Here is a 288,358-nt window from a genome sequence, read left to right on the forward strand (position 1 = left end):
ATTTGTTTTTTTTTGTCTGATTAAAGTAGAAGAGAGTACCATGAGTTTTATTTTTCATAAATCTGAATATTCAGCACAGTTGGTACTCTTTAAATTATGCACCGATGTACTTTGTTTAAGCTCTTGAGACTGAATAACATCTCCATTTTTACAAGTAGCAAATGTAAAATTTTACAAGTTTTGACTTCAGATAAGTTGCAGCACAATTCTGCATGTCCTGTATGGAATAACAATTTAAATGTGGACTCTTGTGTGTTTCCACAGACCACCGAGTGTTTAAGGACTGGCCAAACCTGCTGTGCAATTCCAGCTGGATATTCTGAAAAGAAATACTCTTCAGAGATGCCTGGGTACACTGCGAAGGAGGTAAGGCATGGCATAAACAATACAATGTGGTACCTGCTGTACTCATTCTCAATTGCACTACCGAAAGTTGAAGGCTAAAAGCTGTCAGAGGTTTTTATTAAATGTTGAAAAAATTAGCATTTAAATGTTTGAGTCTATCCCACTGTTTTAAAGGGAAATTCTGTTATTTTATATAGTTATTTTAGCAAACGGCTAATACGAGAGATAGGATGAAGAGCTTGTTTTTTGAAGGAAAATGCTTCTTGGACCATGACTGAGCTTCTTCCCCTGTTTCATCCCCAGTGGAATCACCTTGTCATTCAGTAATATTGGATGCCATCAGGATGGTGAGATTACATTTTTTTTTCTCAGAAGAGAATAACATTTTCTTCCAAAATGTAATGTTCTATGGGTAAGTTTGCCATCTTGAGGAGGAGATGTGGTCTTTGATGGTGTTTCTGGGTCTTTCTGTCATAGGTGCCTTCTTAAGGTTATTGGGCACTAATTTAGGTCAAGGATCTCCATGTGTCTTCATGGACACACCACAGGAACCTTCAGCTCAGCACAGTCAAGAAACATTTTGAGTCCAACTACTGAAGTGACGAAGCAAGAATGTTAAAAATGTGAATGCCTGACAGAAAATGACATGAAAGTCAGATTTATTCATAGATTTGGACAATAAAACCTTTGATCAGCTGATAAATGTTTTGAGCATTTTGAACTTACAACCTGCTTATGATCCAGCAGCACAAAATGCAACTACTTCCAACCTCTTCTGCAGGGTTGTGATTTTATTTAGAAGTGTACATCCATCTGGCCAGGGAAGGCCTTGGGATTCTGCAGAAAGAACTGAACAAGGTTGCTGAGAAGAAATATGTCTCAGACAAAAGTTTCTTCTGTTGCTCCTGCTACTTGACTCGAAAGGAGCAGAAGAAAACGGGTGGAAAATGCATCATCTAGGTCTTACAGTGTCATTTAAGTTGTTTCAGCAAAAATGCCCACTGCCATGATTAAGGGCAAACAATTAAATGCAGGGATATCACATATTTAGAGCATGTATTGGGTGTAGGTCATTTTATCCCTTTTGCATTTCGTACTTTTACAGTTTTGGTCTTTTTGTACCTGAAAACACTGAAAGAGAAAGCCACTGTCTGCCACACCACGTTTCAAACCAAGCTTGCTTCAAATTGGACGCCTTGTAAAATATTCGTAATTTTGACAAATGATTTAAACTTTAATTTTATATAGACCACCGATAGTTTTCTGGATAAAAATATGGCTATGTTACTGCAATAAATAACATTTATCATCAGGTGGTAGCTTTTACTTAATTTGATTTTATCAGGGGGCATCTTTCATATTTTAAAGATGTCAACTGTATATGATTGCAATCATAATCAGCCGAGGTAGGGTGTACTCTAAAAATCTTAGAACATTTTTACAGGTATGAAATGGAAGTGGTTTGGGATGAAATGGCAATGAGAAGGAAGCAAAGGACCGAATTGATCATAAAATGTAACCACTTAATGCAGAAAGGTCATTTTATAGAGAAAAGTTTAAATTTATTGATGGTGCCAATCTGCTCCATATTTTTACTACTTACCAAATATTTTATACACTGATAATATTGGTGGAAAAGGGTGGCTTGTCCTCTTCAGGTTGGAGGGGAGTTCCTGCCTCAAGTGGAGGAGTTTAAGTATCTCGGGGTCTTGTTCACGAGTGAGGGAAGAATGGAGCGGGAGATCGACAGATGGATCGGTGCAGCTGCCACAGTAATGGGGGCGCTGTGCCGGTCCGTTGTGGTGAAGAGAGAGCTGAGCCGAAAAGCGAAGCTCTCGATTTACCGGTCGGTCTACGTTCCTACCCTCACCTATGGTCATGAACTTTGGGTCATGACCGAAAGAACGAGATCCTGGATACAAGCAGCTGAAATGAGCTTCCTCCGGGCACTCCCTTAGAGATAGGGTGAGGAGCTCGGCCATCCGGGAGGGGCTCGGAGTAGAGCCGCTGCTCCTCCACATCGAGAGGAGCCAGTTGAGGTGGCTCGGGCATCTATACCGGATGCCTCCTGGACGCCTTCCTCGGGAGGTGTTCCAGGCACGTCCCACCGGGAGGAGGTCCAGGAGACGGCCCAGGACACGCTGGAGGGACTATGTCTCTCGGCTGGCCTGGGAATGCCTTGGGCTCCACCCGGAGGAGCTGGAGGAGGTGTCTGGGGAGAGGGGCGTCTGGGCGTCTCTGCTGAGTCTGCTGCCCCCGCGACCCGGTCCCAGATAAAGCGGAAGACGACGAGTGCGACGAGTACGAGTAATATTGGTGGTGTTAGGAATCTCCGTCTTTACACGGAAACAAAGCACACAATGTGTTAAAGCACACAACTGGTTCATATATCGGGCTTTGTGGAAAGTTCACATCTCATGTCTTTACAAACATAAATTTCAGTGTGTAGTATTTGATACATGGTTTATAAAAAACATTAGAATTAAAAATCGTATAAATATACTGTTCATTTGCAAATACTTATGAATGTTTTTAGCAAATACTTATAATTATCTCTTGTCATTACAGCTGTAAGTTATTTGGGATGTGTCTCTGCCAGTTTGACACATCTAGAAGCTCAAATATGTGCTCATTGCTCTCTGAAAAAACGTGAAGCTCAGACAATCTATTGTGTCTCTGGTTCTGTTTAGGGTTTCTGTCCTGCTGGAAAGTAAATCTCCAGCCTTACGTTTTTTGTAGCCTTAAACAGGTTTTCTACCAGGGGTTTTCTGTATTTACCTCCATCCATCTCGTTATCAATTTGTTCCAGCTTCCCTGTTCCTGCTGAAGAAATGCCTTCCCACAGCATGATGTTGCCATCACCATGTTTCTCTCTTTCACAATTATACACTACTTTGTATTGGTCTGCTACATAAAAAAACCCAAAAACAAAATCCAGTCCCATCCAGGAGTTTGTGGTGGTACCATGAGAAAATTTACGAGTTCAACAGGAATAAATCTTTTGCGAGGCGCATTGTTAGGGGTTTACATAGAGGTAAGGAATTGTATTATTTTCATTTCACAATTGTTATGGGTTTTGAGTTGACAAATGCTCTCACCCTGCTTAATCAAAGGCCAGAAGCAGAAGTTTTTTTCCACCAAAGTCTGGTTAGTCATTTTGCTAAAATTACATTTAAGAAAGTGAAAACTTCTTCGGTCAAAATGTCATTTACATCTCATCAAATCATAAAAAAAAAACTACAGGATGACACTGACAAGGAATATGTAGAGATCCTGACTATAAGTTGAAACAGTTTCCTAGTTTCCAAATGTGAACTTCCAGCAACTGTTAATCTGGTTGACTTGTTGAACGAACAGCTAACACCAACACACAGGTGGTGTTCACACAGCATGCAAGCTGCAGGGGAGTGTAGCGCATGCCAGGGGTCTGTGGGCTGCTGTGGCATCCAGCTCTCCTGCAGCTCAACTGTCTATTACATTGTTCTATATAGAGCCCCCTCCTCAGGGTGATGGCGTGCACATCTGCAGACTGTCTGTGAAGAGCAATTTAAACCAAAACATGTCCTGCTGCGTCTCTCCTACCATTGGACCGAAACACGACGGCAGCTGACACAATGGGACAGTGAAGGGCCTAATTATTGCCCCTATCATTTGCATAATTACAATGTATTTTTCCAAGGCAGAAGCAGTATAGAAATTGTAAATTGTAATGGACTCACCGTCTCTCCTTAGTGGAAGTCAGACTTAAATGAAGAGAGCCTCTACTGCTAGCCAGGCTCAGGCAAGAGGTCCCAATCAGCCAGCCTCACAGGCTGCACATTCAATAGGATTTAAAAAGCCAACTATGTGGAGAAATAAGAGCTTTGCCCCTCAAATCATATGGAATTACAGTGCTGGTTGCATATGGTGGGGAGCCAGTGGCAGGCACAAAAGCCTGCAGGAAGCAGCTATTTCTGTGTGTTTTATTAACCCAACCAAGCAATTTAATTCTTTTGTTCGGGGGAGTTCTACTTCATTGATTAACAAAAGCGGGGATATAATTTTTTCAGCCCCTTTTGAAAAGCCTGAAATGTCAAGCCTTTTAAAGGAGATTATTCTGCCTGTGTGTGATGAATAGAGCCCAGAGTAACCTTTTGTCTACAATTAAATATTCCAGCATAAATATAAAAGAAAATCAGAGATGGGGAAGATTGAGTCAGGAGAGATTGGAGAGGTAGATTCTCTGCCCGATAGTGGCAACAGCTTGGCTCTAATTAGATATGCCAGGCGGGCTGCGAGCAGTCACTCTCCACAGCACGCCGAGAGAGGAAGCAGCCTGAGAGAGGAGGACAGAGGAAACCTATCTGCTCATCTGTCTGTCCATCGCCTTCCTCTGGGCATCCACCAGGTATTTCTGGAGGCTGTTTTGTTTTGTTTTCTACAGTTATTTGTTTTGCCAGCATCTTTGCCACGGGAGAGGAAGAATTTAAAAGGCAATGCCTTCTGGGAACTGCATAAGTAGACAGAGCTGAATAAAAGAAAAAAGTTGTGAGATTGTTTATGATTCTCAGGACTGACTAGGAATGACAATGAGATACTTTGGGGACAGTGAGGGTTTTTTATTCACTCAGGAGGCAGACTGCTTGGAGGAGATGAAAAGACATGATATGAAGTTTTGTTTTTTGCAGCGCTGCATTTGATTGTGTTTCTGAAGTCATGGTTGGACTTGGCATTTGCATTGTTCTCCTTGGAGGATGAGCTGCAGGTGGACCTGTGATGATCTGCATGCTTTTATGGAAAAGTGGGCATTCCTGTGTTATTCTGAAAACATTTATCTGATGGTTAAAGTTTTCTTTTTAAAAGAGCAGAAGTTACTGTTGATGATTATAATCTGAAATTTGTTTAACTTTATTTGTATTTAACAACAACTCCCACACAAGTGTTAACTAATCTGCAGACTAATGTGTGCTAAGCCAGATTTTGACCTCCTGTCAGTGGATTATTTACCGACCAATCATTTTCCAGAGTGAGCCCATTAGGGATTCATGTCTAACTGTGGGCGTGGTGCTCCTTTGGCTCCCTGACATGATGTGTTTGTAGGTAAGAACATGGTTCCTGTTTGTCTGAGAATAATTTTTTTATGATTTTGTTCTTCTTATCTTATGCTCTTGTACGCTTGTTTTTTATCAACCTAGATCAGGGGTTGGCTCACCATGTTGAACTTTAAGAGATAACCAAAATTATCTGTTTTCAACATTCTTAACTTATACTCAGATTTTTTTAACAAGCCTGAAGGCAATGGATCAAAAGTGTTTTTAATTTATATTTTAATTTAGGAATGAAACAAGATGCTAGTAATATCTGAAGTTAAAGTCAGTATTTCAAAACTTAACCTTCTTATAAACTCGTATTAAGTCGAGTAAAAGTAGTTGTCAAATAAACTAATCCCTCAAAACACAAAGAAAGAAACTACTGTATATTGTTTTGTGAAAAATACCTCTACTGCATTTATATGTTGTCTATGTAACTCAGATGCATGTTTTCAGTTCAACACAACAAGGGTTGGGGAGATTATTTTGTATAAATTCAAGATTCAGGTGTATTTCTAAAATATTAGAGATGAATAAATCAGTCCCCCAAAGATTGCATTTAGCCATTTTCTTCTTGATTGGCTTTGATCTGTCATCACCAGGGCAGATTTTCAGTCCTTAAATGCATCAACAAGACCACAAGCAAATATTTACTTTTTCAGTGCATAAAATCAGATGAAGTTAAGGCATATTTGCTTATGCGGACATAGGGATACTCTTGTAATTTCAAAACGAGTGTGACTATCCACGCATTTCCTTCTTCTTGTGTTTTAGTCAGAATTCGAATTGGAACTGGCAGGTGAGACTTCAGAGAGAACCAAATATCGGTATCAACCCAGAAAAGTCTGATTGGTGCGTCTCAACTAAATATTCAAAGTTTGGACCTGTACAAGGTCATTTTTATATGAACAGATGTGTACAAACAAATTTTTTGAAGCTGTGATGATGCCATTTAAAAATGACCTCAAATCAGAATAAACTGCTTTAGCACAAAAACATTTTATGTTCAATAAAACAATTAAGGCAAGACTATATAATTGCCTTGATCTGACATATTTCTGAAGCACTGTTTATAACAACATGTAATGATGTGAGAAATGGACTGAAATACGTGAAAGGTGGCTTTTCTTGTCTGGGGAAAGTTAAAATATTCTTGACCTCACATTGTTATCAAGTAACTTCTTTAAATTAAGCTTATTTTCCAGCAGCTACTCCTTGAATCCTGCAAAGAGATCCTCTTGGATAATTGACCTGCAGTCACTCTGTGATAAATGAAAGAATTTGTGGCTAAGCTGTCCTATTGCCACGAAAGGCACCACAAACCAAGCTGTATTTGAACCAAGTTTATCATGCTTTAAGAGGCAACGATGTTTTCTAATTAGCTTAACGAGCTTAATTTTTCTTTCATGAGTCCAATATAATGTATGAAATGCTTATGAAAGTAATCTCCACACACTTTAAAACAGTTGTAAATTCAATTCTGTTGTTTCTTCCTCTTTTTAAGTATTCTTGCAGACTTTGCTTTTCTTTGCCATTAACGTATGATATAACTTCTATCACTGGCATGGGAGCAACCTTTTACCATCTCAGTTGCTCTCTTTGATGCATTTTTAGGTGAAATGATTTATTTTAAGTAATTTGAATGCTATTTTTTTTTCAAATCCATAATCAATCAAAGCCATAAAACAGCTAAAACAAGCAGACACCCCAACATAAAAGACCTGGTGAGAGTCAAACCGAACTCAAATGAAAAGCCAGCATAAGAAAGGGATTTTTCAGGAAGGACATGAGACTGTATGGACTCTGCAGCATGAATATACAGAGGCAGGTTGTTCAGAGACGAGGGGCTGCCACTGCAAAAGCTCACAGTGAACACTTAAACACAGCACTGGAGTAATTGTTTCTCTGACTCCCGCTGAAAATAAGAATGTCTGATTTTAAGGCTCTATATGTTTCTCTGCTATATCACACTGTTGGTTCCGTTGTGACAGCATCGAACTCTGACTTGGCCCAGAAGATCTGTCATTGAAAAATAAGGCAATAAATCCTGAATCTCTTAGAAAGTGATGTTGGTTCAAGCTTTCTCCCTCATTAGCTGTTTTCTTATTGTAGTGCTTAGTTCCAGTTTGATTTTGGAAGGTCTAGTTTATTTTGCTCTGTGTTCTCTGTACTTCCTGTTTTCTCACTCCTGTTTCTGAGTTTCTCTGTCTCCTTTTGTCTTTGTATTTGAGTCCCTTTCATGCTAAGTTGTGTTTTGTTTTCTAGTTTCTGGTCTGTGTGTTTATTTTTCTGCTGATTGTTCCATTGGATTCCCTCTGTTCTCAGGTTCCTCTTTGTTAATGGGTCTTCACTAATCCACTGGTCTCGCGTTTATCCGATGACATCTCCTCAGTATATATTCCCTTCTGGTTCTCTATACATGAGAGCTGCTAAAGAGTTTACTGCTGAAATAACGTCACAAAAATGTGACTCTGATGAATATCAGCCAAGTTATTTCAAGTATGTGTTACAGAATGTGCAGACCTGTTAATTGCTCAGCTAACAGCACACTTGGTGACATGGCTGTGGGCTTATTTGCATATAAAGTGGGTGGCGCTGATCCGATCACTTAGGACAGATTTCAGTGTTAATGATCATTGTTGGTTGTTATTCTACAATTCAGTCAGCGAGGATGGATGTTAATAACAGGGCCTTTTTGTAGTTCTTTCTGTTTTTCTTTCATGTGTTTTTGGGTTTTGGATTTCGTGTTTTGGATTCAAGTCTCAGTTTCTGGACTCCCTTTTTTGTAGGGTTTGGTTTGCTTTATTGAATGTCTTCATTTTTACATTTACCTCTGCCTCCTATCTGCTTGCATTTGCAAATACTCATTCAGAAGGCGTTATTGTTTTGGTATTGGTTATTGTTTATTGTTTTTACTTTAATATGCTTTAGACAAAGATGTTGGTTTGTGACCTTTCACTTCCCTTTTCATTCTCTTTATTTCCGGGTTTCTATACATTTTCCACATCAAAGTTCCATATTTTTTTGGGACTCAAATTCCCAGTGTTCTGAGTACCTTTTATTTTCCATTAAAAAAATTTATAGAAAAACAAAACTTCATAATATACAGGGGTTGGACAATGAAACTGAAACACCTGGTTTTAGACCACAATAATTTATTAGTATGGTGTAGGGCCTCCTTTTGCGGCCAATACAGCGTCAATTCGTCTTGGGAATGACGTATACAAGTCCTGCACAGTGGTCAGAGGGATTTTAAGCCATTCTTCTTGCAGGATAGTGGCCAGGTCACTACGTGATACTGGTGGAGGAAATTGTTTCCTGACTCGCTCCTCCAAAACACCCCAAAGTGGCTCAATAATATTTAGATCTGGTGACTGTGCAGGCCATGGGAGATGTTCAACTTCACTTTCATGTTCATCAAACCAATCTTTCACCAGTCTTGCTGTGTGTATTGGTGCATTGTCATCCTGATACACGGCACCGCCTTCAGGATACAATGTTTGAACCATTGGATGCACATGGTCCTCAAGAATGGTTCGGTAGTCCTTGGCAGTGACGTGCCCATCTAGCACAAGTATTGGGCCAAGGGAATTGGGCCAAGGGCAGCCCAAACCATCACTGATCCACCCCCATGCTTCATTCTGGCATTGGCGTGAGTGACCAAAGGTTTGGCTATAGCAGCCCGGCCGTGTATATTGACCCTGTGAAGCTCCCGACGGACAGTTCTGGTGGAAACAGGAGAGTTGAGGTGCATATTTAATTCTGCCGTTATTTGGGCAGCTGTGGTTTTATGTTTTTTGGATACAATCCGGGTTAGCACCCGAACATCTCTTTCAGACAGCTGTGGACAGGATGTGGTTCGTCCTTCTTGGTGGTATGCTGACATTACCCTGGATACCGTGGCTCTTGATACATCACAAAGACTTGCTGTCTTGGTCACAGATGCGCCAGCAAGACGTGCACCAACAATTTGCCCTCTTTTGAACTCTGGTACGTCACCCATAATGTTGTGTGCATTTCAATATTTTGAGCAAAACTGTGCTCTTACCCTGCTAATTGAACCTTCACACTCTGCTCTTACTGGTGTAATGTGCAATCAATGAAGACTGGCTACCAGGCTGGTCCAATTTAGCCATGAAACCTCCCACACTAAAATGACAGGTGTTTCAGTTTCATTGTCCAACCCCTGTATGTGTGGCAAATATTTCTTCAGAAAAAAATTTATACTTTTCAGTTTTTCTCATAACTGTAAGAAAGTGTTGGACCTCAGGAGTAATAACACATGACAGTTACCCCAAGGCATGCATGTACTGTCACAGCTCTAACACATATACATAAATCTCATGTCACCTTCATCCCAGCAGCCTGTTTCCTCCCAGAGGTCTTTATCGGAGCAATGTGGAGGACTGATTGGAGGCGACAGCAGTAATGACTGCAGGTCAGGAGGTGGCAGCCCTGTTATGATAAGTAAACTCTGAGGTCACACGCTTTAATGGTAGGCAGCCCTGACAGCTGATGATACCTGATAAATGCAGAAGAAATAATGTTTTGTTATTTTAACAGCTTGAATAAAAAAAACATTCCAAAATGAAATATGATTTTTGGAGCGTTTGCTTGTTGCTGAATTCCAGATGACTTGCATCAGTAAGGTAACAGTCTTGGAGATTCCTTCATTTAGTTAATTTAAAGGTATCTGGGCAATTCATATTATTTATAGAGCACCATCTTTTGTCATAAATAACATATATCTTGTTTTGTTTTTTTACGTTAGAAGTAGCCAGAATGCCTTTAAAATTAAAGGATCATTAACAACAGCTAGCATATGTCTTATTTTACTGTTAATTTAAGCTAAAGGTTACTTAACTGGCCGATTCATGCTTTTTGTTTAAAAAAATCAGTATCTAGTAAAATTCTTACTAAAGCTATTTGTGATTCATTTTTAACTTAAAGTCTTGCAAGATTGTGAGTCTATTAGAAAATGTTTCAAAATAGCTGCAGCGAAAAACTGCACCAGTTGGCAACTTCTGAGTCAGAATCATTTTCGTTGCCCAGGTTTTCAAAGTCTTGCAAAACTATTCACACCTCTTAAACATTTTCATATTCTGTGACTTTAAAGCCAAACACTTTACTGTGTTTTACTGGGGTTTGTTGTAAAGAACCAACACCAAGTAGTTTCTATTTATGAAGTAGAAGAAAAATGTTACAAAAATGTTTCACAAATAATCTAAAACTTATGTAGTGGCGATTGTGGCTAAGTGGGGAGAGCAGTCGTGATGCAATGCAAAAGTTGTGGGTTTGATTCCAGCTTTCTCCTGCAATATGTCAATGTGCCTCTGGGCAAAGCACTTAACTTCAATTTACCTACCAATCTGTGTATCAGCGTATGAATGTGTGCTTGTTGGTGAGTGTGATTGGGTGAATGTGGCTCTACTGTTAAGTGCTTTGAGTGGTCAGTATGACTGTTGAAAGCGCTACATAAGTTCACTCCATTTACCATTTATCTGCCCCACTCTCCCCTTTGAGTTGATGCTTTGTAGAATCACCTTTTACTACAGTTATAGTTGTATACACCATAAACACTGTACCACAAATTAACAGTTCAAATTCATGAAAATGATAATCATGTTAAGTTTATTGTATCTTTACTAAAGAAGCAATGCAACCAGAAACACAAAGAATCAGTTTTTTTTACCTCCTTAGATTTACAGTCAAACATGCAGGAAGGCAGCTGGACACACAGTGGTAGGTGGACAGACATCTACAGACACTTAGAGCACATTTACAAATCTGGCATAATGCTGATTTTTACTTTTCCCAAAGAAGAGTGCTAGGTTGGCAGAAAGGAAACAAGAATTATTCAATCAGCTCTTCCACCACATCCAGATTTGACTGCAGCCACGTAAAGCTGACCACCTAATCCTTTTATCAAACCCTCCGATGGAGCATTCGTATTGGAAATGCTTGGAGAGAGAAATAATATTAAGGTCATTTCTATCTCTGGTTTATTTTATCCTTTAAAAATAACCCATGCTTTCCATTTTTTTATCTTGAGACAATAATTACTTCAGGTTTGGGGATGGGGAACTGACTGCTTATTATGAATGTTCTCTGCCCACAGAGCGGAATCTCTGCCTTCATCAGAAATAACATTTTTCTTTTTCGTTAAATAAGACATATATACATTTAAAAATACATCATCTGTGGAAATATGGTGAGCCTTGGTCAAACGGGTTTGAGGGAAAATGTGATGTGGTGATGGTGATGATGACAAGGGTCTTCTTGGAGTACTTTACAGGTTTCTGTCTCAAGGTGCCCAGCACTTAAAGAGAGCATCTGTATTTTATTTATGATCCTGATGTAATTTAAAAAGCAACTGTTTGCATCAATTTATTCAAGCTTTACAAAGAAGAAAGTAAAAGAAATTCATACAGCTGGTCAGAGATTTTACAAACAAGAACTTCTTTCAGATTGAACTTCTTTAAAATTGTAACTATTTGTCTTTTCTATATTAAGCTAATGTATTTTAGCACAAGCTTGATATTTAATCATTAGTTCTAATTGGTCAGTTTGAAAATAATCTAAAAAGGACAACACTGGTAAAACTATGTCTCTTTTATCCATCTTTGAGAGCAGGGTTTAGTTTGAATTACACTTTGTGGTATAGAGACAACCTGCTCATTTATTTTGGTCTCGTCACTTCTTTGGATTTAATCGGCATGCAAGTCATAGGTTTTCATATTGTATCTCAGGGCTGCTAGTCATTTTGCTACTTCACCCTTTTGTACTTTAGCAATTTTGGTAATTTCATACCTGAGTTTTTCTGACAGATTATGATTATTCATAACAACCATGTGTCATTTTGACTTGCTTTTACAGCCAGTGTTTTAAACAAATTTTCTATAAAGTTATACCATTTCTGGGAAATGAAGTGTGATTAAGCTAGTGGTATCAGCACTGTATGAACAAATTGTCTTTTAAAGACTGCTGTCTTGCTTTGAGAAGCCCTATAGGTTGGGCATGCAGTAAATTATGGTCCACACTTATGTTTGAAGAGTAATGCAAAAGCAACTGGATGGAAAATGTCAAAATAGCATAAATAACATGGCAGCACGATGTAACAACTAACCGTGTTTTTCTGATCCACACCAAGTAATTGTATTAGTATTAGTCAAAACATAATCAGGCTGTGACGAACATTTGTCTTGTTTTTTAACCAAAGCAACTTAGAAAATATTAATAAATATCTAATATATTAAGTAAAAATAATACAAATGCTGAAAGGTATGGGTTAGAGCAAAGGAAATGTGTAATATGACAGAGATAAACAAAAAAAAGAATTATTAACTGTATTAATCTGTACTGGACTTTTTAACCATGGTGAGCATGGTGTTCGCAGCATCATGCTGTGGGAATGCTGGGATAGGGAAGCTGGTCAGAGTTGGTGGAAGGACAATTCAGAGAGAAAGCATGTTAAGAGCTGCAAAAGCCTTAAGATTGGGTAGGAGGTTCACCTTCTAGCAGGACAACAATCCAAAACATACAACCAGAGTTACACTGGATGGGTTAGATCAAAGCACATTCACTTTGACTGGAATGGTTAATGGCAAGACTTGGCAAAATTCATGTTCAAGGCAAGGCAGGGCAAATATATTTGTATGGCAACAAGACAATTCAAAGTGATAAAAAACAGTATATTGCAGTGAAACAAAACAAAAAAGTACTTTGCTGTGGCATAATACAGAGAAGTGAAGAAAGGTTTGGGGGATTATATAGCTTTTGAATAAGATGGGCCCCAGGATGGAACCTTGAGGAACCCCATATGTGATTTTTGTCAACTCTGATGTAAAGTTACTGATAAAGTAACACTTAAACCAGCCAAGTACTGTACCAAATGACAATCCAGTTTTCCAGTCTCTCTAGTAATAGATCGTAATTAACAATGTCGAATGCTGCACTGAGATCAAATAATACAATGTGGTTTTGCACAGTCTAAATATATGTGGTTGTAACTGAACACCTTGACAGGGACAGTCTCGGGAAAGTGGTAAGCACGGAAATCTGACTGGAAGACGTCAAAGTGGCTGGTCATTATTAAGAAGGTATTCAACTGTTGAAACACAGGTTTTTCAACAATGGGAGATGAATGGGGGATTTTAGATGGGCCTGTAATTTTGCAATATCAAAACAGTAGTTTGATAATTGCTTTTCTTAAGACCTGGTGGAAAACACCTGACAACATGGATGAGTTTATTATTTGAACTAAATCAGATGCTATCACAAGCAAAACTTTAAAGCTGTGGGTAAAATATCAAGACAGCAGATTGAGGAACGTAGTTGAAATATAATTTCCTCTAAGTTTTTGTAGTTGATTTGGTAGAATTGTGTCATTTTGTCAAAATTAGTTTTGCATTGGTGCTGGACTTGATATTGATGCACAGACTACTCTTCTAATCTTCTGAATTTTTTCAGTAAAGAAGTTAGCAAATTCATTGCAGGCCTTGTTAGAGAGGAGTTCAGATGCTACAGACACAGGAGGGTTTGTAAACCTGTCAACTGTAGCAAACAAGGCAAGAGCATTATTAATGTTTCTGCTGATGATTTCAAAACAGAGAGATTGCATTGCATTTGTCAGCTGTAAGTTATTTCTGTGAAGACTCTCTTTATAGATGTCACTGTGAACCTGGAATCCAGTCTTTCGCCACCTCTGTTTGACTTTTCCACACCCCCTTTGATCAATCTTACAGGTGGAGCATTTCTCCTCTGAGATTTCTTCTTTTTTGTGGCACTAGTGGCCTCTATTTTTACAGTATTTGTTTTCAAAGTAGGCAGACAGAGGGGTGCAGAGAGAGGGGGAGGACATGCAAAGTCATGCAAATGTTGCCAGGGCTGGGACTTGAACGGCGGACGGATGCGTCGAGGACTGAAGCCTCTGTGTGTGGGTCACGCGCTCAACCCCTACACCACCAGCACCGTGCCCTGAGATTTCTTCTTACCAGACACAACCCTGACCATATTTGGAGCAATGGAAACAATGTCTGAAATTTTAGAATGGAAGTTGACTAACAGCTCATTTACTGGGTTACAGGACAAAGTGGAAATGGAAGAGTAAACTTGGGGCGACTGTGGCTGAGTGGAAAGAGTAGTTGTCTTGCAATCCAAAGGTTGTGGGTTAGATTCCAACTCCTCCTGTCACATGTCGATGTGCTCCTGGGCAAGGCACTTAACCCCTAGTTAACCAACACTCTGTGTATCGGTATATATAGTGTGTGCGCATTTGTGAGTGCTATTGTGTGAATTAGGGTAAAGCGCTTTGAGTTGTTGGTATGACTAGAAAAATGCTACAGAAATGCCGTCCATTTACAAACCCAGAAAGACCTGCAGCTGTAGTTCCAGCACAAGATGCTTCTGAAGGCACTGAATCAGGATGAGTTGAATACAATGCACATCACACCTCTCAGATATTTATTTGAAAAAGAGTTTGTCAACCATGTATCAATTTTGCTTGATTTTGAAAATATGGACTAGTTTGCGTAGGTCTCTCATATAAACCTAGATAAAATAAATCTAAGCTTGTAGTTGTAACACGTTCAAGGAGGATCAATACTCTGCAGGAGATGTTTGTCCTTAAAGTCTGACTCCTCGCAGTCTTTTACTGTCAAACTGGGTGTCGTCCCCAGAGCAACTGGCTCCAGCATGTTCAGAAACTTGTCCTGAGTTCAAAGGTCAACGTCGGTAATGAATATGTTCATTCAAGTGTTGATGCAACACTGAGTTGCTCAGTATATGAATCAAATCTTTGCTCTAGACAGGAAACACCAAGAGTGCATTGAATTGACCCTTAGCAGCACTTTAACAAGTAAATAGTTTTCCTGCCACCCAACCTCAGTCGTGGTTACTGTTTTTACCACACTGATGGAACAGCCCATCTTTTGACCTCGACACAGATGTGCAGTTAATGGCACCAGAATTTAACTGACCCTTTCCCATTAGACTTTTAGCCAGAGTGACCATGCAGAGACCCAGACCATTTTCCATTTCTTTGCACTGTCAGGTAGGATGATGTGATAATGGGAAAACAAGTCATAGTTCACTCTGCACTGGGTACTCAGATGTGTCTGTGTGTGGGTGCATTTTCATCTAGCAGCCTGTAATCCTTCTGAGGAAAATAAGTGCAGAGTGAGTGTTGGATCGAAAGTACCAGCTTATAAACTATGTCTTGTATGCAGTCAGTCTGATTAAAACAAAATGTGTGTGTGTATTTATTACTGAAAGTGATCTCTGCTAAATTTTTGACCCTGTGTCCTATTGTAGGACCACTTAAAGTAAAGCCTACAATGACACAACACTTGTGTGAGGAAAGCACACAGTTTCTCTCAGAATCATAGACATTATGTAGTTTGTTTCAATCAAGGTGAGCAACCCAGAGAGAATGTAAGGTAGCAAGACAAGAACAACGAAGGAAAGGAGTGAAAAAAGGAAGCAGGCTCTTCTTTCAGAGTTCTCCATGTCAGCCATGTAAGAACGCCGCCAAACCAATAATTTTGTCAAGTTCTTTTTTTAGCCGAGCGGCTGAAGCGTCTTTGGATTGCCACATGTATAAAGGCAGCCCATATAAAGCCATTCACAGCAGTGAATGAGCATGCCATCTGTGGAGCTTTCTTATTTCCTCTTCTCTTTTCTTCTCCTTTTTCAAGCCTTGTAATCAAATTTGAGCAAAATCAAATGGCGGGAGGATAGAAGGAGAGCAGTGGGGTGGGGGGGGGGTTCAATGAAAGTACCTTTTGTTGGTCTGAAACGAGCAAGTAATTTACAAAATGCCCTTCCTTTGTGCAGGGGGCTAAAGGAAGAAAGAAATCAGTAGCTTTTAGAAGCTAGGCCTTGCGCTGCGACTGGCAAGATAATGAAAGCCGCCTTGTGTTTGTGGGCTAGAGAGCATCTCAAAGGCAGAGCGGGCCCAGCTCAGGGTTAGCTCGACTGCTAGAAAAAAAACACAAAACAAAACCAAAAGGAAGAAAAAAAGTGTTCCTCAGTATGTGTGTGAGTTTGTGTATTTTGTAAAGAGCAGCCAAACAAGACTACTCTTAGCAGACACTCTGAGGAACATACAGAGTTGTGGATGCCGAAGAGAGAAGAGGAGCATAAGAACTCTTCGACTGCCAACAACACTCCTGATTCCGTCTTACCTGTTGTCCTGCTGCAGATGCATCTACCTGGTAACCCCTCTGCAGAGTCTGAAGCAGAAATGAAGATAAGGAGGAGGAGGAGAGAGCATTAAGATCATTGTGCTGCAGGATTACAAAGTACAGGGGATTTAAGCTGACTGGATGCACAGTGACGAGCATCCTTCTCTTGCAAGGATTTGGTTGTAGCATTATCTGAGGACATCAGGATACGTTGCTCTCATCTATGATTACAGGTCAGTGTCATGTATTTTTAATGCACATCAAACAGCAAATACTGTTACTTATGGATAAAAATCAACTTAAACTTGCTAGATAATTAACAGGTGGTGGAAAATGCTACAAGATCTGTGAATGTAAAGTGTTTTTGTGTGGCCTGCAGATTTGATCCTGATTTACAGCGATCGGAGTGATACCTGAAGTATTGTCCCGCTGTACACTGGTGAGTTCTGACAGATTACATTCTCTGCTTCTCTCACTCTGTAAACCTGCTCTGCAACAGTTGCAACAGAACCATCTCTACCTGTCCTTCCGCTGTCTTTTTTTTTGTTTTTGCCCTTCTTACTCAACCATTGGTTTACATGCAAAACTGTGATCCTGTTTGAGTTTGTTTGGTTAACATTGTATCATCTCCTAGTAGCGTGTAAAATGATTGCAAGTCAAGTGGCTTTTTTTTATTTATGGAGCTTTTTGCAAGAGGAGAAACATTAACATCTCAGTGTTTTTTGTTTTTCCAAGCTTAAAGTTAGAATCATTTTTATTCACCCAAATTCTTGTTGTTTGTGTAAATTTGAGCAATGTAGTAATGCATATGATGCTGTAACAGCAACATATCACTTAATCCCCACTTTACTTAATCAGAACAGCTAGATAATTAAACTTAAACTTAAATAAATAAACTTATTTTTAATGAATTTTAAGGGTGAGTTAAAAACAGGACTGCATTTCATCACAGTAGATATTTAGTTAAATATGTTTTACTGTTTTATTCAGCAGATGATACTGTAACATAACACTTTCAAGGAAGCCTGTAAGCTAGCTGATGTTCAATGATCAGCTGAATGTTATGTAAAGAAAAAGAAGTAAAGAAAAATTACTTTTAAAAGTACTAATACAGTTGACACACTTTTTTGGTTTGCTGCAAAAATCTGCACTGTTGTAAAGATAAGCAGATAATTAAGAATGATATGAAGTTACACCCCAAATTTCAATGACATTTTACCACAACTTTCTCTCTTTAATCTACTCAACAAACCCTGGTTATGTTATTATAAACTGAGACTGATTTCTCTTCATTAACATAAATGTCTAGTAGCTCTGCTTCAATGTTGTCCTCTTTGTCTTGATTGTCCTGCTGCTGGCCGTGAAGTTGAAATAGTTGTCAACCGTGTTTAATAATTCAAGCACTGTGGCTTTCAGGCTTGAATGGATTTCTTATCAAAATGCAAATCACCACACCTGTAGAATTCTCCAAAAATCATTTTCCATCTTTATTCATCTATCTAATGATATTCACTGTAAAAGCTATGAAAAACAAGAAGCTTTTTGGATCTTCTGAAAATAAGAAGCCAAAAGTATGATTGTATGATGTATGACAGGGAGAAATGGAACCGTAAGATCAAAGATCGATCAATCAAACAATAGAAACTTTCATCAGAGTTCACTCCAGCAGCAGCAGTCATAGCTGGACAGTCAAATAGCAACAGAACAGCTAAAAGATTAAGTGTAGCAACAGTTTGTGTGTAGAATAAATACAGAATCACTGAAATGAATTACAGCTGCACAATATGAATCATTATCATGATCACAATTCATGCATGTGCAAGATTACAATTGCATTGTGCTGTTTACATAGATTAATTACACACAGACTGTTTTCAAGCCTTTATTTGTGTTAATTATGATGATTTCCTGCTTACAGCTAATGAAAAGACAACAATTAAGGTTAGAATATTACATCAGACCAATAGAAAATATTCTTTAATACAGAAATGTGGGCTTGATGAAAAGTATGTTTAATACCTGCTTAAAGGTTTTATTTTCAAAAGTTGCATTGAAGTGACAAACGAGCCTTATCGGAACAAATAATCTAATTTATTGAATATGACTGCAGATCTTAGTAATCAAGATGCTAAAGTTAAAGGAGTATGATGGGGATCAGTCTGATGATGAAAGAGAGGAGAGTGAAGAATGTATCGCAATATTCAGTTTCCTGATTTTCTAATATTGTACAGCTCTAAAAGAGACCAAGAGAAACTTAAAACACACATTCAAAACCACTATCTTTTGCAGATAATAATGTTACACTTTCACAATTCATGCTGTGTTTGTACTATAGTGGCCGCTATATTAGTACCACCCAATAGCACATTTCCTAGAGCATGTATTAAAATATGTTGTGACAGTTTTTAAACACTTAGGCAGGTTTGGTATTGATGTAAATGTTAAGGGAACCTGTCAGACCTGTAAACCAACCTACGGTAGAATAAGGAGGACAATAACTTGTCTCTGTATGAGAAATATTCCATTGTGAAGATTTCATTCCATAAATGTCCAACATTGCTGGATTAAATTGTTCATGTTCTGAGATACACATTAAAAGAGCAACCAGCCCGCAGGGCTTTGTATCATCAACTGCTTTGTATCAAAACTTTAAAATCTGTGGACATTACAAACTTCCTGAATCTGAAGTGATTTTATTTTTGTTTGTATTGTAACTGTTATCAAGGCTGAAATCCTGACTGGGGCTCTATTTGGGCTAGTAGCCTAAACAAGAAAATATGTACAAAGTTTGTTATAGTTATACCTTTCCAGAAGGCCTCAAGTGACTTTACATAAGGTATGAAGTATAATCGCTGTGACAGAACCATCTGTTATATGACTGAAAATCCTAGCTATTATCATTAGAACTGAAGAAGAGTATTTTTCACCCTCTCTCTTTCCCTTTCTTGGACACCCATCAGCTGAACAGGGTGTCAGGATCAGGGCAAACCATGTGAAATACTTTACAGTCACACATTTCTGCAACCTGGGATGAAACTTTCCTTGGGTTTTAAACCATAACTGCTGTAAAAAATTTTGTATTTGTCTGATTTCACAGTTTGCTGTCACAGTGGGTGGTATCCTATATCCCCATACCACTGAATCAGCAAAAATGACTGAGTTTGAAAGTTGTTTGCCAAGAATAACAAGTATTTTAGCTGTGAAACTGGAATTAAATTAACAAGACTACAGTTGTTGTTTTTTCACCTCCTAGTGTTATTTTATTTGCAAATAACGCGAATACTATTACATTTGATAATTCCTTTATATCTAAAATTTTAAATTTAAAACAATTTGAACTTGTATATGCTGAAAGAGTCAAATCACATTTAGTTGTATTTGCATTCTCAATAAACAAATGTAATATATATTTAGATTTGTGGTCTAAAATTTAAGCTTTTATGGGAGGCCCTGATGGTTTGGGGGCCCTCAGCATTGTGGCCTCCTGTTGGGCCGATTCTAGCTGCACATTAGGTAGAAAGAGAGAAGGAAGTGGAGGTGATGAAAACTCAAAATCCCCCAGACGTTTCATTCTTTATTATATTAAACACAAAATTAGCTTGTATGTTGCAGTTTGGGCAGAAATGTAATAAGGTAAAGTAATTGGAAATAAAAAACTGGTGTTAAATAGGAGATTTTACAGGATTTTTAAACAATAACTAAATTAAATGTATTTACCACTGAATACATTTGGATCTTCGGTCACCCAAACTTCAGATATTCTCACTTTACTTTTAAAACCAAGCAAGCAACATTCAAATGAGTTGATTTCTCTGTTGGCACAATAAAATGTCATAATTTGCACCAGAACAAAATGCTAGTTATAAGTAGTTTGGAACAGAGCGAGTAATGAGCTATCTCGATATTTAGCAGACAGTCCCGGACTGTCTGGAGGGTTACAGTCACTTAGTCACATGGCATGCATCGATGCTTTGATTGTTACCAACACACCACTGAACCCCAAGCCTCCCCATCTGAGGGGTGTGTGTGCAGTCAGGTTTCAGTTGTTGATGCTACAGAGGAAATCACTGGGTTGAAGTTAAACAAATTAGCTTTTTTTAATACAGCCAACTGACTCAATTAAAATGTACATTCACTTTTTTTTTTTTTTTAACTTATCCTTGGTCTTCCTGCATTCAAACATCCATCCATAAATCTCAGCCCTTGGGAAGGGTATTTTGGTTTCCAAATCGCTGTACATACTTTAAAACCATGTATGCAGCAGTGGTTCTTGCATAAACTGCACCCTGGATGAGCCCCTGCTTCTGTCTCAACCAGTGAAAATGCTGAAAAAAATCAGAGATTTAGGGTAGGGATATAAATGCAGTGCAGTCTCACACAGAGCTTGTAGGTTAGTCTCCTTATGCTCAACAACAAACAAGGGGTTCCAACTCAACAACCATTGTACAAAAGCAACAGAAAACCTTTCAAAGGCACAAATGACCAATTGTTTATTTTGTATCTAGTGCTTTTGCACCTCCTTTCTTTCACACCAAACCTTTGGAACACTTTGTACCATGCCAGAGTGTGCTTTCTGCCCTAAACCCATCCTGGACCCTGAAATGGACCAGAGAACCGTACCCTGGCATGGTCACGACCCAAGACCCTGTAGCGGTTTGCTTGCAGTGTGAATGTGTTCTGTATACAATGTGATATAAGAGCTGCTCATTTCAGTAGAAGAAGAAGAAGAAAAGCACAAATCCGAAGACAAAAGATTCTGAAAATGTCTCGTGGGGCCAACTGGAGTAGCGAAGAGGTGCAGGCGCACAGCTACATTTGAAAACCAAAGTAGCAACAGAAACCCAGATGAGACGGACTTCATTGCCCTTTTTTATTTCAATTAGTGCAAAACTAGAGCAATACTGGAACTGCATAACGCTGTTTGGTCCGGTCTAAAAATCTCTGTGCAAAAACAAATCATGCCAACTGAAGGTGTGAATCTTTTCACTTTTACTAGACCCTAGACCAATCCTTGGACTGGACCAACAGTGTGAATGCACCCTTATTTCCCCCCAGGCAACTACCCATATGGCTCATATTAAAAACTATCCCTGACTGTATGGAGGAACCATTTGGTCTTTTTTAGATTTATATTAGATTAAGCAGACATTAGTTTTCGGTGCAAGGCATGAGCCACCATGATATTCTCACAGATCACCACAGTTTTCTGGTGTTGCAGTAAGTAAACACATTTTTAAAACCAAAGCATACAGCATAATTAATTAGGTAAAAAACGATCAGAAGGTTTTGACATTGTTGTGAATTCAGTTCCGGCCCCTTGTGCAGCAGAAAATTAAAATCATGAAATAACTTTAGTTCAACAGTGGTTCAAGCTCCAGTAAACAGGATGCTGAGTTAGAACTCACATTCCATCTAGGAATACAAGAATGACTGAAACCCATGTGTCCTTTCCACCATGACATCTGAGAAATACCTGTTGTGATAGAAGATAATAGCTGAGGGATCCTATGATGATATATTGCCTTCTGCTTGCAACTCTGCTTACAGTTTGTATAATAATCATATATAAAGGCAATCTTGTTTTATGAAGTCTACAAACAAAAAGCATCATTCATTTTTATATCCAGCTGCTTCTTTTTAGTTTCCATGCCTCCTTCTTGTCATTTTGATTGCCAATCTGACCCACATGCAGAAAACACTCAAAGAGAAAAAGTTTAACGTGTTTATTTGATCACAGGTCGGATGGAGGTGGCATCTGGGACTGGAACCTCTCGGCTGCATGGAAGGGGAACAGGTAAGTAGAGGATGATGACAAAGGGGATTTTGCGGAGTGAGGTATCTTACAGTTTGTTGCAGGTGCTGGTTCGCCGGAGGGTAGTTATTCCGGGTCTGGTAAGTTTGGTAAGCCTGGTCACTTTGATAACTGATCCTTTCCACAGATCAGAACTTTGATTCGTTGTTTCCTTACTGATTTGGTCCAGTGGTGCCGCTCGCTGGAGGGTGGACAGGTTTCGCTCGGAGAAGCTGAGGTTATGGAATCCAACGGCTGCCAGCAAAGCCTGACTGGAAATCTTGGCAACGAGGTGAGGTCAGGTAGGTTCTTCAAGGAGCTTGAACTGGGTCCTAAACTGAACCTGGAAAATAAGCGAGGACGAGACTGATGAGTCAAAGCTTAGAATAAACATGGGTATCATAAACATGGCCAGTTGAATGTACCACAGAGGCGAAACACTCAGGCGTCGAAGTGCTGGCAGCATGCTCCTTATAAACCTCCCAGCTTGATCAAGGAGATGGAGAACACCTGTCCAAACCCAACAGCACACAAGCGACTCCTAGAGGCGAAGCAAAGTAAATAGCAGGCACAAAAATACAAACAGGAACTCCCAGAGCCCGACATCATCCCCCCTCAACGGCCGCCGCCTGGTGGCCCAGAAGAACCAAGTGAAGAGCAGTAATCATCAATCAAGGAAAGGTCGCAGATAAACGACCGAGAAACCCAGGAATGGTCCTCAGGACCATAACCCTCCCAGTCAACTAGGTATTGCCAGCCCCTACCAAGTGCAGTTCTTTGAATGGCTTGGTCAGTTAAATCCCACACACACTTACAGGGGCGAGTGTGATGCTTAACAAAAGGAACAGCTATTTCCTTCTGATCAGCAGGGAATAATGGTGGTTGGTAGCCTAAAGAGACCTCAAACGGTGAACGATCAGTAGCAGCTGAATGTGGGCATTATGGGAGTACTCCACCCAAGGCAAATAATCACTCCAATCTATGGGGTTAGTGGAGGTCAGACACCTGAGGACGCTTTCAAGCTCCTGATTCATACGTTCAGTCTGACCGTTGGACTGGGGGTGATACCCTGAGGTTAGTGAAACTTTGGCTTCTAAAGCCAAACAAAACTGTCTCCATACTTGGGAGGTAAACTGGGGACCACGGTCTGAAAGAATTTATTGTGGAATTCCATGAAGCTGAAAAAGGTTTTTTACTAGCAAATGGGCTGTTTGGTAGGCGGAAGGCAGCTTCTTAAGGGGAATGAGGTGACAGGCCTTGGAAAAACGGTCAATGATTGTGAGGATAATGGTCATGCCGCGAGAATTATGCAGTCCGGTAACAAAATCAAGGGCGATGTGAGACCAAGGGTGTGCTGGGATACTAAGTGGCTGTAGCAAGCCTGCTGGAGGCTGATTAGAGGACTTGTTTCGGGCACATGTTGCACAAGCTTTGACATACTCGGTAACATCCTTATGCAACGATGGCCACCAGAATCTCCTGGAGATCAAACCCACCGTCCGACTGGAACCAGGATGAGCAGATAGTTTGGTCGAATGAAACCAGTGAATTAGTCGTGCCCTGACGGAGGAGGGAACATAAGTACGATTAGGAGGACCAGTCTTAGGATCAGGTTCATGATGTAGAGCTTGCTGCACTACATTCTCAATCTCCCATGTTATACAGCCAACTATGCAGCTGGGGGGTAAGATGGGAGCCGGTTGCTCTTCAGTGCCGTCGGGACAAAACTGATGGGAAAGGGCATCTGGTTTCTGGTTCTTAGAGCCTGGTCTGTAAGAGATGCTGAGGTTAAACCGGGAAAAGAAAAGGGACCAACGGGATTGAGCCGTTTAGCTGATTACAGGTAAGTAAATTTTTGTGATCAGTCCATTCCAGAATAGGATGCTCAGCAACCTCCAGCCAATGTCGCCACTCCTCCAGTGCTAGTTTGATGGCTAGCAGCTCTCTGTCCCCCACATCATAGTTTCGCTCCGCATTAGTTAGTCTGCGGGAAAAAAAAGCACAAGGATGAAGCCGTTCATCAAGGTCAGAGTTTTGTGAGAGTACAGCTCCAACCCTCATATCTGAGGCATCAACCTCCAATGTAAACTATTTGTCTGGGTTAGGTTGGACCAGGATGGGTGCTTGAGAGAATTTTCCGTTTCAACTGATGAAAGGCTCGATCAGCTTCTGGATTCCACTTAAACTGGACCTTAGAAGAAGTTAGTGCAGTCAGGGGAGCGGCTGTTTGGCTGTAGTTGCAGATAAACCTCCGATAGAAATTTGCAAATCCTAGAAACCTCTGGAGCTGTTTGCAAGAATCAGGAAGTGGCCAATCCAAGACGGCCTTGATCTTGTCTAGATCGGACTGAACCTGTCCACTCTCTAGAATAAATCCCAGGAAGGTGACTGAATCCTTATGAAACTCACATTTCTCCGCTTTAATGATTAGTCGGTTCTCCAAAAGACTTTGTAGAACTAAGTGGACATGATGGCGATGTTCATTGATGTCCTTAGAGTAGATAAGGATGTCATCTAAATACACAAACACAAAAATGTTCAAAGAATCTCTCAAAACGTCATTGACTAGTGCCTGGAATACAGCTGGCGCAGTGCTGAGTCCAAAAGGCATAACAAGGTACTCAAAGTGCCCTAAAGGCATTGTGAATACGGACGAGGTGATAAGCATTGGGTAAATCCAATTTGGTGAAAACAGTGGAACAATGTACTGGTTCAAAGGCAGAAGAGAGTAAAGGTAATGGATATTTATTTTTAACAGTTATTTGATTAAGTCCGCGGTAATCTATACAAGAACGTAATGATCCATCCTTTTTTGCAACAAAGAAAAAACCAGCACCTAGTGGAGAAGATGATGGACGGATGATACCAGCTGCCAGAGATTCAGAGATATATTTTTCCATGGTGGCTCGTTCAGGATTTGAAATGTTGTATAGGTGACTTGAAGGTAAAGGTGCTCCAGGAAGAAGATCTATTGCGCAGTCATAGGGCCAGTGAGGAGGCAGAGACAAGGCCCTAGACTTACTGAACACCATCCTCAGGTCATGATACTCAGTGGGGACTTGAGTGAGATCTGAAGGCTCCTCCTCCTTGCATTCCGAAACAGAGACGTTAGGTTGGACAGCCGACTGTAAACAAAAAGATAAGCATTTAGATGACCAGGATTCAACACGGACTTCGGTCCAGTTAAGCTGCGGATTATGAAACTGTAACCATGGAAGGCCTAGAACCACAGAGCTTTCAGATATTGGAAACACAAGGAGTGTGATATATTCTCTGTGATTACCTGATATGATTAGTTCGAGTAGCTTGGTCTGGTGAGTTATGGAGTGAAGGGAACTACCATCCAAAGCCTGTACTTGACGTGACACAGGAAGCGGTTCGGTCTCAATCTGGTATTTGCTGACCAGGGCTTGATCAATTAAATTCTGATTGCTACCAGAATCAATCAGGGCTGAAAAACTGATAAGTTTGTTGTTATACAACAAAGTAGCAGGCAAGGTGAATCTAGGGGTCTTAGAGTTACAATGCTGGTCTGCTCCCCCATTACAGTCGATGGACCCCCCTTTTTGGCCGAAGAGGGCAGGAAAAGACAAAATGATCTGGTGATCCACAATAAAAACAGTCATTTGCTTCTTTTCGATGCTGTCGCTCATCAGGTGTAAGTCTGGTCCTACCTAATTGCATGGGTTCTGGTTCAGGCAAACTGAACGGCTGGGGCGCTGCGGAAATGGATCTAGATCCAGAAAGTAATGGTAACTTATTCACTGCGGGCCCAGAGCGGGCCCTTCTCCATTCTCTCATGCGTGAATCGATACGTATAGCTAAGGCAATAAAGTCATTTAATTCCTTAGGTTCGTCTATCAGAGCTAACTCGTCTTTAACAGCCTCATCCAGTGATTGAAAAAATGCGGCTTTAAGTGCTTGCTGATCCCACCCTGAAGCTGCTGCTAATGTGCAGAAATCTACTGAAAACTCAGTTAGAAGTTTGTTTTGTTGTAGCGCCCACAAACGGCGGGCAATATGTGTCTGATCTGTCTCCTGTGCAAATGTTTGGTTGAACTCTTGAATAAATTGTTCATAGGTGCATCTGAACTGATTACTGTCTGTAAACCTGGATTCAGCCCATCGAAGAGCTCTTCCTGTTAATAATCCTAATGTGTAAGAAATCTTGACGTCATCATGAGGGAATGATTGAGGTGATCGGTTGAAAACCAGTTTACACTGTAGTAAAAAACCTCCACAATCTCTGATCTCCCCAGAAGATTTCTCCGGGTTTGGGGAAGTTACGTTACGTCCGGAAGGTAGTTGTTGAGTCGGAGCAAGTTCAGTAGCACCACCAGGCGAAGGGGAGTCCTTGGTACTGAGAACATGCTGTAAGAGAGAGGAAATCTGTTCAAGTTGTTGATTTGTTTGTCTTTGTTGTTCATGAAGAGATCGGAGAGATTAACCTTGAGCCTGAATTTGGTGACTATGTTCAGTTAGGGTTCTTTTCAGTGTTTCTGCTGGGTCGGCTTGGCCTGAGTGTTCTGTCATTTGGTTGCCAATCTGACCCACATGCAGAAAACACTCAGGGAGAAAATGAAGTTTAACATGTTTATTTGTTCACAGGTCCGATGGAGGTGGGATCTGGGACTGGAACCTCTCGGCTGCATGGAAGGGGAACAGGTAAGTAGAGGATGATGACAAAGGGGATTTTGCGGTGTGAGGTATCTTACAGTTTGTTGCAGGTGCTGGTTCGCCGGAGGGTAGTTATTCCGGGTCTGGTAAGTTTGCTAAGCCTGTTCACTTTGATAACTGATCCTTTCCACAGATCAGAACTTTGATTCGTTGTTTCCTTACTGATTTGGTCCAGTGGTGCCGCTCGCTGGAGGGTGGACAGGTTTCGCTCGGAGAAGCTGAGGTTATGGAATCCAACGGCTGCCAGCAAAGCCTGACTGGAAATCTTGGCAACGAGGTGAGGTCAGGTAGGTTCTTCAAGGAGCTTGAACTGGGTCCTAAACTGAACCTGGAAAATAAGCGAGGACGAGACTGATGAGTCAAAGCTTAGAATAAACGTGGGTATCATAAACTTGGCCAGTTGAATGTACCACAGAGGCAAAACACTCAGGCGTCGAAGTGCTGGCAGCATGCTCCTTATAAACCTCCCAGCTTGATCAAGGAGATGGAGAACACCTGTCCAAACCCAACAGCACACAAGCGACACCTAGAGGCGAAGCAAAGTAAATAGCAGGCACAAAAATACAAACAGGAACTCCCAGAGCCCGACACTTCTGTAGCTAATGTCATTTTCAAGATAACCAGTGAAGGCTCACTATTAAACCTCAAGGGTTACTAATCACAGCTAGGTTAGCCATGTGTTATGACCCATACAGCTCCCTGAGGGTTCCCTCTAATAACTTCTAATGGGCTGTTAAAGTAGTGGGCGGCGCATGAGCTGCTTAGGACTGGATGTTCTGGTCTCACCACCCAATTAAAGCTCATTGAGCAGGAGTGTCTGAGGCTTGATTTCATCTGTAATCTGCGGGCATAAGTGTAGCTGCACCTGTGTGTGTGTGTGTGTGTGTGTGTGTGTGTGTGTGTCATGCTCCTCTTCCTTCCAGCCAGCTGTGTGTCGACAGTCATTAGCCACAGCAGCTAGTCATTAAGCCTGTCATTTTCTCTGTCTGTCAGTTGACCCCTCTGATTTGGACAGTGTCTGTACTTAACCTGTGAACTCTTCTTTTTTTTTGCCTTACTCCTCATGAGGAGGGTGTGTTTGTGGAAATGCTGAACAGTCGTGCTCAAATTGTTTTTTTTTTTTTTTTTCCAGCATAGCTTACCAGCTAAATCAGTCTATGTGAGCTTATAAGTGGGAATTGATTTCACTAGTACGTTTGACAAATGAAACACAACAAAAACTTTGACGCTTCTTCTGGAAATGAAAATATTTATTTAGATTGCTTGTATAAACTGATACTAAAACTGTAAAAAATGTTCAGCTTGGTTTCGAAATGAAATAGTGTCTTTGTCACCAATGCTTTTATCACCAATGTAGGTACAAAGGTAGTTTCTGTGGAACTCATTAACCCCTTTTAATTCATCACTTCTCTGTTAACAGTCTGTATTTTATGAAGGAAAACAATTAAGGGAATTGTTAAACAAAGAAATACATGAAAAGATCCTGACCAGTGTTATAAAAGATTCAGCTAGATTTAACCTTGTTCACAGCAAGCTCATTTCCTATCCATTCAACCTTCATGTATCCTTGCCATCATGCTGCAGATCTTTCTTGCTAATATGTATTGTTAACATCCCCTTCACACTGACCTGTTTGTCCTGTTCTGTGTCTATATCATGGCAAATGTGTAAACCCTCATGTATGTGACGACAAGCATGACTCTACAATGTGCGTGTTTTTTTTTTTTTACCTCTGCTCTTCTGTTCATCCTATAATAGCTATACCATCATAGTATCACATATGAACAAGGATGTTTCACAGGCTTAGTGTTTTTGTTTTTTGCTGTGGAGATTATGAATTGTTTGTGTCAGCTGCTTTGTAAGATATTTTTTGTTGCACCCTTAGTGGTGATGTTGTGTGCGGAGCAGCCGTAGTGCCAAAGGCGATACAGTAAATTACAGCCAGGTGTGGCTGTGGTTAGGTTAGGTTAGGTTAAGTCCCTCATTTAAAATCTTTGGAGACCAAGCCACACAGGTGTGTGCAGGTTGCATATCAGGGATAAGCTGCCATTGCTGCATCCAGGACCCCTATACGCAGCCCAACACAATGATGAGCCATGGCTATCTCACCACATCCATATGTGCATGCTTAAAACAGTCAGGGAACTCTCACCCTCCTTATGCCCTACAGGGAGGTCACAGTTTTCCTGATGCAGGACGTCTCTAAGAATATGCAGAGAGCATCCATGTATCATGTTGGTTTTTAATGTCATGGTGTGATCTTAGTCTACACTGAAAAGGGCAAATGACAGGTATCTAAATAGGAAGAAAGTTAAAACTTCTATGACCGATGGCTATCTTGGATTGATGATTTAGGTACCAGATACCGAAACTGTTGATTTTATTGCATGTTGAAACAGTTGATGACCATAAGGGGGATAATTTACTTTACAAACCTCAAATCAGACAGTGTTAAAAAAATACAGACCAGCCAACTGTGCTGTTTCCTTTCCAATCATTTTGTTATGCGAATGGTTCTTGCCAGGGTATCAAACACTCATGTGTAAAAACTAAGAAAATCCTTTTCTTTCTATTGGATTTTAGAGTGCAGGTAGCAGACAGGCGATGCTAATCAAATACACCTTATAAACAGCAGCAGGTGAAACACCTGTAAAGCAGGAGCTTTAGCAGTGTGCTGGTCTGGAGCAAACAGACGTGTGTTAAGACAAAGCCACTGAAGAACAACATCAGCAATGACTTTAGAGTTGCTGCATATCAGTCTGGGAAGGATTATGAAGTAATTTTCAAAACAATGTGAAGTCAACCATTTTACAAAGAGAAAAAATACTTATGTGGAAAATATTTTACACTAGGGAAGTACATTACCAATTTATCTGGTAGTGTACTTCCCAGCAAAGTCACGCAGATGTCAAACCAAACAATGCAGCCCCTGAAGCTTTGTCTTGTTCTTCACATGCCACAGTTTGCACATTTCATAGCAAAGTTTGTGACGGAGCAATTAGACAAAGATTAAAAATGTATGACATGTTTGGAAGGACTGAAGACCTCTTATCTCTAAAATATATGACAGCTTGGGTTAGGTTTCATCTGACTGAAACCACAAAACGTCTGACACAGTTATTATTTGGACTGATGAGACCAACATAGATAGGTATGATCTTAATGCACACAACAGCAAGCAAACACAGTATTTTAACACAAACACATCATATCCTGCAAAGCATAATGGTGGAGGAGTCATGATGTGTGCTTGCTTTTCATCTGCCTGGTGATCTGTCCAACAGATGGCCTTTGCATTTTCATAACACATCAGTGAATGCCTGCAAACCTCTATGAAAGAAGCAATGTCAAGAATTGTCGACCACATGTTCTCTACAAAATCAAAACTCACAGAAACTTTCTTCAACCATAATGCGTACATTACACCCTTGATATTACACCCTTGATATTCTCCAGACCTTGACCCTAAAATGTCCTATAAATGGTCTGAAAAACTACATTTTGGTTCATTTCTATATTTACAGCGAACAGGAAGAAGCAGTGAAACATTCCTTCTGTCAGTTGTCTGACATCAGATAAAACCCACAAGATGAAATCTTCTTTTTTATTATTTTACAGAAAGGACGAAACAGGCTAATCCATTTATTATCTGCTGAGGTTTTACCTTTTAATTTTACCCAGTTTTATGCTTTTGAATGTTCTGACTTTGAAAACCTGCTACTCTTTGAAATTTAAACAGGTGTGTACTATTCCTTTCATTTAAATACCCGCCAATACCTTCTGACTCTTTCAATGCTGGGATTAACCTTGGACTACTTTGTCTTAGCTGCAGCTCCCTGTGGCTTCCTGGAAGCCTCCTGAAGCCCTGCTAGCAGCGATAGAAGCAGAAATTAGGCAGCTTTCTGCCCCAAAGCTGGAACATTAAGACAGCCCTCACCTTGACCTGCAGGAGCTGCGTTTAGTCATACATCTAATCCAAAACCCAGCAGAGTCAGTCAGTCAGACCTCTGCTTTCCTTTGTCTTCTTCTGATAAGGTAATATGGATACGGCGAGGTTAGGAGGAATTTTGGAGGTCGTGGATTTGAGCCTCAGGATGGCATATGTAATAGGTGACCAGTGAATACCTCAGTAAATACAGTCTGGTAAAAGAGAGACAATACCAGGGGTATTGTCTTAAGAGGATAAAGTAATGAGAGGCTTACAGAGTTGTATCAGTGAACAAAGATGGGACGTCTCACATGGTAATACCTGCTATCTTGATGTGACACATCAGCTTGGCCCTTGAGCACAGTAGGCAGAGCTAATATTCCCTTTTGTCTTGTCCTGATAAGCTAATGAGTGTTACAGTGAAGGGTGATGGGAGTTTAAGAGCTGCATTAGTGGACAAACCATTAAATCTCCTAGTTAGGTTGTGCAGGGCAGTTTAGCTCCAGGTGTTGAAACCAGTGATTGTTTCATGATGATAAGAAGAGGTGACAGGAGAGAATGAGGTTAAAATCAGACCTCTTATATAGAACCATTTATACCCACAGGTCTTTGTTATATTTGGCAAACTCATTATGATCCAATACAAATCCTTACAGTCTTTTTTATTCATTCACTTTGGAAATTACTTCATATCTGTCAGTCAGTCATTTTCTAGTGCTTATCGCCGGGAGCTGGTGCCTATGGGCGAGAGGCAGGATACACCCTGGACAGGTCGCCAGTCCATCGCAGGGCAACACACAAACAACCACACACACACTCATTCATACACCTAAGGGCAATTTAGAGTTTCCAATTAACCTAACAGGCATGTCTTTGGACTGTGGGAGGAAGCCGGAGTACCTGGTGAGAACCCACGCATTCAGACCTGTTCTTTTTTAAATGCTTTTTTGCACACATACCATTTATATTACATAAATAGAGGTACATCAGTCCTTTTACTTGTTGTTGGTGCCTGTTTCCAGGGATCGGTGTGGTAGAGGTGGGGCATGGTCACAGTCCATCACAGGGGAGGATAATTACAAACAAATATTTAACATTTTGCAGGAGTCTTTCTTCATAGTTCTAATTAAATTACATAAGAACAACATGATACATTGGGATTACAATTGACACTGTGGAATCTTTCCGCTTCCTGGGAACCATCATCTCCCAGGATCTCAAGTGGGAGCCAAACATCAGCTCCCTCATCAAGAAAGCCCAGCAGAGGATGTTCTTCCTGCGGCAGCTGAAGAAATTCAACCTGCCAAAGACTATGATGGTGCACTTCTACACAGCCATCATTGAGTCCATCCTCACCTCCTCCATCACCATCTGGTACGCTGCTGCTACAGCCAAGGATAAGGGCAGGCTGCAGCGTGTCATTCGGTCTGCTGAGAAGGTGATTGGCTGCAGTCTACTGTCGCTCCAGGAACTGTACACCTCCAGGACCCTGAAGCGGGCAGGGAAGATTCTGGCTGATCCCTCCCACCCCGGTCACAGACTCTTTGAGACTCTCCCCTCTGGCAGGAGGCTGCGGTCCATCCGGACCAAAACCTCACGCCACAAGAACAGTTTTTTCCCATTTGCCACCAGCCTTGTTAACAAAGCCCGGAAACCACCCTGACACTCTCCCTTTCCCCCACACACCCCCCTTTTTTTTTGCTGACAGGACACCTGTAACCTGTAACTCTATGCGTTACATTAACGCTCAGCTTGGACCCCTGCTTTACTTGCACTGCCATACTTGCACAATGATCATCTGCACTGTTGTATTGCTCTTGCATCTTATACTGCTCTATACTTACTCTCACTCACTTAAAACTGTGCACATATATTTATATTATATTGTAGATATGTTTATACTGTTTAATTTGTATTGTATTGCACCGACTACGCCAAAACAAATTCCTTGTATGTCCAAAAACGTACTTGGCAATAAAGCTTTTCTGATTCTGATTCTGATTCTGATTACTATTCTGGGCTTAATGTTACTGATAGATGACGTTACATTTTGATTTAAAAATAAATCGTATATTTTAGAGCTGTCTTTGCACTCTCCCTGCTGCTTATGTCTTTGAGTTGATCTTTCTCCCCGCTCTGCTTGAAGTTGTCTCTGCCTTTGTGGACAAAACAATTTGATAAGCTTAATATTTTTGGTAAAACCTTTGAGTCTGGTAAATAAAAATTATTTTTAACACTCACTAATTGCATATTAGTATCAAATTAACTCCTTCTTATTATGAAGCACTTTAGTAGTCTGGTTTACCCTTACTAAGTCTAAGAACTTTAATGGATTTCCCTCTTCCTAATTAATAATTAAGACCTTCTGGACAAATACATTGTTGTTTATTACCAATGATCTAATTGGCTTTGCTCTATTTAGGCTTCATAAGGTAATAAAGCAACCATTTAATAAATATCATCCGTTCGTATGTAACAAAATACTTACAAACAAGTATCAGTTTTCCAAAAACCACTGGCTCGCTAACATAGAACAATTTTACCATAAGTTATTTTTTCCATGAATATTTCATGAACACATCCACATGTAGCCTACACACATTCCTCATCTTTTCACTTTGTTAATGTTATTTGAGCAAAGTGGAAAATTAATAACAAATAAACCATGTTCCTTTCATGGGAAGGTAGAAACCATTATCACTACTTTTATAGGCTCCTTATGAAGTTGATACTGATAAAAAATATTAAGATTATTAAATAAATATCACAACCTCATTGCTCAGACTGTGCTGTATTAATATATATATTAATTAGAAGTAATAATTAGAAGGTTATTACGTGAAAATACTAACGTCTTTGTCCTAGTTGGAGGAAATGCTCTTTCTGAATAATAGCATAATACATCTTAATTTATGAATATAAAGGAATAAATATTTATGCTTTAAAAATACTAATTAATATTGTACTACGCTCTTATTACTTGCATCAGTAAAAAAACTGTTTACCTGTACTAACTGGGAACCTCCCAGTGTTTTTTTATGTCTAGTTCTCATTTCCAGCTTGCCATTTTTAAAATTGTTTTGGTTTGGCTGAATAGTGAATTATGGATGTAATATTTCACCTGTTACTGTTTTGTAGTGTGGATTGTTGTTCATTTTCTTATCTGTTTATATGTATTTTAAATGTTTTTTTATGATTTCTTACTTCTGACTGATGTTAAGAGTTTTTAAACGATGCAGCCAGAGTCCTGACCTGAATCTGTAGGAGAACCTGTGTTGGGTACTGTGCTAAATGTGACCCCCCACATTTAATAGAAAAACAAACACATACATACAACCCTGTTGGTATTTAATATCACAGTTTAATAAAAAGAACTGCCAAATTTCAAAATTCAAACTTTTTCTTAATGGATTACAAAAGTTTTAACAATTTATTTTTAGCACCACTTCTACCTACAAACACCATTACAGGGATGCATCAGAAAAACATACCTGTTTGCCTTTCATATGACCATTTTCTTTTCATAATCTCTGCCTAGACAATGGGCTCCTAATAGCAGACCAGCTGTGTGCCTCAGACCCATATCTACTATTGATTGGAAGGTGTTGTGCGAGTATAAAACTCTCTTAAAGTGATGTGTGTGTGTAGATGCCTCTTCAGGCTTCAAGACCTCATAGTTATGTTACACACACACACACACACACACACACACACACACATGCAGAGTCTCCGGCTGTCATCATGTTCTGCTTTTAGAGCCATTACTGTCAAACAGCTGTTAGCATGTCAGGAGTAGTTGTGTTGATGGAATAGAGCAAAGGAGGGAGAGACGCTGTGGGATAAATGGTCAGGGCCAATAAATAGATAGATGGATAGATAATTAGGGGTAGACGACAGTGGGAGGGGTGTGATCAGTAGATGGATGAATGGCACGCGGAGAGAGGGGAAAAGGAGGGGTAAATGCCTGGACTACAGCCCTCTCTAAGTGAAGACAGATTGGCATGGGTGTCGGAGAGGAACAGTCGTTTATTTGACAGTCAATTATCAGATAGACCTGGTGGCCTTGCAGTCCAACATCTGCCACACTCACACTGTATGCATTTTAGTTTCAACCTCTGGATCACTATCAAAGGGTGGAAACTGGAAACTCTGGGTAAGACCTTTAGAGAGAATTAGCTTGAACAGTTTTTGCCAGTATAGTTTGCATCCAGTTCTCATTGTGGCTTCTTTGTGTCCTCTTGTATAAAGATCCACAGTGGCCTCAGGATTTATTGGAACCTGTTTTAAGGCTTTTATTAATCTTTGTCAAAGTCATCTTTTATTGGAGAAGTATAATCTCAGTCTATCTTGCTTTAATGGTACTTTTTTTGTATTTCCCATTCTGAAGAGTGGCTAGGAGAAACAAAAAACAAAAAGTCATAAATTACTAATCTTACATTTTCTCATCACTCTAGACACCTAAAAAAGTAAACTATAAATAACAGAAATGCCTCACTTACTTATATTTTGTAACAATTGATTTTGGTTAAGGTGATTTTGTTAAGATTATTATAAATTTGTAGCGCACCCCACTGAATAAATATAATCACAATAAAGGTTGGATTTAAAAAAAGAATATCACTATCACAATCTACCACTGCGATGAAAGATGCATTTTTGTTAAGGCTCCTTGCTGCATCTTTGCTACCTGTGTCTTTAAATCCGAAGACTCATAGAAATACATGGAGAGAAATTGCTTTATTACAAGAAAAAGAATATATGCAATGAGGGAAATGCACAATTTCAGCAGCTAAAGAAACCATAATCACAGACAACACTCTGCACAACATAATAATGAAATTAGCATAAACACTGATGTATCTTCATGGCCACACTATACTGCATGTTTAAAATTTTTCCCTGCTTCAATGCCTCTAATTCAAATCGCTGAATTATTTCCTCAGTAGGTTCCCATGTTCTGCAAAAGCCTGATTCACTTAAAGTAGTTGTGTTGAAGCAGGGTGATATTCAAATAATGGATAATGAGCCTGGACCTCTGAGAAACATTAAAACAACATGTAAACTTTCACAAACCCCTAAAACGAAAAATGGCTAAAGCATTGAATTTATGATCAACAGCAAAAATAAAATCAGTTTTATGTTGTCACATTTAATCAACAGAACAAACCGGTATCAGTAGCAAAAATACTATGTACGAATGTGCTTTCAGGAACAACCGGCAGTTTCATTAACAATATTTATTGTTCATTTGTCCTTTGTAAATTCAAATACTTTTTAACCAATCAAAGTCAGGAAGCCTGATCTCTGTTCACCATGGGAATGGAAGCAATATGACAGTTTTCTATTGAAACCTGACTACACCATCATGTTTTTATTGCAAAAAAATACCCCTTTATGTGCAGTTATATATTACGGTTCAGCTGGACATTGGCAAGCAGTACACCACAAGTGGCACCGTGTTCTGTTTCAAATTAGAGGTTATAACTCATTTTGAATTTAGCTTATTAAAAGGACAGTCAATTTTTTAAATGAGGTTCTGTTATTAGGTAATAACTATTTATCATCTTACTTTGTATGGATAACTCTCTCGGCGTGTATTCACATCAGCCCAGTTGAATCAAACTCTAGCTCATTTGCCTGAAAAGTCTGGTTCATATAAATAAAATTAAATAGATTTAGACTTTATTAATCTCACAATGGAGAAATTGTCCCCTGTGGTAGGCTGTGGGATTCAAACCAGGGTACTTGTGGCCTCTCCAGGACACACCTCCCTCCTTATATGGAGAAGTGTGAATGTGGAGTCGAACGGTGGTGCGGCACAAAGACACCAACTCTGGTCTACCTAAGATCATAGGTCTTAGGTCCTGTCCCAATACCCGCACTTCCACCCTTGTGTCCCTGAATTGTGAGTTCCCGTTGATGGGTTCGAGTGCGTAGTGTGTCCCAATTCTCCAGAGTGGTCCTTAGCCCCGGCCCCTTTTTGCCCTCAGTCCACACTTTGGCGAAGCCCGCATCTTAGCGGTCTTCGCAAAAGTATATTACCCACAATTCACTGCTGCAGATGACGTTCTGAGCAAAAGCCAATCACAACCGTCAACGTAATCAACCATCAAATCAGAATAATAAGAACTGCGTAAACTTTAGACAGCAAGCCGACAAATATATTTTTTACTGGTTTTCCAGGCTCAACATTGTAAGATACCACTGGGTTCAGAGTGAGTCTGGGCAGTCAGTAGGTCATAACACTGAAGTTACCTTTCAAACAAACACTGGCACGGCGAGAGCCTGGTGTATAAGCCTCTGTCACTTCCTGCACTTTCTTCTCCTCAAAACAATTGCTTGTTGCAGTTTTAAATAGTTTTTTAGCAGCAAGACTGTGAAAACAGCGCTGGTTCCCGCCCTTTTTGATGTTGCAGTTACGGTGCAGAGGTGCAAGTCAATGACGTAACCCCTACTGTCCCAATTCTCCAATTTTGCACTCTTGTAACCTGCGCACTTCAACCCCTACATGCACTTGTACAAAGTACACACTTCATAGAGGGGCGTAGGGTGTAGTGTGGGTATTGAGACAGGGCCTTAGTCTGCCCCATGTCAACCAAATGCAGGAAGTGCTCTACCTCAAAGGGTATTGTGGGTAAATAAAACCAAACAGAAACTTGTGTATAAAGATGCCAGGAGAAATGGCTCATGGTCACCTGGTGGCCGGATGAGTTAAAAGGTCTGATAGCTCAGATGAAGCTCAGATGGATGTATATAACTACTGCTGGTAAGTGCTCAAAATAACAATAAAGTTTTAAAGCTAATTAGTAGGAAAATGGATACTGTGTGATTCAGCCAAATACCAGTAGCAGTAACCCACAGTGGCACCTCCCAGTCAGTCAAAGGCACCCCTGTCCAATTTAAACAATAAAATACAAGATACTAAAAAATAATCTTTTCAGTTAACAGTTTAGATTTAGTCATTGTTTTCTTTGAAATGTGAGTAGTGAACAATATCGGTCATATTCATGGCAAATTGTTTGCAGCATGAGTATAGTAAAGAATACCATACCGTTAGATAGGGTTGGAAATAAGATGTGAATTTCTTCAAAATTCTGTTATTGTTGTACATTATTCAAACTAATAGAGAGGTTTGTATGTTTCAAAACAGCATATAAAATATGTGTGTACATCTGTGCACAATGATGCAAACCTGCAACTTTCTTAATATAATGCTTCAACAAGTGTTTTGGGAATTTTATTATCACAGCTTTTAAAAGCCTTACTGTTATAAATAAATTGGTGCTTTCCAGAACTACAAGGATATGATGGACTCAAATATCCCTTGTAATTAAATCCAAATAATGTTTCCATATGCCGCTGCTGATGGGAAATCTTTTGAACAGACGTCAGTAAGTGAAGCAGCCTTGCAGACAATGTCAGGGGAGTTGGGTTTTCATTGGTTGCTCTGGGAGTCGGTGATGAAGCCTCATGTGCGCTATTCAACATTTAGCCTTGAGCTGAGAAGCCACACACAAGTGGTGTGAAACTCACACACACACACACACACACACACACACACACACACACACACACACACACACACACACACACACACACACACACACACACACACACACACAGAAATACGCACAAATAGACGTGATTGCTGCCGACTGGAACACATGTACACCTGGAATACATGAATAGATGTGTTGTCCAAACCTTTAATTTCTCCATCAGTGACAGCCAGGATGAATCCAATATAAGCAAAAAGTGTCTGGAATTTTGAGGAACTGGTAGCAAAAACATTAACAGAGTGGACCTTACACTCTGTTAACAGCAGAGTGACATTTAGACACTTGCAGAGAAATAAAAATCACACGTGGCTCATATGTAACATAAACATTAAAAGATGTGGCATAATGTCAACTTAAAATATGTGAAACAACAAGACATACCACAGAGAAAGAACATTTCATTTATTGCTGTCTCATAGATGGGGCTGTCTAACACATCAGAACAAAATCTCCTAAAGGAAAAATACAATGTGTGTACCATATATCAATACTTATTGCCATCAAACAAATTAAGAAAAAAAATTGTATTCAAATTATCCGACATGTATTTAGTGCGGTCATTTATTGCTAAAGGTGCCCATCATGTTTTACATAGAGAAAAAAAACATAGTGCACACAGGTGCAGGAAACCTGCAGGATACTGTTTGACATTATTTTCTGCATAGCTTCACAAATATTTGTATGAGAGTATTACACATGGAGCAGATACGTACAGAATAAGGGCAAAACCCATTCAAAGCAGATGGACTCTGTCCGTGGTGCTGAAAACAAGATCAGAACAAGATCAGAACAAGTTTTTAAAACTCAAGGTATGTGAAGGACATAAATAACATTAGTGATCAAACACATTTAAGTAGCTGATGAACCACAGTTTCTATTTTAATTTTTTTTGCAAATGAGTGAAAAAATGGATAAATGAAACTAAATAAAAGTTAAATGGCTCAATCTATATGTGACTTTTCTTATTTTGTAGTTTCGCTGCTACAGAAGCAGAAAGGTAGATGTTTAGAGTTGTTTGTCTCTTTTATTACTATTTTTGTCATAATTATTCTCAATTTTATTTTTATTACCCGACTCTGAAGGACCCGTCATGCGATTATTTTAATAAACTGTGCAAAAGAAATGAAGTCTTAATCCCCATGTTGAAGAGGAAATCTACCACTGACAATATAACGCGTCCAGTTGGTCTAAGCACCAGGACACTTTAAAACACAAACTGAATATATGTCTTTGAAATAGGAATGTGGCTATTGAAACTTTTTGCGGTGGAGACACTGTGTTGATTTAGAGTAATTAATTTCTTATTTCAACAGGTAATGTGTATATTTTAGTGAAGACTAATGTTTATAATGCTTGAGGACATTCCTAAAATAGATGAGCTTTAATGTTGTGAGGAGATGGGCATATCTATAAGCTAAACAACAAAGGTCTGTACAGTACCAAAAGTATGAGAATAAATGATTTTATTTTACTGTAAAATATCAGTAGTAAAGCAGGAATATTAGCGTTTGCATTTTACTCAGCTCTTTATGCCCTCAGACAACCACAAGGGAAAGATTGTAAAAAGGTTTTTCAAAATAAAAGCAGCCACTTTATCAGTTCCAAAAGATGAAAATTAAAGCACGAAATCCCGTTTTCAAGATATATCAGTTTACTGTTTGATTATGTTTGTTGTTGATGTTGATATCCATTCATATGATCCAAATGGCACCGTTATGATCAAACCTTTTACCTTTTTGGCCTGATCCTTGACATACAAAGCCTCAACTGCCAACATTATCATGACAGTTTAAAAAGAACACTACAAAATGTGATGGTTTCAATTAAATTAAAATCAAAAATTAGCTATTTTTAAGCAACATCAGTTAATATCATGAAGGCATTTACATATGAGACACTGTAAAACCAGGACAGCAACAATGCATTTTTCATACTTTCAGGGAAAAAGGTTGTTTGTCCTAAATGAAATCCTAACAAATCCTGTTGGATCTTTACAAATGAATCCAGTGTTCATTTTGAAATAAAATATTTTGCCTGGTTATCATTATTTTGGCCACATCTGCATTGTGAATCTTTGTTTTTGAATTGCTTACTCTTCTGAAATATGCCCTATCTGTATTTGGCTTGCTGAGCCTGCCTTGGTGTGAGTGTGTGGGACTGTGTGTTTGTTATGGGCTGCGCTGCCAGTGCCCTCTGCAGTAAAACCAAAGGGAATTATGAGGCGAGTGAGCCACAAGAGAGAAAAAATTTAGACAGGAAGAGCGAGAGAACAAGAGGATCAGTTTTATTATCTTCAGCACACAGAGGGACTTATCATACTCTCACAACAGTCAAGTCTTAAAGCAAGATATCGCTGAAGAGAATATACAAACTGAATTCATAGTGATGCTTCGTTGTAGGGAATTAACTCTTTTTCAAATTGGTTTTAGCTATTTGTCTCTTAAAAGTTGAATAATATGATGAAATAAGAAATCACATATGAGCAGCACCTTTATATACATTTCCGTTGCGAAAATGAAATAAAACAAAGACAGTTTAAAAGTCATAATAGCTAAATCTTACAGCATCAGCATGTGGAAGTCCCTTTTGTTGTCCTTTTGAACTATTTTCATTCAGGGCTGAGCATTTAATAACGAAGTTAAAGTGTGCACAGCTGAAATTTAGTTTGTTTGTGGTAATCTTTTACTTGAAAGGCAAAGGTATTTGCAATGTAGTAGTTTTTAAAAAAATTTTATTTGGTGCTTAATTTAATTTTTTTATTCTATCTCAGTATAATAAAGAAAAAAGATTTTAATTTCAAATTTAAGAATTTACAGCCTTCATTATCAATCTGCTCACCCATATTAATAGTCTATAGAACATACAGGACCAGATCATAACATCATCTGATAATCTAAGAGATACAACCATGGACTTTAAAAGGCATACATTTTCTCTTTCTCCTCTTTGCACACTGCTTGTTCCATCTCTCCATCTCATCACAATAAATGATGTGATGCATTACATGCACAAATACAACGTAAAACTATTATTTTCAAATGTCAGTGTTGCAGATTTTAGAACATCCTGCAAGACCATAAAACTAAGACCTCAATTTCACAAATATTTCAGTTTTTGTTTTTGGTTTATATGGATGAAGCTGAATTCACATTTAGGGGAGGATTTCACCTTGTTGTGGCTGAGGGAAGCACAAACCTGCAGCTCTCTGCAGTACAGGAATGTTTAATTGGCTGAACTGATCTTAAGACAGAGGTGGTGGCATATTTCAAAATCTCCTCATGCCATTTAGTAATAGATGCACAAACTCTATTAGAAAACAATCTAAATGTCAAATTCCATTTGGATATTTTAGATTACGGTTTTTGTTTTGCTAATTTCTTGTTCAAAGTTGACTATTTGCGAACATTTCTATCCAGCATTTTGCACCCCTGAAACTGTCCTTAATTATCAATTTACTTACAAAATAAAGAAATGTAGACATTTTAATAAAGACCATTATTTTAAATAATGCCAGTTCTATTAGATGTTTATCTGTTCAAATGGGTTAACAGTTGTAATTCTCACCTTTTACTTATAAATTTAACAAAATCATTCCCTCATAATTTTCTGTTTAGTTTATAGATGAGGTTTGACTCTCCTTCTGTGAATTTGCAGCAGCATGGGCTGTAAAAACATTTCTTTATGGATCAGTCCTGTTATGGCAGCAGCCAGAGCTCCAATAGATGGCATCACAGCACTAGGCTTGAGTCATTTTCTCTCCTCTGCTCTGCTCTACTCTCTGCTTTGCTGTGGTGGGATACTGTTCATGGACCATCAGCTGGAATATTCACCACACTCACGGAAAAAACAAAACAAAAATACAAACAAAAATAAAATAATGCACAAAGAAATAGGTAATTTAATTTGAGACAATGATATATAATGATATGATATGGCTCAAATTTGTATTGGGTTGCTGTTTTACATTGAATGAGGATACAGATTTCCAAGCTTTCAGTACAAAAAGTAAGAAATAGTTTTACATTGATTCATTTACACAGAATGCAAAATTATGTTTTCTTTAATATTCTGATTAAAAAATCCTCCTTAGCAAAAATCTGTAAGCCTTGCTTGTTATCAAAACAGGTGAATTCAATATATGTATTTATTTATGTGCTAATGTTATGTTCTTTTAGGAGTTAGACTCTTGATATCAGTTTTTACACACTTTAGAGTTATTCATGTCACTAAATCAGAGTAATTTAATTTATCACACTCTAAAATAACCAATCTTATTTGACCCACAATGCAGTGTTGCACAAGGAATTATCAAATGAAATAAAAATGTGCACCTTCCTCCTAACATGAAAAAGTATTATGTTGGCGAGTGAAAAGAAGTGGACACAAGAGCAGCCACCTTTAAATCTGTGGCTCTCCACTGAAGAAATGTGTGTTTCAGCTGGCTGTGATGTGTTTTTGTGTGCTCAAATTCCCCGCTGCTCTGTTTCATGCAGACACTTCGCACAGGAGAAAAGATAGTCAGCTTGGGTAATGGATCGTTTTTCGACAGCCAAATGTCTAAGAAAAGGGGCCCCTGAAATGACAAATCATTGTGGCCTAAAACATGTGGAGACACACGCGGAGAAGAAATGTATTCATTAGAAATTACGTGTGGATGGCGGGGAGCGCTGTGCTGGTTCTGAGTGCTGCTGAAGATTTGTGAGGGGAATTTGTATTATGAGTTTACAGAAACACTGACTTCTTGTTTATCTCAAGAGAGACCTCTCCTTATTTCAAAATGTCCTGCTTAAGGATATAATCTATAATGTAATTAACATTTTCAGGTAAAAATGTCTAAAATGATGGAGATAGATAATATTTACCTTGTATTGCGCTACATTAAAACTGGAGGGGCTGCAATATATTCTTTTTAAATCATGCCTCTGGTCGGCTTTTGTGTGGTTGTAATTTGTCTCTGTGATGTTGGTATCACATAGCTGCACTGTAATATTTAAAAGGTGAATAGCTTCCTGCAGCATTTTGTCTTTTTCCTCAGATAGAGGTATCATATCAGAATGACAGGCGCTCCATTAAATGTCCTTTAATGTCATTTAAATCTCCAACTGTTGTGTGCAGTCTGATAATCTCTCTCTTTGTGATCTGTGGACTAATGAGACCTCTCTGCTTCTGTCTGTCTGTGCTGAAGTCTCCAGTCTAATTTCTTAGGCCTGAAACACAAAGGATAGACTGCAATGTGGCCTCAGTGGAGGTCCACACTGACCGTGATTTGATTAAATAAAGAAAAAAAGAGGGTGTTGTTAGCTGGGGTAGAGGAGAAAAAAATAGAAGCAGATTGAGAAATAGCAACGGTGCAAAGTAGTTTCAAGGCAGTATTGATGAAAGGCTGTCATTTTAGCCAATTAAATAGATGGAGGAAAAGATAGAGGCTTAATTTTCCACTAACAGGTCACACCTTTGCATACAGGTAAAGAAAAAAAAATAATATGCCAATATTCTCTCTGCTCTAGTCCTCCACAGTAGTGTCATATCTGTGATTAGAACAGAAAAGAAAATCTGAAATAATGTGTGATGCGAGATGAGAGGAGGGAGACCTTTAGAGTACAACGGTGACATCCACAATCTAGCAAACATTGCTGCTCATCCTAAAGGTTAAAGCATTGTTTCACCTTCCCTGCATGGATACAGAGATGAATATACAGAATATGTTCTCAGCGTGACGATAAAACACAAACCTAATTTTTCCCTCATAATATATTCAAATTAGAGAACAGGACAGCTTGTGTTGTTCTTTTTTTTCTAAATATAGATCTATAAATGGAAGCATGTATAATGAGATGAGGTTTTACAGGTGAACAAGCAAATGTTATTAGTCTCACTACGCCATTTATTTGCAACTCCAATATAAAAACCAAACACATTTTTTTAGTATCTCATACATTTATGGCCTGTCTATCTTCTTTGGTTCAAACATACTTTACACATTGCATTCCTGGGGCCCTAATAGTGTCCAACAACTGTTTAAAACAACTTTTAGGACCATGCTGTAAACTGAATTATGTCTTCATTTATTTTTATGCCATTTTACTTGCTTACTTAGTGCCACATAGAACATAATAAATTATACAATAGTTTAGCTTTTTTGAATTTTTGATGATTTCAAAAAGTCCGATGTTACACTGTTTATTATCTTGCCATCATGTTTGCTGGTGTATTACAAATCATGTGTGCACGTAAGGAAGTGAAAAGGATTCTTTGGAACATCAAGTTCTGTCATGTCTTTCAATGGTTGTGTCACTTTTCACACATTATTTTCTGATTAGTGCATGTGTATTGGGATCAAGGTTGTGGAATTCAGTGTTCTAGTGTCCCTATCAGATTTTATTTATCTAGTTTTTCCCATTTAACGGTTTCAAGCATCAGGCATGCCCAAGTGAAGGAAGTCTTCTTTAGTGCAGACAGCATAAGGTAGAGTAGGTTTAGTTAATGTTATTTCTGGGTCATTGTTGCATTATTTGAGTCACACATGCGTCAATTTGGTAGCTGTGCTGTATATGTGTGGGACACAGAGAGTGTGAGAGCTGCATTACTCATGAGCAAAATTATTGGACAACAATCTCTTTGGCAGCCTGGCTTATCTGGTGATCATATGCGTAGTAAGGCAATGTCAAAAGGATATTTTTTATGACAATGTGCCTTTTTTTACCAAGGAAAAGAAAGGCAAATATACAGTAGTGCGACTGATCTGTGCCATATTGGATTACCATCCCTGTTTTCATCTTTTCATAACAGGTGACACAGTTTTGGCTTTTCTGATGGATAAAAAGAAAGTTGCTTTATGATTTTACAACAGCATTATAGAATTAAATCACCTGGAATCAGATTTTTGTTAAAGGTCTTAAATGGTTTCTGATTTCCATCTTCTTTAAGGGGGCTTGTGTAAGGAAGCACACCATGAAATCCGGCCCGTAAACGCGCAGTTTCACAGACTACATAAGGGTTGGGCTCATACACATTTAATGTGTTACTCACAGATCAAATGCAGGCTTTCCCACTTTGTTCCCTCCCCAGAGAGAGTGAGTTGATGTGTTATTAACCCCACCACCGCTGCTGCTTGTCTGCCAGCATTAACCCCATTATCCCCTCCTCTCTCCCCCTCTTTTCGCTTCTCTTCTCCTCTACTCTAGTCCCTTTTTCTTGCTGCAGCAACAAAGTTCAATGAGAGCAGTTTCCTCTCTCTCGTGCTTATTTTTTCCTCGTTTCCCTCCATCTCTCTGCAGTCAGCAGTGGCAGAGGTTAGACAAACTCACTCGGTCTCTTCATCCACCCCTCCCTACCCCTTTCCCTCACCAGGTCCCAGAGGTGCTTTCTGTTTAACAAGGCTGGATATCTGTTTCCTAAAATCAATCGTCTGTCTTAAACGAACATCCCTGACCATCTGCTTCAGGGGCTGATGCACACACAAATTTCACCGCTATGTTGCACTGCAGTTATAATCTCAATATTTGTCGAGGGCCCCCAAGAGCCAATCCTGGGGTCCTCTTGAGGCCCCTCAGGCTGCCTGGCTGGGGCCCTTGTTATTGGCCCTGCTCCCTCCCCATTGTCTTCTCCCTCTGGTCCCTTCTCTGTTGCTTCTCTGTTTGATTAATCTCTAAATCTGTGTGACACATGGACAGGGCTTTGAGACTCTGCCAGGGAGCTGTTTATGTGTGTGTGTGTGTGTGGATATGTGTAAGAAAAGTGAAATTCAGAGCTAATCTCTTTAGCAAGCTATTAGCGGCTGCATTAGGTTTGGGCGGTAACAGTACCACTGGAAGACTCATCTGTGATAATCTCACATCTCTGTAAGTGGCTCTCAGCTGGGTTGACCCTACGACATTCCAGGTGAGCAATGCTCAACTTTAAATGAATTTTTTATGCAGTCCAAAACTTGTGGCTTATTGCTAAGCAATAACTTCTAAGTCATAACAGAAAATAGAAAATAAATATTTATGCAGACCTTCCCCAAAATATTAGTAATCATCTTAATACCAACCACCACAATGCTCTCCTCTTACTGAGTAAGTTTCCCTATCTAAATGGATACTTTACTGTTAAATCACAATCTAGAAATCTCTTCTAATGATTTCCTGAAAACAAACGTCAGGCTGGTGCCTTTCTTGACAGCTGGAAATGAGCACTCCATCGTTATTAAATAAAAACTCTAAATCCTGAATAGAAATCCTGGTCCACACTGTCACACTTCATTCTGCTGCTCTTAAATTTTCACTGAGCTATCACTCTCATCTGTTTCATCCGTTTCTCCTGGACTCTCATCCTTTCATAGATGTATGACTCCTAATGAACTTAACTTTCTTAATGAACCTCTAAGCCTCTTTCATTGATCTTCACTGATGATTTAAGACAAGTATTGGGTTCACAATTGAAAGTCTATTCCTCATCTTTAAACCAACATTAAAGACACAGGCTCAAATTTACTCATTGGGTTGAGTCCGTCCGTCCGTCTGTCCGTCCATGGTGGTTGTACACCCTGGACAGGTAGCCCTCAAAGAACAAGTAGAATCTCAAAATATTCAATTTTAATGACACAAAAATAAGGAATTTTCTAAAAACAAATGTAGACTGTTGTCGACCCAACCACCATCCATCACATCGGCATCAAATTTTAAAACCCCCATTTCTTATCAACCCTTCCTCTCTGTTCTCCCTGAAGTCTCCATTTTCCTGTACCACCCGCCCAACACTCCCTCCACACACACACACACACACACACACACACACACACACACACACACACCAATTCTCCTTCACTAATTACAACCGAAGTCACAATACGATCCTGTCAATCAAACACCTAACTATCGTTGGGATTGTCTCTCTGATCTCTGCCTGTCAGTCTTTACTGATTTCAGGCTGGGCTGTTAGAACATCTCAGTATTATTCTGCATGTGTTCTGCAGCGTTTTGGGACTGTCTGCCTTTCTGAACACGTCTGATATTTCAGCTGTCTGTTTTGAAGGTGTAGCTTATAAAGTACAGATATCAAGGAAGTGGGATGAATGATATCAAAGAGAGATCATTTAAAACTGACTGTGCAATAGTAAATTCAAAGGTCCCTAACTTTCTCAAACATCCTCACGAGTCTTCTGTGTATACACCTTGTGTAGTCTTCCCATTTGACCAATTGCATTCTCTTGGGAGTCTCAACCCCCTTTTCACAAAACATTTCAAGGAGGGATTAAGGCACCTTTTTGCCATCTCCATGGGAGGGGGGGTTAGCTCGCCTCTGATTTACCGAGCAGGGTAGTCATAGCTAACCTGTATAAGGGCGAACCAGCTTTGTAGGTTGAGAGAGTGATTTAGTGATGATGTATGGTTTGTGACAACAGCCACCTGCAGAATTCAAAGGGTGTTCAGGTTATGAACAGAGAAATTTATTCTCAAGAGAAACCTCTCCTTATTCCACAATATTCTGTTTAATCAACTATTTAATTTCATTTTTTTTAAGAATAAAACAATTGCAAGGTGTCATGGTGTGACATTTTGGACTTTCTTTGTGGTTTTTGGTATGTGTCTTTTATTAATTAATCTCTTCACCCATGTTTAGTCTATGCATTAGTTTCACCTGTTCCTTCTGTCTCCCTGCCTCCTTGTCTCATATGTTCCCTCTTCCTTTGATTAACTGCCCTTTGTATTCCCTTAGTATATTAGTTAGTCTGTTTCATGTGTTGATTGCTGGTTCCTCGTCTCTCAACTCGGGTCTCTATCCTTGACTGCCATGTGTTTCATGTTCCTGCAGTGATTTATGTTATGTTTGGATACCTCTGAATAAAGCTGAAGATCACTCAACATGCGGCTGCCCAGCTCTTACCTGCACTTTGGTCCGACAACAAATATTAATGTGACACAAGGACAGCATGACATCATTCTGTTATTTAAGCCCTGTTTAGAAATTCTTGCAGCTTGTTGCATATTCTGGGCCGAGCTGTTTGCATGGCTCTTCGAGAAATATGAAGCGGCTGTGATGCAGTGGGAGAAACCTGTGAACACTTCCTGGGAGTTCTACAATTTAGGTCTTGGGAAGTATGAAATGTCCTTCCCAGGAAGAATTTGTTCTTGTTCTTGCAGCCTTGGTAAAAAAATCAATTATTTCTTTATTCCTGCCGGCCTTAAGCAGGACTTAGAAGTCATTTCTGAGAAGAAAAGTAAGAAGGTGAGATATAAAATTAAGGCATTTGCTCGGCCAACACCAGAATAAGTTTGTTATCTGTTATTGTTTTGAAAAGAATAGTTTGGGAAACTTCTGATATATTTACATGTAATACCAATATAAATTTCTGTATTTGTCCTCTCTCATTGATAGTTTCTACTGCTGTTTACCACGTAGCTCTGAACAAAAGGAGAACAATCTTAGACATATTTTCATGTTGATCTCCTGAAACCTATACCCTGTTGTAAGAATGCAAAAAAAAAGATTCAACAATAAGATACAGGAGCAAGTGAGAAAACATATACAGTAGAGAAGGAAAATTATTGAAGTTAGCTTTTTTTTTTTGAGATCCTGAGGTAGTTGGAACAAAATACTTGTCACTAGGCAGTGTCTTCTCCCGTGCCACAAAATAACCTGATTGTACTGTGCAAGGGAGCCTCAAACATGGGCCACTGAGAGAAGGAAGAAAGTTTTATTTTCCGATGAGAAAAATGTTAATGTAGAACGTCCTAATGACTTTCAGTGTTACTGGCATGGCAAGGAGATCTGGAGATATAAAGTTAAATTCTAATCGAAATGTTTAGGCAGGGTTTGTAATCAAAATGCAGATAATGTTAGAATTTGACCTTAATTGAACCTTTGATTAAAATTAAATGTAACTAAATGTAAATAACAAATGTAAATAATTTAAATGTCTAATGCTTAATTCAACCCACACATCCTTTTTATTTTGTCCATGTAACAATCCTATGGGATTAGACTATTAATAGATTTTTTATCAATGCATTTTAAATAACTCCTAATCAAACATAACCTCTTTATGGCTCACAGTGTCCTTCATAAATTATGATTTAAAGTGTGAAATCTGGCAACTGATTGGTTAAACAGGGTTTTATTAATTTTTTATTTGTTTTGCTGCTTCACTGCACATTTTTCGTTGCTGACTCAAACATCAACTAATAGCATCATAACATTGTAGTTGGGCTGAGGGGGAAAAAAAACTACAGAAACATTTGCTAAATCTTAAATTTAATGCAAGTTTATTTATTTTTTTACTTTGGTTGTTAAGCATTTTCTTTGTGATATTTGGCTGAAAATTGGCCTCACACTTCAAAATCTCATAATTCCCAGGAAAATGTCAGATGTTACTCCTCACTCAAGTGAAATGGGACTTGTGGTTTGACTGCAGGAGGATGCTTTGATATAAATCACCCAGTAGCAGGCACACACACAGACACTAACATTTCAGAGAGTGAACATGAGGTCTAATAGGGTTAATTGTCATGTGAAACAGTCACTATAGTTAACTTCACGGCCAATCACTCAAATATCTCTCTCTGACACACACACACACACACACACACACACACACACACACACACATATTTACACAGACTCCCGTGGGATCTGGTCTTGCCCAGATGGCTTTTTCCCAGTGGCTGTGTGCTCTATAGTCTGTGTGTGTGTGTGTGTGTGTGTTTGTGTGTGTGTTTTCAGTGTGAAGCATGTGAGTCGAACCCTGGCAGGCCACAAGGGGCTTTGTGGTGAACATGGCGCATCTTCTCTGTCTAATTAATTTACTATTATATAGCACCTGTTTCAGGCTAGATAGAGATGAGGGGAGACACACACACACACACACACACACACACATTTGAACACACACAGAGTGGTAGAGGGGGAGGTGAGGAAGAGATGCAGGGATGGACGAAGTGTAGAAAATAAATGCGACAGAAACAGAGAAGGCGTGAAGGAAGGAAACCGGGTGAAGAGAGGATGGAGGGAGATGAGAAGGAGGCAGGAGGAGTAGCGAGAGCTGCTGAAGAGGAGGTGGAGGAAGGGAAACGGTAATAAATGGGTTTTAAACTGATTATATTAAGCCGATCCTTTGATCATATTTAAGGCCTTAAAATGGAAATATGTTTTCTCTGACTGGAGAAGGATTGTGGCACAGAAGGGTGTAGCTCATTAAATTTTATTTTTAGAAATAAAAATTATATAACAAAAATCTCAGTGACTGTATTGACGTAAATGTTGCACCATAAGATGTTCAAATCTGTACATTTACTTTTTTCACTTTATGAACTTTGACTCATTGAATATTTGAAACCTTGTTGTAATTACAGTGTAAGCCCAATGATTTTTCAGCCCTGACATATTCAGACCGGTTCCAAATCCCTCTAATGTTCAGTACTGAGCTTTACATGACCTGGCCTTCTCTGCATCTAACTGGTGAGCATAATTCTTTAGAAACAAGTGGTTGGTTAGACTGAGCCACTAATGTCTGCTAATTCCTTTCTTGTTAGTATCAATCAGAAGATGAAACCTGGCTGGTGTACAAACACAACAAGCCTGCTTATGGGTCAGCCCTAATTTGGGTACAGATTACATGTCGTGGTTTATATTGCATTATTTATGTTTTAAACACTGGGGCATAAATAATGAATACACTCACTCCTAATGTTCTCTGTTAAATACACTCCATTCAATTCAACTTTGTTTATGTCAATAAAGCCAAATCCAAATAAAGGTGATCTCAGGGTACTAGAAAGAGGAACTAAGTAACCTAATTCTAGTCCAGTTGAATACAGACAATTACAATTCAAATTGTAATATACAAGGCATTAACATAATTATTCACAAACATCAAGGTTTTTTCCATTATTTTGCTTTGCAAGCAAAAGATTGAATGTATTATTGTGATTACCCTTTGTGAATGCCAGTGGTGGCAGTATGATGCTGCAGAGGTATTTCTCAGCAGGTCAGAGTTTATAGGAAGATAGACAAACTAAATACATTCCTATACAAAACCTGTAATAAACTGCAAAAGACTTAAGACTAGGACGACAGTCTACCCTCCAACAAGCATAATTATGTGTTAGAATGACCCTGTTAATGCCTTGATCTAAATTCTTAACCAGAATCTGGGGCCAGACTTGAAAACTGGTGTTTTCTCTGTGCAATGAAGTGATGAAGATGAGAGTGGTCGGTGGTGAAGAGATGGCATTGAGTTCCAGAGAGACAGAGATAATGATGTACCTTTTACCTGGGCTTTAAACCTAAATCTGAGAAGGGTATGAATAATTTGGGGATTAACTGCATAAATATTTCTGGCCGGCCTTTTATAATTTCCTACATCAAACTCCCATAATCTGTCAATCAAGCAGTGAGTAACACATCCCAGGGATGAAGGCATTTTAATTATTCCATTAGTGAGAATGCGTAAAATTAATAACCAAAGATACAATAACAACTTTGCTACACAACCTCCTGATCTGTCAGCTGTGAAACACAACAAAACAATAGTATACTTGGAAAAAAAAAAAAAAGTAGAAGGAGGACAGAAGCCTCACTCTGCTGCCTCTCATATATAAAGAAAGAAGAAAGGGCTGGGAGGCTGCGCTCCCTGTATGTTGTTGTAATAAACACCAAACTGAACTAATAAAAACATGTCAGGATGAGGGGGATTTTTGAAGTAAAGGGGTGGATGGAGAACTGGATTTTATTCAAGACAAAACACCTGTTTTTCACACAGGTGACAACAGGTTAAATATGAACAAAACTGTTTCCAGCTTTTGGCATCAGAGCAGAGGAAAACAAATCAGTCAGCAAAATTATTCATTATCCTTGTATTATTATTTACACGATTTTTATGGTAGCTTAGCTTTGCCATCAGGTTTACCCAACAACAGCACCGACCTTCAGTCAGTTCCCGGTTGTGTTTGTAGAAGCATCGGGTCTTTAAGTTATGGTGTTAGTCTTTAAAATCTTATAAGGTAATCATATTTTTGCTCATAAAAACACTGGCAACCCATTCATGTTGATTAAAAGATATGGCACAAATCTATTTAGTCTCAGTGAGCAGACAAACTCTAATCTCCTGGATGTATTCAATACAAGTTTATTGCACTGTATGCACATTCATCTTCTGCCACGGCCCTCGGCACATATGCTCTATGTAAAGGGTGTTTGGGACTTCTCCTCTGTCTTTTTATTTTTATTTTAACTATCTGACTTCTTAGCGGAGCTTTTAATTTGTTATTCCCTCAGGACAGGAAATTATAAAGCAGATGAAAATATTGGCATTCAATCCTTCATGCATTTTCCTTTTCCATAAATGTGTCTATTAAAAACAGAACAGCCTTATCAATGTTTTCATCAGGTTACTAGTCTTTGTCGTAGAACAGCTTTTGCTTACTCATTGACATGGTAGTTTGCACCATTGATGTATGGTCACCTACCCACAGTTTGGGAAATATTAAAGCACGTTGCTCCATTCACTGTTAACTACACTCTTCTCTCGTTGTTTGAGTCCTAAAAGTTAACTGCATTGTGTGCTGTCTGTATTGTTCTGTTAAAACTGTTCCCTTGCAAATCAAATATTAGCTTCCCCAATGTATTCCTGTGAATACTGACCCATTAGTTTAGGAGGGATGAATCTTTATAATTTAGCATGCAAGGCTCTTTTACAAAAGGACCTGTTATCTCTCACCCAAACAACCTCTGGAGGATGGCAGGAACAGATAATGGTGCTTTAAACTGTACAGTAAATGGAGGTAAAGTCTGATTTTAACACACACAAAGGAATAGTGAATGCTTTTTCATTATTTATTGCCCAAGTTTTCATTTGATCTGGATATCATTCAGCACCCATATTGTACAAGTAAACCCAAAAGACAATGGACCACCTTTAGCAAAAGATTTGCATCTTTGTTTTTTGAGACAGTATCCATTCAGGTGGGATTTACGACTTGATCATAGTGCATAACCTACATTCTCACGATTCTCAAAATATTTCCATAATTTTTAATTTGTTGAACTACACTTTGTGTCCACATAGCATTAGCTGAAAAACCTTTAAAGCTTGCAACAAGTATGTTTGTCTATCTAAAAGCAAATCCAAATGTGAAGAAAAGATGTATTTTTTTTGAAAAATGAAGTACTTCCATGTAGGTGCAGTTTGTGTTTCAGTTCTGATGAACCCTACTAAATTTAACGTGCGTATTGGGATGAAAGGTATAAAATGTACAATTTGCTGCTATCTAAGGATGGATACCTTTGCTGCAATGTGAATGTCTTATTTGTTTTCTTTTACTTTTTCAATTTCCCAACATGTTTTTTTCAAACTAATCTGCTAATCTGCTTTTTCCACCCAAGCAGGTTTTGGAAACAAACTAAAACTATCAAGGCACGAATAGCTAAAGGGCAACAATAAGTAGTATATTAGTGGGTGTTTGGATTGAGCTAGTCCTGTAAGATAACCATTTTAGGCCAGGGAAATGGTTAGTTAAATGTTAACTGCTTTTGGACTTTCCAATAAGGCGGTTGAACTACATTGTGTTATAGAGAGGTTTACATTTCTTTTATGTGATTGGTGACAATGCTGAAATTTATCAGCTGTTTGGCAACTCATGATTTCCCTAGAGGAATTTAATGTAGTTTCTGCATCTGTTTGTTCTCCGAAAGATAAATTGCTAAAACACCAAATATCTTCAAAATGTATTTATTTAAAACAAAAGTTATTTACATTTTTTTTTCTTTAATTGTAGGTTTTTTTCCTCCTCTGTTTGTTTGGCATTGCCTTTTAAAACAGGGTTTTAAGGTTGTTGTATGCATGCTAAACAGCTGTGGAAACTGGCAAAACTCTGTTGATTGGCACAGATGACAACATTTTCTTCTCACAAAAAACAGGTTTCACTTCCCATTACTATATATACTCATATTTATCATTAACTTTTAACTAACAATGACTACTAGGGGCTCAGATTTATAATTCACAAAGTAAATTCCTGTACATAAAAATTCAAAGTGTTCCTTAGACTGTATTACTTATCTTAATCGGATGGATAAAAGGATGCAGATTTGATACCAATTTGATTCTAATTCTAATTCTTGGTCATGTGAATGGCACATCTAATTTCAAAACTATATATACATTTTTCATGCATGCATACACAGTCCCCTAATAAGCTTATTAGTCCTCTAACATTTAGTTTCTCACTGTCCCCTTCTTCTCATGTCCTCATCAATGAGTGTCTGTGTTTGTGTACAGGTCCTTCTCAAAAAATTAGCATATTGTGATAAAGTTCATTATTTTCCATAATGTCATGATGAAAATTTAACATTCATATATTTTAGATTCATTGCACACTAACTGAAATATTTCAGGTCTTTTATTGTCTTAATACGGATGATTTTGGCATACAGCTCATGAAAACCCCAAATTCCTATCTCACAAAATTAGCATATCATTAAAAGGGTCTCTAAATGAGCTATGAACCTAATCATCTGAATCAACGAGTTAACTCTAAACACCTGCAAAAGACTCCTGAGGCCTTTAAAACTCCCAGCCTGGTTCATCACTCAAAACCCCAATCATGGGTAAGACTGCCGACCTGACTGCTGTCCAGAAGGCCACTATTGACACCCTCAAGCAAGAGGGTAAGACACAGAAAGAAATTTCTGAACGAATAGGCTGTTCTCAGAGTGCTGTATCAAGTCACCTCAGTGGGAAGTCTGTGGGAAGGAAAAAGTGTGGCAGAAAACGCTGCACAACGAGAAGAGGTGACCGGATCCTGAGGAAGATTGTGGAGAAGGGCCGATTCCAGACCTTGGGGGACCTGCGGAAGCAGTGGACTGAGTCTGGAGTAGAAACATCCAGAGCCACCGTGCACAGGCGTGTGCAGGAAATGGGCTACAGGTGCCGCATTCCCCAGACCTGGGCTACAGAGAAGCAGCACTGGACTGTTGCTCAGTGGTCCAAAGTACTTTTTTCGGATGAAAGCAAATTCTGCATGTCATTCGGAAATCAAGGTGCCAGAGTCTGGAGGAAGACTGGGGAGAAGGAAATGCCAAAATGCCAGAAGTCCAGTGTCAAGTACCCACAGTCAGTGATGGTCTGGGGTGCCGTGTCAGCTGCTGGTGTTGGTCCACTGTGTTTTATCAAGGGCAGGGTCAATGCAGCTAGCTATCAGGAGATTTTGGAGCACTTCATGCTTCCATCTGCTGAAAAGCTTTATGGAGATGAAGATTTCATTTTTCAGCACGACCCGGCGCCTGCTCACAGTGCCAAAACCACTGGTAAATGGTTTACAGACCATGGTATCACTGTGCTCAATTGGCCTGCCAACTCTCCTGACCTGAACCCCATAGAGAATCTGTGGGATATTGTGAAGAGAACGTTGAGAGATTCAAGACCCAACACTCTGGATGAGCTAAAGGCCGCTATCGAAGCATCCTGGGCCTCCATAAGACCTCAGCAGTGCCACAGGCTGATTGCCTCCATGCCACGCCGCATTGAAGCAGTCATTTCTGCAAAAGGATTCCCGACCAAGTATTGAGTGCATAACTGTACATGATTATTTGAAGGTTGACGTTTTTTGTATTAAAAACACTTTTCTTTCATTGGTCGGATGAAATATGCTAATTTTGTGAGATAGGAATTTTGGGTTTTCATGAGCTGTATGCCAAAATCATCCGTATTAAGAAAATAAAAGACCTGAAATATTTCAGTTAGTGTGCAATGAATCTAAAATATATGAATGTTAAATTTTCTTCATGACATTATAGAAAATAATGAACTTTATCACAATATGCTAATTTTTTGAGAAGGACCTGTATATGAGTGTGTGCAGGTGATTACAGTCTGAAGGCTCCCCTACTTTGGTGCGAACAAGAGAGAGCCTTGACTAGAAGCTGCTCATGTGGTTTACTATAATAGCCTTGCAGGACCAGACATTTACTCCCTATGATTGTATTTGTGAGAGAGACTGTGTGTGTGTCCAAAACATATACCAACAATGTATGTGTCGGTTTGTCGTTTAATTAGAGACATGATCTTACTATGATTTCATTCACCATAATGGGGGCAAGATATAATGACATAAAAAGTAGGTTCTATGTGCTTACACAGGTTAGTGGGGTTTTAATGGTGCCCACGACACGTACGATGGTCTGAAACTTGTACAATTACAGTTTATTGAAATAATGTGCAAGTGAACAATCATGTGGTACTTTACCATCCATCTACAGAGAAGAAATGTTGTTAAATCTCCAGAAATCTCCTCCATGGTTCCTTTATATCATCTCACTGTGTCTCACACAGAGCCAAGCAACCAAACAAACCATGGTTCCTAATACAAAAAGAATTTTAACATGTGTTTTCTGTTTGTTTGCTTATTTATAAAGCTACAAAAGGTTTTTTCCAAATCAGGACTTCATGATAAACTAATGAAGAACTGACTGTTATTTAACCATGATCTAATGGTGGACTTAATTTCTAATTATGAGGCTGGTCATTAGAAAACATTTCATTGAAACAGTAAAAAATGATGAACTAGTTACCATTTTAGTCATAGTCAGGAAATGCTTAGCTAATGGTTAGATAGCTGTTAACTAATAATGAACTACTTCACGTTTTTTCTCATTATTAGGAGATGCACACAGTGGTTAGTTATGTTATGTTCTAATGATAAACTGGATAACGTTTTTCACTTGTCGTTAAAACTTGTTAACTTGATGGCTAGTTAACTATGAAGTATGATGAACTTGTTAACATTTTATCTATCATAAGGAAAAGCTGAGCTGATGCTTGGCAACCTATGAACTAGTGTAAACTAGTTACCTATAGCCTATAGTTCATGGTTAGTGAACACTAAATACTTAACATTACTTGACATTATGAAATACTATTTTTTAACCCATTATTAGGAAACGCATTTGATAGTTAACTATGGTTAATGATAAACTAGTCAACATTTTTCCTGATTATTAGGCAATATTCAGTGGATGATTAGTCAACAGCAAACAAATGAAGAATTAGTCAACATTTTTTCGTCATTGGAAACTGCATGATTAATGGTTATTTTACCGTAAACTAAATTACCTAACATTTTTTCTATTCATTATTAGGAAATGCTCAGTTGGTGATTAATTACCTATGACGTAATTATGAACAAACGTTTTCATAACCTTCTCATTAGTGGTCAGTTCATTGGCCAGTGGTTGCATAAAGGGGTAAATAAATACTGAAGTTGGTGCAGTATTCTACTCCACTGCCATTAGTTAGGTATTTCATGGTTATTTAACCATTACTTCATAATTAGGTAAACTTTAGGTAAACATTTCAGAAACTAAGCATTGTTGTAAATTTGTGAGAAAACCTAATAGGGGCATTTATACCAATATTTTTCTTAACAGTCACAGTGACATCAAAACCAAGAACAGAATTGATAATGCTAGAAAAAAGGGTTGAAAGCAACAAGCGGCTTCAATTTTGTGAAATCTACTTGATTCCATGAAGGATGTAACTGCTTCATTGACCACTACACAAATGAAGTGTCTTATTTAGTGTATGCGTGTCTTTGTTTAAATTATGTGTTTGCCGTCTTATAAGCTAACTTCCTCCACCGGTTAAGATCAGGGTGCAATCCACAGTGTTAGATAGAGATAAAACCAAACCTCCCAACAGTCTTTCTATTTCAGATATCTGCAGCTCTCTCTTCCTTGGTCTACATCTCTTCACCCGCTTCCTCATTGTCTTGAAAGGATTTCAAAGGGGGACACGTTCAAAGTGGGGGATGCAGACAGGGGAAAGAGTTGCTATCTTTCAGCCAAGTCTTTAGCAGACAGTTAATGTACAGAGGGATAATACCACATGTCCACAGACAGCCTCTTTATGTCCACTGTGTTCTTACCAGCTTGTCTGCAGCTTGGCAATGTTTACACACTCTAATAACAAGTGCCGTCTTTCAGGGACTTTCGGTTTATTCACCATTCAAGCACCAGTCCAGCTTTAGCCTAATCCCCTCCTCCTCCACAGCTTGCCATCCCCATACAAAACATAAGATTTCAATTTTTTTACTGTAATTGCTTGATTTTTAATTCCATGCATCCCATCAAGCCAAGATTGGAGTTCTGGCAAGATTTTTGGAGAGGGAGACCATCTGGGGACCACTGGACAGTAAAGATTTTGGGGCGTTTAAGACACAGATTTTGGAGGCTTGGATACAGAAGTGGTCGGAAGTGAAGTAGTTTTAAAGTGGTCTGTGTGGCTACGATAAAAAGTAAGAAATTAAAACGACTTAGCTTTTGAACCGCTGTGGACCGCCTCCGTTGTGGCCGCTCAGATTGCAGACATAATCTTTTGTGACGCCTGCTGAGGCATAGATGGAGAGTTGGAAGTAGCAGAAATTGGAAAAAAATATCTAGCTTTTGTATGACATAAATGCTGCGTTTATTGTTAGGCTTCTGTGTGGCCATGGAGCAGCAAACTGTTGTTTGTGCTACATATGCTGTATTTCCCTTACAGTTTGCCGGATCTATAGTTGAATGACCAAGCATTATTTTTACAACACAATGTATGTGTCTTCATTTACCTGTTCTGGGTAATGTACAGTGTTAGTTTTCAGCCATGCATAGTGGTTTATATGTTGATTAGAAAGATCAGTTTTGATCTTATCTGAGCAAGGAATCCTTTCCACATGGTTGCTTGTCCCTTCTTCAAATTTTGCTAACTTTAAATTCATGTGTACAACTAAAGGTTTGCGTTTCAACCAATTTTCCCCTGAGCTGTGGATCTGTGTAGCTCATCCAGAGTTACCACAGCAGTCTTGGCTGTTTCTCTGATTAATGCTCTAATTCTTCAGTCCATCAGTTTAGATGCAGAACCATGTGTTGTGGTTGGTTTTGTAGTTTTGCCATACTCCTTCCTTTTTCTGATGATGAATTGAACAGAGCTCTTTGAGATGTTGGAAACTGGGGATATTGTTTTCTAACCTAACCCTGCTTTAAACGTCAACCCTGACCTTTCTGCTGTCTTCCTTGGTCATGGTAAATTACTTGTATTTGTATAGTGTATGTAGTCATTCACCAATTTACATCCTGACAGTGGTGAGCAACATAATAGCCACAGCTGGCCTGGGGCAGCCTCACTGATGGAAGTGAGGCTGGGGTTTGAACCGGCAACCCACTGGTTACAGGACGAACCCCCCACTCCAGTCATCATGTTACTATTTGTTGTTTGATGTTCTCCACCAAACCTCTGAACAACTCACAGAACAGCGCTATTTACTTTTTTACAGAACTCTAGGTTATCTTGCTTATTCCAGTTTTATTTATAATAATAATTATGTGTTTTTATAGTTTTTTGTTGTTGATGTTCCAATTGGTTCTTACTTGTAGAATAATTGTAATACCTGATTCTATGAAATAATGTGTAATTTACCTTTGCCAACATTATTATCATCAAGCCATCTGGTCCTCTTGCTGAAGTGATCTTTCAAGTAGAATTTGCCCATATTGAGTTGATTTACAACAATGTAGATATAATGCACATTCACACTACGCCTTTTTCATCCCACCCACTGTACAAACAGGGCCATCATCCTCAAGTGGCCAAAAAAAGGCTTTGATTTCCTTTTTAATTTGGCTTCCGCTGGATGCTGGGAGGGCTTCCAGAATCCTGTCTCTCACACCATCTCTCCTCTTGTCTCTTGCACACCTGTTAGCAAACCACAGATGTGCACTTGCAGTGCAATATCTGTGTTCGAAACAACAGCTCCATCTCCATCATCAAACCCAGGATGAGCTAAAACAATCAGAGAGCATTTATACTGAGAGCAGGCCAGCTGCACTGCCCATTACCTCCATTCACACTCAAACACACTCACACACACTCTTTCATAGTTGACAGACCCACAATGGAAGTGGATATGAATAAACTGAATATGACCACTAGAGAGTTGTTATTCTTCAATTCACATCGCTCATTAAGGTTTGTGCATTTATCTTCTACTGAACATCATTAAGCTGCTTTGATCACACCTTAACAAATGACGCAGTGGCCTCAAACAAAAGTGGGATTTTGGGATAGCCATAGTATCTGTTATTTGCTTCTTTAAAGCATGATAGCTAATGAGAATCATGAGTGTTGATTGTTGAGTGGGAGTGTGGCCACACCTTTGCCACCGCATCGTTACTTCTTTTTTTATGATGCAAGAAATGCAGCAGAGCTTCTGTCTCTGTAACACAGAATGTAACAACCAGGATGAAAATGAAGCCGGAAACAATAATGTAAGTTTACAGGCCACTCTTAATTGAGACATAAGGAATACCAGCAGCAATTCTTAAAGTTCAGACACTGATCTGGATTTAGACAGAAAGGCAAGTCAAGCCGGACTCGACCCACACCTTATGCTGCGTTCCTTTTCATAATCCGATTCATAATTTCGACTTTTGGGGGCGTTCCTGTTGAAATGTTTTACTTGGAGGTAAGAAATTCCCACTTCCGCATGCACCATTAGTTGTAAGCTACAGTCACCTGAGGCTTAATCAAAAGCCATTTGGAAGAGACCTGAACACAGCACAGCATGGTGCCATGACAGCATTCATTAATTATAACAACGTTCAAGTTCAGTTCGGTTTTTAACTCTACTCAGTTTATTTTGATAGAGTCAATTCACAACAAATTTCAGCTCAATTCACTTTACAAGACAAACAGATCCAGTTTATATAAAGAAATATACACTACTAGGGTTTAGAAATACTTTCTCATTTAATGGTTTTCTTTATTTTCATGACTATTTACATTGTATGTAGAATCTCACTGAAGTAGAATCTCACTGAAGGCTTCAAAACAGTGAATGGACACATATGGACTTATGTAGCAAACAAAAAAGTGTGAAAGAATTTTAAATATGTTTTATATTTTAGACTCCTTAAAGTAGCCACCCTTTGCTGTGATGACGGAAATATGGACCTTTGGGCGTCTCTCATTGAACCTCTTGGAAGATCTTTCAAGACTCCAAAACCATTCCAAGTGACCACCCCATGAAGCTCATGGAGAGAACGCCAAGAGAGAAAAGCAGTAATCAAAGCAAAGGGTGGCTATTTTGAAGAATCTAAAATATAAAAATGTTTAGAGTTACTTTACACCTTTTGTTTGCTACATAATTCAGTGTGTGACCTTCCACAGGTTTGATGCCTTTGATGAGAATCTACAGTGTAAACAGTCATGGAAATAAGGAGATTCATTAAATGAGAAAGTGTATCTAATACTTTTGACCAGTAGTGTATATAATCAAATCAACTGAAATACATAGACAGATTCAATTTCTATTTCATATATCTCAGGTAAATTCTAGTTATAAGACAAGTTCAGTTTATTATGCCAGGTGGTAAGAGGTCTTCAGCAAATCTAGCCTACCCGATTGCATCGAGTCACTCACTTTGCAGCATTCCCTCCTCCTGAATGAGCATGTGGTGACAGGCGACAGCTGATTGCATCAAGCCGAAACAAAAAAGTGCTTACTTTATGAAGTGGGAGAACATCTCTTTCTGTAAGGTTTGTCCACAGATGATCATCTAGAACCTCAAAGAAAAGTTATGTTATGAGCTCAACCTTTTATATCAAATCAAAGGAAAAGCAAGCTAATGAGAGCCTTTCACTCCTGCAAACATCTCCCTGTGTAAAGATCCTCAGCAGAGCAAGATGCAGGTTTAATGAAAGGTTTTTGAACCTGTGTGTACTGAGTCAGGTAGTCCTTTAGAAACAAATGAAAAAGCTACAGGTATTTTTGGTGAGGAAATATCAGCTTTTTAAATCCCAGTTAGTTAGTTAGTTGGTGGTGTAGGGAAAGCTTTCCAGAATCTTGCAGGAAATATCAGTTGCTAATAAGCTGTAGTGTTAATGTTAAGCTCACAAAATATCCTAAAGATAAATGACAGGCACAATCAGTCTTTACGTTTCTTATAAGATATTTTTGTTGCTTTTGATTGGCACATTATCATGTTATGGCAAACATGCCTATAGACTTCTTTATTACTTTAGCTTGGATGTTATTTTCCTTTCTTTATATTTTGTGCTGTCCAAATGGAATTGAGCCTGGGCCCTACAAGCCCTACCTGTTCTGTGGTACATGGTCTCTGGTATAGTGCTGGAAGCTGTCCTTAATGTCATTCCTCTCAAGTTTTGCAGAAGAATCTTTAGCAACACTTTTCAGTCTGCCTCAATCCCCAGTGACATTAAGATAAGTGAGGTGGATGGCATTGATCATCTTGTACCAATACAATGCTTTGCTGGGAAACCGAACGTGCTTCTTACCTCGTCACACACCTAAAGTGCCTGAACATTGCTGCAGAAAAGGTTCACTGTTCCATGGCAACAGCTCAGGAGTAGTGATGACTGCAAAGTAGACAACTTAACTGAGTCAACTGTTCTGCCTTTGATAGATAATTATATGATTAGCTAAATTACACTGTATTGTATTATAATTTAGAGTGAATTTGGCTGCATATAATTGGATCTGATTCTGACTAAACTGTTTGGATTCTAAAGACATGAACTGAATTGATTTTGAGTTGGATTTGGACCAAATCAGATATAACTTGACATGAATTGGAGTGGCTTCGCCTGTAAAATAAAATTACATTCACTAGGAATTGTTTCTATGTAAATAGATTAAACTTAATGGAACTGAAATGTTATGGCAGTTTTTTTTATATAGTAGAGGTAATTATTACTATTACCTAAAAATGTCTTCTAACTTTTTAATAGAAACATTGAAAAAAAAAGTACTAGTAACTGGTAATAAATGGTCCAGTACAACCACAGAGCATTCCCACCCCTTCACTTTTTCCACATTTTTTAACATCATAGATTTATTCTAAAATGGAATTTAGCATAGATTTCTTTTAAATCTGCAAAATATAGACCATAATGACAAAATTGAAAACATTTTTGTCTATTTGCAAAAAATGAAAACATTTAAACAGAATAGAAAACCTTTATTTGTCCCTTGGTGGGGAAATTATCATGTATCAGCAGCAAAATGACTAGGAAATGGAAGCACATATAAAAATAACCAATAATAATAACGAAGATAAAATTGATACTAGACAGGTAGGTAAACTTTACATGTTAAGAAAACTTTACAATGGTGAAAAAAATGACTGATGCATGTTCTGCTAAATGTACAAGTGTAACTAGATGATGTAAAAACTGTACAAATTTGGCCTTTGTAGGTAAGCAAGATTCACATCCATGACTTAATATTTTACTGAAGAACCTTTTGGCAGTGATGACAGTCTCAGGTCTGCCTGTGTATGTTTCTATTGGGTTGGCAAACCTGGTTTGGGTATTTTTTACCAATCTTCTCTGCAGACATTGTCAAACTTAGTCAGGTTGGATGGGCAGCATCAGTGAGCAGCTATACATTTGGGTTTTTTCTACGATGTTCAATTGGATTTCAGACTAAATCTGACTAAATTAGTCAAGAGCGTTCACAGACTGCTGCTGAAACCACTTCATTGTTATCTCGCCGGTGTACTTTGATCCTTGTCAAGTTGAAAGACAAATTGCCACCTTAGTCTGAGTCCCAGGGTAATGTGGAGTAGGGTTTCTTTTAGAATCTCTCTAAATTTGCCTCTTGTCATCCTACCCTTTGTTGACTAGTTCTACAGTTCCTGCAACAATTCAATTCAATTCAATTCAGTTTATTTATATAGCGTCAATTCACAACACATGTTGTCTCAAGGCACTTCCCAAAGGTCAGGTACATAGATTCCAATTAATCCTAACCATTGAACAGTGCAGTCAGATTCAGGTATTTATTCAAATTGGATAAAAAGTTTTTCTATCTAAGGAAACCCAGCAGATTGCATCCAGTCAAAGATTTGTAGCAGTCACTCCTCCTGAATGAGTATGTTGAGACAGTGGACAGTCACAGGCGTTGACTTTGCAGCAATCCCTCATACTGAGCATGCATGTAGCGACAGTGGAGAGGAAAACTCCCTTTTAACAGGAAGAAACCTCCAGCAGAACCAGGCTCAGTGTGAGCGGCCATCTGCCGCGACCAACTGGGGGTTTGAGAGAACAGAGCAGAGACACAAAAAGAATACAGAAGCACTGATCCAGGAGTACTTTCTATGGGAAGGAAACATAAATGTTAGCTGTTTCATCTACAAAGAAAGAACAGATAAACTTTGAACCAGTTTTCAAGGTTAGAGTCTGAAAGAGAGCACATATAATAATTAGTTACAGTAAAAGCTCAGTCAATTGCTATATCTAGGAAAGAGAAAGGGTTAAACACTGAAAGACAGGGCCATGTGGATCATCTGTAGAAGGTGAGCATTAAGTTGTTGCCAGCAGAAGCTTGGACGATGCCCTTCTCCAGAAAGGTGTCACAGGTAGACACAGAGTCAGGCCAGATGGAGCTTCTAGGAAGAGAAAAGAGAAAGAACATACAGTTAAAAACTGAAATAATAGCAAATAATGCAAAACTGGATAGTAGTGTGAGAATGTAGCAAAGAGGATGAAAGTGGTCATTATGTCCTCCAGCAGCCTAAGCCTATAGCAGCATAACTACAAAGATAGTTTCAGTTTCAGATTATTTATTTAAATAGCGCTTATTTACAACAATGTCGTCTCAAGGCACCCCACAAAGGGTCCAGAATGGAGCGGGGCCACCCCAGACGGGGCACGTGTAGGGGCACTAAGTAAAATAATAAACTGGTAAAGTTTGTCCATCTAGAGCCGACTGATGGCCATTGCTATACTAAAAACCACAAGGATTGGGATACCTCTCTCTGTCAAACTGATTATAACCATTGGAAAAGAGAAGGGATCATACAGGTAGCAGAAATGGAGGGTGTGTTTGCACCTCAACCATAACTGAGCCGGTTTAGGCTGCCTCACTGACTAAAACTGGGAGCTGGTTCCACAGGAGAGGAGCCTGATAGCTAAAGGATCTGCCTCCCTTTCTACTTCTAGAGACTCTAGGAACCACCAGTAAACCTGCAGTCTGAGAACAAAGTGATCTGATAGGAATATATGGAACAATCAGATCTCTCATGTATGATGCAGCTAGATCATTAAGGGCTTTATATGCGAGGAGGATAATTTTAAATTCTATTCTGGATTTAACAGGGAGCCAATGAAGGGGAAGCTAAAATAGGAGAAATTTGATCTCTCTTTTTAATTTTCATCAGAATTCTTGCTGCAGGATTTTAAATCAGCTGAAGGCTTTTAACTGGACTTTGTGGACATCCTGATAGTAAAGAATTACAATAGTCCAGCCATGAAGTAAGGAATGCATGGACTAGTTTTTCAGCGTCACTCCTGGATAGGATATTTCTAATTTTGGCAATGTTCCGGAGGTGAAAGAAGGAAATCCTAGAAACCTGTTTAATATGGGATTTAAATGACATGTCCTGGTCAAAAATAACACCAAGGTTTTAACTTTATTACCAGAGGTCCTTTAATGCCATCCAGGTTAAGTGATTGACTAAGCAGTTTCTTTTTTAAAGACTCCGGTCCAAAGACGACAGTTTCTGTCTTGTCTGAATTTAGAAGCAGAAAAGTCATTCAAGTTTTTATGTCTTCAAGACATGCTTGTAGTCTATCTAACTGGTTGGGCTCATCAAGATTTATGGATAAGTAAAGCTGAATGTCATCAGCGTAACTGAAAATTTATCCTAAGTTGCCTGATAATTTGACCTATTGGAAGCATATATATAGTGAAGAGAATTGGCCCAAGCACTGAACCCTGTGGTACTCCACAATTAACCCTGGAGTTTAAAGATGATTTATCATTTACATGAACAAACAGGAATCTGTCAGACAAATAAGATTTAAACCAGCCTAGCACTGTTCCCCTGATCTCTACAGCATATTCCAACCTTTTTAAGAGAATATTATGGTCGACTGGATCAAATGCAGCACTGAGATCTAAGAGGACAAGTACAGACACAAGTCCATTATCTGAGGGCATAAGAATATCATTAGTGACTTTCAGCAGAGCTGTTTCAGTGCTATGATGAGCTCTGAAACCTGACTGAAACTCTTCAAACAGATCATTGCTGTGTAAATGCTCACACATTTGATTAGCAACTATTTTCTCAAGAATGTTGGATAAGAATGGAAGATTGGATATAGGTCTGTGATTTATTAAGTCATCTCGATCAAACGAAGGTTTCTTATGTAAAGGTTTAATTACAGCTGCCTTAAAAGCTTGTGGTACATGTCCATTTACTAAGGATAGATTAATGATATCAAAAATGGGGCTGGTAATCAGAGGGAACACTTCCTTAAATAATTTGGTTGGGATTGGGTCTAACATACAAGTTGAATGTTTAGATGAAACTAGTATTTTTGATAACTCAGGAAGCTCCACAGGATAAAAACAGTCCAAACACAGATCAGGTTCTGCAGTTACTTCTAGTGTTGTCTCACTTGCTGAGGATGAAGTAATTATCTTCGGGAGTATGTCAAAGATTTTATTTTTAATAGAATCAATTTTATTTAAGAAGAATCCCATAAAGTCATGACTGCTGAGAGCTAAGGGAATGGATGGCTCAACAGAGTTATGACTCTGTGTAAGTTTAGCAACTGTACTAAAGAGAAACCTAGGATTATTCTTGTTCTCTTCTATTAATGACGAGAAATAAGCTTTTCTGGCTTGGCGAAGTGTCTTTTTATACAACAGTAGGCTATTTTTCCAGATTAAGTAGGAATCCTCTAGGTGTGTAGAGCGCCATTTTCTCTCCAATTTTCTAACATTGTGCTTTAAAGTACGTAGCTCTAAATAAAACCAGGGAGCCAGCCTCCTATGAATAATTACCTTCTTTTTCAAGGGGGCTGCATTGTCTAATACACCACGCAATGATGAACTAACACTATGAACAAGAAAATCAATTTATGATGGGGAAGAAACAAAATTATTGCCCTCCCCTGTGTTTTTCTGTGATAATGAGGAAATCAAAAGTGGAACAGATTCTTTAATGGTTGTCATGGCATTTTCTGATAATGATCTACTATAATGAAATTTTCTTTCAGGTGTGGAGTACTCGGTTAAATTAAACTTAAAATTAAATTAAACTTTAATTAAATTAAAGGTTATTAAAAATGGTCAGACAGGACAGGGTTATGACAAAATATTGTTGTGTCTTTACACTCAACGCCATATGTCAGCACAAGGTCCAGAGAATGAAGACAAAGGTGGGTAGGTTTGTTAATGTTTTGAGCAAAGCCAATTGAGTCTAAAATAGCATTAAACGCTATATTTAGGCTATCACTTTCAGTGTCAACATGAATGTTAAAATCCCCCACTATAATAACTTTATCTGTATTTAACACTAAATCCGATAAAAGGTCTGAAAACTGATCTAAAAATTGAGACTAAGGGCCTGGTGGACGGTACAAAAGAACAAACACAAGTGGTTTTAGTGCTTTGCAATTTGGATGAGGAAAACTAAGAATTAAATATTTAAAAGAGTTGTAGCTATTAATTGGTCTGGGACTGATCAATAAATCAGACTGAAAGATGGTTGCTACTCCTAGCCCGGTATTTTGAGGTATTTGAAAATTTAAATAATTAGTAGGAGTTGACTCATTTATAGTAACATAATCCTCTTGCGGCAGCAAGGTTTCTGTGAGGGAAAATAAATCAATCTGATTGTCACAAATCAGGTCACTAACTAGCAAAGTCTTTGAAGAGAAAGATCTTATGTTCAGTAAGCCACATTTAATTGTTTTATTTTTCTTTTTAGTCTGAGTTGTGTTTATTTTTATGAGATTTTCATGGTTTCCTCATTTTAGATAATTTTTTAATCTATTCAATTTTGGCCATGGGCAAGACACTGTCTTAATAGGGTAATGGATGGGTAGCAGTACAGAAGCTGCAGAGAGGAGTGTTAATCTACGACCCTGCTTCCTGGTCTGAACCCTTTTGAAAGCATTCTTTGTTTACAGCATTTTTTCACACTTGCCTAAAAAAATCCCAGGTTGTGTACAGTGGTTTGTATGTATGTGTAACACTGTCTACTTCATCAATTTCCTGACATTCCTAACGTTTGGTATGAAGATGACCTTCAGGTCTGAAAGGTTAATAAACTTTCTCAGCTCTGTAATTGACAAGCACACACAGCCACACCAAACAGACGTTCTTTCCCCCAGATGCTTTCTTTTTGTTCATTTTCCTCTCCTTTTTTCCTGTCCTTGGATTCCTTCATTTTCCCTTTATCTCTGCTCAGCCCACCCCTGTGTTATACTGAAGGAGGTGGAAATCTGTGTGTATGTGTGTGTGTTGGTGTGTGTCTGCCTGTTGTGTATCATTCGTCATGCAAGGCCATGGTGAAACTATCAGTGTTATCTGCTAACTTTACCACCTGTGTTAAATTGAAGGCAGTGATGTGGAAGAGGTGTCTACCTTCCTTTTCTCTCAGATGCTATTGCTTCCTCTCTCCATTTCCATTCCTTCCTACTTCCACCCCCCTCCTTTTTCGTCTACTTTTCTCATCCCCTGACATACACACATACACACCACCCCTTGCATCTCTCTCTCACACCTCCTCTGTACCATCCTCCTATTAAAGTGTGTTCAAGAAGTCAGGAAGTTAAGGGGTTTTAGTTGTCCATAAATGAAAGGAATCTGTGGGGTTTACGTGTTTGAGTTTAAGCTGTATTTACAGCTACGATGGAAACACTCAAGCCTAACTGTACAATATTTTCAATCTAGTTACAATTATTTGCTTTGTGTAGCTGGATGTTGTGGAAAATGTCTGATCATATGAGACCAAACTTTTTTGTAGGGATAGTGTTGCGTCCAATCCAACCAACTAAAATCTCAGCTGTCATCAGAGAGACTTCATGTCTGATAAATATTTTTGATATTAATATTGTGCTACATTACTGATCCACTTAATAATGGAAATATTTAAACCACAACAGGAAAAGCTGCTGAGGGATCGTGAGAAGAAGAATAGATCTAATTATGGGGCAATCCTGGACAGAAACCTCTCAGAGGCTGCAAAAGACCTGAGGCTCACTTTCCAGCAGGACAGTAACCTTAACCATAAAGTCAATGAAATGGTTTAGATCAAAGCAGAACTACATGTTAGAATGGTCCAGTCAAATCTCGAAAAAGTACATTGAAGTTTGTGGGTAAAAAGCGACAAAATGTGAAAAGGTTCAAAGGGTATGAATACATTTGATATTCATAAACGTTGTATATTTTGTGGAACCATGTGGACTTTTTTGACCTGTTTTATTAAAGAAAGAAAATGACCAAAGCTTGTTTTCCTTACTGAATTGCAGAGCTAAAGAGGTGTTGAACATCTACCAAAACTAACCTCACAAGTAGAACTTTACTGGCTTAGAGTTTGGTCATGTCCTTTTCTGTGTGAAGTTTACATGTTCTACCTGTACATTTCTAAGGGTTTTCATATATTTTAACTGTGTGTAGGAATTTTAGTTTGTGTAGTTGTTTTTCTCCAGGCTTTACCCCAAGTTATGGTTACAAAAAGGCATTATTAAGAAATTCCTTATTTTGATTTTTACTTTGTCAAAATCACATAATATTTTACCCCAAGTTCTTTAAAGGGTTACTTTGGGTATTTGCAGTGAGGTTCTCTGAAGTTATTATTGGTAATAGTTCCCTTAACTGTAGAAGATGGATGCCACATCATCATGGACTTGTTGAAAGTTAACTAAATCCTCAGATTGGTGGATAGCTAACAGCTAGTCAGATGTACACTGTCTGTTAAAGCAGAATTTAGCAATTAAACTCAACTCAAAATGAAAATGTTCATATCAGGGGGGGTATATTGTTACATAGTCTACAATTTTAAAGGTGACCACTCTACAGTGTGGTGTTGTTTAATTTAGCAGCTATATGTCTGTGCTCCTAAGTAGAGTTACCTTGGCTGAGTCTACGATCTGTGTTAATTTGCCACATCAGCTGCAACTTGTAAGTCATTTCGAGATCTGCCAAGAATCGATTAAACCTTTAGATTTTGCATCGAGCTGAAGAAATACTTCTGCTTATGCTTCCAGATCTATAGATCTATAAGTTATATGAAAACTATTCCAGCAGACTCACGATCTGCTGATTGTACGTCTGACTAGTTTGTTAGTCAAAAATGCGGTAGATCATCTTGAAAAGTGTTTTTGCAGTTTATCAGACACGATCAGCATTACATTCTCAACCAGAAGTAGATTGTTTAAATTGTGTTGCGCCTTTTCTTTTTTAATTTAACACGTTCGACATTTCAAACGTGTGTATTACCACTTTTATTAACAGTACAATACAGACTCCCTGCAAGTCCCACAGCACTGTTCTCTGCATGCCACTCTGCAGAGTGGATCAGTGATGGAGCGTTACTGTTTGTGTTGGGCTTGCTGTGATAAAGCATGTACCATGACTAAAGAAATCTATCTCCCTCAGTAGATTTCACCCCTCACTTCATTTCCTTAATGACTAAAACACCACCACTCCCCCCTTTCTTTGTGTGCAACCCAGAGGACATGTGTACACACACACACACACACACACACACACACACACACACACACACACACACACACGCTTTATTTGGATGTTTTACTTTAAATTAGGTGAGTCAAAAATGGAGAAATGTTTTTACTATGCATAATTGTTAGAGCAGAAGAGGTTGAAGACAAATATCTTAAAGTCACAAATACATGTTAGAAACATCCATCCATCTTCCATACCCACTTCTTCAATACAGGTTCGTGTGGGAACTGGTGCCTATCTCTAGCAGTCCACGGGCAGGGTACACCCTGGACAGGTCGCCAGTCTATCGTAGGGCAACACTGAGACACACTGGGCAAACAACCAGGCACACACCCATTCACACCTAAGGGCAATTTAGAGAGACCAATAAACTCAACATTCATGTTTTGGACTGTGGGAGGAACCTGAAGAACCCAGAGACAACCCACAAATGCACAGGGAGAACATGTAAACTCCATGCAGTAAGACGCCAGGTCGGGAGTTGAAACCAGGACCTTCTTGCTGCAAGGCCACAGTGCTACCAACTGTGCCACTGTGCAGCCCATCTCAGACACCTTAAACAAAAATCTATTTTTTGTTTCTGTTTTCTTTGTGTTTACTTTTGTTGTTTAGGTTGAGCTCTCAATGGTATATAGTTTGGATAGGAACAGTATGTGGCTTCATCATTTCATGTAGCTCACTGGGCACGGATTACCCAAAAGGCTTTGCAAAAGCAGCACAGAGGACTACATCAAGTTCCAGTGTTTTAAATATGTCATAAAACCCAAACACCAGACAACTAAAGGAAATTCAAGGTAGGCAGACTGTGATGAACTGAGTTGAAAAGCAGGAGGAGTCACAGGATTTATTAGAAAAATTAGTTTTTAAACATTTTACCTAATATTTGTATTTGCAAACAATTTATACAGAGGTCATAAAAGAGATCAAAGAAACAAAATTTAACCCAGGCAAAAATGTGAAGAAACCAACTGAGTGCACAAAGCATAGATGACACGCAAGGGTATATATAATGGGTGATCAGACTACTACAACACAATAGGCGTAACTAAACAATACAACCATTCACCACAAGACAACAACACAGTACAGTTAATTGTGTTGCTAAACTAAACACTAAGGAAAAAATTTAAAAATATAAAACTTTAAATACAAATCTTTGGTTAAATACAAAACTTTAAGCTACTTGAAATAAAGAAAATACAAATTCCCCCGCTCCAGTGGGAGCTGGTGGTATAATCCAATTATCCCCTCCGAGTACTGTTTTTTGGAGCTTTGAGCCCTGGCTGTCATCTTTTGTCAAGGGAAACTCAATCAATGAACTTATTTCAAACTAAAGTGTGTCATTGTGTTAGGATAAATGAACAATAAATGAAGATAACGTGACAGTTAGCGACTTTACTGAAGTGTGGCCATGGCTTTGGCCATCACACAAACATTGTTTTCCCATCTAAACAGTATTAAAGGTCGGTACTCACAAAAAGTAGCAACCACTGGCCACAAGGTTTGAGTGTTAACAAGGTCAATGCAGATGAACTGCGTCACAATTGTTTTGCACTTGTGGCTACACCTAAATGGTGAAATGAACTTCACAGCGTGACTGGTTTCTCTTTTTAATTACAGTGTGAAAAATTGTGTGTGTGTGCATTGTTTACTTCAGAATGCCATTAACACAGGATTTCAAGGCATACGTGGCATGCAGAAACACTTTGGGCCATATGTGCTTTGAAACACATCACTTATGTGATAAAGAGCTATTTTTGCTGCAAAAGTGGGACCTCTTGAATATTAGTCCAGTGGTTTTAATGTTATGGCTGATTGATGCATATAAATTCCAGCTGCCCTGGAGAACTGGAGAGGAAGGGAAGAGGGTGAAATCTATTGAAGTGCTTCTGTAAAATAGACTTTGTTCAGGTAGTCACTTTGTTTTCATGCTGGTAATATTTACTCAGGGAGGGAGATCTCTTTTCCTTTTCTTCTCTGCTCCTTTTCTTCCTCTTGCTTTCCATGGTTTATCTTTTGGATGTGGGATTAGCCGCCAGAGAAAATGCAGGGTAAAATTAGCCTTCGGCTGTCCTCACAGGCCGCGACCATTGATTTTCTGCCACAAATGGGGAAAGAAACTGGTGCTTAATGTTCTTCATACCACCACAGAGGTGTTTTCTTTTATTACCTTGGTTTTTGTTTGCTGCTCCCCTCTGTTTAAAGCCTTTGAAGTGTAAAGATCATTGTTTTTTTTTAACACAATTGCAAATATATGGCAAAGCAATTTAGGAATTTTATGCAAGTTTTTGAGACAATTAGATGACCTTTAAAAAGGGTACTTTAAAAAAAAGAAGTTAAAACACTGAATTGTAATCTAGATGTTACAGACCGTAGCCATAAAGTAGGGCCGTAAACGATACACAGAATCAAAGTTCAGTAGGTGCCTCAGTTTTAAAGTCACAGTTTGTTACGCTTGTGGTACATTTCAGTCAAGTGCAACAATGAAAAATGCATAACTATTTTATCAGTACGTTTTAGTATTTTAAAAAGTGGCCAGTATAGATCTGACTGGATGATTTGGTTTGATTTTGTCAACTAATAAAAGCTAAGCAGGTGTAGACAATGGATGGATTATAAAATAATAAAACCAGTGTTGGTGTTTAGGAATTTTTGAATAAGACTGTGCCGACATTTGCTTATAGAAAATCGTTTAAATTACTTTGGAGTTGTTTTGATTTGTAACCAATCCAGTGTACCAGTTGTCCTTGAATGCACCATAGCAGCAGATGGACTACCCCCAACACACTACAGGTCGTATGTCAGCCTCTATGCTTCAAATGGCTTTTGGGCCTGGTTGTACAGGCAGCTAGATTTAGACTTTAGTCTATTTTTCTCTGTATCAATGATGCTTACATTCTTCTTGATTTCATTCAAGGTGATTAATGGAGAGACAGAGCTACATACCTTATCGCTTTTAAAAAATACTGACACAAAGCCCACTGAGCTATTTCTTTTTGAAAATAGGTCTGAGCAATGTCTAAATAGTTGATTGACCAACAAAGTAGTGCATAGCTCTGAAGTAAGAGGAAAATAATACAGGTTATCAGTTTTGTTTTTTACAAATCAACCTTAAAAGTGTGGTGGGTGGGAGATTTTACATCTGCTTTAATGTAAAATACTTTAAACCGGAGCAGAGATTCATCTTCCAGCATGTCAGCTACCATAAACATACAGTCAGAGATACAATGGACTAGTTTAGACGAACAGATATTAATATGTTAGAATGGCCCAGTCAAAATCCAGATCTAAAGTCACATCAGAATCTGTGTCAAGATATGAAAAGTACTGTTCACATACATGTTTCTAGACAACCTGACAGAAATTGAGTAATAAAAGAATAGTCAAATAGTCAGAGATCTCAGTGTCTAGATGTGCAAAGTTTTTAGAGATGTATCAAAAGACTTGAAGCTTTAATTACAGCAGAAAGTAGTTCTACAAAGTGTTATCTCAGTGTTGCTGAAAAAGTTTTGAAACCCATGCATCATTCTTCTCTCATTTCTCTAATTTTGGCTTTTTATGATCTACACCTGATGTCACATAAAGTCCCAGTAAAAAACATTGATGTTTGTAGTTTAAACATCACAAAATATCAAAAGTATATGAATCATTCTATGAGGTGCTGTGTGTTCATCATATAAGAAATATTCTGTTGGTCCATGAGTTTGTGGAACCTGGATCTGGTGAAAAGTAAGAAAAGGGTATTTACAGTCAACCAGTATTTTTGTCCATAAAACCTTTTTGCCTTCTGAGCAGCACCTACTTTGCCAACCCTGCTTTCATTTTGTCTGTGATTTCACATTGTTGTCAAAGATCTATCTCCTTATGAAACCAAACAAGTAACTGGATGTTTATATCTAAGCCCTCTAGAACTGTAGTCTTGATCATTTTGGTGCTTTTAATTAATAAAACTGAAAACACCAAAACTAATGGCAGATTGACTGGTAGCATCAGAGCATCAGTGCCATTTTTAAATGGATTTTTGTTGAGACCTAAAAGTCCTGTTTTTTTGTTTCCTGCTAATTACAAACGGAGATCTTTTCTTATTAAATTCAATTAGTTTTGTATATACAAGTAAACAAGGCTATTGTTGTACAATGCAGCACAATCATGTTCAGTCATTGAGGCAAGGACACAAATCAAAACACTGGAATTAAACTTTTTGTGAATGCTCCATGCAAAATGTGTTTCTATTCATGATGCAGAAAAGAGGTTTAGTCTGAACATTTGCCTCCTTTCAGACTGTAGGTTTGCACTTGGGTTGGTGACTAACATAACTAATTCAGGTAGTGGTTTGCAGCTTCTTGTGAGAAATGTTTATTTAATTTTAGCAAATCCTTTGTTGAGATGATAAGTTTATATATTTCCTAAATGTTTTTTATATTTGCCATGATTAATCGTGATTATTGATTAACAAAGATATCTGAAACATATTGTTTTTTCATGTCCATCATTATTATTTTCCTTTTGGTTCTTGCAGCCCATTTTAACTTGGCTAAATTGATTAGTTGAAGTGTTTGAAGATAAGCAATCTCTAAGTTGAGAAGGATCGGAATGTTGTTCTTCCTCTCACAGAATTCCACATTGGATTATCTCTTCTTTTTCTGTCTCAACAGCCCGCAGCATTACCCTCCCCTCCCTTCTTCCTTCAGTCGTGTCATCTTGTCCGTACCCCACCTATCTGTTCGGCTACATCTCCAAGATGCTGTAATTTCCTTGGCCTGGCTTGATGTTTATTGTGAGGCTGAAATTGAAAATGGCCTGTAATGGAGCGAGCCGCGCAGCCCCGGGACCAATTCACAATCTAAATGACTTGCTCCTTTTCAATGGCATCGACTGGAGGGCTCTTTGTGCAGCCTCGTACCTAATCAACCTCCGGTGTGACCCCCAGCTCTCAGGGGCTGCTGTTGGATTAATGATAAAATCATTGGTTCAAACAATTATTCGACCTGAAATGGCTGGCCATTTTACTCTGGAAAATTAAAGAATGTGAAATTAATTTTTTTTCTGCACCGTGTTGTAGCGGTGCCACTTATGACTGAACTCTGGCCCCCTAAACTCTTGATTTCAAATGAAAGAGCGCTTTTACTTTATCTAGTTTCTACCTTTTAGCTTCTTTCTTTTTCATACCAACTCCTGTGTGCCTTGTTGCAAATAGTTTTGCAGATGTCAAAGTAGCAAGGCCTCAGTCATGTTTGTCTTTCTTTCCGTCTGTCTGCCTCCTTGTCTAATTTACGTTTTATTTATCTGCTAACCACCCTGGGTGCGTGCATGACTCTGTCTGAGTATGTGGCTGTTTCCAGCGACTAAATCAATGAGTTCACAAATGTTTAGTCAACAAAAATACCACATCGATGGAGAAAAACATACATTATAGAAAAAAAAAAAAGTGGAAGCATAACATGTAAGATGATATGTGAAAAGATGATAGATGGTAAAGTGTAGTTTGCAAAAAAATGCCACTGCAAAATTTTAATAAATCATTAGGGTTCAATTTATACATTTAATAAAATAAAACTGGACATAAATACCTTGAATAAAGGGGCAAAAGTTGGGACAGGTCTTACGAATTTACCGAATAAGTGTGAAATTAAGTGATTCAAATTTGTCTTATATTTTTAAACCATATATAAATATTTTAGTATTTCAATTATTGGTTTTATTGTTTCTGTGCAGCAGTGCACAGTAAAATAATTTGAACTGTCAAATACATCAGAGCATCTGATTGTTCAGGGCACAGAAGGTGATCTGTTCATATTTTAATTAAGTGCAATCGTTTAATTTCATTGTTAATATTTAGTTAGTGGGACCACACTCAGTGTTTTTTGCCACTGCGGAGAAAAAGTTAAATGTTTTCATCTGGTTGATGTGGATTCTCTGTTTCAACTTGTTTGGACACTAAATTAATTACAATTTATGAAAATAAATGCTATTTATTCTTTAATTATAATCCCTTTAAAAAATAAAGTGATGGGTAAAAATAGATTATGACCAGATTTGTTTGACTTTGTCAGTGAAAATGACTGATACTTTTGTACAATGATATAATTTTGATTCTTTGTAACTTCTCTGCAAACTGCAAACTGGATGCAAATAAGCAAATCCCAGGAAAATCCTTTAGGACAATTTTTCAGATTTACTTTAAGTTAACTATCATTTTACTCCATAACAAATTCGTTTTTTCAGTTGAAACATACATAATATGTGTTGCATTAAAGGTGGAAAATTAACTTTAATTATTTATCATGTCATTTTTGCATCTCAAAAACCCAGCTTTTAAATAGGGGTTGGCACACTTTTGAGATCTGCAGTATTTATCATCTCCACAAGGGGCACTGCCATGTTTAGGGTTAGGGTTGCTGACAATCATTTCTGTTTGATTTACAAAAATCTGTCAGAATGGACAATGCATCACTAAAGCAGCGAGAAAATCAGTTGGAAACAATTTGATTAAAAGAGGAAGCATACAACACGGAGGGCATTTAATGAAGGTGATGAAGAAACCGGATGAATACCTTTTAGCTGTTATATCTCTGTTCCCTTTCTGCCTTGCTGCTAGAGTGCACAGGGATAGACCCTAAATATGATGAGCATGTCTGGAAAACTGCTGGATTATAGATCGCCTGCCTGCAGGCAGCTAAAGTCTGATGAGTCCTGCTGTGCACTTGTGTCCATCAAACACCTCTTGATTACTGGCTGTGTATTTATCATCATCGTCGCCATCATCATTATCATTATCAGTCTGCTCCCCTCTCTTAAGTCTGAGACAATGGGCTCTCCTTAAAGGCTCTTATTGAACTACTCAGTAGCCCTCGCATCCACAGTCCAGTTCCAGTATTCTTGGGCAGCCCGCAGTGTGGCTAGGTAATTACCCGGGGATTGATTCCCCTAACAGAGACCATTTCTTCACCTCCTGCAGAATCCCTAAGAGGCTTATAATAAGCTCTGCTCACCTCCATAGCTTCCTAGCTAATGTCTCGGCAAACCAGAGCCTATTTTGACTTGTTGATGGAGATGCTGGAGCTGTGCAAAAGGCAGCAAGGCGAGAAAAGAGAACTCTTTACTGTGGAGATTTAATTATTAAAAGGCCACAAAGTTCTGTTTTCATCTTACTTGGGTTGATATGTGAGAGATTTAATTTTCTTTCAAATACTTTCAGTTTATTTAATCATTTTTTTGCCTAATTCAATACTGAACCTTCTGCCCTGTGACAGGTTTATGAGGTTGGAGATTCACTAGAGAATGCATGCATTTTTCTTGTTTGAATCTACAAGAAAATTGTCTCTGGATCCTGTGAAGTCCAAGTGTATCAGAAGCTAGTCAGGTGACCCAAAAGCTTGGCTTTGACAGCTGCTTTAAACAAAACGTACCTTCATGGCTTTTCTAATTATCATTCTGAGGATGCAGCAATTTGTTACTTCCAATCTGCCAGTCAGCAGCGGGGCACGAAGAGGGCTGGGTGCCAGGGACAACAGAGCCTGCTATTCATTGTGTGGACGTAGGAGCCACTGGCAGGGGCTGGGCTGTTGGCTTTTCTGTGTGTATGTGTCTGCGTTTGTGAGCCCACTTAAGATAAAGCAGCCTTCTTGAAGATCTTTAACCAGTGGTTTCATATACCATAGCAATAAGGTCTGCAACTATTTTTGACATTTTTGAATAGTTGTTATCTTTTTCACAAATGGTACATTTCTATAAAAATAAATGAAAGGAAACAAAAAAAACTATTGTTTTCCAAAAGTGGAAAATGTTTTATCTCTTGCTGACAAAAGTCAGAGATTCAGACCTTTTCTGAATCTCAGAGTTATGGTCCCGTTATAGTGTGTGTATGTGTGTGTGTGTGATTGCTGATCTTGTGCAGTTGACTGTTGCTTTTCTAATGGAAAACTGCACAAACTGTCACTGGAGGAGGAAGTATTCAGCATACACACAGTGGTAATCATAAGGATTAACAAACTACACATGGACAATTCATTTTTTCTGTTGCTTTAAATCAGAAATTACATATTCCCTATTTTTCAAAAACAAGCAAAAAGTTGTCTTGGTTCCAACTCTGTTAGAAACGATTGACGCAGATTGAAATTTGTCCTTAAAATTTGTCTTTAAAATCTGGCCATCAAAAAGCCTCTTTATCAGCCCCTCATGAAATACGAAATGTGTAGGCAGAGCTGGAAAGTTGTTTGCTAGCCTACACACCTGACTTAGTTACACTTGTTCTGTCTGGAGAATTGAGCCAAGAGTCCAGCAAACTACTGTGAGAAGCTTGAGGAAGGATAACCACATCGTTTGGTTCAAATTGAAGTTGGGGAGACAATTTAGAGGCAAGGCTACTAAACTCAAGTGTGATGTAGAGATATGATGCAAAGCCAAAAGAGCAGCTGCAAGCTGCTCCCGTACACTTGCTGTATGCTTCTTGTATACAGGCGCGCGGGGGAGTTGGTGCCTATCTCCAGCAGTCTACTGGCAAGAGGCGGGGTACACCCTGGACAGGTTGCCAGTTCATCACAGCGGAACATGAGCATATCTTATTGATATCTTAGGTGAATGCTCCCACGTCTAAGGCCCCACTCCTTTGCATTTTCTAGAAGCACACATTGCCAGTCATATTACCAGATAGATAGTCACCTAAATGTCTAGCAGAGCCCTCGGCCAGGGATGTATTCAACTCCCACCTCTGGGAGAGCTTTGACCAGATTCTGGGGGAGGTAGGAGACATAAAGTCTGAGTGAATGTTCTCCACCTCTATTGTCGATGCTGCCACCCGTAGATGTGGCCGCAAGGTCTGCAGTGCCTGTTGGGCGGCAATCCCCAAACCCGGTGGTGAACTCCGGAAGTAAGGGATGCCGTAAAGTTAAAGAAGGAGTCTATTGGCTCTATTTGGCTTGTGGGACTCCTAAGGCAGCTGACTGGCACATTTCTGGCACACAAGTGGTAATCTACTGCATAGCTTTTGTAGTTTCTAATACCTCCTGTCACCTATAAATTATTTCTATAGGAAACTCTTTGAAACCAGAATGTAATTTTAAAAAGTGACTGCAATTTTTTTGAAAACATATGTAATCATGTTTACAGTTGTGGTTGCCTAGTGGTTAGAGAGCAGGGCATTTGCATCCCGGAGAAACAAGTACCCTAGTTTGAATCCCACAGCCTGCTACTCTGGGTCCCTGAGCAAGACCCTTAGCCCCTGAATGCTCCCCAGGTGCTGCACATTGGCAGCCCACTGCTCCCTAAGGGATGGATTACATGCAGAGGATAATTTCTCCAATTCTCTATTTATAATTAATGTTTTAATTGTACAAACGTATGAATAAACCAAAACTAGGCAATTTTAACTAATCTAATACTGCATTAATCTGTTGTAGATCTGCCTTTCATTTCAATGGCATTGCAAGACAGGATGGAATTGTAAAGTGATGCTCCGGTCACAGTCCCAATTTTTTTTAACATGTTGAAAACCTCTGCCACATGTGTGTCTCAGCTATCACACCTCATATATGGCACACCTGTCCTCCATCACAACAGTTATCAACACAACTGTGGCATAAATATTATAGCAATTACCTATTATTAACATGACTGATGAAGAATCTCTTAGCTCGGCATGCCACTTGGTGGAAACTAAAGTATAACTGAGGCTTGACCTACTTTCTATTTATTTTGGCTAATAATTATCTGTACAATTGGATGCACTAATGGAGCATTAATATTTAATTACCAGATGGTCAGTTCATCCTGAGCATCCTAGCAAATGTATCCCCTCTTGATGCAGCACGACACTGTTAATTCCACCCCCTATATCCCATTATAAATGCAGAAGTCAGAATAGGAGCACCTCAAAGTAACTACTTCAAGGAGAGGACTTGAGATTTAACAAAAACTCCCTTTATTTCCTCTCGTTTGGAACGATGTAAGACACATTTTCAATGTAAAACTTACATGACCATATAGGAAACAGTGTGATGACAGCTTGAAAAGAAAAATAATGGTTTAAGTCTAGATACAATATCAGTTTACCACAGGCATAACTAGGCATTTTAGAGGATGGGCCTGGAAATTTGTTGGTAAAGAGTCTACAGAGATGAAAGTGTTGCCTCTAAAATGCAACTCATTGATACATTTTTGATTCTTACAAAGTCAAATACAAGTAATTGTTTCGAAGAGTCTGAATTCTACAGTTACTAACCAGTGTTCTGATTCGCATGTGCAAATTCGCTTTAATATGTCTTCAAGATAGATGGATAAATACTTTATTAATCCCCCACAAGTGAAATTTGTGTCAAGCAGCAACACGTTAATACCTAAATACCTAAAAACACAGGTTAAAAAGCAACTAGTGATAGTACTAAAGAAAGTGCACATGTTCAGACCAGAGCAAGGACACAGCTTTATGTAATACAAAATAAAGGGATGTATGTGGGTAGACAAGATGAGTGTATATTTTTTTCATAAAAACTGCAATCATCTGCATTGCTGTTGTCCAAAGATATGAAAAGTCATAAAAAACATTCAAGTGTTTGAATTTTAGGCCACAAAAGAAACGTCCATTCAAGCTTTTCAGGATTGTATTTTCTTATTCCTCTCTGCTGCTGTTGCATGTTCTCAAAACTAAACCTTTCTTGCTGTCCTGTCCCAATTTGGAACAGACAGTGCAAACTGCTGACTCCAAGTCTGATTTGTATGTTTTTGGATTATTATGAGCAAGCCCAAATAGTTTTCCACATAAATATGACTTTGTTGTCTCCTTTTTGGTAGGAAATGTTTTTCCCTCCCAGGCATATAAAGGTACGCAATCTTTTGTGAACGTTTAAATCAAAATATATGGCAAGAAGGCAAGGAGTAATAATTACTTCCCATTCAGTACCAGTCACTTAATAACTATTCTGTGTCCTTCTTCTCTATTTATCAACTATTCCACCTTCCCAACTGGGACAGATATTTTCCTAATGAGTGAATCGGTTGGAAAAGCTGTAGGAAGTGGAGCGTGAATGTGACCTTTGGCATACTTGGACACTTTATAATTATAGGGCAGTGTCCTGTTTTGGAAATCTACAACTGTAGGGTTACCTTCAGCCTATAAGCAATGTAAATTTTGAAGTAGTGTCAAATTTAAACTTGTTTGTGTTTGGATGCCATGCTCCCAAAGAAGTAAAAGTTCTTTGGGATTATGTACAGATTGACTAGGGAGTGTGCATGTGTGTCTGTGGGTGTTTTTTGAGCCCCCAGTTTCTGAAGCAGCTTTGTCTCTTTCTGACTGAAGCACATTGTTCCAGATCAAGGGATGGGAATGAGGCTTTTGGCAACCTGCTATAGATGAGCAAACACACACTAAGAACACATATTCTTGTGACACAGCCTGGGATCCAATAATAGAACGACAGTTCAGTCAGTTTTCCCGTTTATAGATTGTAGATGTCTCACAATTTTTCCTGTTCCACTGTCTGCTCAAACATTGTGAATGGCTTAAAGTTATTTTTGCAGATATTGAAGCATCCCATCCTTTCTCCCTTTTCCTCATTCCAATTCTAACATGATTTACACTCTAAGGAAATAATTAATATGAAGAAGGGAAAATATCCTGTCTGACTCACATTATACATGTATTATAAGCATAAATATTTTAATTGTTTGTCCATACAGTTTTAAAAAAGATACATTATGGCTGAATCTCATTTTCAAAAGGAAATAGTCTTCAGTATGTTTAAAATGTATTTCGATTAGATTTTTTATGTTGCTTTTTTTACGTACATAGTACATTATTCACTAGATTAATACATAAAAATTCACTAAGTAGGCATTACTGGGTTGTTCATGTTTTTGTTTGACATGTTTGACCTTTTTTTTTACTGATTATTAACCTTGAGACTATAATACATTGGACCACTTCCAGCTTAACATTACAGGGGTCACTGTGCTGTTAAAAAATAAGATTCACTGAGAAAATATTTGGAAGAGATTACAAACACAGGTCTTACCCCTTTGTTTCCATGTGAAAAATCTGTTTTTGAGGGCTACGTACCCATTTGCCCTTGCCCGCCCCCTGCCCCTTTGAAACACAGAGTGAAAGGCTTAGAATGATGGGTAAGAGGTAAAATGCTGCTATAGGTTGACTATTTGTTGAACTCTTTCATTGACATTTTCTTTCCCACTTTTTCTATTTTTCTTCAGACTTGGTAGTTTCAAAAGCAGCATAAGAAACCTGAAACCCCCTGCAAACATTTTGAATTGAGTTTATGTTGTTTTCATTTTTAGGTCAGTCCATTTTCGGGGGAACACTATCAGGTTCTGACATAAACTTTACTGTAAACTGGACTCCTGTTCTTGTAATATCCAAGGATGTTACATGGCACATTTTCAGTTAGATTTTAGGGTTCTGTAGTAGTTTTGGTCTCCTATTCTTTCGTCTGGTGGTTGACAGGTCGGCTGTGGGTGGCCTGCATAAAGGTCAACTGGCTTAGCAAGTAACCAGGAGGTCTGTATGCTTGTGAATATGTGTGTGCTGACCTTAAGAGACAGTGCTTTCTTTCTTCCCGTGGAACCACAAAGGTTTCAGGGCAAAGGCTGACTCAACTTGGCATCCCGGCCACTGCTGCATTACACACACACACACACAGCATCCCACACACAACATCCTTTTCCTTCCGGTAAACCTTTTCCCACAACTACTAAGACCACCACCATGGCACCGCATTCGCTGTTGTCAGGGAAACCTCAGCGCGTTAGTGACAGACCCTTTCGACCTATGTCGTCATCAGAGGACCTGTCCTCTGATTGGTGCTCAAGTGACCATGAACAGGACTTCTGTTAACGCAGGGGCATAACAAAGATCACCACTGTGGTTTGACAAATTAAAATCAAATTGAATGGGAAATAGTTTGCTTTATTGGAACACAAAACTGACACAAACACTATAATTTATTAGACTTTACAGAAACGTATGTTAAATTTGAATTAATTTCCATTCCTGACTTACTGTCAAGATGTTTTCGTAGAATAACTGCGGTTTAACAAGCATTTTTTTTTTAAACCAACAGGCCTAAAGTGGCCATTGAGAGAAACCTGTTCAAAAAAATTCTTTACTTTTATGTCTCTTTGCTAAAGAGTGAAAAAAGCAACAAAATCCTTAAAATCTTCTTTTAAAGTTATTTTTTGGCACTAGTGGTGTTTATTTTTTTTAAACTAGGTTGACAGGAAATAGGGGGGGGACAGAGCAGGGAAGGGAATGCAGCAAACTTCGACAGGTCGAGATTTGATCCCTTTGACCTACTTAGCTTTTATATGCATGATAAAGGTTTCTTTAAATTTGTTAAGTTAAATAAAAAAAAAATAATTTGTGTCAATATTTGTTATATTTGTTGTTCATACAAATAAGACTAAACAAATTCACTACATTTGGTTACATTTTGTGAGATTTTTTTATGGGACAAAAGTGTCCCATAACACTTCTGAAGGTGCTTTGAGATAAACCATCCTTAAAACATTTTGATTGTGTTCACATCTATATAAAGAGCTGTCCAGATGTGAATCAATAACCCAGGACGGTTGTTAGAGTCAAGGCTGAACAGTGTCCAACACTTTAAGACACGTGGAGCAGGGAAACGATAACCTGGAAGATAACCGTTAACTCTACTATTCAGGTGGTTGAGAAACACATGCATGTTTCTTATTTGTGGGGTGGTTCTTTCTAATGCAATATACCCTGCTCAAAAAATAAAGGGAACACTCACATAACACATCCTAGATCTGAATGAATGAAATATTCTCATTAAATACTTTGTTCTGTACAAAGTTGAATGTGCTGAGAACAAAATAACACAAAAATCATCAATGGAAATCAAATTTATTAACCAATGGAGGCCTGGATTTGGAGTCACACACAAAATGAAAGTGGAAAAACACACTACAGGCTGATCCAACTTTGATGTAATGTCCTTAAAAGTCAAAATGAGGCTCAGTATTGTGTGTGACCTCCACGTGCCTGTATGACATCCCTACAATGCCTGGGCGTGCTCCTGATGAGACGGCAGATGGTCTCCTGGGGGATCTCCTCCCAGACCTGGACTAAAGCATCCACCAACTCCTGGACAGTCTGTGGAGCAACGTGACGTTGGTGGATGGAGTGAGACATGATGTCCCAGATGTGCTCAATCAGATTCAGGTCTGGGGAACAGGCGAGCCAGTCCATAGCTGCGATGTCTTCATCTTGCAGGAACTGCTGACACACTCCAGCCACATGAGGTCTAGCATTGTCCTGTATTAGGAGGAACCCAGGGCCAACCGTACCAGCATATGGTCTCACAAGGGGTCTGAGGATCTCATCTCGGTACCTAATGGCAGTCAGGCTACCTCTGGTGAGCACATGGAAAGAAATGCCACCCCACACCATTACTGACCCACTGCCAAACCGGTCATGCTAAAGGATGTTGCAGGCAGCAGATCGCTCTCCACGGTGTCTCCAGACTCTGTCACGTCTGTCACATGTGCTCAGTGTGAACCTGCTTTCATCTGTGAAGAGCACAGGGCGCCAGTGGCGAATTTGTCAATCCTGGTGTTCTCTAGCAAATGCCAAGCGTCCTGCACGGTGTTGGGCTGTGAGCACAACCCCCATTTGTGGACGTCGGGCCCTCATACCATCCTCATGGAGTCGGTTTCTAACCATTTGTGCAGACACATGCACATTTGTGGCCTGCTGGAGGTCATTTTGCAGGGCTCTGGCAGTGCTCCTCCTGTTCTTCCTTGCACAAAGGCGGAGGTTGTGGTCCTGCTGCTGGGTTGTTGCCCTCCTACGGCCTCCTCCACGTCTCCTGGTGTACTGGCCTGTCTCCTGGTAGCACCTCCAGGCTCTGGACACTACGCTGACAGACACAGCAAACCTTCTTGCCACAGCTCACATTGATGTGCCATCCTGGATGAGCTGCACTACCTGAGCCACTTGTGTGGGTTGTAGAGTCCGTCTCATGCTACCACGTGTGTGAAAGCACCACCAACATTCAAAAGTGACCAAAACATCAGCCAGAAAGCATAGGTACTGAGAAGTGGTCTGTGGTCCACACCTGCAGAACCACTCCTTTATTGAGTGTCTTGCTAATCACCAAAGATTTTCCCCTGTTGTCTTTTCCATTTGCACAACAACATGTGAAATTGATGGTCAATCAGTGTTGCTTCCTAAGTGGACAGTTTGATTTCACAGAAGTTTGATTTACTTGGAGTTATATTGTGTTGTTTAAGTGTGCCCTTTATTTTTTTGAGCAGTGTATCTACACCACACACCAGTCATAAAAAGGTGCCCGTTGTAAATAAAAGTGCATGACATGGACCTTTTCTATTAGGATCTTCAGCTGATTTTATCTTTTTATTACAGGTTCGTTTTTTGACAACTAGTGGATATCAAAACACTTTGGTTACTGTAATCAGAGAGTCTGGTGATCAACCCCTCTTTCATTGAAGTTATCTGTGAACTCATGAAAGGATCTACATGATGAAACAAAATGACACCTTTGCTATGGATAGGTATGAATTTAAGCTAATTTAAATGTCCAGCAATTTCACTTTAACATTTAAGTTCTGGTTTAATTAATCAACCCTTATTTCGAAACCATTTCACAGATTACAGGTTCTCCACACCATCACCCCTAACATGATCTTCATCTCATTCCCTGTCATTCTCCTCACCATCTTTGAGCTTCCCCTCTCTGTCTGTCTGACTTCGGCTGTCTCCCTGGCCATGTTGAAGGCGACGGGAGACAGTGGCGTGCTGGCAGGTGCATGCCACTAAATTACCATCTCGTACACACACACACAAACACACACACACACACACACACACACACACACACACACACACACACACACACAAAGCAGGGCTCTCCTGTGCTGAGAAGGCTGCCATTATCATATCAAAGCGTCTCTCACAGAGACGTGGCAGTGCTTCAATTTAAGCAATTAATGCAGAGAGACTCTGTCACACAGCCCAGCACCCCCCAACTCTTTACCCTCCACCTCAGATACACACACACAGTACACATGCGGGGGCTCTCTAGTGGCTCTCTGAGACAAAGGTGGTGGGAAGTGTGGATCCATATTCTCAAGGCCATCATGCTGCTTTTCTCTGTTCTAGTTTTGCTCTCTTAAAACAGTTTCTCCACCTGAAATGATAAAGATGCTTGTTCAGGTGCACTTGATGGCAGTATAGGCTTGGTGCTACAATCTCTCTTTAGGATATGTAGACTTTTATTGCTTATGAGGTTAAAGCAGATGGACAAATCGAATCCATTATCGCAAGTATTAGATGTAAAATGTACATTTAACTGGAACTGTACAATAAATCCCTTGCATATCTGTTGGCTTTAAAGAACCACATTTATTCATTGTCCTTTTAGAGGATATTGATTTCTGTAGTTTATGTATATATTTGACATTATTAGAAAATATAAATACATTGACCAATACATTGGACCAAAGACGGCCCAAATCTTTATAAATAAATCTGTACAACAGCAAATGGAGTAATGTTGATTGATAAGAAATAAGTGAGATAGAAATATGCAATTAGATTGCATATGGGTACTAGACGAATCTCTTTATTTTTTAGAAGCTTTTTTGGCAAAATCTTTAGTTTTGACTATTACCTTCATCCTGTAGTATGCATCAACATCACAAGGTATAAAGATGTAAGCTGTTTCTCCATAAAAGTGAGTTTCGGATACAGAGTTGCTGTTATTTATTAGCATTTTCATTATAAAGGGGCACAATTCTAAGGTTTGGGCCAAACCAGTTTTAAAACTCATTCTGCTTCACGTTTGGTTGACTCAGTTATGAGTGGTTGTGCTGCTATTAGTTTAGTAATATTTCTATCACACTGTGGGGTATCTGTCCTGTGTTTTAATGTACAAGAAAGATATGCAGCGTTAAATAAATAATGGTCCAGCATAGTCATTTTACCTATCTGATACTAGGTTAAATGTATATATATATGTACACCAAACAGGGCACTTATTGCACATTTTCCTGCTAGTTAGAAGAAATTGGCCTCTGTCATTTATGCTTTTATCAAAATCTCTTACACATTCATGCCTCTCTTCCATCTCTTAGTGTTGGATTGTCGTGGAGTACTCCATTGCCTCTCTTTTTCTTTGAGACGAGGCACTTTATTAGACACTGATGTTCAACTGAATATAGCACAGTCTGGATTAGCTGCCAAGAGCCTCTCTGTGTCTGTGCTTGTCTCTGCTTCTCATCCTCGATCAGGTGTGATCTAAAGGGATGAATAGCCTGCGATTTGGAGCAGCAATGTAACAATGTTTGCTCTGCAAGCTGTTCATCTGGATGCATATTCTCTGCAGTATGTTTATTCTGAGTAGTTTTAAAAACAGTAACTTTACACTGTTATACAAGCTATGCACTGACTACTTCACATTGTATCAGTGTATCATATATTCAGTGTTGTCCAATGAAAAAAAAAAAATTACTATGATGTGAGGGGTGTACTAACCTTAGTGAGATACTGTAAGTAATTTGGCAGTTGTTCCCTGTAGTGTTTTTAAAACCCTATTAAGTTACCTGAAAAATGACTTTTGATGAGCACACTGTAATCACATCTACTAGAGCTTTCATCCTATGCCTCACTGGTTATGTTTTGCAAACCAGTATGTGTCACTTAGTGAACAGCACTACACACATTTTGTTTAGCTTGCTAAGGTGATACAAGATCAAATATCAAGAGATCATTAAAAGACCTGGATGGATTTGGTGGTCATTGGTTTGTTTAGGATGTAACTATTAGAGGGTACATATCATGCTTTTAGCATAGCAGAGATACAATTATCTAGCGGTATAGAAACAAGATAAAAGTGGCAAAAATAATGTAAAACTGTTTATGTAATAATACTATTGAAAACACAGTACGGTTCTGTCCTCAAGGAGCTAAAAGCAGCACACAACGCTAACATAAGCAGAAGGCACGATGCGACTGCTATCAGAACAATGGCCAGGACGTCATATCAATACACAATAACTTCATGTCTGAAATTAAGTTTCCATGATTTTAACCAGGCACTCTGAAAAGGTTCTGATTCCGGGGGACGCGGTAATGAATTGTGTGGGCTAATGCACCCAACAACCGAACATTTAGTCTTATCCAAATGCAGCTTCTGCATACTTGAGCTTGGACTACAAATTCACAGCGAGAAATAAAAATGGCGGATATGCGAAAGCCGAAAGCACATGACCTTGTTTAGCATTCTGCTGCAAATACTGTGACACAATAGTTAAATAAAAATCCATAATAGAGAATAGAGAAAACTGAACGGTTTGGAAAATATGACCCAAACAGAATATGAAGATTTCTATGCAGCACTTGGAGAGACTAAATTCAACTTTTCTGCACTCCTACAGACGCTAAGTACACCACAAAATGTATTTAAAGGCTAAAAAAAAGTAGATTTTACATGATATGTCCCCTTTAATGCACATTCTCAGTTTTGTTTGAGTTTTCTAATGAAATCTAATTAGAAAGGACCTTTGGACACTTGGCATTAAACTTCACTGAACAGAATTGGAATAATTTCACTTAAGATAACAATGACTCTCTCTGCATCTGATTCATGCTTCATGTGATTTTCAGGAAAGCAGGCCACAGACTGCTTGGGGTATGTGGAAAAATTCTATAGCCTGTATGTCGCAGCTTAGAGATGCAATATATGCATACATAGGTGACACTGCTATGTAATCGACGCAGATGTTGCAGCAATGACCAGTAACTTGATCACCTGCTATGCTATGGAAAGTCTCTATATTTATGAAGTTTCACTCACCTCAGCATGCTGAAAGTTTGAAGTGGCTCTCAAAGGAGGGTATTTGATAATTAATCCAGTTAATAACTATTTGACCACTTGGTGGCACTCATAGATTTTGTATAAAGCATTGCCTTTCATCTCAAGAGGGTCTTGCGAACATTAATATAGGGAAAATTAGACCATACCATCACTGTTAAATTATCTTTACTTTTTCCTGGCACATTAGAAAGTTTTACCCCCTTCACTCCAATGCACACACCTAATATAAAAAACAACAGAACATCATAACAGATACACGTAGTCTACTTTATACACATGGCAACACTACATGGTTTACGAAATGTGCTAAATTTTTTCATGGTTAGACCCACGTAAAGTGTATTTTGTATTTCCCAATTTACATAGTAAGATAAAAAGATAAGAAACACTGTGACAACTGTTAAAACAAGTCGTGTATGTCATATAGTAATTTTGGCGTGTGGATTGATTACAGCCATCATCATCAGTTTTATTACTAGGAATCTGTGTTCATATAATAGATGGGACCGATCTCAGTCTATGTCTTAAACCTTTTAAACTATTTATCTGAACCATACCAAATCAAGGGTTACAACTCTTTCACTCAACTGTTGCAGTCTTCCACCTAAATACAATAAAAAACAATCCAAAACGGATGTTTTTGGAGCATAATAATGGAACAGTGGATTGCTAAAGAGTAAAAAGGACTTTGAGAAACACATTTGTTTAATATCCAAGTGTTTCTGTGCTCTTTGATCGTTTTGTTATCACCTTTCTATCTTACTCTCTGGCTGTCTGTATCTCTCCATATGTCCTCCTCTGGTTGCAACAGCTGCCTGATGTTTGTGACAGGCGGTGCGATAGCGTTGACAGCCTGCAGACGGTTATCAGTGGGCTGCCATGAGAGGCTCGGTCGGGCTAAATTGAAAATTGCAAATGAAAATCCTGCTCAGCACGTTTTTTTAAATTCATCAACCATTATGTCAGATGACCTTTGGGGCGTCAGACTCCACTGATAAAACTCCAAATGACAACACTCCGCTCTGATCCAATTTTCGACACTGTCCCCGTTCTTCTGTCCTCAATCCCTCCTCCTCCTTCACCTCCTTCTCTTCGTCACCGTTCGACCTGGTGCCAGTGGAAATGATAGGCTTTCAGGAGAGCCTCCATTGTGCTGTAGATGAAGAGGTTTTGTTTGGAGGAGATGGCCCTTCTGTGTGTGTGTGTGTGTGTATGTGTGTGTGTGTGTGTGTGTGTGTGTGTGTGTGTGTGTGTGTGTAAGCTGTAAGAAACGTGATGGGTGTATGAGTCTGGTGGCACGGAGCATGGCCTGGCCCGACCTCGTCTTGGTCCCACTGTTGTTGCCCAATCACAGAGCGGATCAGAGGCCAGAGGGGGTATGAGGGCAGAGTGGAAGGTGTAAATGTATAATAGACACTAAGAGTAGATGTCACTCTAAATGGCTTCTCCTGGGAGGGTCAATGTGTGCCAATATTGACTGACGTTTGTGTGCATGTGCATCATCTCAAGAGAAAAAAGAGAAAAGAAGCAAGAGACCTGATCCTTTGAGTCTTTTAAAAGCTCTATCTGTCAGTAATTGAATTTTCTTCCTGTCCTATTGTTGTTGTCTTTGTCTCCAAGGACTGGATGGTCAGACTTTTTTTCTCTCCATCTTCTTTAGCTCCTCAGACACATTAAAAAAATTACTCATTTTGCTCACAGACTTTTCTTTTGTGCAAAGATCAAGTAACCTCTCACAGTCCAGCGCTGACACCTAAAAGATAGGTTTGGATTTTTCTGGTTTATGCGAACACCTCAGACTTTAACGGCGATGGGTTACTGTAATCAATTCTACTGGGGATCCAGGTGTTCTGTTATATCTGTGTTTACAAAACCCACCGTTAGACCTTGTTGGGTAGTGTTTTTTTTTAAAGCTTTGTAAAAATATCCACATGTACAGCAACTTCAAATATTTATATATTCATTCTTGTTATGTTGTTCAGGTATGAAGTTTCATGAAATAAATTATTTTTAGGTTAGGGAGAAACCTTTCTTTAACCTTCAGCCTAGTCGTATGGCAATGTCTGTAGGACCTAGGCTGCTTGCAGAAAACAAAAAATGGCTGCCCAGTGTTGGATGGTTTTTTTGAAGCCCCCTTTAGAAGGATTTGAGCTGGTGAACATGACTGTATTCTCCACACCTCGATGTGAGTAATGTAAGGACCTGAAACAGAATGGGTGGTTAAAGCTCACCCACTGCAGTTACATCTCTATTCACATCTGTATTCACAGAGCCGGGTTTGTGAGTAGGTGAAGTGGGGCACACTGTTTGCCGTGTGGCATCATCAGAAACAGGGTTGAAGGCGCTTGATGATTTTGCAATGTGAAAGGCAGTTCCAGTTCATATAGGGGCTCTTCATTGCTGCCACATCAGGGAACCATCTCAAGAAAAAGTCTTCAGTCTATGGGATTAGTTTAGCTCTGGTTGTGTTTTGGGGTTGCCACATTTGCAAGTTGAGTTGTACAGAGACTGTACCACCATAACAAAACCGCATGAATGCAATATTTAGTAGGTTATAATAAATGCCATGAATTCCCAATCTTTATGCTGATTATGAACTTTTTCTACACTGGTTCCCTTTAATGATAGTAATAGAATTTAATGATATATAATTTAGGGACCCAATCACGGAGAGTACTGTGAACAGTGTCATGATGGACAAAGAAAGAGAAGATTGAAAGAAATGTGTATTTTTTGCAACCAATATGACAGTAGCATGTTTTCCTAATATCGTGGAGCCCGATAACCAAGTCCTGGATAAAGTCCTGGCCCATCCACTTAAGGGCAAAGCTTGCATGACATAGGCCCTGTCCCAATACCCACACTACACCCTACGCCCCTCTATGAAGTGCTTACTTTGTACAAGTGCATGCAAGGGTTGAAGTGCGCAGGTTACAAGCGTGCAAAATTGGAGAATTGGGACAGTAGGAGTTATGTCATCGACTTGCACCTCTGCACCGTAACTGCCACATCAAAAAGGGCGGGAACCAGCGCTGTTTTCACAGTCTTGCTGCTAAAAAAACGATTTAAAACTATTTAAAACTGCACACCTTGAGCAGATAAAGAAATGCAAGAAGGATGGTTGCGTAAGGAGACAGCCATTGAGTAGGTGACCCAAAAACACAATGAGTCTAAGAACACGTGTACCCTCGAGGCCCAAAAATGGTTTTTATATGCAGAAAAAATAGACATTACTTCCTGTCCTTTAGTTTCCGATCTGTCATAACTATTCTATGAAATAAAGCATATTGATTGAAATATATTTTTCTGATTCCATTAAATTAAAGCCTATTTCTGTTATGCTTTGGGGTTATTTGGTGTTTGGTTTCTGGTTTTTTCTTATATGTTCTCACAGTTTTTGAATCATGCTTCTGTTTATTATTTTCCTGGTCATGCTTTAGTTTTTGTTTTGTATTCAAGATTCTTACCTGCTCCAAGCTAATCTGTCTCCTTGCTCCACCTGTTTCACACTCCATATATACACACCTGTTCAGTTATTCGGCACGGAAACATTTCTCAAATCTTGTCTTGTTGCCAAATCATGCTCACGTCTTGTTTTGTGGATCATACCAAGCCTGTCCTGCCTTTCCGTTTATTGTTTTGTTCCTGCCTCTTCTGAGAGTGAGTTTTTGTTTTTTATTAAATCGTTTTGCACTTACCGTCATGCTGCCTGCTAGTCTGCATTCTGGGGTCCTCTATCTCGCAAGCCCTAACAGAATGATTCCGCCACGCAGGAACCTCGCGGACAGTGTGCAGGAGAGCGCCAGGGTTCGATGGGTCCAGCAGCAGATGGAGGAGGCGATTAAACATCTGCCGACCGACCTGGAGGTTCTGCCCTCTCCACTGCTGCTGGAGCAGATGGAGCGTGAGGCGGTTCAGCGCCATTCTCCACCTGCTCCCCTGGCTGCGCACTCTGATCTTGCAGTGAAGCCCTCACCCTCCTCCCACCGCGAGAACCATCGGCGCAGAGCACCTTCCTGTAGTTCGGCTGGCGAGGAGGTGGTTTCCCTGCCACCCGACGTGAGGGCTGCGGCAAGTAAGCCCGCATCTTCGTCTGCTACAGCTCTGTCTCCCAGGCTCTGACACACCTCAGCCTGACACACCTCAGCCTGACTCAGGGCCTGAAACACCACAGCTTGGGATGACGCCTGACCCTAAGTCTGCCTCAACCTCCTCCACTTGTCGCAGAGGACGTTGTAAGAGGGACGCCCCGGCTCAAGTCATCGGGGATCCCAGCGATGCCTCGGCTCAAGTCATCGGTTGTCCCGGCCTCGGCTCAAGTCATCGGGGGTCCCGGCGACGCCTCGGCTCAAGTCATCGGTTGTCCCGGCCTTAGCTCAAGTCATCGGGGGTCCCAGCGACACCTCGGCTCAAGTCATCTGGGGTCCCGGCGACGCCTCAGCTCCTGCTCACGCCATTGAGGGTCCGGGCGACGCCTCCGCACCTGCTCACGCCACTGAGGGTACGGCCGACGCCTCAGCTCCTGCCCATGCCACTGAAGGTCCGGGCGATGCCTCAGCTCCTGCCCACGCCACTGAGGGTCCGGGCGACGCCTCAGCTCCTGCTCCCGCCACTGAGGGTCCGGGTGACGCCTCAGCTCCTGCCCATGTCACTGAGGGTCTCAGCGACGCCTCAGCCCCTGCTCCCAGGCGACCAGCCTGAACTCTGTGCCTGCTCGGGACGACCTCCTGGTTGCCCGCCTGAACTTTGTTTTTGTTTCTGTCAATTAACCTTATACGGTTCACCTGCTCCAAGCTAATCTGTCTCCTTGCTCCACCTGTTTCACACTCCATATATACACACCTGTTCAGTTATTTGGCGCGGAAACATTTCTCAAATCATGTCTTGTTGCCAAATCATGCTCACGTCTTGTTTTGTGGATCATGCCAAGGCTGTCCTGCCTGTCCGTTTATTGTTTTGTTCCTGCCTCTTCTGAGAGTGAGTTTTTGTTTTTTATTAAATCGTTTTGCACTTACCGTCATGCTGCCTGCTAGTCTGCATTCCGGGGTCCTCTTTCTTGCAAGCCCTAACAATTTCACCTTGGCCTGGCCTTTGTGTTTAGGTTTCTGTTTGACAGATTTAGGAAAGTCTGACCTGGGCCTTGGTTTTAGTTTTCTTTTGATTTGTTTTCTTATACTTTGGGGAACCTCAGAGATCAGAAATAATAACTCAATAAAATCTTTAGCATCACATCAGTATATTTCCCCCCAGCAGCAAGCAAACACTTTGCACTCTAGATTTAAAATGATAACAATGCAATCTACTGTATATAAAATGCATAACTAATATCAAATAGGATTGAACACTGATATAATTAACAACAACACTGAAAGAAATATTTAAATCCAATCTTAATGTTCTGCTCTGGGTTCATGGTATTTATGACAGTTTAAAAATATATTATTTGTGTCTAACTATAGGATAAATCATGCTACTTACTTGTGAATGGCAGATAATTTTCAGTGAAGTGTGTGAGTTTTTGAATTTGGCTGAATTTCCAAAGTATGAATGTGCATAATTGTGTGAGCATGTGTGAGTTTGTGAGCATCCATCAGTGTGTGAACAGGCTATAATTTGCACAGAAATCTGCAATGTGTTGGCTCTTACTCTGTTTACAAGTGTGTCTCAGCATGAGCCTACATCTGCATTTGAGTGTGTGTGAGTGACTGTGTGCAGCTGTCCCAGGTGTGCGTTATTAATCAGTTATCAGGGCAGTTTATTTGCTGGGTGACAAGTTGCAATTTCCCCCCTGATTCAAGGCCTCTTTGTCAGGTGGGAATTACTCTGAGGGTTCATGACAAAACACTTCACCTCTGCTTCTTCCCTCTCTTGTTCGCTCTCAGTCTAGAATTTGTGAACTGTCCTTCTCTCCATCGTACGCCGATTTCCTTCCCAAATGTTTGCATCCTGTTTCCTCCACCTCTTCTTTCTTCTTTCCACATATTCGCCTCCATCTTTCTTCCATCTATCTTGCTCTTCCTCTTCTATAGTTATTTTTCTTACCATCAGCATCATCATCCTCATGCCCTGGAGTAAAAAAGGCGGACTGTATTATTAATCACACAGCTTGGTCTAATTAGCGACAGACACATAGTCACCTCTCAGCTTTTCCAGTCCTAATAGCAGCTGATGTTGTATTAACGGCAAATGGTGCAATCCCTGTGAGAGCTCCTCTTGATGAATCTGATGAATGTGACAATAATTAGTGAAGACAGATGAGAGTTAAATTACCGCTGACAATGTAATGCTATCTTGTCGGCAGCTAGACAGAGGGACTAACTGACAGGCGTGTGGAAAGGAGTTTAGTTTCATACAAATTATTGTTTTCATGCAAATCATGATGCATTAATTCAGAATAATGGAAGTTCTAATTGCAAATTTAGTTTAATGTTGAAAAGAAGTTCTTCATGTATCTAAACAGGTGCTGAAATATTATCTAATAAAAACATACAGTGTGTTACTTTGGTCTGTTGAAGACAATATTTCTTCAGTTCAATCCCCAAGTTAGCTTTTTCCACTGATAAAACTCTCAGCTTAGAAATGTTTGTTTTATATAACTTATACATGTATCTATATGGCACCTGTCCTTGAATTTTCTTCTCAGTCAGTGTCAACAGAGAAAAGGCTGAGGATGTTAATGACAACGCCTCGCGTAAAGTGGTCCAGCTACAGGTGGAAAAACTTGAAAATAATATTGGACCATAAATACATCATAAAAACACTGCTGAGAGCTGCTGTGCCTTAAGGTCTACAAACAGATTAAGTTTCATTGCTAACTTTTTACAAACCTAATAAATAGCTCCAACTCATTGAAATAAGTATAATTTCTAGAAGGAAATGCCTAAATATTATATTTAGCTTAAAAAACCCTTCAAGAAATGTTTCATCTTTTGAACACTCTTGCATGAAAAAACTCAGAGGTCGAAGCAGATCAAAGCAGATCAGTAGATCAAACTAAATAGTCAAAGTATTGTGAAAAAAAGTCTGACAGCAGAGTAAAATCTCCATTAAAAAGCTTTGTTCCACCACAAGTGTTATTTAAAAACCCATGAATTCTCACCGAAGAACTATGCTTGATTCCAATACAACCGTTTTCTTATTTGCCCCCAAAAAAAAAAAATCTCCACACAGTAGTTTGGTAACAACAATTCTGTAATATATCAAATACGTTTAAATCAGTAAACCACTGAGGCTACATCTTCTATCTTGTATTAAAGGTGGTCTAAGCAGAGCCCTCCCCATCACATGCATTTAAAAAGTGTAGACTATGCACTTTTTAGCATGACACAATGGTACTTTCCACCTCTCCCCACCTCATCTACTGCAGGTTACAGAAGGTCTAAACTCAGGTCAAACTCAGTGCTGCAACGAATAATCAGGACTGCAGAGAGAATAATCAGCGCTGACCTTCCCTCCATCCAGGACTTATACAGGTCTAGGGTCAAGAAAAGAGCTGCCAAAATCTCTGCAGACCCCACACACCCTGCACATAAACTGTTTAGAGTTTTACCTTCAGGCCGCCGCTACAGAGCACTGTTCACTAAAACCAGCCGCCACAGAGACAGTTTCTTCCCCCAGGCTGTTTCTCTGTTGAACATTCAATAGAGTACAGAACAACAGCATACAGATGTTGCAAATGCACCTTTTCTATTAGATATGTGTATATTGTACATTGTAAATTGTAAATTTGTATATTCTGTAATGCAAAAACAGAACAAAAGAGCAAAGTGTACCGGAGTTAAATTCCTTGTTTGTATGCACGAACTTGGCAATAAAGCTGATTCGGATTCTGATGCTTCAGAGAAGCTGCGTATTTTATTCATTTAATTATTTAATTGAAGCTGCATGTGGCTCTTTAGACCCTCCACTATTGCTCTGCCAAAAATGCCAGAGGAACTGAACAATGTTTAAAAAGTAAAGGACAATTTAGCTTGAGTAGCAAACGTTTTGTGCAAGGAGTGAGAGAAAATTCGCCCAGTAACATTTCGTCAGTGACAAACAATAAGGTGTATTATCCCTGGAGGGACTAACGTGACTCAGTGAGATAAATGTTGCCAGTATTAAACAAAAAACCTTAAAAATAGGCTAAAGGAAGAATAAAAAGGTCCAAATAACTGACTGTTGTAAAAGTAAATCCTACATTGTTTTCATTTAATAATCATTGCTATCATTGTCATCATCATCATTGTGCCACTTTGTTTCTGCGTGTAGCTTGCATCAGCATATTTTGGTCCTGTTTCTGGAAATGACAATAAATAAATGAATGTCCCGAATCTATTTTCAAATGTGACAGAATATATTAACTCAATTACAACTAACACAATAAACGTAATAAAGTAGATGCTTATTTTTCAATTGTTTTTTCAGTATTTATGTTTTACTTACAATAAGCTAACCTCACATGCTGGACTTTGGACATTAATATGCTACACATAAATCTTTCTGACTGTTGTAGTTAGTTTAAAAAGGCCTCTAAACTTAATAATATCCAGCTGTATAAGCTTTGGTTAAATGACTGATTACACTAGAACTGTTACCGAAAAAACAGACAATGGATCTGGAGTAAAAGCTATGATTGAACATTAATTCAGTTCAGTTTATTTATATAGCGCCAATTCACAACACATTTTGTCTCAAGGCACAAAAGTCAGGTCCATACATTCCAATTAATCCTAACCATTGAACAGCGCAGTCAGATTCAGTTATTTATTCAAATTGGATAAAAGGTTTTTCTGTCTAAGGAAACCCAGCAGACTGCATCCAGTCAGTGACTTGCAGCATTCCCTCCTCCTGGATGAGCATGTAGAGACAGTGGACAGTCACTGGCATTGACTTTGCAGCAATCCCTCATACTGAGCATGCATGTAGCGACAGTGGAGAGGAAAAACTCCCTTTTAACAGAAGGAAACATCCAGCAGGACCAGGCTCAGTGTGAGCGGCCATCTGCCACAGAGAAGGGACACAAAAGGGACACGAAAAGAACACAGAAGCACTGATCTAGGAGTACTTTCTATGTGAAGGAAAAGTAAATGTTAGTGGATGTAGCTCCTTTAGTCGTTTCATCTACAAAGAAAGAACAGATAAACTTTGAGCCAGTTTTCAAGGTTAGAGTCTGAAAGAGAGCACATATAATTAGTTACAGTAAATGCTCAGTCAATTGCTATATCTAGGAGAGAGAAAGGGTTAAACACTGAAAAACAGGGCTATGTGGATCATCATTAGAAGGTGAGCATTAAGTTGTTGCCAGCAGAAGCTTGGACGATGTCCTACTCCAGAAAGGTGTCAAAGGTAGACACAGAGTCAGGCCGGGTGTAGCTTCTAGGAAGAGAAAAGAGAGAGAACATAAAGTTAAAAGCTGAAATAACAGCAAATAATGCAAAATTGGAGAGTAGTGTGAGAATGTAGCGAAGAGGGTGATAGTGGTCATTATGTCCTTCAGCAGCCTAAGCCTATAGGAGCATAACTACAGACATAGATTCAGTTTCAGTTTATTTATTTATATAGAGCTTATTTACAACAATGTCGTCTCAAGGCACCCCACAAAGGGTCCAGAACGGCGTGGGGCCGCCAGGGAGGCCAGACCAAACCACCGAGTGCCAGAGCCTGGTCACCCCACTCTAACTATAAGCTTTATCAAAAAGGAAAGTTTTAAGCCTAGCCTTAAAAGTAGACAGGGTGTCTGCCTCAGACTAAAACTGGGAGCTGGTTCCACAGGAGAGGAGCCTGATAACCAAAGGATCTGCCTCCCACTCTACTTCTAGAGACTCTAGGAACCACCAGTAAACCTGCAGTCTGAGGACGAAGTGCTCTGTGAGGAACATATGGACCAATCAGATCTCTGATGTATGATGGAGCTAGATCATTAAGGGCTTTATATGTGAGGAGGAGAATTTTAAATTATATTCTGGATTTAACAGGGAGCCAATGAAGGGAAGCTAAAATAGGAGAAATATGATCTCTCTTTTTAATTTTCATCAGAACTCTTGCTGCAGCACTTTGAATCAGCTGAAGGCTTTCAACTGCATTTTGTGGACATCATGATAGTAACAAATTACAATAGTCCAGCCTTGAAGTAAAGAATGGACTAGTTTTTCAGTGTCACTCCTGGATAGGATATTTCTAATTTTGGCAATGTTCCGGAGGTGAAAGAAGGAAATCCTAGAAACTTGTTTAATATGGAATTTAAATGACATGTCCTGGTCAAAAGTAACACCAAGGTTTTTTACTTTATTAATGTAGCGACTAAGGTTAAATGATTGACTAAGCAGTTTCTTTTTTAAAGACTCCAGTCCAAAGACGACAGTTTCTGTCTTGTCTGAATTTAGAAGCAGAAAATTTAAAGTCATCCAAGTTTTTATGTCTTCAAGACATGCTTGTAGTCTATCTAACTGGTTGGGTTCATCAAGATTTATGGATAAGTAAAGCTGAGTATCATCAGCGTAACAGTGAAAATTTATCCTATGTTGCCTGATAATTTGACCTTTTGGAAGCATATATATAGTAAAGAGAATTGGCCCAAGTACTGAACCCTGTGGTACTCCACAATTAACCCTGGAGTTTAAAGATGATTTATCATTTACATGAACATATTGGAATCTGTCAGACAAATAAGATTTAAACCAGCCTAGCGCTGTTCCCCTGATCCCTACAGCATATTCCAGCCTTTTTAAGAGAATATTATGGTTGACTGTATCAAATGCAGCACTGAGATCTAACAGAACCAGTACAGACACAAGTCCATTATCTGAGGCCATAAGAATATCATTAGTGAGTTTTAGCAGAGTTGTTTCAGTGCTATGATGAGCTCTGAAACCTGACTGAAACTCTTCAAACAGGTCATTGCTGTGTAAATGCTCACACATTTGATTAGCAACTATTTTCTCAAGAATTGTAGATAAGAATGGAAGATTGGATATAGGTCTGTAATTTTTCAAGTCATCTCGATCAAGTAAAGGTTTCTTAAGTAAAAGTTTAATTACAGCTACCTTAAAAGCTTGTGGTACATATCCATTTACTAAGGATAGATTAATCATATCTAAAATGGGGCTGGTAATCAGAGGGAACACTTCCTTAAATAATTTGGTTGGGATTGGGTCTAACATACAAGTTGAAGGTTTAGATGAAGTTAATATTTCTGATAACTCAGGAAACTCCACAAGATCAAAACAGTCCAAACACCGATCAGGTTCTGCAGTTATTTCCAATGTTGTCTCACTTGCTGAGGATGAAGTAATCATTTTCGGGAGTATGTCAAATATTTTATTTTTAATAGAATCAATTTTATTTAAGAAGAATCCCATAAAGTCATTACTGCTCAGAGCTAAGGGAATGGATGGCTCAACAGAGCTATGACTCTGTGTAAGTTTAGCAACTGTACTAAAGAGAAACCTAGGATTATTCTTGTTCTCTTCTATTAATGATGAGAAATAAGCTGTTGCGGCTTGTAGATCGCCATTTTCTCTCCAATTTTCTAACATTGTGCTTTAAAGTATGCAGATCTAAATTAAACCAAGGAGCCTGCCTCCTATGAATAATTATCTTCTTTTTCAAAGGGGCTGCATTGTCTAATGCATCACGCAATGATGAAGTAACACTATGAACAAAAGAATCAATTTGTGAAGGGGCAGAAACAGAATTATTGCCTTCCACTGTGCTCTTATGTGATAATGAGGAAATTAAAAGTGGAACAGATTCATTAAAGGTTGTTACAGCATCGTCTGATAATGATCTACTATAATGACATTTTCTTTCAGGTGTGGAGTACTCGGTTAAATTAAACTCAAAGGTTATTAAAAAATGGTCAGACAGGACAGGGTTATGAGAGAATATTGTTATGTCTTTACACTCAATGCCATATGTCAGCACAAGGTCCAGAGAATGAAGACAAAGGTGGGTAGGTTTGTTAATATTTTGGGCAAAGCCATTTGAGTCTAAGATAGCATTAAACACTATATTTAGGCTATCACTTTCAGCATCAACAGGAATGTTAAAATCCCCCACTATAATAACCTTATCTGTATTTAACACTAAATCAGATAAAAGCTCTGAAAACTGATCTAAAAATTGAGAGTAAGGGCCTGGTGGACCGTACAAAACAACAAACACAAGTGGTTTTAGTGCTTTGCAATTTGGATGAGGAACACTAAGGATTAGATATTCAAAAGAGTTGTAGCTATTGATTGGTCTGGGACTAATCAATAAATCGGACTGAAAGATGGTTGCTACTCCTCCTCCTCGCCCAGTATTTTGAGGAATGTGAACATTTAAATAATTAGTAGGAGTTGACTCATTTATAGTAACACGATCCTCTTGCTGCAGCCAGGTTTCTGTGAGGCAAAATAAATCAATCTGATTGTCACAAATCAGGTCACTAACTAGCAAAGTCTTTGAAGAGAGAGATCTTATGTTCAGTAAGCCACATTTAATTGTTTTATTTTTCTTTTCAGTCTGAGTTGTGTTTACTTTTATGAGATTTTCCTGATTTCCTCCTTTTAGATAATTTTGTAATCTGGGCGAGACACTGTCTTAATAGGGTAATGGGTGGGTAGCAGTACAGAAGCTGCAGAGAGGAGTGTTAAACTATGACCCTGCTTCCTGGTCTGAACCCTGGGTTGTCATAGTTTTGGGGAACTAATGAATACATTACATAACCTAAACATGCCCTTTTAACTTTGATAGTTTTGTATAGAAAATAAATTATTTATTATTGAATCAATCCAATCTAGATTAATTATAATATGATAATGTAGCAGAATCCAAGCAATTTTCTTAATAATTTGGCACTAAAATCGTGTATTCTGAAAATGGCGTTTTTAAACGTAAAGTTTTTGTTATTAAAAGTATTCTTTTTAAATTGATTTATCAGGCCTTGGCAAAGATAATGTATGCCAATCAAATGCAACTGCCAGTAGCGCTACATGTTTTTCTAATTAGTACAAAGGTGATCTAAATTTCCTTTTAAAAATGTTTCATTTGAACATTTATTGCACAAATCTGCCTTCCTTCTCCCTTTTTTGAAAACAAATAAATAAATCCTGTGACATGTAGAAATGTGAACAACCTTGAGAGAAGTTAGAAAGCCAGAGAAGGAAGTGCAGCAGTGAAGAGTCAAGACTAATTAGTGCACTCTGCTAAAGAGGCAGAGCAAATGATGATGACGGAGAACAGGGAAAGGGATGAAGGGGTAAGCGACTGTAATTGTTTTCATCATAGACAGTGGGGAGCTATCAGGGCAATAAAGTAAATTAGCAGAACAAACAAGGAGGGAAAGAGAGAGACGGAGGGATGGAAAAGGGAGAAGGACAGGCAGAAAGATGGGTCTGACGATGATAAACGACAGAGGATCTGACACCAGAAAAGCCTTTCAGCTGTGGGAAAAAAAACACACAATACCGACTTTATAGCTCAGTTGAATGGAGCCATAACTCCTCTTCCTCGCTCATTTGTGGCTACCTCCGTCTGCGGGCCTAAGATCAGTTTTCTGTGCCTAACCTTTTATTTTGGACAGCTGGGCTGGCTGGTGGGGCAGTTGGAATGCCTTGCACCAAGAAGGTCCTGTTCTCCCCAAGCATACGCAGATTCTCTCTGGGTACTCCGGCTTTCCTTCACAGTCATGCAAACATGACTCTAACATTACTCCCAATAGCCCTTAGGTTTGTGTGCATGGTTGCGTGTATCTGTGTTGTCCTCGGCTGGATTTTACAACCTGTGCAGGATCTACCCCACGTCTTACTCATTAACTGCTGCTATTTAAAATGGATGGAATGGTTGGGTGGATTTCTGATCCAAACTCTAAGCATCAATCGAAGTCATACATGTCTTATACAGTATGCATGAATATAATCATACAGTCAAGCATATGTGAACTTGCAGTTATACTTGATCTGACAGGTGTACTTTTTGGTCTTTTGAAATTTTACAAAGAAGTTGCAAACCTGAAGTGTGTATTTAAGTTTAAAATGTTTAAAATGCTCTTGCTGCTTTTTAAACTTTTACAAAACCTCAGCATCGTGATGTTATACCCAAGTTTGAAAAAGAAAATATTTTTAACAAGTCAGCCTATAATTCCTTTTGTCCAGAGTAGTGCTGAAATAACTCTCAATGCCTCAGTCATAATTTAGTTCCGACAGCAAATTTATAAAAGAAAAAAAATAAATTCTTAAGCATTTTTTAATGTATGACTACAACTCAATTAGAAACTCTTTATTCAGAATTATTCATCAGTCATTTTATATATGAAAAATCTAAATTCAAGTTTGCATATCAAGTATGAAGTGTGAAAATTGGACAGAGCCCTAGTCTGCCATTATGCGCCTCTGGTGGTTGTGATTAAATAAACTAACATAGGCTCTACTGAACACATTATATCAGTGGAAATGGTCCCTTCTGCAGCATTTATGAACCCATTTTATACACAGCAGCCTTTTATTGTAATATTATAGCTGCTGCATTGCCCACACGTTCTTCTAGTAAATTGTAATTTTTTTGTTTTGGAGTTTAAACGAAAATTCAACATGGAAGACTCACCATCACCTCCAACTTCGTCTAATTACTCCTCCATGCGGCTCTGCTCCACCAATCAGCGTCAAGTCTGCATTTCTCCCAGGCCAATCATCCTTCAAGGCTCCGCTTTAAAAGACCTTCATCCATGGAACCCTCCGTTCTGCAGCTGAACTTTGACCCTCCTCCACTCCATCTCCACAATTTGGCTTCAGAACTCCTTCCAAATCTCCTCAGGCCTCCACCACCAGGATCGGATCCCAGGGGGGGAAGACATCTCTAAATCTAACCCTAAGGTGTTCATTCAAGCGCAGGTCATTCTCAGCATTCATGTCTTCCATTGGGGTCCGAGCGCCAAATAAATATACATTTACTAATAAACTTTTCTAATTGCATCCCTGTCTTCTCTTCGTGAGTCTTTCCAGGTTGAATTGCTGATTCATATAATTAGAAATACATCAATAGGCTTTAAGAAAAATTAAAAATGAATTCATAAAACTGTATTAACTAAAAGTCTTAAAATTTTTATCACATATAGTCTAGAAAACCAAAAATTCAGATCTAGCCTCATTCTTAATCAGCTGCTATTTCAATACACACTTTTACAAACAAAGTGTAGCAGATGCCTGTACTCAATGAGCCGCACAATTTTAAACAGGTGAACCAATCAAAGCTTTGCGTTGCCAAATCATTTGGATTTTTATGTCTCTCGCCATGGCAACCAAACAGTCTGTGACAGGCCGTCACTTCAACGCTGTAGTGACAGGTCAGGTAATGGAGCCTGTGTCACTGACATCACATACAGGGAAAACGCTTCATTATGGGAAAGCTTTGTGAGTGAGTGTGAGACAGAGAGAGTTAAAGAAAACACAGCTCTCTACAGACCAAGCAGGCTTTCTCTGTCATGTCTCATTTCCAAGATGCTGTAATTCTGTAATTGTACAAGGCAAGAGGTGGGAGTCTGTATGTACATCGGTGTGTTTGTGTGTGTGTGTTGTATATAAAAAAGGTAATGTTTTTTTTAGCAAATCACTGAGTTTTATCTGGTACATTTGTTTGCATCATTTTAATATAGGATGAGGATCTTTATAAAAATCTTTTTTTTTGTTTTGTTCTAGAAATAATTAAAAAAACCTAAACAAATTTGTATGGTAAAAAACCCCCTTTTGATTACGTTAATTTAAACAATAAATTAATTTATGATGATAGAAAAGAGCATTTTGTTGCCCCTTTAGCATTCTTGGGTCTAACAAATATTGTTAAACTTACTCTGTTTTGACTGCCTAAGAGTTTGTGGTAAAACTGTTATTATTTCTTGAACCTTTCTATATATCATCACCTAACAAACACAAAATGGAATGTATTTAATTGGGATTTATGGTTATAGAACAACACAATTTGGCACATAATTGTGACATGAAGGTGAAAGGATTTTACTTGATTTATTGATATTTTTACAAATACAATAAAAAAAAAAAATGTGGTTTCTATTTTTATTCGGATTCCCTGAGTCAATACTTTAAAGAACCACCTTTTATTGCAGTTACAGCTGCAAGCCTTTGAGGGCAAATTTGCCCATTCTTCATCACAAAATAGCGCAAGCTCAATAATATTGGAAGGGGAATGTCTGTGAGCCTCAATTTGTTTTGCCACAGATTTCTAGCTGGGCTTAGGCCCAGAATAGGTCTGGAAGTGATAAATATGATTTGATCCACAGCATTCCATTGTGGCTCCAATCTCAACTATTTTGCATTCCCACAGCCTGATGCTGCCATCACTGTGCCTTATGTCTGAGATGGTGTGGTAGAAAAGTATTGAAAAGTGTCAGTTTTCCACCAGATATGCTGTGTTGGCCAGAAAGCTCAATTTTGGTTTCATTTAAAAGCCTACCTTCCTCCACATGTTTGCTGTCTCTTCCATGTCTTGTGACAAACTGCACATAGAACTAACATATTGGCACTCCCTAAAGGACAGAATACTAATTGTGATTTTTAACAAATTATTCCACCTAAGCTGTGGATCTCAGCAGGTCCTCCAGAGTCACCATGGGCATCTTGGCTGCTGTTCTAAATAATGCTCTCCTTAGCCACCTGTTCATTTTCCATTTAGTTGATGTATTGAACAGTGCTCTGTGAGTAGATCAAAGCTTGCTCTATTACCTAACCCTGCTTTAAACTTCTCCACAACTTCATCCCTGACCCGTCTGCTGTGTTCTTTGGTCTTCATGATGCCATTTTTGTCACTAATGTTCTCTAACAAACCTTCTGAGGTCTTTACACAGCAGCTGCATTAATGCAGAGGTTAGACCTCACACATTTGGACTTACTAATTTTCTGACTTCTGAAGGCAGTTGGTTGCTCTGAAATTTACTTAGTTGGAATTATATTATTATAATTGGAATAAAGGCAGCTGAATAGAAAGGCATGACCACTTTCAGATTATTCTTTACCTTCCACTTCACCAACAAGGTGTTGTTTTATCACATAATCCCAATAAAATGCAATGACTTTTAAATGGACTGAATTTATATAGCGCCTTTCCAGTCATACAAACCGCTCAAAGCGCTTTACACTAGAGCCACATTCACCCAATCGCACTCACTAACACATTCATACACCAATACTCAGATCGGTAGACAACTTGAGGTTATGTGCCTTGCCCAGGGGCACATCGACATACAGCAGGAGGAAGCTGGAATCGAACCCACAACCTTCCGATTGCAAGATGACTACTCTTCCTACTGAGCCACAGTTGTCTTTTGTCATTGTAATGTGACAAAATTTGAGAACTTTCAAAGTGTATAAGTAATTTTACAAGACACTGTATGTTTCAGTTAGTTATGGTTTGTAGTTGCTGTTATTTGCTGATGTAGTTATCATCTAAGGTCCTTCATAGTTTAACCCACATCTTAATTTGGTTTCTTGGATGTTTTTACAAGTCAGGTTTCTCATAAATCCAGACCTGTCTGCAGAAAAATAAAAATAAAAATCAGCATTCTGCTATATTGACCAGTTCATTGGGAGTGCTTGTTAAGCAATGGTTTGTTAAAGGCTTAATCTTATATTTGTCTCACCACCAGCATTACTTGTCATGATTACAAGGACCACACAAGATGCGTTGTTGTGTTTTCACCAACAAAGCCCCGATCATAGCGCTGCCAGTCAGTTCTACCTTATTTATTACCACTTACGATGGCCTGATGCTTAATTATCCGTGGCACACATAATACGGATGTATCGTTTTCATTGCAATGAACATGTTGCTTTTGTCATTTTAAGCATAAAATAATTAATTGTTTTTGTATTGTACTACAGTAACAGCAAATACCTATGGCATTTGTAGAAATGCCTCAGCGTTGCATTTTATGTGGATTGCTAGCTAGCTACTTAGCCACAATGACAAAAAGAGGATTTGGAGAAGTCAAGGTGAGGCTTTTAAAACTAGCACTGCACCAACTTTCGAGCATTGTGGTGGTAAGATCAAACTGAGGGTCTGATTTTACTGCCCATGGCCCATGGCATCACACAAAAATGATGAGATGAAGTACTACCTCCAAATTCTTGAAGTTCACCTTAAAACAACAACAATTTGTTTGAGGCTTAGATCCAATTGGGTCCCAAACACCTAATTCTTGATTTTGAAATTCCTTTAAGCTTTTTTGTATAGTAACATCCCCTCTCCTCCATAAAAAAGAAAAAAGTTCAAATGCATAAATAAAACCCTCAAACCAACATGAGATTTATGCCAGTGATGAGTGTATTTAAACTTCTGATCAGCACTATAACCTTAATGGGTGTTTCTAACTTTAGACTCCAAAACAGATGCCATTGAGAAAAGAAAAAATTGACATTTGTTACTCTGTATGATGAAAATGGCAGTAGTCAATGACTTAAAAACATCGGAAGTGATCATATGATTTGATTGACAGGTGGTCTTTGATCCAGCATAACACTGATAGTGATTGCTGTGAAAGCTCAGTATCACAGAGGCTTTGTGTGCTACAAAGCCCTCCAGTGGCTCTGTGGTCCAACATTGTGAAGCAAAAGCAGGCCCTTCAAATACACTTCCTTATCAGAGATGTTTCCTTTTTTTGGCAACTGGTGATAAAAGAAAGACCCCTCTGTTTTGTGAGCGCATTTCAGGGATATGTATGTAAAATATATATTGTCAGTTTGGGTTTGTTTGGTTTTGGTTGCCAGGATGTTTAGTCTGGGTGTGTTTGATTCGGTTGTCAGGCGATGCTTTTGGACTGATGTGCTGTTAGAGACCATCACCTGGGACATGTGATAGCTTATCAAAGTCTTAGCAGCCCTTCTGCAGCAATGATACACACACACACATACTATCCACCTACACTTCTATATGAGGGTGAGTGTGCGTTTGTCTATGTGTGAAACTCTTGTCGTCAAGGGAACGGCGGTTGGAAGGACAGTTTGACGTTCCGCTTGGCATCATGGGATGGGGCTGTCACCTGACGATGCTGCCACCACGGAGATAACCTTCAGGGTGACAGCCAAGACAAAGACACACATACACACACTCAAAAGAATGTATACAGGCAAACACACACATACATATGAAAGCATGCCTGACTGCTCAAACACACACAGCAGACTTCATCTGCGGAGCTAAACACAGTGGGATTGATCCTAATTAGAGCTAATCAATATGTTGATTGATAGTTTCCCCCCTAAAGAATTCATCTGACCTCCAGCAAAACAGAAATGAGAACTGATTTCCAATTGTTTACAAAAGTAAACATAAGAAGCAAAATGAGAATATGTTCATCCGTCAAAAAGCCCAGCAAGAAATTATTAATATTTTATTCTCTTTTAGGTGGAGATAACTTTATTTAACAAAAGCAAACTTAATAAATGGAATATGAAAATGTTTTTCAAAGATCTCTGACAGATGTTATGTTTGTGGTAACACACATCTTATAGGCTTTAGTTTTCATTAATCTTCTTATGGTTGTAAATAAGTTTTATCCTTGAGGTTATCCAGTTTTTTCAAGTTGCAATTTAGCAATTTAAATTTTCAGGACTCAGGGGTAAAGTTAGAGGAAGGAGCATTTTTTTTTATTAACAAACCAAGAATAATAACCGTGGCAAAAGTCTAAGGTTACATCCTTACATTTTATTATATGTGAGACTTTTCTTTATAAAATGTAACCTTTTAAATGTGTGGTAGTAACAGATTTTATGCTTGGAAAATAGTAAGAAAGCAGCATTAATTGTATGATGACTTTTAAATAATTATTTTATGCCACATATCAGGAGGAGTAAGCTTTGGTCCCTTAGGAATCTCAGTTCAATTTTAATTAAAAAGTGTATTCAAAATTGAAGAGGGCTTATGTAGTTGTGGGTAGATTGAAAACAAAAGTTGCAAAATGTCTGTTCAGAAACAAGAAAGGAAAGGAAAGGTTGAAGGAAGCATATTTTATTTTATCGCGTTGTCATGTTTAAGCACATTTAAATAAACACTGAATTGTATATTCTTAATATTTTCTCAATTATACTGTATGTTTTTTGTTGTACTTGATGTGAATTATAATATCTTACCTCTGTATAGCAGGAGGTTTTTTTGTTATATAGTTTGAGATCATTGTTTGTTTATGTTTGTTTATTTTGTGCTTGTTAAAAAAAGAAATGATCAGTTTTAGTATCAAAAAGAACAGAAGTCACAATAAAGACATAAAGTAATAGAAAACCTAAATCTTTCAAAGCCAATACCCCTTTGACATCTAAAAGTTAAAATTTTAAGTCAAGTCAAGTTTATTTATATAGCGTTTTCAGCAACAAGGCACTCAAGGCGCTGTGAATACAGAAAAGCATTACTATGATACAGAAAATCAAACAACAGAGGTAATTTAAAAAATAAAAATTAAATAAAGAGAATAGAATGATGGATAAGAAAATGAAAGGAAAATTGGACTGAAAACTTTACTAATAATGTTTAGATAACACATTCAAAGGCCACTCAACAAATACGTTTTTAATCTTGACTTAAAGCAACTTAGGGTTTCGGTCCTTTTACAGTTTTCCAGGAGTTCCAGATTAGTGGAGCATAAGAACTAAAAGCTGCTTCTTCATGTTTGGTTCTGGTTCTGGGTGTGAAACCATCACTATAATTACTGTGCCTTTTAACAACTTTGGAAAACTCAGAAGATAATGCCATGGCTTTGTAAGCTTCTGATAAGTTAGTTCACAACACTAGATGTGTTTTGGCAACTACTCAAACACACGGCTTCAACCTGTAAAATCATAGAAAAATAAATAAATACATAAATAAAAGAAAGAGAACTTCATCTGCTCAAAAAATATTAGGAAGTATGAACGTTCAGCCATCTGGCTGTTCAAGAAATAGACTGGTTCTGTGTCCTAAAGATGAACGCGTTTTGTTGTGAAATGTGTGAAAACAAATTGCATTATGTTGACATAATGACAATAAAGACTCTTAAATCCTGAATGTCTTGTACCAACACGTGCTGAAAGGAAACTCAGCAAGGAAGCAGACACAACTCCAACACCATGTTAAAAAGCCAGATGAAACATTGAAAATGCACTTCAGAGATAAACACCATACATTTGGAGACATGTCCTGTGCTCTGATGAAACTAAGTGGTTGGTAATGCCCATTGCCCCATTTGAAGTAAAAAGGGGGAAGCTTGCAAGTATCCAAACACAATCCCAACTGTGAAGTGCAGGGATGACAGCATCAGGATCTGGGTTTATTGCTGCCGGAGGGAGTGGTGCACTGAATGGATATATATATGTGTATGTATATTAGGCTTGCAGAAAATCAGAAAATATACAACATTGTTATCAATTACAATTAAGTAAACATGTTTTAACATGCATGCAAGAGATGCCTATTCAACACACAGAGCTGGTAATTCCCTGTTGACTGCATATGCATAAAAGCAATGTATTCACGTATTCATGGTGCAACTGACAGATTTGTTCTATATTCTTTCATCTGTTGCTCGTACGCCCACATTTGTAATGCCGCCATGGGCAACTGCCCATTTGTTCTATAACTAAAAATGCCACTGTTTGAGACTTCAAAATTTCACAAACGTTCAATTAAATTCAGTTTATTTATATAGCGCCAATTCACAACACATGTCGTTTCAAGGCACTTCACAAAAGTCAGGTACATACATTCCAATTAACCCTAATTATTGAACAGTGCAGTCAGATTCAGTTATTTATTCAAATGTAGTCCTTTCCTGCTGTATTAACAAAAATGCTATATAGGTTTAAAGAAAATAGATACTGATTAATACAAATATTTGCATTGGATGACTAAAAAAAATGCAATGTGAAACTCTTTATAAAGATTAAACAAGTTTTTGTTAACTCTGCACAGTAAATCTTAACTTTTAAAGCTGTTAGAATTTATATTTCCAACCCAAACCCAGTCAGCCACAGTGTATTGTCCTGGGGGCGAACAACAGTCTCCCCATGGGATAAGGAAGCCTTGTTGTTATCCTGCAGAGCTACACTGTTATGTAGATGTAAACTAACGACCAATTCCACTGTTCAGCATCTTGCCTTTGTTTTAAGTCCCAGCCTTTTCTATGCACATGTATGTCTGTGATTCAGTCAGTTTGCATGATGCACGTGGCTTCTATGTCTAAGTAGGTAAATATCCCCTCCCAGCATTTCCTGTCTTATGAAGCTCCGTTGACATTAGCTGCAGCTGTAGCACCTGCTGTCAATACTACAGTCCAACTCACTTGTCCAGAAACAATGCCTTTAGCCTGGAGATGAGGATTAGTGCTAGTAATGTGTGTTAAGAGCATTAGCTTGGGCCTGGGTGTGTAAAAGATTGTTAGAAAGTAGAAGACAATAACCAGGAACTGGCAATGATTAACTGAAGCTAATGCCTAAAACGTATTAAAGAAAACCCACGTTCAAGATGTGAAGGTTTTCATTGTAACTAATATACATTAAGCAATTGCTATGTGATGTGTGCATGTGACAGTCTGAGCCTGTAAAACAGCAGAGGAAAGTGGACCATCACACTTAACATCCCGGAAACAGAAGTCATTACCGGCTGAGATAGAACAACACAAAGCGGTGCATCATTTTGAGGTGAGAGGAAAATGAGACATGGTTTTCAAATAAAAAAAAATACAAATCTGAAAATATCCAGTGCATCCAAATGATTTCAGAAGTCACCTAATTAGTAAATAGAGTCCATATGTGTGTAATTTAATCTCAGAATAAATCTAGCTGTTCTGTGAAGGCCCTTAGACGTTTGTCAGAAAACATTAGTGAACAAACAGCATCATTAGGGACAAGAGGCAAAGCAGACAGGTCAATAATAAAGCTATAGAATGGTAAGATCTAGTAGGATAGTCTTTGAACCTAAGAAAGTAATTTACCCTTGTTGTAATACTTTGATCTTCTCCTTTGTTTTAAAACCTAAAAAGAGAATAAAAATGAATTCACAATAAAATAAACACAGTTTTATCTAACATGAATTAATTTTTTGTTTGTCATCCCACAGTATCTCAAGAGATCAAGATCCAGTTCTGCTTCAGCTAAATTTTTTTTTTACAGATCTCACATTATATTCAAACACCCACTGAAACATGTTGAAATGTATGGTGGATTCTGTGATGATGAGCTGGATAGTGACACATCTGGCTCTATAAACAGCGAGTCCAGACCATGTTGGCAGTTGTTTTGAATGTATCTTCCAGTGCCTTAGAGTCGATGATGCAAAATTATTTTGTGACCTCTTTAAATCCCTTTAGACTCATAAATTGCTAGTCTTCTTTCTGAAGGCCTGTGACAGCTCTTTGGAAATTGCCATGTTGCTCACTCTCACTTCAACAACATCATCTTCTACTCATGTTCACCTGATGTGATACACCTGTGTGTGATTTTAGCAATTTTATGTAAGACTACATGTGGGGGTTTCCTGATTTATTCTTCACTGATAATGCTTTTTTTTTTTTTCTGCTTTAATTGCTAATTATATGTCACTTGGAATTCCATTCCCAGTATTTTGACATTGAAATTAAATATCCAATAAATATATAAATGCTTTTATTTAGTTATTTTTGTTCTTCAATAATAAATCAGCTTACCCTGTGGACATATTTCCTCTACAGGAGGGCCGATGTCCTGCAACTTTCAGATGTGTCCTTGGCCCAACACACCTGAATCAAAAGGCTGAATTATCGCTTTGGTATGCAGTCAAAATCTGCACAGACGTGCTAATGAGCCATACATTTGAATTATGTGCGTTGGACCAAGGGCACATCTAAAAGTCGCAGGACACTGGGCCTGGAGTTGCCCACCCCTGCTCTACAGTGTATCAACAGGCAGATGCAGCATCCTGAATCAACCTTAGAGTGCAAACTGTAATAAAAATGTCATGCAGGTAGCCATATAGGTTGCTTCTGAAAGGAAGTGTGACACAGAGGACATAATAATAAATGGGACTGTAAACAGCAAGCTGACTAATTTTGAGGTTATTCTCTCATTTAGTAAGCTACTAAATGCACATCAGAGATCTTATCTTGTTGTCTTAATAAAGATAGACCTTTAACATCTGCTACATCATTTTACATTTAATCCATAGGCAGAATTATGACAGAACAAGGCCTGATAGTTTTTAAAGAAAAAAGCCTATATTATTAACAAAAAAAATATTTTTTAGGTTTGTCTTGGTGTTTATGGACAAATATACATTTGTGTAAGAAGGAGGGTAGGGGAATGTTTGTAATTGACATCACATAAATGTGCATTAAGTAGCATTCATTCTTAAAAAGGTTTATCTCGTATTGAAGTTTGTTTGAGGATCTGAAACATTTGGATGTGTCAGAAATTCTCTCAGGAGGCCAAATATATTATCACAGCACTTTATATTCTTATAGTTTATAGTCAGTCATTGTAATTTTGACTTACATGATTAAAGTTTGACTTTTGTAGAAATATCTGCTGTAGTTTTTAGTTAGATCTTGTGTTTATACATTTAATATAGGCTAAACGTTGACAGAGAAAATTCTTGCATCTTGGAGTTTTGAAAACACAGACTTTTGAAACTGAAACTATTACAACTGGCAGACCTAGATGCTACGATTTCTCCGTTGATGCCAGCGGCAGACCAGGTAATGATGGCTATTTTAGTTTTTTCACTGGCAGCCTCACACTGAGACAGATTATCCCCTCTGCTCTGTTCCTGTCCTCCTGTGCTGCCTCATTTGGTAGAAAGGCCAACAGGAAGTGGTCAGAATACTGTCCTGTTGGCTATCAGCAAAATGCCACTCAGTTACCCTGAGGATCCTCAAATGTGGATGAACAAACACACACACAAACACACACACACACACACACACACTCTTGTTTTGCTATATGTAGTGAGGACCATGTGTTGACTCCCATTGACTTCCATTGATTTTCAGTCATTTTCAACCCTTTCTATGCCCTAACCCTGACAATAACCCTAAACCTAACCATTACCAGTGCATGCTTAACCCTAACCTTAACCTAATCTCAATTCACACCATAGTCCTAAACCTAACTGTTAGCAAAATAGGTCCTGAGGACCAGCAAAATGTCCTCACTTCGGTACAAACGGTCCTCAATTTGATGGTGAAATCGGGAAAATGGTTCTCACTGTGATGCCAAGACAGGAACACACACACACAGATTTATATAAACACACCTACATGGAGTTGTGTGTTTAGCAACAGAGAGGGAGAGGGGGGGAAAATGGTGATGAAGAGGAACAAACACAGAAGGCAGCAAATAGCAGCGAAAGAATATGTTTAAAAGGAGAAATTACAAAGGGATCATGAGAAAGTACAGGAATATCTCAGTTTGTTAAAAATGTTCAAAATGTGTGTCTGAAATCTTAAAATAATTAAGCCTCAGAGTAAAGAACAACAGAAGACTAAAAACTTAGGACAACTCATTGCCTCAGTAGAGGAGGGGAACATCCCCTACAAAGGATCACACAGTGAGCCTCTGTAATTGAAAAAGGTTGTCATAGAAACTCCTGGCAGGAAAGAAGCATGTGAAAGTGTCTGTTGACACAACAAACAAAACAAAAAATGAAAGTGAAACTGATATCTTGATTTAAAGTCATGTGAATCTTCTCATATCTGTATCTGAAATTCATCGCTGCCCAATTAGACAGCGGGCAAATATGAATTTACATATTTATTTATGTAGCTTGTGCTAATTCTTCTTCATTTGAACAGGCAATCTAAGTAAACATGTCACACTAATAACAGAACTCTGAGGTATGTAGAGATGAAGGGGAGAAAGGTGAACAAGAATTTCTGTAGTTGGTGCTGAGGTGCAAAACGTCTCAGTGTGTGGAAAAAGACACTAGACTAATCACTCTCATTGTGGCCTATTTCCATGGTAACTGCCGGCCGAGCCGTAGCGGTAATTTAGCCTTGCTAGCTAACGACACAGAGCGAGTCATTATCTTAGCGCCAGGCTATGCCCCCCCACCCCCGCCTCCCTATTTAACGATTTACGCTATGAATGAACAATTAAAGACCAGATTGTTGGCCCAAGAATGGGAGAGACAAGATAAAGACAGGAGGGAAGAGGTCCAGTATGTGGTCATTTAATCGTTGTCCATCCATCCAGAGAGATATTGCTTTATTAAAGATCAGCTGTGATTTTGTTTTTCATTTAACGACAGATTATAAACATGTACATCTTTAAAGACAAAGTACAATAAATATTCAAAGAAATTACTGATAGAGATCAGTCATTTCCACCTATTCAATACAATTTATGAACATCAGGAAATAGCCCAGTGATAGGCTGCATGGTTCATATTGCAGAATTAGAAGTGGTTAAGTTTGTTGCACATATCTCAGTAACACATTAGCAGGTTAATCTTTTTATAACGTTGCCTTAAATTCTGAAAGTGCTTACAAACCTGTGGAAGTGAAAGGAAATTGGTGAAGGTATGTTATTCCTAAGAACGTCACACATTTTTAGACCAAAAATAAATAAAATCATGTATGTCCATTTTTTACTTGTGGATGCAACTGTGACCATTTCCTACAACCAAGGATTTACTCAAAAGCTTAGCACCATCCTGTCTGCATAGAACTGTCACTGACAATCAGCTAAAGTAATCCAAGAACCTAAGACTTAAGTTTTTATGTAGGATTAATTTCTAAGTTCCTTCACCTGTGTGTATGGTTATGCCCTGAAGCAGAAATCAAATGACAGTGAAGAAAATGGACAAGAAGAATGATTATACAAAGTTGCACAAAATAAAGACATTTTTATTTTAATAACTGAGTAAAATAACCCATTTTTTGACTCTCCAGCATGATACCACAATTGAATGCCACTTGTACAATAAGTCCAGTTGTGAAATGTCCTTGTTAGCTGATATTTCATAGTCTGTTAGTGGTAGCAAAACAAACTGGAAGTGAGTGGGAATAAGAGCAACTCACAGAGCGCGGTCAGTGGACATTAAAGTGCAGAGATCGTCAACTTTCTGCAGTCGATAGACCTCCAGTCTTCATGTGGCTTTCAGACGAGCTCAAGAACATTGTGAGAGAGAACTTCATAGAATGGATTTTCATAGCCGATCAGCTGAATCCAAGCCTTACGTCACTAAATGTAATACAGGGTGTAAAGCACACATCCACTGGACTTGTGATGATCTGGGTTTGTTAGTTGCCAGTAGAATGACACTTTCCTGACTGCATTATTTCAAGTATAAAGTTTGGTGTAGAGGGGATTATGGTGGGGCCCCGTATTTAAGTAGGTGTTCCAGACCCCTGAGTTACAGTGAAAGAAATTCTTAATGCTTCAGCATACCAAGACATTTTGGACAGTTTCATGCTCATAACTTTGTGGGAACAGTTGGAACAGTTTCAGGATTGCCTTTTCTTGTTCCAAAATGACTGCATGTCAGTGACCAAAGCAATGTCTATAAAGACATGAATGAGTTGGTTTGGAATGAAATAACTTATTTGGCTTGAGCAGAGTCCTGACCTCAACCTGATAGGGCTCCTTTTGTGATTAATTAGAGTGGAGTCTGCAGGCCAGGCCTTCTCATCCAACATCAGCGTCTGACCTCACATTGTGCTTCAGGAGAAATGTTCAACAAAAACCATAAACACACTCCAAAAACTTGAGCAAAGACAGGCCAGAAGAGTTAAAGCTGTTATATCTATGGGCAGACATCATATGCATTAAGAATGGCTCAAGTTCATATGTGTTTGAACGCAGACAAAGTGCTTTTTAATAATTAAAATTTAATAACTCAGCAATTCAATATCAGTCAAGACAAGTGTGATATTTTAACTTGAAAAATCTATAAAAACATAAAACCTAAGCATTAAGGATTAGTTTTAAGGCTCAAATGGATGTCCTGCTTATATGGATATCATTTTACAAAACACTCGCATAAAGGAAGTGCAAATTACCTATTTTGTCACTTCCTTTATAGGACTTGAGATGAAGAAGAAGAGCAAGGCTCTCGATGCACACTTCACCCAGAATATTCTTTCAATTTACAGTTCACACTTCTCTCTTTCTCTCTTCAAACTCACACACACACACACACACACGCACACACACATGCACACACACACACACACACACACACAACTCCCAAATAACAGCTCTGCAACTTCTTGAAGGTCAGTGCCTTATTCAAATTATAGTATTGTGGTGTGTAGTTGGTGTGTGCCTCTGTGTGTTTCGCTTCTCTCTCACTGTCAGGCCTTTTGTGCGTCTCCTGCTAAAGAAGCTGTCAAGCCGTACTGCTGACGGGCTCACAGGAGGGACAAAAAGCATACTTTTTGTTTTGTTTTGTTTGCCTGCCGTTGTGTTCGGCTGAATGTGTGAGTGGAGTGGGAGATTGAGAGTGAAAGGTAAAGAAAGGCGGGTGAGAGTGGAGTACTGGGAGGAGCGTAACATGTAATTTAGTGTTTGCCTCACTCTACTGTACATTGTTTTAGTCATGCTAAAGCTGCTCTTTGTTAGACTGAAGAGATAGCCATCAATCACCTGTCAGCTGGTCTAAAGGGAGAATGAGAGAAAGAAGGGGCCCCTGTTTCCACCCTTCTTGTCCTCATCTTCTTCTTCTTCTTCTTTTCTCTGCTACCTAGCAAACTTAGGGGTCCAGAAAAAGCCTGGTAGCTGGATTCAGATTTGGATCTGGAGTCCAGGTGAAGGGCAGAAAGAGCAAAGCAAAGAAAGAAAAAAATAACTTTGTGAGCACTTTTGTTTTCTTGTCTTGTTTTGGTGATTGTCTTTAGTGGGAAAAGTCTTCATCGCTTTTGTTTTCTTGTTGTTGATGTCAAAAGGCTTCTTAGTTGAAGTATCTAATTGTAATATGACACCTCTGGAAACTACTATGCCACTCAGAGTCATTGGTCGCTGTCACCAGGCGACAAACCCTTCATTATGCTAGCTAATGTTAGTGCTAAGATAAGCTAACAGACCCATTAGTGCCAGTTCATTTAGCTCGTTAGCCAAAGCCTTCGGGCTGATGACATTCATTATATATCATTAGTGCACAATTAACATGTCTCGCTCTGACACGGCTACTCTCAATGTTACACGACACTTTTAATCATGTTTTATGAAATGATTCGGCTGCAGTGAAATGATTTAAGAGTTTTTACATCATGTGGCGTTCATTGCATTAACCGGCTGTAACCACACATAGAAGTGTAGCAAAATGCCATGTGCTGAGTCTAAATCCTGCGCTCTCATTGTGAATCAACGCTTGGCAGTAGGTTAAATATGTTTCCCCCATTTTATTTGCTGCTACATTTCAGAAATACTGTTCATGTTTTGCATGGCCTTCCTTGTGCCTGCAATTTAAAGGACAACCAGTTTGAAAAACAGTTTCTTAAGCAGCTGATGCTAATTTAACTATTTATTTCTTCAACTAAAGACCCAAACTTTATTCAAATGTGGGTTAAAACTGAGTTTGGAAAGCTGAAATAATATAAATTTGAATGGATCTTTTAAGTCTTTGTGAAGCTTCTTTTATTGGGATTTAAATTGTGAATCCACTGAATTGGCACATCTGTTCAGTTTAATTATGTATGGTTCTTCTAGAGGTTGCTTCCTGGTCTAATGTAGTTGTTCCTTTCCAATGTCGCCAAGTGCTTGCTAGGATAGGGGATTGCTAAGTAAAAAACTCAAAACTTTCATTGAAGAGTAACCCTTTTACAAATGTATATTATATAACCTACTGCATTTGGGTTTATTGTGTTAAAATGACAATAAAATTGAATGTAATGTAACTCAATCACAATCTCCTTATTATTGTATTATATTGGTATAAACTGTGCTGACTTGATTATAGATTTTTAAAATAATTTGATATACATTAATTCAGTTTGTGTTTTAATGTGCTTTCAGGTGGCATTTGTAGAGAGCTGGTGTAATATGAGTAAAATCATTTGAGCTGAATTGCCAATAAATGCTAAACTGAGCCTGTAAAATAGTTTTTCTTACTTCTTAAGTAAGGAAACTTTAAAGTAACTCCCTTCATTACTTGTACTGCCCAGAAGCATTTTAGGAAGTGTAGGATCCAGCGTGTATTGAGCTTGATACCTATAAAATGATTGCCATTTTACCTCAGCATCTAGTCATCCTGGAGGTGTATTTTAAGACCGCTGTTGGGGTGCCACGTGACATAGCAATACAGCAGGCGCCTCAGAGGCTGTTGGTCCTTAAGGCAGGATTTGACTCATGACCTGTACCCTTGCTGCATGTCATACCTTTTTTTTCTCTCTGCCACTTTCTTTTCTGCTGTGAAAATAAAGTCCACTAGTGCCACAAAATATTTTAAAAAGAGGAAATTTACTTCTGTAGCTCTTTAATCATGGGATGAATCTTTTTAGGCTGCAAAACATATTGCAAATGTATCATTATTGCAATATCACTGTATGCAATGTGCATATTGCATAAAATTGCCTGAATAACTGTTAGCTTATTGTCTGAGTACCATGCATTCAAGCTTTCTATGTCTGTAATATATTTGATGACACTCATCACATTTAATATAGCATAAAAAGTTTTGGAGGTGATAGGCTGGTAAAGTCGTAAAAGAACTACATCTAAATTATATCCTGGCTAAAACAACAGAAACAACCGTTTAGTCCAGATGTAAATATTGAATTTATTATTTTTGCAAGTAGATGGACAGACTGCTCATTATTGGGAGCCTATGTTTGAACCAAAAGCATTATTTATTGCAAGTCCTATTGTTTCTACATTCACCAATAATTTTGCATATTGCATGTTTAACTAATTTCCATAATCACATTGATTCCATTCCTTATGAGCTACCGGATCTTGGTTGCTAAATTGTGTATTACATTATTCTGTATTACCGTCATTGAAAGACATCAAGGGAAGTGAAAATCAGTGCAAGTGGTTAAATATATTATTGGCATGCAGTGAGTGAATGCATGGCACTTGAAACATAACAAAGCGAATATTGCAACCAAGCAGTCCTTTGCAATTGTGATTGTACACATATTGATGTTGCAGAAATGATAAAACAAGAAAATTGTGCCGCCCTAAATTACAATTACTGTATAACATCACCCCTCATATTTTTCATTAGTTTAAAGTGTTGCTTCTGTCCATCTCCAAGCAAACAACTTTGAGAACCCCTCCGTGTCAAAGATCTAAGAATACTTGTGTACCTCGACTGTCCTTAATCACACACAGACACTGTGCTATTCTCTTTATTCTCCCTATCACATTCATCCGCCCACTGATCCACACACAGAGACATGGCAAGCAGTATTGATTTTTCTGTCTCTAGGCTGTTGAGGGTGTGTATAGTTGTGAGTGTGTGTATAAAAGGGATTAAGGCCTCGCTCGGCTAAGATACCATCAGCCATCAACCCTCCTAGTCCGCTTCGGGCTTTCCCTGCTGCCGCATTGTCTATTCTGCTCCGCTATGTGAAAAATGTTGAATATCAACAATGGCTTTCAGTGGTGTATTGTTGAGTTTTTGTATGAACTAATCTTGCCTCAGTGAAAGAGACCTAGGGCTTGGACAAAACGTCTAGAGCCACAGCATTTCTAGCTGGCTCTCCCCTTGAACACTAAGCAGAAGGCTGGAACTGAGGGAGGCAGAGAAGAGGGGCAGCAGGCAGGGAGGCTGGGGGAAAGGCAGGGAGAGATGGAGAGCTGAGGCCGGGATAGAAACTCCAAGAATGGGGGGAATGAAAGGCCTGAGCAGGCTGAGGGGAGAAAGTGGGAAGGTGTGAGGGCTGGTTCGAACCATAATAAGGAGAGAAGGGTAAGAAAGATGGAGGCTGAGAAAAGGCCGCTATGAGGACATGCTGGTAGAGAATTGATAGGTAAAGAAAGGATGTAGGAATAAAAAAAGGCTGATTGTGGAAATAGAGAGAAGATCCAACAAAAACCAAAAAACAACAAGATTACGTCTCTAGTGAAGATATAGCTGAGGGTTGGAAGAACCTTCAAATAAAAAGAGGAATTAGGATCTCAGACCTAGGTCAAAGCTCAGGCTGAAAAAAAATTATCAGCTTGAGTCAAAGCCAAGACTAATGCAGAAATGCAAACACACGTTTGAATCTTCATCACTCTGGACTGCACTTTTCTTTTCCTGCTTTGGATATAAGGCTGGCATGGACTGCAGTGGATGTCCAATCAGACAACAGGACCTCTGCTCTTGTCATAATGACAACCATGACATCACGGCAAGGTAAGCTCTCTGTAACGAAACATTTCATGAATAATCAGTTTTATTGGAGGTCTGACCACTTGTTGCTTCTTTTACTTTTATCAGCTCAGGAGTTCAGGTGTGAGGGCAGATAGAAAGTGAGTGAGGAGTGCTATCCTCCTGAAGGCCTTCTCAGCTGTGCTGTTTTTAAATACATGTATCTGGTAGCAAAATGCTAGTTCAGTGTGTCTGCATGCCTCCAACCTTTCCTGCTGTGTATGAATGGTTTCCTGTGCTGAGAGAGGGGGAAATAAGGACAGGATCGGTGTCAGTTGTTGGTCTTTCTTTAAGAGCATGTTCATCCTATAGTTAGGATTGGGCCATGTTAAGGTAAAACAGCAGTTTTCTTGAAGAGTATCTGCTTTTGATCTGCATTTATCTATTCAGAATGAAGCAGTCTACACAAGTAAAATGTAGGCAGAAAAGATGTGTTGCTGCAGGGCACCTCGGTTGATTAAAGCTGTATTCTATGTTTCAGATCTATTCTGTACTTCTTGTTATTGTAACATCATATTGCAATTAAACTCTGACTTTAGCACAGCATTGCTAATTACTCTGGATTTTCACATAAAATCCCAACTATTGGATACACGGCAAAATGATTACATGGCAAAATGATTGGTTACATGGCAGAACCAGTGAAATGTGTAATAATGACATTTAAATGTCATCTTGGATGATTTGGGTTAGGAAAAAATTAGATGAACGTGGATTTTCTTACATCTGGCTTGACCAAAAGTGTTTTAACTGGTAACATTGGACTGTTGAAGACCAGTTTATATAGAACTGTAGACCAGAACCATTTGAAGTATCGCCTTGTTATTTTTATGCTAAGCTTAAAAATGCATTTAAGTTTTAAATGTATTTATTGCCAAAGACAAACCATTACGGACTTCAGGCTATAGAAGATAAATCCAAAAATTAGGAGATACAAAGGGAAAGACAGAAAAGACAAAATTTAAACTTTGTGCAACTTATGTCTGTATTGGGGATGGTAAACATGTCCTTCCTAAATGTGCCATCGCTATAATGGTTCAATACAGAAATACGTATTTTTCCTGATATAATAATTGTCCCTTGCCAGTTTTTAAGCTGGTACTACTGATGATTTTGGAAAGTACTAGAGCTACTTGTGAATTTTAACTGTTTTTGAAGAGGTGCTGATCCATTTTTAATAATATAAATTAATTCTGTCATGCCCGTGGGTGTGTGAATTAATGTTTCTGCATGCTTTCGGTTATTTTACAGTTATATATAGGCAAAGATCATCTATATATGACCAAAATCCAGGAAACACATGGTACATATATGAGTACTATTGAAAATAAGGTTTATTATCTAAATAAATGAAAACATTGTTGAATACGATAATAATTTACTTTTTAAAATGATTTTTTCTTTTTTTCTTTCTGTAAGTAGCTGTTCATATTTTTGTGCTCAGATTTTGTATTTTTGTTCTGTAGTTTTTGCTATCTGATCAGCAGAAAACTGGTATTATTCTATATTTTTTTATAAACATTAACCATATGACAAATTGTATTTGAAGTTGCAGAAAATAATTTCTTTACTTTTTAAAGGAAAGTAAAATCGAGGATATTTCTTGTTTGAATCAATCGCCATGTTTTAATTCTAGAGTTAAATTTGCAGTTTTAAAAAAAAACTTTTCTTAAGCTTAGGTTATTTTTTAATTGTTCTCACTGGCTACATGTAGAGATGTGCGGTCTGCGGGGGTCAGCAGGGTTTGTGTGTGGCAGTTTCAGGTCAGTGCCACAGCAACCTGGATCTGAGATTTGGTTGGCTTAACCCCTCACCCCCAAAAACTCATGAACACACAAACACACACATTAATGCACACACACACAGTACCCAGACATGTGAACATCAATGCAGTATAATCGTCGGCCTCTGGTGATTTGTCCTCTCAGCTTGAAGCCCTGTCATTCCTCCTAGCTCTCTTCACAATTACAGACCTGAACTGAACTAGAAAATTTGCTTCAATCTAGCAATTAGTCCTGAGGCCACTGCCTGTGTGTGTGTGTGTGTGTGTGTGTGTGTGTGTGTGTGTGTGTGTGTGTGTGTGCGTGTGTGTGTATGTTTGAGTATTCTTGTGAGACCCTAGGGAATAACGTCAACAGCCAAATGATGTGACATCATTGGCTTGATGTTTAGCAAATAAGACTTCCGGTCGTTATTGGAAACAATATTTTTTTCTAGTTTAATGGGTCTTGAAATTTTAGAATGAATTTATCCTGAGTCCATCCACAGTATCTCTGCTAGTTATTGCTTTCTTTCACTCACTTAATCTCCGGTTTTGGACTGTAGGAAAAGGATAATGACTCTCAAACAGTGGACCATCAAATGATAAGGCATCCTAACTGTTTAAAATAAAATATAAGTTTTATTTATATAATATTTTTACTGAATGAAGCTACAGTAAAAAAAAAAGAAGCCTTTTTCTTGTGCTTATAAAAGCTCAGAAATCTGACTTTAAGCACGTAGATGCCTATAGAGATGGAGACACATCACGATCACCACAAGAAGAAAATACCTTCATTGTAACAGTAGACTGAGCTGAAATAATCTTTTATTCCACAGATTGTCTGACACTGTCAGAACTTGCAATGTTTAGAACCCTGTAGCCACTGTGATGAAATATTGTAGATGCCTGTGAATACATGTTAAAGGACTGCATTTCTTTCAGTGATTTATCCTATTCTGCTAGTTTAGATCTTATAAAGCTTTAAAAATGAAAGTTTTGTTGGGTTTTTCTTAAAATATTTCAGTATATGAAATATATGACTTTGAATTAGGCTTGTTCTTCCCAATAAGGTTTGAAACAAATAGTACAAACTCTCTTACTTAATGGTTATTTTATGAGATGTGGCAGTGTTCCTTGAAAAAAAGCTCAGCTGAGTCAGAAAAGAAGATCCAGACACTGATTGGCTGAAAGAATCTCAAAAAATGACTTGGTTAAACTTATTTTGGAATTTTTGTCATTGGGCATAACTTTTTATTTGGGTTTATTGTATAATTTTGCAGCAAACTTTGTTGTTTTTGCCTTGTTGCACCTGAGGTGGAGAGAATACATCTTATTCTTTTTACTGTTCTGTGTTCCAAAGAGAGGAGCCCAACCAATCCAATGCGTTTGCCAGATGAAACCAGCCAGTGCCTCGCCAGAGACTAGAGAGGTCTTTTATGGCATCAGAGTTAGCCAGACCACAAGGCCCTTCCTGCCTTTGAATGTTCCTTTCTGCTTCTTTGAAACATTCTCTCATGAGGTACACGAAACCAAGGTCTAACTCAGCAACAAAAACTTAATTATGGTGTTGAGCACTACAAACCAAGTTGCAGTTACCATCAAGGTTTCTTCAGAAAGGTTATAGTTTTATTTGTCCACAGTTAGTATTCGAGTTTTATTGGCTATTATATTTCAACCTTAGAGATGCAAACTACAGAAAAACAATTTCAAGTATTTTGGCAAATTTCTCATTACATTGTAAAATTACTTTGACCCCTGTCCTTATTATTACCACTTACAACCTGCCTCAGAGGGAAAAACCCTGTCCCATTCCTGAGCCTAAAAATATAAAAAAGTACAAGACAACCTCGGGTTCATGGATTTAAAGTAATCCAATGGAAAGTCTCAGCAAGACTGCTGAATCCAGGAGAAACTGAAAGTGTGTGAAGTGGATGAGAGGATGAAGTGGACAGCAGAGAAGATGAGAGCACTGTGGTCAGAGTAGGATGTGGTCCATGGGAGGGGGGAGATTTTCATTGCCCGGGGGAATGGCAGGCCTGGCTGGGCAGCAACAGAGATGCTTAGTGCTGCCTGACTTCCTCCTAAAGACCCCCACCCAAGCATTTGCTCCCGTGTCTCCTCTTTCCTTGGCCACCACTCTCTCCATCGCTTCCCTCTCTCCTCCTTTTGTTCCTTCCCTCCTTCACCCTCCAGTTCCTCCTGCTTGGTCTCTTTTTCCTGCTCCATTCCTCCATTCCCTTTTCACTTCCACCCTCCCTGTCTCGGCCATTACAGACACTCAGGCAGGCTGAGAGGCAGGGGGAGGGCGGCTGCGATGGTGGGATGGGAAGAGATTGAGGTGGCACAAAAGACCCCTGAGATACAGTGGTCCAACGAAAGTGGCTGGCTTTGAAAAGAAGCTGGACAAATTCTTAATGCTGCGAGTGGACTGAAACACTTGGACAGACACACGGAATAGACTCAGCCCTTTATCCTCATCTTTAAGCTGATGCCTGTTTTGGCCAAAAAAGCACATCATTTGCCCTTCCCTCCACCCCTGATGTTTTATCAAACACATTAAGATGTGATGGATAGAGGGTGGAGGAAAAGAGGGTAAAACAGCTTAAGGCCAGACACTTAAGAGGCTGAAAACTTTTCTGGTTCCTAAGAAAGCAGACGTGCACTTGGATGTTTATGTATGCATGAGTTTCTTTTAGAGATTGCCTCTGTTTTTAGTGCACATTAAGATTATACACATTAGTGTTTTATCGTTCTTTTGATGCAGCTGTTGCTGGAAAATATTGACTGAAATTGGACTCCGGACAATAACGAACCAAACCCAAAACAGTTTCTGCAGACACTGCAAGACTACTTTAGTTTCTGCTTATTACTACTCTACAACTCAATCATCATCAGACTCTGGGCCTGATATAATTCTTTTTCTTTTTTAGTTGACTTTTTCTTGCAGTTACAAAAACAATTATTAGAAAATATATTAAAATGACTTTACAAATCCATAACTCTTTGTGACTCTAATCTTTGTGAGACAACACCAAACACAAACAACACTTTTCTTCAAAAGCTTCAGTAGTAAACAGATGAGCTGAATGGATTTACTGTCCAAGTCCCCGTCTTTTATCAGCCTAATTCTCAAACCAATTATGGCAGCAGTATTATTTCAGTCAGATGGGAGGAGGGCTCCAAAACATATCTTCTGCCTATGTTCATTTACTGCTGCTGGCTTTCTCTTTGGTGCCGGAGGTGTATGAGTGAAATTACGACTCGGGCTCCACGTGCTGGGTTCTGAGTTTCTGATAACAGCTGGGCTTTGATCAGATGCTAAACTAGCTTTGAATTTAATTTAATCAGAGCTGTGTTAGTTCACCAATTAGGAGGCTTACCATCATTTGTTTTTGTTGCTCTAAAAGCAGTTTGGAGAGTTTCTATTTTTAACTGCAATGTTTGAATGACACACTTAATAATTAAGTTTGCATTTGTATTGCATATGTACATATTATTATTACTGTAATATGTTATTGATAATACAATATATAAACTGTGGAGAATGTACTGTGTTTCAACAAACTTTGCAATAAAAACTGTTCAAGGACAAGTTGTGATTAGATGGTACCTATGTGCTTTAGACTAAATGTGGAAAAAAAAAAACTTGAAACAGCAGGGTTCTGAAAACTCTGAAAAACTATGGAAAACTACATGTGCAGTTACATGTCTGGGATTGAATGGTTTCTCCTAACTCCTATCAATAGATATCCCTCAGGAACCTGGTTGGACTGTTCATCTTTGGCTCCTTCTATTTAAACTCAGCTCACCTGTCAATGAGGGCAGCTGTGAGTTAATCTGAGCAGCTTGCTGCTTTGTTGGGTGTCTAGTGAAAATGTCTGACTTTGACTCTGGCATGTTTGTTAAAGTTTGTTAGTTCTAACTATTTAGTATTTCCAGGTGCCACCAAGAGTTTATTTAGAGGTCTGTCTTGTGTACCTTTAAAACCTTTTGTGGGCTTTTGAAGACAGGCTCAGAAGCCCTACTTTGGGAAGTACTTTGTTTGTGTTTTGATCAGGGACTAAAAGCCTTTTATTGCAGCTCTTTTGGTTAATCATACTTTTGGAAAATTAGTTTTGGTAAACTCCATCTTAGACTTTATGTGGAGACCATTCTTGTTTCAAGTAAAATATTTTTTTTACATTTTAGAAACTATGTTTGTAAACCTTAACTTTTGTCAAAACCTGAAACTGATGGAACAATAAACTGCTTTTTTAATTTAAAAATCACCTACATCTGGTTTAATGTTGATCAAAACAAAGACACACACGTCTTACAAATCCTGTCTGGACAAAGCAACAGCTAAAATGTTGGCTGCACCCTTTTTGTGTCTGATATCTACATCAAAGTCCTACCTCTTGAAGCTCTTCAACAGAATACCAAGAGTGTGTGGAGCAGTAATCAAAGCAAAAGGTGGTTACTTTGAAGAACCTAGAATATAAGACATATTTTCAGTTGTTTCACACTTTTTTGTTCAATATATAATTCCACATGTGTTAATTCATAGTTTTGATGCATTCAGTGTGAAGCTACAATATTCATAGTCATGAAAATAAAGAAAACTCTTTGAATGAGAAGGTGTGTCCAAACTTTTGGTCTGTACTGTGTGTACAACAAATGCCATCACAAACCACTTTACAAGACAAACAGACATGTAGAGACTGTCCACTGTCTCTACATGCTCATCCAGGAGGAGTGAATGCTGCAAGTCACTGACTCGATGCAATCTGCTGGGTTTCCTTAGACAGAAAACCTTTTTATCCAATTTGAATAAATAACTGAATCTGACTGCACTGTTCAATGATTAGGATTAATTGGAATGTATGTACCTGACGTTTGTGAAGTGCCTTGAGACGAGATGTGTTGTGAATTGGCGCTATATAAATAAACTGAATTGAATTTAATTTAAGCCTCTCTGGACATAACTGGGGGCTGAACACAACTGGTCTGTAATTTTTTTTATCTGTCCCTTTATATCCTTGTCTTTAATTATTCTGTTTATTAGCTGCAGAAATAAAGACTGATTTATAGATTCATTCTATATAAGTTGTTTATCACTTTAATGATTCTGGTTTACAAGTATTGAAAACCCAACATTCTTAGGAAATTAAAATATTACACCAGACAAAAAAAAAAGATTGCAGAAATATTCTGTTCAGACCCTGTTTGAGGGAACTCCTTAAACAGACATTTAGATGTACACATTCTAAGTTGAACCTAGCTTTCGTTCTGATTATGTATGATTAAGTATAATAATAGAGGAATGCCTTGATTTGCAAAAATAAACACACGTTGAAGTCTGGCCAGAGATAAGAAACTTCTCTTTAATTATTAAAGAAAGAGTTTTACCAACTCATTCATGTGATTGAAATCTGTCCGAACACAGATGTTGTCTGACTGACTGCCTTTTGTAACACCCTATAACACATATGTCTTTTTTAAAGGTAAATGGCGTTTGATTCATTTTACACTTCTGCTAAAGCCTGTTTCAATTCTATCAGTTAGCACTTCATAATTCTATTTTCTGATTCATGAACTGCAGCATTGTTCTTTATGCAGCAATTTATTATAGTTTATTAGGCCCTATTTGGTGTACGTATTAACAAAAGCAATGGATAGACTATCAAACAAAACGGTTATAAAAGATGAGCTGGGAAAGGTTTATTGCACAATAATGGGTCTATAAAGCTTAAACTGATCTGCTGCATACCTACAACAATAGCCAAGCATACACATGGATGTTGGCATGCACATGTGTGTATTACAGCAACCTCGGTTGGTGTGAATCTATGCCAACATGTTAAACACACGGCTACCACAGCCAAATCTGGGTAACCTTCCCCCAAGTCTGACCAGTGAAGCAAAACACACACATTTATACACTGATCAGTTGGCCAACACCTAGTGACACATAGGCCAATTCCCTATTTAACACACACACACGTGCAGACACACACAAACAAACAGATGTAAAATGTGACCACACAGCTTAGGCCTCCAGTAAGACCCACACAGACAAGTCCTGCTGGTCAGCACCGAAGCCTTTCCCTCTGGGTTGGTGCGAGCGGATGGAGGGATGCAGAGGCACAGAGACAGGGAAAGAGGATTAGAGTGATACGGAGACAAAGAACGACAATAGTTTGTCACATTTAGTCAGAGAGGATTTTATGGAAAAGCTGATTTGGAGTCTGCCACCAACAAACAACAAAAACGGAAATAAGAGATTTATTATGAGTCAGTTTGAGAATTTGCAGGAAGTTTCATAACACCTGAGAATGGATCATACTTTTCAAATGTAGACACATTTTTGAAAACTCAACAGGCATTCTAAGTAGGATAGGAAATATGAACATTGTGCTGGTTCTTCCTTTTTTATAGTTGCTTTTATTTGTTTCTTATACCTGCTTTGCTAAATTCTACAGAATTCCCCTGTATTGAGCTACTCATCGAGACTTGTTTATTTGTATTGAAGGCTCAACAAAACATTACTGAACTGATTTCAAAGAATCTGTTACTCTTGGTTTTATCATATTTATATAATAGTAACATATTTATCCAACAGTCATGTTATTATGTGCCCGGACCAACTAGTTATAAAGTTTATGCAAAGAAACAATGTTGTTTACTCATGTGAGAGATCTGTAGCCAGAAAAAATTGTTATGGAAGTTTTCTCATTACTATTAAGGATAAATTAGTTAACCTTTTAAATTATTTTTTCATAAAAATAATAGGCTAAACTTTTAAGTTATGTCTCTGCTACTTTCTCCTACTGCTCTCCATTCATGCATTACCTCCGATGATTGCTGCCAATGATATTTTGTTCTCTCTCTATAAATGTTCTCTTCTTAAAGTTAGACCTGGCCCTCATTTATGTGTTTAGCTGTATCACCTTTTCAGAAGGGGGCCAGCAACTGAGCAATTGCTCCTAATATTGTTCTCTGTCTCATTGGATAGCAAACATGGGCTTGTCTTTCTGAGTTTAACCTTGTCTCTGTCATGTACAAAGCCTCCAAGGCATCTGCTGCTGTCAATAACTATGTGACCAGTTTTTTATCTGATAATTTTAGCACTGGGGCAGAGCTTATACAGTATGTTTAACTGTGTTTCTCTTCTAGATGAAACCACTAAAGGAGCTTCTGCTGCCATTCATTGTGTTCACTTTTTCGTTAAGATAGACCTTTTTTTGTGTGTCAGCTCTGTCTTCAAAAACCCCCAGTCAGTTGTGGCAGACGGCCACTCACACTGAACAAGGTTACGTTTGAAGTTTTGTCCTGTTGATAGGAAGTCTTTCATTTCTGTTACTGTTTGTCTTGTAAAGTGTCTTGAGATGACATTTGGGCTGATATGGTGCTAAATAAATAGACTGCGTTGTATTGAAACTCAACAATCAAGCCCCAATCTCAAGCAAAATGGTTAACACATCAACAATGCTTATTCTTTACCTTTTTCAAGAGATTTCTGCTAATGATTTATTACTCACGACTGCTTAAGATTTTTAAGCACTTGGACCTGGGACCATAAACCTTTTATTTGTATCAACTCCTACAGTTATTCTTATTCAGTTATTATTTTATCTATTCTGATGGTACCTTTTTCTAAGTTTGTTTTTAGGTTTGCATCCATCAACATAATTCCTTCTTAACTAGGACTCTTTCAAAGAAGAGATATATTATTGCAATGTGATCTTCCTGGTTGAAAACAAGCCTTAAATAAAATAAAAGTCAAATATAACCTTTAGTATATTTTACATATACTAAAATATATTTTTCATTGAGTCTGCCAGCACACTCAATGAAAATTCTCACGTAATATAAACAACTGGCAAGAACCTGGATGGTCGTTTTTAAGGTTTTTCCTCTGGGTGGAGAGAATGTGGTAGCAACATATCCAAGGTTTGGGGCCGGTGCAGACTGATTTTGTTGAAGTGGATGTGTGGGACGGTGTTGCTAACAGGGCAGATAGAAGAAGATCTTGGTGATACAGAAAATAGCAAGGAAAAAAAACAAATTGGCTGGCATTAGGGCAAAGTGAGGTCTTCATTTACATTAAAAAGGAATGATGTTTGTATATTTTTGTGCATCCTATGGCTGCCTGGTCACTATGTTAAAGTCTTTTGGAGCAGGTTGGTCTGTCAAAATAGCGGGTGACACATTCTCTTGTAACAATGTTTTGGTAGACTCTATGACCAGAACATGACGGTGTATGTAGTTCACATCCATTGAAGGTGTGTTTTCTTGTTTTCTGTACCAATAATTGTTTATAAACTGTGCAATGTTAATTACCAACAGTTATTGAACGTACTCTGACCAGAATTTAATTCAGAGTGTTAATGTGAGGCTCACAATGCAGAAATACAGGTGTATCTCAATAAATTAGTATACCATTAAAAAGTAGATGTTTTTTTCAGTAACTGGATTTAAAAGGTGAAACTTACATATTGCATTGATTTATTATGTGCCAAGCCTATATTTCTGTAAATGTTCATGATTTTGGCTTGGCTTGGAAAACAAAGGAATCAGGCTTTTCACAGATGGCTGTAGCCAAGTGTATTTCAGAGGAATGCTTAGTGGAAGGAAGAACTTGCAGCAACAGGAATAACCACAGCCTTAAAAACTGTAAAGCATTGACCATTCAGGGGGAGATTTACAAGGTACAGACTGCAGTCAGCGCTTCAAAAGCCACCACATACAGATTTATCCTGGACATGGGCTACAACTGACACATCCTTTCTGTTAGGTCACTGCTGCACCAAACACAATATCGGAAGTGTGTTACCTGAGCCAAGGACAAAACAGACGGGACAGCTGTTCAGTGGTCTAACTCCACTTTCAGATTAAAGTAAGGACGAAGTGAGAGTGAAGAGATTCATAATCCGGGTTGTTTGAGGTCCAGTTTGAAGTTTACATAGTCAGAGGGAATTTAGGAAGCCATATCATCTGTTGATGTTGGCGTAATGTGTTGCTTTAGGGAAATTATGATTTTCTGCATGGGTTGACACGTAAACATAGATGGCAGTGACAAAAGTGACTGTAGATGCAACAATGCAGATGCAACCTGGACTTCATTGACACTTCATTGGCAGAGCCACAGATCATGGCACATCGCATATTGCCAATGCAATTTATTGCTATATTGAAGGTCTATTTAAAACTGGTCGCTCTTAAAAATGAGACCTTTTGTCTCAATCAGATACCTGTATGAATAGAGGTGAAATAAATTTAAAACATTATACAGTACCCAGACATACCCTTTATTAGGAAAAGTCTTAAAGTATTTTAAAAAATACTTTTTTTATTCATCTAATGAAAAATTATAATTTTCCAAGAAGTTCAATTTTCAGATTTTCCCTAGCTTTAACCCATAATTATCAAAATCAACAAAATAAATATTGCACTAAACATTCACAGCAATTCCAACTAAAATCAGAATGTGATGCAAAGCAAGGACACATTTTTTTCAGGCTATGGAATTTAGTTGTGCCAGGTAAATAACGCATCGCTGCAGTATTTTAACAACCACACTCCAAACCGTTTACATAATTTGGAGAAAATGTCGGCAAAGCAGTAAGAAGCGGAGGATTTTAAACACAGGCAGTATGAGAGAGAAACAGCAGGATCGGTTTGAGGGAATGAAATGATTTAATGTTTCAGAATCTGTCTCACCCCCAGGGAATGGAACGATATGGGCTCCTAATTGACACCAGGTCAACCGGCTTCCTCTCCCACACATTCACACTCTCACACTGCTTTCTGTGTCGAGCTGATTCTGTTTCAGCTATTCTTCTCTAATGCTCTGTCACACACGCACACATAGACATCTTACAGTTTCTCCAGTGGTCAGTCCAGTCTAGTGCTGGTTATTACTGGACAAACAACGGTCTTGCTGTCTGAGTATAATGATGGATGACCACCAGGCCCACATTTTACTGGGATTTCACAGGAGTCAGTACGTTCCCAGCAAATAACATTCTTTCCCATTTCCCAAATCCTCACAAATAATTCTTTTGGATTCTCGAAAAAGAAAAAAGTTTAATAATTTTATTAAGCTTGGCTCTATTATAGAGAAAGCAGTAGTTAATGACAATGAATGTGGTTAGAAGGGATTTGACTGTTTTATTAGAGTCTGGGTCATTGGACTGACACATCCCTGGTGGTCAATATTCTTCACTTCACTAGTGTGTGGACATAATGAGCACAGCAGTTGTCATGTTAAATCATGTTTTGTGATTTTAGTGCGACAGGATTGCTGTGATACCTTTTCAGGGAGTAAAGTCTGCATTAACGAGTCATTTAGAGTTTTCCAAGTGCTGACATCTTGTTTTCCTCAGAGAAACATGAATGAAAAGGTACTAAAAGGGCATTACTGTTTCAACTATAACCAATTTGTTAAGGGGATTTTAAAGGGTGAGACTGATTTTAACTTCCTATAATGCTGTTTAATGCTTGAGAAGGTAGCAGAATAGAGGGAACTTGTATTTGGTGAATTTTGCTTTAAAACAAATCCAAAATAGGTTACAAAACAAAAGACTGGCCAACTAGACTTCAGCTCTTGTAGTTGAAGACATTTCGCTCTTCATCCAAAGGGCTTTCTCATTTTGAAGGAAAAGGTTAGGTCTGAAATGCACCGAAAAAGCAAGAAGTGAATAACTGTTTTGTTTAAATTTCTGCAACTAGTCTAATAATCTTTTTGTAGGTGCTGGTTGGGTCCCTCTTCAAGGGCTCACATGTCCTGCTGTCACTCAGTAATGTGGTTATTCTTTCTTCATATCCTGAAGTGTTGAGGACCACTGTGCATCTTTCTTTTTCAGCTGGCAATATAGTGAAGTTCTGGTCCTGGTTGGGAGATCTCTTTATCTCTCTCCTTTCCTGTGTTGTGAGACTGCGAGGGGGCAGCTTGGCATGGGAGAGGGTCGCTGTTTCCTTTATTTGAGTTCTTCTGTTTCTGTCCGATTGTTGTTTCTTTGCCCTCACAAGCTTTGAATTAAAAACGCCTTTGTATGTTTTTTTTTGTTTTTGGGATGTGTAATACCAAATGATGCGAGTTATTATAAAAGTACAATGTTATGTATTATAAAGCACAAATGTTAACAATTATTTTTAAAATGTAACAAAATGTATTTTTAATCCCTTTCAGTTGGTTAATTCAAACAAAAGTTATTACAACATCCATTAATCTTGTTTAAATTGCACAATCTGAAAAAGCATTTAATTTTCTTGTCTTTTCATAAGGAAAACATCTTCTTTTCAAGACCTTATTGGTCCCACTGAACAGGTTTTTGAAATGATCACATGATGTAGTTTGTCTTCAGACAGAACCTTCTTTGTGTTCTGGGGCAAGAGAAAATGCTTCTAGGGGAGTAGGAATAATGTCTCATACATATTTGGATAATTAGAAGAGACCAAAAGTCAGAAAATTATATATTCAAATGACTTCATAATTTGTCAGCAGGGGAAGAATCTATTATTTTTGAACCCCCTTAAAGCTTGTATGTGAAACTTTACATTACGTGGTTTGGTAGTAAGGATAGCCAGAGGGAAATTCCACCCACCCTGCTTCCTATTTCTTCTTCCAACCATGTTGGCCAAACGTGTAATATTCATTCCCTTCAGCACAATAATACTTTATTAAGATGTATAACATCCAAACCCTATTGCAAGGCTAAACCTAAAGCATCTAAAAGTTGCCAATTTGCAAATTTTGCATAAAGGGTTTTTGTACATTATTTTTGTCAACATTTCTGACTTTTAAATTTCCACAGTAAAGAGTCCTTTGTAGTCTATTTATAAAGTTCTGTGAATTTTCAGTTGACACCTACATAAAATGCAGAACACAAGGAGGACGGCAGGAATGGATGGACAAACGGATGGATGGAACTTTCAGAGAATGAGTTGCTGAAACATTTTTAAATATAAATGTTTTCCACGCTAGGAAGATAATTTTGTCAAACGTCCTACTTTCCAGACTGTGTTGGAAGCCTGTGCATACAGTATGTTGCTGGTAAACATGGAAAGTATATACATTGCATGTCTCTTCTTCGTAAATCTGTACATCTTATACAGGAAACACTTTGACCTTCCTCCCGCTGCTCCAACCACAATTACCTTATCACCTCACAGAGCTACATTTCACATCTGCCTGACCACTACAGATTGGAGAAGTTCAGGTTCCGTCTTTATCATTGAGATCACAGAGCTGCAGGCATATAAATAGCTTTGTTTGCAGCTGTAAAATAAATAAAGATCAAGCGATGTAGAAAGTGAAGCTGAGTGCTTTCTGATTATATCTGCTGCATACTGTGAACCTGTTAAAACGTTGGCTGGATCTTTAAAGCTTGAGGGTGCAGGTAGCAGTGATATCCTGCTTTGAAGGTCAGTATCACGGGTTCTCATGGGTCTACTCATTTCTTAGTATTCAACATACAACTTGAATCTGACTGAAACTCATTTAGCAGAATCGGTGCCGGTCAAACGGATCAGAGTGGTGATGCTCTTGGATGAGGCAAAAATTTGCTTTTTTTACTTAAAGAAGAAAACCAAAAACAGATGTAACAGAAGTTTCATCTAAGTTTACACCTTATATTTCTCCTGATATAATTACATATAAGAAACTGAAAAATGGTAGCACCAGCAAGTAGGGGAGGCAAGGAGCACCCCTATACATTTGAAGGGTCTTTAGGGACTGCAGTAGTTTTCTACCATATATTTGTAGGTGTAAGTGATCATTTCAAGTTGGCAGTTAAGTGACCTTGTAAACATTTGCACTAGTAAAAGAAGAAACATCATGTTCTGCATGCGTCCCAAACAAAATGAAACCTGCTGAAGTTGAGAGACCTCCAGATGGAGGTCACGGTTCACAGAGAAAAGAGTGCAGGTGTCAGGGGTGACACCAACAGATGATCAGCTCCCACCATGAGATTTTCAGCCCTCTGATTTTATAAGGTGCTGCATGAAAACAAGTCTCGCACATCTAAACAGCCCTGCAATGACATCTAATCAGATACCAGAGGAGACGGTAGTGTCAGGGCTTGGAGAAAACATGCTGATTCCCCACCGGCTGTATTGTCACCAAACGCCATTCCTCACTATGGACTGTAAATGATTTAATTTGAGCACCAGATGTGGCGCTGAGATTTTGCTAGCATTCGTTGTAAGATGCAGAGGGAGGAAGAGAGAGATGGGGAGAGGGAGGGAAGGAGAATGATGAAATGACAGGAAGGAGAGAAACAGCTTGGCAGACCGACAGCCAACAGCGGCCCAGGCACTTGACAGAGCTTTCAAACACCATGATTGTGTGAGTGTGTATGCTCACGAGTGTTTTTTCCACTTGTGTATCATGACAGCTGAATGAAAATCAATCTGCTTCTACATCTGCCATCTTGAGTGTCGGGGAGTGCAGATGGGCCTTCCCTGTCACACTGAGCTAGCTGGCAGCAGACCAATGCAGGTATTTCCACCTCTTCTTTCTCCTCCTCTCTTATCTAAACTACATCTTCTCTCCTCTTCTCCTGTCCTCTCCCCTTCTCTTCTTTCCTTTCTTCAGTACTCAGATGCAAGGCTTTGAAGAGTGAGTAGATTTTTTCTGTGCTGACATCTCCGAGTCACTCTGACAGCAGATGTTTTTGGCGATTCGAAGCAGCAATCTGGGCTCTAATCACCCTCATTGACAGCTCAGAGGGCCCCTGTTGCAACTCTGAATGGCAAATTAAAGCATTTTTAGATAACGTTGGTAATTGACTAAATCGTTTATAAGCCTGGAGATCACACTTTTAATCTTCAGCCTAACATGACGGATCATGAAAACGAGACAGGATCTCACCCGTGTTTGTTCCGTGGCACGTTTCCTTGCCCCTCCATCCAATTTGGGTTTCTTTCCGGATGTGCTGCAGTACGCTTGATGCCTAAAGATTTGCCCATCAGATTAGCAAACACTAATCGTTCTCTCTCTCAGTTTGTCTCGGTGTCAAGGCTTTCCCATCGTCCTCCCTCTTCTCTCATCTTCCAAACTCATCTCATCTCTGGCATTAACTCCATTAGCTTGGTAATTGGCTCTTAAAGGAGCATCCACAGACTTCGAAGGCCACTTAATGTCCATCTCCATTCCTTCCTTCGCCCCTCTGCACCCCCTGTCGATCATCTACCTTCCTCAGTAAATAGCATTAACTAGTCCTGCATAGAATCTGAGGCCATATTAGTGTTATCCTTCCCCTTCAGCCTATTGCCAGACTTATGAGTCCCGATCACTGGAGATGATATAGCTAAGTGGATATTTTTTTTCCACACATGCTCCAAAATGTGGCTCCAAATAAAGCCTGGCTGTCAAAGATGAATATGTAAATTCTGCATATGGAGATCTCCCTTCATTTTTTCCGACCAAGACCAAGAGACCCAATCTGTATTTAAAAGATGTGGATATGGACACTCAGCTCATCATCACAGGCAGCCCTCCTCCTCCTCCTCTGAGTGTGAGCCTTGCTTTCATTTCTGCTAAGATAAAATAAAATGTGGTGGTATTTCACTCTAATGTGGAAACTCTAACTGTTGAGGCAGTGGGCAGTTTTCTATTGGTTTTACAGTTGTTGTTGTTAGAATAGGCCCTAATGTTATGTTTTGCATATCTGAATTGAATTTGAGATTTGAATCATTATTGTGTAGATTCTAATTGTAAATCACATTTCATCCATTCTTTGGATTTTTTTTTTTTGCACTGCTAGTGGCTTTTTTCTATTTTTGAAAGTAAGCATACAGGAATGGGGGTGGAGAGAGGGGGAGGCATGCAGCAGAGGTCTCTGGGGTCGGAACTCGAACCCGGGACAGGTGCGTCGAGGGCTGATTAATTAATTAATTCATTTGTAGTTAATTGCGCTTAAAATAATCGTACTAAATTGTACTAAATATCTTAAAGAAACTCTTGAGAATATCTAAAGAAGCACCTGTTTATTAGAACATGAATTATCAAGTTTAAAAATTGCTTGTGGCATTCAAAATAATAATAATAATTATTATTACAATATTATTATTATTAATAATAATAATAATAATACCTTATATTTATAATGCACTTTTCATTCCATGGAATATCCAAGCAGTACAATTAAAACACAAGAATAAAAACACTAGAGTAAAATAAATATTTAATATAACATACTTATTCAGATGCGAACAGGTTTTCCAGATTTTCTCCAGAGTTTTAAAAACCCTGCCAGCTTTTCCACATATAGCCTAAAGCACATAGGTAGCAATTAATCACAACTTGTCCTTCAACACTTTTTATTGTAGAGTTTGACTCGAACACAATAATAGCTCCACAGATATTTTAAATTGGCAATCATATAATTAGTACTAAGAAAAGATGTGAATATTCAATAGTAATGCAATCTTAATTATTGTGTGTCATTGAAACACTGCAGTTAACAACAGAAACTCTCCAAACTGCCCTCAGAGGAACTGTATGTGTTTATTATGTGTGTATTAGAACAAACGCAATTGATGGTTAGCCTGTATTTATTGCAAGCTACAGAGAAAAGACCCTGAGCTGCAGCTGTAAAGAGGTCTCTTAATATGTTAACTAACCCAGATCTGAGCTATAAATAATAATAATCCATAGAATAATCCATATTCTTAACTCTTAGTTGATTTTACCACAAATAAACATTTGTGTGGAACGATGGGGCAATACTCATACGCTTACTCCATAATCAATTCTAACAATACAAAAAGAGCCACAGTTGAGATCATAAAGATCCTCCCCTGAGAGCCTCCCTGATAATATTCTAAAATGTTTCTCATACAGTACAGACCAAAAGTTTGGACACACCTTCTCATTCAAAGAGTTGTCTTTATTTTCATGACTGAATATTGTAGCTTCACACTGAAGGCATCAAAACTATGAATTAACACATGTGGAATTATATACTGAACATAAAAGTGTGAAACAACTGAAAATATGTCTTATATTCTAGGTTCTTCAATGAGATTCAAGAGGTAGTCACCTGAAAGGGTTTTCACTTCACAGGTGTGCCCTGTCAGGTTTAATAAGTTGGATTTCAAGGCTTATAAATGGGGTTTGGACCATCAATTGTGTTGTACAGGTGGGGGATACAGTACACAGCTGATAGTCCTACTGAATAGACTGTTAGAATTTGTATTATGGCAAGAAAAAAGCAGCTAAGTAAAGAAAAATGAGTGGCGATCATTACTTTAAGAAATGAAGGTCAGTCAGTCCGAACAATTGATAAAACTTTGAAAGTGTCCCCAAGTGCAGTCGCAAAAACCATCAAGCGCTACAAAGAAACTGGCTCACATGAGGACCGCCCCAGGAAAGGAAGACCAAGAGTCACCTCTGCTGCGGACGATAAGTTCATCCGAGTCACCAGACTCAGAAATCGCAGGTTAACAGCAGCTCAGATTAGAGAACAGGTCAATGTCACACAGAGTTCTGGCAGCAGATACATCTCTAGAACAACTGTTAAGAGGAGACTGTGTGAATCAGGCCTTCATGGTAAAATAGCTGCTAGGAAACCACTGCTGAGGACAGGCAACAAGCAGAAGAGACTTGTTTAGGCTAAAGAACACAAGGAATGGACATTAAACCAGTGGAAATCTGTGCTTTGGTCTGATGAGTCCACGTTTGAGATCTTTGGTTCCAACCAACGTGTCTTTGTGCAGCGCAGAAGAGGTGAACGGATGGACTCTACATGCTTGGTTCCCACCGTGAAGCATGGAGGAGGAGGTGTGATGGTGTGGGGTTGCTTTGTTGGTGACACTGTTGGGGATTTATTCAAAATTGAAGGCATACTGAATTGGCATGGCTACCACAGCATCTTGCAGCGGCATGCTATTCCATCTGGTTTGCGTTTAGTTGGAGCATCATTTATTTTTCAACAGGACAATGACCCCAAACATACCTCCAGGCTGTGTAAGGGCTATTTGACCAAGAAGGAGAATGATGGGGTGCTGTGCCAGATGACCTGACATCCACAGTCACCGGACCTGAACCCAATCGAGATGGTTTGGGGTGAGCTGGACCGCAGAGTGAAGGCAAAAGGGCCAACAAGTGCTAAGCATCTCTGGGAACTCCTTCAAGACTGTTGGAAAACCATTTCAGGTGACCACCTCTTGAAGCTCATCAACAGAATGCCAAGAGTGTGAGGAGCAGTAATGAAAGCAAAAGGTGGCTACTTTGAAGAACCTAGAATATAAGACATATTTTAAGTTGTTTCACACTTTTTTGTTCAGTATATAATTCCACGTGTTAATTCATAGTTTTGATGCCTTCAGTGTAAAGCTACAATATTCATAGTCATGAAAATAAAGAAAACTCTTTGAATGAGAAGGTGTGTCCAAACGTTTGGTCTGTACTGTATATGTATAGATCTATGTATATATAGATCTATATATATAGATCTATATATACATATGTGTTTATGGAGGTTGCTCATTAAAGTTGTGAACAACCAATTAGACTTCTTGTTGTCTTTAATATGATTCATTAACACTAAATAAAGTGTCTGTAGTAAGTTTACTATTGTCGTCAGCAGTTCTTTTAGGGCTCCTACATGTTTCCCATATTAAAACTGCATTTTAGAAACTTCTAGATTGTTTTTTTGTTTATAAGAGTTTTCTAACATTCTGGACATGTGAGTAATCAATGATCAATTATCATGAATCAACTCAATGGTCGAGGTGTAGCTTCTGCCAGAACAACTGTACCTGTCAAATTCCGACGTGATTAACCAACAATAACGTCTGATAATTGTCATTTATTTTAACCCCTTAATGTAAAAGGGTTTAAATAAGGCTCCAAAAGTCCCTTTTTGATTTTTCTCTATTTTCTGTACAATCATATGTGGGTTCTGTAATTTAAAAACTAAAACAATAAGTGGGAGTAAAGCTTTTAATGTGGCAAATAAAGATCATCTACTTATAGAGTACTTATAGAGACGTATAAAGTATAAGTCTATGTGTAAAGCTCTTTATTTTTCATAAATTTAGATTTTTATTTTTTAGATGATAAATAATGCAACAAACTCTCAACCATTGTTCTACACACAATTAAACTTTTTAAAGACTTAAAGACTCCTGGGTTGGAAAATGAATAAATTCATCATTTCATAATTTTAATGACTGTTGGAAACCAGGTATCATTTTGTGGTCAGATCTGTTTCAGAAATAGAGATTCAAATATCACTGACGTCGATTTGTCTTTAGTAATCATTAGAATGAGTGCTGAAATTAAACACTTTCAGGCTGTTAATGTTGAAATAAATTATTATTTGATTGTAACATTTACTAAGGGAAGAGCAAGCTAAGGCCAAACAACAAACAATCCCCTGTGACGCCAAGCCTACATATCAGAAACCTTTCTCTGGCTGCTTACACTCTCTAATGATTTTCTTAATCTTTCTGCTTGGTCCTTTTCAGTCGTCCTCATATGTTAGCGGGCTGTTTTCCAAAGCTCCTCTATCTGTTGTCTAAAACCTTGGCGGCTCTTCTGAGGGATTTTGGAAACAGAGTAATTAGTTGGTGATCGAGTAGCTGTTGGTGTGAAATGATAGCTGCCACCGCTCTACACCCCCCCAGAGACGGACAAATCAATCAATAACCTGCTGATTTATTTCACATCCTTATCTAATTTAATTGCTGCCTCTTTTGTATCTATAAATTCATAGGGGAGGTGGTGGTGCTGAGGGGAGATAAATACAGCGAGGGTGGAGGGATGATGCGTTGGAGGAGGAAGAAGCAGCAAATATTTTTGTTGTTTAGCGCTCATGTTGTGTTTTTCTTTTTTTTTGCATCATGCATGAAAGCATTTTGCAGTGAGGCGTTTGGAGAGACAGCACTCTTCTTTATATTTGGCTACTGCTGCAACACCGCCTCCATTGGTTCACACATCTGGAAGAAGCACACACACATTGGAGGAGAGAAAGGGATGAGCAGTCCTTTAGCAAATTATCAGAAAGAAAAAATTTAATTAGCAATATAAATGCCAGGCGAACTACATTATGTGCAATTGTCTTGCTATCTTTCCAGAAATTAGTCTTTTAAAATGAATTTGCTGTATTAATCTTCTCCTGAAATATTTTTGATCACTGAATTAATAGTTTTGCATTGGGAGGCAGTGTTTTTTTTAGGTATTCATTGACATAGGTGATTGCCTCTTAATTATGACAGCGTCCTCCTCCTATCCGCGCCTATTAATTTCTGTGTTGTGGCGTCGCCGCAGCCCACTGCCTGGCCCTGTATCTACTAATTACTTCTCTAATTGAATTTGCTCTCTGTTGCCAGGCTGTTTTTTAAGTGGCTGTTTGTTGCCGGGCCTCATTGTGTCTTTGTGTGACAGCTAGCTGCTCGCTGCCGCACTGACGGGAACAGGATGCACACTCTCAGTATTCATGTCTCCCCTTCTGTATCATTACCTATACCTCCCAGACCTATGTAGTGTTTCCAGGATAAATGATGGGAGGGAAATTAATTAATGAGAGTCAGTGAAGCAATTACACACCCTGCCTTCTTGCCACTGCCTCATGTCTTGCTGTCATTGGTTCAAGCCTCTATAGGATTGTTGTGACAAAGAGCCCGCTGTTTTTCAACCTTTCAACCTCCAAAATGGCATGCGTTTGGCACGATGATAAACAAAATGTAGCCTCTTTATTTAGCTATTCTTCCACTAATACCCGCATCAAGAAGCGTCAACAACCTATAGGCTTTATCAAGTTCATTGAAACGTGCTTGCCTATCCATTCTATCATTTTTCTCTACTTGGAGAATTTATCTCACAGAAATAACAAACAGACAGACATCCTGGGTAAAGGCAAACCAGCACAGTAATGTCACCCCTGAGGCTGTTTTGGAAAATGTGCTTTATATCTCTGACTTGAATGGTATGTCTCTTCCGCTAAATAATCTTTGCAGTCAAACAGACTACAGAGCAGACTGGGGTAACTGCCTGTTAGGCCCCCCTGGTGTCACTAACACAGAGAATATGTGGGGACATTGGCACGATGAAATCCTAGAGCTATGTCCTCCTTGGTCTTGTATATTTAGAGGGTGGTACAGATGTAGGACAGATTTGTACATGCACATTTTAAAAATCTTTAATCTGATAAGTTTTAAGGGTTTTTAAACAATCTGATAAAGAATTACTGTTGCAGTGGAGAAGGTGGCTTAGATCTCATTACTTAGGTCAGAGGTCAGCAACCTTTGCAAAGCACAGAGCCATTTTTGCCTTTGGTCTAACAAAACTAGAATTATATAGAGCCACAAAAGCTACATGATCCTTTCAAAAAAAATAGCTTATTTAAACAAAATCTACAATAGGAAATTTGTTATGCTTTTTAAATTAAAGGAAAGCAATTTTAATTTTGTTTGTAGGCTTGAAAATATCATCAAACTTTTACATAAAAATGAATAAATACATGTTCTTTAACGGAACATTTACATTTTATAGAATATAATTTAAAATCAAAATACATAGAACCTAAAGACATAAAAGTACTTGACAAAAATATTCTTTACACTATTAGTGTAAAACAAAACTGCTAGGGCCAGCATGTATTTATTACCTTTGATTTTGGAACATTGCTCTGTGGCTCTTGAGCAGCAGGTTGCAGACCCCTAACTCAGGTTGATGGTACCTAAGAGATGAAACCTCCAGGGCTGAGACACCATACTGAAAAAATACTCACTGCATCCCAGATTTCTTCCTTTTTTGCTTTTTTGTCACTGTTGAATGTTTCAGATGATCAAACAAAGTTTTATATCAGACAAAGATAGCCAGTGTAAAACAATAAATATCCAAACCAACCTGACCTTATGTCAAAAAGTAATTGCCACCTAAACCTAATAACATGTAATGAGTCTTTTACATCTCTGTGGAGGAATTTTGGCCCACAATACCTTACAGGATGGTTTTATTCAGCTACATTAGAGGGTTTCCAAACATTATCGACCTATTTAATGTGATGCCAATCAGTGGTGGACTTGATGGTGGTTTTTGAATCATTATCCTACAGCATACCCCAATAATTGGTTCCATCCGTTGCAGCAAGTCATCCAAATCTTGAAGAGGCAAAGCCGTGGCAGACCATTTGCATAATATTTTTTCTCAAAAATCTTGAGGATCACGAATGGATCAAGGATACAGATGTTTTTATGGGCAAATGTCAATTAGGCTTTTTTGTACTTTCAACTCAGCAATGGATTTGGCCTTGATTGTGGCCTTAACTGAGACAGGTGAGGTCTGCAGTGCTTTAGAAGTTGCTCTGGGTTTTTCTGTGACCTCCTGAATGAGTCCTTAATGCACATTTAGAATAATTTTGGTAGGTCTGCAGCAGCTCCTGGAAAGGTTCACCACTGTTCCATGTTTTCTCCATTTGTTGAAAATGGCTGTCACTGTGATTCACTGGAGATCCAAACTATTGGCTTTTTAACCTTAACAGACTGATAACCATCAGGGACTTTGTTTCTCATCTGATCTTGAATTCCTTTAGCTTGTGACATTTTGAGATCTTTTAGCTTATTCCACACTTTCAGGCAGATTGTATTTAAGTGATTTTCTTCATTCTAAAGCTTGGACAGTAATGTCAGCTTTACAAAAATGTGTTAAATCACAGTTATTTCATGTTTAACGAGGGAGCTATTACTTTTTCAACACCGGCACTGTAAACCCCTCAAATGGCAGCAGCTGCTTGGAGTCTGGCCGACTCAAATAAGTAACTCTGCCCCGGTTTTAGTAAAAAACAACAAAAACTGAAATTCTAAATAGGGTTTAAAATAAAAACAATACATTTGTGATCAGGTTGTTCTTGAAGTGCCAATAAGCCTGGTGTACTTGAATAAAAAACAAACCATTTTCCTTTTCCAGGTACCATGTTGCTGTGAATAACTGTGGATGTAATTTCTAACATGTTTAATGACCAACACCCTTAATATTATCAGTGATTTAAACTGAATAAATAAGTAATAAACTCTCTGAATAACATTCCCAAACCTGTCAGAAACAGGAAGTCGAAGCATTCCACTGCAGAAAACTATAAACTGTACAAATAACATCTAACAATGAAGCAGTCAGTTGTTTTAAACTCTCGGCCTTCAGCTTCATCCTGTTTATCAGTCAGTCAAAGCAAAATCCTCATCTTCATTCCAGTGAGAGGTTCTCCTTTGCAGCCAGTCAATTTTGCAGAGGCCTTGTCTTTGCTGCAAAGTACTGAAGCTATTCTATAGAGAGCAGCAACGATGTCATCTTCTCCGCATTCTGTTGTCCAGGATTGTCTGCAGTCTCTGCAAGACAGAGAGAGGGAACATACAGTTTAAACACCTACAGCTATATTCAGAATCAGAACTGATATTTATTGCCATTTACATTTTCACATACAAAAACATCTCTGTTTCCTACCTGTAGGTCAACATGAAGTATCTTCTGTTATCTGCCTTTCTCTTCTATCCTCCCTCCATCCTCAAGGCCTTAGCCTTACAAGATCAAAACTTTCTCCTTCTTCTCGCCATATTGTTTCTTTCAATCCATCTTCATCCATCCATCCATTCATCCATCCATCCATCCATCCATCCATCTCCACTCTTTTTCTATTGATTCTCCATGCTCCCTCTCTCCGTGTGCTGCTATCTGACTCTGTCTTTGTCTTCTTATCGAGGTTTTGGGGTTTATTCTGGCTGCTGTTATTGACAGGCCTCTCGCTCCACGGCCAGTTAATGCATCCTTAATCCCACTTTTGTTAGTCTGGAATGTTGTCTCTCCGTCACACATAACCACACACGCACACACATCTATACATATATTCTGCTATGGGACAAGTAGAGTAAAGAAGGGGCCACGAGGATGTTGATCCCAGCTTTCTATTTGTTGGGAAAGCCATCTATCAATCAAAACGGGGGCTGCTGTCTGTGTTTTTTTGTAAATGTGTGTGTGTGCACAAGGGCCTTGAGTGACAGGCTGAATCACGGCTGAAGACGTTTGATAAGCTTGTATTGTCAATCGCCAACCCCCTCCCCACTCCACCTCAGCCCCCCTCCGCTCCCTACCTCCTTCCACACCTCTGCCTCGATAAGAAATACATTCGACTAGAGCTGATAACGGTGTCAGCAGCAGCAAAGCCCCACTCTAAAGAGACACACACATACCTCACCACGGGAGAGGTGTCTTTCTTCAAGCACCTTTGCTGTAAATGATACTTTCAACAAACAGCAACGACAACACCACTCAGATGTGCTCTGTGTTTGCTGCAGGGTGTGTTTTTGGGATGAATGATGTGCGATATGGCAGGAGGATATGCTAGGCTTATTGAATACAGTCTTAGTGATAGCACGGCCATGTGTGTCTATGTTTATGTTTGTGTCTGTGTGTGTTGTGAACAACAGAGAAAGAATGCAGCAATAGGCTTAGAGCGGCTGAAGCAGAGTGTCAGACTTAGCAACACATAGTCACAGAAGAATAACTGACAGCTGTCTGTGTGTGTGTGTGTGTGTGTGTGTTCCTGTCTTGGCATCACAGTGAGAACCATTTTCCCGATTTCACCATCAAATTGAGGACCGTTTGTACCAAAGTGAGGACATTTTGCTGGTCCTCACGACCTATTTTGCTAACGGTTAGGTTTAGGACTAAGGTGTGAATTGACTTTAGGTTAAGGTTAGGGTTAGGCATGCACTGGTAATGGTTAGGTTTAGGGTTATTGTCAGGGTTAGGGCATAGAAAGGGTTGAAAATGACTGAAAATCAATGGAAGTCAATGGGAGTCAACACATGGTCCTCACTACATATAGCAAAACAAGAGTGTGTGTGTGTGTGTGTGTGTGTGTGTGTGTGTGTGTGTGTGTGTGTGTGTGTGTGTGTGTGTGTGTGTGTGTGTGTGTGTGTGTGTGAATGTGTGTGATGCATGCATGCATGCATGAGTGTATGTTGTATCTGTGCACATAAACTGTACATGCAATTCATCCTACAGCAGGCTCATGTGAACGGGGAATGTGTTACTATAGGAAAAAATAGCTGCAGGTAACATGTTCCATGGTATAGAATCAGAGACGACGTCACCAAGTGAAGGAAAGACATCACTGTAGCAAGATGCATTAGCGTGCCATTACTGCACATTCATTTGTCATTTTTGTTTAAAAACAATGTCCCAGTTTGGAGTGGAAAACATAGCCAGCAATGACAGTTGCTGAAATGTGTTGACAAAGTCTGACTTTTAAACTAAAAAGTTATGCAGGGAGTCAACAAGTCTTTTTAACGTTATACGATTCAAGTAATTATTTCTACAGCACTTGAAAAATCAGCATTTGTATGTGTAATTTTCAGTGGAGGCAGTTCTTATAAGTTTTAATATCTTTAAATTTAATTCATTTCATGTTGCTGTTCTGAATTTCTCTTTAACTGCTGAGAAGTGTTAGCTAATAATTTAAGTGTCATTTTTTAAAGAATCTTTGTGTTGCTCCTCATTATATCCTACTTTATTAATAGGGGTCTGTGATGTTCTTCATATGCTTTTCATATGCATTCAGGATTTCATGACCACAGACATTAGGGTGTATTAAAAAGCTAATGTTGCTAACTGTCCTATGTGTTATGGTATGACAGTTCCAATAACTGTAAATAATAATAATGACTCTTCAAAGGAACTTAAGCTTCAGTTAATAACAATGACTCAATTACAATGCAAATCAAAGGAAGTTGCTGATTCATCTAAGCCTGAGAGATGAAAATTCAACTTTCAGGCTTTCTAATCCCACAATGAAAAACTGAACAATTGTTTTCAACAATAGCAAAAAACTAAATGAATAATTTGTTGAGTTCATACAACACTGACAAAGTTATACACCTTTATATACAAATTAACTGAGATGTGTAAATTAATGCTATAATTATTTAATATTTTAAATGTTACATTTTGCAACATGTTACGGTCACACAAAAATCAGAAAACAATAAGCCAAAAATAATCGTCTTAACATGATCACACTGATTTAAGAAAGATAAAATGCTTTATGTTTCATGATGTATTCAAGGTGAGATGAGAAAATCTATGAATAAGACAAACAAACCTTAATCTTTATTTAGCTTTTAAGCTTAAACACCACAAGTAATGTTCAATTTGAAATTAGCTTCATGTGAATATGGTGGATTTCCAAAATAAGAAATATAAAGAAAGATAATAATGATTACCATTAAATAAATATGTTATTTGACCCTATACAGACTAACATTTGCACAAGGAGCGCTGCAGTACATAGAAGAAACAGTGACCTGTGAAGAGATTTCAGGAACGGGGCTAGGGCACAAAGTGAGTGGATGACGGAGAAGATAAAAGACGAAAGAGAGGGAAAGTGAAAAAAGATAATGAAAGAGTGAAATTACCAGAGGGCACAAGAAAAGAGGGTTATTGTGCATGTGCATTAACAGGGTGTATGATGAAGTTAGTTTTGTGCTGTGTGCAGTGACTAGGGGCTAAGGAGTCGAGAAGGGAGAGGGAGGAGGTGGGGAAATCAATGGGAAATTACATGCGCTCGGCTGGTCCATTGTACAGTATGGCTGCTATATTCTAAAGAAGGCACTTCCAAGATGATGCAGCCAAATGGTGGATGGACTCCAAGATCATTTTTATTGATTTGGAGGAGCCATCAATTGAGTAAAGGGAGGGGAGGATGAGTGTATGTGCTTAGAGGTTGGGATGTGTGGCACAGGGGCAATACAATACCCAAAGATCCAAGCTTTTTGTCCCTGTCCACACATTAGTAACACACCCTATCCCACTGCTTTTTATTTACATTAGTGCTTGGATGGCTTAACGAAGGACACAGAGAGGGTTCTCCATTAAAGAACCTGTCTAGCGGCAGATGCCTGCATTGTTTGGGTTCGGGAGCCCAGAAATATTTGGAATTAGAATTGACAATCTGATCATCAGCGGAATTGTCTAGTTTTTCCACACAAGAGCTAATAGGTGAAAATATTTGATGGTTTCCTGTCCAAGCCACACCCAAGAGATTTTAGATATTTTAAACTTATTGAAGTAGCCGATTCTAAAAGATTCCGGTTATGTTGCAGCCTAGAACTATTTTATTATCCAAAAACAGAATGCAGAGCAATCAACAAGCTACTCATTCTTTATAGATGTTTTTTTCTCCTTTCTGTGATCATTGGTAGAAAAATAAAATTCCTCTGTGAGAGGATGTTGGCAGATGGGTCTTTTGTGTATATACTTCCTATGTATGAACAACATAAAGATAATCGTCTAAATTCTATGATAATTGCATTTATATTTACAAAAGCTAAACACTAGTTTAAATATAAAATTACAACCATTTTGAAAGGCTGTGTCATTAAGGTATGCTCTAAAAACTGCTCCATAAAACAAACATTTCAACAAAAGATTAAGCAGCAAAAACTTTAATAATTAATATTATTTAGAAGGTGTTGTTCAAAGTTACTCTTTAGCTGGTAGTCCATCCATCCATCCATCCATCCATCCCCAAGGTAAGGTCCATTACAGTTTCAGAAGGGAAACCCAGTCATCCCTCTGCTAGGTCTTACTCTTCAGCTCTTCCCAGACTGGAAAGGACATATGCTGCCTAGAGCATTTTCTCGGTCTACCTTGGGGTCTCTTCCCAGTTGAATGTGCTAAAGAAAACTCCAAAGGGAGGTAAATGGGGAAATTTGCTTTTTGGTTTCCATTTTTCTTCACCCCGACAGACTGGAGCAGTGCCAGCATTACTCCTCACACAGGCCCAATCCATCTATCTATTGCCTGCTTCATCTTGTCATCACTTGTGAACAAGACACCTGGATACCTGAACTACACTGCTAGATGCTCCAACCTAAGGCGGGAGTCCACATTTTTCCAGTTGTGGAAAATAACCCTAGAGTTAGAGGAGCTTACTTTCATCCCAGCTGCTTCTTGGCTTGAAGATTCTATCAGAACCCAGTCATTTGGATAAAGCAAAGATTTGACCCTGAAATTACCAAACCAGCTACCCCCCTGTCCACAAATATGCATTGAGGACCTATCCATGAATAACATACACAGGTTCGGTTACAAGAGGCGGTGCTGGAAAATTCCAACTTGCACAGGGAACAAGCTGTGCGGACTCGGCTCTTTGGGCACACAAGGACTGCATAGTTTGTATCAATAGTTTCAACCCAGCAAAATCCAGAGCCTTCAGCTTCATATGCTGAATCTCACTCATCCCACACTGCTGCTGGGCAGCTTTGTAACTAACTCAGCAACCTCGGCCATGGTGGTGGATTGACCTCTAAATCCTTACACTTGGCCTCTTCCTCTAAAGACAATAAGCAATATTCAGACATTCATTGAGGTCAACTGATTGTCCCTTTTCAAAGTCTTTTTTCAAAGTTTTTGTCTCTGCAACAACAGAAGTGACAGTCCTTCGGTCTTGTTGATACTCATTTTCTATTTTAGAATTACCCAAAGATAACCAACCATCATATTTTTAGGTTGACCGCTACCTTCAACCCCGTATCCTCCAGGTAGTTGTTGGGTTTCCACTGCAACAAACACCAATGATCTTAGGAAACTGTTTTTTGCAATTGGGCATCTGCAGTTGAGTCCTGGAACATAGCTCATTCCAATTCCACATCCCCAGTCCCTTTCAGAATATAAGAGAAACTGCACAGGAGGTGTGAGTTAAAGTTATATTAATATGTTCTTCTGATAGATGTTCTCAGTTCACCCTTACAACTCATTTGGGTTTACCAGGTCTGTCCAACAGCCTCCACTGCCACCTGATCCAACTCACTACCAAGTGGCGGTGACATCTCTGGCACTCTCCTCAACTGAGTGTCTAAGATGTACCATTGCAGAGCTGGTAACATGATTCCAGATGTAGAGGAGGCTCTCTGAAGCTTCATCAGACTTAAGCACCACAAGCTGAAGCCTGCCCATGCAGAGCTCATTGTTGTGATCCCCACAAGGCCTGGCTTTGGGTGGGTGCCCCTGTCTCTTTTGTCTGGTCAAGGTTGCCTCTTTTTGTGGCTGGCCGTTTGATCCATCATGGAATCTTGATTAGTCTGGTAATTTCAATGCATAATGGAGACATCGAAACCAAATGGTATGTTGTAAAAATAAGATTAAAAAAAAGATAGCCTAGAAATAGGATATGCAGCCAGGCTAAAATCCATGCAGTGCTTTAACTTTTTGTGATTGACCTGTAGGATTCAACAGTAAAGACAATTCGGCAACACTTGCTTTAGTGTGTTCTTGTCTTTGCACTACATGATGAACCTCAGAGTGCAGCCAGGCAGGATTTAATCCTGCAGGTGTTAACCCTAGGAGTCCAAACCATGATAGCCTGGTTGAAGCCACACAACATCCTTGCACGATGATAATTGGATTACACTTATGGAACAACATGAGAAAGCAGAGCAGCAGGGATGAGTGATAATCATACTCTGAGAGCATAATGTATTTTCTATTTACTCACCTCTAATACCCACCCTTGAAAATCATGACAGATGTTGCCATCTGTTCATGTTACACAGTGTTTATTTTCAATCAGCAGAGGAACAAGTATTTTCTGAATGTTAGCTTTTCTGAAAATGCCCTTCGACGAACAGAATCACTTAAATAATTCAACTCAACAGCTAGTTACAAGAAGAAAATACAGAGTATGTTTTTCCAGTAAGAAAGCTCTCATCCATATTCATGTCCCTTGTTGGCAAAGTTACCAGTATCTACAGGAATTAAATTAAGTCACTTCACTCTCTGTCCAGAGCCTGACCTCATCATCTTTACATCAACTTGCAAGATCAGCTCATAAAAATAGTTTGTTAACATTTTCTACCTTTCACAAATAAGACATAGGCACTTCTAGAAAATATTAGAAACTGTAAACAAGCATGCAAGCACATTTTCATGTTTATAACCATAAGGTTTGTTCAAATTGCCTAAAAATGACCAGTTTTATACACATTTTTTGCATTTTGCAAAACAAAAAAATTGAGGGTTTAACATAATCAGCCACAAGCTAATAGGTCAGCTATGTTAACTTCTTTTACATTGTCCAGGCAAATCATTATTATTAATACTCCCAATGCACATGCAAATGTTTAATCTGGGTTTTAAAAGACAGCCAAACTAACAGTGCCAGGAAAATGAAAAAAGCCTTTGTGATGACTAGTGCACCAAAACAAGCATACATGTCCCTGCTAGTCTCTATTTAGCTGAAATTAAAGTTCCTGGGGAATTTAAACAAAAATAGAATTGGTCATATGCAAAATATTTACAATACGGTGCTGTGAAAAAGTGTGTTCCCCTTACAGATTTCTTCAGGGTTTGCATTTTTGTTTCTCTTACATTTGTCCAATCAAGACATTTTTCAGAGACCCCGAGTAAATCAACAAGCAGTTTTCAAATGATACATGCACTTATCAAAAGAAGCCATCCAAACAGATCCGGCCCTATGTGAAAAAGTCTTTCCCGACTTTTTTATTCAAGAATTGTGAATAATAAAATATTTGTGAAAGCAGAATCAGGAAATCATTTAAATAGAACCTATTTGAAAATTTTAAAATTTCAAAAACAACACACTGTCCCATGATCTTCAAGAACAGATGAGAAACAGTCTTTGACATCCATCAGTCTGGAAATGACTTCATGTAGCTTTGGAACTCCAATAAACCAGAGTGAGAGCTATCAACCACAAATGGAGAAATCATGGACCAATAGGGAAGCTTCCCAGGAATGGTCAGCCTGCCAAAATTACTTCCAGAGTGCATCATCGTCTCATCCAGGAGATGGAAATAGAACATTTAAAGCACTGGAGCCCTCGCTTGCCTTGAGTCAGTGACCATGATTCAACAATTCAACATTTGACAAAAGCAGAAGTTTTTTTGAAGGAATGCAAACAACATTTTGCCTACAGTCAAACATGGTAATGGTAGTGTGATGGTCTGGGGCTGCTTTGCTGTTTCAGGAATTGGATGACTTGACATTATTAATGGAACCATAAATTCTGCTCTGTACCAGAAAATTCTAAAGGAGAATGTCTGGACATCAGTTTGTGACGTAAATCTCAAGCATATCTGGGTTATATAACACCACAATGACCTTAAGCTAGTCCAAATGGTTAAAAAAGGTTTTGAAGTGGTCTAGTCATATTCAAGTCATAAATCTGAGTGAAATGCTGTGAAATAACGTTACACAAGCCCTTCATGCACAAAACCCTAAAAGTGTGGCTGAATTATAATAATTCTGTGAAGAAGAGTGGGCCGAAATACGCACACTGCAATGTAAAGACTCACTGACAGTTATCACAAATGCTTGATGCAGTTGTTGCCCCCAATCAACTGCTTTTTCAGATTGGGTCAGATTGGTTTGCATAGATTTTTTCCTTTAATAATTAAAATTATTGGAAAAAAATGTCTTTTATCCATCTGTTTTCTATACCCACTTAATCAATGGTTCACCCTGGAAAGTCACCAGTTCATCACAGGGCAAAAGAAAAACACAGGCAAAACAACTATGCATGCACACACTGAGACCCACAGGCCATATAGCCTAATTAACAAACGTTTGGACTATGAGGAAGCTAGAGAACCCAGACAGAACCCATGCATGCACGGGCAGAACATGCTAACTCCCCACAGAATGATGCCTGGCCCGAATGTCAACCCAGGACCTTCCTCCTGCAAGTCAAAAGTGCTAACAACTGCACCACTCTGCAATGAAAAATCAGTTTACCTATGAAAACTGATGTTTGTGTTTGCTCATATTATCTTCGTCTAATATAAAACTGATAATCTGAAACTTTAAAGTGTAGGGAAAAGGCAAAAACGTATTAATTCTGTAATGCAAGCAAGACAGTACCATCCAAGATTTAATACTCTGAAGCGGTGCAGGCCTTTGGGGGAAGGTGCTGGAACACATCTAGAATCCCCTCCTCCCTTGTGTGTATATGCTTCAGAACCTTTATGCTGAATGCTGTTCCTAAGTTTAACTTTGCATTTAAAACTTTGTGCTGGGAGTGAATCTTCTGATCAGGGCTCAGCCCTATCTACTACTCCCCTTTCACCTTTCATGCCTTTCAACAGGGCACGTTTGGCACACAGTAATAAAGACGCTCTGAGTTAGACAAACAGGCTAGATTTATTTTCTCGTGGTCTGTAACACATTCAGTGTCTTTTGAATGCTGGTTGTGAAATTCAACAGGTGGCGTTTAAAGAGGATGACTACAAGTATGTGTAAGTGTGTTCAGGGATCATTAAGTTACGTCTTGCTCTGACCAGTGTTTCCTGAATGCACACATTGTCAGAGAGGTGCAAAGTTTCTCGGCTGTAAGATAAACACTGAACTGTTTATGACTTTGCAGCATGTTGACTGTGTGATTCTGACAATCAGGTGCTAGAATTAGGCAGAGGTTTTGCACTTCAGTGCAGTTTAAATGAACTACATTTGACTTATCTTTGCTCTATAGTAGTTATTTATTTTAACTGTATTTCTTTTTGCTTGTGTACTTTGCAAATTCTAAAAAATCTGATGTAGTTTGTTGGTCTAATCTTCTTCATATTTTAACATACTGCTCATATCATTGTTTAAAAACAATGGTTACAAGGGACCGACAAGAACAAAAACTTTTAAACTTTAAATGTGTAAAACCCAGCAATATGTTTTGGTTTGATTGGTTGAACTCCTAGTGGAGTTATGATTTTAGTGATCACTCAATCAAGACCAAATCTACCCTCTCAAAATGAGCTTTTATGTACACCTGCCTTAGGGGACATCACATAAGACATAGGACAAGTGAATGGAGTTCTTTGAGAGACGTCCTGTTTTTTTCTTCTTTGTGCATACCTTTTAAATGGAATTCCTCATTCTGAAGGGTTTACCTGTATTATTGTCACAGCAAGGCTTGAGCAGTATGTTAAAATACTTTACATTGATTTCAGGAATATTTGGCAATTAAAACCACACAGGAACAGTTCGTGAGAAGGACCATGTCAGGTTTTGTTAATGACAATGATCAGCAATTGTTTAAAAGCCATGTCATTATAAAAACAGTGTGGTTTGATCTGTGTATTCAGTTATGAGGATTTTCCAAGCCCCTCCAAAACTGCTGCATTATCTGCTACTTCTGCTAAAAATAATCACCAGCTAGACTGACGTATAATGAACATTTAGCTCCACTATGCATACACCTTCAGTACAGCTTATACCATTCCCATCTTTCCAGTCAACATCAAGGGAAAAAAGTTAGAAAAAACTTCTTCCGATTTGCAGTCAGGAGGGGAAGAGTTCTTAAGATTAGCTCAAATAGTTTAGACTGTATGCTGTACAAATAAACTGGCAAATTATGTAACTCTGTAAGATGATACAAGCAGAATATGGCATGCACTCATTTCAAGTGGCAAGTATGGACTGATATTAATCAAATATAAATTTTCAAACAAGAATACAAACAGAGTCAAACCTATTAAATTTTGGAAGATGATCATTATCCTCGTCACCATTAGTTTCAGCTGCAGCATTCACTGTGGTATCTATTATGGACTGTGGGGTTTGCAGAGTCCAACTGTTCACCTCTTGTGAAGTCAACAACCCAAAGACACCCAAAGCAGAAATAGTACATCTTTAAATTTGGTTTTTAGTCTTTATTGTCTGTGTGCAGTTGTTAATGAAAACATATGCACCCCTTGGTATTATCGTTAACATCAAAATACGTCCTCAGGTTGAAATCATTTTTGCTTGTTTGATTTGTTATATAATCTGATGAAGGCGCTGGTCATTCAATCCCTTCAGAATATCATGATTTGGTAATTCTGGACTTGACGAACCCAAGACTGTCAGGTACAAAGCCAAGGATTGTTTTGTAGGGTCAGTATTTCAATTTGTACCCACAGTGTGTCATATGTTGTGGTGGTGTAGTTGGACCAAAGTACAGAGGCGACAGCAGGAGCCTCATGTTGCAGAAACCAAGGAACAGGCACAAGCACAAGAGAGGCTATGGTAAATGGTATGGAGGTGAAGAAACTGGGGGTTTTACTACTTGGAGGATGGGTGAGTGGCATGAGAACCAGATGTGACTAATGAGATGAATGCAGTGCAGCTGGGGAAGAACCTGAGCAGAGATGCTGAGGGGACATGACTAATAAACAGAAATACACAAGGAATGAAACAGGATTTTAACAAATTAAAAGTTAAATACTTACAAACAATAAAAATCAAAACCAATACAAAAGCAGAACTCAAGAAAGAACTAAGGTACTCAACACAAAGACAATAATTAATATGGGACACCTTTAATGACAATATTCAAAACAATTAAAGACAATCAAAAACACAAAGACATGTGAATCCTGGCACCAAGTGGTTACGTTATACCTACTGGGACGGCTGATTATTTAAAGCCATTTTCTATATTCACCATATAATCATCTATGAATTATTGTTTTATGCCTCAGATAAATATTATACACAAGCAGGTAATTTTGGTTTGATTAAGCAATCTTATCTTTCATTTTTCAAAATAGTCGACTGGTCTGTAAAGGAATCAGGACCACATTAAATTAACTTAGGGGGTAATACAAATTCTTCAGAAAATATTGTAAAACAAAACAGATTACATAAAATTAGAGTATTCTTATGATGATAATTAATCAAAAAACTCAACTACCCAGAATAAAAGCTTATATTCAATGTTAATGTACATGTGGTTTGTTTACAGATACAAAAAGGAAGTAGGAAGAGACACAAAAACAAAATCAGCAAAGAAGTAGTAAAGAGGCTAGCACAATGTGTAACAACACAATGTCAACCAACATCCAGGTTTTTACATGAGTCTGAGATGTGTGGAAGGCAAATGTCAAGAAACCTTTTTAACCCGTAATACAGAATGTTTTACATAATTTTGTCATATGATATTTTTAAAATCCATACAGGAGTTATAAAAGCAAATTAAACAGTAATGTTAATACATTTGTTAGTTTCTCATTTAGTAAGGAAATTTAGCATGTTTCTATACTTTAAATTTGACTGAATGTTTCCTAGGAAATTGTGATTGCTTTCTTCCCCACTCACTGCAACATTAATATTGAAAATACTTCGCATATTAGACAAAAACTATGATGGTGAGATTCAAACTAGGTTAAAATAGAGATAAATGTGATGAATATGGTCACATTTATCCAACATTGTTTGTGCCTAGCCATGCCACATGTTCCAGTGTATGTAAAGGCCAGGGGAATGTCCTGGTATGTAACCACTAGAGAGCCAGTTCCTCACTAACCATCCAACTGCATCACAGTGGTTTGACTCTGTCAAGCTCATCCACAAACCTGGAAAAACATGAAAACTCTCCTCTCTCCCTCTTCTCACCTCTCCCTCCTTCTCTTCACTAATCAGATACCAGGCTCAGTCACTTTGTTAGAAGACATGCCAACATACTCTCAGTGAGGACCACTGCAATCTCTGTGTGCTTCTGCCAAGCCTAAATCATCCTGGATCTCCTGTTGCCTTGGTGCATCGCAACCCTGGTGACCATGGCTTTTACATTCGCTAGCACACATACAAACCAGTGAGCATTAATGTGTGGATTTTGCTTGTGTTTGCAGCATCAACACATCCTGAAAGAAAAGCCTAGTTTTTCTGGTTAAAGAGCTTATCAGGCATCAAAGAATAATGTGCAGCAGTTTGAAATGTGAGAACCAATTACGGAGCAATCCTAACATCAGCTCATGCATTAGCAAAAAGAAAAAAAAACGTGACTATGTTTAACAGGTCTTGGTTTAAGGGCGGTCTTGCAGAAAACACCAAAATTAAATGTTTGATTTGTAAAGATATTTTATTTTCTTAACTGTGTTTCCTCCTTTTTAACCAAAATGCTAGATTAACTCCATAAAATAGTCGTTTTCCTAAACCTAGCAAACCAATTTTAGACTAAGCTATAGTTGTTTCTTTGGTCATTAAGTTTGAGGTAAACATCGCAGGAGACTCTAAAATACAAGTATTTGATGCTCCTACAGAAGGCATACTATTAATTACTATATAACATCTTGCAGAGATTAAAATAGGAATGATTAAGTTACCAGAACCCATTACTGAGCTATAAGGTGGCTTACAGACAGTGTTTTTTTTTCAGTTATTTTTCTCCAACACTTAATTAACTTATTTATTTGTTGTTTCTCTTATCTGTTTCACTCATTGTTCATTCACACAAAGACATCACAACCTCTTGGTTAGGTGTAGATGTCACACTTTTTCTCATCAGATTTGGGCTCTAAAACTGCTTGGCGAGGATTACGAACAGGTGCAACATTTCAGGTGACTTACATAGTTCCATTTCAGAATGAATGTCATCTCAAGGCATTTTTCAAGACAAGCAGGTTGACTTTATATGCAGTTATATAGAATATAATTTATATTCTGATCAGTTCAGTTCATTTCATAAAATACACTCAAGTTCTGGTGATTGTTTTATTAAAACTGGTAAAAGCAGTGTAAGGAAAAACACCATATTGCATCTCGTTGACTTTGCACTGTAGCAACTTTGCAACATACATACGTCCTTCATACATACGCTTTCGTAAATCTTTAAATATCTTAAAAGATCTTTTTGAAAAGTACACACTGATTTTCGGTCAGAGATGATATTGAGATGTCAAGAACAGGAAGCTACTAAACGTCTAACTTTCCCTTTTCTTTCCATTCAGTAAATATATGTAAAGTTTGTTAGGAACACCTACTCACAGTCATATACACGTATGTAACTCGGTAGAAGTCCTCCTCCTGCCCCAATTGCAACTGTTCAACTACCTGCGAAGTCTCACAGGGGAAATGACCAGAAGCAGAACTTTAATCAAATATAAATGTAATCAGTTTAAATGATTAGATATTGTATCATTGTTTAGTTCAAGTGATAGTCTTGCTTATTTACAGTGCATGTTTGCATTGATATCTTTAATGAAAAGAATAAAATGGTAATATTACTTGAACCTAAAACGTTCCTAACAACCTCCATTACTGGAGGTAATTTCCAACAACAATGGAGTAAAAGTGCTGCCTTGAAAAGGGTTCCATGAAAAACTGAACCTAAAACATCAGTTTTCACGTCCTTCAAATAAGAAGTGGCTGCATGGGTGGAGTCTAACATAAAACCATTGTTGCTTCATGCTGTGAATATGTCTACATGCAAATTTGTTATAATGATAAAAGTTGAATTTAGGATCTCACCTTTAAGTTAAAATTACAGATATAATATATGATCATTGGATAGCTTACATTTATGAAAGTATAACATTTTCCCTTAGACTTTCTTAATAGTTGCAGCTTAATAGAGCAAGACAAAATAATTTGCTCTTAGTATCACATTTGTGCAGCCTAAATGGTAGAGCTGTATTGTGCAAATGAGTTCTTTTGGTTTGGTGTGGACTCAAGATGTGCATGATTGTTGCACCCATTAATTTCATAACTTTGAAGCTACTTAATGCATTTATTTCATATTGAAACATGAAACAACCAGGACATTTATAATAAACATAGTCAATTTCCCCTATTACATATGAAAACTTGTTTATATATGTGGACTTATCTGTGTTTTGTCTTTATGTGTGTGTGTGTGTGTGTGTGTGTGTGTGTGTGAGTGTGTGTGTGTGTGTGTTAGTGTACAGGCGTGTGTGAAGGTATCATCATGGCTCGGTAGGAGTTAGCTAGCGGCTAAATGACTCTCCACACTTCATTAACGGTGATGAGGTGAGCTGCTCATCTCTTCATTGTTAGCTAGCGCTAAGCTGCGGTAATCCCAAACAAAGGGCCGGGGCTTCGCAGCAGCCGGCGTGGATTAGACCGCTTTCTGGAAACATCCGAGAGGGATCCATTCTCATTCAAATTGGCTTGTAAACAAAACCAGCAGTGGCTGCGAGACAGATGAGAGAGGGGAGAGATGATTGTATGATGGAGGAAGTGTGACATATCCTATATGTGTACATGTGTAATATAGCTGCGTGTGTATCTGTGTGTGCAGAGAAATGTTTGTTACTGTATGTTTGCACGTTTGGGTGCATCAAAGCACGTGTGTAAGAGAGGCAAAGAAATGGATAGCCTAATTTAAGATATCGTTTCAGCCAATTTAAAAACGAAGAAAAGTTTTTTAAAATATGCTCAACTTGAGTAAGACTTAAAAAAATTCCCGTTCAGCACTGCCCGGTTGCCCAAGCAGAGCCAACCTGGAACCAAAAATATCAGACTTTCTATGAAGTTAGTCCAACACCTGGATGTGCCGAAACAGGCAACAACAAATTCATCCCAAAATCTACTGACCTAACAACTTTGTACCACATGGTTATTCACACAAAGTAACATATATGACAGGGATGAAGATTGATAATGTTCTCATTAAAATGGTTTAACCCTTCAAATAAAAATAAAATGAAAGCTGCAGATAGCACTGAACAGTTGTTACACCTAGGAGCACTTCAGTCTGTGTCACAGATGAGGAACGTGGAGCTCCAAGCAGATGAAATTCAATCATTCCAGTAAAGCATTCAGATGCAGTAAAAGGTTGGGCTGAATTGGATGTTGAGTGCTGGAGTTACACCAACTTCCTGTTTGGTGGGTAACGATTGGCAAAAACTACAATCCCCAATGTCTGGTTTTCTGTATGGGCCTTTATGTGGGTACAGAGATATTTTAACCTTAAAGGTGTAAACATGAACACCAAATCTCCGAATATTCAGCTGAAATTATGCAACAAGCTTGTTGATTTCAACAGAAATTTGGTTAAGGTCGATTATCCAAATATTTATATGTGTGTTTGTATATATTAGAGCCTGTATGTATGATCAATCTGTTTGAAGTAGAGAAAATCCACAAGCAGCTCAAACCTGTGCACCCATTTATTATTTTTTAAACTTAGTGAAGTCATTTATTAAATGAATATTCCACACTGGAATAGGACGATTCAAAACCATCATTAAAAGCCCAAAATTATTGACACTCATGTTGATGATAAACCAGTGCTGTAATTTGCAGCCCATTATTAATTGTGACATGTACATGATAATTAAAACACCATTAAAAGGGATAATGCTTTCTTAAAATTGAAGCTGAAGGTGATTCCCTTTCCTCCTTTCATGTTTAGAGTGTTACCAGTGGATGTGCAGAAAAGAAAAAATGACAGTTATTTTCGAATTAGCTCATACGTTGTGCTTTAATATGAAAAAACTGACAGCACTAAAGGAAATTATATTTCAGGTTTGAGTAGAAGCAGGCTGGATTCCTTAGACAAGCGTTTGTGACTAAATATATCACAGGCCTACAGTTTTATATCCCTACCTGGTCACCTACTAGTACCTGCTGCTCAGATTGAAAGGGCCCTGATTGAGCTATGTTGTTTTTCATTGTTCTATTTAAACTATTAACTAAAACATACTAAATTTCAGTCTGTAGTCCAACTTTTCTTTACTTTACTTTCCTTTATCATGCCACTGCAATGTACTTTCTTTCATGTGAAGTGCTTTCAGTTGTCTTGTTGCTGAAATGTATTGTACAAATAAACTTGCCCTGCCTGTGACTTTGTTCATCATCCTGATCTCTGCCTCTGGATGCTGATCAAATTTAGTAGTCAGTGGAAGTATGGGACTACCTTACTCTTGCTGCGGACTGTTGCACTTTAGCCTAAAAGCTGTCTAATCCATTTTGATGTATTATTATATTTTCTTTTAACTTTTCTCACTCACTTTTCCTCCTATAGTTACTGCTCGTTAATAATCCCAAATTTAAGGATTCATTCTTTATCTACTTTAACATACCATAAATGATCATTTTATTATTATTATAGTATTAAAGTATAAATATTACTGTTAGGTTATTGAACCAGGTGTGCTGATGTCTTTAGACTGGACAGCCATACAAGACTTCTCTAGAATGGACAGAATGCCCAATTCCAATCAATCAATCAATCAATCAATCAATCAATCAATCAATCAATCAATCAATCAAGCACTTTACACACCAAAAGTGACCAAAGTGCTGTACAAGTCCATAAAAAAAAAAACCTAAACTAGAAACCAGAATCTGATCATCTGTTCCTTGTCCTAAAGGAACCTTATCTGAACATTTTTTAAAATACGATCATAACTTTTTGAGAAATGCAAACAGACAGAGGGACAAATCTCCTTGACAGAGGTAATAACACACAAGTACCTACAATAAAATAAATAGACTAATAGAAAAAAGAAAGAAAAGCACAGCTTAAAGGAAACATCTCTCTTTGTGACAAAATAATTTGAAGCAGTTTTAAATCTCCTGGTTGATGCTTCTGAAATCAGATACTTTGTGCAGCAGGTGAGAGTATCTGTTTTTATGTCTTAGGAATTAAAAAAAAAGACTCATGTAGGGAAGTATCAATATACCTTTCTAAAACCATGGCTCTAACAAAAGAGAAAATAATATTTGTGCATTTGTTAACAAATGTTCAAAACCTATTAAAAACACTAGATGAGTTCTCAACAACGGGTTCATAAGTTGCTAATTGGTAACAGAAAATAGTAGACATTTTATTTATTTTGATATTTTTAGTCATTTCTGTGTTATAGGTTCTGTTAAGGTGATTATTAGTCATCATCCTGACAGTACCAAGAGTCTGGAGCTTACTTCGCTAAAGTCAAGATAAGTATTACAGAATGGTGAGCTGGGGGTCTATTTCACCAGTTAAAATAAAGTGACAAATTACAGAACATATCACCTGGGGTGTTGTATGCATTGGGTCTTTGAAATGCTTTAAAGTATTTGGTGTTAACTCCTTTAAAAATGTTGCAATATGCTCTGGAACCTCTGGGGGCTGCCTGACTTTAAAAAGGTTTAAGACCTGGAGACACTTATCGGCCCAATCTGCAGGAAGCTTTGAACACTTGAGGAACCTCCATCCATGTACCGATAAGTTTTACCTGCCCTTTCATTCTATTAGGATTGCCCAGTTGCCCCAGCCTCTTGCTGCAGCCCATCTGTTATCACTCACCTGTTTTGCATTCACCAATCACCCTCCCCCAGTATTTCAGCGTAGCAGTTTCTCTGCTGAATGGAGATTAAAGCGTTTGCTGACAAGCTGTCAAGATTGATCTGAATGTATGACATCATTAACAACTGACAAATTAAAGTGCAATAGCAACATATTGATCACTAGGGTTCTGCTTGAGACACTTCATTAAATTCAATTAAGTTTAGATATATAGCTCCAAATGGCAAAAGATGGTATGTTACAGCGTTTTACAATCATGTCAAACTCATATGCAGTTCTACAGAATCCAGCTTGGTCCATAAGTCTAATCAGATAGTCCATGTAGATCCAAGTACATTTCCATACTGTACATACTTCTATATAAAAATGAAAAAAGTAATTTCAGTGTTTGTGTGGAAGAGGCTTTTACTCTACATGTCCCAGTGGTAGCAGCAGGAAATAACCAGACAGAAAAAAATCCCATACTCTGTTTTTCGGAGGCACTTTCTGTGGTTAACTTTCCAAACCCACAAAACAAGCTAAAGCTATACATATAAAACAGTTTGACAGCTTCTTTTTAAATGATCACTAAGGAAGCATTTTACCTGCTCTAACATAGAAAAGGGTCATTTTAGATGGAGGGGTTACTCACCATTTTAAACAGTCTTTCTGAATCCTCTGTAATCTGGACTGATTTAATTCTTATGTTTGTTTTTTGATTGGTTTGCTTGAGACATTATCTACACCCAAGCCCAAAATTATTCATAAGCCTGGAAGATTTAGATTAAAAATTATTTTTATTCAACTAAGTAGTTTGTTTCTGTTATGAAGTGAGATGGGCATCTCTCAAACCATAGTAAAACAATGTTACCATTTTTTACCACCTTTTCAATGATCAATGTAAACAATCCTCATTAACAATATCAAATCCTTCTTTAGTTGCTGACCAGTTTGCATCCACTGGTATTTGACGATTATCTTGATGAGCTCCAAGTATTTGAGGTTGTAAGGCCTCCTTGCCATCACCCTAATTTCTAGCTCGCTTCACAGTTTCTTTATCAGAGTCAGATTAAGCCGCTGACTGGGCCGCTCCAAAAAGTCAATATTAGGCCTAGTTAGAGAACTTTTTCATACGCCATTTGGTAAATTTGCCCTGTAACAGTAAATATCAGATGAATAGATAGTTTCACCTGTAAAGCATTTTTAGAGATTGAGTCATTGCTGCTAAGACCTCCTATCATCTCAGCAGCAATTCACCTAAACTCAGATGAGTTCGTAATTGTAAATTTTACAGGAAACTGAAACTGATTCAGATATTATAGTGTATATAGCTGAGTGTTTTCCATTCAGTATGGATGATCAGTAGTCAACCAAGTCTCAACAAAAAGATTATCATTCATTGAAAGGGTTTGGATGTTTTATTTGGCATGTATTGCAATTGGATCAATACTGAGAGAAATACTGTTTCACTCTGTGATCAACTTCTACCTGTTTCAGAGTAACATGATGTTCAAGTGAGGCTGTGTGAATTATTTTGCTCCTACCTCATCACAGATGCCTGTAAAACAGATTAAGCCACATTGTTTCTGGCCTGTTCCTCGTCGTCTGCACTATATTTCTTAATGTCACTCAAATGATAAGTCTCCCTTTGAGCCATCTCTGATAATCTGACATCATTGCTCCACATAGATATCTCCAGTGGATATTTCTTTATTCACCAGACAAATCTGTGGGTGTGATGTCCTTATCTTAATTTCCTCTTCATCCTTACAGACGATATGGTTTGTAGAGCATCAATCACAAATTTACAAACACGCATTTTTATATGACTTGATCATTATTAGCTGTCTTTCAAAAAAATTGGGCATGCTTTTAAATAAACCTTAATTTAGTGGGTACATGTCTGATGTCATGTTGTCATTTAGCTTCTCAATATTTTAATTTTGACATGTCAGTAGTAAAAAAAAACTGACCTGAGAACTAGAAACCATCTGTCAGTTCCTGTCTGTTTACCATTAAGAGGCATTTGAAAAGTTATCAATCAAGCATTTATAAAGTATGAATGGCATGGATGGCAGATTAATAATAAGACAATATCAGGATGTAGTGGTGGCTGTAGTCACATATGCATCCTGTTTAATGTTTTGTTTAATCTATGAATGGATATTGAGTCGGTCACTACAAACTTAGATTTAGGTAAACATCTAAATGATGTTATTTGATTTCTGCATGCTAAAATGTTCTTGTGTCTTCAGAGGAATGTTTGTTTTATGTTTATATGTAGAACATGCCTCACTGTAAAGGAGAACTCACTTCACTTTGTGTTGCTAAGAGGAACACTGTCTCTGTTTAATGCACCAAACAGTAAAAAATATTTATTGGGAAAAAGCAAAATGTTGTGCACCTCAACAAGACAATAAATGATTAAAGACCGTAGTGTTTTCAGGCCTTTTTGTGTAATTTAGCATTACATAAAAAGGCGTAATCAGTAAAGACATCACAAAGCATTATTAGGAAGAGTTAGAGTAAGCTGAAGGACTGTGGGCCTGACCCCAACAATTTCTCTCCTGGTCTGCTCGCACTGTTTGTGATTCCCTCCTTAATAATAAGATGCCAACAAAGTGTGTTGTTCAGCAAATATCTGACAGCTGTGTCTGTGTATCTTCCCGGCGCCTCCTGAGCAACAGCTGCTGGACTGACCAGCCGGATGCTCTCCGCTGGTGGTCAGCACTTTGGTATCTTCAAAGCCTTAATCTTCAACTTCCACCCTCCTCTGTCTGAGAGCAGCCATGTCCATATTGAGGCAGGTGGGCTAAAAAGGGCTGTTTAGATATGAAAATGTATGTCCACACTTGCAATTTTTAAAGCTTTTTTTTCCCTTCTAAAAAAGTTGTCTGTCCACACAAAAAACTTGAAAGCTGTGCTTTGCATCATCTGGTGGAATGTGTCAGTCTCAGGCCGGTGTTGAGTTTTCACAGGTCTAACCTTCACTGTCTGACTCTCCAGGGCTGCAAATTTAGAGTTCAGCTCAAATGTTTTAATGATGAACTCCTTAGGAGCAGTTTCTGCCTCCTTTTTCTCTTACACTATAAACAGCTGTTTAATCATCTGTTTTTACAGTAAAAGTCCATCAACCCTGTCATTTGTCTGTTGTCACGCATCTGAAAACTTTTTTGGGAGAAAAATAAAATTTAAATTAATTGTTTTGCTGAGTACATGTTTATTTTAAAGAATACTTTCAAAATATGGCAGCGTTAAAAACTGTTTATTTCTACTGATGTCATTATGAGTATTAACTTGTGAGTTTAAATGTCCAACAAACATCTTCGCTTGGTAGAAATGTTTGCTTTGATTTTTTCTTGGATAAATGAGGGAACCTCTTGTGATGATTTCGCACCAGCCTCTATATGCTTTTAGTAAATAAGTAAAACTGTGGCTTGTAAAATAATATAATCAATGGTTAAACCACACATAAATATTATATTTCTCATATTTTTATTTCTATTGTTAGATCTTTAGCTTGCCATGAATGTGTTTCTTTTTATGTGTAGTTGTTGCTGAATGTGACATTTATATATTTTTAAATAAATATAAAATATGAAATCAAATAGCCAAAAAATTATTTTGACATCAGAATGTCACACTTTATTTTTAAAATACTGAGTGTTACCATTACAGAGAAATCAGGCTTTTGCATGTGCTCCAGATGGTAACCATTTGGAGCAGAGTGAAAACCATTGCTTTCAGTAGAATAATCCTTTATTTGACTCCGTTGTGTGGAAATGTCCAGCAAGTCACCAAATTAAAAAATAGAGTCAATCTCTGTGTATTAAATTCTGCCTTAAATTCCAGCTATTCTCTCTGGGCCTCAGAGGTTTGTGGGACATTAGTGAACAAAATGCACCATGAAGACCAAGGAGCACAGCAGACAGATCAGGGAGAAAGTTGTAGAAAAGTTAAAAGCAGAGTAAGATTATAAAACAATATCCCTAGCTTTGAACATGTGATGAAGCACTGCTCAAACCATCATCTGAAAATAAAAACACAATGGCACAACTGCAAACCTACCAAGACACGGCTATCCACCTAAACCAACAGCCCGAGCAAGGAGAGTATTAAAGAGGCACAGCATGGTAACTCTGGGAGAGCTACAGAAATCCACAACGCAGGTAGGAAAACCTGTTAACAGCTTATGGTGCATTCCAGAAATCTGAACTTTATAGTTGAAAGGCAAAAATGAAGCCATTGTACAAAAACTAAAATAAAGACAAATATGAGGTTAATGTTACAAAACTCAGAAGAGTTCAACATAAAATTGTCTGGGCTGCAGGCAAGAAAATAGTCGGAAACTATTACTGCACACCATCCCTACAAGGAAAAGAGTTGGAGGCAGCATCATGCTGTGGGGATACTTCAGCAACTTCAAGGATGCTGGTCAGGGATGACTTGAAAATGGAGCAAAGATTCACGTTCCAACAAGATGAAAAAACTGAACATACAGGTCCTTCTCAAAATATTAGCATATTGTGATAAAGTTCATTATTTTCCATAATGTCATGATGAAAATTTAACATTCATATATTTTAGATTCATTGCACACTAACTGAAATATTTCAGGTCTTTTATTGTCTTAATACGGATGATTTTGGCATACAGCTCATGAAAACCCAAAATTCCTATCTCACAAAATTAGCATATCATTAAAAGGGTCTCTAAACGAGCTGTGAACCTAATCATCTTAATCAATGAGTTAACTCTAAACACCTGCAAAAGATTCCTGAGGCCTTTAAAACTCCCAGCCTGGTTCATCACTCAAAACCCCAATCATGGGTAAGACTGCCGACCTGACTGCTGTCCAGAAGGCCACTATTGACACCCTCAAGCAAGAGGGTAAGACACAGAAAGAAATTTCTGAACGAATAGGCTGTTCCCAGAGTGCTGTATCAAGGCACCTCAGTGGGAAGTCTGTGGGAAGGAAAAAGTGTGGCAGAAAACGCTGCACAACGAGAAGAGGTGACCGGACCCTGAGGAAGATTGTGGAGAAGGGCCGATTCCAGACCTTGGGGGACCTGCGGAAGCAGTGGACTGAGTCTGGAGTAGAAACATCCAGAGCCACCGTGCACAGGCGTGTGCAGGAAATGGGCTACAGGTACCACATTCCCCAGGTCAAGCTACTTTTGAACCAGAAACAGCGGCAGAAGCGCCTGACCTGGGCTACAGAGAAGCAGCACTGGACTGTTGCTCAGTGGTCCAAAGTACTTTTTTCGGATGAAAGCAAATTCTGCATGTCATTCGGAAATCAAGGTGCCAGAGTCTGGAGGAAGACTGGGGAGAAGGAAATGCCAAAATGCCAGAAGTCCAGTGTCAAGTACCCACAGTCAGTGATGGTCTGGGGTGCCGTGTCAGCTGCTGGTGTTGGTCCACTGTGTTTTATCAAGGGCAGGGTCAATGCAGCTAGCTATCAGGAGATTTTGGAGCACTTCATGCTTCCATCTGCTGAAAAGCTTTATGGAGATGAAGATTTCATTTTTCAGCACGACCAGGCACCTGCTCACAGTGCCAAAACCACTGGTAAATGGTTTACTGACTATGGTATCACTGTGCTCAATTGGCCTGCCAACTCTCCTGACCTGAACCCCATAGAGAATCTGTGAGATATTGTAAAGAGAACGTTGAGAGACTCAAGACCCAACACTCTGGATGAGCTAAAGGCCGCTATCGAAGCATCCTGGGACTCCATAAGACCTCAGCAGTGCCACAGGCTGATTGCCTCCATGCCACGCCGCATTGAAGCAGTCATTTCTGCAAAAGGATTCCCGACCAAGTATTGAGTGCATAACTGTACATGATTATTTGAAGGTTGATGTTTTTTGTATTAAAAACACTTTTCTTTTATTGGTCGGATGAAATATGCTAATTTTGTGAGACAGGAATTTTGGGTTTTCATGAGCTGTATGCCAAAATCATCCGTATTAAGACAATAAAAGACCTGAAATATTTCAGTTAGTGTGCAATGAATCTAAAATATTTGAATGTTAAATTTTCATCATGACATTATGGAAAATAATGAACTTTATCACAATATGCTAATATTTTGAGAAGGACCTGTACTGCCAGAGCTACAATGAAATAATAATAATTAAAAAACATTAATGTGTTAGAATGGCCCAGTTAAAGTCCAGACCTATATAAATTGAGAATCTGGCAAGACTTGGGAAAATAATTTTCCCAGACACTTTCAATCCATCCTTATGCCTTATGCACGGTGTCCATATGTGCTCTTGGCACCAGGACACCCTATGCCGCAGTTCTATGATCGACTTTGTTGTCGTGTTGTGAGGTACACCGCCAACACTGTTTACAGTGAGGAGGGTGGGCTGTTGACCTCAACTCAAGATGTTGTGGGTTGGTGGACAGAGTACTTCAAAGACCTCCTCAATCCCACCAGCAAGTCTTCCACTGAGAAAACGGTGCCTGGGGACCCTGGGGCAGGCTCTCCAATCTCTGGTGCTTAATCACTGAGGTGATTAAGAAGCTCCTCGGTGGTAAGGCCCCGGGGGTGGATGATTCGCCCGGAGTTCTTAAGGCTCTGGATGTTGGAGGGTTGTGCTGGCTAACACAATTCTGCAGCATCGCGTGGACATCGAGGGGAGTTCCACTGGATTGGCAGACCGGGGTGGTGGTACCCCTATTCAAAAAGGAGGACCGTAGAGTGTGTTCCAACTGTAGGGGAGTCACACTCTTAAGCCTCCCTGGTAAGATCTATTCGGTTGTTTTAGAGAGAAGGGTCCATCTTATCGTTGAACCTCGGATTCAGGAAGAGCATTGTGGTTTTTGTCCTGGCTGTGGAACACTGGACCACCTCTACACCCTCAGCAGGGTCCTGGAAGGTGCATGGGAGTTCGCCCAACTAGTCTACATGTGCTTGGCGGACTTGGGGAAGTCGGACTTGTTTCCGGTGAGGGTTGGACTCCGCCATGGTTTGGACTCCGCCAAGGTTGCCCTTTATCACCAATTATGTTCATAACTTTTATGGACAGAATTTCTAAGCGCAGCCAAGATGTTGAGGGGATCCATTTTGGTGGCCGTAGGATTGCGTCTCTCCTTTTTGCAGATGATGTGGTTCTATTGGCTTAATCAGCTCGTGTTCTACAGCTCTCACTGGAGCAGTTCACAGCCGAGTGTGAAGTGGTCGGGATGAGAATCAGTGCCTCCAAGTCCGAGGCCATGGTCTTGAGCTGAAAAAGGGTAGAGTGCCTTCTCCAGGTCGGGGGGGAGGTCCTGCCTCGAGTGAAGGAGTTCAAGTATCTTGGGGTCTTGTTCACGAATGAGGGAAAAATGGAGCGGGAGATCAATAGACGGATTGGTGCTGCATCAGCAGTAATGAGAGAGAGAGCTGAGTGAAAAAGCAAAGGTCTCGAGTTACCGGTCAATCTATGTTCCTAACCTCATCTATGGTCATGAGCTTTGGTCGTGACCGACTGAAAGAACGAGATAACGGATATAAGTGGCCGAAATGAGTTTCCTCCGCAGCGTGTCTGGGCTCTCCCTTGGAGATAGGATGAGAAGCTTGGTCATCCGGGAGGGACTCACAGTAGAACCGCTGCTTCTCCATGTCGAGAGGAGCCAGTTGAGGTAGTTCAGGCATCTGGTTAGGATGCCTCCTGGACGCCTCCCTGGTGAGGTGGTCTGGGCACTTCCCACCGGGAGGAGGCCCAGAGGAAGACCCAATACATGTTGGAGGGACTATGTTTCTCGCCTGGCCTGGGAACTCCTTGGGATTCCCCTGGATGAGCTGGCCCAAGTGGCTGGGGTGAGCGAAGCCTGGGCCTCTCTGCTTAGGCTGCTGCCCTCGCGACCCAACCCTGGATAAGCGGAAGACGATGGATGGATGGATGGATGGATGGATGGATGGATGGATGGATGGATGGATGGATGGATGGATGGATGGATGGATGGATGGATGGATGGATGGATGGATGGATGGATGGACGGACAGACGGATGGATGGACTTTCAATCCAGAGTGACTGAGATTTAATTATTTTGGAAAGAACCAAAACCAATTTCCGTCACTAGATGTGTAAAGCTGGTAAGGCCCAAAAGTCTTAGTGGCTGTAATTCTAGGTGCATTCTCAAAAGTGCAGGGTGCACTTTAAAGATTTTTAATTTGAAAATAAAATCTGGTCTTTTCCTTAAACTTCTCAGTTATGGACTGCTAAATGTCTATCTATCATATAAAATCCAGTTAAAACACATTGTGACAGTGTTTGCAATGTCACAAAATGTCAAAATTACTGTACGGAATAGTAAACTTTACTTGGAGAACTTCTTATTTCCATGAGGCTTAGGGCAGATTTTTGATCAGTATCTAAATAAAGGTAAATATCCTTCAGATAGAAAATTATAAGACAGGGAAGATTGAGTCTAGCAAAAATATATGACTTAAAAAGCCAGTGGGAACTCATGCAGACTTTAAGTAAGGCTAAGAGTGTTGCCTGGACCTGAACACAGCCCCTCTAACTGCGTAACTATCTCTTCTAAAGAACGGTGTATCAGTGGTAATGAATGGGCAGTTTTGTATGTGTGTGGTAATGTTTGTGCGTGGAGCATGATTGATGGTTGGCTGGCCATGTTTCCTTCAGTCAGGGCCTCCCTATTCACTGAATACCGTGTCAATGTGTCTGCTGCACACACACACACACACACACACACACACACACACACACACACATCACATACTATGCTTTTGCAGAAACAGAAACACAAAGGGAGAAAAGCCCACTGTGGCTCTCCATCAGGCAGCGCTGCAAAAAACACACAAAACAGACGCTGCAAATGTGTCCGCTCTCATGCATATGGAAGTGTTAGCATGCATGTGTAATATGCATCTGTGTGAACATGTGTGAATATTATGTGTGTGTCTGTCACTGGACAGCCTTGATGTAAAACACATTAGAATTCTGTGATGGTTCAAGCCTTTCTAAAAGCTCACGTGGTGCTGGTGGGCTTTCTCTCCTTTTTTTAAACATCCTATCACTTTATAATTAAAAATACTGCGGCGCTCTGATATGAGCGGTGTGACTGTGATTTACATTGTATGGCTCAGATTGATGAGATAAAGCCAAAGAGGCTATTTGTGTTCCTTCTAAGCCTTTTTACACTGAGAGCACTGATCTTCTCTCTGTCGGCTTCTCTGTCATCACCACCCTCCTTTTTTGTTTTCACATCTTCCTCTGCTAGTTTCACCACCAATTTTTATTTAACTTAGAGCTGCTGGCTGGTCTTTACTTCCTTGTTTCTACACTGCATTCTCTTTGGTCACCTATTATCAGCTTTGATCCTGGATGCTTTAAATTAGATCTCATTCCTCCACAAACCTGACAGTTTAGCTGACCGTGCCATAGTTTTGTAACTTTTTTTCTGCTGTTTAAACTCATGTTGCTGTTTGAATATTGGGAAAAGAAAAGTTCTAAGAATATTTAATTCTGCTTTTTGCTTTTGTGTTTGGATGATGTATGTTTTGAGGAAATAGAGTAAATCAATAATATTAGAGGGGCATCTCTAAATGCAGTTAATTAAAAACCTGTTTGTCATAAAGCAAACTAAAGAAACTTCTTTGTCAGAAGAAATTATTTAATTCTACCAACTGTGACCACAAATAATACTGACTTTATATAAATAAAATTCATGATTCTATAAAAGGGAAGTTTTCACTTGCTTTTTAAAATTTCGTCACCTTTTGCACATTAGAATGTAACATTTATTAAGTTATTTAGCAAAAGTTAAGATAATTTTCTTGAAAAAGGTTAACTGACTTACTATTAATTTTGGACTATTATCTGCACACCTGTGAGACAATGTAGAGGATGTGAGGCCTCTTTTTCCCCAATGTACTGATGTGTTTTGATAAATGATGTCTTTAAGGCTCAGGGTCCCTCTGTGATCTATTTTAAAAATAGCATTCTTCACTCCTCTGTTCATCTTTTCCTTTCTCCATTATTTGGGCCTTTATACCCTCCCCCCCCATCCCCCTTCCTGCTATTCATCTCTCCTCATCCCTTCACCTGCTGCCCCTATCTTTTCCTGCTGCCCTCCAGCCTCCATCCCTGTGACAGACAGGGTGTCCTCACCTTGTAATGATCAGTGACATCCAATATGTTAGGCTTGGGATCATCCCCTGTGTGTGCATTGCACGTCTGTTAAATGCTTTATTGATTAGCCTTGAGTTAATTACAAATTACATCAACCGAGGCCGGACTAAGATGGCTCATACATCTATAAGGTGTCTGCAGGATTCATCCTGGAGAGGCGTGTATATTGAATGAACACACATATACAGGCGTGCATCTCAACCTCAGCAGGTTACATTAGTCATATGCATTTCTCCCCATTAACATCCATGCATTTGTGACATTTCACAGCGCCTTATCAGTGCTTTGAGGATGTGCAATATATTCGGGCGACTCTAGTGAGAGGGACGGAACTAGAAACAGGAGGTTTCTGCAAGAAACCCTGGAAATGTACCCTTAATTCTTGGGAGCACAACTTGATACATCCTATGCAAAATTATGGGACTGTTCTAAATACATAGCATCCCTTTGGAGGCTAATGTATTCAGGATTTAAGCTCCATTGTGAAATCCATAACACATGCCTGCACCAGACCTGTCCCCCCTTAACCTCCAAGGCAACCCATAGCAACTGGTTTTTGCACACAAACATTTAAAAGTAAATAATAATTATTATAATATTATTATTATGTTTGTAACTTGCAAGAGCAAGCATCTCTTCTAGCCTTTCTCCTTTTCATCCCATGTCACTTTCTCTTTGACATTGCCGTTTACTTTGCAAAAAGAAAAAAGGAGCGAAAAAAATCTTTATCAAATCCCCATTCTGAGGCTTTCAATAAGGCAGGCCATTACCTCACTGGCGCTTTTGTTCGGCCTATACAAGAGAGAACAAAATGGTTATTCAGGAGGACGCTTTAGATTTTTATTGTGGGCTCGCTATTCACAAAGAGCACCGTTATTGTATTAAAAAGAACCATCTGTAGCAGAAACAATGGCTTCAAATTATCTGTGAATACCCAGTGAACAAAATATAAAGCTTTTTCCTGCTCATTATGTGGGCTAAGCTAGGGGGTGGAAGATAGGAGAGGCACAGACTTTGCTATAACTGACTTTTGTTGTTCTTGCTTGCATTCTTCTCCTTTTTAAATCGGCCCCCTTTTCACATTGTGTGTCGCCATAAACGGCTTTTCTTGTTGCAGGGCTTGCGGAGAGAAGACAAGCGGAGCTCCAGACAGAGAGCGGGGCTGCACCGCGGCACCACACGCCGACCGAAGGAACCCCGGCGGTCGGATCCAAACCGCGCGAACTCCCGGGGCTACTGGGGGTGGCAATACTGGGGTGGGATTCAGGATGAGAGCCGACGGACAGGAGCGCTGCCGCCGGACTCACTGCGGCCGCGTCGTCGGCTGAAGATATGGAGGAAGTTGAGCGAAATAGCATCTTGTTTAATTTCTGCCAATCAAGAGGAGAGGAAGACAACTCCAAAAGTGGCAGTAAGTTGCAGTGCGATGAAGAGGAGAAGCCCTGAGCGTGTGGGTCTGTGTGTCCGTGTGTATGTAAGTGTGTGTTTGAGTCGGTGTGTGTGTGTGTGTGTGTGTGTGTTAAACATGTAGTGTTGTGGAATGACACCGCATGGCTTTAGGAACTTGACTCAGAGATGTTTTTGGCCAGTTTGGTTTTGAACGCACAGGTAGTTCAGGAAACTAGAACATAACCCATCTGTTTAATATTTGAGATTTATTGTCTCTTACGGCAATTTATTGCAAGAAATTTATATTCACCTCAAAGCCATTAATAACGTAAAAAAAAAAAAAAAAAAATTTTGAGAAAACTGACCGCATATATGCGAGTGTTTTTTGACAGTTGACTGTATTTCATATAATTTTAGTTTAGTCTTTTAAATTATATTTTAGCTTTACAGTATTTTTTTATGATAAATTAAATTATTGATTTCTCGTCGAACTGTATTAATACAGATCTGTGTTTGAATAAAAATTAAATACATTTTGAGCTTAGCGTATAGGTCTGAACATACATTCTCCTAAATATCACATGCTGATTTTATTTGAACTTTTTGTGTTTTCCACACATTAAATATCAAGACGGACTGTGTCATGTTTTCATAGGTTTTGTTCTTCGTCTATAGCCCGTGGCACGGCACCTAGTGGCTGCAAATACAATTTTATTATAATTCTACCTGAAATATCTTTGACTTTTGGGTCATGGACAAATCCCATACTGTTTCATTTCCCTATTATTAATTCCCCTCTGGATTTTTGGCATGTGCATATTTATGTTTTATCCGGATTAAAGTGCATAACCTTTACAGCAACAAGTTAAAAAGTTATTATTTGAAACGGGAGAGTCATTCCCACCTTTTACATGAGTAATGCTTCAGCTCCAGCAGGTTGCTGATCTTTTTGCGCACATGGTTTGCAGAGATCCTATCACCTATTTGTGCAACGGTAAAACAGTATTTTGGTATCGCAGCACGCCGCTTGTATATTTGCAGGATCCAACCTGGTGTGACGGGGGGTCTTTACAAGTGGTCCGAGGGAGCCGCCCCGCTAGTTTCCCCTGGTTTTTGTCAAGCAGCGGCTTTAATTCGGGATGATTGTGGATGCAGGGGCCACTCCCGCGGCTGGCTGGGGGCCTTGCTTTCAGAGAGCAGCAGGGCCCCGCTGTTCCTTTATTATCATAAGCAGATTAGAGGTAGCGGGGAACACACTCAGATGCAGATAGCAGCCGAGCGGGCCCATTTCAACCTTGCATCATAATGGACAGAGCTGCATGTGTCGCCCCTCGCAGCCTATTAAGCACAAGATGAATTTTATGTAAGGTGGCCGGGGCCGGCATAATGAGAGCACAGGGGCTCCGCTCTTCCATTTATTATCAAATGACTAAAACAAAAATAATAAGGCTTGATCTCTTCGCTTTCAATTATGATTTAATCTGGAGGCTCGTATCTTAATTAAATTATTTCAGGTGTGTACTAGATCTATCTTTAATTATGGGAATTGACTGATTTGCAGATCCAGAAAAGCAAGCGGCAGATGTTGTGGGTATGTTGTGGGTATAGATAGACTTTTCTCGGGATAAAAATATTTTTGCCATTTTATTTGTAGTAAAGTGAACTTAAGGGCATGGATTTTTCAGGACTTTTCCAGTTGTTTGTAGTTCCAAGATCCTCCACTAGGCGGCGCTTGTGTCACGCAGCACAATGTGTGTCTGAAATGGAACTTGAGGATAAAACACGCATCCAGCTTCTACAAACTTTTACTCTGACTCCACATGAGTGAGTCGCTTCAACTTTACAGTGGTGTACTTTGATTTCATAGTCAGTTCACTCTGTTCTGATTGATCCACAATTATAATTGAAGCAGGTGTAGGCATTTTTTTTTATTTCCTCCAATTGACACTCTTGTTGGAGCTCAGACGAATTAGATGCGTCCCTTTTGGTACAAACACGCTTTATCTTTAAATAGTCTTCATCTTTTATTTCTCCTCCTCTACGTGTCCCCCTCCGGGTAACCCCTCTGTGAGGCCCCCTGACAGCAGCAGCTCTAGTGGAAGTGGAAGTGGAGTGGAGTTGGGTCTTTGTCCGGACAGATGTAGCGACAACATCCCAAACAAAAAAAGCGTTTATTTGTGCTGAGATGAGCTCGTCTGCCTTCTGTGTGTTGGCATTCAACTTGGCTAAACAAAGGGAGCAGGGGGGAAACATCTTGGATTACCTTTCCTCTTTTCACTGCTAAAACCCAGCCGTGGCTTCACCCCCCTTCACGCACCCACCTCCATTCACGCACACATCCACACACACAGCGTGGCCATTAACTAACAAAGTTTAAGCGTTGTTGTGTTATACAGCCTGGAAATGGGGAGGAATTAAGGACTTTAAAAAAAAAACGAAACAGGAGTGACACGAGTCGCCAAGAACAGATCATATAAGATATAACCTCCTAACAAATTCTTCATAACATCCACAACCTTTGTTATATTCTTGTCCACATTTCATAATAGATCTTGCCTCTAAATTTTCTGTTAGAATTGAGCTTTATAATTTAAATACAGTTAATACAGTGTGTATCTTCTCTCATGTATAACATTTTTAAATATGTTATATTTGTTTTACCTTTTTAACCCCAAATCGATGTGAGCTTTAAGACAACATCGTTAAATTTGAGCTTTTGTATTGTTTTATATAGAGAAGTAAAATGCTTGTAAAGTAACGCTTTACATCTATAATCACAGAAAAAAACTCTCTTAAGTGTGTAAAATAGTAAACATGTACTTTATATTGGCTCATATGGGCAGCCTGAGAGTGAGTGCTTTGCCTGCTCGCTTCGGGGCACACAGACCCCGCCCATTTATGCTAATTACGGCCGCTCATTGGCGTGTCGTAGGGAACGCGTCCTCTGATTGGCCAGGTCGAGGCCATTTATTCTCTGACAGCCCCGTCACATGAATGGTTGTCTATTAACTTGTTCAAAAACTATCTGGAGTTGTCAAGGCTCATGCGGACAGAGCAGCGAAAAAGTGCCGTTTGTTGATGATTTTTCCAAGAAGCAGGAGAAGTTTTGTGGACAAAACATAGCAGGGACCTTGTGGGAAGAGCCTCTCTGTCACACACACTCACACGCTGACTCTGTGACACACACTCGGTGGGGAAAGGGAGAAAGAAGAGAGTGTGTGGAGACGCGACTTGATGCTTGTTTTTGTCCAGAGAAAAGTTGCTGAGAAGACCGCCAGGTAACTTTTTCCACAGTAGTCCTTCTCTGTCTTCCTCCGGCTGGTGGAGTTTGTCCTTTTTTTTCCTCGGCTCGGAAGCTCCAACTGAAAGCTGTTCCTCATGTATAACATGATGGAGACTGAACTGAAGCCCCCCGCTCCCCAGACCAACACGGGGGGCACGGGCAACACCAACACCCCCGGGAACGGCCCGAACCAGAAAAACAGCCCGGAGCGGGTCAAGAGACCCATGAACGCGTTCATGGTGTGGTCCCGGGGCCAGAGGAGGAAGATGGCGCAAGAAAACCCCAAAATGCACAACTCCGAAATAAGCAAGAGGCTGGGCGCTGAGTGGAAACTTCTGTCGGAGAGCGAGAAGAGACCGTTCATCGACGAAGCCAAGCGGCTGAGGGCCCTACACATGAAGGAGCATCCGGATTACAAATACCGGCCCCGGCGGAAAACCAAGACCCTCATGAAGAAGGACAAATACACCTTGCCCGGCGGGCTGCTGGCTCCCGGAGGAAACGGGATGGGGACTGGAGTCGGCGTGGGAGTGGGGGGCGGACTGGGCGGTGGAGTGAACCAGCGGATGGACAGCTATGCGGCGCACATGAACGGCTGGACCAACGGGGGTTACGGGATGATGCAGGACCAGCTGAGCTACCAGCACCCGGGTCTGAACGCGCACAACCCGAGCCAGATGCAGTCCATGCACCGCTACGACATGAGCGCCCTGCAGTACAACTCCATGACGAGCTCCCAGAACTACATGAACGGCTCCCCGACATACTCCATGTCCTACTCCCAGCAGACCACGCCGGGGCTGACCGCGCTGGGCTCCATGGGGCCCTCCTCGGTGGTTAAGTCTGAGTCCAGCAGCTCCAGCCCGCCCGTCGTCACCTCGTCGTCCCACCGGGCCGCCCCGGGCTGCCAAAGCGGCGATCTGAGAGACATGATCAGCATGTACCTGCCTGGGGCCGATGTAAGCGATCAGACCGCCCAGACCAGGCTACACATGTCCGGGCACTACCAGAGCACCGTGCCCGGGACGACGATCAACGGCACGCTGCCGTTAACACACATGTAAGAGACTCGAAACAGAGTAAGAAAAGAAAAAAAAAGAAAAATAAATAACTTTTATAAGAGAAACTCTGGACTTCTTAACGTTGGACTATTTTTGTACAGAAAAATTTTGGGGTGGGAAAAGTTGTATAGAAGTCCCCAAGAAAAAGGAAACCACTCGTTTTTTCTCTTTCATTTAATAAGGAAGCGCTAGAGGAACGTTAGGAGATCCCCCTCTTCACTGGTGGGTGAAGTTTGGAAATCTAGAAAGTGGGAGTCGCAATCAAATGTTTTATTATTGCAATCACCTTTTGTACAGTATTTATCAAAGAAACATTACAATCAGATGAAATTGTTAAACTGCAAGAGGTTGCATTTTTCTTTTCCCTTTTATATAAAGCAACGCCAGTTCTGCAGAAAATATTAAAGGTGAAAATGGCAGAACTGGGATTATATGCTCCGTAATTACTGCAAACATTGGAAAGAAAAGGGACATAAGAAGCAGGTAATACTATTTTTTTTTCTTTTAAGGTCAATATTACTAAACATGTTTTAATTTTCTTTTACAAAAACATGACACTTATTTTACTGTCATACAATATAGGTTGTTAATTTATATTTCTGTCTCCCACTTTTCATCTGTTAGAGATATGACGCTTGTGCTCTTTATTTTCTAATTGATTTGTACAGTTTCTGTATATTTACTGTGACATTTTAAGTTTTTATTTCAAAATCCATTCTCGTAGTTGTATTTTAAAAAAAATTGTGGCCTGTTCGCAGAAGCCATCCACTCCATGTATATATTACCGGAACTAATACCATCCTTATAACAGTTACAATTTCAGCTGAGTATATATATTTTTTTTCAATATGCAGTTTGAAAATGAATAAATTTTGGAAATTTGGATACTTGAAATTGTATGAGTTTTGATTTTGTTTCTCTCACTCATTTTGTGTTGTGGGCTGTCATCACGTGTTGAGTTGTCATCTGTCTCTGAAGCCTTTTATTTTTAATGATTCATTGTTATTTACACCAAATGGATTTATTTACCTAAATGTGTCAGCATGTCCACCGTGGTATTATTTTCTAGTGCGGATGACCTCACAGTCCGATTCCTTAAAAAAGCAGGGAAGATGTTTTCCACCCAACATCCGCAGGTATAGACTGCTATTTCGTCTCTTTTATAACAGATCTCTCAGAGTTTTTTGTTGAATCCAAATCTACATTTTTAACCTATTTTTGGTCGTTTAAACGTCGGATTTTTTAGGCAGTGATTTTTTATATTTGTGCAATCTACTAATAGATTTTATTTTCCAACTACATATGCAGCAACATTTGTTTCTGTTCAAAACTCAATCATTTGAGTTTATACCGTAGGCCTCGTTTCATGCAGGCTGCATTTCCTCCTTATTTATGCTCTAAATCCCGGAGTTGTCCTAACAGGATCACATTTTAAATTAGCGGTAAATTGAAGGGGAGCCCCTTTGAAAGGAGCCAGCCGGAAAAGCGTTTTTTTTTTTTTTTTGTAAGCGTTGTAATAGCTCCACGCAGATTCTCGAGTGTGGCCATTTTAATTTAATGTTTAATCAAACTAGCCCTGCTGTTTCGTTAACCCCGCTCTTTATAGTGTCACAGGGCATCAACACCATCCTCTGTCTTATAGAAAGGTGGGAAAAAAAATCTCCCCTTGCATCAAGCCGACTGATTCTTCCCCGTCTCATACTAATAATAATAATAATAATCCTTATGATGAGCTAACAGCTCGCCCTAAATTTAACTAACGGTTTTAAATCTGGGGGGATTGTGTCAGCCTGTGTGTGTGTTCGTGTGTTCCTGTGTGTGTGTGTGCAGTGAGATAGATTAGGGCCGTTGTGTCTTTGCAGGTTTGGTCCCGGGGGAGCGGCAGATGAATATTTCAAGAGGACCACTCAGTGTTTATCCATCTCCGTCTCTGTCTCTCATGCGGACTTTCAAGAGGTCAGGAGATCGTTGGTTGCCCCATTAATTATTGATCTGAACAGCTGAATTGCTTGTAATAGCCGAGAAGGCCGCTGATAAACAATTTGTTTCTAAAAGGTCGCAGTGGACGCGTTAAATTCCCTCGTTTTTTTTGTTGCATTTAATTTCCATGAACGCCGGGCCCCTGCAGGCCCGGAGGCCCCGCAAAATTAATATATTTTTCCCCTCGGTGTGCCTTTGATGTGATGAAAAAATCTTTTTGAACGCATAGAGCTCTTGATATTTGATGATCGCCTTGTATTTTCCAAAGCTGATACAACGTGTTGGTGACGCCTAGTGTGCTTTAAAAACTAGAAACTAACCAAGAGCCAAAGTGTTTAATGCTTCATTACTGCTAGGGAAAGAAACAGATTTCCTTTGCTCTTTTAAAGTAATTCAGAGCTTATGCGTCATTTTAGCACTTTGTTTTCTTTTCAAGTTCAATATATTTTATAAAAAATGGAAATAATATATGAAAGAGGCCAAAATAAATCAAAAAACATTACCTCATATTCCCTTGTTATAAAAATAATATTAAAAAAAAAACGATTCAGTCTATAAGGGGCCCTTGTTCAAGCGTTAAACAAAGGTGCCGCACAGCCCGCGCAAACACAGGTGACGCACTGAATCAAGGGTCTAATATGTTACACAGCGGAGTCAGATGGAGCGATTTCTGTAGATCGCAGAGAATTTAAATAAAATGTGCCTAGAGAGTCAAATTTGTCAAACAGGTCGTTAGTGTCGAAATAAAAGAAAACTGTTAGAAGCAGACAAATTTAGTTTCACGAGTGGTACTGCTGCGGGGAGTGAACACCATCCATCCATCCATCCATCCATCCATCCATCCATCCATCTGTTTCTCGCGTGCAGTCTGGCCACCGCAGCTCGGGGATATTTGGTCTGCAACAGGTGGTAAGCGCTCGCCACTTTCCCCTTATTTTTAGCTCCCGGTTAAAAAAACAAACCTTCCAGATGTTATCTACTGGTGCTTGCTGTGCGTGTGATTGCCACAACATCAACATGATTAGTAACAGAGGTGTTCATGTTTTCTTTATTATAATATTTTGCTGCAAGTGGCAGCCTGGAATGAATTTCTGCTCACGATAAAAAGAAAATAAAAACAATATTTCATTTCAATACTTTGTTCAGGTTTTCAGTTAAAAACTTCTGAGGCTAAATAGATGACTGGTAAACGTGTAAAAATAAAAAAATAAAACACAATCAGTCCACAGCAGAACACAGACGTGTGTGTCATGGGCCACTGGCTATTATCCAAATCCGTTATTGTCTCTGTTTGTTGTTAGGATTAAATGATTATTTTTTTAAATTAGGTCAGATGACCCGGTTGCACACGCGCGCGTGCACACACGCAAACAATACGACCTCCTCGGCTCCTAATCCCACGAGAGCCACTTTCCTTTTTCACCACAGCGCGGGTGATGAGGAGGAGGAAGAGGAGGGGGATATGACGTCAGTCCCTGGGTCTTCAGTCATTAATATTGTTTCACACAAACTTAGGTTTGAGTTAGAGCTTCGGATCAGATAAAAACAGGATTTAACCTGTTTTAAAATAACTGGTAAAGGTTTACGATTCTAATATTTAGATTAAATTGTATAAAATTATTATTTTTGATCATAAAGTTGAGTGTAAAATAAGCTGTGCCTTCTTTAACGACGGTTGTAAATAAAACTCTGTAAAGTGAACCTTAAATCTACAGCCACGCATAAGTTGCTTTTCTTCCGTTCATAATTCCACAGCCCTGAAGTGTTTTCTGTTTCCACGGCCCGCTGGACACCTCTGTGGCCATCCCAGAGCAGAGCAGAGAAGTTGATTGGTAAAACTGTCAGAGCAGAGAGTTGTCCTGTGTTTCAGCTGCGTGTGTTGGTGTGTGAGAGTGTGTTCGGAGCAGAGAGGGACTGAATGGCAGCCAGTAGCCTGCTGATCTAGCGCAGGTGCAGGGAAGGGAAGCGGGTGGTGTGTGTGTGAAAGATAGAGAGAGAGGGTGTGTGTGTCTTCTACAGTAACACCCCCCCCACACACACACACACACACACAGACATACACTCACACACGCACGCACTTTTTTCCTTTGAAAAGGACCACACACTGACACGGACCATCATGCCAGCAGCCTCGCGCAGCTCCCGGCTCGGCCCGGACTCTCAGAGGGCTCGAGGCCTCTGCGACCCCCGCCATCCCCCCGCGGCCCTCCGCCCACTCCTCCTCCATCACCCTCTCCCCTTGCCACCTCCTTCAAGTCACCAGCGACCCAAGCTCGGTTTATCATTTCTGTTCATTGAGGCTGACAGCTTTATAGAGCGCCATCATTACAGGAATGCGTAATTCGCAGCGGATCACAACTCCAGAAAACAAAACGATAACTGTTGGTCCTGTTTTACTCTAAGTGCAACTCTTAGTTTTCTTTTAAGCATAGATTCATTAGAATAATAGAGAATAAAGGTCCTAAAATGAAAAGTGCGTCACAAACTTATAGTGATAGTTGGATTGAGCACAGCCTTCCCTTATCCACCTACCTGCCGTCAGGTTCAACTCTAAATCTGTGTCGTCTCTGATAAATACTTTTTGGATTGCACAGATGGACACTTTCCGTCCTTACAGAAGAGTTCATAAAATATCTATTTTCTGGTGCGCATCTAGCAGTTTATGGAAATAAAAATAGCCTACATTGGAAGTTGCAAAGGCCTCCTAAAACTTACTTTTTTCTTGACATTTTTCTTGTTTTCATTGTGAAAACCTGACAAAACAACAATGTATGATCTGTTTGGTTTGATCAAAATAAGAAGACTCTATGAACCATCACATTAAACCTGTTGCATCATATTCCTGGTAAAACGGAGCACTTTTAGGAAACTCAGTAACTAGCTGAATTAAAACTTGAAAGCATATACGTTTAAAATTAAACTTTTTTTTTGTTTTCTTATGTTTTTTTAATTTATATCCAATCTGTTCGCTTTCCTGCTTAATATATATTATTTATTTATCAGGGCACTTCCAGTCTCCAGATTTCTGCATGCAGATTAATTTCCGCCATTGTCATAGATGTAAAACCCGAGTGTCAATGTGCGCATTGTCTTATAACAAATTCGAGTTAATACAGCCATAATGATAGTATAACGGCGCGCTAATTGGCCTTTTTTCCTTCACAACAATGCAACCAGATCAGCATCTCTTTATTATTTAATAACGTCAAACGCTTGGCTGACTGTGCTGGCTGCTGAGCCATGTTGGCTGCAGCAGGGAGGGGGACAATGCAGCTCCAAGTGTGGAGTCATTCTGTTTATTTGTTAGAAATAATAATAATAATGATAATAATAATTTCTGCTTGATGCATCAGATGTAACTTGGTCGCAGTGAAAGTGCACTGAATGATCGGATGGCCTTTGCTCTCCAAAAGAGTGATGGCCACAGTTTGGTGCATAATTTGCACATTTAATGTTTGTCTATCTCCAATATCTTTATGATGCAGTTTCCTGCAATAATCTCAGAAAACAAAAGTTGAAAGGGGCCCTAAGCAGAATTTATTTGGAGCCCAAATTTTTGTTCACATTACTTATTAAATAAATAAATAGCTGTCTTAAAAAGCAGAGGGACATTTTTTTCTCTGATTTACCTTATAAGAGGCAATTTATCTGTATTTACTGATTAGTTTGCTTCACTGTGTTAGAAATGTGGCTAAAGCACATACACAAGTTAAAGAAAAAAAATACTTAAACTAGCAACAACTGTCAAATTTTCATATTCAACTATGAATACTTTTCTCTACATGATTACAGTACATACATTTTGAAGAATTTCAAACTTAAATTTGCGTTTCATAATCCTTATAAACAAATATGTATTCTTTATTGTAAAAAGTTTGTTTTATGTCATTTTGATTGAGGGACATACTGTTTGAAAAAAGGATGTACAAATAAAACAAAGTTAAGGTTTAAGAACTGTATTTTGGTTGAGAGGTCAAATGCTCTCGGGGGCTCCTGTTTGGCCTGAAGGTTCTCAGCAGCAGCTCAGTTTTCTTATTTTTCGGGCCTGCTCTACTGGGCCCTCAGGGATGACTCAGACAACTCAAGGAGCCTCTGAGGCAAGGGACACAGGGAGGAGAAGGAAAGGACAGCCTGGATGTGTGGCCCAGACGCAGAAAATCGACCATAGCCGAAGTGAATAGCTTGTCTTCACATAAACACTCCCTGCTCACAGATTTCGATCCGGTTGGCTTAGGCGTCTCGGCTCATCCGGCTATAGCTTAGATTTTTTTCTGCACACTTGTTGAATCAGAGGTTCCTCTTCCTCTGAAATAAATGGTCAGATACAAAGAAAAATGACAGGCTACAGATATATCAGTTATATTGTTTGTTGTAACCATCAAAACCATAAATGAAGGACAGAATGTCTGCTGTGTTTTTTTCTTAATGGTGGAATAAATCCGTATTATAAAAGAAGTTAAGGTAATTTTCATTCTGTTGCCACGAAAGAAATTCATTTTTTTTCTGCATCTACAGAACTAACATGGATTCCATCAACAGGAATTAGAAAGCAAGCTGCTATAATTTTATTTTCACATGTAAGCACTTTCACTCTTTGTTGGCATTTCTGAGCTATAGCTGCTTCTTCTGCATTCAGGGACTCTTTGATATAGAAGGCTGTTGAGCTGATGGGACTGAATCATCATTAACAAGCCAACAGACACAGGAACCCCACTCTCATCCCCCTCCTCCTTTCTCTGGTCTCATTTCCCAGCATAGACACTAACCTCTTTCACTCTGTCATCAGCCTGACTCTCTCCCTCCACCGACTCCAGCATAAAACAGCACAGTGCATTGTTCCTAGCCTCCCTCCCTCTGCCTGGCCCCCCGACCCAACTGTTGACCAACAACTCCATTCGCACATTAAAACGGGGGAGGAGGGATGGCGGTGCTTGTCCTATTTTAGAATATGACACAGTCAGAGATGCATGCACGCTGAGAAAAAGTGGGTCTAAAGGGATGAAAAGGTGTGGCTCTATTAGACTGAAGGATAAATATGTTGGGAGGTAGAAGGAGGTTAAACAGCAAATGAAAATAACATAAAACAAGCAGCAGCCACTGAAATTCCTATAAATAACCTCTTTATTACTATAAATAACAAAATGTTATTTATGAGTAGTCAATATTCATTTACATTAGGTTGTGCATATATAGGCCTAAAACACACACAAAAAGAAAAAGAATTTGGGATAGGTTTAGCCATTAAAAAAGGTTTTTATCGAAGAGATATAAAACACTATTAGTTTGTAAATGCAATATGCCAAAATGACTACCCTCTCTTAGTGACACAAACTACCTAAACATTTTAATTAAAGTTTACTTGAACACACTGGTTCAGTCAACCATTGCCTTCATCTGTCATGTATGGAGTTCTGCACTGAACAGTAAGGCTGACATGCTTAAACGGGATTTATTTTAAATAAAACATTCAGAACTGTATTTCTGAAGTTGACAACAATGACCCTGGCTACCAGCAGCAGCTTTTTCCAGATCTTATTCAGGTTACTGATATAAATACGATAGCTTTTTCTCTTGTAGGTTACCGTTTAATTTCTAAATCTGATTTCCATTGATTGACAAAGTCAGTCACTAATTGACAAAACCAGAGAAAGTGGTGAGGCAGTCAGTGCTGATGAACTGCACATCTTAGCTGTGGCTGTGAGAGAAAAGTTTACATCCAACCTGCTAAAGTATTAATTACTCGTAGCAGGAATGTATTATGTTCTTATTATAGATTGCTAATTCTTTCCTTCTTTCTTCACGAGTGGAAAACCCAGATGAGGTAAATGATCTAGTAAGTAGCTATTTAATTAATTTAGTTCAGTAAATGCATTTCAGGCTATATTTCATTGACTTATTAAATCAATTAAGTTTTAGTTGATCACAAATATCAATTAAAAAATACTAAAATCAAATACATACAACTTGATGCATCAATTTTATTGGATAAATTGTTAAAATCCGTTTTATCGGTATAGGCACTGGTGTCTCACATGTGGTGCATTCGTGGCTTTTCAAAATAAAAGCCTTAGAATCAGCATGAAGAATAAAGCCCGAGGGACAGTCTTGTCTGTGTACTTTTTTACACCACTCATATCAGTCGATTCATTAATTTAAAAGAAAACTGTGGAGTAATATCACAGTGTATCTGATAAAGACCTTAGCCTCTATAAACCACTAACACAGTGCTTTTATACAGCAAAAAACTTTAACTCAAAATTAGAATTGAACTATAGCATATATAATGTGGTTCAAAGGAAACATAATGGAAAAAAGACCATGTCTTAAATAGCATAAAACCCCTTGTGAGTCTCCTAAATCCCAAGCAGAAGTCCCAAACTGCTCTTTTTTAACATAAGACATTTAATTGGGCAGATAACTGTGTTACTACACTGTAAAACCGCATGCGTAATTTCAATTTAATCCATTTGAGGAAAGCCATTGCCTTGAGTTATTTTAGTTTATATAATCAAACTTTTAAGTGATCAATAAACTTTTAAACAGAATAAAAATGATGGGCATAGTTTTATTTAAAAAAAATATTTAAGGGGAATTAAGTTAGGAGACCTTATCTTGATTTATTTAGTTTATACTAATTAAAGACATTTTTGTTCTCTGAAAAACTGCCAGTTTACTAACTTTACATTTTACTTTACTTACAGTTTCCCTCTATAGAAACAATCCCAACTTTTAGGTTGAGTCAACTTAAAGCTTAGTTTTACCCGTTCTGTTCATTTTAGGAAACCAGTTGCCATTTTGAGCAACAATGCCATTTTGTTTCATACATTTAAAACAGCACATTGTTTAGTTTTAAAACATGTCAATGATTTCTTGCAGTCACGTCAATAATATATATGTAATGCGTACCTTGACTTTCTTTTTCAAAATTAAGCTGATTAAAATGTGGCCTGATATCAAACCAATATGAAAGAAAGTTTAGTGTCCATTGTTGTCACCTGAAGCTCGCAAAACTACTTGAGTAAAATCTGATTTTTATCGGGTAAAGCCAGAGTTAAACATGTGTAACAGCCCCTCAACCTCTGCTTTGTGTTTTACTTTTAACATCTAGAAACTTAATTTGACCTTAAAAGTCTCATTAATAAACTGATGTTGTATATTGCTTCCTGTACAAAACTTCATCATTCAGCACTGCTGAGTGAAGCAGGTGTTCCTTAAACACGTTGATACTTGACTCGTGTCGTCTGAGCGTGTGTTTTTTTTCAAGCAGTCTGTAGAACAAGGTGTTAATGTGTTTTTAAGGGCAGGCCTGAATTACAACATATCACAGAGTTCAGCTGACATGAAGATGACAGCTTCACACACAAACACAGAGAGACTACTGAAGTGATCTTGCAGAACAGTGTGTGTTATTTCCTCTGTTCCTATTTTGTCTTGTCTTCACAAAAAAAGCATCTTCGAACTCTTAGTTACCTGATGTCTGAGTGTAATTGGCCCACTTATTGGAATCATTAGTAGAGTAAATTCTGAGGTTTTACAAAAAAAAAGAAAATCATGTTGGCACACAGACTAACAACTCAAAATGCATGTGGAGATATATATATGTACAAATTAACAATCTGGGACACAACCTTTCCTAGTCCACTTGATTTATAGCTTGACTTTATTTTGCAACAGTTTTTTATGAATGATAATTGTTCGGATCATAAGTTAAGAGACGTTGATCACATGTTTTAGAAACCAGATAAATGCTTACAGAGAAGGAATTTCTGCTTCTGTTGTTCTTCTGTAAAAGCTGTAACACTATCATGACATGAGGTTTTCATACATCATAGTTGAGTTCAATCAGACATCCCGTTTTGCAGATTATACTGTATTTTACATGTGTATTCTAAGACTGAACCTCACATTTTGATAATTCATGACTGACACATTTAGACATGGCTGTTATTTGTCAAACTGTTGGCAGCACACATGGTAAAACTGTCTTAACGGTGCCCTAACATGTAAACTTCATACTGCTGTTTGTCTGTCAAGTGTTTATGACTCATAAAGACATGAGCCTCAATCTTATCTGCGCTGCTTCTTGACATGAAATCTTCCCGTTTTCAGGAGAATCCAAGCAGATCGGCTCTACCCTATTTAAATCTCATCTCCTTACGAAGAGCTCCTCTTTCCTATTACGGATTTAAAATAAAGGCCGGTCCCCAGTCGATCTTGTTGACTGCAGTGCAGATTTCGATTGATTGCATCAGTAACTATCGGGCCATTCTGGAGCTGGTGACTTTGAGGTCTCAGTCTCTGCCTCTCTGTGTGTCTCTCTGACAGAAGCTGTTGTTGAATGGAAGAGTGGGTTCTTTCAGTGTGGGTGTCCCCTCAGGGCCAACTGGGAGAGATAATCAGACAGGACAGTCACAGGCGGACAGACAGGCAGATGCAGTACACTGAAGCTGTTTCTCTCTGACTCTGAGGCACATTTTCAAAATTTTCAAATGGATGTTTGTTACTCTTCACAAGCTGTAAATTCCCTTTAGTGAAACACAAGGATCAATTTGGAAAACTGTTTTATTTGTTAAAAATAGTTTTATTTATTTGTGTTTTTCTTTAAATTACTGAGATTTTATCTCTAAACATTTAGAGCAGTATCTTCTCATGTCTTAGGAGTCAATCTAACTCATCACTTAGATTAGATTAGATTAGATTGGATTAGATTAGATTAGATTAGATTAGATTAGATTAGATTAGATTAGATGGTGTTTCACTTGTCTTTAAGTAAACCTGCTCCTGGAATGAAATATTCAAAGCCTAAGATGTCCAGCAAATTCTCCAGTATTCCAGTATTTCTCAAATAAAAGGTTTCAAACATGCTATAATGATGAATGCGTATGATCTGAGCTACAGGAAAAAAAAGTTTCAATTTTCCAACAAGGAATAATAAATATTGTGAATGTCATTAAAATGCATTTCCTTAGAGAGATTCCTCCATTTTCCATTCTGTAGCTGGTGAAGAATAGAATATAAAACAAATTAATGCACCGTTTAAATACAGATAATTAGGTTTTCACTCTCCTTTACAGGCCTATTATCTCATGTTGCATTGGTGTTCTACCAGCTTGTGTCTTCTGAAACTTCAGTTTTTAGATGCTGAGTACCTGTTCACGCAGTCAAAATAATAGATATATTAAAAAACTGCTTGCCACACTTTTCTGTAACATCAGCCAAACTCTGCTATTGTTTGTCACCTACAGAATACTGTGCCATTGTATTTGTTTTGATATTTTGTTGGTAATGGTTATCTAATCAAGATAAAATCTACCTTTCAAAATGAAAGCTTCAATAGGCACTTGACACAAGTGACATCAGATAAGGTATAAGGCAACTAATACGAGATCTTTTGAGAGTGTAATATTCTTTGTTTGTTCTATTTCATGTAAATTTTTTATGTAATTCCTCCTTCAGATGTGTTTACTTTATCCTGTATGGCTACAGTTTGCATTCCTACATCTGCTAAGTGAATGCCAGACATGCACAGTTAGCCACACTATGTACGTACCTGTAGTACAACTTATACCATCACCACCATTCCAATCTACACAAGAGGAAGTGAGAACAAGCACTGAGTTCATGCAGCCACTGTACATTGAAATCATGTAACTATTTAAGGAGATGCATGTCAAACAATTTATGTATTGAGTGAGTGGTGAATATGCATGGAAACCAATCAGATGAAAAAAATATAAATAGGACTATGAATGGATTCCTACCCTTTAACCTTCTGAAGAAATTCATAGTCATTGTCATCATTTTGGTAATAAACCCCTTAACTTAGGTAAAAATCTGTCAAAGTGTTTCCTTAGTCCAACGAATCAGATCAATCCTTGTGCCTTTTGTGATGTCATCAACCCCCAAAACACACAAAGCAGAAGTTTTTTTCTTCATTGTACTTTTTTTTACTTAGTATTTTGTGAAGTCCTGTAGTGAAAATACATACTTCCTTACCCAGCTTTGCTTAAACTGTCAGTATACATTTATTAGCGAAAGACACCGCTTGATGGTATCTTTAATTTGCTCATAAAGAGCTGCGAAACATCGTTGCTGGAGGTTTCCTTCACTGCTTCTCTGATTAAACCTGACTGAGTGCGCATGTGTGTGCATGTGCATTGCAAGTAGCATGCCACATGGTAAATATAGGGCACACAGAGAGAGCAGGCTGGCCCGGGTTGGGTTAGGTTGAGTTGGGTTGGGCAGGTCAGCACTGCAGCATTTGATTGTAAATAAGAGAGGAGTCAGTTCACACGCCGATCAAGTGACTGCCTGGAACAAACGAGCCATTTGAATCAGGTGGCTATCTCCCTATCTGAGAGATCAGAGCCCTATCACCCCCCCACCCCCCACATACACTACCTGCCTCCTCTCTTTGCTCTCGCCATTGTGTCGCGCAGTAACACACAAACACTCACACACATGCACACGAGTGAAATGACATGTCCCTCCCTGCTGGCTGTAAGGGCAGAAAAGAGTGGATAGATGAGATTTCACTGTCTCACGTTGGGAGAGGAAAGGAACTGAGAGAGAAAAGGAGAGAAGGAAAGGAGACAGCTTAACACCTGAAGCATTTTTTTTTAATCTGTTTAAGATGTCAAATGAATAAATAAAAAACTTGCAACACAATCACAAACAAATTTGATAAAGGTCTTTCTAAATATACTTTGCTGTTTCATCTGTAAAATGTCAATTTACAGTAAAAAAACATATTAATATCACAATTTTAGAGCTCAAGGACATAGTAAACACACCTTATATACCTGAATCAAAAATCCAAATCAGCACAAACATGTATTTAAGTAGAGGATTCCATCAGTCCATTTGTTTCTGTTCTTGAATAAAGTGATTCATTCACAGTTAAGTATAAAAAATATTGGTGTCGGTCACAGATTCTCTTCCTATTTTAAACACAACACAGAAAAAATATTTGCTTGGACTGCAAACTCCATCAAACCAGAGGCTGTTCCACAGTTTATCCCGACTGTCACATTAAAGACCTGTGAAAAATGGCTCAGAGAAATTGTTAGATACACACACACACACACACGCACACACACTAGCATGAATTTTTATGCCCCGTCTTGACAATGACCCCCAGGGGAGATAATGATGTGGAACAGCTGCTGCTTGTTCATATTGATTAAATGACATCCAGGATCACTTACCGATTTACCGACTGACGGAGCTCAGTCGCCCTGAGGGAGGTTAGAGGCCTGTTAGCCAGGGCCACGCTGCTTTGATGTGAACATCATCCATTACCCCACAGTGATCCCACAGTATCCACACAGGATTATCATGTTTATAGATTGTAAAGGTAATCAGCATTATAACTCCTGTACAGAATGAGGTTACAATGCATTGTAAAAGTATTTATAGCCCTTAAACCTCTTCACATTTTTAGATTTTGACAAACGCAAAGGTCAATGCATTTTATCAACATCTTATGAGCTGAATCAACCAATGGAAGTTAATTATTGTGAAGAGAACCAAAAAGGATTAATGGTTGTTACTATGTCAATACTGCTTAGAAACACATTTCACAGCCCAGTGAGAGTCATCTAGTGAGGCCAAAATTTGTACATTTAGATTTAGGTTTGGACTTTGACTGGGCCATAAGTAAAGCTATTTGTTATTTGATCTAAACCTTTCCATTTTAGCTTTGGCTCTGTGTTTACCAGAGTATCTCCTTCCACATATGTGCTGTATATGCTTCTTGCTTCTTTTCAGCATTGCCTTTCTTTTATAAAACCAGATTTGTAGAGTGGATTACTAGTAATCATGTTATTAGTTTCAGGTACTTGATCTTTGGATCTCTGCAGTTCCTCCAGAGTTACCATGGGCCTATTGGCTGTTTAACTGATAATGCTGTCCTTGCTATGTCTAGGTGAAAGATTGTGTTTTTGGAGGTTGTTTGTTGCTGTTTTATACTTTTACATTTTTGGATGATGAATTGAAAAAAGCTCCTTGAGATGTTGAAACTGAAATGTAAGAGAGTTGTATCAGAGAATAGTAATAGAAAAGTTATATGGATAAAACAGGTGTCCACAGTTCTGGACAGGACTGGACATACCCAGACACAAAAAAACATTGTCGGACATGAGGATAAAGCATATCACCTGCATAAATTAGACAGGAGAGGAGTGGCCATGTTCATTTCTCTTTCATGTTTCAGTTCTTTCTCACTGTGTGTGAATAAACACAGGACAACTGCCTTCAACAAAGCCCCCAGACCAGGCCAGAACTGCAACTTTTGCTGCACTTAATGTGCGTGTAATGCATGGCCTTGGGAACGAGGCAGGTGAAAACACTGGGCGCAGATTAAAGCAGAAATGAATCAATATCCTCAGTCCCTGGGCTGGTGAGTGACAGCAAGCCTGGGGACACAATCATGAAGACTATTGATTTTTAAGTCACCTTACATCAGATTTCTCCGGATTGCTCTTCTCAAGGCCAACACAAGCAATCAGATACGTACACTAGCATGTACACCCATGCACAATCACAACAGAAATCAGTTGTTAAACACTGTGTTGGTTGTGCGCTCCATGGCAGAAACAGCTTGGCTGACAGGACTCTGAGCAGAAACGGCTGATTCATGCATCAAATGTAGAATTTCATGCAGTTGCAAGAAAAATTGTGTCAGCTCCTCACAGGCAGCTCGCCAGTTTCTCAATTCATAATTTTTTTAATGTTGAATGAGCTTTCTTAAGCCTTCTGACAGCCTTTGAGCATTTCTATTGAGATTTGACAGATCTCTTTATTATACGGATCCTCCAGGATATGCTGTGATGTCCAAGCTGCTTTAAGGTCAAATCTCTGATTCCACCGTTAGAACATTCACTTTCTTTTCATCCTACCATGTTATTGTTGAATTATTTAGGCTTGGTTGTATCACCCAGATCAGATTAGGCTGAGTGAACAAAATTTCTGAATCTCTGTGGACAGATCCAGGAAAATATGATGTGAAAGGTAGCTTCTTTAACATCCCGCTTCCTTTCCCTCATCTCTCTCATCCTAACATGGTTGTTGAATAACTTCATGTTGTCTAGGTGGATGGGGGATTCTCCGGACATTACTGACCTTGTAGTCTATGGGCTCGCTCACTAAAAAGTGGAGTTTGAAATGCATCCTGACCATGAACCTTGGTCAGCCACCTTTGTAGAAATGTATCTACAGCCCCCTCCTATTTGCTGCTCTCAATGAGCCTCAGGTTAGATCTACAACTCCACTTTATGCCTAAACTCACAATGTTTCAGCAAATAGATTGTTCTTTGTTTGCAAGCAAGTAGATGTCATATTTAGCTTTATGAATGCAGCATTTAAGTGAAGTTAGACTGTTAGAAAACTAATTGTTTCTTTTATTTCCTTGGTTTGATGCTACATAACATTAGTTTCTGCTGTTTCTCTGCCTTGTGGTAAAGTCTTATCATTGCCGGTTTTCCTTCAGGTCTGACCGGCTGATTTAGATTTCTTTAGACATAAAATAGAAAATGTTTTTCACAGGTTTCTTAATAGCCTTGACTCGAACAGAAAAGGAAATAATTTAAAGATTATCCCTATTTACCTGTTAATCATATGTCACTAACCTGTATTAGATTGCATTAAATTAACTGCATTAAGAAAATGAATTTTGTGTTTATTTTAGCTGTTAAAATTGGCCAGTTTTAATCTCTGGCTGATGGGTTCATCTCTTGTCACTTACTGATTTCATTCTTTTAAATTAGCTCTTTGTTTGTTTGCCACTTTGAATAATCAAGGGAAAACCTCTGTTTATCCTGGGACCAGCATGAATAAATGATTGACTCTTGATCACTCACTGTAAAGAAGAAGTGGGTTGGAGCTCAAACTTTTGCTGCTATTAAGGTGGAATGGTAAAATCACAACAGCACTGGTTTCGTACACCTCTTTATTTTATTATTATTATTATTATTGTTTTACCTATTTTTTCTCTATAATCCATCTCCTCTTGTTTCCCCATCATCAAATCAGGGAGTAAATGTCTGAAGTAGGTGACAAGGAAATTTGGAACGTGTTGCTCCAAACTCAGTCAAAGTCACCTAAAGTGGGGGGTGCTGGGTAGCTTGTAGTTGGTAGAGCATGTGCACCATGTGCAGAGGCTATAGTTCTCAATGCAGTTGTCCTGAATTCAATTTCCAATCCCAGGCCATTTACTGTATGTCTTCCCCTTCTCTCTTCATCCTCCTTCGTGTCAAATTACTGTTCAATAAATGCCAAAAAATTCTTTTAAAAAGTGACCTAATGTGAAAAGGATAAAGAGGTTTCAATGTTACGAAATGTAAGCACTTAACATCAAACTATTAAAGAGTGTTCAAACAATACTCTACAGTTTTCTTAATGCAGCCCTTATTGTCCGAGTAACGTTTTGCAGGCACCTCTCAACAAAAGAAACAATATGCCTTAATAGGCTTCATCAGTTGGATGAAAATTAGGAAAAAAGATTAAGTATATCTGCAAAAAACGAAAATAAATACTAAAGAAATCAGTGTTGTAGTTGATAATGGGAGGGCAAGTGAACATATTGGCCTAATAAGGCTAAATACCAGACTGGGAATAATCTCCCAGTAAACTGTCTACTCATGAAAAACAGAGATGCAACAGCAGCAACTCTCCCTTTCTGCCCGTCTGCCACCTCCCCTGTTTCCCTCTCTCCCCCTTGTCCCTCTCTGTCCACATTGGTCCCTCGCTGCCTTTCTTTTTCTCTTTCTCGCTCTTGCTCTCCTTGCTCACGCCGCCTCCTCTTCCTCACCCCTTGTCTCGTCTCAGTAAGTAGGATAAGGCTTGGAGAGCTCTGTCGTCGTGGAAACTGCCAGAAGTATTCAGTTTGAAGTTTGAGGAGGTCAGTTTGCAGGTCAGAGTAACCCCCCCACCCCAGCCACACACACACACCCACCACACACACACACACACACCCACACACACACACCCACATACAGGGAGGGCTGAAAACAGAGTAGGGGTGTAGAGGGGACCCCATATGGACCTGGACCCTTTTACTGAAGGGGTTTGGAGGGGGAATTGATGTTTTTGGAGGGGCAGGGGCCACAGTAAATCTCTGCTTATTAAACAGTTGTGGTGCCAGAACTTTTTAGATCTTTCAGATTGAAATTAAGCTGATTATGAGTGAAATCAGACATTGTTGCATTTGGATTTATAGCAGCTCAGTAACCCTAATGATTTCCCTCTTCTAGTAAGAAAATTAATATGCTTCACTGAGACTTCACACACCTGCAGCTGTGTTTTTTAAAGGGCAAGTTTGTCAATTTATGTTTAATATCCCTCTCCAAACACTATCATTAAAAAATAAAATAAAATAGAAACTCTGGGAATTAATTATAAGTTGATAAAAAGAATAATGCAAAAACTGTATTTTATCAATTTCTGTAGATTTTTAGTTTTGTCTTCCTTAAAGCCTCAAAAATAAAAAATAAATTGTTATTTTGAAAGTATGCATTTACCTGTTAATGCAAAATTATACAACAAAGTATTTTAATAATAAGTTTGGAACTGGAGCAGTGCTGAAAGTTTTGAACTAAAAAAGAAATACTGATAAGAAAACGCAAAAAATAACTGCAGACAGAATATTTAATGTACTTGTACCAATTTGTTGTAGCCTAAGCAAGTAAAATGCTTAGACTAAGTTTATCTGCTAATCAAATCAAGTGTGCAATTTTACAGAAAAACTGAATGAGGTTTTTCCAAAAACTGACACCACTTACAATGACGCACTTAAGATTCAGTGGTTAGTAAATTTTGTGCTGTCATTAATCCAACTATGTTGCTTTCTAAGCTTTTGGACAAACTTGTCCTTTAAAGAAACACAGCTGCAGGTGTGTGAAGTCTCACTCCATAATCATTCAGGGTGTTGGATGGTGGTTTCAGTTCATTGGTCTGGGCAGAAAGCACAGTTTAGTCCTGCACTGCCACCACACTGCCACTGCAGGTGCATTCCCTAATTTTCACTTACTGTGAAAGAGAAGTGATTTTATTTACTGACAATTATTAACAAAAATGGTTTAAAGAGAAAGTAAAGCAATGCTGATAATGACGATAATATATCTCCAAAACAATTTAGTTGAAAATTAATTTAATTTCAAAACTTTATTTTTGTTCTCGTTTTCTGGCTGTATTCCATTTTGGCTCTGTTGTAAATGTTTTCAATCAGTTGGAGGCTGAAGCCCAGCAGGTGGTTCACGAAATCCAGTATAACCCCCGGCAATCCCTGTCCAGCCAATCCAAATGCAGCCCAGTATGCTGCTGTGCATAGTTAGCCCTGACAGGACCCTCTGTGTGTGTTTGTGCATGAGTAAGAGAACAAGTCGCTGCTTGGAGGACAGGCTTTGGCTTGTCTTTGTCACTGAAAGTTTTATCATACATTTTTGAAATTAGTATGTCTGTATAAGTTTCTCATTATAGTTTCTACCAGTCGTGTGTTTTTACTGAAACTAAGATCAGGAACTCAGTTTAAAAGATGCAGCTGAACTTTATTATCCAGAAAATATAAAAATGAAAAAAATATTTAAAGAATGTCAGTAATAACATGACAGACCAATACTGACAACTATAGAAGGGACAAAGTCCAGAATAAATGCAATAATAACTGTTATATTAATCATAAATCATATTCAGCACTTGAATATTAAAAACACAAGTGCATTTTCTCTCCTTATGTTTTAATACAAAACAGTAATAAAAAGCTGGACATATTATAGGTTTTTTCCCATCTACTATTCATAAAAAAGGTTATGGACAGACATAAAACTAGAAGAGACAGAAACAGAAAGTTAGCGGAAAGACAAGGTGTTCAAGAAGGTTGAGGTCAGAACTCTGTGCAGGTCAGTCAAGTTTCTCAACACCCAACTTTATACACGTGCAGCCGTGGAGGTGATCAGAACACCAGAATTCATTGATTTGGGTGGTGTGACCCAACATGTTTCGCAATATAGAGTATGTACGCCAATAATATATTTTTGATTTCATTTAGAGCTGGATCTTGATAACACTTCTAACCATGAAACCTATTTTGCTCAGGGGTTAATCTGTGAAGAGTTTGGGATTTTTTTTAATCAGCATCCACCAAAATGGATTTTTGTTTGCTTGCTTGTTTGTTTTTTGTAAATATGCTAAAAGATTTTGCTTCTGAGTTTTATGAAAACATGTCAAAGTGTGTTATGTTTATACATAAATCAAATTGTATCTGTCACATCTCTTGTGGCTAGAGCTGCACAACCACATTTTCAGTAATGATCCCAATTTTAGCCCAGATATGTGCCACAAATCCATATTACACAGGTGAACATGCTGCAAGCTTGTTTGCAGGTGTAAAAAATGCGCCCTCTTATCCTCACAAGGAACACTAGGCAGGAAGGGCCGAGTTGAAACAGAACCACATTAGCAGGAAAAAGCAGCGCTGTTCTTGTTCGGTGCTCTAAGCTGCACTGGCCCCCTACTATGCTATCCAGCTGTGTCACTTTTAGTCTTACTATTGAGCAAGTAACCTACTAAGACTAAATTCATTGTCAGAGCATTCCTATTAGATTTTTAGTCAAAGAGGACCGGGTCTAGGAGCATGCTGTAAATACTGTGACAGCTGCTAACAGTTTCTCTGCTTCACTTACAAAACGGTCAGTTTGAGTTGTCCAGGAGCTCCTCCCACAAGCCAGCATCTTAGCAAGCAGACAAGTTATTTTCTTGTTGTTGTGGCTCATATAAGTACTACTGCACCCCCATCATCTGTCCTGACAACAATATTAATGTTATGCTCATTGGTTTGTGTATGATTTGATTTATTTGTCACCATAAGCCCAGCCTATATAGGCTTACAAGACACTATACAACAAATACAAAAATAGGAAAACCTAGAAGGCCACTGAACATCAACCACAAAACAGGACAAATATTCACAAAAGCTAAATTTCATGACAAACATACATTATAGAAGAAACAAAACTCTCTGTCTTCACTGCCAAGCATTTTCAATAAATGTTGCTAAAATAAAAGTCTCTTCATCAAAAAGCCAACTCGACATATCTGCTTCAGTCAACAAAAACAAAAAATAAGTTGAATCTTCTAAAACAAATTATTTCTCAGATCATAATACAGCAGACAGTGAAATATAAAATCAAATTCATCCTCAACCACATTAAGTTCAAATAACACATATAAACATTATTCTTCAGGTCTTCAGGTGTAAGACCTGGTGGTATTCCAAATTAATCCAGCACTAATACGGCTCGTGGCCACCTTGCTTTATGGATGGTTCTCCCCTCGCTACGCTGATTCCTGTCAGCAACCTTGGTTCAGCTGTTTCTAAATCCTTGTCATATATTTTTTCTTTTTTGAAAATTGTCTAAATTTTATTCTTTGGCCAAAAGTACATAAACATTGAAATGCGATTTATAGTGGTGAAATAAGACTTTTAACTTATGCAATAAATTGTTTAGAAACAACAAATTAAGTGAACACCAAACTAAAGATTGGAACATCATCTGTGTTACAAGGCTTACTTCACCTCTTCACCGAATGAAAACTTAAACCTGGCATTTATCAAAAGGTTTTCTTATTTGCTTCAATTTAAAAACATTTATCAAAGCTCTAAGGGTTTTAGAATCAATTTCTGCCTGAAATTACATACCTGAAATAAATCAAGAGTAGCTCCACAGTTATAAGTCTGAATGCAAACTTTTGGTTTAATTAAAAAATAAGGTAAGTGACCCATCAAATTAATGTTCTGTAGAGCTTTTCCAGACATTTTTTGGCATTTTTGAATAGTCACATGTGGAGCATGTCACATGTATAAAAGAGTTTGGTCATGTTTAGTAAAATTATCGTAATCTTTTCAGCCTTGGCCCAATTTTTTAAAAATGTAAGCTATGAATGCATTTAACCCCTTACTGCCTGAATTCATTACAATTCCATAAAAAATAAAACAATTGTGCTTTTGTTTTGAAGCAAGTGGAGCATAAAGTAGAGTTTGTTCATTTCAATATAGGACAAAACATAGACATGCATTTAGTTATTGTGCATATTAGTGACATTGGGCATAACTAGACATAATGGTAGCTAAACAAACTATCCTCAAGAATGCTGGTTGTTTTGAGGCTGCTATTTCTAAACAGGGCTTTAGAGTCAAACTATACAGGCGTTTCAGAATAATCCACTGATCATCACCGTTTTTCAAATAATATAGTAACATCATTTTCAGATGCTACTTGCACTCTGATCACTAGATAGCGAAAAATGTATTTCGATAGCTGTAGAATATGCATCAACAGGCATCTTGGGACTGAAACCAGTGTGAGGCAACTCCACGGCTTGAATGGGGTCAAAGTTTATTGAAAAATTGCAAATATCTCAAGTCAAAATAGTGCTCAGTTTAATAAAATACACGTGCATTTAAATTCTGACGTATTGCTAAATTAGAATGACTTTACATTCATTTTACCACTCCTCTTTTATGCAGTAAGTTAAAGTACATCTGTGGTCAGTTGAGAACAAAAAATGAGAAAAAAAAAAGGTTTAAAATCATAAATAAGAATATTTCAAATTTTCCCCACAATCTGCTAGCCAACTATCTACCAGGTTAGCATCCTAACAAAATTTCTTTTGATCTCAATGTCTGCATTGATAAATAAAAAAAATCCTTTTAATTTCCTTTTTGTCATTTGTAAAATAATAAGGTTCATTAGCTTCTTAAGGCATTTGACAAACAAAAGTTTGTGTGTACAGTTGAAGGTGAAGGAAATGAGAGCAGTGGTGTGAATGACTGAACTATCATAAGCTTTGATTGGCCCTGAGTGGCTCTGACTGCTGAGTCCATCCCAGCTGTTTTTCAGGGAGCTTAGGAGCACTGACTTTTGCATTTAAGTCTGTCTGTGTGTGTCCCCTATATCTTTTGCTGTGTGTGTCTCAGGATGTCTGAGTGCAGATATGTGTTTGTAGACCCTTATCAAGCCCCTCTATGCCCTGCAGAATACAAACATATACAAAGGCATCAAGAAGGATGAGTGGGTTTAGAGGCTGCTATTCAACCAGAGGATGAGGGCTGAAATTGCATCAGCAAGCAGTTGCTCCACTGAAGTGTCCTTGAGCAAGATGCTGTATTTTTTATACATACGAAAATGATAGGAACTGTTGAATAACAAAATTCAGCTGCAAAATGATTAAGGTACTTTAATTTTTACTCCAAAAAACCCTTTCACACTTCTCTTCATTTAAAAATATTATACTTTCTCAGTCTGCAGCAACTTCAGATTCTGAGCATGAGTAAAGGCTGAGGTGTACCACTGACAGATTTTTACCTTGAAAAGGTTTTTATTAACCTTAATAATTGATGAGGGATAAAAAGTCCAAGATGTGGTTTTGTGTCCATAACAAACAATCATTTGGAAAAAAAAGTAGCCCCTATTTTCTCTTGACTGAGAGGAAGTATCGCCGACCCATTGCCAGACTCCTCCCACCTCTCTCTGAGTTGCATGCATACCAAAGACCGCACTAAAAGGAAAGAGAAAAGCTCTCAGTTAATATTTAACCAGGTTATGTAAAGACAGTCAGATAACTCAACTTATGAGCAAAAACACACATGAGTGCAGGACATAAATTTCATGTCCCACATATATGGATAGTATTCAGAGCTGAAAAATTGATGAAATACATGTTAAAACTAAATACTCTGCACTGTTCTCCAGTGTGAAGCATACCATGCAATAGTTTCAAACTACCTTAATACTTTCCTTCCAAGGAGCTCCTTCTTGTAGTCAGTTAAATAAGTCTTGATCAATAGTTACTCAGCTTCTCTGAAGGTCCTTTAAAGAGTTTCTTTTGACATTGATTACTTTTTCACTCGTTTTCAATCCAGTTATTGCGCCTGAACTTTTCTTAAGAAGATAACAAGAAAATATAACTCATAAAAATCTAACTATAAATAAGATTAATGATTCAGGGCTTTTTGTGATACATAGAACTGCATATAAGTATAAATTATACTCCACTGTTAAGCCTTAAGGGTTTTAGAAGCAATTTCCATCTGACATTACATAACTGAAATAAATCAAGAATAGCTCCACAGTTATAAAGTCTAAATGCAAACTTTTGGTACCTGTATAAAGGTAACACAATAAAAAATATTTTTCTAGTGGAACCATTATTGCAATTGTTATATGTATTTAATTGTGATTAAACAAAGAAAAAATCAATTTTTTTGAGAATTTCCAATACTATTTTCTAAATGATCAGTGCAAAACCGCCTTAAAATCCTTTTGAAAACATAGCAGAGGCCTCGGGTCATCAACATATTCACTATAACCTCAGCAAATTTGGACTGAATCAGTTCATTTGTTCAGTAAAGGTTTTAGTAGACAATGTGCCAGACGAAGCTAACATTTTGCCAAATGCGCCGAAACTGTGGCGAATGTGTTTTTCATCTCATAAAAGGGAATCTGGTCAAATAAAAGTGCTGATTTCCATTGTAGGACTCCTGCTTATGACCCAACCTTTGGTCATGACATTTACCCTGTGTATCATCAAAATGTACCATTGTGCACAGCATAATATTAATATAATGAAAATAAATGGAACTAAGCTGTATCTTTTTGTCTCCAACTGGAGGAATTTTATTGAAAAAAGAACTATCTGTGATAAACTATGTAAATATATGTGCAAAAAGAATATTCTATGAAAAACAAGATGTAAATCACTGTGCAAAACAAAGATATCTGAAAAACTATACAAATGCGCAGAAAAGAATTATCAATGAAAAACTACCCTCTGCTGAATACAGTGAACACAGCCAGAGTAGTCAGCTACTCTGCCCGAAACAATAAACATATTGTATCATCACAACCTGCCTTCTCTGTTAAAGTTAGTTCCAGGTCTTACAGTGTAACAATGCAAGCTTAAATGTGAATTGCTATTTGTACATGCAAGTTGTAATTTCCAAGCTCCAAGCCAGAAAAATCCCTCAAATCATTCCCTAAACTTGTAGTTTTGACTTGGACAGTCAGAGGTTCAGATTCCATATTAGAGCAGTGCAAAAATACACCGTTTATTTTAACCGCCGACTGTTTTCCATCTGTTTAAATCAATAGTATTACTATTTGTATTTTTCCTTCATTTGTAAAGGCATGGAATAGAGAGAACTTTGGTTTTTAAAAGAGGTCTATATACTTTGACTCATTAAACCTCAACTCGACTAAAGAGAGATTTTTTATTCTGCTCTTTTTACATGAAAGAGCATGAAACAGATTTTATTGAGGAGTCAAACCTGAACTAAATTATTATGACTGTTTAAAACCCAGTTTGTAATTTGTTGAAACTGTACTCTGTTTGTGATACCAAAAGCAGGAATCTTAGTTTTCTTCAAACATATTCTTACAATCTCGTCTCATCTTATTTCTGTGAACCCAAAATGATTTATTGCCTTTTCTTGTGAAATAATTATATTGTTAGACGATGTTCTTACATTCATGCAATAACTGCCACTGTCGAACACTTTAAGTTTGGATATCACATTCATTTCTCGCACTGCTAGTTCAAGGTTTGGCTTGTGCATCATTTTTCACTTTTGTTGTCTTAAATATACTTCTTTAAAATGTATATAATAGTGATTAATTAATTACAAAGCCTCTAAATTATTAAATAATTTTTTTAACTACGTCCCACATCTATTTAAAACACAAAAAATGCGATTGACAGGACAGAGTCCCAAATATAGACAGAACTACAGTAGCTTAAGTGCTCCCCCTGTTAACTGTTTTCATACATATGTGCATTCATGTATGTCTGAAAATCTGTTAAAAAAAAGGATGCTCTTTTTTTTGGCCTAGTTGGCATTACTCGTACCATTTACCACAGAATGTGTGTGTTTGTGCACATGTGCATGTACTGCTGTTTTGTATAGAAAGTGCTGTGCGCAGGAGAACAGGGATTTGGTGCCATCAGCACAGTGATGTCAGCACAGAGAGACAAACAAAGCCAGACTCCAAAACCTCTCCCAGCTACCCATGATCCTGTTGGAAATTATGGGGGGCCCAGCTCTGGGGTCCCTCTGCTGTTTATTCTAATTTACTTTAGGTATCAAGATAGGAACTTTATTAGAATGTTTAAATTTGTATAATGTATTAAAAACCATAAACTCTCAATAACACAATTAATTAGTATTTGCTCTGTAATAAATCTGAACAACAATATTTTGATTTAGATCTATTAAACTGTACAAAGCAAATAAACAAATATACTTGAACAAACTGTAAAGTTGCCTCCTTGGAAGAAATTTACCTGCAACTTGTAATTAAAAAAAAAGTATTTTTGGCACTTTTCCACAGTAAAATGATCTAATGATGAAGTTATTTGCTAACCTTACCAAGACTACGAGCAAGTATTCGACAAAACCTGGATCTGCCCATATTAAAGCTGTTACAGCAGAGAGTATGCAGTCAAATCAGAAACCTCTGTTTGCATTAGCCTGGCCCTTTGCCACACTGCACCTGCCCCAGGTGAATGCCTTGCAAATAGGGGGATGACATTACTGTATTTGAGGTGTACTTCATATGAATATACTGTGACTGTATACAGTTATATTGATATTATAACAGGCTTATGGGTTGGAAAAAGACATTGGGAAGAAAGCACAGAGAAACTACTTTGAAATATTGGCAGCTTTAGTTCACAAAAACAAATATTTCATTTGTTATTGCATGTCACATTTTTATGACTAAAATTGTCATTTAGGATTAAGGATTTGCTAATGCAGTGGACCGGTTTGATACTACATTAAAGTTAAGTAAAGCAAAGTCCTTTAAATGCTTTAAAACTCTATTGTGAATGGGACACACTTAACTCAATGATCAGCTACATTCATGATACTGCACTGTCCATCTTCCTTCACAGTAACATATGCTTTATCCAAAGCAGAGTTTTTGCTGGATAGCCTTAATTTCTATCCTGATTAAGAGTCCAGTTTCTTTCCCTTATTCATATGTCATGTGGGATTTTTAAATGAAAGCCTCATAACCTTAACCTAAATTGCTTTGTCATACACTCCAAAAGACTCAGGTGGAGGCCTCAAAGATCTCCTGGATCAAAGACTACCTGATAAACAGACCACAGTTTGTGAGACTGAAGGGTTATGAGTCTAACCAGGTAGTCAGCAGCACAGGAGCACCACAGGGGACTGTACTCTCACCATTCCTTTTCACTCTGTACACCTCAGACTTCCAGTACAAGACAAATGTAAAATGTTTTTTTTAGGATAAAACATGTTTTAAATATATTTATGTGGTTATAAATATGAAAGAAATAAAAGGCCTTGGAATAAAACAGCAATGAATTTTTACTAAAGAAACACAGGAAACATATAGAGTTCAAGGAATAAGTATGATTGAAAATTAGTGGTTTAAATAAAAAACAAGCATAATAACAAAGCGATAAATTACAATAGTTAAAGATTAAAATAGAAATATGTATTTATATATGACTAAATTATTAATTCTTGAATAAATATCTTGTTTTTATTATTTTGTTGCATTTATTGGCACTATAAGTGACATGTCTAGCTATTTTCTGGCCCAGTAATCTTTTTCATTATTTTTTTTATTTCTGTATTTATTCTTAATTATGGCAGGATTGGTCCTCCATATTCCAGTCTCTTTTAATCAAAGTCCACCTACTGGAGTTAACATTCAGTTTTTAAGGATGTCACTTTAAATGAACTTTCTGTTGTAGAGCATTTATCGGATTTTGCTGTCCAACTGTTAACACAACATCTAGCCACTGTAGCTGTTTGTCTCTGTGCTTTAAATGCCCTTCTGTCTAAAACAGTCAGAGCCAAACTGGGGCTGGTGGTGCATGTCTGTGTGTTTCTGTGTGTTCATGTTTATTTCTGTGACTTTTTTATTTTTATTTTGGGGCTGTGCATTTGGTGTAACTGGGCATACTGGACCCAAACAGGTCCTCATTATACTGGAGGAGGAAGAACCCAGTGGTACTGTACACTATTCAGACAAGTTTTAAGGGTATGGAGGGGGCATTGTGTATGTCTGCATAGATGCGTTTGTTGTTATATGTGCATGTGCATTTCCATTGTGCAGGGAGGCATCAATTGAGATGTGAACTTGACCTAAAACAAGGACATTTTTCATTGAGAATTGCCTTTCATTTTACATAGCTTAACCATACTTTCACATAAATTCAAGACTCAGCCTTAACTTTCTGCACAGAAACAACAACTTTGCTGCAGTGAAAGAGTCTGCCAGTTACTTTCCCTGAACTGTACTTGTTGCCTGGTAACACAGCCTTGGATCAGGAAACACTGGGAGCCATTGTGAGCGTAAAGGATTCACAATGAACTCTGACCTTTTTGTCTCAGCAGCTTTTCACCAAGGCCGAATGTTTTATAAATCTGTCTCCTATCTGTGAATTCACCCACATCTTCACTAACAAATAGAGCAAAAACTGGCATTGTGTGCTGATATTGGCTCAGATATGTATGTTATTCTATAGGTGTCAGTCATGCCTTTCTATTTGCCTGACATTGCAGACAGATATTTATGTGAAATCAGTCTGGATACATATTCACATGTCAGATTCTCATTTGCATTTGTTTTTTTTTTCCCCTTCTATTTTTTAGTTATGCAATCCGAGATTAAAGACACACCCAAGAGACAGAGGCAGTGATTGAGCCAGACAGCAAAAACTGGGCGCTGGTAGGTAAATCACACACAAATACGTTTAATCAGACATACACAAGCATGCTCACACAGAGGGAGTCCCCGCAAAGAGAGGCAGCAATTCCTTGGAGGGTACTGGGCTTGCCCAGTTTCCGCTGCGCTCCAAATTGAGCATGGCACAGTGTTTATGAAGTCAGATGCTTGGAAGAAGGCCAAGCATTGTTCCAACAAGCAGCTGGATAGTAATTTCCAAAGAGGCACAAAGAGAAGCTCTTCCTTCTCACTACACTTGCTACTATTACTTATTATGATGAGTGAATCAAAGAAGAGACAGTTTATGGAAAACAGGGACGGGGAACATCACAAACATGGAATCCACTTGGTGGCTTGTAAGTGTCTCTCATCATCTTCTGGCTTTAACAAGCAGTAATTTTTTTCAGTAAGCTAAGGAGATAAATGTTATATCATAATTTTAAAATGTACAGGTCCTTCTCAAAATATTAGCATATTGTGATAAAGTTCATTATTTTCCATAATGTCATGATGAAAATTTAACATTCATATATTTTAGATTCATTGCACACTAACTGAAATATTTCAGGTCTTTTATTTTCTTAATACGGATGATTTTGGCATACAGCTCATGAAAACCCAAAATTCCTATCTCACAAAATTAGCATATTTCATCCGACCAATAAAAGAAAAGTGTTTTTAATACAAAAAACGTCAACCTTCAAATAATCATGTACAGTTATGCACTCAATACTTGGTCGGGAATCCTTTTGCAAAAATGACTGCTTCAATGCGGCGTGGCATGGAGGCAATCAGCCTGTGGCACTGCTGAGGTCTTATGGAGGCCCAGGATGCTTCGATAGCGGCCTTTAGCTCATCCAGAGTGTTGGGTCTTGAGTCTCTCAACGTTCTCTTCACAATATCCCACAGATTCTCTATGGGGTTCAGGTCAGGAGAGTTGGCATGCCAATTGAGCACAGTGATACCATGGTCAGTAAACCATTTACCAGTGGTTTTGGCACTGTGAGCAGGTGCCAGGTCGTGCTGAAAAATGAAATCTTCATCTCCATAAAGCTTTTCAGCAGATGGGAGCATGAAGTGCTCCAAAATCTCCTGATAGCTAGCTGCATTGACCCTGCCCTTGATAAAACACAGTGGACCAACACCAGCAGCTGACACGGCACCCCAGACCATCACTGACTGTGGGTACTTGACACTGGACTTCTGGCATTTTGGCATTCCCTTCTACCTAGTCTTCCTCCAGACTCTGGCACCGTGATTTCTGAATGACATGCAGAATTTGCTTTCATCCGAAAAAAGTACTTTGGACCACTGAGCAACAGTCCAGTGCTGCTCCTCTGTAGCCCAGGTCAGGCGCTTCTGCCGCTGTTTCTGGTACAAAAGTGGCTTGACCTGGGGAATGCGGCACCTGTAGCCCATTTCCTGCATACGCCTGTGCACGGTGGCTCTGGATGTTTCTACTCCAGACTCAGTCCACTGCTTCCGCAGGTCCCCCAAGGTCTGGAATCGGCCCTTCTCCAAAATCTTCCTCAGGGTCCGGTCACCTCTTCTCATTGTGCAGCGTTTTCTGCCACACTTTTTCCTTCCCACAGACTTCCCACTGAGGTGCCTCGATACAGCACTCTAGGAACAGCCTATTCGTTCAGAAATTTCTTTCTGTGTCTTACCCTCTGGCTTGAGGGTGTCAATAGTGGCCTTCTGGACAGCAGTCAGGTCGGCAGTCTTACCCATGATTGGGGTTTTGAGTGATGATCCAGGCTGGGAGTTTTAAAGGCCTCAGGAATCTTTTGCAGGTGTTTAGAGTTAACTCGTTGATTCAGATGATTAGGTTCATAGCTCGTTTAGAGACCCTTTTAATGATATGCTAATTTTGTGAGATAGGAATTTTGGGTTTTCATGAGCTGTATGCCAAAATCATCTGTATTAAGACAATAAAAGACCTGAAATATTTCAGTTAGTGTGCAATGAATCTAAAATATATGAATGTTAAATTTTCATCATGACATTATGGAAAATAATGAACTTTATCACAATATGCTAATATTTTGAGAAGGACCTGTATTGCATTGCAGAAGTATTCATAACCCTTCATCTTTTTCACATTCATCCACCTCACAATCACAAACCTTAACTATTTTGCTCCATCCGGCCTTCATAATCTCTGACCAGCTTCCTTGAGCCACTTCTAAATACAGTAGAAACATCCCCACAGCATGATGCAAGCACTATCTTACACAGTGTGTGCTAGTTTTCCATGTATGTAGGCAAAATAGTTACATTTTTGTCTCGTTGACCAGAGCAAATTTATCTGACAAAATATGTCAGCCTGGCCAAGTGAAACAGCCATACTTGATTAGCCAAAGTTATTACTAAGCATTTGGTAAGATGTTTTTACTACCAGTTTTTAACTATTTTGCTTGGTTTAATTTAAACAGCTCTAAATGATAATAGACACAATAAGTCACTTAATATAGTCCAGAAAAACAGAATAAAGACATTTAAGCTATAAAACATGTCTGTTTCATTATTAGCTGGCTACATCACCTAACAAAATTATTCCTACTCTTTGAACTTTTAAGACATTATGTGATAAACCAACACAAATAGTGCATTTTAAAATATGTTTAGGTTCTTTGTCCTGCTCGAAATTAAAATGTAGGTACAATCTGAAGTTTTTGAAGCCTTTAACTGGTTTTCTTCCAGGATTATCCTCTATTTAGCTCCATTCGTCTTCCCATCGACCCCAACCAGCTGCCCTCTCAGTGCTCAAGAGCATCCCCACAGCATGATGTTGATACATCCATGTTTCTCTGTAATATCTTCAGTGGCGGTTGTCTGCCACAAATGTAGGCAAAAAAGTAAAATGTTGGTTTCCTCTGACCTGACCACCTTCTTCCACATTTGGCATGCCCTTTTTCCCACCTGCAAATGAGACTTCTTATGGCTTTCTTTGAACAAAGGCTTTCTTCTTAAAAAATCTCCATGAAGGCCAGATGTGCGGAGTGTACGGCTAATGGTAGTCCTGTTGTTAGATTCTCTTACCAGGCCTGTAGATCTCTGCATCTTCTTCAGAATTGCTCTGATTAATGTTCTTATTTGGTCTGTCAGTTTAGGTAGACGGCCACCTCTAGGAGCTGTTCAAAGTTCTCTTAACCCTGCTTTAAACTTCTCAACTTTCTCCTTGTGCTCTCTGCTGTGTTCCTCAGTCTTTATGATGCTGTGTGTCCTCTGTTGTTCTCTTATAAACCTCTAAGACCTTCAAAGAACAGCTGGATTTATACTGACATTAAATCACACACAGGTGCTCTCTATTCAAATAAGTAACAACTGCAAGTGCTTACACTGGATTTTGTTTATAGGTATTGGATTAAAAACGGGTAAATACATATGTGTGCCACATTTTTTTTATTTTAATTTATAAAGAGAATCTGAAAACCAAACACTTGTGTTGGTCTATCACATAAAATACAAATAGAATACACAAGGTTTGAGTGTTTTCAAGCCACTGCATTAGCTGAAAGCATGAGCATTTATATGATCTTAAATAAGACAAGGATATAAAGTGGAAGGAAAGGGGAGGGGAGATGGAGACAGCTCCCCAAATGTCCAAGCCAGGAGGAATGTGTCAACTTGCTGTCAACTATTTGCTGCTTTGTCATGAGACAGCAGAGTGCTGGAAACACATAAAAGTAGCCTTTTTTACACCTTCAATTCCTCCCACCCTTCTTCCTCCACATCACAACCCTCCTCACCCCTTCCCCCTCCTCACACACAGTAGCAGCAGAAGCTGGGCCAGTGCTAGTGCAGCTGTGACCAGAACAATAGCATTCCTCAGGTTTTAAACGCCTGGCACTTAGATTCCTAACAGTCAAATTCCTGGCAGGGGGAAGCTGGGGGGTTGCTATAGGACGCCGAGAACTGTAAGAAGCCTTGTAAGGAGACGTACAGCTGTAAAGCACTGTGTGATTTGGCTTTTTTTTATGAGTGGGATGGGTAGGAGCGTGGAGGGTGGGGGGTAGAGGGTTGAAGCTCTGTTGTGCCTCCTCACGTTCTTTATTTCTCAGATGTGACATTTTCAACACATTTTCAGCAGCTTAGGTTAAGAGGCATCCTGCTGCTTCTCCGGGCCCTTCTGTGTTGATCGAGGCACCTGTTAGGTCAACATGTAAGTCTTGTAATGTGGTTTCTTGCACATACAGTGCTGCAAACTACACAGATGTGCCAGAAATGACACATTAGTTTTAGGAGTGTTAAATTAGGTGTTAACAGAGGATAACAAACAAGGGTTGTGTTTATGTGCTCATCATAATTCTGGCAGCAAAGTTACAAAAACAGTTATTTCTGTCCAATTTCTTCTTCTCAATGATAATTAGTCCCTCATTTGCCCTGTGCAGATGATGTTTATTCTGCTACATTCTTATTAGATTCCTTAAAAATTTTAAAAAGAGTGTAAAACTAGTACTGCCTGCCTAACTACATGTGTGCCTTCTCTGGTGGTTTAAGTTCACACAGCCATGAGCTGCCAAACTATCAGCCTATCTGAAATAACCCCCAAAAATAACGATTCTCTCATTAACCACGGCTGTTTCACAATTTAAATATAAATGAATCTAATTTAGAAAACCTCGGGCGCGATGAAGGAGACTCATTTAGAGCCAATCTAAAATTAATGAGGGCATCTGGAGAGAGGGGCAGAGTGGCGAGGGGCCCTGTGTGGCTTAACAGATACTGGAGTTAACAAGCTACTGTACTTTAAACACTGGAAAATCCCTATTCATTTTGAATTAGCACTGTATTCTGAAGAGTGAAAAAGAGCTTTAGTTGTAGTTCTAACATGATGCAGCAACGTTTTGATGTGACTTTTGACCTCTGGCTGTTAAACTGTCTTTAAGTTTTTAAATATCATTGCTTGCTATTTCCCAGTCTTTATCTGGATATAGAAAACTGTTTTTTTTTTGTTTTTGTTTTTTTTTTACAATCAGAAGTGAAAATGTTGACAGATTTACAGTAAATAATCAGAACCTTTGATGTTTGGATGCAGATTTTGTATTTTCTCTTCTTGTAACCACATGTTTTCCATGACACGCCTTCTGTAACGTCCTCTCTTTCAGCTGCCTCTTGCAGATGCCAGCCAGCTCCCACAGTGACTGTTTGGTTTTGCAGTTTTAATTCCCAATGGGTTTGGGTCTAGAGTGATTAGGCTGAGCCCTAAAGGCCAGCAGGCTTGTCAGGTGTCTCCACACATTAATGTCCTCCTGTTCACAGCCTGAGTCGACAACACAGTGAGGGAGAGGGGGAATGAAAAGCGCTGATCGACTCTGATGGGAGGCACATAAGGGATGATGGGATGAGAAACTCCTCATTTGATTGTATTGTTAAGTTATTGGATCTAATTTGCAAAATGCTTAAAGTATTTTAGATAGTTTATTCACATCATGGATAGAAAATGTAGCATTCAGCTTATGATAAACAAGGTATAACAAGGTCCCTCCACATTTATTGGTATCCTTATTACACATAGAAACAGAAGTCTTAAAATAAATTCAGCTGAAACATCTCAAAATTGATTTTTTTACCACTCTTACCAACAATCTCATAAGGTAAACCTGGGTCCTCATCCAGCCTTATTTGTCAGAGGTTTTAATTGTTGTACATTCTTTAATTATTGCTTTGACTGCAAACATGTTAGTTGAAATAAGTTCAGGTGGGTAGTAAATTGTTTGTAGCATTTAACTCATACATGAAAATTATGTGCATTACTTTACTGGAATGTTCTCTTGTCTTTACAATATTGAAGAGTGGAATAGAGGACAGATTATATTTAAACCCAAAGAAAACAGTAAGTCATGAATTACAAATTAAAGAACGTTTGATCATTTTAAAAAGGTTAGGCATAAAATAAAAAATCAGTTACTGGAGTTTTCGGCTCACTGAATAAATGTTCTCAAATTAAATGCTTTTGATTGTCTGATTGTATTGTTCCAATACATTCGGAGCACATTATATACTCTATACTTTTGACTAAAATCTACCTATTGGAATCTTTTTATTCATACTAACATATTAAAAAGTTTACAGCTGAGCTAAAAGGCCCTTTTTTCATATTTTCTGATGACTTTTAGTTTCTGCCTTCTTCTGTAAATGTGAGACACTGGTGGATGCTGCCTCGACATTTTCTTTAGCCTTTAACCCTAAAACCAGCTGAGTGTCAACACCACCAACTTTACCCTGCTGGATTCAAACAAACTTGCATTGTGTCGGTGCACAAACAACTTCCTGCATGCAGACATCCAACTTGTTAGTCGGGGAGACTGGGCAACAACCCCCCCACCCCCCAAAAAAAAGGCTCTTCCTGCTTCTGACCTCCAACCTCACCCTACCCCACCCACACCCAGCACTTACACAGCATGGTGCAGCTATAGGAGGGGAGGAGGTGGTAATGGGGACAGGGCATTAGGCTTTAGTGTGTGTGCCTAGACAGAGGAGGTGATGTTAGGTTTTAAAGAGGGGGGACATGTGTCTTGTTTTGAAGACGTTGAGAAATAAAGTGTAGTGGGCACAGGGGGAGGAGGGGAGATGAGGAGACCTGCTGAGATGGCAGCTTATATACACTCATCCTCCTTCCTGCTATACCTCTACCTCCATCCCTCTCCTCTTGTTCTCCATCGCCCCCTCCTCCCTCTCCCCTGTCTCCAGCCGTGGGGGTAAAGTACATTACATGCTTGCTAATCAAACCTACATTACAAGTTTGGAGGGAACGAAGCAAGAATCTCAAGTGTTCTTCTTTCTTCTCCCTACCTTCCTTACTCCCCATACTCCACTCGCTTTTGACTACCGTGAAATCTTAGAGTAATACCCCAAACATAACAAGCTGAAGGCACACCGGTGGCACGGCTGCATTTGAGCAAATCAGCAGTTACATGCTATGTAACTGAAAACATAGGTTATCACATGGAAATGATGCAACTAAAAAAAGAACAACTTTAAATGAACATTAAATATGTTTAATTTGCCCTAATGGATATGAATTGCTGCTCTGGATGTAAAGATGTGTGTGATTGTCTTTTACAGACAAGTGAGGACTTGTCACCTGGTCAGCTATAAGGACTTCTGCAAGACGTGAAAGAGGTTTTCTTTAAAGGTAAGCTACAACATTATTCTGAATCAAAAGAGCTACATTAATCATAACCTGAAAACCAAAATGAAAATAGGAGTGAATATGTTGACTATAGAATGAAATATAGTGATGGATTTATAATGCTGTTGAAAAAAAAAAGTGTAGATTTCTGTTTTAGTGTTTAATTAAGTATTTCAGATCATCAAACAAATATTATCTAACAAAGACAACCAGAGTATATAGAACATGCCGTTTTTAAATGATGATGACAAATTTCTTATAAAGAGAAAAACTAATCTTAGTTTTTTAGACCAGGGCTGTCGAATCAATAAATCACTTGAAAAGAACCTGTACGACAACAGGAAGAAGGCTGAAACACCTCAGAAAGCAACACTTCATGCTTAAATTTTGATGACATCCTATTGTTAATCTATAAGGTCCAGCTCAGTGATGGACTCACCATAACCAGCAACAGCAACTTTATCTATTCTGTAAACATCTTCCACAAGTTTTAGTAGTCTGTTCATGGTTAGATGCGAAAACCTGAGTTGCAGCCTTTGCTCTAATTCACCCCAAAGGTATTCAAGAAGGTTGAGGTCAGGACTCTGTGCAGGACAGTCAAGCCAAACCTTATACACCTGCAACCATGGAGGTGATTGGAACACCAAAATTCATTTATTTGATGGTGTGACCCAGTACCTTTGTCAATATAGTGTATGTGGATCTCTTGTTCTCTTGCTACACACTCCATCATTGCATTCCTTGGTGGAGTCATTTAAGGATTCATCCCTGGTGATTTCTTAAATGAAATGATCCTTGGTTGATACATATTTAACGTTTTTTAACTGTTTAACAGGTCTTCTCACAAATCATCATTTATTATGCTCAGCTCTGGCTGGTTTTGGTGGTGTTGTATTACGTCACCAGAACATCGTAAACTCAAATTAGAACTTTGCATCCCTGCTTTATTGTATCAAAAACAAAGGAGAAAATCTCTGTTTTAAATTTCTGTATTTGTTGACAGCATTAGAACAAAGTGGGAAGCCTGTTTTATTTCCCCACTTTCTACACTTTCTTAAGACCATAATAAAGAACTGCTTTTAAGATATTACAAACACAATAAGATTCCAAAGTTAAAGCCTCCCCCCCTTAAGGACCCATGTGTCTGCAACAAGCAGCAACGTGTAAGTGTTTTACAGGTCAAACAAAGCGCTGAGGCTTTGCCAATATTGGAGACTTTATGTATAGTTCATTTTTGAAGAGGGTAGGCTGAGCAATCTGGTATCAAATCTGTTGTGTATAGGCTTTTTCTGTCTTTTATTTTTCATGTTAAGAACAAACCTGGCCCAAACAATCAGATGGCCCTTTTTCAGTCCAAGTGGCCCCATATCAGGGTTCTCAAAACTTCTGTAATCTTGTTTTGGTTCAGTGCAGTAGATTAAACAAGGTAGGATTTCCAGGAAAGGTGCTGGTGAGGAAAATTACTCTAATGATTATGAGATATTTGACCACAAATAAGAAGGTCCACACTGGTCAGTCATCAGAAATAGAGAGACATTAATAGCGTCTAATAGTGAATAGTGAAGTCCAACCCTAAAAAGTCCTCTTCAGACTGCTGAGGTTGGTAAGCTATTTAGAAGATCTGATGATGAATTCTGTACATTTAGTGAAATTTGTACGACTTTCACTGAACCCCTTATTTGAGTGCACAATATTGGATTGATGAATACCTGTATGAGTGTATATTATAGTCTTGGAATCCTTCAGTCACCATTAATTGCCACAGTTTATTTTTTCACTCTGATACACTAACAAATAAATACACAGTTTCTGTATTTACTAATTATGGTTACAAAACATTTAATCAATATTTTAAGTACATTGCTGCTTTGCACAGTTATTCGTAGTGCTAGTATATTGTATTCATAAGAACTATTTGTCAAATGCTAAGAGCTGCTCCTTATTTCATCCATTTGTATGCTACGATTTTAGTTTTGATTAACTTAAGACAATTTAGCCTTCATCAAAGCTGCACACATTGGTAATTCCACTTGTATTTTGTCTCTTTGTATGTGCATTTGAAAAGATATTAAATTATTAATTTAGTTTTACACACAGGTGAACTTTCAGAGTTTAAGGTTATTGGTCCCCCTTGGATATAATGGGCTAACCTGTCATTGTGGTCTACAGCCATGTCCCCTGTGGTGCCCTATCAAGAGAGGAAGCATCAAATTGCAGGACTTCTGCTCTAAACCATTCAATATATTCACATTCAGTAAAGCAATTTTGTTCTGTGAGTATTGGTCTTCCCCAACCGTCTTACTTCTGATGTGATTTTATTCTTTTTGCAGGTCATACATTTCTCCTAGCTTAAGGTAGTTTAGTGTCTGAACCTTTGCTTTTGTGAAAAAATTGAGTTAAATTGAAGCAAAATAAGGCATGTTACACTTTAGGGAATCTAATAAATTCTCTGCAAGAACCCCAATGGAAAATGGGAGATACTTTGAAAGAAAAATGCACCAGATGATTAGATAAACCCTGTATTACTGGGATGAATAAATGTAAAACCATCTGATCAATGAAGTAGTGGAAGTTTAGCTGTAGTGTAAGACAGTTGATGGCTGAAATGATTCCTGCAACAATTAGTTTTCATAATCGATGGTGTTGACTATACTTTGTGTAATTGGTATCCATAAAAATATTTTTTTATATACGTAAAATAAAGTTTTGGGATTTTTTTAAACCTTTGAACAAAGTAGTTTTTTTCTCAGTTCATGAAGAGAGGTACTTGGTTGCAGGCAGCAGAGGTTTTGTGTATGTTGGCTCCAATCAATTGTAGGTTTTCTCCATCCAACCATCTGCAATGAGGCGTTAGCATTAGGTGTTATAATTGTTTGTTTTTTTTAAAGCTGAAGGGAAACATATTGGAGTATTTGCGTTTGGAGAGGATAAAAAGGAGACTTAACTACTCCTGATGGTGCATGATGATTATCTGAGGAGACGTCGCGTGAGTTGATAACAGAAAAGACAAAGCTACCTAAAGTTTTTTTAAACATGCTGAACACACAGTGAGGTTAGACACACAGTCCACATTTTCTAATATTTGAGGACGTTGTTAGAAAAATCTAAAATAAAACCCTGATGGCTTCACAGTTAATTTGTCTTTCAGCCTTTCAATCTCGTTTGTGACGTACCGTTCTCTCTGAGATCACACATCTCAGAGAGATCACACAAAATCCAACTTCTCCCATAAGTTGGATTTTAAAAAGCGCCTGAGCTCAAGTTCAAGAAATGTTTTAATATTTTAAATGTCAGATCTGTATCTTAATATGTAAAGTTGATTTGTATTGTGGCATTTGCTTTTTCTCGTGTACATAAGGATTCTGTTCCTAACTCAAAGACACCTTTTAAAGAACCATTCAGTCACCGACTCGAGTTCCTCAAGTTTAATACAGATACAAATGGGTTTGACTAACAATCTTATGTTGCAAAAAAATGTTAATCCTTTAGTAAATCTGGTTATGCTGTTTTAGTGCCTCAAAGAAAGTGAATTGGATGGAAGCTTTATTTAAACATTGGCCTTTAACATGGTAAAGGTGAAGCAAGTTTAACACTTTAACCATAATATCAGAGCAAGACTCAATATGATTAAAAAGGTTCAAGGGCTTGTTGCGTGTGAAATGACTGAAGGTAGGAAGAACTGGGGAGGAAACCCTTCAGATGCTGTTCCTCAAGCTCCTTTTACTCGTATTTGAGAGAGGAAATAGAAACAAGCATACTGGCTCATTATGAGTCGTAACATGAATATGTGTCATTAAGCTGACAAAGCTAGTGACCTAGAGCCAAGTTGTCAGAAAAGAGGGGCGGATTTAGGAAGGGTAAACACTGATAGTTTAGGGACATTGACAGAGGCAGTGAAATCTTTCTCAGTCCCACATTGAAATTAGAGATGCCTTTGTGGCTGTGCATGTATGTGTGTGTGTGTGTGTGTGTGTGTGTATGTGTGTGTTTGCATGCGTATGTGTGTGCACGTGTGTTTGAGCAAGTGTGTTGGGGACCTTAATCAATTTTGCTGTCACATTATTTATCCACATGCTGATAATGGGGACAGAAAGCAAGCCATCATAACATAAACCACTTTAGGTTAGAACATATTAGCTAAGAGAAAGAGTTGTTAGGGTCAGGGTGAGTATGCTTCTCTAAGAACTGAGCATTAGTCTGTGAAACGTCCTCTGAAGTCATGATGAGCAATGAATAGATCACTTTTGAACTCAAGTAAAAGAGCTTCATTAGCTGCAACTGATTCAGCATCATCACAGAGACACGCACAGGGAAAGACAGGTGATACATCACGGCTGAGAGAAGGAAAAAGGAGGGCTGGGGGGAAGCAGACTGAAAAGAAGGGATTGACAAATGAGAGAAAGGTAAAGCAGAGGAAGAGTGGGAATGGAAAATGATGGTAAAGGAGCACTCAGCGTGTGACTTTTGGGTGAAAGAATGGATGAATGGACAGTTCACTTAGCCCAGCTGACTTCTTTTGGAAACTGACACTGATTAAAATGTTAAAGAGACAATTCTGTTACTGTTAAATGTATATAACGAGGAACAATAAAACAAACATTTACTGTGAAATTACCTATTTGGACTTTAAAGATTATATTCTATAAATCAAGTTAAAGTTTGACATGGAAAAATTTTCATCCCAGATAAATTTTTGCCATCAGGATAAAAATGTGCAGTCTAACCGCTGAAACACACAATACACATGCAACAATACATTTACTATAAATAGAATATTGTAACAATAGTAAGTAAACATGTAAGTGGTTTTAAAATATCTGTCCAGTTTAACTGTTGGAGTGGACCCAATTGCAGGCAGGAGGTAGGCAGAATCATATTAAAGGTGAAGTTTAATGAAAAGAACATAAAACAATAACTCAACAAAGTAGAGTGGAACAAAGACAGCAGGGAACCCAAAGGAACGATATGAAAACATGAGCACAAACGGTACTGGGGGTAACAGAAAACATGATGCAAACAACTGAAACATTCTGCTAGGAGTGAAAAAAGGTAGCATAGAGACTGGGAGTGATTAGCTTAACAATGGACAGGTGAGTCTAACTGACACGGGTTGCATCTGCAAGAGACTTAAATGGAGATAAACACAGAAAACATGTCAGCATTTCAATGAAAGACAAGGGAAATGACTTATTAACACAACACAGGAAACACTGGGAGTTACATAACACAAGAACGATTTAAAACTAAACCCAAAGCCCCATAAGTCACAGTAATATCAGCCATACTTTCTGATTTATGCTGAAGCCTCATTTGATTAATCTTAAGTCAATGTTTTAAAGGCAGAATGAAATATAGTTTACTTTGTGTTTCTAAATGTCTAAATTGGAAAAAAAAATATTTACAAATGCTAGATTTCTTTTTTTTCTAACAATGTTATATTTGATTGTTACCATTTTTATTCGTGGTTCGGGTAAAACATGTCCTATAAAAGCAAAAAGTTCCAAATTGAACCCCTAATAATTAAGTTAAATTTATAGTGTCCACTCTCTGCTATCTTTGGATTATGGATCTTAGCCAGACATATTTACAGCAGAGAATAAAATAAAGAAATAGCTGATGTGAAGTTTTCAGTTTCTGATCAGTATGAGGTTCATAATGAGATTTAATTAATTTAGTTTATTTTAAGACAGATACTAGTCTTAAACTGTTAAAATCTCCTTAGAAGACATTTTAAATCAGTTCCCATCACACAAATTTTATTCTGATGCTAATTATCAATGACTAGGGAAAAATATTAACAGTGGAAGAATTTCTCTGCATGACAATAAACCAGTGAAACAGGTGCAGTTCTGCTCACAAAGTGTCCAAGTCTCTGACTAGTGAGAACGAAGGGGGAGGATGTAAGTGATGGACAGCTAGTGGGAGGGAAATGGAGTACGGGGGGTGGGGGTGTTGGAGGGAAGAAGGGAGGTGTATAGTGCAGCAGAAACTTCCCATGCTGGCCTCCCAGTGTGGCTACGTAATGAGTGCAAGGGACACAGACACACACACACAAACACACTCGCAGACACACACTTGGGGCCAAGCATGGCCCCACGGCTGATTAGCGACGCACAAAGGCCCCAAACAGAAGTAGCAGAGGGCAAACAATAGGAGCAGGGCCTCAAGGCGGGGTTTACTTCTGCCCTGAGGGAGGGGGCGATAGACTTAGAGTGACAGAGAGAGGTTTGGAAAGAGAGGGAGAGAGAGAGAGAAAGAGGGTCCCACTGAGCTGCACCGGCAAAGGATGGCAGTTTAGGGGAGGAAGAGGGGGTTCAGTGGGGCTCCACAAGTGACAGAAGCAGAGGAGGGTTGTGTTTTTGTGCTGATAAAGACGTCCTTACTTTCTTCTGAATTTTCTTTGGACGTCAGGAACATAAAGGAATCTGATTTCTTCAGCAGATAAATGTGATTGAGATACTTCATCTGAGGCAATAGTACAGTGAACCAAAAAGATCCAATAAAAGTAGATGGATGTCTGTAAACATTTTAAAAGATGACGCAAACCTATTTTAACATGGATTTAATGAGCATTGTGGACTTTTTGCTTGGTTGTATTTTTATATGTATCACATTTAAAAGAAAATATGGTTTATACCTGCATCAGCAATAAAATAAAATACCTAAATCCTTAAATCAGGTGTGTCCAAAGTGCAGCCTGGGGACCATTTGTAGCACTCCCAACCACAATTTAGAAATGTAACAGATAGGCCCACCAGTATAGCAGTTTATATAGATGGACAATTTTAGTAATTTTCTAAGGCCAGATTTTTACTGGTCAAGTATTTTACAGACATTTTTACTTGCTTTCATTTGATTACACAGCAAACTGAACCACAAACACCAAGCCACTTTAACTCAAAAGCAGATTCGGAGACACCTGTTCGTTAGATCTGGCTAAATATAACAAGGGTTTTAACAGCAAGAAACCACTGCCTCACATTAATCTTATGTTACTACATAATTAATTTAATGCTAATAACGAGGACTACAACACACTGAAGTACATGATGAGATGTTACAATTTTGGTTAAAAAAAAAACGCAGCACAGTGAAAAACCCTCATGGTTCAAATGACCTCAGTCTGCTTCAGAAAGTATTTACATTTTTTGTGATTCAGTTTTCTATTCACCACTTTTTTCAAATATTATTTTCTCCTTACAGATTTAAACTGATGTTCAGACTGTGTTAATATGAGATATTATTCAGATGTCTTCTGAATAGTGTCAAATCAGCCACATATTTTTGATCCACAAGGTCTAAGGATGCAGATGGCCTTGCTTTGAGGGAGCACGTTTATCACAATTGAAAAAGAAATTAGTAGAAAACAATATTTATTTATTAAAATTCCAGTTGATCGGTTTCAAAGCTACACAATAAAAGAGTTAACATGTAAACCAGATAACTGCATATAATGTCAATGTTTTAGACCTTCCAAAATAATCTGTTTGGAACTAAAAATGTTTAAAAGTTTAGCTTTTCAATTACTGTTAAAATTATTCCTTAATTTGACACTCAGACGTTAACCTCCTCTATAAATGAAATCAGAAATTAACATTCCACATTTTGTTTTTTGTTTTTTTTGCTATTCAACATTAAATCAGACTAAACTTTCCCTGTGTTAGATCAGTTATAGTTAACAGAACTAACTCATCTGTTTGCAAAGTGCCAGAAACGTTTCACAGATTGTTTTTATTTCTTGAAGTTCAAAAGTTTAGGTCTACTAACATTACTCTGTCAGGTAAAGATGCTGGCTGAAGCTGATCATTATCCACAGTGAAATGAGTCCTCTACCAAAATGGGAAAGGCCACCCGGCGAGGAGGAAATCGTTACTCTGGAAGCATCGTACAAAATTCACTCAGTGATAAATGACACATTTTTTGAGACGTGACCTGTGGTGTGATGAATGTAACATTGAGGTGTGTGGTCATTATGACCACTGTTAAATGTTCGGAGGAAATGGGTGAAGCTTGCAAGCCAGAGAACATCATCCTACCTCTAAAGTGCAAGGGTGGTGGTGTTATTTTGTGTGGATGTTCTCCTTCAGGAGGGACTGGTGCACTTCACAAAATAAATGGCTTGATGAGGAATGCATGTTGTGTAGAACAATTGAGTCAACATACCAGCCAGGAAGTTTAGGCTTGGGCATAAGGCTCTTCCAAATTGTCAATAATCAAGCAGTCAGCCAAATCAATCACAAGGGAGCTGGAGGACAATGTAGTTAAAGTTTTGGAGTGGCCATCCCAAAGCTCTGATATCAGTTCAATTGAAAAGCTGAAAAAGGTGAGTGTGAGCAGACAGTTTACAACTTGACTACTTTGTGTCAAGGTCTGGGTTTGGATCGGACCAAAGTGCAGATGAGCTTGGCAGCAGCATGATGAGAGGAAGGCTTCTCTTTAATCAAAGGTCTCCAAAACGTAACATAAATCGCAGCAGGTACAAACATGAGTCGAGCCAAAAACTTACATGTGTACACAATTCTGTAACGTAGTAAAACTGAGCATAAACAGGGGTAGTGAACGAGAGGAACCAGCAAAGAACTAAGAACACAGACCAACTAATATACAGAGAGACATGAAAGAGTAACAATAGACAGGTAATCAAAAGAAATAGGGACAAGTGTGGTGAGGTAAACAGAGAGGCTGAAGGGCAGGTGAAACTAATACAAAACTAACCCATTGGAGAAGGGACTAATAAACAATATAGTAAACAAACCTAAACCAACACTGACTGAAACAACTGGAAAGGAAGCAGAGAACGTGAGGACTAGAATACATACAAACCAAAATGTAAACAATAACTAAAACTAACCTATCAGGAGGGACTGGAAGAATAGAGACTTAAACCAGATAACTATAATAATAATCATTATAAAGAGAAAACCATTCTAAGTGATAAATAAGAAAACAACAACAACAGGAACTATGAACGAGTGGAGAGAGAACTGCAAACAGTAGGAGGCAGGATGGAGAACAAAACTAACATCAAAATAACTGAAGGAATGAACAAACACAAAACCAACACAGAGTCCCAAAATGTTGAACCCTGACACTTTGCATCAGTTGGATTTAGAGAAATTGGCATAAATTTCAGCAAACTAGTGTGAGACATATGTACAAGAATACCCAAAAATTGACCCAATTCGTACACTTTAAAAGGCATTTCTACCAAATATTAAGCACTTGTATGTAACAAATAAAGTCTCTGAATAAAGTGGAAAAGTCTCTTTGTCTGTCTAGCAACAATAACACTCCAGCTCTGACTGGGCAGTTTTCATTAGAAACAATTACATGGTCCATATACAGTGCCTTGCGAAAGTACTCGGCCCCCTTGAACTGGTCAACCTCAATAAATTTCATTTCATTTCACGATTGTGTCCCACTTGTTGTTGATTCTTCACAAAAATTTGAATTTTATATCTTTATGTTTGAAGCCTGAAATGTGGCAAGAGGTTGACCAGTTCAAGGAGGCCGAGTACTTTCGCAAGGCACTGTATTTTAGTTATAAACACCAGATTTTATTTTTATTATTATAAAGTAATTCAAACATTTATTAGGCCCTTAGTATGAAGTGAGCGAGATCAGAACACAAATTTACTAATAAACATTCAACAACTAGATGGTGTAAAGCAGAATTAGAAAATATAACATTATTAAAAATCATAAAACTTCTTCTCAAATGTTGCTTTTTGTCACTTGGTTCCCGATGATCCACCTTTGTTTGTGTCGTATTTGTTCTAAAAAACAAAAAAAAACAGTGAGGAAAATCAGCAGCAAAGTAAAAGTCAAGATGGAGCAACTCAGTCAGATTCATTTTAAAATTTCATACAACGCTTGATGTATTTTAAACCTGTTCCTGCAGAGTAATTTCAATGACACTATGCAAAGAAAGCTTTTGTCTGCATACTTGATATTATGTATTATTGTGTCCCTTTCCAGAGGAATGTGTAAGAGATTATTGTTAAGCCTTTAGACTACTTAAACGTTGTCAAATGTGGTTTCATGTTGATGTAAACTTCAATGTGCCAACCCTCAGCACCAAACCTTTAATTGTCATGAAAATCACATTAACTGTTTGGGACCCAGATTTTTATTTTTTACGGTTGCATAAAAGTCACTTCCTTTGCTCACTCTTCTGGCTGGGATAGGCATGAAAGTGTGAGATCTGCACCACAAAGAGTTAAAAAAAATCTGATCACTTGGTTCGTTGTGGAAATTTAGTCAGCGTGTGTGTGTGTGTGTTCTGTAGGACCTTCTGAGCAAAATAACATGGAAAAAGTGATTTTCCACTATAGTGAGGTTTCCACAGTATGTTTCCCCAGGCAGCAGCAGAAACATGATTGAATTGTGTGTGTGTGTGTGTGTGTGTGTTTCTGTGTAGAAATTGAATTGACTTGACTATGACAGTTCAGAGCTCTGCTGCACCGCCATCAGTGTGTCGTGTTTTACTTTAGTCTTTGGTTAAGAAGTCAACGTATTTCTGTCCAGCAGGCGAAAATACAGTTACACACACACACATGATAAATATATATATTTACCAAAACTGTTTAACCTTTTATTTATTTTCCTCAAAAGCAGACTTCTCAGAGATTTGAGTTTTTTGATATTTCTATAGTTTAGTCTAGTTTTACCAACTGGGAAAGCAGAAGGCAGGGTCAGAGTCACATCTTTGTCAGGAATATACACCAACACTGTTCTTGTTTCTCCCGGTAGGTGATGCTGATGGTGGAACCTCATCTTGGCTCAAGAAATAAAGAAGATGCTGACATTTCACTCTCCCCAAAACGCACACAATAATAACTAAAATTCTAGCATTGGGAAGTAAAACCGATTCCAGCTGAAGAAAACTAGATCAAAGGGAATCAAAGTGAACTGGAATTACTTGGAAAGAAGTAAAAAAGGAGGATTCAGCTGAGCAGCGACCATTAAAAAGATCAGAGAAACAACCTGGAACAGTCTGGCTGAAAACATGTTGATTGGAGAATGCTGTTTTACTAGTGTTCATTTGATGTAAATGAGTATTTGGTTTACGTATTTACATTAATGTCAATATTGAGTTACTGTACAATAATATTGCCTCATTATATGAGCTTTCTTTCATGTGCAGAGTTAATATTTATCAAACATTCTATATTTGTTTGTGTTTTTCAGATATATTTGAGCTTCCTACTGTTTAAAGATGTGTAAATGTTTTAGCTGTGTACCTTCATTACAAAATAAGCAGGTAACTGTTGTTTTTGTGTAAATATTGTGCATTAGGAACCTTGTAAAATTGTAAAAAGTAAAACGTTTTAAAACACTTTTGATAGCAGGGATGTGACATTAATAATCATAATCATATAATTCATATTATTAATCTTACAATTCATCTCATTAAGTACATGGTTCACAAGATGCAAAATCCTTTGAAAGATGAAAATTACCAGCTTTTTCACAAATCCCAAACTGTGTTTTAAATAGTGCTAAACCTACTGGCCGACAGGTGCAAACACGCAGCCAATGGCTAAACGCGCCAGAAATGGAGAAACGTGCTGCAAACACATTAATGATGCAAACTCCAAAAAACACAAACACACACAAAAAATGAATGCAACAAAAAAGCTGCAAATGAAAAATGCTGCAATCACAGAAAATAGACAGAAGCAAAAAGAAAAATGCTGCAAATACTAAAAACAGCAGCCAGTAAAAAAAAAAAAAAACAAAGCTGCAAACTCACGCCCCAAAACAGAAGTGGACCAGACAATTAGAAGGAGTCGACCACCAAGTCGTAATGGACCAGACCCCCAGTAAAGACATTAATGGGATGCCCAGAAGAAACATGAGGCCACAATGTTTTACAATATTATAGAACAGCAGCATATTTATGTAGGTAATATTAAACGTGCCCCTAGTGGCCCCTAGATTTTAAATCTACAGAGGATCAAATGCAGAATCGTTAAAAGCCTGTCAAATATTTTAGCTCCAACAGGAAGTTCTGAAGAAGATTCCAAACTTAGAAGTGTTAGCACTTAAAGGTTGGCAAGGCAGACCTTTCACAGGGCTTTCAATACATTGCTTAGCCGACTACGTCAACCCAACATGGCTCAAGAGCCAATTCATTTAATACTTCAATAAAAAATGTCTCGCACATAGTTACAGGCTGTCAAGCACAAAGCATCCATCTTCATAATAAAAGCTTATCCTTATTTCACAAGACAAATTCACTTCCTGACAGTGGCTAGCACTACGTAAGTGACTTAATTTTGACGACAAATATGGAGTTTTATTGTTGCAAGATCGTGTTACTCCCCTATCAATAAATATAAAACTGTGTTTTTCTTAGCCATCCTCTTGGTGGGGTAGCTCTCTGTCTGACTCGCTGTTGATTAAAGCCTCTACCTTAGGATTTTGCTTTTGCATCATGAGCCAGCAAAAGAAAAAAATATATATTTAAAATTATAGCACAGTTATTATAATTAACATTTTCCTTTTTCATGTTTATGGTTTTTTCATTTGTCTCTTATTTTCCATAGTTTAAAGAAAAAGTTGGGCTTCTGGCACCATCATTTCATAATGACAATTTATTATTTTTAAGAGTTACAAGTGTAGGTTTGGTTTCCATTAAGAGAAAAGACTTATTCATTAGAAGACATTTTGTGGTACTAAGATCATATTTCATTATATTTCAGTTAGATTTCTCTCTGGTTGCGGTTTTCTTTTAGTTCTAAAATGAATAATTAGATTATAGAAAATGATAATCACAGAACAAAATTATCATTTATCTAACATACATGTATTGGCTTGCTGGAAAGAAGTGTAGAGAAATGCTACAGTTTTCTGACCGCCCTCCTCATTGTGCCACAGTGCAAGATAAGCTTGTGTCCACTTGGATCCTGGCGTGTTTGCCACATTCCCAGTCATTGTGGAATTTTTACAATAGATTTTGTGCCACTAGTTTTGTTTATTCATCATTTGATTGACAGGAAGAAGGGCAGAGAGAGAAGGGGAATGGCCTGGGACCAAGAATTGAACCAGGGACAGCTGCGCCGAGGACTCTAGCCTCTATATATGGTGCACCCAATAACAGATTTATTATTATTATTGCTCTGACTGTCGGTAGGGCAAGTCAAGGTTAGTAATTATGTATTTTCTTGTATACATTTCCTGACTTTAACATCGGCCTCACTTGAATGGTATGTTCTCCTGTATTTCCCATTATGAAGAGTGGATAAGAGAAAGGGAACTCTGTGTCACATAATATTTATGTCCCAGAGAAACAGGGAGTTGTGGACTACTAAACTTGAAAATGATCGATATGAATAGAACTGAAATAAAATAAAGTATCTGTTACACTTAGTTTCTATCTGTGATGCCACTAATTGTGTCACTGGGATTGGGTCATAAAAAAAACATCAGAATCAGAAAAGCTTTATTGCCAAGTACGTTTTTGGACATACAAGGAATTTGTTTTGGCGTAGTCAGTGCAATACAATACAAATTAAACAGTATAAACATATCTACAATATAATATAAATATATGTTCACAGTTTTAAGTGAGTGAGAGTAAATATAGAGCAGTATAAGATGCAAGAGCAATACAACAGTGCAGGTGATCATTGTGCAAGTATGGCAGTGCAAGTAAAGCAGGAGTCCATGCTGAGCGTTAATGTAACGCATAGAGTTGCAGGTTACAGGTGTCCTGTCAGCAAAAAAAAAAAGGGGGGGGGGAGGGAGAGTGTCAGGGTGGTTTCTGGGCTTTGTTAACCAGGCTGGTGGCAGATGGGAAAAAACTGTGGCATGAGGTTTTGGTCCGGATGGACCTCAGCCTCCTGTCAGAGGGGAGAGTCTCAAAGAGTCTGTGACCGGGGTGGGAGGGATCAGCCAGAATCTTCCCTGCCCGCTTCAGGGTCCTGGAGGTGTACAGTTCCTGGAGCGACAGTAGACTGCAGCCAATCACCTTCTCAGCAGACCGAATGACACGCTGCAGCCTGCCCTTATCCTTGGCTGTAGCAGCGGCGTACCAGATGGTGATGGAGGAGGTGAGGATGGACTCAATGATGGCTGTGTAGAAGTGCACCATCATAGTCTTTGGCAGGTTGAATTTCTTCAGCTGCCGCAGGAAGAACATCCTCTGCTGGGCTTTCTTGATGAGGGAGCTGATGTTTGGCTCCCACTTGAGATCCTGGGAGATGATGGTTCCCAGGAAGCGGAAAGATTCCACAGTGTCAATTGTGGAGTCACAGAGGGTGATGGGGGCAGGTGGGGCTGGGTTCTGCCTGAAGTCCACAACCATCTCCACTGTCTTTAGAGCGTTGAGCTCAAGGTTGTTCTGGCTGCACCAGTCCAACAGATGGTCCACCTCCCATCTGTAGGCGGACTCGTCACCATCAGAGATGAGTCCGATCAGGGTGGTGTCGTCCGCAAACTTCAGAAGCTTGACAGACTGGTGACTGAAGGTGCAGCTGTTGGTGTACAGGGAGAAGAGCAGAGGAGAGAAAACACAGCCTTGGGGGGAACCGGTGCTGATGGTCAGGGAGTCAGAGACGTGCTTCCCCAGCCTCACGCGCTGCTTCCTGTCAGACAGGAAGTCAGTGATCCACCTGCAGGTGGAGTCGGGCACACTCAGCTGGGAGAGCTTCTCCTGTAGCAGAACTGGGATGATGGTGTTGAAGGCAGAGCTGAAATCCACAAACAGGATCCTGGCATAGGTTCCTGTGGAGTCCAGGTGCCGGAGGATGAAGTGAAGGGCTAGGTTGACTGCATCATCTACAGACCTGTTGGCTCTGTAGGCAAACTGCAGGGGGTCCAGGAGGGGGTCGGTGATGTCTTTTAGGTGTGAGAGCACAAGGCACTCAAAGGACTTCATCACCACAGAGGTCAGGGCGACGGGTCTGAAGTCAATAAGCCCTGTGGTCCTTGGCTTCTTGGGAACAGGGACGATGGTGGAGGACTTGAAGCAGGCTGGCACATGACATGTCTCAAGTGAGGTGTTAAAAATGTCTGTGAAGACTGGAGACAGCTGATCAGCGCAGTGCTTCAGGCTGGCTGGTGAGACAGAATCCGATCCAGCAGCTTTCCGGGGGTTCTGTCTCCTGAAGAGTTTGTTGACGTCCCTCTCCTGGGTGGAAAGAGCCGTCCTCGGCGTGGGTAGGGGGCTGGTGGGGGGGAACTTCAGGGTGGGGGTTGGAGGTGCCAAGGCCCCTCTTGAGGTTGGGGAGGTGGGGGTGGTGGATTGTGGCTGCAGGTGTTGGGGGTGTCGTGGAGGATGGTTGCAGGACTGTCCCTTTGTCTTTCAAAGCGGCAGTAGAACTCGTTCAGGTCGTTGGCAAGGCGTCGGTCGTTGATGGAGTGGGGGGCTTTCAGCTTGTCGTTGGTGATCTGCCTGAGCCCTTTCCAGACAGACGCAGAGTCGTTGGCTGAGAACTGGTTTTGGAGCTTCTCAGAGTACAGTCGTTTGGCCTCTTTCACTGCCTTCCCAAACATGTACTTCGCCTCTCTGTATATGTCTTTGTCCCCACTCCTGAAGGCCTCTTCCTTATCCAGTCTTAACCTTCTGAGTTTAGCTGTGAACCAGGGTTTGTTGTTGTTGTAACTCACCCTGGTGCATGATGGTACACAGCTGTCCTCACAGAAGCTGATGTAGGAAGTCACGGCCTCTGTGTACTCGTCCAGACTGTTGGTAGTAGTCCTGAACACATCCCAGTCTGTACAGCCTAAACAGGCCTGGAGATTCTCCACAGCCTCACTGCTCCACTTCCTTGTCGTCCTCACAACAGGTTTGCAGAGCTTTAGTTTCTGCCTGTATGCAGGAATCAGGTGGACCATGATGTGGTCGGATTGGCCCAGTGCAGCACGTGGGACGGCGTGATAAGCGTCTCTGATGGTGGTGTAACAGTGATCCAGAACGTTGTCCTCTTAACTCAGGATTTTTTACACTACTGAAAAGAAAACATTTTAAATATTATGTATAATATGCTACTGAAATTAATTTATTTTTGAACAAATGGGGACGATAATCTATACAACAACTATGCAAAGTTTCTTAAAGATTTAGTCTTTTGTTACTTTAGATCTTGGACATTTTAGGGAGTTATACACAGTGCTAAACTAATATGAGCAAAAAAGACCTGTAAACAGAGAATATCAGCCGTTGGCTATCAGCAGCAGGAAGTGTAAATGATCACATTGCTGTGGTCATAACTCACAGTCATATAGGGTGCATAATGGAAGCTGACACCAAGAGTATGTGTGTCTGTGAGTCATTTTAGACTGTTCATGCTTCCTTTCCCCTGTGTCTCTTCTTGCCTTCCTCCTCTTCATCCTTAGTGCCGCAGGTGATGAAACTGACTCGGTTGCATCAGACCAAATAACCGCTACCCCCTGCCTGACTTCTGCCTCCTCCAATCCACACACACTTGCATTTGTTTGTCCACACTCAAACCACATTAGTGTGTTTGACCCTATTGATTAAGTGCTTTCTGTTGATTCAAATCAGGGTGATCAGTCACTGATGTCTCTGTTTACTGGGCGGAGATGAGATGATAGTGATGGATAGCAGATTAATCAGTAAACACAGACCACTGATGAGCAGGAAGACTTCCAAACACCGACCATCACAGTGGGATTCACAAATAAACCTTTGTTTGTCATCAGGTTTTATCGTGTTTGTCACAAAGTTTGAAACAATTAATATGTGCAAAGGTATAAAATATAGTCAAACCTACATAATGTCTGTGCAACTTTGTTTAGAAGCCATAACCAGCTGTAATGATCTGAACTTTTTGTCCCCTGTTTTTCATATTCTTAATGTAAAGCTGAGAAGACAAAACATACCTTGGGGTAGAATTGTCAGGAATTAAATAAAAAGCAAACTAAATCCACAATAATGAGTTTGTCTTTATTCATTCAATGTTTTTACCTCACATTAAGCATAAGCAACTTAAGTAAACAGAGAAACAAGAGAACAGATCAACACAAAAAGCACAAGATGAACCAAAAGGACAAAAACAGAACAATAACAACGGGAGAATTTGGCAAGGAGTGAATGAAAGAGACATCATGAACCCCTTACCAGGAGGAGATATCAGTGAAAAAAATTAACAGGTGAGTCTAAATACCCAAATGTTGCTGCAGCTGAGGGGAAGCATGAACAGAGACAACTGAGAGAGGCTGATAAAACATAAAACAGACTCAAGGAATAATATCTAAAAATATTGACTTAAACTACACTAAGCAGACTAAATCTATATAATACTCTTCTAGTCATAGTGACCGCTCAAAGCACTTGACACTATAGCCACACTAACGCAACCACACAAATTCATACACCAATAAGAAAATCAGTAGACAACTTGAGGTTAAGTGTCTTGATCAGGGGCAAGGGGAAGCTGGGATGAAACTAACAATCTTACGATTGCAAGACGACTACTTGATCAACTGAGCCACTGTCGCCCCCTGAAGCCCAAAATGACACATAACTCACAAAGTGACAAAACAAAACCAAGGTCAGCATTAGCTATCTTTCTTTCCTAGATGAAGCCTCTAAAAGAGCTTTAACCATTAATGTTTTACTTTTTCTTCCCATAGAAAGTACTTCTGGATCAGTGCTTCTGTGTTCTTTTTGTGTATCTGATCTGTTCTCTCAAACCCCCAGTTGGTCGTGGCAGATGGCCGCTCACACTGAGCCTGGTTCAGCTGGAGGTTTCTTCCTGTTAAAAGGAAGTTGTTCCTCTCCACTGTTGCTACATGCATGCTCAGTATGAGGGACTGCTGCAAAGTCAACGCCAGTGACTGTCCACTGTCGCTACATGCTCATCCAGGAGGAGTGACTGCTACAAGTCACTGACTCGATGCAATATGCTGGGTTTCCTTAGATAACAGATCTTTTAACTAATTTGAATAAAAAACTGAATCTGACTGCACTGTTTGATAGTTAGGATTAATTGGAATGTGTGTACCTGAAATGAAATCTGTATAGTTCGACTGAATTGACTTTATAAAGTGCCTTGAGACAACACGTGTTGTGAATTGGCGCTATATAAATAAAACTCAATTGAATTGAATTAGTATAAATCAGTATTTATTGTAGTATCAAGTCCTTAAAGTCATAAAAACAGCACAGTGTTCCAAAACTCTTATATACTGAATATAAAGGCTGCAGTGGGAGAAACTTATGACAGGTTCCTAGGAGTTCCTGTGAGGTATGAAATGTCCCGACTGTAAACAACTTATTCTTGCCTCCGAATAAAAGAACAAGTTTGTGTACTTGCCGAGTATGTCTTGGCCTTTACCCAAACACTGACAGCAGCCTGAAAACCTCTGAAAACCGAGAAATACACCTAGTGTCATAGTGTTTGTTATAGATCTGACCCACATGCAGAATAACACTCAGGAGAAAAAGCAGTATGTTTAAAAGATTTATTTTCACAGGAGTGAAATGGGTTTGGGATCTGGGACCAGTAATTCTCCAACTGTACAAAAGATGGGAAAAGGGTGAGACCAGAGGAAATCAACGGTTTAGTAATCTTGGTTAGACTTAGGCTTACTGGGGAAGAAAGATGAACCGCCAGAGGGCTAAGAGAGGCGGGGTCTGAGAGCACAACGGAGGAGAAGTTCTGTGAGGGTAGATCCTTAGGAGCTCTGATCACGGAGATTGGATTGATGGTGTGGAGCCCAGGCTGGAGGCACCTTGGTGAGAGTTTGTTGAAGGGTGGACAGGGTTCGCTTAGGATTTGATCCGGGTGGTCAAAGAGCCAGGAAGCTGCCAGCTTGAACTTGATCCGGAGGAAATAACTGGAGACTTGAATCCTTATCCAGAAGTCAGGAAACACTCTTTAAGAAGAGTAAGGAGACCAGCTTGAACTCAACCAGGTCTGGAACAATCACTGGTGGCTAATACTCAGGCGTCAAAGTGCTGGCAGCTTCGAGTCTAAATACACCTTCAGGTAATCAGTGAAATGTGAAGCACCTGTCCCCTTTGCCTCTGTGAGCTCAAACACCATCTAGTGACCAAGCAGAGTAAATAGCAGGCAACAAGAATCACTGGAGATGACAGGCTTAAATCTGAGAGACGTGTAACGTGGGGTGAGCTCGAAGACTTGAGGGCAGACGCAGACGTACAGCAGTGGGGCTGATCACGGACTCAATGACATAGGGCCCAATGAAACGAGGAGAAAGCTTCTTGGATATGGATTTGAGGGGAATGTCTCGAGATGAAAGCCACACTCTCTGTCCAGGACAATACTCAGACATGAGAGTTGTGAGCATATTCAATCCAGGAAAGGTACGTACACCAGTCTGTTGGGTTGGTGGAAGTGAGGTATCACAGAGTGGACTCCAACAGTTGGTTCATTCGTTCGGTTTGTCCATTTGACTGTGGATAATAATCAGAGGTTAGTGACACTTTAGCTCCTAAAGCTAAACAGAACTGTTTCCACACCTGAGAAATAGAATGGGGTCCGTGGTCAGAGAGAATATCTTGGGGAATACCATGAAGTCTGAAAACGTGTTTTATGAGTAATTGAGCTGTTTGGAGGGAAGATGGTAGCTTCCTCAGAGGAACTAGGTTGGCAGGCCTTAGAAAAACGGTCAACAATGGTTAGGATGGTGGTCATGTCCTTAGAAGTCGGTAGCTCAGTAACAAAGTCCAAAGCAGTGTGGGACCATGGCCGATTAGGGATGCTGAGGGGTTGAAGCAATCCAGCAGGTGGTTGATTTGTGGTCTTGTTTCTGGCGCAGACTGTGCAAGCTTGAACATACTCCCTTACATCACGGTGGTGGGACGGCCACCAAAACCGTCTGGAGATCAAAGCCATAGTTCTGCTAACTCTGGGATGGGCCAAAAACTTGGATGTGTAAAACCAGTGGATCAGGCGTGAACGGAAAGTCGAAGGCCCAAAAGTTTGGTCCTGGGGCACAGTTCCAGGGAGAAAAACAAAGACCAACGTGATTGGCGAGGATTTAACCGTTTGACTGACTGTAGATAAGCTAAATTCTTGTGGTCCGTCCACACTAAGACTGGGTGTTCTGCCCCCTCAAGCCTGTGATGCCACTCCTCCAGAGCCAATTTGAAGGCTAAGAGTTCCTTGTCACCCACATCTTAGTTCTTTTCAGCGTTGTTAAGTCGGCGAGAGAAAAAGGCACAGGAGTGCAGTTTCTTATCTGATTGTGATTGTTGTGACAACACTGCCCCCACTCCGGTGTCTGAAGCATCAACCTCCAAGACAAACTGTTTGGATGGATCTGGATGAGAAAGGATGGGGGCTTTAGAAAATTTATCTTTCAATGTCTGAAAGGCATTGTTTGCCTCCAGTGTCCAGGAGAAAGGAGTCTTAGTGGAGGTCAAGGTAGTCAGAGGGGCAGCTGTCTGACTATAGTTTCGTATGAACCTCCGATAAAAATTGGCAAATCCCAAGAAACGCTGAATCTGTTTACGGGAATCAGGAACAGGCCAGTTGAGAACAGCCTTGATCTTTTCAGGATCCGAGTGGACCTGTCCACCCTCTAAATTGAAACTCAAGAATGTAAGAGATGGTTGATGAAACTCACATTTTTCAGCTTTTACAAAAAGCTGAAAAAGTTCTCCAAAAGCCGTTGAAGTTCCTGGGCAGACATGAAGACGGTGTTCCTCCATGTTCTTGGAATAAATCAAAATGTCATCCAAGTAAACAAAAACAAACATGTTCAGAAAATCTCTGAGATCATCATTGACCAGAGCCTGAAAGACTGCTGCTGCATTGCAAAGACCGAAAGCATGACTAGGTACTCGAAGTGTCCAAGTGGTGTCTTGAAGGCTATCTTCCACTCATCCCCCTGGCGGATTCTGACTAGGTGATAGGCATTTCTAAGATCTAGCTTAGTGAAAATAGTAGAGCCTTGTACTGGTTCAAAAGCAGAGGAAATGAGAGGAAGGGGATACTTGTTCTTGATAGTGATCTGGTTTAAACCCCTATAATCTATACAGGGACCCATCTTTTTTTCCCATGAAGAAAAAACCTACTCCTAAAGGGGACGAGGAATGCTGAATTGTTCCTGCAGACAGAAACTCATTAATGTATTTCTCCATAGTTTGACTCTCAGGTCGAGAAATATAGAGTCGGCTGGATGGGAGTGGGGCCCCTGGGAGGAGATCAATAGCACAGTCATACGGCCTGTGAGGTGGCAGGGACGAGGCCTTTGCCTTACTAAAAACCTGTCTCAGATCGTGATACTCAGTGGGGACCTGCTAGAGATCTGGGTTATCATTATCAATGTCTTTTAACTCCAGGGGGCTTTGAAAAACAGCTGATTGGAGACAGGAAGAGAGACAATGGGTGGACCATGACTCGACTCGACACTCTGACCAATTTAAGTGCGGATTGTGCCTTTGTAACCACGGGAAACCTAAAACTAGAGGGTTCTGGGAAATGGGGAACATAAAGAATGAAATCTTTTCCCTATGATTACCAGACAGTATGAGCTCTAGTGGTTTAGTACGGTGTGAAATCTTATGCAACCTCTGACCATCTAGAACAGAAACTAAGCGTGGTGAGGAAAGGGGTTCCACCTGTATTTTAGCTCGATCTCCAAGTTCCTCATCGATTAGATTCTGCTCACTACCAGAATTGATTAGGGCTGACAGATTTTGGGTCTGTTGATTGAAAACAATAGAGGCACGAAGAACGAGTCTGGGGGGTCTGAAGGGAACGGGTTGGTCCGTCGGTCTCCCCTCTATGACCGGCGGACCCTGTCTGGGTGCGCCCAACCTGCATGGGTTCTGGGTCGGAAACTGCTGCCCTACAAGGAGACCTGGTGGAAGGTGGGGCGTTAAATGGAAACTAAGATCTCTCAGTGGTTCGCTCTACTCGGGACCTCTTTCTCTCTCTCATGCGGTTATCAACCTTAATAGCTAAAGCGATCAATTCAATGAGTGTCTTAGTTTCGTCTAGCAAAACTAACTCATCTTTTAGAGATTCATCCAAGGACTGAAAGAAAGCCGTCTTAAGTGCACAATTGTTCCAACCGGAAGCGGCTGCAATAGTGCGAAAAGCAATAGAAAACTCTGTTACAGATCTATTTCCCTGTCTAAGTTACCACAATTGGCGAGCTGTGTTAGTATGATCTGTTTCTGCTGAGAATGTCTGTTTAAACCCCTGCACAAAATCATCAAATGAACACCCAAGCTGATTACAGTCTGGGAAGTGGGCTTCAGCCCATCTTGAAGCCTTGCCAGTCAGTAAACCCAGAATATAACAAATCTTTACATCGTCATGTGGGAAGGATTGTGGGGAGTGATTGAAAACAAGCAAACATTGGAGAAAAAAACCCCGACAATCACCCACTTCACCGGAATACTTCTCAGGGTTAGGGGAAGTGACGTCACGCGAGTTTGGCACCCTCTGCTGCAGTGGAATTTTGGCTGGTCAGATTGTGTTGGAGCATTGAGGTGATTTGATTTAGTTGCACGTTGGTCTGTGTCTGCCGCTCTGTAAGGGAACGGAGAGAAGAATCATGAGCTAGAATTTGAGTTGAATGTTCAGATAAGGTTCTCCTAAGTGCTTCTGCTGAGGCTTGTTGGTCTGAGTATTCTGTCATAGTGTTTGTTATAGATCTGACCCACATGCAGAATTACACTCAGGAGAAAAAGCAGTATGTTTAAAAGATTTATTTTCACAGGAGTGAAATGGGTTTGGGATCTGGGACCAGTAATTCTCCAACTGTACAAAAGATGGGAAAAGGGTGAGACCAGAGGAAATCAACGGTTTAGTAATCTTGGTTAGACTTAGGCTTACTGGGGAAGAAAGATGAACCGCCAGAGGGATAAGAGATGTGGGGTCTGAGAGCACAACGGAGGAGAAGTTCTGTGAGGGTAGATCCTTAGGAGCTCTGATCACGGAGAGTGGATTGATGGTGTGGAGCCCAGGCTGGAGGCACCTTCGTGAGAGTTTGTTGGAGGGTGGACAAGGTTCGCTTAGGATTTGATCCGGGTGGTCAAAGAGCCAGGAAGCTGCCAGCTTGAACTTGATCCGGAGGAAATAACTGGAGACTTGAATCCTTATCCAGAAGTCAGGAAACACTCTTTAAGAAGAGTAAGGAGACCAGCTTGAACTCAACCAGATTTGGAACAAACACTGGTGGCTAATACTCAGGCGTCAAAGTGCTGGCAGCTTCCAGTCTAAATACACCTTCAGGTAATCAGTGAAATGTGAAGCACCTGTCCCCTTTGCCTCTGTGAGCTCAAACACCATCTAGTGACCAAGCAGAGTAAATAGCAGGCAACACAAACACACAATACACTCACAGACCCCGACACCTAGATTATTAGGCAAAACCCAGATTTGTTAGGTTGATAAAATAATGTGCACGGCCTAGACATGACTCTTAAATGATTAAATTTTTAAACTGAATTAACGTAAATTTTGTAAGGGATGATAACATTTAAATCACATAAGGTGACCCATCCAAAAACTATTTGTTAATTAAGAAATTGCACAGAAATTTGTTCCATCCATCCATCCATCCATCCATCCATCCATCCATCCATCCATCCATCCATCCATCCATCATCCTTTATCAATTAACCCTTTGCAAGAACCACTTCTAAGTTCAGTTTAGCCAGGTTGAAATGAATAGCTAGCTTTCACGTGACGTCACATAGCTATATCACGAGAGTGCGAAATGCAGATGGAGGGCAGGAAGTGAAGTAGCCGAGGTTTTGCCATCTGTAAACATGCCCATGTTTTGTGCCGTTTACGGCTGCTCCAATCGCTCCAGTGGAGAAAAGGAAAAGCATTATTATTGAGTGCCAAAGGTTGTCATTCATAAAGGTGAAAGATGTAAAAAACTAACTGAAAATGACTGTCAGGCTAATGTAGCCGTAGAGAGGCGCTGTATGTTTGTTTTAACCACTACTGCTAACCGCTAACATCTCCACTAATATATGAATATATGAACTCACACTCACCTTGGCAAAGGCCAAACGATTATTTTCGCGAAGCCGTTTGGTGCCGAGGTTCTGGACCCACCCACTGACAAAAAAGTTATATGCCTCCAGACTTCTGTAGGCCTTCATCTGCTGTTTAGTGTAGTAAGACGTTTGAAGTACCAGATAGTTCGCGTGATATCAACAGCCTCAATTAACGGCAAATCTTGAGGTTCTCTCGAAAACTCACTCATCTTGATGAGATAAGGGTCATATCCAACATATCTGTTAATTAACTGTTTGTATCTTCGCCTGGAAACTGGATCTAAATCCCTACAATACGGACTCTCCACAACGGTTGCCTCCATTGACATTTTACTTCCTGCCCTCCATCTGAAATCGCGCCCTCTTCGTGCGTCATCAAAATCACGTGACTGAAACCCGGCTATTAATTCATGTTCGTAGCTCACAATCTAAACATTCTGAACTAAGTTTAATTCATATTATTCAAAGTTTTAGAATAATTGCATTACATTTCAACAACAGAATGACACCAGTAATATTTTCAGATCAATTTTCTTGTCATTAGATCAGAACTGTTCTGCTTTTTTACAGTTTTCCACAAATGTCAACATCCTGTAGAAGAAAATTTATCTTTTTGCAAAAGTTTTATGTTGTTCTTTATTTTTAAACCTTAAAATAGAAATAAAATGGTGGTTCTTCAAAAATCCCAATTTTCTACAATTGATATTTATCAAATATTAAAACTTGTATTTTTTAAGGTCACGTAGCATTTGAGGCTCTAAATGAATTTTATTTAGCTGTACGAAGGGTAAAAATATCTCTTTTGATTGCAAAGGTCTATAGCTGCTTATGTTTGCAGAGGATCTATCTACAATGGTGACTGGGCAACAGGCAGAGTACACCATGATCTGGTCAGGGTGAGTGTTGTAGAGAATATTTGCTGGCCCCCAGAGCCCCTTTGTGTTGCTGGAATTAACTATGACTTGTCACGTGTAAGCAACTGCTAGCCTCCAACCCCATTCAGGAATCATTGCCTGTGTGTGTGAGAGGATCATAGAAAGGAAGAGGTCAAGCTGTCACAAACACAAGCAAAATCATTGTTCCCAATGGAAAAGCACAAATGCACTCGAACCAGCACAAACACACATAGATATACGTACAAAAACTGTAGAGCTTAACTCTGAATCCCACCTGCTGGAATTTAAGCATGCTTTTGATAAAATTACACATATTAAATAATATAAAATGTAGATTAATTTTAGCTTAAAAGCGCCAGTATTTGACTAAACATTATAAACATTTACTTGGCAAAGTCTTAAAACTTTTTAACACATAGATATAGCAACATGTCATTGAGTTAATTTATTTTCTTATAGGAATCTTTGGAGCTTTTTTGTTTTTGCAACAAAAACAATTTCACTTATTTCACTGTAGGATCTATGCAAATGTCTGACGATGATGACCCCTTGATTGTTAAAACATTCTTGTGTAAGTTTTACATCATTAATCTAATTTTTAAATGAAGACAATAAAACTTAAAAAATAGCAAAAACAAGCATCATTCTATTTCCATGTAAAAGTTAACTAAGAAAGGAATGCTTGCTCACATTCATTTCCATTCAAAGTTGACATTCCCACTGCTGTTTTATCTTCATCACGCTGACCAAATCCTTGCATATATATATATATATATATATATATATATATATATATATATTTGTGTGTGTGTGTGTGTGTGTGTGTGTGTGTGTGTGCATGTTTGTGTGTGAATATGCAGAGCGAGAGAGAGAGAGAGTCAAATTTGATAAAGTGGGACACAGTGTTTTACTTAAAAGGCTTAAACATCCTGCTGTCATGATCCATTGGTGTTTGGGTTTCTTTTGGTTTGTTTTCTAATTCTTTTTTTGGTTTTCTTTTTGTTATTTTATGCCGTTCCAGATCCAGTTAATTTCTGTGTTCATTATTGCTGTTTAGGTCCTGTCATTTTTAGTTCATTCCTTTGTGTTTAGCTTCTTTTTCTACATTGGATGTTCTGTTTGTGCATTTAGGTTATTCTCTTATGTTGGACTTCTAATTCCATTATGTTTTGATGTAGCTCCCTCTGTATTCACTGTTCATTAGTCTTCTTTCCTCTGTTCCCATTTATCACATCTCTTCTGTTCATAGGCTCCCTGGTTTTCATTGGTCATTGTTGGTTTCTGGTGTTGTTTCCTGTCTGATTCACTGTCCTGTTCTCCCAGTGACTGCCCAGTAAGTTTTTGTCATTTTTATTATTAAAGCCTATACTTCACCATGCTGCTCCCAAGCTCTGCAAACTGGTGCAAAGCATGACACTGACTAATATTATTGGCTATGTTACTTGTCATCCACTGGACCCTCCCATTACAGGATTGTGTTTCACTGTAAAGACTAATGAGTACTCCTGCCAGTGTCTACACTGTGGAGATCCCCAGGGCTCAATCCTGGGTCCATTATTATTTTGATTTTCTATATTTTCTCTAGCAGATACTGTTCAAATTAGATCATTTATAGTTTTTTTGCTGATGACACTCAGTTGTAAATCTCTTATTAATGTCAGTGTTTGTAGCCCCACCTGAAATACACCTGGATTCCAGCCAGGCCAAAGGATTTGCCTAGTGTCATATCCTTGAATTAGTATCTCTGGGTCATCTCTTACACTTTTTACATGTATATTTCTGTTGAGTTTATTTAAGGCTGCTGCAAGGTTGAATGTTAATCAAAGAAACAGCCAAAAAATCTATACTTATGGATGAGCTGCAGAAATATTTGGGCGCTTTACAAATCTGACCTTTATTGAAGAATGGCAAGAAGCAATTATTGAGCTTAACACCTGACATGACCTTGAAAAAAATAATCTTCATTGTAATGCATGGTGGAGGGTTTATCATGCTGTGGGGAAGCTTTTCATCGGCAGGGACAGGAAAGCTGATCAGAGAGGATGGGAAGATGAATAAAGACAAATACAAGACAATACCATAAGAAAACCTGTCAGAGAATGCCAAGGATTTCTCTGGGATAAAGTAGGACAATGGCCTTAAACATACTGCCAGAGCTACAAGTGGGTAGTTTAGATCAAAATATGTGACCAGACCAAAGTCCCAACCTGAATTCTACTGAGAATCCGGAGCAAGATTTGAAAATTGCTATTCGATGACACTCTATCCTCTATGAGCTTGAGCTACATTGCAAAGAAGAATGGGCAAAAATATTTGCCATTAGACGTGCAAAGCAGGTACAGCCATAACCCAAAATTATGTTATGGTATGTACTACTTTCTGTTTGTCTTATCACAAAAAATCTCAATATAATTCATCAATGTGATGTAATGTGACAAAATGAGAAAAAGTTTCAGGGAGTTAGAATTATTTGCATGCTAACTTTGTATGTTAATATTAAATTAAGCCAATAATTTCAAACGAATTGAGAAAGACATGATTATTGAAGAACTCTTCCCTCTTAATTTTCAGTAAGATTTTTTTATTATAGCGATTTGCCCAAAAACAAACTCCCAAATTGTTAAATAATAGGGTAATATGTAGTTTATTTTATTTTATTTATCTCTAATAATGATTAATAAAAGATTAAATCTCAGTGATCTAAATAAACAATTTCCTGAAAATTGAAAAATATTACTCTAGTATGAGTAACATTAAATATTTAAACGGACATTGAGCAATAAAATCTCTGAAAACACAAAACACTGAAGACAAGAGGAAATGGAGTTGAAACAGAGAAAGATAGAAATAACTGAGTTTCTTCTTCTTGTGGCAAGAAAAGAGTATTGTCTGCTGTTGTGTCAGACTGAGACTCTATTGTGATTTGTGTCATCAGGCACTCAGTGACATCAACCTCAAACACAGCATGCACTTTTTCAGGACTCTTTTTCATTAACCACTCACAGAGAAGTGAGTAAAGACATACTCCCATAAGGTTATTTCCAGAGAATGGGAAGAGACAATTTCAAACAAATTATGAAAAGGGATATAATAGGATGAAATAAGATGTCACTCAGGGAGATTAAAATAAAAAAAATAAATAAACACAAGATGCACAGCCAGCCTGAGGCATGGGCAGACTAAGCCACTGCTGACAGCCCCAAAGTCAGAGGGTCCTTATAAGGACTCGAACTATTGCCCCAAATATAAAAACATAAATGATTATTCTAGTTCTTTCAAAAAAGAACACAATTTTATATTAGAGTGAGCAACTTTAAAACAATCTAAATATCTGTACAATTTTAAAATAAATGACTAAATTATTTGTAAGGTGCTTTTCACAGAGATCATCTCAAGCAATGGTTAAGATAAAACATTAAAATCACACAAAGAAAACCATGCATGAAAGGTTAAACATCTTCACAGCTTTATCCTTCACCTGTCTATGGTTTTCCTTGCTCTTTACTCTATTGTTTGTTTACAAGTGTTCTCTAACAAGGTAAAGGTAAAAGGAGTCAGATCTTTGGTAATTAATGGGATACAATGAGAATGATATTGATAAGATAAGATGTGAAAAGTCTATCTATGTAGTGCCAAGCTGTCAAATCAGAAATGCTCACCTTGGCTATTCAGCAGCCAGGACAGCCCATACTGGGAGTCTGGATAAAAAGGTTTTTTTTTAAAAGTAATTTGTATTAAATTCCAGTTGGTGAAAAGAAATGTATTATAATTTAAAGGCTGTTTGTCCATCAAAAGCATACATTTGAGGAGGAAAATGTTGTAATGGGCATAATACCTGATATAAGTGCCCTTATCAAGTGACAGAACACAGCAGGGAGGTGTTTATTATGCTGTCACATCCCTGCAGGGGTAGGTAAAAGAAATGCTTTTTGGCAAGAATATCTGCTTGCTTGTGCTTTATTTTGTGAAAATGTTAAGTGTGGCATAAAATTTGAAACATTTATTTAATGGGTTATATGTTGTCTTAGCAACAAGTAATGATATCTCCACTTAAAAGGAAGCCAACCAGGGGAATGCTGTGTGCCTTGGCAGCACTCAGTGCTGAGTGCTCCAGGCCTCCGTATCAACACCAAACGTTATAAAGGGCTGCATTCCAAAAATCAACTGACACAGACTGTTTAGCTGAGGCATTATGCTACATTGACAGGGCTTCAGTGCACCTTATAAAACATAACAACCTGTCTACTTTTCAAACAGCCAAATCATACATGCAATGAAAGATGAAAGCTAATTTTGCACAATTTCCAGGTAATGCCATCTGCTTGTGCAAAAAGCTTCTAAACGCTGACATGAAGTTACATATTACCATGACCCATGGTAATATGACCCATGTGTTACAGGATATCCTCTACTGCTGAAGGTTAAAATGTTAAAAAGCAACCCAACAACCTCTAACATATGACTGTTAGTATTCTGGATTATTTCTTTGTTGCCTTTAGATGAAATCCTAATCACCTTAAACAGGATCTCCTCTGCCATTGACCACTGAGCAGCTTTAGGTCTGTGCGTGGCTGTATGAGGACATGTGTGCTGCTCAATCATTTGGAGCATGAAGAACAGAAAGAGTTTGCAGATTAAGGGAAACTCAGGGGATTAAGGTCATTTCCTGTGTTTAAGCTGTAAATTAGCCCTTCAGTACCACAGGGGAAAACCTACTAAGTGCCACAGTCGTGCTCAGCAAAACTTGCACAACTGCCTTCCAGTGAGCTTCAGATACAAGATGGTTAATATCAGCGGATATTTAATATTTTTCTATTCTGAAGAACAGTTTTCTTGGATGTTAGAAAAGCCCAAGGAGGGAGTTCAAATAAGTAAACAGCATCATGTTTATAGAAATTTATACATAGTTTCTGTTATGGTTTGACAGATACAGGACCCCAGAATGCAGACCAGAAGGCAGTATGACGGTAAGTGTAAAAGATTTAATGACAAAAAACAAAAACTCACTCACAGCAGGAGGCAGGAACAAAACAACGGACGGGCAGGCGAGACAGGCATGGCATGATCCGAAAATAAGACTTGAGCATCAAAACTTGACATGAGCATCAAAACTTGACATGAGCATGAAAGTGAAAAATGTTTCCGCGAAGACTAAACAGAACAGGTGTGTATAAATGGAGCATGGTACAGGTGGAGCAACAAAACTGATTAACATGGTGCAGGTGAACCAAATAAACTTAATTGACAGAACAAAACGTGACTGGAGCAAAACAGAGACTCTTGAACACAAACTAGAAAAACATGAAGCAAAAGCATAACCAGATTCGAAAACCAAACTTGACAAAATATGAACAAGATGACAAAACAAAAGCATGAGTCAAAACCTCCACTGTGAAAAACATAAGAAACCCGAAACCAAACACCAAACAACCCTACATCATGACAGTTTCAACATAAACCCCTTTAATCCACTAACAAGCATGATGTTGGAGAGGTCATAATTTGGACTTTTATGTAGCCACATGAGCTGTCTATCACTCAATGTGTTGACCACACACTCTTCTGACTATCAATGTAGCATATAGTCAAATTTAGGCTAGATAACGCCATGCAGTTCTTGATAAAGTGGATGTTCAGACCCAGATCTTTGCCTCACATGTTTGGACTTTTGCCCAATCTTGTCATTTCAGAATTAATACATTGAAAAAGCACCTATAATATATCAGAGTCAGACAATGTTGCAATGTGGAAGCGTGAGTTTAAATCCTGTATGAAAATTTTGTCAGATTACCTTTTTAAACACTGGAGTTGTGGATAATTTCATAGGCATGTGAAACCACATATTGCAATTTTTTCTCATTCATTGTAAATAGTGAGACGTTTATTCTAGAGCATATAAATGGATGCAAAAGTTAGTGAAGACATCCAAACACTGGATGAGTTCTAGATAATGCTATAGTTTTAGTGTTTGAAAACCAAAACATGTTTTAAACTCAGGCTGAATCAGAGCCACCTAGTGTGTGTGGGACAAATAGTGTCAAAGATCTACAAAACAAAGTCTAACTTGAAAATAGAAACACATTGCTAATTACAGATTAGATCCATCCATCCATCCATCCATCCATCCATCCATCCATCCATCAATCTATCTATCTATCTATCTATCTATCTATCTATCTATCTATCTATCTATCTATCTATCTATCTATCTATCTATCTATCTATCTATCTATCTATCTATCTATCTATCTATCTATCTATCTATCTATCTATCTATCTATCTATCTATCTATCTATCTATCTATCTATCCATCCATCCATCCATCCATCCATCCATCCATCCATCCATCCATCCATCCATCCATCCATCCATCCACCCACCATCCATCCATCCATTCATCCAATGTGCTGTATTCTTTATCAGTTAATCCTTTACAAGCACCACTTCTTAGTTCAGTTAACCCAGGTCAAAATTAATTAATTCATGTTCATAGTTCATAGTCTAAAATTATGCATGTTGGTCATAAGATAATTAATGCTTTTATCTTCAGGAACCAGAAGCAGTCTTTTCAGACTGTTTGTAATTATGGTCACTTTTTACTCTGTTATTACCATCCTGTCATGTCAGAGGATATTTAGCATTTCATTTTAATTTTTGTCCTTTATATTATGATAGTGGACAAATTTAAATAGGCCATCATGTTACTATCACTGAGACACGGGTCAGCACTTTCAGATTTGGGCTACCTCTGGATATCATCGTGATATTGTCTGTTTTTTCTATGTGTGTCTTGAATCAGCTTTTTTTCCATAGAATGTCCAGTTAAGACCAGATCTACTCTTGCCATCTGATCATGGCACACCTAGAGAGGCCTGGAATGCAATGCCCTCCTCTGATATGGAGGTTTTGCTTACCCAAAAGAAGATCCCTTTCTTCTCTCCAGGGTCAGATATCTGATGCTCAAGGACTGTTTTATCTCCTTGTCTCCTGTGTATTGTGAATTACATTTTCAGCCTACGAATGAGCAATAAAAGGCTAGTAAATTCCTGTCTAGAGCAGAGCGACAGACCAGCTTTGATTGTATTCTATGTCCGTTCTCAATTCTTGCAAGAATTAATTAAAGTGTCACTTTGATTGATTTTCACCAATCTCCTTTGTTATCTGAATTTATTGAGGTACATTTTTATTTTTCAATTTAAAATTGTTATTGGAGTCAATGACGCTGTAACACTGAATACATTACAGATACCACTGCAGGTCAGACCAAGTGAAAAGTCATGAATTAAGGCTGTATTTACACCAGAAAGTCCGTTGGTCCGCTTGTTTGGTCCGGACCAAAAGCAGACTGTATTTTGTTTCGTTTGGTGTGGTTCGATTTCACACTGTATTTTTTCCAGGTGAACTATAACTTGCAAAGAAAGCCAACCGAGTGACAATCATTGCTCCTATTGGACAGAAATGACAGAGCACAGACCGGGAAATGGAGAAAAACAAGTGGGGTAGTCCTGCAAGCATCACCTCTGTTCTGCATAGTTGTGCAGTCATTACAGCTACAATATCATTGTGATTCAACACAGATTGTCCGACATTCTATTTATAATTTTAGAACCCTGTCGGAGAATGCATGCTGAAAGCCGAAGGAGACGCTGTGCTCCACATAGCACAGTTCAGGAAAGATTTCAGTTCATTGGCTTGTAGTCCAAAGTCCAAAGAGACATATGTTTTCTGTAGCTGGGTTGGATCGAGGCCAGTTCGTATTCACACCAGAAGTGAACCGCACCAGAGTTTGTTTGGAAATTTATAGAGACCACCTCAGAAACTGGGTTGGTCCGGTTGCTTGGTCTGGACCAGGGTTCCCTTGTGTGCATTCACACTTGCACAAAAGGTCCGGAACAAGGAGGGAAATGAAAACCATGTCACAAAAAAATCTTCATAAAATTATTGCAGCAGAAAAAGCACAAACAAATCACTTTTACTCACCATACATGCTGGTTGGAACAATACATCCATGTGTCCAAAAAGTGTAATTTCCAATTTCTGCTTCCACCTCTCTGCCTACTCAGACGCTTTTCTCCTAAGCTTGCTGCTTGCTTGCATTCTTTTACTCCTAACTTTTTATCTCTTAGCCAAATTTACAGAAATATAGGACTAAAACTACTTCTAACCAGCGACTCTCAAGGATTATTATTATTTTTATTTAATTTTATTCTAAAGGATTTTTATGTTTTTATAATCGATCTCGAAAGAAGGACAAGTTGATGGCAGCTAATCAGCATAAAATGCCTCCCTTCACCACAGAGGACTTGTTTAAAGATTTACTATAGTGTAAAAAAGTATTTCTGGGCAAATTTGACTCTTTTGAATATTTGGGGGGCTGCACGGTGGCGCAGTTGGTAGCACTGTTGCCTTGCCGCAAGAAGGTCCTGGGTTCGATTCCTGGCCAGGGGTCTTTCTGCATGGAGTTTGCATGTTCTCCCTGTGCATGCGTGGGTTCTCACCGGGTACTCCGGCTTCCTCCCACAGTCCAAAGACATGCCTGCTAGGTTAATTGGTCTCTCTAAATTGCCCTTAGGTGTATGAATGAGTGTGTGTGTGGTTGTTTGTGTGTTGCCCTGCGATGGACTGGTGACCTGTCCAGGGTGTACCCCACCTCTCGCCCATAGACTGCTGGAGATAGGCACCAGCTCCCCCGCGACCCACTATGGAATAAGCGGTAGAAAATGACATGACATGAATATTTGGCTCTCCAGGTAAAGAGCCCAGTCCAAAACATGTTCTTGAGTATTTACAGGCCTCCTAAGTCCAAAACAAACTTTTTCAGTGATTTTAATGAGCTTTCATCTGTGATATGTGTTGATTATGACTGTTTAATTATTGTGGAAGACTTCAACATTCACATGAACAATCCTGAAGACAGAAGTCCAATAGATCTATGTGACACTCTTAGAAATTTTGGTTTGACTCAACATGTTAAACAGCAAATGCACAAACAAGGACATATTTTGGACTTGATCATCACTAAGGGTCTAAACATTTCCAAGGTGTCTGTAACTGATGTTGCTCTATCTGACCACTTTTCTGTTATTTTTGAAAGCATCATCTGCAATGACTCAGTTTGCCAAAGAGACATGATAAGAAAACACATCTTTAAGGACGGTGCTGCTGAAACCTTTAACCAGATTTACTCTACCTCCACTTTGCCCTGCAACACTGTAGATGAGCTGGTAGACTACTTTCATTCTAAAATCTCAGACATCATTGATTCAATTGCTCCAATTAAAGTGCAAGTCGTTTCTGGGAAGAAAATGTCTCCATGGAGAAGTGCTCCACCAGTCAGAAGTGAAAAAAAAGGAGTGTTCAAAAGCTGAACGCAGGTGGAGAAAGACTGGATTCCAGGTTCATTATATGAACTATAAAGAGAGACAATACAGATATGACCTACAACTAAAAAATGCAAGGGAATCTTTCTTTTCTGAGATCATCAGTAAAAACATTAACATTGCTGGTGCATTATTTGCCACGGTTGACAGGTTAACAAACCCTCCTGTAACTGTAGCATCTGAACTCCACTCTACCGGGGCCTGCAATGAATTTGCTATCTTCTTCACTAAAAAAACCCAAAAGATCAGAGGGGCAGTCAGCACATCCACATCAACTCCAGTACCAAAGTTGTCTCCAACTAGAACTGATTTTGACAAAATTTCCCAATTTCACCAAATAAACTACAAAATCTTAGAAGAAATCGTATACCAACTAAGCTCTTCTTCCTGCTGTCTCGATGTCTTACCCACAGCTTTCCTTAAGAAAGCTTTGCCTGTAATAACATCTGATTTAACTCAAATAATAAACATGTCCCTTTTGTCAAGTGTTTTCCCCCAGGCCCTGAAAACAGCAATTATCAAACCTCTATTGAAAAAGAGCAACTTGGACAAGCTGCTACTGCAGAACTACAGGCCTATTTCAAACCTCCACTTCATCAGTAAGATTATTGAAAAAGCTGTGTTTCAGCAGTTAAACAACTTCCTAACAACGAGCAACCGCTTCGATGTCTTCCAGTCAGGCTTCCTGCTCACCACAGTAGAGAGACTGCTTTTGTCAAGGTGTTCAATGACATCCGTATAAATGCAGATTGTGGAAGAACCACAGTGCTGGTATTATTGGACCTTAGTGCAGCATTTGACACTGTTGATCACTCCATTTTATTAGAGCGGCTGGAAAACTGGGTCGGCTTTTCTGGTACAACACTCAACTGGTTTAAATCCTACTTGAAGGACAGGGACTTTTTTGTGTTAGTAGGTAAAAAATCACATGTGGCGTTCCCCAAGGGTCCATCTTAGGGCCCCTTCTATTCAATATCTACATGGTTCCCCTAACTCAAATTTTAATAAACAACAACGTACGCTATCATAACTATGCAGACGACACACAGCTATACGTTACGATGTCACCAGGTGACCATGAACCCATTTAAGCGCTCGGTAAATGCTTAGAAGAAATCAATGCATGGATGGGCCTAATTTTTCTTCAGCTGAATCAAAACAAAACTAAGTAATAATCTTTAGACCAAAGGAAGAGCGTTTAAAAGTTAGCACACTGCTTCAGTTAATACAGCTAGAAACCACCAATCAGGTTCGAAATCTGGGTGTAGTGATGGACTCAGACCTGAACCTTCAGAGGCACATAAAGACAGTAACTAGGTCGGCCTTCTATCACCTAAAGAACATCTCCAGGATTAAAGGACTAATGTCTCAGCAGGACCTTGAAAAACTAATTCATGCGTTCATCTTTAGTAGAATTGATTACTGCAACGGTGTCTTCACAGGTCTGCCTAAAAAGTCAATCAGACAGCTGCAGTTGATCCAGAACGCTGCTGCCTGCATCCTCACTAGAACTAAGAAAGTGGAGCACATCAGCCCTGTTCTAAAGTCCCTACACTGGCTCCCTGTAGCTCAGAGAATAGACTTTAAAATACTTCTGTTAGTCTATAAATCACTGAATGGCTTGGCACCAAAATACATTACAGACTTGTTGTCAGTGTTTCAACCACCCAGACCTCTCAGGTCTTCTGGCTCAAATCTACTTTGCATACCCAGAACCAGAACCAAACATGGAGAAGCAGCTTTTAGTTCTTATGCTCCACTAATCTGGAATAAACTCCCAGAAAACTGTAAAAGCGCCGAAACCCTAAATTGCTTAAAATCAAGATTAAAAACCTATTTGTTTAGAGTGGCCTTTGACTGGGCCGTCTAAACATTATTAGTTGTGTTTTCAGTCAAATTTTCTGTTCATTTTCTTGACCATCATTCTATTCTCTTTATTTTATTTTATTTATTTATTTTTAAATTACCTCTGTTGTTTGATTTTCTGTATCATCGTAGTGTTTTTCCGTATGTACAGCACCTTGAGTGCCTTGTTGCTGAAAAACGCTATATAAATAAACTTGACTTGACTTAATCTTAATCGTTACCTTAAAGTGGAACTAAACCTCATGTCAGACAAATTTTGAAAAATGCCACTGAAAGTGGCAGTGCCAAGTGTAAGGATGAGCAGATGAGCAGAAGGGGTTGAGCGGTGATGTGGTCAGGAGGACAAGGGAAAGCACCATCTAGCTTAATTTGGTATACTGAAACATGGCTGTGTTGAGGGAGGCTGTGTGGAGCCCAGTTGGCCTGAGCTTTATCAGTTTGAGCCGCTGGCTCAAGAAGCAATGGAGGAACATTTCCAACTCTTGACTCGCTACAGGGGCATCTGAGTGAGATGGTTTCATACCCAAACACAGGGGCTTGAAGTAGGCATGAACCAAGCTGTACTGTTTGAACCAATGGGAAAGGAAGGGCAGCACTAAGACAGTTTTATGACAAATATTGCAGAATTAAAAGAGTTTACATGAAATTTATTTAAAATTTATATTCAAAAAATAGCACAGTGACATAAAGATAGCACCCTTAAGGCCAAATTTATGTAGTTTATCTGCAGAAAAGGTAAATTTGGGGCTCACTTCCTCTTTAAGAAGAATTTACTGGTTTTGGCTTTAGATGCAGCTTTAACTAAACAGCTAGGGGTCTCAAAGCATTTCTAGTTCCAAACAGCCTCCTTGTTCCACGTTTTCCAACATAAGAACCTCTTGAGCCAAACTCAAGGCTCTACATGGACATAGTTTATCAGTTTATTATTTTACTTAGTACCCCTACTCATAGTCCTCAGTAGTTTAATCTAACCTCCACAACAACCCTACACCATTCCAAACCCTTTGTGAAGTGCCTTGAGACGACATGTGTTGTGAATTGGCGCTATATAAATAAAATTGAATTGAACTGTGGCTTAGTCATTTTCCTTCTGCTAACCTGCAAAAGGCTAACCAATCTAGGGCTGAAAAAAAACAGATACAATGCAAACCTTTTAACAATTCATATCTTCTTGTGGTTTTAAATGTAAAGGGAAAAGTAATAATCCACTGTAAGTTTATGTCCTGCTGATGGTAGTTTCAGTAATCTGGAAGATCTTGGCCAGCGACAGCTCGACAAGTCTGTTTCCTATGACAAACTTATCATCAGTCTAGCAAGAGTAAACTGGGCTGGTGAGGAAAACAATAACAAACTGCCTAGTGAATGCAGCCCATCTATGCTGAATCTCCAAACTATAAACAATGACATTGGGATGACAAAAAAGATAGTTTAATCTATTCATTTTGATGGCTTGGGAATGAAGCTTCACCTTACATTCTTACATTTAAAGCAAAGCCAAAGGTATATTGTAAATGTGTGCAACAACTCAACCTTGCTGGTGCAACCTTTGCACACACACGTACACACACTCAGACACATACTCAGAGAGCAGCCATCAAGCTTGCCTTGAGTGAAAATGTAACAGGACTTTACTGTGAAAACATTTCCAAAGTTTTGTCCTGAAATATGCAACTCACTAAGAGCATTGTTAAGCACAAAGTTCTCAAAAAACTGAGCTCCAGTGAGTTCTGACTTTATCTGAGGGTCTCCACCAAGTGGTACATTTCCAGAAAACATCCAAAGAGAGGTAGACAGGAGGCATCTGGATTATGTGCTGGATAACCTCAGCCAACTCTTTTCAATGCAGAGCAACAGCAGCTTTACTCCTAGCTCCATTGATGAAGCTCCTCTTCGTATTCTTAAGATGAAGCACAATGACCCTACCAAGAATCTCAATTCCAGCTGAGGGCTGGAAAGTAGGAAGACTGGTAAATCAAGAGTTTTGCTTTTTGACTATTATGATGTCAATTGATGCATTGATTTGTTTGTTGGGAAAAATTGCTTGTACATAATGAACTCCACATTGTGCAGTTCAAAAAGAAAAATGGACAGACTGTTTCTCATAATTTTTAAATGATTTCACAAAAATGCGAACAGTTTACCTTCAGGGTTTCAGAATTCCACTCATTTGGCAGCAAAGATGTGGACCGTTAACCTATACTTGTTGCACGACCTCCATATGATTGTCATTAAACGCAGCATCTATTGTGACAGCCTTCTCTTAAGTTTTTACAACCACTGGAACTGAATAGAAGCCAAAACTTGCCTGTGGTCAGGAAAATCTGTTCTGTAGTGCTGACAGTACACTATGGGATGTAATATAATTTGTGAGATGATATATACAAATATTTTGTTATTTAACCGGATCACTGAAATGTGGATGTCAGAAGAGAGGTTTCTATACCAGCTACATTTGTTCTTCTCATTATGGTTGTGGTCTTTTTAATTTTCCACTTCAATGTGCTCTCTCTAGCTCCCTCTCACTCCCATTGCTTTTTCCATGTAATGAATTATCTGTCCCCTTTTCTCTTCATCATTCTCACACTCTTCTCTCTTCCATAAGCTCTTTGTTGGTTGATTAGTAACCTCTTTCAAACGCGTGCACACACACACACACAAACAAACACACACACACACACACACACACACACACTCAGAAGACAGGCTAGGTTCTTTGCATGGTGTATTTTTAGTAAAGCAGAGTGACAATGTTGTAGTCAGTTTTGAAAACACTGGTATCATTTAGTGTGTGAGCGTATTTGTGAAAGTCTGACACAGAGAACCTACTATATGAGTTTGTGTGTGCGTGTGTATTTCATTTAACATTGTGAGCATTCATTTGCCACTGTTTGTTAAAACTATGACAGGGAGCCCTGTTTTTATATGAAGAGAGCTCCTTTTTGTGATCTACCAGTGACTATCAACACCACTTTGCACATAACAAACATAACTCAAAAAAGCAGAAAAGCAACAATGGCAAGGCTCACTAAAGTGCTGTTCAATAGACACCCAACAATAAGGAGTAAAACAAAACACAAATGTATAAAACCACTGAAAGCTATTTTGAAAGTAGTATAAAATAAGTAAAAACAAGTGCAACAAAGAACAAATACAACTTGGTCACAGTCAACATCCCACACTGGGTTGAAGGGCAGTGAGTTTTTTTAAACGAGATTTACACACAGCAAGCGAAGGAACCTTCCAGACGTACAAATGCAAAGCATTCTAAAGTTTATTACAGAAATAAAACTCATTCACATCTCAGTTTATAATGCATCTTTGAAAGCACTAAAAGCATCTGGTCAGTTGATCTGATGAAACAAGATAACGTAAATATGTGCAACTGGTGCAACAATTCAGACAGATAAAAACAGGCAAGAGAAGAGACTTAAAAGCAAATAAATTAATTTTTGAATTACTTCAGAAAACTGAAATCCAATGAAGAGTAGCCAAAGCTTGAGAAATGTGCTCATATTTATTTGTACCAATAAAAATCCAGTTATAAATAAAGCACCAGTTGTATCTTCAGAAGTCTGACTAATTCCAAAACGAAGAGCATTACAATAATCGAGGTATGAGGTTGAGAATAAGTTTCTGTCCCCAGGTTGCTTTCGACAGAATATGCTTGATGGAGGAGTGGGAATGACTGATTCAGGCCAAAAGCTGGTACCAGTCAGGAGTCAGCGGGGTCCCTGGAGCACCTTGATGTGAACAGGCATGGAACGGATTCATGGTGGGCCAGGTAAGTCCAACAAGTGTTCAAATCTGTGGCACTTTCTTCAGTGAATAGGACCCGGAAACTCAACAAAAGAAGCTGATATTCTTGGTAACAGTTTTAAAGCAGACAGGTGAAGCTCCTGCCTTTATCTTGTGAATATTATATCAAAATACATTAAAAAGGTCTCCATCCCGGTTATTGAGTTTTCACCAGGTGTCATTACCCCTTGATAATGATGGTTTATGGTTTGTTGATTTGTTCTACTAATTTCATTGTGATTAGCATCTTTAATGCAAATAGAAGGATGAAGTTAGTGACAGTCAGGGTGTGAAGGTTTTGTTATTATTACCTACACCAAGGAGGTTAGGTTTTTGCCAGTGTTTGTCTGTCTCTCTCTCTGACTTTCACTCTGTCAGCAGCTGACATACAGTGACCAGAAGTCATCTAGAGTATCGCTCATTCAGATAAAAAAGCAGACTAGCATCAATGACTTTGTTGCCTTGGCGAACTTCTGTGCTCTATGAGTGTTTTTCTAGTTTAGTAAGAAATACAGTACACCCATGTGAAGCTGTTACAAATGATTATTTCTTCAACTGAAACTCAACTCCCTGCTGTTTTTGGGGGTCATGTTTTAGTTTGTAGGATTTCAGTACTCTGCTATCAGACACAGCAGGAAGTGCAGAGTTGACATTTGCTTCCTTTATGTCTCTCTAGATAAGGGCCTTAAATACCTAAAATGGAAAGTGTGCATATAGTGGAATAAAGCACTGCAGGGCAATTCTAACAGTAATTCAGCTGACCTCTCTGTGCCACCCTGAAACACACGCAAACACATTTTGTGTCCATATCCTCACCATTCAACTTTCTGTACCTCTGGAAAAGATCTGAGCAAGGCGGAAGCTTTAATTAAGACAAAAATGGCTCCCCAAATCCTTCAAATGGTGGCGCTTGAAAGCCCCATGGAACAAAATTAAAATATAACGATGGAGAGATATAAGAAGAGCAGAAGTGATCATGAATCACCAAATCCTTGGTTCAAATCCTTGGTTTAAAAGAACATGGACCAGTATAAAATTAGTTAAAAAAATGGGTGACATTAATATGTCCAACTCTCCATGAGTTAAACATCTACTACTGCAGATTTGGAACAGCATTTCCTGCCATGTTAGTATCATTTTGGTTTTGTTTGCTAAGCAGTTTTACACATAAACAGCAACATCATTAGAGAAAAAGTAATCATCAGTTCATAGATATTTACATAAAACACAGCAAAATTAAGCAGCTTCAACAAATAACTGATTCCTGTTTTAATTGTTGCAATTTTTGCTTTGAGTATTTTGTAAATCCGTATTATTTTTTTGTTTTTAATTTTTATAACAGTTCTTTATTTTTAATGTGAAATTTGGTGTTACTAGAAAAGTTTTCTAACCTTTTATTCTTTAAGTCCAATCGCGACACATGGCTTCAAAGACGGTATAAATAATCCAACTGAGGACTAAAAGACTTAGGTAAATATGTTAGTCCCAACCCTTACCCTACCCAGTTCATGCCATTAGGATAAAATCACCAACAACAGTATGCACACAGTGCCACACTACAAGGTGAATGTAAGAAGTAATTTCATCCTCAAATAAGACTAAAAACCTTGAATACACATATTCATTTGGTTATTTCTTACAGATCAAATTCAACTTGCGGTAGCGTGAGAAAAATTACAGCAAACTTATGTAAGAAAAGAAAAGAAAACACCAATGAGGTCACTTTGAACTGTGTTGAGTAGCCTTCTACACACACACACACACACACCCACACACACACGCACACACACACACACACACACACACACACACACACACACACACACACACACACCCACACACACACAAATAAACTCTAAGTAATGTGGCAGAATATTTGAAGTGGAGCAGGCAGACACACCTGAGAACCTGCATTTTCTGTTTGAGAACGGAGACCTGTTGTTACCTGCCTTTAGGCGGGGTTCGCACACACATGCACACAAATACACGCACACAGTCTGTGGCTAAAGAAACCAACACTCCCAAGTGTGTGTGTGTGTATGTGCAAGTGTGTGGGCAGGCGGACCCTCCATCAGCATCCTGTCACACACAAGATGTTTATCCAATTTGTCAAGATAATCTTTCCTCAAACTGGCTGCCAAGGAGGGTGTCTTGGTTCTTTCTTATTCAGTCACACACACCTGGGGGAAGGTTCACCGATACCCACTGCTCAGCTTGAAATGGAGGCCCTCTCCTCCATCTTGCTGGCAGGTAGATTGCTTTTGTTTCTGTTTGCCATCGCAACCCAGTTACCTGAGGTCAATCTGAGTATTGAAATTTACTCCTAAAATATCTGATGAAATTTGGTAATGTAGACAATCCATGTTTAAAAACAGATATTAACAAACATTTTATAAAAAAAACCTTTTTACTCACAATCTGACATAAAATGAAACTAATCCTTTCCTGTTTTCTGCTAGGATTGCCAACATCATTTCTATTTGCTAAATGAAAGAATCCAAATTTCTTTCTAAATTCTTAAAATTTTGAAATGTATACATTTCCATAGTATTTAGTAGAATTGCCTGTTCAACTGTATGATGTAAGTCAAATCTTTTTGGTCTCCTGCAAGCTTCTTACAACCGTTTTTTGTGGAATTTTAGCCACTATTTTAGCTCTGCCCACAAACCTTCTATTGGATTGAGATCAGGGTTTTGTGATAACCACTCCAAAACATTAACATTGTGGTTGTTTTAGCTACTTTGTTTATTAGAAATATTAATTCGTACCCAAGCTTCGTGACTGATGCCTTAAGATGTTGCTTCCAAGCTATATTTACTGCGCCATATGCTATCTATTTCTTTTAACTTAAACCTTGCCTCCTTCGGCAAAGCTCCCCAGAACATGACACTGCCACAACCATACTTACTTAATTTAAAGGTTCCCTCTCTTTGGCAGACTTTGTCTTTTTGGTGGATGATCCGTTTGCATTCCCGCTGCAACCCAGACTGCATCTGGGTTCACTCGTAAGAGAACTGAAACCAGAGACTTGAATTGTTTGATCTCCAGTTGGATTATGTTTTCACGCATGCATAAAAAAGTGGATAATCCAAGAAAAAGTGCTCTGGTCACTTCAAAACTTATTAAACAGTTCTTGAGGAAAAGCACTTTAAATTAATTAGTACCATCTCAAAAACATTGCGAGAATAAAGGGATTCTTTTCAAAACAGGACATAAAGCATAATGGACACTTTAATTTTCAGTATAATGCATTATTGTATGGTGTCTTTACTGGTCTTAAAAAAATCAATGAGGCGGCTACCTATCCGAAATGCTGGGTATGTTCTCTTGACTCTGGGGCAAGCCGAAATGAGCTTTAGAAATGTCACACTAACATGCTCTGACAAGTTTTATTCTTTTCCATTCCATTACATTATTACAAATATTACACATTATTACATTCCATACACTTTTTGAACTAAGTGGTCATCAGTTTGAATGCATCATAAATGAGTCACATTCTTACATTCTATAATTAGGGGAAACCCAATTAACAATTCACAATGTTGAGTGTATGTAGGAATGGTTACAATATTATGTTCCAGTCTTCTATCTTCCTTTGCTGATCTTCTTTCTTAATTTACATCAAAATAAATCATATAAGTCATCTGAAATTTTTTCTATTTTATGGATTTGACCTTCAAGCTTGGCCAAATGTGACGACAGATCTTTTGCCAGCAGCAAATGTCGTTCATATTTTAAAAATCTGTACAAGGTTTAATATAACAACAATATAAGAAATTTCCATTTTAGGATTAGACTTAATGTTGTCAGTTACACCTAAAAAATGGCACAGTAATTTGCATAAGTAAGTAGTTAAAACCTGGCCAAAAAAACTGCATACCACCAAACACATTCACATACAGAGGTTCTCTGTCTCTCCTGCTCACATGCAAGCAAAAACCCCAGACACATGCACGCGTGTGCCCTAAGTACTAAAAAAAAATCCTGGAATGTTGCAAAGCTGATGATTTTCTAATGAATAGTTTCATTGGCCATGGTGTGGATTAGCGTAAAGGGATTGGAGTGGAATATTTACATGGTTTTAATCATTTCTCAACTTTATATTTAGTGGTTTGACTTATCAGCTTCAATCTTTTCCCAGCTTGGAAAACAAACCGCCGAGTCAAGCGATGGCACAATTACACGCCTGTGCCACACACACGTTGGTCTGTCGCCTCTGACAACATCTGTACGGTTAGTTTTTAACATATTAAAGCGTCTGAGAGGGAGGGATGAAAGACTTAAACACTTTAAAGTCTTGGGCCCATCCCTCATCAAACATTTTCACACTTGCACTCATAAGTTAGCTCTCTTAAAGGAGAAGAAAAGAAGACTTCATGGGGATACATGAAATCCTACTAACATTTCACTAAATACTACTCCTTAAATGGAAAGCTCCACTCGCACCACATGTAGATTCGCTCATGATCATTAATGAGCTATGCTTTAAATACTGTTGGGGTAACATCTAGGTGAAATGGTGACAGCTTAGCTTGTTGTCCACAAGCTGTCTTCAGTTGTAGATTTTCAGCATTATTACAGGAGCTATGCAGGACAGGGTGTAGGATTGAGTTCAGGAAGTCTGAAAGATAGACTGCTGCCACCTCCTCTAAACAGAGATCATGTAACTGCAGTTCTTGAACCTGTTGAGTGTTGCTCTGCAATCTCAATTGAGCAAATGTGCCTACTGTGTAAAACTGGTAGGAATTAAGGAATATAAAATATTTTCTTGTGGTTGTTTTAGTTTATTACCAGTTTGATGTACATATATGTCTGTGAAATGAAGCACAAGATGTTTCTGACATGCATCCTAGTCTTGTGTGCTGTCTTGGCATTTCAGGCATATTGAGAGGTTAGCCGCCGCCTACATGTGCCAGGGCAGCTTTGCCCTATAAAAAAAGGATGTCTAGAGATTGTTTCCTAATTTGTTAGGAGAGTTTATTAAATCAGGGTTGAATTTGGCATCAAACCTGTGCTTGAACTTCAACCTCTTGTATTATTTGTATAGGTGTGTGAGTGTTAATGTGTGTGTGTTTAGAGTAGGTGTAGGCTTTGAAATATCAGTGTTGTCCTAGTACATATTACAAACAAGGAACTGATATGCAACAAAGCCACATAAATTCCTTTTTGGATGCACTATGTACAAGTCAAGGTCTTAAGCTGAGGTCCAAAATTTGATTCAGTTTGGAAAAGTCAGTTACCCATTTTTTGGAGTCCGATCTGAGATGTAACATCTCCTCTTAACAGGTTCAAGTTAAGCTGATGTTTTGCATCTAATAAAATAAATACAGAAGCTAAATTAATTTTTTTGTCAATTTGGCACCAGACAAAGCTTCTAACCCAATCAATAATACTTTGGACTCTTCTGTCCACAGACGAGTTGTCCCAGGTAGGTTATTAGTCCAACTGGACTCAAGGTCTAATTTCCACATTATCTGTAGAACCTCTCTCTCTAGCCTTACTCCAGGATATCACCTCAGTATCCCTTGTCTTGGTAAGGTTTCTGGGCTCTTTGCTCTTGTTGTCAAAAAATATTGAAACGATCACGCTAAACATGAACCAGTTACCAGCATCAAGATGTACTATGGCTTTTACTATTTATGGTTCAACATCTGAATAAAAACCTTCCATCATACTCTTCCAGTTAAACTTTTAAAGTCCTTTTAATGAGATACCAGATAAAGTGTTGGAGTGGCGGGATAAAAGCAACAATTTGGCTGCTTTCGAATATTTACTGTCACAAAAAACATGGATAGTTATGGTGTGGAAACCATCAGTCTTTTATTGAGATAACACTGTTTTAAACTACAGTTGGCAAGCCATGAGCAGCTTATCTGTTCAGTAGCCCACTGCAGGCTTTACTAAAGCAGAAAGCCAGACTAATTAACCAGCTAATATCAGGTTATTTTACACATTACTCTATAAAAGCAGAATCAACCTCATTTCATTAGAGAGCTTTTATTAAATATTTTGTTTATGCCTTTGTACCACAAGCAAAGCACAAGATAAATAATCATAATATTCAATACTATACTATTTTAGCCATGGTTTTATCCTGGTCAGCCACATAGGAGCACCACAGGGAATTGTTCTCTCACTAAATGTTATTCACTCTGTACACCTCAGACTTCCAGTACAGGTTATGTCACCTGCAGAAATACTCAAATGACTCTGCAGTCGTTGGGTGTATCAGAGATAGACAAGAAGCTTAATACAGGGAGCAGGTGGAGCGCTTTGATGCACAATATGGAAACAATCATCTTTTTTAAATGTGAGCAAACAAAGGAGATTACTGTAGACTTCAGGTGAAACAGGAATAAGTTCAACACTAGCTAATTAGATTATGTAAAATGTTTTATTTTAAATGTGTGTTTTATTGACATTGTATTGCAAAACTATAGTATTTTTACTTAAGGTCATATTGCCATAAGAACCTCATAATGTCTGTGCTGTAGTTTGGCCATTCTAACCGCCATACTATGTGAGACCTTACAGGGGGCAAACTGACTCAGCTGCAGTATACCAGCTGAAATGCTTTCCAAGGCACATGACTTGTTGTGGAGATGGCATAGATAGCTCAGAAAGGCACTACAGTTGCTCCAAACGAGTGGGCGGAGGGGCTGGTTGGAAGCAGGTCTGCTGATCTCTGTTGCCTTCGTGACTCAGTCTTTGATAAGCAGCACTGATGAACTGATGGATGTACTAATTGAAATTAACTTCTTAATGTATTTCCTAGCATTTAAGTATTGCTTAAAACAAGTCACACTCATCGTCAGAGCAGATACGTCATTTTGCTAATATGCTGCCTTTCAGTCAGAACAGAAAATCCCAAATTGGAAAAATGAGCTTTTTCTTTGTGTGGTCATATGTACTTAGCTCTCCATGCACTGATAACCTATTACCAAACTCTACATGTATCAGGCTTTTATTTACATTATCGGACTTTGGCGGAAAAAGAGATGCTCTGGTAGCAGCAGTTTGGAAACCACACGCGAACACAGAACTGCTTACGATTTTCTTATCTCAGCTCCACCTGAGCTCCAATCAGCGGTACACACTTGGTGGCTTTAAAACTAGTTGCAGCCTGCTCTTTGCCTGTATATTTGTTACCACTTCTCTGAGATGCACACAGAGAATCCCCCTCACCCGCTGCTCTGTGGGGAACGCACGCTCAAAAACAGGCCTGTCATACAAAAACAGAAGGGTCTTATCGCAATCTTTATTCTGCTGTTTTGATTAATGTTCGGATGTTTTTCCTACAGCAGTTGGTGAGGTAAGTAGCCCACACGCATGCATATGCAGCAAAGTGGAGAGGACTGGTTTGGCAGGTTTTTTTCCACTAGACTGGGACCAAACATGTAGTGCTTGCTAAGGAGCAGCTTGCACCATCAGCACCCAGTTCACACAGACTTGCTAGAAAGCCTAACATCTCGCTGCAGCTCTCACAGGTGGCCTTTGTGTGTCCTTATCGGTGAGTAGACATTGCTCAACAAGGGAATGATTAAGGGCGAGAAAATATGTGGATGTTGAAAGTGAAATATTGGGAAGTGGAAAACCTTCACACCCAGCTTTAAATTGGCCAGTTCATGAGTTATTAAATAGGTCTATACATCAAAATTCCTAAATAAATATTTTAACAGTTTACAAAGTGTAATGCCTCCCCGCTTAAATTTTATAGAGAACTCGATTATAAGCAATATATCAATAGGTCACACATATACAACAGTTAAAAGGAAGAAAGACCTTTAAAGTGGTATGAAAAAAATAGTTTGTTCCAAAAAACACTCAATTGTATTTATGTACACCAGAAATTAGCTTCTTACAATTTTTTTCTAATATTAATTTCAGGAACTGATTGTCCCTTAACTCCACCAGACAGTCTGAAAGATAAAAGGTTACACCTATACGTCTCTTTGCGTACACACAGCTGCTGCCAAGTTGGCCTTCCTTTCTATCATCGCGTCTCTCACTGTAGGGCTTACAGACGTTTAGTCAGCCACCATGTTTCAGTGATGAATAGGCTGCAGACAGCTGCGAGTAGCTTCTGTCAAGGAAACCATCTGCTCAGAAAGCGGGAAGTCGCATCAGAAAAGAGAAGACAAACCTGCAACATTAGCAAATCAACATTGTTATAAAGTTAATTTTCCAACTACTGAAGGGCAAGGCTGAAGGTTGTGTCCCAGAAGAAGTGAATTGTTCTTGGTTGTTAAATGATGTTTTAATGTTGAGGACAGTGTGGTACAAACAAACAGGAGACAGTCATCAATGGTTAAGGAAGGCGGATTAGTTTTATTTAAAAAAAGCCACCATACTTCATTTGGTATTTGATAACTTTGGCAAAAAAAGGCAGAGCAGGTTCTACAACACATGGAAGAAATATGAAAGTCATTTTAGACGTGTACAATGATATAAATTGTAAAACAGAATGTGTTCTCACGACTGTTACGAAGTATCAGATCAGTCGTTGCAATTTTAGGCATTTTTAAATGAGTGGGATTAGAGTCCCTCACTAAACTCAACTACCAATACCTGCTGTTGGAGTAACGCCTGTGATTTTGTGTAAACTACACACACACACCTACATCCCACCAGTCCTCTTGACATTGGTTGAGATCAGGTGGTATAAATATAGTGTCATTGCTGCAGCATATGACTGACAGTTGAATCAGTAGTGATGTACATGTGCTGTATGCATGATGTGAAAGACGCATTCCTCATGTTTCTATTGTTTACCAGACGATTCATAACCTATTCCTAACACCACTATTTGACACAAGTTTTTCTCAGATTTGTATGTGGATAGACACAAAAGTTATCAAATACAACCTTATTTTAACAGGGACTGTTCATTGTGTGAACGGTTAATCAGTGGAATGCACGGTGGTGCAGATACAGTATTTGCAGTGTTCTCTGCAGTAAGAAGGCCCTGAGTTGCAAATCCCAACAGGGGACCTTTCTGTATGGAATCACTCCATGCATGTTTGGGCTCTTACCGGGTACTCAGGCTTCCTCCCACCATTCAAAAACATGCATGTTAGGTTAATTGATCACTCTGAGTTGCCCTTTCCGTTGGTAATCCCAACCGTGTGAGGAGTAGTTGGTTATGGAGAATAGATGGATGTATAGTTATAGAGCTTGTATAAGTTGAAACAAAACATTTTTCTTGTTTTCTTAAATCTTCAATTTTTAACATAGTGAAAGACTGAAATGATATAAGATTTGGTTCATGTTACCCCCCTCAGTTTTCATACCTATTGATTATTACAAAATAACAGCAGATTAAGACACAAAACAATGAACAAAAAAGTATTATTCACTTTGAAACAGTGCCTGAGGGAGCAGTAGAAATATAAGGTCGTAAGAGTCTGTGTGTGAACCTGTGTGGTCATGTACAAGCTGTAAGTGTGCAGGTGACTGTAAAACCAGATTGTTAAAGTTTTCAGCGTGCCTCATTCCAGTTTTAGTTTTGTCCCAAAGGACAGTTTAATGAAGTACGACAGCTCCCTGGTTCCCTGATGACCTCTAACCCCAATCATGGTGGTGTGGGATCCTGCCTTACCCTGCACCACTCACACACACACCTCAGTGCATTGTTTCAACAGATTAGAGGAGATTGCTAGAAAACTCTGCTAGACGTGCAGCTTGTGTGCACAGCAGAACTAGTTAGATATGATTGGGAAGAAATGTTCGCACTTCCTGTCTGTCTCCAAGTCCCTCTCTCTCACTCTGCAACAATGAATACTTTCTGTACCATAAAATTAAAAGATAAAACTTAAAACGTTATCCGTGGATTTAAGTCAATATATTCAATTTATAGGCTATTTCATTGACTAAATACCAACATTTTTATTTTTGTAAACTTTTTGTACAGATGTTGGTACGGTTGGAGAATAACAGTAAGGACAAAAATGATGAAATAACAACTCTTTCAAGCAAATATAGTCCGAATGCATAAATCCTTTTCAGCTGATTTTTACAGTTAGTTGAAGTTCCTACATAACCTTGGAAGAATCTGGAAAAGTAAATTTCCTATTTCAAAGAAAATAAGAGTTTGAAAAATATTGTTTTCGATATTTTCCTTATTACTCCTCAGAAGTTCAGATCAGCTTGATTATTTAGGCACAACTTTATTGGAGATCATAACTCCATGCAGCTGCAGATGGTTTACGGACAGAGATACGACCATGGGAACTCTTGGATTTTTAGACCATATATTAATTGTGAAAACAGTAGCAATGAGTTCATTGGTGTCTAATTTATTTTGTTTCTTACAGACTTTGCTTTTAATGGCAAAGTTAAACTCAACTGTTGTCTTTGAATATTAAAAATAGGAAAAACGTGATGAATAAGAATTTTGAGTTAGGAAAAGTATGGAAATTTTATGGAAAATTGCATAGGAACCCTAAATAATTCAAATTTATTTAGAATTCAAACTAGAATCCGGAGAAAAACCAATATGTCTTCAAAAACTATGGATTTAGCTTGTGTTGATCACGCTGGAACTTCATAATGTTGAAATGTAAAAGTCAGACAAGGTGCAGCAGTATGTGAATAAGTACACATTTCCTGCTTTCGGGTATTAAAAGGTCAGAAGCAGCCAGGTGCTGCTAATACACTGCACTTGATCTGTGAAATCCCCCATTAAAGCAGGCATTTTGGCAGTAGGAGTATTCAGGTGTGTGTTAACGCAATGCCAAACTGTTAATACATTATGATCTTAGAGAAACAATTGTTGCTGCCCATCTGGGGAGGCTTCATAGGTCATTTCCAAACAAGTTGGTATCTGTCATTTGTATAGTTAGAAAGACGGATGCAGATTTTTATAGAAGTTGACATCCCAGCTGTCAGAGCATGAAATAAACAGACAGAAAACTCTTCAGGTCAGTTGTCATGTTAAATGGCATTTAACTTCTGAAATTTTAATTTTGAAAGGGCAATTAGACAAAGACTAAATAATTCTAACATGCTAAGAGTGGTTATTAAGAGAAATCCTAGAAATACTGCAGCAAAAAAAGTTTTGTAAAATTATATATGAACTAAAATAAGACGGAAACAATTTGCAGCAAGTAAAATACAGTAAGTATTGAACATGTCAATGGTTTTCTCAGTAAATACTATTTCTTATATTTCTATTGACATGAAATTTACAGAAGATGCCAGTAACATGTATTTCTAAACAACTAAATGTCCCCATGAGTTTGGTTTAAGCCATAATCTGAAAGTGGAAAGAACATAATTTCAACATAAAGCAGTCAGGACTAGGTGCCCTTCGTAAGAGTCAAATGAATAATCAACAGGTGTCAAGTAGTACTCAAGAACAACTTCAGGAAGAAATGAAAGGTGTATTTTTTTTCCCCATAAAAAATAAGCAATGAAGTCAACCACAATGACCACAATGCACACTCACTGCACAAGACACCACTGCTGAAGAGAAAACATGTTAGAGCTTGTTTAGAGATTGCTGGTGGGGGGTGCAGGATGTAGTGTAGAGTGTAGGACCCACATAAAGGCTTCAGTCTTTGACCCAACTGTCCCAGGTTCGAGTCCTAACCCCTGAGACCTGTGCCAAATGTCTTCCCCTTCTCTCAACCCCACTTCCTGTCTGCCTACTTTAGAAAAATAACAAAAAGATAAAGGCCACTAGTGCCACAAAAGACATCTTAAAAAGAAGAATGTTAAAAAGTTTACTTAAACCCTTGCAGTGAGATGAGATCCTTTAAATGCAGATGATTTTGGAGGTGATTCCAAGAGCGAGGGCCAGACTTTTCAGTTTTTATTCCCCCAACTTATCACAATGTGAAAGAACACACTGACCTGCAGTACTCAGTTGGAGGATGTAGGATTTTAAATATGGAGGGAGAACATCAAGAATGGCTTTATAAATAAACATAAGCCAACCACAAAGCTCCATGGTGGACCTTATAAAGAGTATTTAAGCACTTTGAACAGATATACATTGAAATTACAGTTCAATTAATGGCATCAAATTTGCCTGGTAAGGAGTATACATGTCAGAGTACAGCACCATTTTGTCAGCATAAATACAAAAGTTTGTGTTTCATTTATCTCTGTCAAAGTTTGTGATACATAAAATAAATGAGAACGACCCAAAAGCAGATCCCTGGGGAATGGTTTCCGTTACATAAAGGAAACTAAGCCCGATACCTCCTGCTTTTATACATCTAGTTATGCAGGGGAGATCATTTTTAAACCACCCGACAATATTTCAGACACTGATAACAAAAAAGAATAGTAAAATATCATCTACAGTGTGAAAAGCTTTGCAGAGCCCAGTCAAAACACAATTTTTAGTGTTTTTTTGGTTACTAAAATTTTATATCTTGGTAATTATGAACATAAGATGATGTATTTTAACCAACCCTTTTCAAATCGTGACTTAGAAGCCTCCAAACCTTTTAAGAAAATAAAACTTTATTTATACAGCACCTTTCAAGATATAAAAATCACAGAGTTCTTCATAATAAACTCATACAACAGCCCAAGAGCTAACAGTGCATAAAAAAACCAAACAAATATACAATAATTTCACCAGAAAACAAAAATATCAAAGGGACTGCATTTTTTAGTAGCTTGAGTGTGGATGTTCGTGTGTGTTTACAGACATGTGGGGTCCTGTCCATAACTTTGGCATCACTATAGTTACACTATTCTTTCTCACCATTAACATCAGCAACATGTATGCACATCTTTTTGTTCATATCCTGTGTTTAATGGCAGTGGTTGTCAGTGTTCGTGTGGCTGGGAGAAGATTCAAATACTTGTGACGGATTCCCAACCAAGCAGAAAAAGAGGCCATCACACTTGTATGTACATGCAGAGGCACATAAACTCATGTGTGTGTGAGATGCAGATGTCCAGTGACAGCTCACTGCTGGGGGGGTTATCTGGAAGCAGCTGCCTGGGGGACAGAGGGCAACACACACACATATTGCACTCACAGGATTTCATTGTGTACAGCAGGGCATATTATCACCAAAAATCTGATAACGCATGCGCAGTAACTTTATTTTTTTAAGATTATTCCCTTCATCATTCATTTTTCCAATTGTTTTTTTTTTCTTTTTCTGTTTACTTTGCTGTTGCTCTGTCCCCATAGTTTGCATCCAACCATTCTTCTGACTTACCCTGCAGCTGCATCCAAAAGACAAGATGAGGAGGTAAAGAGGGGGATGAAGTAAGCCGGAGTGGGGTATTAGGGAGAGTTGAGAGGTGGGATGGTGGTGGAGTGTTGTGGCAGGAGACCACCGACCCCTGTGGAGAGCACTGCTCTATTCCCACACCACAGGTGACTGCCCTGCATCCCTCCCCTTTCCTTTTCATTTTTCCTCATTCATTTGTCTCACTCCAGTGCCTGCCTCTGCTCTTAAAGGAACAGTTTGGACAAAATTAAAATTGTGCATATTACCCTGCAGGTCCACATTGTACATCTAGAAAATCGTTTTTGGGCCAAAATGTTTTATTCTGCGGTATAATTTAAACAACATTAAGCATTTGAGCATCTCATTTGATGAAAAGGAGAAAACTTAGAGACAACACTGTAAATTATCCCATTGTTAACGTATGTACAGTTCCGTGTTGGGACCACAGCCATGGGGACAACATGAATGGCTGGTATGAAAGTTTCTGGAACTTTCAAAATAAATTGCATTAATCTACTTCCAGCACAGCCAGAAACAGGGAATAACAGCGGACTTCCTGTGACGTCACTGTCCAAATAAAAACCCGCTTTTGCAACAAACTGACCTCTTCCACACAGGTCCCCAGAGGAACTGGACGGAGGGACACAGCGCGCTAATGTCTCTTTGCTGGCAAACAGACACAACTCTTCAAACTGGATCCAAGAGTGTCACACGATCATGCGATCATATGCACAAAGTTAAGTACGAATGAATGGCTGTTTTTGTATCTGGTATTCATTCATGAACAGGGTAATTAAGGTACAAGCGTGGCTTGACTTTCTCTCTGAGGTCTACAGAATCAAACTGTGTTATAGAGAGTTCCCAGCAGAGACCCTGTCTCTACGACGCCGAGTGGAGCAGTTTTCCCGGTGTGAAGGAAGGACAACGGGACCGCATCACCGTGGCTACAGCAGTAACGTGCAGTTTGGCCGGCCGGCAGAACGAGCCGCCCCTCCCCACAGCTACCGAGGTTAGCTGCAGTTAACCCTTTGTTCACTGTGGAAGCTTTCTTCAACTTCGTCGCCTCGGACAACTTTTCCTCAGAACATTTGACGTAAGAGGTTGTGTTTTGGGCAGAGAGAAGTAGTTTAGTTTGAAATAATCTAAACGTTTTTCATTTTATGACGTTTGGTTTTGTTTATGTTGAAAACTCAGCCATCTTAATGCTAGCAGATTATCTGCTCAGCACACGTGCTCAGTTTTGTGTTCTGTTTGTTTGTTTTTTAAGTTAAGACAAACTTTATTTAAAGGGTGATTTTAAACACAGAAGATCGGCCATAACAAGCTGTCCACGCTTATGCATTTTAACCCTTTCATTGGTATTTTAAAGGTATGTGTTTGATTCTGATGATAAGCTATAAGCTTCTTTTGTTAGCTTTAACCACTAACAGCTAAGAACATGTGCTTGCCTACTAAAGATAATTTACCCTAGTAAAATAATATTTAGGAAAATATTATTTTACTAAACTTGATAACTAAGTAACACAATTAAGCGCATTTCTCAAAGATTTGGTTCTTAATCAAAATAATATTTCTTTAAATATTATTTTAATAAATAAAGGCAGCTAATTAAACACCGTTGAGAAGGTTGGTTTTCTTCAGCAGGTCATTATTTAAAACATTATTTTATTAAAATAATATTTTATCTGATCTTGCATTGTGAATGGTTGTCTAAAGGGATGCTGATTATTGTCTAAGTTGGTTCCAAGACTAACTTAACTTCATTTCCATATTCTTCAAGATAATCCTTGGTTCTCAGACATAAACATTGCATGGTAATGTTGCATCACTCTTTTGGTCATGGTTTTCAATCATCTTTAATCAACTTGTTTATATTGTACATAGCCCATTAGTCTTCATTATTCTTTAATTCTGCTTGGTAGTTTAGTTGGATTGTTTTAGCATAGTAAAGAGTTTGTTTTTTGAAATATGTTTGACTTTGAGTTGACTTATTTTTGTTAATAAATTCTTGTATTTTAAGAAATTGTGTGAATTCATTCCATATATGTGCAGAGTTTATGCTGTTCAATAATGTCAGAGCTCGTCTCACACCTTTCTATTTTGTCCTTATGCCATCGCCTTACTGGGCTGGTATTCACAGGACAACCCTTAACAGACCCAAATATTATTTGATAAAATATTAAAATATTAAAATTAAATATTAAATATATTCATATTCATAATCACTACATCTGTAATCAGCTTGAATGAATGGAACACCATCTTCATGAGATGTTGCCATATTTGGTGGTGGTTTGAAAGAACTGACAGAGGCCCCTTTAAAGCATGCACTGTTTTCCATTGATCTGACTTAGTGTGATTGTGTAAAATGAGAATGAGCATTCTGGACCTTTGATTAAAAAATAACAACAGCAGAATTATTTGATAAAATATATCAAATATTAAGTTTCATTTTGGTCAATCAACTACTTTTGTTAAAACAATCAAGGGCTTAAAACGTCCCTTATTGTTTTATCTTTAATTGGATCAGAATTATAGCACTTGTATACTGTGCATTTAGCACTGTATACAAGTGCTAAATGCACAGGTTTTTTGTTTTGCAACATGCATTTAGACTAAATTGAACAATAAACAGCTTTATGTCCTGTGCATTGTATTTTCTATTTGTCTATGTAGTGTTTAGAGACTGCTCAGTAGTGTAAATTTTTATTGACTAGGGGCACGACTTGACAACATAGTCCAGTTTGGAGCACAGATTGAACTGTTTTGAGGTAAGAATTTGGTTTTGCAAGAATAGTCTGAGGTTTTGTGAATGTAGCTTCAATATTGGATTTTGTGTTCTCAGTTTGGAGAAAAGGAGAACAGCTTTTGAGAAATGTGTCTTAGCAATTGAGAAAAACTAATAATAGAAGAACTATTACTCATGGCACATTATGGGATATTAATGTGGAAGGCAAACTGATTAATCTGACTGGTCACACTCCTAGTCCAATGACCTCAACATATTTGACCAAAACTGTGAAATTGTCAGTCAGTCAGTCAGTCATTTTCTACCGCTTATTCCATAGTGGGTCGCGGGGGAGCTGGTGCCTATCTCCAGCAGTCTATGGGCGAGAGGCGGGGTACACCCTGGACAGATCGCCAGTCCATCGCAGGGCAACACACAAACAACCAAGCACACACTCATTCATACACCTAAGGTCAATTTAGAGTGACCAGTTAACCTAACAGTCATGTCTTTGGACTGTGGGAGGAAGCCGGAGTACCCGGTGAGAACCCACGCATGCACGGGCAGAACATGCAAACTCCATGCAGTTTGCAAAACTGTGAAATTGTCATAACTGTAATAAATTTCAATACAATAAATAAGATACAGAAAAAGAATGTGATTACACCCCTTTGTTACAACTTCTTTTTGTTCTTATTTTAATAAAATATTTATTTATATTTCGGTTTAGGCCTTAAATCAGCTTTTTAAGCTCTCTGTGTTATTTCATCACTGTTTTTTCTTCTATCGTTAAATGAAAATAGTGCTAAAGATGACCTTCAAACATCTGGTGTCCAAGTCAGTTTTAAAAGTTAGAGTACATTTGTCGGCATTAGATTTAGACACAGGATTACCTTAAAGAGATTTTCAATGTAAACTATATTTTGCTTGATTACTCATTTATATTTATTCTTGCTTGATGCAAGGTTTATCATAACCTTGTTCAGTTCAACGTCAGCAGAGGAGGATCCGTAAATTTTTTTGGTTAGTCTGTTTAACTTAAGGTGGCCATGATTTATGCAATGTTGAAAAAAATATATAATAATGATGTAAGATTTTCCACTGTAACAGGTGCAACAGGAGTATCAGGTGCGGCAAAAGCCATACAAGCAAACAAGAGAAGCCTTCTAAACTGGAAGAACAGGTGACAACACCTGAGGGCTTTTAGAACAAGTTGTCACACCTAACCATTGACGTATGAACGCTTGGTCTAGACTGTGCCCCAAACCATAAAAACTATAAGGTGCCTTTAATACAAAAATATATTAATTAATTCAAAACAAATCTTGTGGAGGAGGTAAACATTACACCATCATGACTTAGTATAGATAAATAACTTGTTTATTCAGCTTCAGGTAAACAAGTATCTACAAAGTTTTATATAGTTCCAAATAATAAAGTAAGTAAATGAAAAGTACAATTTATTTATATAGCACTTATCACAGATAAAAAGTGCTTCACAACAAAAAACCATAAAGCATCTAAATATTTGCCTGAAGCCCACATCCACAATTGCACTACTACACACTGAAAGCGAACTCTTCTTCTTCTACATTTAAACACAAGCATTGACCAATACTGTCCCCTCTCTCTTGAAGGGAAAAAGTTTGGCTGGTAACACTTGACAATGTCTTATGGCAGTTTGAAACTCTGCTAGGGGGCTATTACTATATAATTTGATACAAACACTTGTTTTTTAAATAATAATAAGCTCATATTCTGTACATTTTCATTTAAAAATAAATGAAAATGTACAGAATATGTGCTTCGTTGTTCAGTTGCAAGTAATAGTAAAATTAAACCAAAAGGTATAACGATGAAAAGTATTTGGTTTAAAGTATAAATACAACTTTATGTCAGAAGATGTTTGTGAAAAGCAGAAGATAACGAGACTAGGGAAAAATGTAAATGTTTAATTTTTCAGGCTGCTTGAACAACAAAACAATTTGTTTTCCATTTCATTCTTTTGTTTTTTTTTTCTATAATGTTTTCTGTAAATATTTATGCATAAGCTTTTATATTTTTCTCCCAGATATGAAAAATAAAAATAGGTTTTGTGGGAAATACAAGAGATTAAGATAAAGGGAACATTTTTCTAATGGGTTTTAGATTTATTGTTCTTCTGTGAGACAGGCACTGATTTATTTTTTTCAAGAATCATTCTTGAAAACCCAGTTATTAGATTAAGTTGTCACTTCTCTGTTTACTACAGCCCTTGTTTTCTTGAAGTCCCCTCTCCACTTTCATATTTTGGCCAAAACATGAGATCACCTGGCAGTGAAACATGAAGGTTCAAGTTCCACTATCCCCTGGTATACTGATTGTGCAGGCATGTGTGTGTGTGTTTGTGTGCATGTGTGGGCATCATCAAACTTTATCTCTTGTTTGGGTTTCAGCAAGTTGCACATGGCTGCCAGGAGGAGGTCCTATGACCAGAACCATTCATAGTGTTACAATGAGCCCATCTGATTTCACACACACACACACACACACACACACACACACACACACATACACAAAGTGCACGCATTCATGCACCTAACGGAAGATAGATGAAGGCATTGCACATGCATGTAATCAGGAATAAACACATGTAGCCTTCTGTAGACGTTTGTAGACCACAAAACTGCTGTAATAACATAAACAAGCTGAGGTCAGTTACAGTATACTTTTGTTTACGTTTTATGACCTCAGTTCAAATTCAGCTCACAACTGGTGTTTTGAGAATTGTTGAACACACTACAGGTGTTAGTGAATGGAGGCTTTGTTGTAAACATTTGCCTGCTGATTGTTAGATGCATTATTTATTAAGTCATCCTTCTTCTGTAATGCTTCAATTTTTATACTATTGTCAGCATAAATGACCTTTTCTTTGCAAAATATTAGCAAAAGTTGAGGAAAATTGCATATATTCCAAAACGTACCAATCAATCTTTAAAATCCAATGCTGAAAATCCCTGCTGGCTACAATTGACATTTGAGATGTTTGGCCACAATAATAAGATCTCAATTTGAGGTTGTGATAGCAAAACATTGTGATTTTTGTGTAATTTTCCACAAATTTACAGACCAATTTAATAAATTAGGATTTTGTTGAAAAATTCATTTTTTCAGTAACTTAGCTCATTCAGTGAATCACATTATATAGATTAACTTCACACAAACGGATGTTTTCAAGCCTTTATTTCTGTTAATTACAAGGATTTTATGCTTACAGCTAATAAAGATAGCCAATGGCATTTAAGATTAGAATATTATATCACACCAATAAAAAAAATATTTTAGATACAGACGGGCTTTTTAAAAGGTGTGTTTTATACCTGCTTAAAGGTTATTATAATTTTTTTTTTTATGGCCTTGAGTTATCAAAATCAGACCAAGCTGAACATTTTCAGACCTACCCGTATCTCCCCTGATGTCATAGTTGATTACCTTTTTCCTACTAGATAAAGTTAAGCAAACCGTGAGTCACTTTCAAAAAGCCTCGCTGGACTGTCACATTCCTTTTTTTTGTCACGTTAAAGTAAATAAACAAGGCATGACTAAATCTTAAAAGTCATTAGTGAACGTCATTTGAACCTGGTTAGCAAGAAATTCACATGCAATCTGGAAGGGCTGAGCTTAAAATGTCAGTCAACTCCAACATATTATGTTGCCATAGCAATGGTGCACCCCTGTACTAGCAGCACAGCGTGAAATCCTGTTTGACCTGATAATTATTGAACCACATACAAATAAGATAAACAAGAAGTGATCTTAAAGACCGCACTGCTATGTGCTGTCTGTAGACCTTTCTGGGCTTTTAATTTATTTATCTGTGAACTAGTAGACTAAAAGATGGGGTGATTTAGATAAGCACTAGTAGAAGATATGTTTGGATACAGTAAGAAAAATAAATATTAAGAGATACATAGGTTTGCAAGACCATTTTCTGTAATGCAGTTAGACAATAAAGAAATAGCATGATTTAACATCAGGAGATATACAGCAATGTTGAACATGTGGGAAAGGAAGTTTCAGATACAGTAAGCTGTTAGGCAGGCTTGTCAGGCAAACAAACGTGTACGCACAACGAGACACATGCGAGCTGATCTTCTTGCTCATAACAACAGTAATTATTGAATTAGCCTGAATGTTCAGTCCATGCCCTCCTCACTTGTCACATCAAAGCCAAGCCCTACCATCAAGCCATAATCCTGTACCTGGCAGCACTGGGTCAATATCTGTGTGTGTGTGCGTGTTTGTTTGATGTAACGGTGGGGTTCAAAACCTAAAAGAGTATCGACCTATGATGTCCTGTAAATGTGTGTGGGGGGGGGGTTGATTTGTTTTGTTATTATTAAGTTGTGAAGCATTTTGTCAGTAAAGTTTCCCTACCTGTATTTGTGAGACAGAGAGACAGAAAAAGACAAAAGTTAGAAAATCTGACAAATGAGAATGAGGCTTTGCATTTGTTTGCAGATCTAACTCTATTTCCCCCACCCCTCGCTGTCCTCTTTCCCCTCCACCCACTACACACGTACACACCTGTTTTAGTGTTTTCAGGTGTATTTGGTTTGGTTTAGTTGGGAGGGAGGGAGTGGAGTTTGCTGTATTATCGCCCTGAGAAACCTCTGATCTCTAAATGTACTCACTTAAACCCTGCTGCTTGGAGGAGGGTTTATACTGCTGCAGACCTTCACACTCATGCAAACATGCCAACAGGTGTGTTGTGACCAGTGTGAGCACTGATTTGTTTGTGCGGAGAGTCAAGCAGTGCAGGAAAATTGGCCGTCTGCTGAGAGTCTTTGATGAGAAGTACCAGAACGGTACATGTTGTAGCTACGATCATTCTAATCCTGCACGCTGACAGAGCTTCATCCCCACTATTTCCGCATTTACAAACACAAGCTCACATAAAAACAAATTTTCCCCAGCTGGCCAGGGCTTGACAAAAAATTTCAAGTCTTAATCGGCAAAGTAAATTTTTCTGGAGTTGATAAATTCTTGTAAAAACCATCATCTTTTAGACTGTATTCTCTCTGTTAAGTAAGCACAAAACAGAACTTTCCACTTCACAATGGACCCAATACACTACTGTTCACATTGCTTACATGCAGAGTATCTATGTACAGATCCTTCAATATTTGTTGCCAACCAAGGTAAAGATGTCCAAAACAAAAAGCCTTAAAAAAGCTAATCTGTTATGCAACAGCAAAGTCTTACACTGAAACATTTTTCCCAGTAACACAGCACTTTCTTTCTATAACATTTCATAAAGTTAAAGCATACAGAGTAAAGGGATCTTTGACCATTTCTCTATGCACAATTTCTTGAGAGTGTTTAGAGTCTTGGGTTCTCTTTCTCTACTTTTAAGCTTATTCATTTTTCTTTTTTAAATTGAAAGCAGGTCTGAGGACTCAGATGCTCCTGGAAAAAATGTCAGTTTCCTAAACCATTTCTCTAACTACCAGGAGGGAAAGTCTCCATACAAACCATTGGACAGTGTCTAATGGTTGTTATGGAGACTTCATGACCACAACATGCCACTCTTAGCTACAGTTCTCCAATAACAGGGTTTTGATCTATTGTTTATCTTCCTTTTCATCCTTCTCACTGTGCATGGTGCCAGTTTAAACTTCTCCTTTTCCAGGTTCGTTTTTCCCAGTTTCAGTGGTTTTCAATGCTTTGTTGCCCCAATATTGGCATTTATAGGAAAGTTGATATTTTGTGTTAAAACATTAACAAACATCTGGCTTACTTGAATGGGATTTTCTCTTGTCTTTACCATTTTTAAGACTGGCAAGGATAATGTGCCTCTGTGTTACGTTATATTTATACCCCGGGGAAGCAGAAATTTAATTTCCTTAAGACCCTCTGATCCACTTAAATATATCAAGTATTGTTTACAAAGAAATCTTCAGTTACATTATTTTGTTGGAATTTTAAGGGTCCCGAAATGTTGCATGGTGATTTTGTAAAAATAGAAAACAACTTTTTAACATTGTTTTTTTCACACTAAACTAATTTGGATTTGTTTATGTTACAGAAATTCGATTAAAATTTCTCTAGGACAACACTCGAGTGATCAGATGGATGTTTCTTTCTTATTTTAGCATAAATACAAATAACTAAGAGTGGGCAAGCAGATTATACTGAATAGCCAAAGTATTGTTTAAAAAAAACTATATATGTTTCTTCTTCATTCTTTTAAATCCAGTAAATTCCTAGATTCTTCGTCATTTGAAACATTTTCTGTTTGAGAAAGTCATGAAGTCATAGAACAATATTGAGTTCAACAAAAAAATAAAGATATGCATGAATTTAGTTAGGTTAGCAATTACAGTTGTTATATGCATCCATTTACTGTCTTCTGCTTATCTAAAATCAGCTTGAGGGGGTAATCTTGACATCCCCCTCCCTACTCCCCAGCTTATATAATCCATCCAGCAGGTTCTGGCTCTTTCTTGGGGTCTTATGTTACTGGGATGTGCCCAGGAAAAATCCTAAACAGATACCCGAACCAATGCAACCGGCTCCTTTCACTGTGGCAGAGCAGCAGCTCGACTACAAGCCCCCCTAGATGATGGAGTTTCTCATTCTGACTGGATGACACCAGCCACCTTTTAGCCCAGCTCTCTCTTCACCACGACAAACATGAGTAACGTCCACTTTTATCACTTAGTAAAAAAAACCTTACTACCAATCCAGAGGGAGCAATCTATCCTTTTCAAGTCTTGCTTTTAGGACATGTGGTCAAACTAATAGCAATGAAGGCAGACAGTTTTCTAAAGCTCTAAATCCTTAACTAATTCAGGAGCACAGTATATGCAACATAAGATTCTCCATTTATTTAATTCAATTCAGTTTATTTATATAGCGCCACAATGCGTCACAACATGTCTTCTCAAATCACTTTTTTGTGTTTCCTGATGCTACGTAGTAAGGATTTTTTTTACTCTTACTAAAAAAAGAGTAAAAAAACATCATACAGCCTTTACCTCAGCATTGAGAAAAACAGGTTGATAAAATAATTCAAGGACACAGAAACTATATGAGAAATGGCATTTGCCACAGAAATCTAAAGGGTTTGGTAACAGCCTAAGTTATGCCGCTTTAAATTTATGAAAAAATCCTAATTAGTTATAACAGAATGTTATCTTTTAATCCAGTATGCTAATATCAATGCATCTTTGGAAAGTTGGATCAAGTTTGCGTAAATGCTGATTACCTGTTTAAAAAACAATAGAGCACAGAAAAGTAACAATCTGCTTGCACTTGCCTTTAGACCTGGATAATGTAAAAAAAAAAAAAAACTTTCCTTGCTTCCTCTAATGATCCATTCTGTGTATACATATGCAAGCAGGCATGTCCCCCAGTAATTCTCATTTTTACTGTTCACTTGCGTTAAATGTGTGTGTAGGCCCATAATACTGTTAGGTTCAAGTGACGACAGAGAAGGAAGGTAACAGTTGTAGAGTTTTCCAGATGACTGCATACAAAGATGTCTCCGGCTGATATAAAACAATAATGACTAGACTGAACGGGTCAGACAACATGTTGTGTCACCCTAGATAAAAACAAGGTTACAAGATACTTCTAACAAGGGACTTATTGTTAAGACTAAAGTGTATGATAAACTGTACTGTGAAAACTTCTAAATTCTGAAGTTGTGGAAAAATTGTTAATTGTATTTTACATTACAGCAGGCATGGGAGAATATTGCCATTTGTTGATTTGACTAACTTTCCTCTGTTATGAATTAGAGCTTCGTTAGGAATTCTTCTGTATTGTATATTGTATATCCATCATGATTTTCATGAAATCTGTGTGTCAGATGCTTTATACACAGTTGCATTCACAATAAATAGCAGGCCAACCAAATCAATCACTATTTTAATATAAAGTATAATCCTAGAAGGGAAATAATTTTCCAATAGGAGTAGAAGAGTGATAGAAAACTGTTTGACATGACAGTCATGACGTGCATGCTGCTGATTTTGTGTAAGCGAATCATAAACTAAATGGGGAGTATTCAAAATTATAGCATGTTGTTTAATCAGTTAGGTGTTTTATCCTGCTAAGAATGGGAGCCAAACAGGTGAGCCTTATTTAAGGACAAAAACAGTAAATCTTGTGAATGCTGGTTATACGGCATTACTTTATTAAGATCTGAACAAAATGGGTCGTTACCAACATTGTTCAGAAGACCAGCATATTTTAACAACAATGTCCATAATCCACTCCAGGGTGAGAAAATGTACAATTACCTTTGCATACTGTCACAAATTGAATGTCAAAATCTGAAGCCAAGACTCATCAGTAAAAACAACTGCATGGATTGAGGAGGTTACAGTTTGCTAAAGAACCCATTAACTGGCCTAAAGGCAAATGGTGCAACATTTTGTCTTTTTGGGTTTAGAGGCAACAGACAGTTTATCAAACACACATCACACTGTGAGGGATGCTGGTTCAGATGTTAAACTAAGGTATTGTTTAATATACTATTGTGTTGGTCCTAAGTATCCCATACCAAAAATCATGGCTCAGTTTGAATATTTGAAGAGGTCATGTTTTTTGATGTTGAAGAGGAAATGCTGTTGAACTGCATGTTTCAATAAGACAACAAGCTTCCTAAGTGCTTAAATAGAAAGCAACTGAACTTCTCTTGATTCTTGAAGATGTTTTAACTCTCATCTTAGAGCTTCTTTGGTTCTTAAAATGGGTTGACCTGGGATCCTGGGAAAGCCACTGCTAATTACCAAATCAAACAAAAATTACAGGTATTAAGAAATTAAGAGATACTTCTGAGTTTGTAGAGCTAAGTTCAGCTATGTTGATTGACAACTTATCTGAGCCTGTGTAATGCAAAGATTCCCTTCCATGCATTAACTACTCACTTTAAGTTATTTAGACAAATATTAATTGAAAAAGTTTCCATCCTTTTTTGAGGAAAACAAGTCTCAACATACTCTGCACCCAGAGTCTTCTGGGTGCAATTATCTTCAAGGCTAGATTTGATTCACAATAAGATTAAAAGTAGTCACAATTGACACAACTGAAGGCTAATGTTTTTTCCCTCAATTTCTCATTTGCTATTGCAAAGAGCAGCAGTCTACTGGTATGGCTTGCTTTTACCAAGTATGAGATAAAATGTCTAATACATTTCCCCTGTTTATAGCTAAGATATGTTTTGAAGAGGAAGAGAAGTGGGAAAATTCCATTGGTGGGAGATAAAGTGAAGACTTAGCTGGATCACCAGGGTATAGCCGCATGTGCACACACAAACCAAGAACCCACATATACACAAACACACTTAAGTGTGCATACAGACAGCTTAAATGTTGACTAAGGCATTGGGAAATACTGGAGAGAGTGAGTAAGCAAACCAGTACAAATGAGAATTTTCACTTAGGATCGTAAGGTTCAAGCTGCGGGTTAAACGCAAAGCTATTTGCAGAAACCCCTATCCCTGAAATAATAAAATAAGGATCTCACAGTTTTTGAAAGGTTCTTATGAAGCTTTCTTACTTGGAGTCCTATTGTGTGTTGTTTTTGATGTAATCCAAATACAACATTTAATTCTGTAGACATTTTCAAATAAATAAAGCTGGTTTGTGAGAGTATAATGGAATTATAAAGGGCATTTCATGACAAATCTCTTACTGCGTGAGGTCATTGAGCATCTATTACTCACTAATATCTCATGAATTTTGTTACTAAAATCAAACATATATTTATGAATCAAATGTAATGCCTTATTTTACTTTTGCATCATTTTATGGCTGATCACAAAACTGTGTTTGCAAATTTAAGTTTCAAATGAGGAGAAATGGGTGACCTTTCCAAAACAAATGAAAATATAGTAATCCAAAGAGGAAACACCTACAGAACAGAAAATCACATGTCTGTAGATTATGAAGGCTGTATGATAGGCTGGGACCTGCATCAATCAATCAAATAATCAATTAATCAATCAATTGTTTAAAGCCCTGTACACAGCCAGTTAAAACAACCAAAGTGCTTTACAATCAAAAACAGTAGTACATTTTATTTTATCCCAGTATACAAATAGATAATCTCCAGGTACGCCAGCTGCCTCCTATATTGTTTTCTGTTTTCAGTTCACTTTCAGTTAACTTAAGAAGTTGTGCCCCAATGTAATATCTCTTTCATGTGCTTTAAACTGTGACATCAAGGTCTCCTGAACAGGCGTATGAGTTGAGATTGAGAGGCAGGTGTGTGGAGCCAAGCAGGGTCCTCTAACATCTGCATCTTTGTATGTATGTGTCTAAAAGAATTTGTAAACCGTGATTTCTGTGATTTTTTTGTCATTTCTACTTGACTGTGGACCATTTTAGAAAAATCTGATTACAAATATGCAGGACATAAACTATGTTTTTAGAAGCATTCAAGGTTGCCTTATTTCCATATCTTTAGCATAGCCTTTCAGAGATACAACTGTCTTTTTGTATCTATAGCAGAGAAAATTAGGCATGACGGTAAAAGGCTGAAGGATCTTGATGTACACAGACACTAGTTACAGAACAGAAGGTTTTTATAAATATTCTTTTAATCATTGTAACGAAAACACAAGCACAACCCAACCACAAGCTGTACTGTAGTAAGCCATTAAATATGGATTATAGAGGAACTACCCTGAGGTTCTCTCGCTCATACGTTTTAATATTGGGTTGTTCAGACATTGAGAGTGAGAGTTCACACACATAGCTGTAATTAGCAGCTTAGGCAGCCAGCCAGCTCTGGAAATGCACTGTGATATCTTTATATTTATGTGTGTGCAAGTTATTGAAGATGTATGTATGTTTTTCTCCTTAGAATGTGTTTGTGTGAGCCCACGAGCTTGTTTGTGCATACCTGAGTACCTGAGAGTGTGTTCGTGGGTGTGTGTGTGTGTGCTCGTGCATGGTGATTCACACATTCATGCGTGGGTTTTCTGTTTGTCTTACCTGTGTGCTGATGGAGCAGAGAGGTGCATGGAGACAGGCTGTGACGTGTACGTGTGTGTGTGTTTGTGTGTGTGTGTGTACACGCACGCATGCACGCACGTATGTATGGGTTGGTGATTGCTCTCTAACACCTGGTATTAGCTCCAGTAATCCTCACACCACATCGTACTCACGCACCAGTCCCATGCAGATCACCTTTAGCTAGTCCTCTGTTCTCCTTTTAAGTGTTTCACAACAAGATTTGGAGGCCAGTGGGTGGTGGGATAGGAAGAAAAACGGAGGTTGGGGGCATGAAGTAGAAAAAAAATGGAAGTCTACCACATAAATCTGCAGGCCCTTTTCAGCTAAAGTTTTGAAAAGATATAAAAATATAGTTTAAAATATTTCACTTAACATCAAGCATTCTTTCCAGGACAGAGCTATTGATGGAGCAATTCCTGCCATTAATTATATGCACTCTCTATATATATTTTTCATAGAAAGTAGTCCTAACTCAGTGTTCTTGTGTTTAGCTTGTCACTTTCCTCGAAACAATCAGCAGAGCTTTTGCTGCCAGTAAACTTTGTGAACTCTCAATTGGCCCTTTTCCATAGGCTCTACTTTTGCCACTTTCAGTCCACTCAGCCCATTTTGTGACAGTTTCATTAGTTGCTTTTCTGGACCGGTACATGCTTTCTTGATACCTCCTAAAAAGCAGGTCACATCTGGGCTAAGCAGGGCCAAAATGTGACATGAACAGACTTCTGTTCACTGATTATGGATGTGGTCAGCTTTGTGTCAGTGGGATAAGAAAGTGTTCAGGTAGCAGAGAAAATAACAAACCGTGCACCACAGTGGTGGGAAAAGCTCAAAAAAACTCAAGAGTGACTACAAAAATATTAACTTCATACCAGTATCATATGAGCAGAGTAACGGCCATTGTTCGGTGTCTGTAAAAGTAGATCAAACTCCGCCAGTTTTTTTTTTTTCTGTAAACACACGTGCTAACATGTAAAATGTAATGTGTGTATGTGGAATATGTAAAAATCTAAATCTAAAAACATTTTAAAAGGACAAGGAGAAGTACTGTATGTACAAGTGTGTGTAGGGGGGAGGGGGTTGTAGGGGTGCAGACCATCATCGTTTATATATATATATATTCCTATATATATATATATATATATATATATATATATATATATATATATATTTCAGAAACTGCTGATCTACTGGGATTTTCACGCACTACCATCTCTAGGGTTTACAGAGAATGGTCCTAAAAAGAGAAAATATCCAGTGAGCGGCAGTTCTGTGGGCAGAAAGGACTTGTTGATGCCAGAGGTCAGAGGAGAATGGCCAGACTGGTTCGAGCTGATAGAAAGGCAACAGTAACTCAAATAACCACTTGTTACAACCAAGGCATGCAGAAGAGCATCTCTGAACGCACAACACGTCGAACCTTGAGGTGGATGGGCTACAGCAGCAGAAGACCACACCAGGTGCCACTCCTGTCAGCTAAGAACAGGAAACTGAGGCTACAATTCGCATAGACTCACCAATATTGGACAACAGAAGATTGGAAAATTGTTGCCTGGTCTGATGAGTCTCGATTTCTGCTGTGACATTCGGATGTCAGAGTTTGGCATCAACAACATGAAAAAATGGATCCATCCTGCTTTGTATCAATGGTTCAGGCTGGTTGTGGTGGTGTAATGGTGTGGGGGATATTTTCTTTGCACCCTTTGGGCCCCTTAGTACCAACTGAGCATCGTGTCAACGCCACAACCTACCTGAATATTGTTGCTGACCATGTCCATCCCTTTATGACCACAGTGTATCAATTTTCTGATGGTTACTTCCAGCATGATAACGCGCCGTGTCATAAAGCACGAATCATCTCATATGGTTTCTTGAACATGACAATGAGTTCACTGGACTCAAATGGCCTCCACAGTCACCAGATCTCAATCCAATAGAGCAACTTTGGGATGTGGTGGAATGGGAGATTCACATCATGGATGTTCAGCCGACAAATCTGCAGCATCTGTGTGATGCTATCATGTCAATATGGACCAAACTCTCTGAGGAATGTTTCCAGTACCTTGTTAAATCTATGCCACGAAGGATTAAGGCAGTTTTGAAGGCAAAAGGGGGTCCAACCCGGTACTGGCAAGGTGTACCTAATAAGGTAGCCACTTTCACAACAAGTGTGTATATAGCTCTTTATCAAAGAGCTATAGCTCCCAAGGACCCTTATGTGCTTTACACTACAATCAGTCATCCACCCATTCGTACACACATTCACACACTGACAGTGATAGTCTACATAGTAGCCACAGCTGCCCTGGCGCAGACTGACAGAAGTGGGCCATACAATCAGCGCCGCCGGTTCCTCTGACTACTATCAGCAGGCAAGGTGGGTGTAGTGTATTTGTATTGCCCAAGGACACAACGCATGAGACAGGCGGAGCAGAGGTTCGAACTGGCAACCCACTGGTTACAGGATGAACTCCTACCACCTGAGCCATTGTCACGTGGTCAAGGTGATTTGCAATGTTCAACAAATTGTCGAAAATTTTTTGCCGATGCTCCAGAAATAGTTTTTTTTCTTTGTTTACTCAGAAATAACTCAGACATAGTAACAGCTTTAATAGTGATTCCACTGGAAAAATATTATTTTTGTCTTTACTTTTAAGTACTAAAAGTTTGCATTAAGACATATCTGCGGAGCTATGATTTATTTGAATTATGTCATTTCTTCTAAAACCCTTAGGGTTTAACAGGTAAAGGACCACAATAGCTTGAGTAGGTCAAACCAAAAGCTGCCGCAGTGGTTCGAAACCACTACTGGAGAACATGATGTGTGACGATGAGTGTTTATTTTATCTTTCATGTTTGAACTTGAAACTTATCTCATATTTGGTAAGTTCACACAGAACCAAAAGACAGGGAGGGTTAATAGTGGCACAGCACACAATGCTGTTTGTGTGTTAGCAAAGTCTCTTTCCTGGCTGACACCATTGACCACACTTTTGCTGCTATTAATTTTGTGTGGTCTCGTAGTTCTTTCTTCTAATAGAAAGTATCCATGGCTCAGTGTTTCTGTGTTTAGCTATGTCTCTTTCCTGGGGGGAGCTACTGCTTCCAAAATTCTCAGTACTCAGAAAGCAGTCATTCTTCTGCAATGTCCTAAAACATGGTTCAGGATGAGGGATTTCTGCGAAGTTATGACTCAGTGCTATCAACTGGGCTTAGATAAGATAATTTAGACCAGTTAACATTGAATAATTGGACTGCATATTGCCAGATAAGAATCTTGTGATGTCATAAATGCCCTGCATTGGAATAAAATGAGATTAGTTGAACTCAATTTGGTTTATATTTGATTCAGTTTAATTTTCAGATAAAGTGGACCTATCTGTCTTGTAATATATGCCTTTGTTAGGACATGGCTGTAGACCCGAATTCAAACCAGTTTCAAACCACAAAGCTAATTCCAGCATTCTGATAATAATGCATTTGATTTCAGTATTTTATATTCTGTGAGGTTCTTAAAAGAGTAATCTTTTGTAAATTCAGAGTTTCAGTTAGAGACAATCATTGTATGAGTGAAGCTTAAAATGAAATCAAATGAGCTGCAACATATTTTAATCTTTTTTTATTTCTTTCCAGGCTCTAATTAAATGATTACCTTACCAGACTTGCTTGGGGGTGAGCCACGCAACAGGATAGAATACCACCAGGTTGTTATTTGATGCTCACCTGATTTTACATGTCAGTCAATGTGACATTTGATGCACTGTTTTAATTCATAATTTATGGCACCACATAGTTTTCACAATATTACTAAGATTGCCTTAGCTAGGTAAAAGTGGTACTATGGAACAGGGCAAAAAAATATATTCAAATAGCAGACAGCTATAAATGAATCTTAATAGTACACAAGATGCTCCATTGTTTTAATTAAACAAAAGGTAATTGATTTTCCAATATTATTTATTTAAATCATGAAATGTATTAAACATCAGGTTTACAGTTCAAGTTGAGTTTTCTTACCATTCTTAGAAAAAACAACTGCAATGACCTAACTGTTGTAGCTAAGAACAGTTATACTCAACAATAATTATAATAAAATCAAATTTAATAAAACTATAGATTATCCAAACCTAACGTTCTTTCTTTGCATTATTGTCCATGCCTGTGTGTTGGTTCATGAATCAGTTTACATCCATAAAAGTCATTTTTTGTTCTGTCCCTCTCTCCGTCTCTTCATGCAACCCTGCTCTCCCGTATTGGATTTGCTCATTAAATAATTGATGGAGAAGGTGTTTTGTAAAGCAAAAGGCCAGTAATCCTTGGTGTCAAATTCAAAATTAGTTCGTTTTCTATTATTGATGTCCCCGAGGGCATGAGGTTAATAAGAGGAACTCTGTAACCATAGATAGATTGATAGATAGACAGATAAGCTGTTAGGTTCAGTCTGTATGAGATATCACTTCTCAGGTGGATGAAGAAAGAGATTGAATTATTTAACTTTGGGCATGAAGCAGTATGAAGTATCCTAGCAAATACAAATGTTTTGGAAAGAGCAGAATATAGCAAACTGATTAAATCGAAGATCAGGTCTCATCACAATAAGGTAAACAGTGAGAAAAAAGTCACTTGAATGTTTAAGGAAACACAACACAGTTACTGAATAGAATCCTGCAGTTGTTCTGTAATTTTATTTCCCTTTTCATATATATTGTCTATATTCTACCAAGGTTACATTAAATGTGATGTAATATTTCATTCCCACATCAGGAAGCTGCTAGTTCCTGCAATGCATGAGAAGAAAGTTTTAGGTGAGAATTTGCAGCAATTATGTCTACAGTGGTCTGCAAATGTATTCATACCCCTTGACGTTTTTTACATTTTTATGTTACAAACAGACCTATTCAATGTAATTCTGGAAATTCTATAAGATAGACCAACACAAGTAAAACATAGACCAACATAACGTAGAACAACAACATGTGAAGTGGAATGAAAAATACATGATTTTCTTATAAGCATTCTGAAAAATGCAGAGAACATTTGTTTAAGCCGTACTGAGTAAATACGTGTTTTACTGCAATTACAGCTGTACGTTTTGTGGTTATGTTTCTACCAGCTTGGCACATGTTGAGACCTAATATTTTGCCTATCCTCGTTCCAAAAACGACATAAGCTCAGTCAGACTGGATGGAACAACACCTTTTAAGTTTTGCTGCAAGAACACAGTTGTTTAGGTCTGAATATGAATGCACTTTGATCTAAAAACACCACATTGTGCCTCTTCCTGCTGGAAGGCGAACCTCTCTTCCAGTCAAAGTATTTTGCTGACTTTATGAGATTTATTAGAATTGCCCTGTATCTATGTTGGTGTGTTCAAGATTATGCTTAGTATTAGTTTTTCAGCACACATAGCATTTTGCACATTGGTCACTCTTCCATAAATACCAGTTTACAGGCCTGCACAACTAATAGCTGTTGTATCAGCAAATTCTCCAACATGAGCTGTGGATCTCTGCAGCTCCTCCAGACTTACCATAACAACCATTCCTGATTCTCTGATTAGCGCTCTCTTTTCCTGCCCAGTCAGCTTCAGTGGAAAATGGATCCCACCTTTATAAGTTACACACCGGAAACAGGTTATGTTTCCATGATAAGTCAAAATCCGGAAGATAGCCCACACTTTGTTCCCTTCAAGCTAACTGAAGCCATTTCTGCAAGGATTTTTTATTTAGCTAGTTATTTCATTTGATGCTTATGTGTGTAGACAGAGATATTTATAATGGTGCATGTTAAAGGAGGTGAAAATGTTAACTGAGGTAAAATGTTGACAAGTACACGTGCAACATGGAAGCTGTGGGGCCAAGAAGATTGTGAAATCTGTTGAAAAAAATTGAAAAAACTTAATTCGTCACCTGTTACAGGTGAAGCCATTGTTCTGCCAGATCTTTAAATGTTTCCTTGGACATTGTTAGCTGGGAAAACTCTAACTTTGACTCTCTCAAAAGCTAACTGAAATACTTAGTAGTTAAATTTAACATTTCAGGAAGTTGTGTATATTTTTTAAAGTGTTTAAGAAATTTATTATGTAATCACACAGTTTACAGTAACCTGTCCAGGGTGTACCGTGCCTCTCGCCCATAGACTGCTGGAGATAGGCACCAGCTCCCCCGCGACCCACTATGGAATAAGCGGTAGAAAATAACTGACTGACTGACAGTTTACAGTAACTATTTAATGGTGCAAACTCTAGAAGATATTGGGAAATGATGGAAAACACAATGTCTGCAATACAGGTCCTTCTCAAAATATTAGCATATTGTGATAAAGTTCATTATTTTCCATAATGTCATGATGAAAATTTAACATTCATATATTTTAGATTCATTGCACACTAACTGAAATATTTCAGGTCTTTTATTATCTTAATACGGATGATTTTGGCATACAGCTCATGAAAACCCAAAATTCCTATCTCACAAAATTAGCATATCATTAAAAGGGTCTCTAAACGAGCTATGAACCTAATCATCTGAATCAACGAGTTAACTCTAAACACCTGCAAAAGATTCCTGAGGCCTTTAAAACTCCCAGCCTGGTTCATCACTCAAAACCCCAATCATGGGTAAGACTGCCGACCTGACTGCTGTCCAGAAGGCCACTATTGACACCCTCAAGCCAGAGGGTAAGACACAGAAAGAAATTTCTGAACAAATAGGCTGTTCCCAGGTGCTGTATCAAGGCACCTCAGTGGGAAGTCTGTGGGAAGGAAAAAGTGTGGCAGAAAACACTGCACAACGAGAAGAGATGACCGGAC

At 38.7% G+C, this 288,358-nt stretch overlaps 1 protein-coding gene and 1 long non-coding RNA gene across 6 annotated transcripts; both read left to right on the forward strand.

Annotated features, from left to right (window-relative positions):
• The first annotated feature begins 4,641 nt into the window (after positions 1–4,641).
• Positions 4,642–228,085, forward strand: LOC124873976. Of its 5 annotated transcripts, XR_007039680.1 has the most exons (9): positions 4,642–4,732; positions 16,615–16,830; positions 16,977–17,036; positions 26,997–27,151; positions 27,241–27,352; positions 175,221–175,514; positions 207,501–207,576; positions 214,645–214,714; positions 225,464–228,085. It is a non-coding gene; the product is annotated as an uncharacterized LOC124873976 (long non-coding RNA). The 5 variants fall into 5 exon arrangements; XR_007039679.1 differs by lacking the exons at positions 26,997–27,151; positions 27,241–27,352; XR_007039681.1 differs by lacking the exons at positions 4,642–4,732; positions 26,997–27,151; positions 27,241–27,352 and having other exon boundaries at positions 16,613–16,627; positions 16,706–16,830.
• sox2 (SRY-box transcription factor 2) lies at positions 178,480–180,730 on the forward strand. The gene has a single exon (XM_047375084.1). The coding sequence runs from the start codon at positions 178,871–178,873 to the stop codon at positions 179,837–179,839; it is 969 nt and encodes a 322-aa protein (XP_047231040.1). The 5' UTR covers positions 178,480–178,870; the 3' UTR covers positions 179,840–180,730.
• Positions 228,086–288,358: the final 60,273 nt, after the last annotated feature.

This window comes from Girardinichthys multiradiatus, chromosome 9 (assembly GCF_021462225.1).
Source record: "Girardinichthys multiradiatus isolate DD_20200921_A chromosome 9, DD_fGirMul_XY1, whole genome shotgun sequence".
Taxonomy (NCBI): domain Eukaryota; kingdom Metazoa; phylum Chordata; class Actinopteri; order Cyprinodontiformes; family Goodeidae; genus Girardinichthys; species Girardinichthys multiradiatus.

What these genes read in the sequence shown, in the direction of transcription:
- sox2 (XM_047375084.1), top strand. Translation starts at nt 178,871, where the DNA reads ATGTATAACATGATGGAGACTGAACTGAAGCCCCCCGCTCCCCAGACC.